The sequence below is a fragment of the Poromitra crassiceps genome (assembly GCF_964638095.1).
Source record: "Poromitra crassiceps genome assembly, chromosome: 9".
In the NCBI taxonomy this organism is placed as follows: domain Eukaryota; kingdom Metazoa; phylum Chordata; class Actinopteri; order Beryciformes; family Melamphaidae; genus Poromitra; species Poromitra crassiceps.
In genome coordinates this window covers 19,161,159-19,408,658 of record NC_139630.1, presented here as the reverse complement: position 1 = coordinate 19,408,658, position 247,500 = coordinate 19,161,159, and the positions used below count along the sequence as shown (strand labels likewise).

At 42.1% G+C, this 247,500-nt stretch overlaps 4 protein-coding genes and 1 pseudogene across 5 annotated transcripts; 2 read left to right on the top strand and 3 right to left on the bottom strand.

Moving 5' to 3' along the window:
• The first annotated feature begins 1,759 nt into the window (after positions 1-1,759).
• On the top strand, positions 1,760-17,331 carry pbk (PDZ binding kinase). Its single transcript, XM_083643715.1, has 7 exons — positions 1,760-1,846; positions 3,167-3,355; positions 5,920-6,059; positions 8,270-8,439; positions 13,419-13,548; positions 14,076-14,240; positions 16,480-17,331. The coding sequence occupies exons 2-7, from the start codon at positions 3,174-3,176 to the stop codon at positions 16,698-16,700; spliced, it is 1,008 nt and encodes a 335-aa protein (XP_083499841.1). The 5' UTR covers positions 1,760-1,846; positions 3,167-3,173; the 3' UTR covers positions 16,701-17,331.
• Positions 17,332-48,865: 31,534 nt separating this feature from the next.
• On the bottom strand, positions 48,866-108,329 carry LOC310782941 (N-acetyltransferase ESCO2-like). Its single transcript, XM_083643727.1, has 15 exons — positions 108,249-108,329; positions 105,694-105,753; positions 104,694-104,806; positions 101,553-101,853; positions 99,593-99,956; positions 98,887-99,017; positions 98,672-98,783; positions 91,366-91,441; positions 85,883-85,925; positions 82,182-82,329; positions 81,444-81,575; positions 81,212-81,301; positions 78,468-78,611; positions 74,223-74,407; positions 48,866-49,015 (listed from the first exon to the last, which is right to left on the bottom strand). Exons 2-15 carry the CDS (start codon positions 105,747-105,749, stop codon positions 48,883-48,885), a joined length of 2,028 nt encoding a protein of 675 aa, XP_083499853.1. The 5' UTR covers positions 105,750-105,753; positions 108,249-108,329; the 3' UTR covers positions 48,866-48,882.
• A 597-nt stretch (positions 108,330-108,926) lies between these two features.
• ccdc25 (coiled-coil domain containing 25) lies at positions 108,927-120,741 on the top strand. The gene is made up of 9 exons (XM_083642554.1): positions 108,927-109,071; positions 109,226-109,273; positions 109,444-109,483; positions 109,811-109,862; positions 110,449-110,524; positions 114,353-114,456; positions 115,528-115,730; positions 117,980-118,025; positions 120,237-120,741. Exons 1-9 carry the CDS (start codon positions 109,047-109,049, stop codon positions 120,264-120,266), a joined length of 624 nt encoding a protein of 207 aa, XP_083498680.1. The 5' UTR covers positions 108,927-109,046; the 3' UTR covers positions 120,267-120,741.
• Positions 120,742-122,851: 2,110 nt separating this feature from the next.
• LOC310782940 (thiamine transporter 1 pseudogene) lies at positions 122,852-123,782 on the bottom strand (annotated as a pseudogene). The gene is made up of 2 exons: positions 123,396-123,782; positions 122,852-123,343 (listed from the first exon to the last, which is right to left on the bottom strand). The product of its transcript is annotated as a thiamine transporter 1 pseudogene (transcript).
• A 6,264-nt stretch (positions 123,783-130,046) lies between these two features.
• On the bottom strand, positions 130,047-167,916 carry tmem214 (transmembrane protein 214). Its single transcript, XM_083643279.1, has 17 exons — positions 167,656-167,916; positions 160,159-160,352; positions 157,606-157,756; positions 156,019-156,153; positions 153,330-153,412; positions 153,001-153,106; positions 148,333-148,414; positions 147,824-147,925; positions 146,001-146,142; positions 143,210-143,301; positions 142,675-142,723; positions 142,422-142,529; positions 141,281-141,398; positions 139,749-139,845; positions 133,064-133,232; positions 132,776-132,927; positions 130,047-131,137 (listed from the first exon to the last, which is right to left on the bottom strand). Exons 1-17 carry the CDS (start codon positions 167,825-167,827, stop codon positions 131,011-131,013), a joined length of 2,079 nt encoding a protein of 692 aa, XP_083499405.1. The 5' UTR covers positions 167,828-167,916; the 3' UTR covers positions 130,047-131,010.
• Between the last annotated feature and the right edge of the window lie 79,584 nt (positions 167,917-247,500).

Genomic DNA, 247,500 nt, shown 5'->3' with positions numbered 1-247,500 from the left:
GATTATTGTGGTGTATCTATTGGTGTATAATTGTGTTTATTTATTTTCTATTTTCTTCTATACTGGAGTATAATTGTGTATAATTGTGTGTATATTTACTGCATTTTTTTCTTGTATTCATATTTTATTATCTATCTATGCAGTATATTCTACCGTCTATTTGTCACATCAATCAATGTTTTTGTTTGAGTTTGTTCATCCTTGGTGTTAATTAACCGATAACACCATAACACCGTGTTGGTGTTATATAAAAAACACGGGAGAGGAGACTACATTCTGAGCTGTATTATTGTTGCTGTTCTTGTGGAAAAAAATGATAATGTGATTGCTTTACTACAGTAGGCTTTGCAATAAAAATAAGGGGGGGGGGGGTTGTCACATCAATGTTAAACCTATTATTATTATTCCATGTAAAATCTCACAAAAAGAAACCTCCAAAACAAATGGACACGCACGATTCTGTAGAATTGCAATCATAGGTGGAAATACAGGTTGCACACACGCACGCACACGCACACGCACACGCACACGCACACACACACACACACACACACACACACACACACACACACACACACACACACACACACACACACACACACACACACACACACGCACACACACACACACACACACACACACACACACACACACACACACAGGTTGTCCTGTCCTACAACGCGACTGACCCCTGCTGGTAAGAAGCCGCATTACACTTGTAAAATAAATTTTACAAGTGCGGCCTCCAGCAGCTACTCAGAGTATGCTCTAGATATGGCGGCATGATGTATGACATCAAGTTTAACTCTAAAAAGAGTGTGGTGATGATTGCTCGAACCAAGGAGGACAGGAAGCTCATCTTTCCCTCATTCTCTCTGGCAGGTGAACTGCTAGATGTAGTGAGGAAAGTTAAATACCTGGGCTATGTGATAAGGGATGATCTCTGTGATGATGACGATGTGCAGCGTCAGTCTGGTAAACTGTATGGCCAAGCCAACATGCTGGCACGCAAATTTCACATGTGTACAAATGATGTTAAAGTAGCTCTGTTTAGAACGTACTGTAACTCCTCTATATATACGGCCCACCTGTGGTGCAACTATAGTAGTAAGAAAATGAAAAAACTTAATGTGGCATATAATGATGCTTTCAGAATACTACTCAAACTCCCCAGGTGGAGCAGTGCAAGTGAAATGTTTGTGACTAGAAATGTACCCACTTTTCATGCTGTTTTGAGGAATGTTATGCATAGATTCATGTGTAGACTCACTGGATCTAAGAATAAAATGATTGTGCCCTTAACTGACATATCACAGACACAGATGAGTGACACAAGGTACTTGTCTTGCTTCTGGAAGCACTGGACCCGCAGCCTATATGTTTTTTTTAAATACACTGTTTGGTTTTATTTTTTACCATAAATGCCTGTGCTGATGCTTTATCTGCATCTCTTTTAAATGTTATTGTATTGCTTTTTTATGTTTTGTATTGTTTTTTATGGACCAATGGGTCTGAAATAAAGTTGATTGATTGTTTAAAAACTAACGTGATATAGACACTTTAACTGTCAATTTTCAATGTATCCACTTAGAAAATCATATGAATTAACGCTACGTCATACATGTAAATGAAATCGATGTGCTGCCCGCATTGTTGTATTCTGTATAATGTAGGCTATGCATCCTGTATATCCCAACCGCATTGATAATCCGTTCCGTTTGTTCCTCCGCGGTGTCCGTACATCCTGTCTAGTGTTGTAGGCGTCATCAGTTTGAAAGCTCGGCGCGGATTCAGCAGCAGTGCAGCGGTGTTGTGATTTGATTCACTGAAGAACAGAAAGGAGCAGGTAAACTGACAGACGACTGAGCTGCTATTGTCTCAAAAGTCAAAAGACAAACAAACAGACAACGTTCAGTTGCTAAACACTGAACTTCGTCGAAATGCTCGCGCGTAGATGAAGTGTGCAGAGTCAGACGCTGCCTGTCAGCTGAGTTAAAGCTAACGTTAGTAGCTGTTAGCGGCTAACGCTAATGTTAGCTATGCTAACGTTAGATGGCTTTATTAATAGCTACATGATGCTGTTGTTGGTGAATTGACGTTGGCTGGCTAACGTGAGATCATTTAGAATTTGACGAGAGCGTTTCAACTGACTCGACAACATACACATTCTAAATGCACACTAGCTTATTTTTCCTGTGACAGCTTGCTAACACAGTAACGTAGCTGACAGGAGCTAAGATAGGTTTCAAACGGTTGACAGCTGCCGTGTCACCGTTAGAGGACGAGCCACAGAAGTGAATGGGGCGGTCAGAGTAAAAGTCTCACTTTAATCCATCATATCTGTGTTGTTAAACATTTGATTGATAAAATGCTTCCCCCAGATGACAGAAAACACTTGATGACTGATGATGATGTTGTTGAATGGAAATCTGTGCGTTAGTTTTCATGATCATTGGTCTCCAGAAAGAACATGGCTCTGTTCAGCAGCTGCATAATAGTATAGCTAAACAAAAGCCCCTGTTTGTTTCAAGATAGGCAGCTAACTACATCGTGTGTGTGTGTGTGTGTGTGTGTGTGTGTGTGTGTGTGTGTGTGTGTGTGAGAGTGAACTCCCTGCTCTATGTTGATATTATCCATCTGTGTATGTTCTATTCTGTTTTTTTATTGTATATTTTCTTTTGATATTTGCTTTCAATAACATCTATGGACAAACATTGCAAATTAGCTTAGGCTATAAATGTTATGACCGTCTCATGTTTAAATGTTCTATGTATCTGTATCTGTCCTACTCCATACCCAAATAAACATGAAATAAATAAACGATACAGGACCGAACAGGGCATCAGTCAACATCACATGATGTGTTTTCTTTAATCTGGTGTGAGCATTTTTCAATCAAAGGTGAGATATGTGGGACTTTCCATTCCATTCACTTCAATAGAACTGGCCCCAATGCAAAATTCAAATGCTGTGACATGAGTGATGTATTTTCCTTCTTTGCCATTGAACCAGAACTGTCAGAGGGTGGTGAGACTAACGTTAACTTACACCATGAAGCAGTTCACTCAACACTTAGCCCAGCTCTGCGTCAGGACTAGCATTACTTGAAAGTTGTTATATCCAATTGTACGTCTAAACATTCTGTGTCTCCCTCTGAAATGTTCAGTGAAAGAATGAATTCAGATTCTCCAGCCACGCTCAGTGACGAGGGCACGTTAAAGTCCCCCCTGCCCCGCCGAGTGAGGAGCCTCTGCTCGTCTGGAAGCTCCAGCGGGACCCCCGTTAAAATCCCTGCCTCGCCTTTCATGAAGAAGCTGGGCTGTGGGACCGGAGTGAACGTCTACCTCATGGACAGGTGCATTACTCTGCACCTCTCATCTCATCTCCTGTCCCTAACCTACAGAATGACTCAATCTGTCAGTGTGTTTGAAATAGTATTATTAGTATTATTATTATGAAGGTTGCTAAGTTAGTGTACTGAGTGCATGCTCAATGAAGTCAATCAATCAAATTCATATTTAGCGCCAAATCACAAGAGTGATCTCAAAGTGATTAGTATGGACTAGTGCTGCACGATTTGGGGGAAAGGTGCGATTATGGTGGACAATATTGCGATTTGCGATTGTGATTGCGATATAATAAACAAATGGTATCTAGGGATGTGCCAGCATGAGTTTTTGACTGTATGATAACCTTGGACAAAAATACCACAGTTTCACGTATCACAGACTAAAATACATGGAATATATTACAATTTAAAATATATTAAAACTAAATAAATAAAACAATTTGAAATAAAATTATCTTTACAAAAAAATAAAACATTTTGAGACATTTGCCTGTCCCAAACATGTAAAAAAGAAACAACAGAAAAATAGAAACTGCACTGTGTAACAGCACATAGAAGATGGCTCAGACTGCAAAGTTAGTTACATGCCTGTCCAGTAATACAATGATACACCCCGTTTATTTATTTTGTAGCGACAGATGGCCTTAAACGCCACACTCACGTGATGCTTCTTGAGAGAGAGGTAACGTGCATCTGCAGACTTTAACGAGGGACCATGAAGGCATCATGTGACAGGCTAGGCTAGTTAAAAGTCTGGATGTGCTGCTGCTGGCAGCTGCGACAGTGTTTTGCTGCTATCAATCAACCTTGTTAATTTCGCTATATTCTTCATCACAGCGGGTCATTACCCACTGTGCACTTAATCGTGCACTAGTTCTGTATAAGCACCTGCAGCTCTCCATTTTACTGACGTTCTCACTAATCACACGGCTGTTTACATGCATTTCTGAATGGCTAGCTAGTTATTAGCATAGCTCGCTGTTAACGATCATGGATGTTCTCTCTCTCCCTCTCGGTAAGATGTAACTAGGGATGCACGATATATCGGCAATCATATCGGTATTGGCCGATGTTAGTCATTTTTTAACATATCGGTATCGGTCCGATGTTGCAATGTTAATATCGGTTATCGGTATCAGCCAAATTCTTCACATTGAGATGAAATAATGCAGTAAATCTATGATTTATGGGCTTTTACAAATGTTTTTGAAATAAAGAAATGTATAACTTTTTCAAATTCAGTGTTTACATGTGTTTTTCAGTATGTACAACATTTTATTATCATAGAAATGTGTTTTTATACAGATCATATCGACATCGGTAAATATCAGTTATCGGCCATAACAGCAATCTTAACCTATTGATACCTGATGCAGCATTTGCGTGTATATCCCTCATTTGTGTGTGTATCCCTTTAAGACCGCGAACCGCGTTAACGCGGTTCGCGGTCTTAAAGGGATACACACACAAATGCTGCATCAGGTATCAATGGGTTAATATCGGTTATCGGCATCGGCCAAAATTTTCATATCGGTGCATCCCTAGATGTAACCTTGCTGGGCATAACATTACTTATTTGCGGGAGTGCATGGGAGAAGTCTCCCGCTAGTGTTGATGGCCGAGAAACGCGTGTTTGCTGCGTCGCGTGTAACGTTAGTTTAGAGGAGGCTCACACACACACACACTCAAAAAGACGTGAAAATAATAATAATCGCACACTTTTGCGGTTATGTAATCGCGATTGCGATTAGATGCGATTAGATTAATCGTGCAGCACTAGTATGGAGCCTAACATTTGTAAAAGATCTGAAGTCATGTTCTATAATGTGTGTACTCTCATGTGTATGTGTTAAGTTAACAAGTAAAGCTTAATTTATACTTATTATAAAGTGTCGCTCAGCACATGGTCGCAGACGAAAAATAAAGTGTCGCTCATGTTGCTGCATTTATGCTTCTCTCCACGGCGCAACGGTCACGTGACGCTAGAGACAGAGGGAGGCAGAGAACTAGTGCAGTGCAGACAGGCAAGAGAGGGAATGCTGTCAGTGAACCCACGTCGGAGGCAAGATGTAACTGCAGCCGCATATAACGACACACAACCACACAATCACTTCCTCTCTCTCTGGGAAGTTGGTCACGGTGTTCTTTGTGATTTTCACGAAGTCATACATCAAGGACAGGCTGATAAAAATACCGGGGACACGCTCATTAATTTCATTTAAGCGAAAACTAAAACAAGGAAGTCGCGCGTGCCCGTCTATATAGCCAATCAGACTTGCGCGACATTATGTGACGTAGTCAGCGACACTAGACATTTCACCAGGTAGCAGACACTGCTCGCAGACACTTGAAAGTGTCGACTCAAGTCCTCATTTCTGTCTGCGACCATTTCAAAAGTGTCGGCAGACGAAGCATAAATTGGGCTTAAGCCTACATTGATCTGCCAGATGTTTGAATGGAGTATGATAACGTTCTGTTCTCTCCCTACAAGAGAACGTTTAATTCTCTGGATAATTCATGTCAAAATATCAAACAAGTAAAACAAAGTCTTATTGGAGACCTTGTTGCAGAGTGGGTAAGCTGAACGCCTCTCCCTGGGCTGTGAAGAAGATCAACAGTAAATGTGCTTCAGGGCAGAGGAAGCTTTACCAACAGAGACTCACTGAGGAGGCCAAGATGCTGAAGGGAATCCAGCACCCAAACATCGTTGGTGAGACCACACCCCCTCTCTAACCCCAACCCTTTATACAGTGGTCAGGTCAGTGCAGGCTTTATACAGTGGTCTGGTCAGTGCAGGCTTTATACAGTGGTCTGTGCAGGCTTTATACAGTGGTCTGGTCAGTGCAGGGCTTTATACAGTGGTCTGGTCTGTGCAGGCTTTATACAGTGGTCTGGTCAGTGCAGGCCTTATACAGTGGTCTGGTCTGTGCAGGCTTTATACAGTGGTCTGGTCAGTGCAGGCTTTATACAGTGGTCTGGTCAGTGCAGGCTTTATACAGTGGTCTGGTCAGTGCAGGCTTTATACAGTGGTCTGGTCAGTGTAGGCTTTATACAGTGGTCTGGTCAGTGCAGGCTTTATACAGTGGTCTGGTCAGTGTAGGCTTTATACAGTGGTCTGGTCAGTGGTGCAGGGCTTTATACAGTGGTCTGGTCAGTGCAGGCTTTATACAGTGGTCTGGTCAGTGCAGGCTTTATACAGTGGTCTGGTCAGTGCAGGCTTTATACAGTGGTCTGGTCAGTGCAGGGCTTTATACAGTGGTCTGGTCAGTGCAGGCTTTATACAGTGGTCTGGTCAGTGCAGGCTTTTTACAGTGGTCTGGTCAGTGCAGGGCTTTATACAGTGGTCTGGTCAGTGCAGGGCTTTATACAGTGGTCTGGTCAGTGCAGGCTTTATACAGTGGTCTGGTCAGTGCAGGCTTTATACAGTGGTCTGGTCAGTGCAGGCTTTATACAGTGGTCTGGTCAGTGCAGGCTTTATACAGTGGTCTGGTCAGTGCAGGGCTTTATACAGTGGTCTGGTCAGTGCAGGCTTTATACAGTGGTCTGGTCAGTGCAGGCTTTATACAGTGGTCTGGTCAGTGCAGGCTTTATACAGTGGTCTGGTCAGTGCAGGCTTTTTACAGTGGTCTGGTCAGTGCAGGCTTTATACAGTGGTCTGGTCAGTGCAGGCTTTACCTGGCTCAAAATGAGGTGGAGTTGGTACTAGAGCCTGACCGACATGGGATTTTTGAGACATACCGATTTAAGTTGGGAACAATTCACGGCTTACTGATATATAGTATGGTAGGTGTTACCGATCAGCGCCCAGCTGATGTTGATATCCACACTGAAGCTTGTATTCTCTCATGTCTAGAGGTTAACTGGCATATGATCCGATAACATAGAGAATAATAAAGCAGGCTGTCATGGGAGAGAGAGAGTGAGAAGCTGTCAGTCTACAGTACCCTGCTCACAGGTGTGCTCTGGTCCAGGTGACGTGCCGACGTGTTAACCACCAGCCAGGGTTCTCCTGTGTGATATCAGGCTAAATCATCCATGTGTTAACCACCAGGGTTCTCCTGTGTGATATCAGGCTAAATCATCCATGTGTTAACCACCAGGGTTCTCCTGTGTGATATGAGGCTAATCATCCATGTGTTAACCACCAGGGTTCTCCTGTGTGATATCAGGCTAATCATCCATGTGTTAACCACCAGGGTTCTCCTGTGTGATATGAGGCTAATCATCCATGTGTTAACCACCAGGGTTCTCCTGTGTGATATCAGGCTAATCATCCATGTGTTAACCACCAGGGTTCTCCTGTGTAATATCAGGCTAAATCACCCATGTGTTAACCACCAGGGTTCTCCTGTGTGATATCAGGCTAATCATCAATGTGTTAACCACCAGGGTTCTCCTGTGTGATATCAGGCTAATCATCCATGTGTTAACCACCAGGGTTCTCCTGTGTGATATCAAGCTAATCATCCATGTGTTAACCACCAGGGTTCTCCTGTGTGATATCAGGCTAAATCATCCATGTGTTAACCACCAGGGTTCTCCTGTGTGATATCAGGCTAAATCATCCATGTGTTAACCACCAGGGTTCTCCTGTGTGATATCAAGCTAATCATCCATGTGTTAACCACCAGGGTTCTCCTGTGTGATATCAGGCTAAATCATCCATGTGTTAACCACCAGGGTTCTCCTGTGTGATATCAAGCTAATCATCCATGTGTTAACCACCAGGGTTCTCCTGTGACATCAAGCTAATCATCCATGTGTTAACCACCAGGGTTCTCCTGTGTGATATCAGGCTAAATCATCCATGTGTTAACCACCAGGGTTCTCCTGTGTGATATCAGGCTAAATCGTCCATGTGTTAACCACCAGGGTTCTCTTGTGTGATATCAAGCTAATCATCCATGTGTTAACCACCAGGGTTCCGTGCCTTGGCCACGGCCAAGGATGGCTCCAAGTGTCTGGCCATGGAGTACGGAGGAGAGAAGTCCCTCAACGACCTGATCGAGAAGAGGAAAGAGGAGGGCCTGGGGCCTTTCCCCCCCGCCAACATAGAGAAGGTGGCTCTGCACGTGGCCAGAGGTCTGCAGGTCAGTGGTGTAGTCTACGTGATACGCAGGTATACGGCGGCGTATGCAGTGCGCACACTGCAAAATGACTCAGATTTGCGTATGCCCACTGGGAAATGCGCTATGATACGTATCGTTTTAACTTTCCATTCATAAAATTCACCCTGTGCGCTCTGTGTGTTACAAAGCACAGACTTTTGTTAATAATTTGATGTGTTGAATTGCACCACGCTACCTGTAGTAGTTAATGCTTCCCTATCAACATGTGTGTCTGTCCTCTCACTCTCCACTCGGGACTAGGCCTGCACGATATGAGGAAAATCTGCGATGTGCGATAACATTGTTCAATATAGCGATGACGATACGACTTGCGATAAATAAACAAATATTAAAGTATGCATATTAGCTATACAGTTCCTATGTCTTTCTGCTTTATAAAGCTGACATAGACCCCAAACATAGCCTATGCCCACTGAGTAAAGAAATGAAATACACACTGACTCTGAAACTACACACAGCGTGTTTGGGCTTTGGCGGAGGGGCGGAGCGCACTGTTGCAAGGGAAAGGTGTACGCTGGATTTACAACACAAGACAAAATGATCAGATGCTGAGTGGGAATGCATGACGCATGTAAATAAAACCACTTTTGTTATTCATTGCGTTTCAGGCGGTCTTTGCGATGTGTTTATTGCGCATGTTCATATTGCGATGACGATGAAAATACGATTCATTGTGCAGCCCTACTCGGGACCCAATGCTCGGGACTGTCTGGCTTCACGCGCTGCCCATGCAGGCTCAACTGCGCAAGAAGGAATAGTCCATTCATCTGTAGAGCGCGCGCGGGGGGGGGGTGTCATAGATTGAATGTGATTCTTTTATAAGTGTTTTTGAACCTTTTGCAGGTAATTTCGAGGTTAATCAGTTAGAATAGTGACATAATTGTTATGTTGTTTCATAGTAAATCTATAGCTCTCTCAATTTAACGCCTGGTTGTCACAAAATCCCACGGCACACCTGGACTTTTTGCTGTGCTGTGTTAAAGAAGGCGAGACCATGATCACGTCTATGTTACAAAATACATACTTCAGCATGCGCTGGGACGCGTCATCAGTGATGTTAACTGGGGTCATAAGGTGTTTCGGGTCTGTCCAACATCATACACCCTCGCCCAGTAGACCCAGCCGAGGCTGATTAAGACCCCGACCCGCGTCCCAGAAGCAGCCCAGGGATGTGATCTAAAATAAGAAAAAAAGTAATTTTTGATGTCAGCTCGAACCACATAATTAACATTGTGGTTTGGTTTGACTTTGTGTGTGGGGGGGAGTTGATGCATTTTGCTTCAAAAAATACTGAATAATTAAAAAAAATCTGTTTCTGCTCTGTAAATAGTTTACTCTTGTGATCAAAAACACTGTTCTGAACTGTTCAGTTCTGAAGCTATTCTGTAAATTTTGGGAGGAACAACAACAACAAAAAATGGGTCGAGTATCTGTCCACTTACGGCTGAAACCACCCCCCCCCCCCAGTATACCCTTGAAAAAAGATAGACTACACCAGTGATACTCAACTGGCGGCCCGCGGGCCACATGCGGCCCGCGATGGAATTGCAAAAAAATATATACAGTGTATATATATATATATTTTTTTTTTTACAGTGCACCTGAACGCAACATGCAAGATACTCGCTGAATAAGTGTCCAAATGTTCATGTCATTCTGGCCACTTCTGTTAAAGCATTTCAGTCTGGAATATGGAATATCTTTCAATAATCTATGATTTAGCTGCTAAATTGTCAAATACCGCCGTCTGCTCGCTACCCAAGCACTTATGTACTATGTACTTAACCTAACTAACTATCCGGTGTGCACAACATTGTCAGACTAAACTCCGGCTGACACCCCAAAAACCTACAATCCGCTACAGAAAAATTTATATTGTTTATTAACTGGCCCCTGGCCTTCTATCATTTCACGAAAGTGGCCCCCGGGCAAAGCAAGTTGAGTATCCCCTTGACTACACCACTGCTGCAGGTAAACCATAGCACCCTCTTTACCTGCTATTCACAGGGCTGCCAAAATCACACACAGAGTTCCCACTGGTCCACGATATCCTTGAAAGTTTGTGAATTTGAGAGAGAGAAAAATCAAGGCCTTGAAAGGTTTTTGAAAATTGGCACATGCACATGGGTGATTGAAAGTGCTTGAATGTAGACATTTTGGGCAAGAATGTAAATTGAAGCCTAGAGACCACATTGTCTGCCATCAGTATCTCACAGCACAGTTCACACATTCAAACCTTTTTAATAAGTTTCAGTTCAATACAACATCACTTCAATTCAAAAGTTTCAAGTTTCAATACTTTATTGCCCTTCAACTAGCCTGGTAAACCAGCCGGTCACGTGAACTCACATTTCATTTGGTTCTGCAAGACTGTCTGGCCCCAAGGCCTGGGGGGGTGTTAAGCAGAAGCTGCAAAGCGGAAGAGCCAATCAGCGACTGCGCTGTGATTGACAGCATGAGTTGGCCAATCAGGAACGCCACTAGCACTGCGCTAACAAAACAATAATGGCCGCCTCCTTGCCTGATCGTCTCAAGGAGTCATGTCACCGTTCGTCTAGTTTAAACAGCCATAAAGTGCAGTTATTGCATAAATAGACTCAATAACAACAATTAAACAAGTACAGGAGTATCGCCGCAACCATAGAGTTTCTCGGCGGAAAACATGTTTTTGCCATTCTCCCGAGTGGATTTGGGTTTGACTGGATCCGACACTGATTGGCTGAAGGAGTTGTCTGTCAAGGCAACTACGTCCGCCCATGCTCCCGCCCCTGCTATCAAGAAGATAGTTGGCAGGGTGAGAGCAGTCCCGGAGGATATTTTGACCCTTTGTTAGAGCCATATGAAATGTTTTATTTATTCCCAAATTCCGTTCCCCCCCCCCCCCCCCCCATTTTAATTTTAATTTAGGGGTTAGGATCGATATATATATATATATATATATATATATATATATATATACACACACACACACACACACATATGCGCTATATATATATACACACACACATATATACGGTATATATATATATACTGTATATATATTTCATTTTAATTAAATTTTTTTGATGACTTGTTTCTCCCAGACAATTTAATTTAATTTAATTCTCAAAGTGAAAACCAAGTTGTGAGGTAACATAAGGGTCCTCACGTAAGACCCCTCCCCCTCTCAAAATACCCCAATCAAAAATGCAATCATTTCTCTAGGCCTATTTTACAATTATGAAATAATTTAGGTTACGACAATAATTAGGTCTCATTTTGATTCTGATAATTAGACCTACTTTTAACAATTTCAGCCAAATTCTGTAAAATTCTGCAATATTCCATGTTTTACTGTTGATTCAAATTCTATTACCAGATTCCATGATTTTTTCCGTTTTGTGGCCTTAGCCTTTTTCTTGAGTGTGTTGGTGTAGATCTCAGTCAGGGCTGGGAGACCCTGACCTCTGATTTTAGATGTCGTACGTACGCTTTGGTTCAGACGTTTCCATCCATTGTCTGTGAGCTTCTGTAAAGCTGCTAGTTCTCATTATAATAATTCTCAGTGTTGCAACAGTAATTAACCTTGATCCGTGTCTCAAACTTGGCCATGTTGGCTCCTTCAATTTGAGGGAATTGGGCCTGGAAACTCCTTGAATTTGATGTTGAAGAAGGTGTATAAGCTGAGTACAGTACTTGAAAGTGCCAAATTGCCAATAGGGCAGGCGAGGCCACACAGCAGCCGAGCTGCGGGCGAGGCCACACAGCAGCCGAGCTGCGGGCGAGGCCACACAGCAGCCGAGCTGCGTATGTGAGCTGCAGGGCGGGTGACTAGGAATTGAGCGCGCGAGATGCGTAGTTGTGTAAAATACGCTTAAAGTCGAGCTGAACCCAAGAATGACTTTTCTTTTCTTTTAGTTCAAATACCTGGGTATGCAGTGCACCTATTTAATAATGTATGCAAAACAAATCTTAATTTCTTTAGTTTTTCACACTTTTTCACATCAAAAGTTCGTTTTTCAAGATTTCATTGATAACAGTAATTTACAGTTTGCTGACGTCACCCAGTACTATCAAATTTCTACCGCATTTCAACCAATCATATCACGACATGCAGCTGTCAATCAAATCTTCATTTCTGGATAATTTTCTCTTCCAAATGAAGTCGAAAATGGCGCGTAGTGCCTGTCATCTGGCAGAATTCCTATCCCATAAACTAACTACTAACTTGGCCAATTGTTAGAAACATGGATAAAAAACAAAAACTATAATCTCTAAGAATGCAAAGAAATGTAACTGGCTCGTTAAAACGCGCATTCCAGGGATATCGTATTTACAGCAGCGATAATGGCGCGCGCATCCGAGAGCTTGGTTGTCAGGGGTTGCACTTCGGAGATTCCAGGCCGACGTGCTGCACTCTCCGCTCGGCAACACGAAGGCAGCTGGCTGCCTGCGGCTCGCTGAGCTCCGCTCCTCTCGTCAAAAGGCTCTTCCCGAGGAGAGCACACACTGAATCCCACTCGATTTGGAGGTGGAACACGCCAGGATTGGCCAAAGCCCAATCCAGTCCCCAGAATTTTCAAATAAAATCATCGACATGATACTATGACCCGCCTCTCAACCCGTCATCTTAGACAAACTATGTTTTAAGTCTGAAACGGACTCATTATGCACGTGACGAACAGGTTCAGTTCGACTTTGAGAAACGACAGATAAAGACAAATTCAGTATGTCAGTGTTTTTTTCTTTCCCGGATGACTCGTCTCATCTCTCCTCTCAACATCAACCATGTTCTAATTAGATTTGAGACTTGAGGATTGTATGACACAGCTCACACTGAACTATATAATATATATATATATATATTAGACTTGAGGATTGTATGACACAGGACCAAATCAAGTCAGAGGGCTGTTGTTTCCACGTGGACGTCACGCATGTTTTCTCCGTTGCTCCTCCAGTACCTTCACAACGAGAAGAAGCTGCTGCACGGCGACATGAAGTCGTGCAACGTGGTCATCAAGGGCGACTTCCAGACCGTCAAGATCTGTGATGTGGGCGTGTCTCTCCCGCTGGATGAGAATATGAGCGGTAAAGAAGGCTGTCAATCATCACATTGCACGATGACTCTCAACCAAACATGTATTGGTCGAGCCCAGGAGTTACCACTATATACCAAAGCAAATTTCCCAGAGATCATTTCCCAAAAATCCCATATTTTCTTTCTGATTTAACCATGCAATAGCATCCACTTAAAGTGTACAAGCAGCCAAGGCGTTTTCAAGAAGAAGGTCAAATTGTGGCTTCTTGAACAAGTCCTTGTCTAAGCTCTGATGTACAGCTTCTTTTGTGTATTTTGATATGTATGTTTCTCATCTCTCACTGCATAAATCATACTGTATTGAATGCTTCTGCTAATTATTTCATGTTTATATTGTTGTTGTTGTTTTTTTATCTACCTGTTTTAGACCAAGGACCACAATGGAAATAAGTCTTGACTTTATTGTGCTTTATCCTTGATGTTATTCTTTGAGATCCGTGTCTGTACTTTGTTTAGTACACTGTATTTCAATTTGTAACCGTCAAATCAAATCAAATGTGTGTTTTTTTGTCCCCAGTGTCGGACCCCAAGGCGGAGTACATCGGCACGGAGCCCTGGAAGCCTAAGGAGGCTCTGGAGGAGGGAGGGGAGATCACCGACAAGGCGGACATCTTCGCCTACGGCCTGACGCTGTGGGAGATGATGACGCTGGCCCTGCCTCACGTGGACCTGGGCGATGGAGGTGACGTTGCTCTCTGGTCACTGGCAGTGTTTTAAAATGACACGGCCTGTTCAGACGGCATTAGCTTTCAGGACGACGCATGTGACGTCGTGTTGAATCTTCTCCGTCTGAGCCTGGTCTTCACGTCAAAAATGTACCAGTTACCCCCCTCTGTAAAACGGATCAAATACAGTTCAAAATGAGCGGCGCCCATTAAGAGATAACGATATGCCTCTTTGCTCAGTTGCATTGACCAACAATACGCCACGTTTGTTTCTGTGTTCCTAACGGGGAAATTGGGTTTAGTGAGAGTTGAAGCAATTATCAGCATATGCATCGCATAGCATAACGGTTTGTGGCCATTTAGCTTTAGTTTGAATGAGTAGAATAACTTCCTCGATCACCAGCACTACAAACAAGCAGGCTTAGTTAGACAAATACATCGGTTTAGTGAAATATTGACACCTTTTAAAATTGGGTGTTGGTCAGGTCCGTGGTTCAGCTCCCTGACCACATCGAGTCCACATGTTTCCATATCAGATGTCTTCTCCAGTGTGTGGGAGGATTTGACTCTACGTTTTAAAAGCTGCCTCAATCTGACCCACCTGAAACTCATGTTCCATTATGGTCTCTATGTTGCGTCTAACCCTAACCCCCATTTTTATTCTTATTCATCTTGTTTATTTTTTTGAGATATTGAAGATAGGCACTAAGTAGAGACCCTCTTGTGATGGGATCACACGAGCCACAACGCCCCTGACTTAAAAGGAATGTGGGCCTGGGGCGTAAAGTGGGGGCGGGGAAATGTGTGTGTGGGGGGGCCCTTGATCGGGTCACACCCATTTTCAATCTCAGCCTTCATTTTGATGTCAACTACACACCTGTGTAGGGGCACGGTGGCTCAGTGGTAGAGCTGTCGCCTCACAGCTAGAAGGTCCTGGGTTCGATTCCCACCTGGGACGCTGTGAGCGCTGAAGGAGTGCGTGCCCGTCCGCATGTCCTCGAGTGCCCGCCGCCCGGGTGGGGTCGTCAAAAGGGCCTTTCTGTGTGGAGTTTGCATGTTCTCCCTGTGCCCCCTGGGGGTTTCCTTCATATAGGAACCCCTGCACCAAAACATGCAGTATCCTGGTCGCTGAAGTGGTTCCTCCTCTGGTCATTAGGGGCGCCTGTTCGGAGGGAGGGGAACTCGTTGGAATAGCTGTGAATAGTGATCCTCCCACGTGCTATGTCCTACCGGTGAAGCTTCCCCTGTCAGGTGAAAAGAAGCGGCTGGCTAACTGCCCATGTCTCGGAGGAAGCATCGAGCCAGTTTCGGCTCTCCCCAGATTGGCAGAGGGTGGAGCAGCAACCAGGATAAATAAATTAAATTAGCACTAATGGGGGATAAAAATGGGCAAAAAAAAAGAAAGAAAAGTAACTACACACCTGTAAAGCACGGTTTTGATGCTATCGCGTTCACAAAATCTGTCCACAGACCAAAAGACAGATACTGTATAAACACATGGCAAAGTACTCTGCAGGAACACATTTTGCCATGATGACATGCGCGCGCAGGCTCACACGGTGAAAACAAGCGGCTCGTTTGAGATTAGCAAGTTCTGCGCAGATCCGACCCGGCCACTTGCTTGGCCCGTTGCATGATGGTTAGAAAAGTTGTCCGACTTACTCCGCCTGCGTGAGGCTGAGTCACGTGACTCTCGTGAGAGCGAGGGGGGGGGGGGCAGATTTGGAGCGAGGCGCCGCAGTTGCTCCCCACGACTGCACAGCTCAGAGGATGACGAGAAACGCATCAAGCTGAGCGCCCATCGGTTCAACACAGGTGCATCACAAACCCACAGTGAAGTGTAGAAACTTCAATTTTATATCTATTCCAAGCTGTCACTCTCCATTTGACATAAATACCACCTGTAATGCCTACATTAAAATAAAAATAAGTAATCCGAAGGGCGGGGTCATTTGGGTGGCGCTAATGCATGTTTGAATTTGTTTACAAACCGCTGTTAAACAAAACTGTAGAAGAAGAAAAGCAGCAGCGAGTGTGCCGTCGGGGGTGTTCGACTTGTTGACGCCTCGCCTGACTGTGCTCGGCTGCTCTCGCCTGCTTTCCAGGCGAGGCGGCAGTCAACTCAAACGAGTCTGATACCAGCCCCGCTGTTAGAGCTGGTAAACATCAGCATCTCCAATTATCCTTCAAGCAGCCACCAGGGGGAGCTGACATGTCATATTGTGTTGGATCTTGCCCCCCCCCCCCCCTCCTCAGATGATTCATTGGAGGAGAGCTTCAACGAGGAGAGCTTCGATGAGGACGCCTACTACGAGCGTCTGGGGACGCGGCCGCCGCTGGACGCCCACGCTCTGGGCGGAGCCTACCGCAAGATGGCCGAGCTGTTCTGCCTGTGCACCGAGGAGGACCCCCGCAGGAGACCGTCAGCAGCACACATCGTGCAGGTCCTGGAGAGCGAGGTCATCGTCATCGACTGAGGCCACACCCGGCTCTCCACATGCTAGTTAGAGGAGACCTTCACCGGGAAACGATGCTGGTTTGTTTTGCACATGATCTCACACACATGCAGACATTCGTTTAGTTTGACAGTTGATTTGAGTTCAGTTGTGGACCAGTGATGTCATTTGTGCACGAATGACATCACAGGTCCACAACTGAACTCAAATCAACTGTCAAACTAAAGGAATGACTGCAAAACTAGTTTAGTTTTCGGATATGTGCGAGATCATGTGCATTGTTTTTTCCGTGACGTTCTCTAAGGAGGTTCTCTTTGCTTTCACGGCAGCAAGCTGATCGGTTTCTAGTCTTCCACGAAATCTGTTAAATGACATGTCAAGGATTTTTCAGGGATTCACTGTAGTTACTGTAATCTTAATGACATGTTTCTGTTCTGTCACTTTCAATGACACATTACTGTCCTGTTTATTGTGTGTGTTCATATGACTCGTCTTCTTTTCCTGTATGTCCATTTGTATTGTTTGAAGTGCTTACTTTCATTCTCTGTTCTCCTTCAAGTTCTTTGTGTATTTTTATGTTTCTATCAATAACACACTGCGTTGCTGTAGGCTTTTCTTATTAAATAAATATATACTCCCTATAGTAACATGTATTTGTATAGCAGCTGTCATACACAACATGCAACTCAAAGTCCTTTACATCAATGAAAGACGGGTGAAAAGATACAATTACAGAGCTCAACAGTCATGTGACGTTCCTTGCCCCAGAAGTGAATTACCCATTCATTTTCTCCATAGACTTTTCGAAAAATCCTTATCTAGTGAGTTTTAAGGCTTGAACCAAGCCAACCAGTCTTCCAGAGAATTGTGAGTGACCCATAAAACATTTAACTCTCAGCGAAAACAAAAAATAAATGCAGGAAAAGATTGTGAATAACAGTTCTGTTTTTTATATTGCTAGGTTTATCTGGCCTGTATGTTCCAGAGGTGGTGGGAATGACTCATGCACACTCCAATATGATGTGCAATTTTGAACTGGAAAATGAGTTGGAACCCTGTGACACTGCTGACACAGCCCTGTGGCGTGACACTGCTGACACAGCCCTGTGGTGTGACACTGCTGACACAGCCCTGTGGCGTGACACTGCTGACACAGCCCTGGGCAGACAATGGCCGCCAGACGCTGCACCATGAGTGGCCACGGGCCCAGGTGCAAGGCACTACCTATGGCCCTCCCAGACACTAAAGCCAGCTTTCAGGGCTCTATAAATAAGTTGAATGATTGAAGAGGGTTTTGGCGTAGCTCAGAGAGATATGTAGATGCTTGTCATGCAGAAGGTTGCTGATTCGAGCCCTCTCATGGTATTGTCAGTAGGCTAGTGTGTGTGAACCCTTGTAGAAATAAGATGATGAAGGTGAGCTGAAGTTAACTCAGAAGTAGCTCAGCAGAATAAACAGCTGGATTATCTTCACTACCTCATAGTCAGAGAGGCCATTTACACCTGACCTGGCATTAACGTGTTTTCTGTCCGATTGCAATCGGATTGTGCTTGACCACTTGAAAGCACAGGTGTAAACTCCCCCAAGACACGGTGAAGATGGATTGCAATCTGATCGGCCAAACCACTTCCGGAGGTGGTCAGGGATGCATTGTGTACACCAGTGGTTCTCAAATTGTTTCACATGAAGGACCCCTAAACTGACAAAGATTAGACCACAAACCCCCATTTGATAGGATTTTGTCCCACGGTCCCCCATATGATAATAAGATTGATGCTTTTAGATGTTTTATTACAGAAAGTGTATAAAACCCATGACCAAAATAGTCATTGTGTTACTTATGTATGGAATTATAGAGAAAATAAATTAGCCCCTTTTTGGCTGGGGACCCCCTGGAACCCCCTCAAAGACCCCTATTTGAGAACCACTGCTGTAGACACTGATAACGCAGTACCCTGGACGGCCTGTAGAGGCACTTATAACGCTGTACCCTGGACGGCCTGTAGAGGCACTGATACCGCTGTACCCTGGACGGCCTGTAGAGGCACTGATAACGCTGTACCCTGTATGGCCCATGTGTATCTATGCAAAATGGCACAAAGAAAAAGGCCCCATGCCCCATACTTGTTCTCATTAAGGCCACATTTCAGTTTTTGGGGGGCCTTCTTAAATGTGCAATTCTTAAATTATTTTCTTTAATGTTTCAGATAGGACCTGGGTCACAACCCAGGAGAGATGCAGAACAACTAGCATCGGCTAACTATTAGCTTCACAAATAGCAACCCGGGTGGTTCCATTCACACTGAAATCAACCCCTTGTCTGACCCTGGTCCAACCCACCTCGCCAAGCTGAGTCTGGCATCCCAGGTTAACCCTTTCATACCCCCCAAATCAAGCTGGGAATAACCCTTGGTGTGAAAGGGGCTGTTAGGAATTGCATGATCAGTGGTGATCTTTTTGTATGTTTTGAAGTGCTTGTTTTAAGGCATACACACTGTTTTATACCAGTGAACCCTTAACCGGCCCCTAGCCAATGCTAATATGACCTGATGGGCAGGAAGCTAGGAGCAGCCATGACACAAACACCTGATCACCTCTTCTGTCTGTGGCCGAGGAGTTGCCATAGTCGAGAGCTTCTCCCTTCTCAAAGTGGAATCTGTGTCCGGTTGAGTTGTGAAAGTGGAGTGTGTATGGTTTCTAATCTGTGTCTGGTTGAGTTGTGAAAGTGGAGTGTGTCTGGTTTCTAATCTGTGTCCGGTTGAGTTGTGAAAGTGGAGTGTGTATGTATAGTGTGTATATAGTGTGTATATAGAGTGTGTATGGTTTCTAATCCATCAGCCGCTGTGGCAGGTGGATGAAACTTTGCTTTTCCTGCTCTGATTTCTTATGTTGATGCCTTTTTCTAAACCCATGTATTGAATAACTATTATGGGATCAGTGAGTTATTGACCTGCCGCAGTAAAAGACATATTCCTCTTTGGTAAATGCACACTTAAGACAAGTGTCTTTCCCCCCTACTCTGTTTCTGCGCCCAGGTTATGGGCCAAGTTTACTACTAGTAATGTAGATTGTGGATCCAATTTTAGAATGTCTCCACTGCACTCTTAAAAAGTGTCACACATTTGTGTCTCATTTGGAACAACGCACGTGTCCATTTTTTGACAAACCGCATGTTAACGGCAAGTCCTTCATTGAAACATGTTATTGTACGTTAACGGCAACGCCTTGAAACATGTTATTGGCAAGTATTTATAATGGTTACAAGTGTGTGTTGTCCCAAACTAGATGCACAGGTTTATTTAAAATGGCTTAATGCTTTTCAGACTGTAATCCAGAGACTACAACACAAGGGGACCCAAAAATGCTTAACAGCAATGTAAACTGCCTGTCTCTGTTAGAGATTTTATATAATTGCCTTACTCATATTTCTTTTTCTTAAACCCCCCCCCCCCCCATTTTATTCAGTCAGGCAATGATAAAAGGAAACAACAGACAATGAAATGAAATTATTTTTTACTTTAATGTAACGGCTCTGCTGTGTTTGGAAAATGTTTGTACTGTTACAGTAATTCGTTTTACCATCATCTGAAATAAAGTATATTGGAGGTATTTTGGGCAGAAGCTTAAAGTAAAAATAATACTTGTGGTAATGGTTTAATTCAAGGTTTTCTGCTTAATTAATTTGTGTCTTTCACTTTCAAGTGTTGGATGAAACACACCAAGTTACCTTTGCAGTGATTAGAAATGGTTAGACTAGTATCCGTAGCTCCAGGCTAAGAACAATGAAATCCATATAATAATGAAATTAAACATAATGATCCATAGGCTTCTGAGTGCTGAGTTGTTTTTCTTCTTATTGGTGGAATAAATTAGCTATTCTTTTTACCCGGTGTTTCTCATTCACAGTGCTGGCTACAAGAACTGCGATATACAGTATATTCTCAAGCTCAGCTAGTCACAGGGTTTGGCCACTCTGGCTGGAGATCAGTTCCAAGTACAGGTGGCTTGATATATATATCAAGATATATTTTTTGAGTATATGGATTATATATAGGCTATATATAAAATCCATACTCTCAAAAATATATCTTGATTGATTGATTTAGCGTTAGGGCCTTCTTGTCCTAAAGGGTCTTGAGAAGTGAGTCAGGTGTAGCATTACTATATTGTCGATCGAGCTACATGTGAGCGGCTGTTTACGCAATAGGAAGATTCTGATCGCGTTTAATAATCCTTTTGCGTTCGACAGGGTAAGTAGCCCTACCACGGCGGGCCGGGCTATCCAAAAATTTTCTAAAGTTTTACAAAAATTTAGATGTACAGATGAAGTTGAATAAACACTGACGTAAGGGACGCACGGAGGGATTCACTCAGCTACTATTCTCATGGACGGTGCAACTAACTGGTGCTTTGTTGCGTCTTTATTTTATTATTTCCGTTAAACACGCATTACTGTTCATACCATTTTAGGACCCTAATATTATCATGATATCATTTTGTTCTCAAATAGGCTATTCAACTATCACGCGCAGTGCACGATGGGTAATGGGGACTGAACAGACTTGGTGGATGTTATTCCGGAGATAACATAACCTGTGTTTAACGCAATAATGAAATAAAGACGTAAAAAAGCACCAGTTTAGTTGCGCCGGCATGAATGAGAATATAGCTGGACTCTCTCCGTGGTGACGTCACCATCCACTCTTCTCTCTGTTCTGCTCGCAGCAGAGATGGAAGGGCTCTGACGTCAGCGCTAAAACACCGCCCCCTCCTGTTAAGATCCAAAATGAAGGAACATGTTTTACAATCTACAGTCTACAATGTCTACAGATAGTTTTACCTGATCCAACTCCAATTGTTCTAATCGTGTTCGTGTAATTTGCTTATCCTTTGCTGTATTCGATCCTTTGGCAACTCTAGTAGGCCTACTTGATGAATGCCACTAATATCTGCAGTCCCTGAATTTGACTGCAGATATTCTCTTCTTTTTATGCAGTTACAGAGCTCAGAAAGTCAATCAAGAAATTTGTGTCAAATTCTCAATCAATTTGCCTATCAAGTGTAAGCTAGTTTTATGAAGGTGCTATGCGATATAATTTATTCTTCCGGTTCTCCTATATTCTAGCCTCAAGTTCCCCACAACAACAACAACAACCACACACACTTCCGTTTCCGGCCTTCAACATAAAGTCTACAGTGCTGCCTAGAACGTAAACATAAATTATATCGCATAGCACCTTCATAAAACTAGCTTACACAAGGAACGAGGTTATCAGAAAACGAAGTTAAACACACAGTTCATGCATAGTGAACGCACTTATCCCTAACTCACCATCGGTGTTATTTTCTTTTCACATGAATACAGGGGGAGAGCGCGAACGCAGTCCCCCACTACCACAAATTATGCAGTTGAGATTCCCACATTTGGGGAATTCATCGCAGACGTCAAACCGAGCAGAGTGCACGGGACTGTAGAATGTAGAAAATTCCAGCCATCCCATTGGCCCAGATCCTACAGTTTCTACAGTCACCCTCCGCCCGTTGGTTTAGATTCTACAGTCTGCAGTCAGTTCCGAGGCGCCCATTGGATAGATTCTACAGTTCCCCCAGGCCCCGCCCCTCGCGGTGTTTGATACCTGTCAAAGGTTGGAGGATGGAGGAGCGCGGAAATCGAAAAGGTAAGAAAACGAGTGATTGACACGGTACCGTCGCCTGACAACAAAGAAAAGTGTCGCTCAGGGTGCTGCATTTATTGTCTTTTGACATTCTCCTCTGAGATAGAATTATGCTGTGTGCTGGTTGCGGGAGAGAGAGGCAGCTGGAGGCGCGCGCTGCTCGGTAGCTGCTCGGGTGACACGCTCAGCGACACTTAAAAAGTGTCAACGGTTTCCAAAGTGTCGAGAGACAGAGTATAAATTAGGCTGTAACTAACAGGTACAGTGAACAGGGGTTAGAGTTAACGTTAGTATGTCGAGAGACAGAGTATAAATTAGGCTGTAACTAACAGGTACAGTGAACAGGGGTTAGAGTTAACGTTAGTATGGCAGGAATATTTCTGCTGTCCTCATCACTACCTCCTGCAAGTGTGTGTCATTACATGTGTGTGTGTGTGTGTGTGTGTGTGTGTGTGTGAGAGAGAGAGAGTGTGTGTGAATATGCACACATGGGGTAGATGGATTATGCATGTCATTACATTCATGTATATGTACAGTATATTGACACCCCACTGTGTATGATGATATGTAGGCTACCTATTACACACTGCATTTTTGACTTAAATAATATAGTCTGTAATGGACGTCAGTGGTCAGGTTGTGTCTAGGATGTGACCGGTCTGTACTGACAAAACTCTTGTGCACTTTTGATGTTCAAACAAGGATTAAAGTCCCAAAACAGAGAGTTTAATGTTTTTCTGCGACAGCGATGGATCCACTGATGCCTGTCCTGTGCATCCATGACACAAGCCAGCCACCGGCCAGGCAACAATGTGTCCTGCACACATCAAAGGAGGCCAAGGCATGCCGGTCGGTAAAGCAGACCCAAATATCTGACGACAGCAGGTGGAGGAATCAGACGACAGCTTGTGAGGACGGTAATATCTCTGCATTAGTATCATAGAAGCATGACCAACATGATTTACACCTGACCTCTCCTGTGCATGCCAACCCACTGCAGAACTTATATGCTTTCTTCTTCTTCTCTTCAGCTAAAAAGAACTGCCAGTTGTTCACTACTGCAGCCCCGGAGGAGAATCAGTATCTTGGCCAGCTGATCCTGACCTTAGGCAAATACAGTGGCAAAAGTTTCAAATGGCTGGTAGAAAATGATGTCGGATACACTAAATAGTGAGTATGTTACACTCAAACAAATCCAATCTTATACAGATTGTTTTGATTTACTTCAATGTATATTTATATATTTTGTAGTCTACTTGATCAGCACGTGAAGGAGAGAAGCCACCAACAACACAGGAAACTGGAAGGAAATGGGTGGGTGAAAGACTACCTGCTCAAGTATGTGCAGCTATTCCCCCCAGTCTCCTGCCACCTGGAGATGAATGTGGACAGGGCCATTTATGGCCAGGGCCGCTTCAAGTCCTTCACCTTCCAGGAGATGTGGCAGTGGTACAGCCTCCACAAGTGCCTTCAAGCTGATCCTCAGGCTGGAAATGACCACGAGCGCAAGAGGGCACAGGAGGCTTTCTACTCTGTTAGACAGTGGCTTGTCATGAAGGAGCAAGACATCACATCCAAGTCGATCAAGCGCTTCAGGCTGTATATTCTCACCAAAGAGGCAGAGGTAAGTTAAGCTACCTTAAGTAAAAAGCAGGGGGCGGTTCATAAGATAAAACTCAAGACTTGAACTGCTTCACAGGAATTGCAGCGAAAAGTGGCCCCTCCCACAGCGACTGCATCATCTAGCTCCTCGGGGTCCAAAGATGACAGCATGGAAGTGTCCCCTCCCGCAGCGAGTGTCGCCTCCATCTCCTCTGCGTCCAAAGATGACAGCATGTGTACAGATGATATTCTGCTGGCTGAAGCTCTGGACACATTTGAACGATTAGGTCTATCCATTTTATTTATTTATTTATTTTATTTTTATTGATGGCTTGAATTAATGTAATTACAACATAAACCTCATATAAACTGTTTCAAATAAGCTACAAAAGAACACTGAGGATTGTTGAAGCTCATTTTGGGATTGCATTTTTTTTTTTTTTTTTTTTTTAACACATAAGATTGTGTCCTCATTTTCTTTCAGGTCATGCTGACCTGACGACGTCTCCAGAGAGAGAGGTTCAACCAGACCTTCCACAGCAGCCGCAGACAGACTCTGTTCCACCGTCACCCGTAAAACCACGAGTACGTAGATCACACCGACCCTATTAACATAGGACTGGACAATACATTGATATTACATCGATATTGTGATATGAGACTAGATATCCTCTAGGATTTTGACTTACCAGACTGGTCTCGCTGTTCTATTATTTGCCTTTACCCAGTTTTTATATAGGCATTATTGATGATTATTTATCAAAACTCTCATAGTGTAAATATGTTGTGAAAGCACTTATAGCCCTCCCCACGATATCATCACAATATAGAGGTATGTTGTCAGAAATATTGTGATATTTGATTTTGTCCATATCGCCCTGCCCTATATTGACATAAACGTTTGTAGTACGGTAATACAATAGTATGACCCTGACGAAGCATCTGCGAAACGCGTTGTTCCTATGATGATCTGTTGCAAATAAATGCTACCTTGAAAGTCGGTCTTGCAAGTCTGTGGAGTGTGCGGAGCGCTGAACTTTAGTCCAGTGTTTATTTGTTTTTATCCAATTTGTAGTAATACCTCAATCTTTTTAAGGCTCCTCCATCAGCTCGTGCTGGTCAGCATATGAGGACACGTGAAGTGACACCTGCAGCGCCACAGCCGAGCGAAGGGACTGCACCCCCAGCAGCAGCAACTGCTCAGTCTGAGGTAAGATGTGCAGCTTAACACAAGAACAGCTTCACAGTCAGAGCACTGAGTGAATGGTAGATCAAGGTTTTGTCTTTGTTACACGACCAGGTGAAATTTGAGGGCTGGCACAAAATGTGGGAGTCTGCTCCAAATGGGCTCCCCCATGCGGATGTCAAGTGGCTGAAAGAGGATGCCGAAAGAGGGCTCTTCAAAAGGGAGATGACGTACGAGGACAAGCACGGCAACATCAGGAGAAGGAAGGTCCTTAAGGATGACCGGATGTGGTTTCACCCCCCTGAGCGTCCTGGAGTGGTGACAGGGGGACTAGTGCCAACAGCAGACAGCTTCTTCCGCAGCAGCTTGTTCCTGTGGAGGCCGGTAGGCGTGTGGGCCTACAGCCTCCGATGCCCCAGGTCCGAGTGCCCTGCGCGTGCGGACAAGAGTGCTTTTCTGTACCGCTGCGGCTACTCCAAAACGGTCAGACAGATCTGCCACATGTCTCGCTGGTACTCCATGCTGACGGAGGTCCTGGCCTGTAATGCGTGCAGGAAAGCTGCCAAGGAGTCCGAGGAATATGCCATCGGCCGCTTCCTGGCGTGGGATGCGTCCATCCTAAACCAGCTCAGTCCAGCTCACCAAGCAGTCTTTCCTGCTGTTTTAACACTAATGTGAGTGTCTACCTCATTTCACAATACATATTCACTGTATTTATGTGTGTATCGCACATTGTTTTCATGTTTTTATGTTAAACTACAGTTTGTAAAGTTTACTCAACTCGACTCAATATTTTGCATTATAAACAGTTGTGCTAGAGAACATAGTTTCACTGGCATCACATGATAGACCCTTTTCACAGCCACCATTTTGTGTCTAAAAGGCAGGAAGTAACACAGGGTGCACCAAATCCTTAATTAGGGCTTCCAACTTCCAGTCCATTTAGGTGTTCCAGTGCTGGGGCCCTAATTAGTGAGTTTTGGTTGCACCTGTGTTTACCCTGCCTTTTAGACACAAAATGGCAGCTGTGAAAAGGGCCCATTGTGCTTAATTGCAGGCGCGGCGTTGACAAGCAGGTGATTGGCCTGCTGAGGGATCGCACCCAGGGCAACACCATGGCCAAGGTGTGGAGGCAGGTCCAGGAGAGCCACTGTGAAGAGTATCTGCAGAGGAAAGACCTCTATACCACACTCCTCTGCCAGATGAACAAGCGTGGTGGGATCATAAGTAAGTCAGATTTGAGTTGTATGTTTTCCCAGTGTTTAGTCTATGTAGAAATCAATGCTCAGTCAGATTTAGATCATTTCAATTATTATTATCCTTTATTTATACCGCAAACTGTCAGTCTCTTTTACAGGGGTGCCATGTGATCACAGCAGATCAAAATAAAAGCAGAGTTACATATAAAATAAGTGACAACATTAACCTCTCTCTTCTTCACTCTGCCTCCAGGTACCTTGGGGGGCCATCAGTTTCAGCGACCGCCACCAAGAAGGGTGCTGCCGTCGCCAAGGCTGCTGAGGAAAGCCTTCCTCCTCTCTGAAGCGGAAAACATTGAGGACTACCGTACACAGATCATGTCCACGTTTGGCAAAGTCCTCAAATACGACTCCACCAGGAAGGTAACTTTGACACAGTCTTACGAGGGGAACATGTTTAATTGAACAAACAGTCAATCGAAGTAAAGTGAGTGTATATAGTATGTGCATCCTGCAGATAAAGTTAGTTCCAGTGGTAATAACAGTATAGATAATGCAGTGTATGTATTGTAGATTAATTATTGCACAGTTGTAATTAGTATTATTGAGATTATTGCACAATTACAGTTGGTGTGGTGCACAGTTTGAATTTCTTTATTTTTAATACAGGGACAGTGTACAAGAACATTAACCCTATAAAATTGGGAGAGATGCATCATACCAGGTTATAGCAGAAATGCTATTTTCCACCCGTAGTCCCAGGGCAGGTAAAATACAAGCTTAAAACAGTAGGAAAAATAGAATCTGAAACATAGTAGGAAAATAGTTAGGATAAGGACATTCCATGTTAAGAGATACAAAACACTGGTAAACAGAAAACAGTATTGTACATATAATAGCATGATCAATAATTAAACAATTATAATGCTTAGGATAATTGCCAATACATGATTAAACAAAATAAAATGGTAATAAAGAAAGGTGCATAATTTTTTTTTACTCCCTTTGTTTTATGTTTAAGATCTGCAGGAAACTTTCTGGACCCGGAAAAGGGACTGCAGAATGGTGCACCAACGTGGCAAATGAGCTCAGCCAGATCCTCATGTCTGTCTTCACCTGTGAGGAATCTCTGGACAAAATCAGGCCGATGGCTAAAGGTCTCATGGAGAGGTACAAGAGGGCAGGAGAGGCGCCTCCTGAGCTCATGTACACGGACCGCGGCTGCTGTCGCATGTACGGTGTCACCACTTTGGAGCAGATGTTTGATGACTGGACACAGAGCGGCATGATTGTGCGGTTGGACATTTTCCACTGGATTTGCCGGTTCGACGCTGCCCTCAGAACAGATCACCATCCAAAGTACGCCCTCTTTATGTCTGCGCTCTCGGCTGCTGTGTTCGCGTACAACAAGGATGACATGGCGCTGCTCATCCAGGCTATACGGGCAGGACACTCACATTATGTTTCCCTGTCTGATGCTGACATCATTGAACTGCACGTCAGCAGATACGATCTGCGGCATCATGTCAGGAGGATCACGGTCGGAGCCCAGGAGACCTTTGCCCGTGTGCAGAGCATCATCGACACCCTCAAGGGACCGGCGGGGATGGACGAAAACCAGGTCAGTCTGTTCAAGGACGCGGCAGCCATCGACAGAGTGTGGCAGAACCAGCAGAAACACCTCGAGTGCATGCAAGATCCACCAGGAAGAGACATGTACACCATCACCCATCACACCACCCGTAACGGTGTGCGCCTGCCGTATTACACCACAGTGAGAGGAAACAACAGCCTGGAGGGCTTCCACTGCTTCCTGCCCAGGATGATCCCAGGGCCCCACTGTGCTGCTGTCCCCTTCCAGGTCTATCTCCTCAGTGGCATGGCCCGATGGAACGCTGACAGGGAGTCGGACCGCGTGAAAGGTCAGAAGGGGAGGAAGCACATGGTGTACGTGTCTCCTCTGATACATCGCCTCAACCAAAGGTGCCAGGAGTTGTTTGGTGAGGTGGAGGAGGTGAACTACCGACCTCCTGTTCCTGCTGGGGACGAGCGGATCGGCTTGGAGTACCTGTTCTCCCAGTCATCAGAGCCATTCAGCGTGACAGAACATTATGCTGAGACCAGAGAGACGCTTCAAGCGACCGAGGAGGACGAGGATGAGGTGGCTGCTGACGTGGAAGAATCTGTGGAGGATGATCGGGGCTACATTTCTGACGGTGAGAGCGACCGTCTGACTCCACTGAGGAAGAACCTACGTCTCACTGACCAGGTTGTGGCCCCTGAGCTGGATCCATGTGTGGAGGATGTGTGCGGTCCAAATCATCTCCCCGGGTACCAGTACGTGGAGGAGCTGAGCGCTGTTCTGGTCGAGATTGCCTTGGAGGGGGGCCAGCTAGCTCTCAGTGACTCTACAAGGCAGAGAGTCATCAGTGCATGGAGCAAGCTTGACCTCCATGATCGCAACATCCAGCAGTTTGACAGCCTCTACAGAGCACGCTGGGGTAATGCGCGGTACGGACGAACCAACGGTGATCCTGCAGAGGCAGCTCTGGTTCAGAAGCTCAAGTTCACCAAGAGGTTTTCGGCCGCCCACCTGCTGGATTCAAGAAAAAACCGGCTAATGTACTGCATCATCAAACAGCTGTGGCTCCATCCTGACTGTGGTGGAAAAAAGGTGCGAGGGTCCCCACCAAAGAAGCAGATCACAACGCTCTACCAGCGTGTGCAGCAGAGAGTGACTGTTGATGACCCTGAACTCTGCAAACTTGGGATTCCAATCCTGAAGATTAATTTAAAGTCTGTTGCGGTGTTCATCAGGAGACAGGAGGCCCTGTCAGCCAAAAATGTGACTGATCAAGGCTTGGCTCTCCTCCGACGTCACCAAAGTCTCTCCAGAACCAGCCAACCCACATCAGCAGAGCTTCCAGAAGAGAGGCCGCACACCAGTCGGCCTCAAGTACAGTATGAGGTCCCTCCATCATTGGCAGGGACCAGAAACCTGAAACGGAGGCACGACCATTTCTCTGCTGCACCCCCCACCCTGCCATCACACACACCGGTGGGCACAGTGGCAGCAGGACTCCAGCCCTCCTTTTTGCTCCCTCAGCCATCACACACACCGGTGGGCACAGTGGCAGCAGGACTCCAGCCCTCCTTTTTGCTCCCTCAGCCATCACACACACCGGTGGGCACAGCAGCAGCAGGACTCCAGCCCTCCTTTGTCCTCCTTCAGCCAAGTGCAGCGCAGGTGACCTTGCACCCAGCTCTTCATCGCCAGCTACAGGCCTCTGTTTCCCTGCCACAACAGCCGTCCTCAGCCATCAAGCCAGCCCAATCCACACTGTACAAGGCGGCTAAAGTGCAGCGCAGTGGTACTGGACCTCAGAAAACAGTGAAACTGTACACCTGTATACTGTGTGGCCAGTCCACTCAAGGGCACAAAAAGTACAGAAAAAAAAACTACTGTGAAAAGGTGAAAGCTTCCACCTCTAAAGGACTGGCGTTCCAGACTTTTGAGACGTTGGCTGACTTTCAGAAGGCGGTGGACCAGGTTTTGGCCTCACAGTCCCAGGTCCCTGAGGAGGACATTTGAAATGGTCTTTCTCCTGCCCCTCAGAAGCTGACACTTGCCCTTTAGTGCCCTTCTCATCTTTTCCCCTGGCCTGTGTGTGGACACTGCAACAATTATGGGCAAATTACTGCTGACACCTTTTATGCTCTGTCAAAATTAGTCACATTGTCCCCAAAACACATTTTGAGTTTTATACAATGTTGGAGAATTTAAGCTTTCTGGTGATATCAAAATCATCATTGTACTCCAAAGATTAAGTGAGATACACCTCTTTATGTCTTGACTGTTTCCAAACTATGTTTTTTGAGAAAAATGGCCTCAAAGTTTTGCAAATGTTTTGTGTAATGTACTGCTGCTTCATTCTATGCACCTTATTGCCTCCAGCTGTGAGCATAACAAACTGCACTTTAACTGAGCCAAACACATTGCACCTTAAGTGTTTCCATTGCTCCTACATCAGGTACTATGTTGTTTTTATATTGTTTTTTAGTACTGACAGTGATTTTATTTGTAGTTGATATTTCTGACTATTTCTTTATTATTTGAATACAGCATAAAGTGGTCAGTGTTGCAGTAACAAAGTTGTGGAATCTCAATTATTCTATTCTATTCTGCTTATTTTACTATTGCACTACTACTGTGTATTTATTTTAGGATATGTGTGTTTTGTGAACGAGCAGCTGTGATTTGTCCCAATTTCCCCCCGGGGATTATTAAAGTCTTTCTGATTCTGATTCTGATTCTGATTATTGATTGGAGGTTTATTTCTTTATCATAAAATAGGGGGATATTTGTACCATGATGTGACGCTCCTCTTGCTTATGAGAGAGGGCGTCGGTGCTGTATGAGATAGGACATCCCCCCTAAGGGGATTTGTTTCCAACAGGAGTCATGACATTGGTGGTGATCTGGGGAGGAGAAGGGCATTTATGATGTCATAACTGATGTCATTTATGATGTCATAACTGATGTCATTTGGGAAAAGGGCATTTATGATGTCATAACTGATGTCATTTATGATGTCATAACTGATGTCATTTATGATGTCATAACTGATGTCATTTGGGACGTCATGGAGAAGGTGACGTCGGAGATGGTGACGTCATTTAGTGACGTCATTTGGGCTGAAGGGTATGACAGCATGGGGTGCTCTATTAATGCCTTATTTGGTCTTCCATGATTGAAATTCAGTCTACGACTACACTTCAATCATGAGAGACTCTTAATATAATTTTAACAACCTTTATTGAATCAGAATAGACGGTTTGAGTATGGCGTATGACTCCATGATGTGACGCTCCTCTTGCTTATGAGAGAGGACGTCGGTGCTGTATGAGATAGGACATCCCCCAAGCATCGTTCACCAGATCATTTTACACATAAACATGAATGTTACAGTAAATTTAATCAGCCTTGGAAATATTTAAGTCTTAAAAACAACATAAGTCTTAAAAACAACAAAGCAGAGTTGTGGAATCTCAATGATTGAATGGGGTATATTTCTTAATTATTAAATAGGGGGATATTTGTAAATCAATCATTAAAATAGGGGGATATTTGTAAATCAATCATGACATGAATTATGTAGTAGGATTTATTTGCTTATACAGAACTGACATTCCTTTCTTCATCCACTAGATGGTGCCATGGGACCGGTCAAACGCATGGCTACTTAATATTCTGTTTATTTTGGGTTACCCCTCCCACAATCTAACATTTCTGCTTCATAGAGCCTAGTCCAATTAGCTTTACAGTCATTTGCACGTCACATGGTCCCAGGGCCCCCATCGCGGAGCTTTTCTGTACGGAGGTGCAAAGTCTACGTTGAAACGTAGACAATCGCGGCCTCTCATTGGCTCAGATGTCTACGTTCATGTACAACGTAGACAATCTCGGCCTCTCATTGGCTCAGATGTCTACGTTCATGTAGACATCTGAGCAAATCCGAGAGCCATATAACGTAGACTCTCCTCTCATTGGTTCTGGCCTGCTCCCCCCCAGTCGCCCCACCCACCCTCAACAAAGAAACTGTTTTTCAGAGCCGCCATTTTTCTGCCGTCGAAAGTCACAGTCTGTTGGATTGTGTTGGATTGTCTTATTTCGCCTTATTCAGAGAATTTCTCCGCGCTAAGAGGTAAGAGCTGGATTTTATATCTAATTATGCGATAAAAGCGAGTCTTGTTGAGAGGAAAAACGTAACGTAACGTTATTTGCAGGGCGAAACTCTGTTCGCCAAACTCTATTAAAATACATGCCGTTTTCGCCGAGCCTCAAAAGGGCGAGGACAGCCCGGGTTTTATGTTGTAATAGTTATTGTATGTGTATTAAATGTATGCCGAATTGATTGGTGTTGCCGTGCCATCCATTTCATATGCTTAAAATAACCCAACTATGCCGCTGCTGGGTTAAGGCCGCCGCTGGGCTGTGTGGAGAATTTAACGTTAACCGACTGTATCGTGTTGACTTGCAGATAACGTTACCTGTTATAGTAAACATGAATTACATATTTCTAGCTGTGCTGTCTGTAACTGCCTAATGCTCGTTGCTGCGTGTGTAGCTTTGAAAGTGACATGTGTCATGTTGTTGACATGCATAGCTTGCATGCATAGCTTACTCTCAAACCTAGGAAAATTGGCATAAATGCATCTAGCTGGCCTGTGTACAGCATTGCATTGCAGAATGTAAAATTGATAACACTTGTTGCTGCGTGTGCAGCTTTGAAACTGACATGTCATTTTGACATGCAGATAACATGGCTTACTGTCAAACCTAGGAAAATTGGCATAAATGCATCTAGCTGGCCTGTGTACAGCATTGCATTGCAGAAAGTAAAATTGATAACACTGTAAGCTTTGAATTGAATGAATATGCTTATCTTTGCTCTAATCTCTTTGGTAGTATATTTAGTTTTATTTGATCAGTCATGCCGTGAAGACTAACTAATAGTCCTTCTCAAACTACTTTCTACAGGATGCTACCTTAGTCAATCAAAATGTCTTAGCTGTCATTGATTGTGTTGCATAGTTCTACTGTTGACAAAATGTGATATTGTAAGTCGCTTTGGACAGAAGCGTCTGCTAAATGTCATAATGTTAATGTAAATGTAATGTAACTAGCTCAAAATCTGTGCTGTCATTTTGCAGAATGGATTACCGTGTCAGTGAGGGCTGGTGGGTTTTGGTCCACACAGCCAGGAGACCTACGCCGGGCTCTATGAGTCCACCAGCCCTGGGCTCCCAGGGTAAGTGTTGTAATGGATTAATTAATTGCAGTGATTGTGTGTGTGATGCTGTGTGAATCACTGCTCTGATGTTTTGTGCTCATAGCTATGTGAGCTGGGTGAGGAGAGAGCGTGTGTGTGCGCCAGGGTCAGCCATGCACATGCTCCAGTGCTACGTGCACGGCCGGGACCAGGAGAAGAGGGCCCCTCCACCCTCCAGTAAGCGTCCTGTTCTTTACATGGTAACCTTTCATGACCTGGGTTACACACAACCAACAGCTTGTGAGGGGTTCTCCTGTAATTCTGTTTCTTCTTCTGTGTGTGTGTGTGTGTGTGTGTGTGTGTGTGTGTGTGTGTGTGTGTGTGTGTGTGTGTGTGTGTGTGTGTGTGTGTGTGTGTGTGTGTGAGAGAGAGAGAGAGAGAACAAGCTAAAAAGTTATATTGGACTATTAAGATTATCCTCTATCTGGATTAGACTGCAATTATCTTTAATACTCAACCAAACCTCTTTTCAAAGAGCTTTATCTGCCATTTAAATGGATCCAAAGTCAGATTATATTCCAATCTATATGTCAATCAAATGTAGGTCACTTTAAACAATATACCGTACAAACACTAGATTTAATGGGTCGCCTGTAGCCTGAAAAACCGTCACTGGTGTTGGACTCCTGGTTCCGGGACGCGGTTCAATTCCGTGCAGTGACCACTTCTGACGGCTTGCCGGCGACTCAAATTCATTTTTGCATTTCAAATTGCATCGATTTTTAAACGGTTCAATAGGGAAACATTTAGGCCACATTACCTAGCCCTTCACACACAAACAAACCAATGAATGAGGATAGGCGAAAGACAGCATAAAACAGCACTGAGCTCTTTCCATCTATGATGACTAACTGTTCAAAATAGTGTTTCCACTAGTTAAGTGAGTACAATATAGTACTGTACAATATTTACAGGGAGTGCATTTAGAAATTCAAGGTGCTTCAGAATTGACTGTGTGAACACTAATCAACTCTGCTGTTGCACATCAAATCAAAACAAACTCAACCTCAGCCCGTTGCAAAATAAAGAAATGAAATCACTTTCACTGAGCCATGTCTAATTTCAAGAACTTTGCAGGCCCAATTTGCTCAAATTCAAGGACCAAACATGATTGAGAGATGGATGACAGGCTGGTTCCCTCGTGGACCGCATGGATTCCAGGCACAATATTGCTTACAACCATATAAGCATCTTATGCGGCTGGTTGTAAGATTGAATGTTGACAATACATGTTTGTTTTTCTGTGTTTTCCCATTTGTGTGTCTGTCTGGAATAATAATAATCATCATATGTATATCTAATATACATTTAGCGATAAATGGACCTTTACCCTTTACATCAGGGTAAAGGTCACAGGCTAGATTGGTTTGTTTTGATGATGTCAGGATGTTCCTGGTCTGTCACACCTGGGGGAAGGCATATGCAAAACAGTGTTAGGGTCAGTGACATCACAGGTGTCTTTTTTTTATCAACATAGACATTTTAGCCAATGCCGTGCAAGATCAATTGCACTTCTATACAGTCCATCCCCCATCGCTCGGGTCAGCACAGCCGGAGTGCAGTGGCTGAGCCTCGCCAAAGGTGAACCACCTTCTTGATCATGGTGTCTCCCCTGCCAGGTAAGTATGAGTTGTACACGTCAGACACAGAGGCGTCACTCACACACAGGCACGTCTGTAAGACGGTGACGCAAATTAACTGGACTAAATTAACTGGACTGGACACACACTATTTGCATCAACCTACCAATATTATGAAGGCGTACCGTATACTACACGATTTAAAATCAAAGTCAGTTTTATTTGGCTCTATCATGTATAATTCTACTTTCCCATCATGCATTGCCATGCAATGCGGGTAGCGATATTTTTCTTCGGATGATGATGGCGAAGGCTGGAGGCACCCTCTCTGCCTGTGATTGGCCTAGCGTCAAACGTTCATCCAATCACATTCGCTTGGCTCTGCTGCGTCTCTTTCTACAGTCTGTGGTCAGACAGACAGCAGTTTCGCTTGCTGGCTTGCATGAAAGACGCCACTGTGTGTTTATGTTTTTGATATAGTCTGGTCGCAGGTTTATAATGCTGCCGCTACTCTTGGCAGTGCACGTATGTAGCCTACAGACAAATAAAAAAGAAAATATAAAAGATTAATGAGAATTGATCAAGGGTTATATAAAAACAGTATCAATGCCCATTTACTCATTCTAACACAAGAGTGACATGTATTTGAATTTAAATATTAATCAGAGCATCAATGTGATTCAATTCAGAATGACAAGAAAAAAGTACACGTCTGTGCAATAGGCTAAGTAGGCCTAAATAACTCAGATATAGGGTTTGCAATTGTAGCGTTCCATATAATGAAGTATCTCATGCTTGTTGATTTAATGATTGTTTTGCACCTGCTGCTCACGTTATGAACAAATGCTTAGATGACCATAACCTCAGCAACAACTGCAGTCATGTATGAATGTTAGCTGTCCAGCAAACACTAATATTTATAGGAATCATGCTTGGAAGTAGCCTACTTTTCCCCTGCTGCATCGTGACATTGAATGAAACTGTTTAGGCTCGTTTGAGATACTTCTGGCTCGCCTGGAAAGAAGGTGGGAGCAGCGAGTGCAGTCAGCCAATCAGAGGCAGAGAGGGGCGGGTCAGGCCTTCAGTGGGCAAAGTAAGACAACTACTTCCAACTTAGGCCTATGTAAAACATGCCATATTTTTTCACTTGTATTTTATTCAAATTTTCAGTTCAACAGAAGACAAACAGCCAAACAAACAACATATAAGAATGTTAACATGTTGCCAGCCATAATCACATCATATAAACCTTCGGAGGACACTTGTTTATTTGTTTGTTTATTAGTTTATTAAAAAGGATCCCCCATTAGCTGACGCCTAGACGTCAGCTAGTCTTCCTGGGGTCCACGACAACAAATACATTAGCCTACATGTTAGACAAACATTGAATGTCTAGAAACATGTCACAAAGAGTAAGAGAAAAGATCAAAGAAGAAACATTTAGAAAATAGAAAAAGTAAAACTAGAATCAAATAGAACATTACTGGAATACTGTAATGTAGTCTCTAAAACAGACATCACAAAATATGACAAGAGATAAGATAAAATACAAGTTAATGTGAAAATAAATAAAATCTAAGTTTCTTTTTAAAACCTGCCTTTCCTGTGATGGAACGAATGTCACCAGGAAGACAGTTCCATGAGACTATAGCCCTATAAAATAACAGCCTTCCTTAAGTAGTTAGACCTCGGTCAGGGTAAAGTAATCTGTCCTCCAGTTGCTCTTTTGGTGGAGTGTGTGTATATTTGAACTATAAATTATGTTATTGTGAAGAAATACAGGAGTCTGGGTTAGAATCACTCTAGGGGAAAAAAATTAGTAGGTTGGCAGAAAGTCTTTCCACAACACTAAGCCATGAGAGACGTGCATGATGCATATCAACCACACTAGATCTACGTGAGCAGCCCAGGACTAGTCTAGCTGCCTTGTTTTGAGCTACTTGTAGCTTTCCGAGTAGACCATTGGATGCAGATGACCATACTACAGAGTCTCTGACACACAGTCTCTGACAGGTCAAAATGAGGCCTGACAGGGTTGTGGCAAATTTTGTGTAGTAGGCAACATTTACTGCTCTCTAATTAATAACTTATTACAGAGAAAGTTGAGACTGACAAAAGGAAGGGTGCAATCAATTGCTCATCATTATATGGTTCATTTAAGCAACATCAGTTCATTTTGTTGACATAGAGGTTTTACAGAGGGAATTTTGGACATGCTTTTTTATCACTCCATACTGTCAACAGTGATCTACAGTCATACATACATAGAGTACACAGATAGCAATGGCACGTTGGCACAGCGGTGGCCCAACCACGGGCGCACGTCATTATGGCAGGTGACATCACGTCAGTGGCGTGCCTGACCAAGTTGGTGCCCTAGGCAAGATTTTTGCTGGTGGCCCCCCCCCCCCCCAAAGACAATATAATAAAAATGATATCGCAGCTAATTCCACCACTGCAGTGCAGGCTCAGAATCGCCCTTCCCCAGTGGCCCTGTAAATACTTTTAGGTGGGGGGTGCTGTAAGGAAGGGACTCTCGGTGCTGCCCACGAGGGCAGCACCGAAGAAAGGTTTACGTTTTTTGGACTTTCATCCATATTTAGAAGAATATTTCATTTTAAATTAACATTAGGATTATACTGTTGTGATGTCATTATTCAGTATCTTCTCCTTTTCTCACTCACTTTCATGTAAGCACCTGCTCTCCCTTTAGTCGTTTTACACTACAACAGACAGCAACACAGGCATAAACACTGAACTTATTATTATTATTGTGGAAAACCAGATTATGATGAAAATCAAACACTTTTGAAGAGAGAGCGTATGAAATAAGATTAGAGCTGGCAAGCACAAACTGTTTTTTAATGCATCTTGTTGGTGGTATAAACACAAGACAGCCAAATCCAACAATTTCGAAAATCCCATTTCTTGCCACCAGGGGGTGCTGCAGCACCCTCAGCACCCACCTTCCAGCTCCCTTCCCCCACTCTGGGAAAAAGCTCCAGGTAGAAGGGGGCAGGGGGTGGGGTGGGGTGCTATAAATTAGGGCAGTGGTTCTCAAATGGGGGTCCGCGGACCCCCAGGGGTCCGTGGCACTTTGCCAGGGGGTCCGCGAAAAGGTTTCAAGTATTTATTTATATTTTTATTTATTTTTAATTAAAAAATAAAATGCTACATGTTACTTATTCCTTCTCAAACTACTTCCTACATGGTGCTAGTCTATCAAAATATCTTGGCTGTCATTGATTGTGTTGCATAGTGGTTTTCTGTACTGTTGACAAATTGCGATATTATTGTAAGTCGCTTTGGACAAAACAAAAGCGTCTGCTAAATGACGTAATGTAAATGTAATGTAATAAAAAAATATATATATCTTTTTTTTTTGCAAAATCTTCATAGTTCAACGAAAATAGTTTATGCTTTAAATCTAAAATGGTTCATGGATTACATTCTAATAACAAACCTATCAAATTAAGTCAAGCACGTTACCGTGGAAACAATTAAGCTTAGCCCAAAATCACAAACCAGAATGAGGGGGTCCCCGGTATATTTTCTATCTTGTAAGGGGTCCTTGGCTGAAAAACATTTGAGAACCTCTGAATTAGGGACCATGGTGAAAGTGCTGCAGCCCAGGCAGCCAGAAAGCCAGAATTAGAAAAATGATTTCACTATTATTTAAAGACTTAAGACATTGTTCTGCTTATATTTTGTCTACTATTGTAAAATAATAGTAGGCCTATTATCATGAAAAATTATTTGTAAAAAAAAACATTATATATATATATATATATATATATATATATATATATATATATATTTTTTTTTTTTTTTTTTTTTTTTTTACCCTCTCTGGCGCCCCTAACGGCTCAAGCGCCCCTAGCATTTGCCTAGTTCGCCTAATGGACGGCACGCCACTGCATCACGTTCCCACAACGTTGGAAAACAGGTTGGCTTACAGTGTACTGTAAACAGTCCACTGCACGCAATTTAAATGATGTCTTGGACTATTTTCAATAATGTAGACTACTTAACAGCCAATGCCCAGTTCGTCATATCACAGTGCACGCCCCCTTTCTTTGAGGATGTATAACCCATTCATTGTTAGGCTCGCCCCCTTTCTCTGATGCTGTCTCCTTACCCATTCACAGTTTACCACACATGTGGCAATAACCAATCAGCCCAAGGTATTCCTCTCCAGCTGATCCCAATCACCTAATCAGCGTAGTATATCAGGGTCCATGTTTTACTCTGTTTGCTATGTGCTGTGTATGTGCCATGTCATTCTCAGTTGCTGATCATCATCGCTGAAGCAGTTGTTTTCGCCCCACCTCCTCCCCTGACCACCACCATCGGTCATGACTCCTGATTGAAGAATTCCCTATGGGGGATTTCCTATCCTATTCTTCACTGACGACGCCCTCTCATCATCTCAGGAGAGCGTCATCATATCATGGAGTCATACGCCAAAATTAATTTGTTGTATCATTAAAGCTTGTTATACTTTCTATTAGTCTCTCATTATTGAATTATGTTTACTTAGGCTACTGAAACTTCTTTAAACCGTATATGGCAGTGTTATGTCCAAATTGAACTATTTATGTGAGATTGAAAAAACCATCAGCAGGGATTCAAGCCTAGTGCCTCTGACATGGAAGCACAGGCACCTTACCCACTGAGCTACCGTATTTGTTCTTTGCAATTTATTTTAGCATGGTGAATATATAGCCTATAGCTTCATTGCAACTTTAATGGCTATGATTATGTTTTTAACCATGGTAGCTACTTATATGATACAGAAATATATTTTACATAATGTATGTTAACATTTATGCAACAAATCATTTATGGCACAAATGTGACTTTATATTTAAAGATGGGCATCATTTAAAGTGATGTTTGGTGTTATGGTGCTTCACAGTCTGTCACTTGCCGAAGAGTCCTCTCATTTTTACCGAGGTTCAGTACTGAACTGAGGTTACGTACAGGCCACAGCACAAATCTGTGTCGGTAGGACTTCCATTTGTTCTGAAATCTTTTGAGAGCGGCTCTGAACATCCAGTGCGACGTTTGATAGAAGAGAGTAGCCTAGGAGTCACGCCCGGTTAGTTCTATTAAAATAAAAGCACATTTTATTTATATAGCTATTATTAGGCTACCTCCCAAAATCAAACCTGCCAATATGTGATAAGTTTTTGAGCTTCTGAACTTTAGTTAATTTTCCCATGGCGTCTTTGCTCTGCCTGCAATTGAGCCACCGACCTCTTTTTGTCAAGGATGATTGGCGGGTGACCCGCTCTACCCTTTGAGCTAAGACCGCCCCAAGGGCTAAGGTAATCATGAAATACTAAGTTTTATTTTTTCATTGGTAATTGTAAATATTCGTTTTCTCAAGGTTTTAGCACAATTGACACAACTGCTCATAACCAATTGGCATGTTGTAGATCAGAGGTTCTCAAATGTTTTTCAGCCAAGGACCCCTTACAAGATAGAAAATATACCGGGGACCCCCTCATTCTGATTTGTGATTTTGGGCTAAGCTTAATTGTTTCCACGGTAACGTGCTTGACTTTTAATTTGATAGGTTTGTTATTAGAATGTAATCCATGAACCATTTTAGATTTAAAGCATAAACTATTTTCATTGAACTATGAAGATTTTGCAAAAAAAAAAAATATATCTTTTAACTTATTGTCATTTAACAGACGCTTTTGTTTTGTCCAAAGCAACTTACAATATCACAATTTGTCAACAGTACAAAAAACCACTATGCAACACAATCAATGACAGCCAAGATATTTTGATACACTTGCACCATGTAGGAAGTCGTTTGAGAAGGAATAAGTAACATGTAGCATTTTACTTTTTAATATTTTTTTTACCTGAAAATTTTCTGCGGACCCCCATTTGAGAACCACTGGTGTACACAATGAACACAAGTGTAAATGAAATGTGTCCTCTCAATCTGGATACAGCAACTGTATGCGGATTGAGAGGACACCCATTTTGGGTGATCAAATTGCCATCAGATTGCAATCTGATCACATCAAAATGCATGTTAATGTCACAATCCACAGAACACAGGCTCGTTTGAGATACTTCTGGCTCGCCTGGAAAGAAGGTGGGAGCAGCGAGTGCAGTCAGCCAATCAGAGGCAGAGGGTCATGCCTTCGCCTAGCCTTCGCCATCATGGGGAAAAAAATATTGCACGCGGGTAGGTTGGAGTGTCACGTGATCTGACCACGTGACTCGTAAGAGTGATGATGACAGAAGAGCCGTTTGTATAATTGCGGTGCTGATCCCTATTCCTCAGTCATAATCATTTGAGTTATAGTATAACATATTCCTCATGAACACAGTATACATGATGGCCCACTGACAGATGCAGACATAAATATAATGCTTTTCATGTAATGTCAATGTACACATTCACTGGGCAAAGTAAGACAACTACTTCCAATTTAGGCCTATGTAAAACATGCCATATTTTTTCACTTGTATTTTATTCAAATGTTCAGTTCAACAGAAGACAAACAGCCAAACAAACAACATATAAGAAAAACACCAGCCATAATCACATCATATAAACCTTCAGAGGAGGACACTTGTTTATTTGTTTGTTTATTAGTTTATTAAAAAGGATCCCCATTAGCTGACGCCTAGACGTCAGCTAGTCTTCCTGGGGTCCACGACAACAAATACATTAGCCTACATGTCAGACAAACATTGAATGTCTAGAAACATGTCACAAAGAGTAAGAGAAAAGATCAAAGAAGAAACATTTAGAAAATAGAAAAAGTAAAACTAGAATCAAATAGAACATTACTGGAATACTGTAATGTAGTCTCTAAAACAGACATCACAAAATATGACAAGAGATAAGATAAAATACAAGTTAATGTGAAAATAAATAAAATCTAAGTTTCTTTTTAAAACCTGCCTTTCCTGTGATGGAACGAATGTCACCAGGAAGACGGTTCCATGAGACTATAGCCCTATAAAAAACAGCCTTCCTTAAGTAGTTAGACCTAGGTCGGGGTAAAGTAATCTGTCCTCCAGTTGCTCTTCTGGTGGAGTGTGTGTGTATATTTGAACTATAAATTATGTTATTGTGAAGAAATACAGGAGTCTGGGTTAGAATCACTCCAGGGAAAAAAAATTAGTAGGTTGGCAGAAATTCTTTCCACAACACTAAGCCATGAGAGACGTGCATGCATATCAACCACACTAGATCTACGTGAGCAGCCCAGGACTCGTCTAGCTGCCTTGTTTTGAGCTACTTGTAGCTTTCCGAGTAGACCATTGGATGCAGATGACCATACTACAGAGTCTCTGACACACAGTCTCTGACAGGTCAAAATGAGGCCTGACGCAGGGTTGTGGCAAATTTTGTGTAGTAGGCAACATTTACTGCTCTCTAATTAATAACTTATTACAGAGAAAGTTGAGACTGACAAAAGGAAGGGTGCAATCAATTGCTCATCATTAGATGGTTCATTTAAGCAACATCATTTCATTTTGTTGACATAGAGGTTTTACAGAGGGAATTTTGGACATCCTTTTTTATCACTCCATACTGTCAACAGTGAACTAGTCATACATACATAGAGTACACAGATAGCAATGGCAAACATCAGCAGGGATTCGTGCCTAGTGCCTCCGACATGGAAGCACAGGCACCTTACCCACTGAGCTATTTGTTCTTCGCAATTTATTTTAGCATGGTGAGCTTAATTGCAACTTCAATGGCTATGATTATGTTTTTAACCATGGTACTTATATGATGATACAGAAATATATTTTACATAATGTATGTTAACATTTATGCCACAAATCATTTATGGCACAAATGTGACTTTATATTTAAAGATGGGCATCAATAGCCTAATAAAGTGATGTTTGGTGTTATGGTGCTTCACAGTCTGTCACTTGCCAAAGAGTCCTCTCATTTTTACCGAGGTTCAGTACTGAACTGAGGTTATACAGGCCACGGCACAAATCTATGTCGGTAGGACTTCCATTTGTTCTGAAATCTTTTGAGAACGGCTCTGAACATCCAGTGCGACGTTTGATAGGAGAGAGTAGCCTAGCCTACATACAGCTAGCAGTATTACACCGGAGTCACGCCCGGTTAGTTCTATTAAAATAAAAGCACATTTTATTTATATATTATTAGGCTACCTCCCAAAATCAAACCTGCCAATATGTGATAAAAAGTTTTTGAGCTTCTGAACTTTAATTTATTTTCCCATGGCGTCTTCCCTCTGCCTGCGCTCGGGTGACCCGCTCTACCCTTTGAGCTAAGGCCGCCCCAAGGGCTAAGGTAATCATGAAATACTAAGTTTTATTTTTTCATTGGTAATTGTAAATATTCGTTTTCTCAAGGTTTTAGCACATTTGACACAACTGCTCATAACCAATTGGCATGTTGTAGATCAGAGGTTCTCAAATGTTTTTCAGCCAAGGACCCCTTACTACAAGATAGAAAATATACCGGGGACCCCCTCATTCTGATTTGTGATTTTGGGCTAAGCTTAATTGTTTCCACGGTAACGTGCTTGACTTTTAATTTGATAGGTTTGTTATTAGAATGTAATCCATGAACCATTTTAGATTTAAAGCATAAACTATTTTCGTTGAACTATGAAGATTTTGCAATTTTTTTTTTTTTTTTTTTTTTAACTTGTCATTTAACAGACGCTTTTGTTTTGTCCAAAGCGACTTACAATATCACAATTTGTCAACAGTACAGAAAACCACTATGCAACACAATCAATGATAGCCAAGATATTTTGATAGACTAGCACCATGTATGAAGTAGTTTGAGAAGGAATAAGTAACATGTAGCATTTTTTTTTCTTTTCCTGAAAACCTTTCGCGGACCCCCTGGCAAAGTGCCGCGGACCCCCATTTGAGAACCACTGGTGTACACAATGAACACAAGTGTAAATGAAATGTGTCCTCTCAATCTGGATACAGCAACTGTATGCGGATCTTTTTTTTTTTTTGACGGTGGGACGTGGATCAACGCCCCCCACGTCTCCTATACAAAAATTGGAGCCACCGAACGTGTACAACCCATTCCACCGACCCACTAAGTGGCGACAGTGCTCTCCAGACTATAAAAAGCAGAGCCAAAACTGCAGGGGAACGCGCGAGGAAACCATTCTCTCATACTGTAAAATGGATTGGCGAAAACGCTTTCGCTTTCGCGCATTATCGCGCTGGGAGCTGGCGGTGGGGGATTGCAAATTTGCATAATAGATTATGCGTGCAACACACTTTGAAACACCCGCAGAAAGCCCACAATCGCACGCAGCTTCATTGCAGCTGAGCTCACAATCGAAACGACTCATGCAGACTCGCCCAAAGAGCAGCCGCCAGCAGCCAGGCAGCACAGACAGGCAGAGCCTCGCTTGTGACAAACGCTGCAAAGCCACTAGAGACACACCCATGGAGGGAGGAGTTTGAAGGAGAGGGGGGTTTCCTGCTGCTATGGAGGAAATTACTGTTCAAAACTATTGTTTAGATGTCTGACGTCTTACGCCAAAAATAAATGGTTAAAGTGACTGTTCTATCGAATTTCACAAAAAGCCATTTATCTCAGAATAAATTTCCAGACGCTGAAACCATGCTGTATTCTACTGCTAATGCCTACATAACTACTAACTCTACAAACTAACTCTTTTAGACAGAGAAAGCACACATTCTATTACCGTAGATTCCGGACTATAAGGCGCACCGGTGTATAAGCCGCACCTGCAGAGTTGACTGTTTTTTACATATATAAGCCGCACCGGTCTATAAGCCGCGGGTGTTTTGATGTTTAATTACCATATGTAAGGCTTCGTGCACAGAGGGGATTGTCGGGAAAGAGATGGCTGTTTGGGGAAGCTCCCATTTATTAACATTTCAACAAAACAAAAGTCAGGTCACTAATCCCCAGACAAAATCACACATTGTGAGATGCTTAAAAATCACCATCGGCGGGAGCTTTACTCCAGATGCTGTGCAGCCAAGAACACAAGTGAAATTCGTTCTCTCGTGACCTGTGGTTCTCAACGTGATGGACGATTCACCTTTCTTGTTAACAGTCCTAGTGAGAGGCAGGTCGAACGTCAAAGGCACTTCATCCATATTTATGATCTGCTCCGGTCCGATGGAATATTCCTTGATCTTTCTTTGTGTGAATTCGCCGAAGTTTGTAATTTTCTCCTGGTAGTCGGGAGGGAGTTGCTGACACAGTCGTCCGCGCCCTGACGGACAGTCCCTTTCGTCTCGGGTTTGTGCATGATCCTTTGCTGCTGCTGCTGTTGTTGTTGTTCCTGTCTCGCTACTGTCTCAGACATGGCTTTCAGGCTCAATCGCCGCCATCGTCGTAACACAGCCAGTTCTCCATCTTTTGAAGCATGATGTTAGATTACAACGAGCTAGTTGTGTGGCTTAGCCTTCCAAAATGTTGCGGTTAGTTTTTTAGAATGTAATACATAGAATTGGGAATGTTACATTCAATTTCATTCAGACTGTCTTTCAGGCTCAATCGCTGCCTTTTTCCCCCCGGAGCGAGGGAGGAGGGAGGGTGTTTTACCGTAGTGGCTGAGAGAGAGTAGTGGCACAGTGCTCCAATCAGGTCGCGAGGCACATTTTTTGCAACATCATCCAATCAGGGTCTCGCTCTCATAATGTCTGTCTTGCTCTCGTTCTGCCTCATACCAACATCCATAGATTTTGGAGGTTCCCGAGTGGCCGTTTGCTGGAAAAATCCATAGATAAGCCGCACCGTTATATAAGCCGCAGGGGCCAAAAAAGCCCAAAAAACGGGAAAAAAGCCGCGGCTTATAGTCCGGAATTTACGGTAGTTCTTTTGAGATCATTTGTGTTCACAAAATCTTAGCAGAAAAGAATCCTCGGCTCTTGAAAGATGAGCCAGAATCCTCAAAAAAAAACCTTGGCAGAACCTACCTACAGTATTGAAAAAACGGCTGGCAGTGAATGTGTTAACACCAGGTGTAAATGAAATCAGGCTAATGTGGTCAAGCACAATCTGATGGCAGAAAGCACATGTTAATGCCAGGTGTAAATGGCCTGTGAGAGCTGGTTCAATCCCTGATCACTGAGGGAGAAGTGTTCCTGTTAAGATGCAATGTGTTGAACCTGATGTGATTGACATGTGAGACACTTCAGGTGTTGGTACTTTCAGCTGGGTGGGGCTTCCTCCTCCCTCATAACCGCCTCCTTACAGCTCTCTGGAAGCCCACACAAACAAACTGAAGTTCTAGTGTGCCAGCCCTTAGCTTATTCTGACATTGGAGCTTTTTCACGGTTTCTGAAGCTTTGACTGATAACTTTATATATCCATCTATATATCTATATTTGTCTCTGAAGCTTTATAGACCAATAACTTGCAGCTCACAGTGCATTGCCTCCCCTGACTGCAGCAGTCTACAACGCATGTTTCTTCTGCTTTATATTGATTCCACATTTTTCCAAGGAGCGATGTTTTAAAATCTCAACATGAGTGATACCTGCCTTCAGATGATCCTGGATGATTCCTCAAAGCCCCAGGATTGTGAGAGGAGAGGATTGTATACCTACACACCATCTTCTAGTCTAGTCCCTGCTGTCCTTCAGAGAACCGTGGGATTCTTCGTGGTGACCAGTGACCACCATCATGTGATGATTCTCCTGGATGAGATACTTATCACTGGTCAAAGTGAACACCCTTGATATGGTGTTGCAGCATTCAGAGGACCATGGACTCAGACCCAGGAGTGTACCTTTCTTGATTATAAATAACATTTTCATTTTGTTTTACAATTCTACAGATAATATACCAAATTCCTTTAACCCATTGATACCTGATGCAGCATTTGCGTGTATATCCCTCATTTGTGTGTGTATCCCTTTAAGACCGTGAACCGCGTCACATGGTCTTAAAGGGACACACACACAAATGCTGCATCAGGTATCAATGGGTTAAAGTAATAATTAATTTGTTTATGTGCTACTACAGACGTATATATGTGCTATTTTTTTTTTACTAGTCTACAATCTATCATTTTCAGAAAAAAAGGCTCTGGAATCATACAAGTTAATAACTTTATTAAAACTATTTATTTACAAGGCGAAACGCACTAAAACATCGATGGCGTCCACTTTTTTATCAGGTCAGTGTCTACTGTCTAGAAAGATATTTCCTTCCAGAGTGGCCAGAAAACTTGGCGCTGGTAGCAAGACAAATGCAGACAAAAACACATCTTTGTCAAAGAGGCATTTCATTTGTAATGAACTCAAGATGTAAAAGACAAAAGAACCCAGTCGGGTGTATTCTGAACTGAATCTGAACTGAATTATAGGTATAAACACATCTGAACAGAAAGCACTGCAAATACTGTACATACACACAACACAGTAGGCAGTACTGAGTCTTTAGAAATACTGGGTGAGCAGACTTGTTCTGCTTTCTCAACATTCGACAACACAAGACCTACTTTATAATGAACTAACTTTGTGTCATCACTTCACAACTGATGCAAAAAAAAAAGTGTGAACTGTTCCGTTAAATATTATTTAACGGATATTAACAAATATTATTTAACAGAACGAAATCCATCATCTACTCTTCCTTGTGTTATATGGACAAACTTCAACTGGCATGTGAGTAGATGACAGAATGTTCATTTTTGAGTGAACTATTCCTTTAACACAAACAAAAGACAAGCCTGCTCAACATTAAGTGTTCACAACTTTGATATGACAAAAATAATTCAAAAATTGCAATTTGATCATTACTATTCCATAGTAATAAATCATATACCGTAGTTCAATGAGCCAATTCTTGCATCATTAATCAAAACATGATTTTGACGATCTTCGGCCAACATTGAGGCCATTTACACCCGGCAGTTGCTAACGCGTTTTCTGTGATCAGATTGCAATCGGATAGTGCTTGACCACTTGAAAGTACAGGTGTAAACGCTCCCAAGACGGATTGCGATCTGATCGGCCAAACCACCTCCGGAGGTGGTCAGGGACGCATTGTGACCACATTGAACACAAGTGTAAATGCAATGTGTCCTCTCAATCTGAATACAGCAACTGTATGGTAAATGAAATCAGGCTAATGTGGTCAAGCACTATCCGATTGCAATCTGATCACAGAAAATGCATGTTAGTGCCACTGCCAGGTGTAAATGGCCTCAGAATGTTCATTTTTGCATGAACTATTCCTTTAACACAAACAAAAGACAAGCCTGCTCAACATTAAGTGTTAACAACAATTTGAACATTACTATTCCATAGAATGTAATAAATCATATATGGTAGGTAGTTGAATCAGCCAATTCTTGCATCATTAATCAAAACATTAAGGAAGATTTTGACGAGCTTCAGCCAACATTGAGGCCATTTACACCCAGCACTAACTAACGTGTTTTCTGTGATCAGATTTCAATCGGATAGTGCTTGACCAATTGAAAGTACAGGTGTAAACGCCCCCAAGACACATTGAAGACGGATTGCGATCTGATCGGCCAAACCACCTCCGGAGGTGGACAAGGACGCATTGTGACCACATTGAACACAAGTGTAAATGCAATGTGTCCTCTCAATCCGCATCTGCATACAGCAACTGTATGCGGATTGGGAGGACACCCGTTTTGGGTGATCAGATTGCAATCTGATCAGCCAAAACGCATGCTAAAGCCAGGTGTAAATGAAATCAGGCTAATGTGGTCAAGCACTATCCGATTGCAATCTGATCACAGAAAACGCATATTAGTGCCAGGTGTAAATGGCCTCTTTGAATCATCACAATGTGGGTAGTATATGCTTATGGACAATACTTACCCCTCCTCCATGTTGCCTGCACCCAGAGCTCCTCGTTGCGCAAACTCCGGGCTAAAGTGCTCAAAACGGAGGTGGAGCTGACCTCAGCATCTTCTCCACACCAAGAAGAAATCCAGAAGATGACCACACTGATTCATGTCAAGGAGGACTCACTTCTGCCGGCAAGTTCACGAGGAGCTCTGGGTGCAGGCAACACGGAGGACAGGTAGACATTGTTCACCTGCAGATACTGCCCACACTGTTCTGACACAAAGCTGGCTGAGATCTTTAGCGTGGGAGTCCTTCATGTGATGAAGTTGTAGACGAGGAAGGTGGGCGTGTTGCAGTACTTGGTGGCAAACAGTTTGCCGTCAGGCGTCGGGTCGGAGAAGGCGATCTCCTCCTTGGTCAGGTGACTGCCGTACACAAAGGTGCTCCTGGAAAACACAGGGAGAATCCACTTAACCCATTGATACCGGATGCAGCATTTGCGTGTATATCCCTTTAACACCGACGGCAACGGGCGTGTCATTTTACCTTTCATGCCGGCTGCGACGCAGACGCGTAGTGTGTGTATATCACTGTTTCAAGACATGTGACCGATTACATGCATCATGATTTGCTGAAATAGATGTGGCGGAGGTGAAATGCATTGTGGGTTTTGTAGTTTTTTATTTTTATTGTTGCCTCGACCGTGTGGACAGTTTTTCAAAGCTCGAACTACACATAAAATCAAGGAAGCGCCGGTCCAGCAATACTTCCCATTAAACTTTAGGATGAAATTAATGCTGCTGACCTAATTTCAGATTTATTTATCTCATGTTCCAATCTGCAATAGCCTCAAGGTTTTACTGCACGTTCTTCTGCTGCACGGTGGCAATTCTGCATGGCCGCGTCTCAGACAGTAAGCTAAGTGAATGCTAACGCTGATGAACTGAACGGAGTATAACTTACTTTGAGGACGAAGACATCAATGAATAAGAAGATTCCACACCCAGATTATGATGTGACTGTTGACACGCTAGCCAAGGCTCATTGGGTGAGTGACTTTTGGCGAATTTGCCGTATTTCAAGACGACTGCAAAACGGAGGTCGCTAATGTTTTAACGGTAACGTTAGGCTGCAGTAATTGTCAAGGGTTCAACAAAACCTATTTCCTCAGCTTCTATAGTAGCTATCAACATGAAATAAAAAGCATTTGAGAGCTTAAACCCGTGGCTTTTTAGTTGGAAGGGTTACATTTGCCGTAATCTTGATTAACATTTCTTAAAATGCGTTGGAATCTTTATTTTTATTTTTGGGGGTAAAAAAAAAAAAAAAAAAAAAAATTAATGTTAGGGCAAATATACGGTAATACGAAAAGCCAAAGGGTTAAGCTCTCAAATGCTTTTTATTTTATGTTTATATGTGCTATAGAGCCTGAGATATGAAGGTTTTAGTGAACGCCGACCGCTCTGGCAACTTCTCCGAAAAAGGCCGGTTTACAGGGGCTGTTTACAAACGTGCAGTAGGTTTAGAGGGCTACTCTAGAGAAGGGGCGCCGGTATCAATTGGTTAAGAGAACAGAACAGAAAGAAACCGGATAGCTTATTAACCAGTTCAGTAAGTATTGGGGGTTAAATGAACTTGTACTTTTGGGCGATCTTGACCTCAGCCAGATCGTCCTATCTTCACCCTTTGAGATGGCCGATCTCCCCCACCCTCATAAATTCAATCTGATGTTCTACTACACTAAAGCGTGGCTGTTCAATTTACAAACACACAATGTTACTATTCAGGTAACATGTATGTTGGCTGCTGAGTCTCTCCCGAGTTACGCGAATAAATATTTACAGAAGAGTGCTTTATAAATATTTAAACACTCAAAAAATTGTTACCGTCTTAGCAAGGTTTTCTATCATTTCGAGAAACCGCTCCCTTTTAAAAGTCTGTCCGTGTGTCTGTGCTTGGTGCGACAATATCACCGCATCTCATGTTCAGTTTAACATTATTATCTTATCTTATACTCATATCCATTAACGTTGGTCTTATGGAGCTAACTAGGGCTGTAAATCTTCACTGGCCTCATGATTCGATTACGATTCAGAGGGCTACGATTTGATTACGATTATCGATGCATCTCGATGCATCTTCAATCGATGCATCACTTTTTTCCCCAATACATGATTTATTTTTTCTCACTCTTTTTTCTCACCGTGTGGCTACTTTTAAAATAAAAGTGGATTTGGCATTGCATTGTATTATGATCCAAATAAACAACTGCATGTACTTCCATTATATTTTATTCGATTATAAAAAAAAAAAATATATATATATATATTTTTAAATAATCAATTTTTGACATTTGTGAATCGATGCAGAATCGTGCACGTCCGCATCGCGATGCATCTTATAATCGATTATTTTTGACACCCCTAAGCTCCACATGTCCATGTTTCTTTTACTGTAAAGAACTACAGGTGCATTTTAAGAACACATTTTCACATAGGGTTATCTTAGCTACCATAGGCCTGCCATATCAAATCTACTGTCTGTAACTGCATTACAATTGCAATTACAACCACCAGCGGTGCATTTCTACTCTATATTCAATGGTAATGAAAATTGTTTACCAGTTTGTGATGAACAGAAAACGTGAATAGGATACTTGATATTTAACTTGCTCCGGAAACCTGGTACCTCTTAACCTTCACAAGTGCATCAATATTAGGTGTCCAATTCTGAGCTTGAAAAATTGGTTTGAAGGACTTCTCAGTCACCCCTGTCGTGAACGATATGGTGCGACTCTGGACATTACCGTCAAACGTGTGTGCAGCCCGGATATCAAACTGTTAGCAGTACAGTTACAGTCCTGTAAGTCTCTGGTCATGTTACAGTTATTCACCTTATGTAGCCACGCCCATTTGACCCGGTTGTGTGGTCGTGTGACGACTTCCGGCAAAAAAAAAAGAAAAAGAAAATGGCTGTGCTGCGCCAATATCATCTAACTCTGAATTAACTCATAATTTAGCCAATTGTATGTAACATACCAAATAAAAGCAAACGGCAATGTCTAAGAATACAACGCCATGTAACTGGCTCGTTAAGTCTCGCATTCCAGGGAATTACGTTAACGTCTGCAGGTCTAAGTGGCTCGAGCGCTCGGAGGAGAGAAAACTATCTGAAGCTTTCTTTGTTGGAGTCCAGGTATGTTTTACAATAAAGTGCTCGTCATTGTCGACGATAACATTATCTGACCTGGCTAACAGTGGATACTCGCTTGCTTGCTGTGTACCGAGCTCAAAGTAGTAGGCTACATTCTTTGTTTTACCCCCTGCACTGTCCGCTGTCATGACGTTCTTTCATATTTCCAGCAGTTCATAGTGAGCGCCGGAAGTGTTAACACGACCCGGAATAATTTTGCCCACCCCCGCGTCTGAACATAAGGTGAATAGTATAGTACAGTACTGTAAGTCTCTGATCATGTTAGTTATAGTACAGTACTGTAAGTCTCTGATCATGTTATAGTTATAGTACAGTACTGTAAGTCTCTGATCATGTTATAGTTATAGTACAGTACAGTAAGTCTCTGATCATGTTAGTTATAGTACAGTACTGTAAGTCTCTGATCATGTTAGTTATAGTACAGTACTGTAAGTCTCTGATCATGTTAGTTATAGTACAGTACTGTAAGTCTCTGATCATGTTATAGTTATAGTACAGTAAGTCTCTGATCATGTTATAGTTATAGTACAGTACTGTAAGTCTCTGATCATGTTAGTTATAGTACAGTACTGTAAGTCTCTGATCATGTTAGTTATAGTACAGTACTGTAAGTCTCTGATCATGTTATAGTTATAGTACAGTAAGTCTCTGATCATGTTATAGTTATAGTACAGTACTGTAAGTCTCTGATCATGTTAGTTATAGTACAGTACTGTAAGTCTCTGATCATGTTAGTTATAGTACAGTACTGTAAGTCTCTGATCATGTTAGTTATAGTACAGTACTGTAAGTCTCTGATCATGTTAGTTATAGTACAGTACTGTAAGTCTCTGATCATGTTAGTTATAGTATAGTACTGTAAGTCTCTGATCATGTTAGTTATAGTACAGTACTGTAAGTCTCTGATCATGTTATAGTTATAGTAAAGTACTGTAAGTCTCTGATCATGTTAGTTATAGTACAGTACTGTAAGTCTCTGATCATGTTAGTTATAGTATAGTACTGTAAGTCTCTGATCATGTTAGTTATAGTACAGTACTGTAAGTCTCTGATCATGTTATAGTTATAGTACAGTAAGTCTCTGATCATGTTATAGTTATAGTACAGTACTGTAAGTCTCTGATCATGTTAGTTATAGTATAGTACTGTAAGTCTCTGATCATGTTAGTTATAGTACAGTACTGTAAGTCTCTGATCATGTTATAGTTATAGTACAGTCCTGTAAGTCTCTGATCATGTTATAGTTATAGTACAGTACTGTAAGTCTCTGATCATGTTATAGTTATAGTACAGTACTGTAAGTCTCTGATCATGTTATAGTTATAGTACAGTACTGTAAGTCTCTGATCATGTTAGTTATAGTATAGTACTGTAAGTCTCTGATCATGTTATAGTTATAGTACAGTACTGTAAGTCTCTGATCATGTTAGTTATAGTACAGTACTGTAAGTCTCTGATCATGTTATAGTTATAGTACAGTACTGTAAGTCTCTGATCATGTTAGTTATAGTACAGTAAGTCTCTGATCATGTTATAGTTATAGTACAGTGCTGTAAGTCTCTGATCATGTTAGTTATAGTACAGTACTGTAAGTCTCTGATCATGTTAGTTATAGTATAGTACTGTAAGTCTCTGATCATGTTATAGTTATAGTACAGTACTGTAAGTCTCTGATCATGTTAGTTATAGTACAGTACTGTAAGTCTCTGATCATGTTAGTTATAGTACAGTACTGTAAGTCTCTGATCATGTTATAGTTATAGTACTGTAAGTCTCTGATCATGTTATAGTTATAGTACAGTACTGTAAGTCTCTGATCATGTTAGTTATAGTACAGTACTGTAAGTCTCTGATCATGTTAGTTATAGTACAGTACTGTAAGTCTCTGATCATGTTAGTTATAGTACAGTACTGTAAGTCTCTGATCATGTTAGTTATAGTACAGTACTGTAAGTCTCTGATCATGTTAGTTATAGTACAGTACTGTAAGTCTCTGATCATGTTATAGTTATAGTACAGTAAGTCTCTGATCATGTTATAGTTATAGTACAGTACTGTAAGTCTCTGATCATGTTAGTTATAGTACAGTACTGTAAGTCTCTGATCATGTTAGTTATAGTATAGTACTGTAAGTCTCTGATCATGTTATAGTTATAGTACAGTACTGTAAGTCTCTGATCATGTTAGTTATAGTACAGTACTGTACGTCTCTGATCATGTTAGTTATAGTACAGTACTGTAAGTCTCTGATCATGTTAGTTATAGTACAGTACTGTAAGTCTCTGATCATGTTATAGTTATAGTACAGTACTGTAAGTCTCTGATCATGTTAGTTATAGTACAGTACTGTAAGTCTCTGATCATGTTATAGTTATAGTACAGTACTGTAAGTCTCTGATCATGTTAGTTATAGTACAGTACTGTAAGTCTCTGATCATGTTAGTTATAGTACAGTACTGTAAGTCTCTGATCATGTTAGTTATAGTACAGTACTGTAAGTCTCTGATCATGTTATAGTTATAGTACAGTACTGTAAGTCTCTGATCATGTTAGTTATAGTACAGTACTGTAAGTCTCTGATCATGTTAGTTATAGTACAGTACTGTAAGTCTCTGATCATGTTATAGTTATAGTATAGTACTGTAAGTCTCTGATCATGTTAGTTATAGTACAGTACTGTAAGTCTCTGATCATGTTAGTTATAGTATAGTACTGTAAGTCTCTGATCATGTTAGTTATAGTACAGTACTGTAAGTCTCTGATCATGTTAGTTATAGTACAGTACTGTAAGTCTCTGATCATGTTAGTTATAGTATAGTACTGTAAGTCTCTGATCATGTTAGTTATAGTACAGTACTGTAAGTCTCTGATCATGTTAGTTATAGTACAGTACTGTAAGTCTCTGATCATGTTAGTTATAGTACAGTACTGTAAGTCTCTGATCATGTTATAGTTATAGTACAGTACTGTAAGTCTCTGATCATGTTAGTTATAGTACAGTACTGTAAGTCTCTGATCATGTTAGTTATAGTACAGTACTGTAAGTCTCTGATCATGTTAGTTATAGTACAGTCCTGTAAGTCTCTGATCATGTTAGTTATAGTACAGTACTGTAAGTCTCTGATCATGTTAGTTATAGTACAGTACTGTAAGTCTCTGATCATGTTATAGTTATAGTACAGTACTGTAAGTCTCTGATCATGTTAGTTATAGTACAGTACTGTAAGTCTCTGATCATGTTAGTTATAGTACAGTACTGTAAGTCTCTGATCATGTTAGTTATAGTACAGTACTGTAAGTCTCTGATCATGTTAGTTATAGTACAGTAAGTCTCTGATCATGTTAGTTATAGTATAGTACTGTAAGTCTCTGATCATGTTATAGTTATAGTACAGTACTGTAAGTCTCTGATCATGTTATAGTTATAGTACAGTACTGTAAGTCTCTGATCATGTTATAGTTATAGTACAGTACTGTAAGTCTCTGATCATGTTATAGTTATAGTACAGTACTGTAAGTCTCTGATCATGTTAGTTATAGTACAGTACTGTAAGTCTCTGATCATGTTAGTTATAGTACAGTCCTGTAAGTCTCTGATCATGTTATAGTTATAGTACAGTACTGTAAGTCTCTGATCATGTTAGTTATAGTACAGTACTGTAAGTCTCTGATCATGTTATAGTTATAGTATAGTACTGTAAGTCTCTGATCATGTTATAGTTATAGTATAGTACTGTAAGTCTCTGATCATGTTATAGTTATAGTATAGTACTGTAAGTCTCTGATCATGTTATAGTTATAGTACAGTACTGTAAGTCTCTGATCATGTTATAGTTATAGTACAGTACTGTAAGTCTCTGATCATGTTATAGTTATAGTATAGTACTGTAAGTCTCTGATCATGTTAGTTATAGTATAGTACTGTAAGTCTCTGATCATGTTAGTTATAGTACAGTACTGTAAGTCTCTGATCATGTTATAGTTATAGTATAGTACTGTAAGTCTCTGATCATGTTAGTTATAGTACAGTACTGTAAGTCTCTGATCATGTTATAGTTATAGTATAGTACTCTAAGTCTCTGATCATGTTAGTTATAGTATAGTACTGTAAGTCTCTGATCATGTTAGTTATAGTATAGTACTGTAAGTCTCTGATCATGTTAGTTATAGTATAGTACTGTAAGTCTCTGATCATGTTATAGTTATAGTACAGTCCTGTAAGTCTCTGATCATGTTAGTTATAGTATAGTACTGTAAGTCTCTGATCATGTTATAGTTATAGTACAGTCCTGTAAGTCTCTGATCATGTTAGTTATAGTATAGTACTGTAAGTCTCTGATCATGTTATAGTTATAGTATAGTACTGTAAGTCTCTGATCATGTTATAGTTATAGTATAGTACTGTAAGTCTCTGATCATGTTAGTTATAGTACAGTACTGTAAGTCTCTGATCATGTTAGTTATAGTACAGTGCTGTAAGTCTCTGATCATGTTATAGTTATAGTATAGTACTGTAAGTCTCTGATCATGTTAGTTATAGTACAGTACTGTAAGTCTCTGATCATGTTAGTTATAGTACAGTCCTGTAAGTCTCTGATCATGTTAGTTATAGTACAGTCCTGTAAGTCTCTGATCATGTTAGTTATAGTACAGTCCTGTAAGTCTCTGATCATGTTAGTTATAGTATAGTACTGTAAGTCTCTGATCATGTTAGTTATAGTACAGTACTGTAAGTCTCTGATCATGTTATAGTTATAGTATAGTACTGTAAGTCTCTGATCATGTTAGTTATAGTACAGTACTGTAAGTCTCTGATCATGTTATAGTTATAGTACAGTACTGTAAGTCTCTGATCATGTTATAGTTATAGTATAGTACTGTAAGTCTCTGATCATGTTAAAGTTATAGTATAGTACTGTAAGTCTCTGATCATGTTAGTTATAGTATAGTACTGTAAGTCTCTGATCATGTTATAGTTATAGTACAGTACTGTAAGTCTCTGATCATGTTAGTTATAGTATAGTACTGTAAGTCTCTGATCATGTTATAGTTATAGTACAGTACTGTAAGTCTCTGATCATGTTAGTTATAGTGTAGTACTGTAAGTCTCTGATCATGTTATAGTTATAGTACAGTACTGTAAGTCTCTGATCATGTTAGTTATAGTACAGTACTGTAAGTCTCTGATCATGTTATAGTTATAGTACAGTACTGTAAGTCTCTGATCATGTTAGTTATAGTACAGTACTGTAAGTCTCTGATCATGTTAGTTATAGTATAGTACTGTAAGTCTCTGATCATGTTATAGTTATAGTACAGTACTGTAAGTCTCTGATCATGTTAGTTATAGTATAGTACTGTAAGTCTCTGATCATGTTAGTTATAGTACAGTCCTGTAAGTCTCTGATCATGTTAGTTATAGTATAGTACTGTAAGTCTCTGATCATGTTAGTTATAGTACAGTACTGTAAGTCTCTGATCATGTTATAGTTATAGTACAGTACTGTAAGTCTCTGATCATGTTAGTTATAGTATAGTACTGTAAGTCTCTGATCATGTTAGTTATAGTACAGTCCTGTAAGTCTCTGATCATGTTATAGTTATAGTACAGTACTGTAAGTCTCTGATCATGTTATAGTTATAGTACAGTACTGTAAGTCTCTGATCATGTTAGTTATAGTACAGTACTGTAAGTCTCTGATCATGTTATAGTTATAGTATAGTACTGTAAGTCTCTGATCATGTTAGTTATAGTACAGTACTGTAAGTCTCTGATCATGTTAGTTATAGTACAGTCCTGTAAGTCTCTGATCATGTTATAGTTATAGTACAGTACTGTAAGTCTCTGATCATGTTATAGTTATAGTACAGTAAGTCTCTGATCATGTTAGTTATAGTACAGTACTGTAAGTCTCTGATCATGTTAGTTATAGTACAGTACTGTAAGTCTCTGATCATGTTATAGTTATAGTACAGTAAGTCTCTGATCATGTTAGTTATAGTATAGTACTGTAAGTCTCTGATCATGTTAGTTATAGTACAGTACTGTAAGTCTCTGATCATGTTAGTTATAGTATAGTACTGTAAGTCTCTGATCATGTTAGTTATAGTATAGTACTGTAAGTCTCTGATCATGTTAGTTATAGTACAGTACTGTAAGTCTCTGATCATGTTAGTTATAGTACAGTACTGTAAGTCTCTGATCATGTTAGTTATAGTACAGTCCTGCAAGTCTCTGATCATGTTAGTTATAGTACAGTACTGTAAGTCTCTGATCATGTTAGTTATAGTACAGTACTGTAAGTCTCTGATCATGTTATAGTTATAGTACAGTACTGTAAGTCTCTGATCATGTTAGTTATAGTACAGTACTGTAAGTCTCTGATCATGTTATAGTTATAGTACAGTACTGTAAGTCTCTGATCATGTTAAAGTTATAGTACAGTACTGTAAGTCTCTGATCATGTTATAGTTATAGTACAGTCCTGTAAGTCTCTGATCATGTTAGTTATAGTACAGTCCTGTAAGTCTCTGATCATGTTAGTTATAGTACAGTCCTGTAAGTCTCTGATCATGTTAGTTATAGTATAGTACTGTAAGTCTCTGATCATGTTAGTTATAGTACAGTACTGTAAGTCTCTGATCATGTTATAGTTATAGTATAGTACTGTAAGTCTCTGATCATGTTAGTTATAGTACAGTACTGTAAGTCTCTGATCATGTTATAGTTATAGTACAGTACTGTAAGTCTCTGATCATGTTATAGTTATAGTACAGTCCTGTAAGTCTCTGATCATGTTAGTTATAGTACAGTCCTGTAAGTCTCTGATCATGTTAGTTATAGTATAGTACTGTAAGTCTCTGATCATGTTAGTTATAGTACAGTACTGTAAGTCTCTGATCATGTTATAGTTATAGTATAGTACTGTAAGTCTCTGATCATGTTAGTTATAGTACAGTACTGTAAGTCTCTGATCATGTTATAGTTATAGTACAGTACTGTAAGTCTCTGATCATGTTATAGTTATAGTATAGTACTGTAAGTCTCTGATCATGTTATAGTTATAGTATAGTACTGTAAGTCTCTGATCATGTTAGTTATAGTATAGTACTGTAAGTCTCTGATCATGTTATAGTTATAGTACAGTACTGTAAGTCTCTGATCATGTTAGTTATAGTATAGTACTGTAAGTCTCTGATCATGTTATAGTTATAGTACAGTACTGTAAGTCTCTGATCATGTTAGTTATAGTATAGTACTGTAAGTCTCTGATCATGTTATAGTTATAGTACAGTACTGTAAGTCTCTGATCATGTTAGTTATAGTACAGTACTGTAAGTCTCTGATCATGTTATAGTTATAGTACAGTACTGTAAGTCTCTGATCATGTTAGTTATAGTACAGTACTGTAAGTCTCTGATCATGTTAGTTATAGTATAGTACTGTAAGTCTCTGATCATGTTATAGTTATAGTACAGTACTGTAAGTCTCTGATCATGTTAGTTATAGTATAGTACTGTAAGTCTCTGATCATGTTAGTTATAGTACAGTCCTGTAAGTCTCTGATCATGTTAGTTATAGTATAGTACTGTAAGTCTCTGATCATGTTAGTTATAGTACAGTACTGTAAGTCTCTGATCATGTTATAGTTATAGTACAGTACTGTAAGTCTCTGATCATGTTAGTTATAGTATAGTACTGTAAGTCTCTGATCATGTTAGTTATAGTACAGTCCTGTAAGTCTCTGATCATGTTATAGTTATAGTACAGTACTGTAAGTCTCTGATCATGTTATAGTTATAGTACAGTACTGTAAGTCTCTGATCATGTTAGTTATAGTACAGTACTGTAAGTCTCTGATCATGTTATAGTTATAGTATAGTACTGTAAGTCTCTGATCATGTTAGTTATAGTACAGTACTGTAAGTCTCTGATCATGTTAGTTATAGTACAGTCCTGTAAGTCTCTGATCATGTTATAGTTATAGTACAGTACTGTAAGTCTCTGATCATGTTATAGTTATAGTACAGTAAGTCTCTGATCATGTTAGTTATAGTACAGTACTGTAAGTCTCTGATCATGTTAGTTATAGTACAGTACTGTAAGTCTCTGATCATGTTATAGTTATAGTACAGTAAGTCTCTGATCATGTTAGTTATAGTATAGTACTGTAAGTCTCTGATCATGTTAGTTATAGTACAGTACTGTAAGTCTCTGATCATGTTAGTTATAGTACAGTCCTGCAAGTCTCTGATCATGTTAGTTATAGTACAGTACTGTAAGTCTCTGATCATGTTAGTTATAGTACAGTACTGTAAGTCTCTGATCATGTTATAGTTATAGTACAGTACTGTAAGTCTCTGATCATGTTAGTTATAGTACAGTACTGTAAGTCTCTGATCATGTTATAGTTATAGTACAGTACTGTAAGTCTCTGATCATGTTAGTTATAGTACAGTACTGTAAGCCTCTGATCATGTTATAGTTATAGTACAGTACTGTAAGTCTCTGATCATGTTATAGTTATAGTACAGTACTGTAAGTCTCTGATCATGTTATAGTTATAGTACAGTACTGTAAGTCTCTGATCATGTTAGTTATAGTACAGTACTGTAAGTCTCTGATCATGTTAGTTATAGTACAGTACTGTAAGTCTCTGATCATGTTAGTTATAGTATAGTACTGTAAGTCTCTGATCATGTTATAGTTATAGTACAGTACTGTAAGTCTCTGATCATGTTAGTTATAGTACAGTCCTGTAAGTCTCTGATCATGTTAGTTATAGTACAGTCCTGTAAGTCTCTGATCATGTTATAGTTATAGTACAGTACTGTAAGTCTCTGATCATGTTAGTTATAGTACAGTACTGTAAGTCTCTGATCATGTTAGTTATAGTACAGTACTGTAAGTCTCTGATCATGTTAGTTATAGTACAGTACTGTAAGTCTCTGATCATGTTAGTTATAGTATAGTACTGTAAGTCTCTGATCATGTTATAGTTATAGTAAAGTACTGTAAGTCTCTGATCATGTTAGTTATAGTACAGTCCTGTAAGTCTCTGATCATGTTAGTTATAGTACAGTCCTGTAAGTCTCTGATCATGTTAGTTATAGTACAGTCCTGTAAGTCTCTGATCATGTTAGTTATAGTACAGTACTGTAAGTCTCTGATCATGTTATAGTTATAGTACAGTACTGTAAGTCTCTGATCATGTTAGTTATAGTACAGTACTGTAAGTCTCTGATCATGTTATAGTTATAGTATAGTACTGTAAGTCTCTGATCATGTTAGTTATGGTACAGTACTGTAAGTCTCTGATCATGTTATAGTTATAGTATAGTACTGTAAGTCTCTGATCATGTTAGTTATAGTACAGTGCTGTAAGTCTCTGATCATGTTATAGTTATAGTATAGTACTGTAAGTCTCTGATCATGTTAGTTATAGTACAGTCCTGTAAGTCTCTGATCATGTTATAGTTATAGTACAGTACTGTAAGTCTCTGATCATGTTAGTTATAGTACAGTACTGTAAGTCTCTGATCATGTTATAGTTATAGTACAGTACTGTAAGTCTCTGATCATGTTAGTTATAGTACAGTACTGTAAGTCTCTGATCATGTTAGTTATAGTACAGTCCTGTAAGTCTCTGATCATGTTAGTTATAGTACAGTCCTGTAAGTCTCTGATCATGTTAGTTATAGTACAGTCCTGTAAGTCTCTGATCATGTTATAGTTATAGTAAAGTACTGTAAGTCTCTGATCATGTTAGTTATAGTACAGTACTGTAAGTCTCTGATCATGTTAGTTATAGTACAGTCCTGCAAGTCTCTGATCATGTTAGTTATAGTACAGTACTGTAAGTCTCTGATCATGTTAGTTATAGTACAGTACTGTAAGTCTCTGATCATGTTATAGTTATAGTACAGTACTGTAAGTCTCTGATCATGTTAGTTATAGTACAGTACTGTAAGTCTCTGATCATGTTATAGTTATAGTACAGTACTGTAAGTCTCTGATCATGTTAGTTATAGTACAGTACTGTAAGCCTCTGATCATGTTATAGTTATAGTACAGTACTGTAAGTCTCTGATCATGTTATAGTTATAGTACAGTACTGTAAGTCTCTGATCATGTTATAGTTATAGTACAGTACTGTAAGTCTCTGATCATGTTAGTTATAGTACAGTACTGTAAGTCTCTGATCATGTTAGTTATAGTACAGTACTGTAAGTCTCTGATCATGTTAGTTATAGTATAGTACTGTAAGTCTCTGATCATGTTATAGTTATAGTACAGTACTGTAAGTCTCTGATCATGTTAGTTATAGTACAGTCCTGTAAGTCTCTGATCATGTTAGTTATAGTACAGTCCTGTAAGTCTCTGATCATGTTATAGTTATAGTACAGTACTGTAAGTCTCTGATCATGTTAGTTATAGTACAGTACTGTAAGTCTCTGATCATGTTAGTTATAGTACAGTACTGTAAGTCTCTGATCATGTTAGTTATAGTACAGTACTGTAAGTCTCTGATCATGTTAGTTATAGTATAGTACTGTAAGTCTCTGATCATGTTATAGTTATAGTAAAGTACTGTAAGTCTCTGATCATGTTAGTTATAGTACAGTCCTGTAAGTCTCTGATCATGTTAGTTATAGTACAGTCCTGTAAGTCTCTGATCATGTTAGTTATAGTACAGTCCTGTAAGTCTCTGATCATGTTAGTTATAGTACAGTACTGTAAGTCTCTGATCATGTTATAGTTATAGTACAGTACTGTAAGTCTCTGATCATGTTAGTTATAGTACAGTACTGTAAGTCTCTGATCATGTTATAGTTATAGTATAGTACTGTAAGTCTCTGATCATGTTAGTTATGGTACAGTACTGTAAGTCTCTGATCATGTTATAGTTATAGTATAGTACTGTAAGTCTCTGATCATGTTAGTTATAGTACAGTGCTGTAAGTCTCTGATCATGTTATAGTTATAGTATAGTACTGTAAGTCTCTGATCATGTTAGTTATAGTACAGTCCTGTAAGTCTCTGATCATGTTATAGTTATAGTACAGTACTGTAAGTCTCTGATCATGTTAGTTATAGTACAGTACTGTAAGTCTCTGATCATGTTATAGTTATAGTACAGTACTGTAAGTCTCTGATCATGTTAGTTATAGTACAGTACTGTAAGTCTCTGATCATGTTAGTTATAGTACAGTCCTGTAAGTCTCTGATCATGTTAGTTATAGTACAGTCCTGTAAGTCTCTGATCATGTTAGTTATAGTACAGTCCTGTAAGTCTCTGATCATGTTATAGTTATAGTAAAGTACTGTAAGTCTCTGATCATGTTAGTTATAGTACAGTACTGTAAGTCTCTGATCATGTTATAGTTATAGTACAGTACTGTAAGTCTCTGATCATGTTAGTTATAGTACAGTACTGTAAGTCTCTGATCATGTTAGTTATAGTACAGTCCTGTAAGTCTCTGATCATGTTAGTTATAGTACAGTCCTGTAAGTCTCTGATCATGTTAGTTATAGTACAGTCCTGTAAGTCTCTGATCATGTTAGTTATAGTATAGTACTGTAAGTCTCTGATCATGTTAGTTATAGTACAGTACTGTAAGTCTCTGATCATGTTATAGTTATAGTATAGTACTGTAAGTCTCTGATCATGTTAGTTATAGTACAGTACTGTAAGTCTCTGATCATGTTATAGTTATAGTACAGTACTGTAAGTCTCTGATCATGTTATAGTTATAGTATAGTACTGTAAGTCTCTGATCATGTTATAGTTATAGTATAGTACTGTAAGTCTCTGATCATGTTATAGTTATAGTACAGTACTGTAAGTCTCTGATCATGTTAGTTATAGTACAGTACTGTAAGTCTCTGATCATGTTAGTTATAGTATAGTACTGTAAGTCTCTGATCATGTTAGTTATAGTACAGTACTGTAAGTCTCTGATCATGTTATAGTTATAGTACAGTACTGTAAGTCTCTGATCATGTTATAGTTATAGTACAGTACTGTAAGTCTCTGATCATGTTATAGTTATAGTACAGTACTGTAAGTCTCTGATCATGTTATAGTTATAGTACAGTACTGTAAGTCTCTGATCATGTTATAGTTATAGTACAGTACTGTAAGTCTCTGATCATGTTATAGTTATAGTACAGTACTGTAAGTCTCTGATCATGTTAGTTATAGTACAGTCCTGTAAGTCTCTGATCATGTTATAGTTATAGTACAGTACTGTAAGTCTCTGATCATGTTATAGTTATAGTACAGTACTGTAAGTCTCTGATCATGTTAGTTATAGTACAGTACTGTAAGTCTCTGATCATGTTATAGTTATAGTACAGTACTGTAAGTCTCTGATCATGTTAGTTATAGTACAGTCCTGTAAGTCTCTGATCATGTTATAGTTATAGTACAGTACTGTAAGTCTCTGATCATGTTATAGTTATAGTACAGTAAGTCTCTGATCATGTTAGTTATAGTACAGTACTGTAAGTCTCTGATCATGTTAGTTATAGTACAGTACTGTAAGTCTCTGATCATGTTATAGTTATAGTACAGTAAGTCTCTGATCATGTTAGTTATAGTATAGTACTGTAAGTCTCTGATCATGTTAGTTATAGTACAGTACTGTAAGTCTCTGATCATGTTAGTTATAGTATAGTACTGTAAGTCTCTGATCATGTTAGTTATAGTATAGTACTGTAAGTCTCTGATCATGTTAGTTATAGTACAGTACTGTAAGTCTCTGATCATGTTAGTTATAGTACAGTACTGTAAGTCTCTGATCATGTTAGTTATAGTACAGTCCTGCAAGTCTCTGATCATGTTAGTTATAGTACAGTACTGTAAGTCTCTGATCATGTTAGTTATAGTACAGTACTGTAAGTCTCTGATCATGTTATAGTTATAGTACAGTACTGTAAGTCTCTGATCATGTTAGTTATAGTACAGTACTGTAAGTCTCTGATCATGTTATAGTTATAGTACAGTACTGTAAGTCTCTGATCATGTTAAAGTTATAGTACAGTACTGTAAGTCTCTGATCATGTTATAGTTATAGTACAGTCCTGTAAGTCTCTGATCATGTTAGTTATAGTACAGTCCTGTAAGTCTCTGATCATGTTAGTTATAGTACAGTCCTGTAAGTCTCTGATCATGTTAGTTATAGTATAGTACTGTAAGTCTCTGATCATGTTAGTTATAGTACAGTACTGTAAGTCTCTGATCATGTTATAGTTATAGTATAGTACTGTAAGTCTCTGATCATGTTAGTTATAGTACAGTACTGTAAGTCTCTGATCATGTTATAGTTATAGTACAGTACTGTAAGTCTCTGATCATGTTATAGTTATAGTATAGTACTGTAAGTCTCTGATCATGTTATAGTTATAGTATAGTACTGTAAGTCTCTGATCATGTTAGTTATAGTATAGTACTGTAAGTCTCTGATCATGTTATAGTTATAGTACAGTACTGTAAGTCTCTGATCATGTTAGTTATAGTATAGTACTGTAAGTCTCTGATCATGTTATAGTTATAGTACAGTACTGTAAGTCTCTGATCATGTTAGTTATAGTATAGTACTGTAAGTCTCTGATCATGTTATAGTTATAGTACAGTACTGTAAGTCTCTGATCATGTTAGTTATAGTACAGTACTGTAAGTCTCTGATCATGTTATAGTTATAGTACAGTACTGTAAGTCTCTGATCATGTTAGTTATAGTACAGTACTGTAAGTCTCTGATCATGTTAGTTATAGTATAGTACTGTAAGTCTCTGATCATGTTATAGTTATAGTACAGTACTGTAAGTCTCTGATCATGTTAGTTATAGTATAGTACTGTAAGTCTCTGATCATGTTAGTTATAGTACAGTCCTGTAAGTCTCTGATCATGTTAGTTATAGTATAGTACTGTAAGTCTCTGATCATGTTAGTTATAGTACAGTACTGTAAGTCTCTGATCATGTTATAGTTATAGTACAGTACTGTAAGTCTCTGATCATGTTAGTTATAGTATAGTACTGTAAGTCTCTGATCATGTTAGTTATAGTACAGTCCTGTAAGTCTCTGATCATGTTATAGTTATAGTACAGTACTGTAAGTCTCTGATCATGTTATAGTTATAGTACAGTACTGTAAGTCTCTGATCATGTTAGTTATAGTACAGTACTGTAAGTCTCTGATCATGTTATAGTTATAGTATAGTACTGTAAGTCTCTGATCATGTTAGTTATAGTACAGTACTGTAAGTCTCTGATCATGTTAGTTATAGTACAGTCCTGTAAGTCTCTGATCATGTTATAGTTATAGTACAGTACTGTAAGTCTCTGATCATGTTATAGTTATAGTACAGTAAGTCTCTGATCATGTTAGTTATAGTACAGTACTGTAAGTCTCTGATCATGTTAGTTATAGTACAGTACTGTAAGTCTCTGATCATGTTATAGTTATAGTACAGTAAGTCTCTGATCATGTTAGTTATAGTATAGTACTGTAAGTCTCTGATCATGTTAGTTATAGTACAGTACTGTAAGTCTCTGATCATGTTAGTTATAGTACAGTCCTGCAAGTCTCTGATCATGTTAGTTATAGTACAGTACTGTAAGTCTCTGATCATGTTAGTTATAGTACAGTACTGTAAGTCTCTGATCATGTTATAGTTATAGTACAGTACTGTAAGTCTCTGATCATGTTAGTTATAGTACAGTACTGTAAGTCTCTGATCATGTTATAGTTATAGTACAGTACTGTAAGTCTCTGATCATGTTAGTTATAGTACAGTACTGTAAGCCTCTGATCATGTTATAGTTATAGTACAGTACTGTAAGTCTCTGATCATGTTATAGTTATAGTACAGTACTGTAAGTCTCTGATCATGTTATAGTTATAGTACAGTACTGTAAGTCTCTGATCATGTTAGTTATAGTACAGTACTGTAAGTCTCTGATCATGTTAGTTATAGTACAGTACTGTAAGTCTCTGATCATGTTAGTTATAGTATAGTACTGTAAGTCTCTGATCATGTTATAGTTATAGTACAGTACTGTAAGTCTCTGATCATGTTAGTTATAGTACAGTCCTGTAAGTCTCTGATCATGTTAGTTATAGTACAGTCCTGTAAGTCTCTGATCATGTTATAGTTATAGTACAGTACTGTAAGTCTCTGATCATGTTAGTTATAGTACAGTACTGTAAGTCTCTGATCATGTTAGTTATAGTACAGTACTGTAAGTCTCTGATCATGTTAGTTATAGTACAGTACTGTAAGTCTCTGATCATGTTAGTTATAGTATAGTACTGTAAGTCTCTGATCATGTTATAGTTATAGTAAAGTACTGTAAGTCTCTGATCATGTTAGTTATAGTACAGTCCTGTAAGTCTCTGATCATGTTAGTTATAGTACAGTCCTGTAAGTCTCTGATCATGTTAGTTATAGTACAGTCCTGTAAGTCTCTGATCATGTTAGTTATAGTACAGTACTGTAAGTCTCTGATCATGTTATAGTTATAGTACAGTACTGTAAGTCTCTGATCATGTTAGTTATAGTACAGTACTGTAAGTCTCTGATCATGTTATAGTTATAGTATAGTACTGTAAGTCTCTGATCATGTTAGTTATGGTACAGTACTGTAAGTCTCTGATCATGTTATAGTTATAGTATAGTACTGTAAGTCTCTGATCATGTTAGTTATAGTACAGTGCTGTAAGTCTCTGATCATGTTATAGTTATAGTATAGTACTGTAAGTCTCTGATCATGTTAGTTATAGTACAGTCCTGTAAGTCTCTGATCATGTTATAGTTATAGTACAGTACTGTAAGTCTCTGATCATGTTAGTTATAGTACAGTACTGTAAGTCTCTGATCATGTTATAGTTATAGTACAGTACTGTAAGTCTCTGATCATGTTAGTTATAGTACAGTACTGTAAGTCTCTGATCATGTTAGTTATAGTACAGTCCTGTAAGTCTCTGATCATGTTAGTTATAGTACAGTCCTGTAAGTCTCTGATCATGTTAGTTATAGTACAGTCCTGTAAGTCTCTGATCATGTTATAGTTATAGTAAAGTACTGTAAGTCTCTGATCATGTTAGTTATAGTACAGTACTGTAAGTCTCTGATCATGTTATAGTTATAGTACAGTACTGTAAGTCTCTGATCATGTTAGTTATAGTACAGTACTGTAAGTCTCTGATCATGTTAGTTATAGTACAGTCCTGTAAGTCTCTGATCATGTTAGTTATAGTACAGTCCTGTAAGTCTCTGATCATGTTAGTTATAGTACAGTCCTGTAAGTCTCTGATCATGTTAGTTATAGTATAGTACTGTAAGTCTCTGATCATGTTAGTTATAGTACAGTACTGTAAGTCTCTGATCATGTTATAGTTATAGTATAGTACTGTAAGTCTCTGATCATGTTAGTTATAGTACAGTACTGTAAGTCTCTGATCATGTTATAGTTATAGTACAGTACTGTAAGTCTCTGATCATGTTATAGTTATAGTATAGTACTGTAAGTCTCTGATCATGTTATAGTTATAGTATAGTACTGTAAGTCTCTGATCATGTTATAGTTATAGTACAGTACTGTAAGTCTCTGATCATGTTAGTTATAGTACAGTACTGTAAGTCTCTGATCATGTTAGTTATAGTATAGTACTGTAAGTCTCTGATCATGTTAGTTATAGTACAGTACTGTAAGTCTCTGATCATGTTATAGTTATAGTACAGTACTGTAAGTCTCTGATCATGTTATAGTTATAGTACAGTACTGTAAGTCTCTGATCATGTTATAGTTATAGTACAGTACTGTAAGTCTCTGATCATGTTATAGTTATAGTACAGTACTGTAAGTCTCTGATCATGTTATAGTTATAGTACAGTACTGTAAGTCTCTGATCATGTTATAGTTATAGTACAGTACTGTAAGTCTCTGATCATGTTAGTTATAGTACAGTCCTGTAAGTCTCTGATCATGTTATAGTTATAGTACAGTACTGTAAGTCTCTGATCATGTTATAGTTATAGTACAGTACTGTAAGTCTCTGATCATGTTAGTTATAGTACAGTACTGTAAGTCTCTGATCATGTTATAGTTATAGTACAGTACTGTAAGTCTCTGATCATGTTAGTTATAGTACAGTCCTGTAAGTCTCTGATCATGTTATAGTTATAGTACAGTACTGTAAGTCTCTGATCATGTTATAGTTATAGTACAGTAAGTCTCTGATCATGTTAGTTATAGTACAGTACTGTAAGTCTCTGATCATGTTAGTTATAGTACAGTACTGTAAGTCTCTGATCATGTTATAGTTATAGTACAGTAAGTCTCTGATCATGTTAGTTATAGTATAGTACTGTAAGTCTCTGATCATGTTAGTTATAGTACAGTACTGTAAGTCTCTGATCATGTTAGTTATAGTATAGTACTGTAAGTCTCTGATCATGTTAGTTATAGTATAGTACTGTAAGTCTCTGATCATGTTAGTTATAGTACAGTACTGTAAGTCTCTGATCATGTTAGTTATAGTACAGTACTGTAAGTCTCTGATCATGTTAGTTATAGTACAGTCCTGCAAGTCTCTGATCATGTTAGTTATAGTACAGTACTGTAAGTCTCTGATCATGTTAGTTATAGTACAGTACTGTAAGTCTCTGATCATGTTATAGTTATAGTACAGTACTGTAAGTCTCTGATCATGTTAGTTATAGTACAGTACTGTAAGTCTCTGATCATGTTATAGTTATAGTACAGTACTGTAAGTCTCTGATCATGTTAAAGTTATAGTACAGTACTGTAAGTCTCTGATCATGTTAGTTATAGTACAGTACTGTAAGTCTCTGATCATGTTATAGTTATAGTACAGTACTGTAAGTCTCTGATCATGTTAAAGTTATAGTACAGTACTGTAAGTCTCTGATCATGTTAGTTATAGTACAGTACTGTAAGTCTCTGATCATGTTATAGTTATAGTACAGTACTGTAAGTCTCTGATCATGTTAGTTATAGTACAGTACTGTAAGTCTCTGATCATGTTATAGTTATAGTACAGTACTGTAAGTCTCTGATCATGTTATAGTTATAGTACAGTACTGTAAGTCTCTGATCATGTTATAGTTATAGTATAGTACTGTAAGTCTCTGATCATGTTAGTTATAGTACAGTACTGTAAGTCTCTGATCATGTTATAGTTATAGTATAGTACTGTAAGTCTCTGATCATGTTATAGTTATAGTACAGTACTGTAAGTCTCTGATCATGTTAGTTATAGTACAGTACTGTAAGTCTCTGATCATGTTAGTTATAGTATAGTACTGTAAGTCTCTGATCATGTTAGTTATAGTACAGTACTGTAAGTCTCTGATCATGTTAGTTATAGTATAGTACTGTAAGTCTCTGATCATGTTAGTTATAGTACAGTACTGTAAGTCTCTGATCATGTTAGTTATAGTACAGTACTGTAAGTCTCTGATCATGTTAGTTATAGTACAGTACTGTAAGTCTCTGATCATGTTAGTTATAGTACAGTACTGTAAGTCTCTGATCATGTTAGTTATAGTACAGTACTGTAAGTCTCTGATCATGTTAGTTATAGTACAGTACTGTAAGTCTCTGATCATGTTAGTTATAGTATAGTACTGTAAGTCTCTGATCATGTTATAGTTATAGTAAAGTACTGTAAGTCTCTGATCATGTTAGTTATAGTACAGTCCTGTAAGTCTCTGATCATGTTAGTTATAGTACAGTACTGTAAGTCTCTGATCATGTTATAGTTATAGTACAGTACTGTAAGTCTCTGATCATGTTATAGTTATAGTACAGTACTGTAAGTCTCTGATCATGTTAGTTATAGTACAGTACTGTAAGTCTCTGATCATGTTATAGTTATAGTACAGTACTGTAAGTCTCTGATCATGTTAGTTATAGTACAGTACTGTAAGTCTCTGATCATGTTATAGTTATAGTACAGTACTGTAAGTCTCTGATCATGTTAGTTATAGTACAGTACTGTAAGTCTCTGATCATGTTATAGTTATAGTATAGTACTGTAAGTCTCTGATCATGTTAGTTATAGTATAGTACTGTAAGTCTCTGATCATGTTAGTTATAGTACAGTACTGTAAGTCTCTGATCATGTTATAGTTATAGTAAAGTACTGTAAGTCTCTGATCATGTTATAGTTATAGTACAGTACTGTAAGTCTCTGATCATGTTATAGTTATAGTATAGTACTGTAAGTCTCTGATCATGTTAGTTATAGTACAGTACTGTAAGTCTCTGATCATGTTATAGTTATAGTAAAGTACTGTAAGTCTCTGATCATGTTAGTTATAGTACAGTACTGTAAGTCTCTGATCATGTTATAGTTATAGTACAGTACTGTAAGTCTCTGATCATGTTATAGTTATAGTATAGTACTGTAAGTCTCTGATCATGTTAGTTATAGTACAGTACTGTAAGTCTCTGATCATGTTATAGTTATAGTAAAGTACTGTAAGTCTCTGATCATGTTAGTTATAGTACAGTACTGTAAGTCTCTGATCATGTTATAGTTATAGTATAGTACTGTAAGTCTCTGATCATGTTAGTTATAGTATAGTACTGTAAGTCTCTGATCATGTTAGTTATAGTACAGTACTGTAAGTCTCTGATCATGTTATAGTTATAGTACAGTACTGTAAGTCTCTGATCATGTTATAGTTATAGTACAGTACTGTAAGTCTCTGATCATGTTATAGTTATAGTACAGTACTGTAAGTCTCTGATCATGTTAGTTATAGTATAGTACTGTAAGTCTCTGATCATGTTAGTTATAGTATAGTACTGTAAGTCTCTGATCATGTTATAGTTATAGTACAGTACTGTAAGTCTCTGATCATGTTATAGTTATAGTAAAGTACTGTAAGTCTCTGATCATGTTATAGTTATAGTACAGTACTGTAAGTCTCTGATCATGTTATAGTTATAGTACAGTACTGTAAGTCTCTGATCATGTTATAGTTATAGTACAGTACTGTAAGTCTCTGATCATGTTAGTTATAGTACAGTACTGTAAGTCTCTGATCATGTTAGTTATAGTACAGTACTGTAAGTCTCTGATCATGTTATAGTTATAGTACAGTACTGTAAGTCTCTGATCATGTTAGTTATAGTACAGTACTGTAAGTCTCTGATCATGTTAGTTATAGTACAGTACTGTAAGTCTCTGATCATGTTAGTTATAGTACAGTACTGTAAGTCTCTGATCATGTTATAGTTATAGTACAGTACTGTAAGTCTCTGATCATGTTAGTTATAGTACAGTACTGTAAGTCTCTGATCATGTTAGTTATAGTAAAGTACTGTAAGTCTCTGATCATGTTATAGTTATAGTACAGTACTGTAAGTCTCTGATCATGTTAGTTATAGTACAGTCCTGTAAGTCTCTGATCATGTTAGTTATAGTATAGTACTGTAAGTCTCTGATCATGTTAGTTATAGTACAGTACTGTAAGTCTCTGATCATGTTATAGTTATAGTAAAGTACTGTAAGTCTCTGATCATGTTAGTTATAGTACAATACTGTAAGTCTCTGATCATGTTATAGTTATAGTATAGTACTGTAAGTCTCTGATCATGTTAGTTATAGTACAGTACTGTAAGTCTCTGATCATGTTATAGTTATAGTACAGTACTGTAAGTCTCTGATCATGTTAGTTATAGTACAGTACTGTAAGTCTCTGATCATGTTATAGTTATAGTATAGTACTGTAAGTCTCTGATCATGTTAGTTATAGTACAGTACTGTAAGTCTCTGATCATGTTATAGTTATAGTATAGTACTGTAAGTCTCTGATCATGTTAGTTATAGTACAGTACTGTAAGTCTCTGATCATGTTATAGTTATAGTACAGTACTGTAAGTCTCTGATCATGTTATAGTTATAGTATAGTACTGTAAGTCTCTGATCATGTTAGTTATAGTACAGTACTGTAAGTCTCTGATCATGTTATAGTTATAGTATAGTACTGTAAGTCTCTGATCATGTTAGTTATAGTACAGTACTGTAAGTCTCTGATCATGTTATAGTTATAGTATAGTACTGTAAGTCTCTGATCATGTTAGTTATAGTACAGTACTGTAAGTCTCTGATCATGTTATAGTTATAGTATAGTACTGTAAGTCTCTGATCATGTTAGTTATAGTACAGTACTGTAAGTCTCTGATCATGTTATAGTTATAGTAAAGTACTGTAAGTCTCTGATCATGTTAGTTATAGTACAGTCCTGTAAGTCTCTGATCATGTTAGTTATAGTACAGTCCTGTAAGTCTCTGATCATGTTATAGTTATAGTATAGTACTGTAAGTCTCTGATCATGTTAGTTATAGTATAGTCCTGTAAGTCTCTGATCATGCTAGTTATAGTACAGTACTGTAAGTCTCTGATCATGCTAGTTATAGTATAGTCCTGTAAGTCTCTGATCATGCTAGTTATAGTACAGTACTGTAAGTCTCTGATCATGCTAGTTATAGTACAGTACTGTAAGTCTCTGATCATGCTAGTTATAGTACAGTACTGTAAGTCTCTGATCATGCTAGTTATAGTATAGTCCTGTAAGTCTCTGATCATGCTAGTTATAGTACAGTACTGTAAGTCTCTGATCATGTTATAGTTATAGTACAGTCCTGTAAGTCTCTGATCATGTTATAGTTATAGTACAGTACTGTAAGTCTCTGATCATGCTAGTTATAGTACAGTACTGTAAGTCTCTGATCATGCTAGTTATAGTATAGTCCTGTAAGTCTCTGATCATGCTAGTTATAGTACAGTACTGTAAGTCGCTGATCATGTTATAGTTATAGTATAGTACTGTAAGTCTCTGATCATGTTAGTTATAGTATAGTCCTGTAAGTCTCTGATCATGCTAGTTATAGTACAGTACTGTAAGTCTCTGATCATGCTAGTTATAGTACAGTACTGTAAGTCTCTGATCATGCTAGTTATAGTACAGTACTGTAAGTCTCTGATCATGCTAGTTATAGTATAGTCCTGTAAGTCTCTGATCATGCTAGTTATAGTACAGTACTGTAAGTCTCTGATCATGCTAGTTATAGTACAGTACTGTAAGTCTCTGATCATGTTAGTTATAGTACAGTCCTGTAAGTCTCTGATCATGTTATAGTTATAGTACAGTACTGTAAGTCTCTGATCATGCTAGTTATAGTACAGTACTGTAAGTCTCTGATCATGCTAGTTATAGTACAGTACTGTAAGTCTCTGATCATGCTAGTTATAGTATAGTCCTGTAAGTCTCTGATCATGCTAGTTATAGTATAGTACTGTAAGTCTCTGATCATGTTATAGTTATAGTACAGTCCTGTAAGTCTCTACTTTATAGGGTTAGGGTTAGTACGTATATGTTGAGCGTGGAGTTGTACCTGACTGTGTCCAGCATGCGGGTGGCGATGGCCTGGCGCCGGGCCGGGCTGAAGACCCAGACCCGGCTGACCCCACACAGGGCTTTCTCTGGGATGGTGGAGCAGCACCAGGCCCGGTGGCGCTCCATGAAGTCCTCCTTGGTCAGGTCCTTCTGCCGGTCCGGCAGCTCCAGGACCCGGTACGCCTGCAACGCATGACCCATCAGCCATCAGTACTCCACCAGTCAATACAACATACTGCTGTAGCTCTATAGCCTATATAGTCTATAGTAGAGCTGTCACTTTTTAATCGAAATTCGAATGTAACTTCGAATGTGGGGGAGGGGGGGGGGGGGGGGGGCGTTCGATATTTAATTGACCCATCTGAATTAAAATAATAATATTGGTTTTTTTGCGGTGGGGGGATTTTCTTTTAAATATAATTCATTGATGATCCAGCAGAGGGCACTCTGCTCTAACATTTCCGTGTGGCCCGGCCAAGCATATTCCCAGCTTCATGCAGATGACAACAACAAAGCCAGGTGCGCACAATCACAAAGCCTCAAAGCACTCATCAGCTGTCAACAGCTGGTCGTTAAGACATCAAAGAGAAAAGACAACTATCTCCTAATTAATTTTTATGGGGCCACCCTTCGGATATATTCGAACAAATTGAGAGGCAATTAAAGTTCGTAGCGTCGCCAAATCTAAAGCAACCATATCCACTCTGAAGAACGGCCAAGATGTCTTTTCCGCTGAGAAACCCCGCTGGTGCATCCTCTTGTTGTTCTTTAATTGTTATTGAGTCTATTTGACAGGATGAGCAGCAAGAGGTCACTGTTGACAGTTTTGTTGGTTCAGCTACAGCTACTCTTGGTCCAGTTTGGCCCAGATTCTCACATGCCATCAAAAAGCCATGCTCCATACAGAGCCACTGAGTGAGTTAGGAGTGAAGCTTGTAAAAAACTCTCGTAACGGACAAGCCAGTCTTTTATTGTCACACGAACACCACAACACATGCATGCGGCCACAACACACTCATGCTGACAGTGGCCGGTGAAAAGTGTCCTCTGCATTTAACCCATCCAGGCATGTCCTTTCCTCCGGGGGGCAGGCCAGGAGCAGCGCCCGGGGACCAACTTCGGATGTTGTCGTCACTGGTCGGATGACGATGACGATCTGATCTTCTGCATGTTTTTAGTGGGGGGGTTATATACGGAGGAACCCCCTGGGGGGTACGGGGAGAACATGCAAACTCCACATAGAGAGAAAGGCCCTTACGACGAGATAACGTAGTTGTACGTGTGTAGTTGACAGCACACTGGACAAAGTGTCATTTTTCTTCATATTCATATTTCATTGCTGTTATTTTGGACACCGTGCATAAGTCCTCTAATACAGTAGTTGTTTCTCAACATGGGGTCCGCGGACCACCAGTGGTCCTTGAGGGAGTTCCAAGGGGTCCCTAGCAAATGGGTTTTCAACCTGCTTTGTGTCATACAACATAAATGCAGATGGGCAGTGTTTGTGTCATTCTAACACACAAGTGAACTGATGTTCTGCTCGAGGGCGGCTGGTTATATATATATATATATATATATATATATATATATATATATATATATATATATATATATATATATTAGGGCTGTGGCGATTCACTTATCTCCCGATTCGATACTATCACGATACTTGGGTGCCGATTCGATATATATTGCAACTCTTAAGTATTGCGATTCTTAAGTATTGCGATTCTATGATTATTGCGATTCGATATTACGATTTTTGTTTCTTTTTTCTTTTTTCAGTTTGTTTGCTTTTTTACACTAGATTAGAACATGGGAAAAGTTGAATCATACACTAGAGACTGTATATTATATCATGAGTAGGGCTGGGCGATATAGTTAAAAACAGGGGGGGACTGGGATCATAATTCAGGCCGGGCATTAGATACCAAGCAGGCCAGGCCGATATGGGCCGACGCGCGTGAAATTTGGGCCGTTTGAAGCCCAATTTGGGCCGTTTGAAGCCAGATTTGGGCCGTTTGAAGTCCAATTTTACAATGAGATGCACCCACATTAACCCTGAAGTGTAATTATTACTTCAGACTAACTAATAAAGTAATAAAACCACTAGTAAACCAGTAGGCGGCGCCTGGCCTGCTGTTCAGTGAGTGGCCTGACTGCGGGCACCCATTTTTTTTTTTTTGCGATTATCGATTCTGGAATAAAAGATCGATTCAAAAAATTGTGACATTAAAAATCGCGATACTTAGGTGAATTGATTTTTCCCCCCACCCCTAATATATATATATATATATATATATACATGCATATACACACACACTAGGCATCTCAATGCCCGTGGCTCGGCTGCTGCATGGCCTCACCTGCCCTATAGTGTTGCTCACCAAATGTTATTGCATCAGTGATGTCACAATTCCTCCTTGTCTGTGTGTGTGCGCGCCCCATTATGATATCACTGATGACATCAGTGTGTGTGGACCCATAACATCACTGATCAGTCTTGTCACAATGCCTCCTTGTGTGTGTGACATCACTGACCAGTAGGGCTGCACGATTTATCGTATTTTCATCGTCATCGCGATATGAAAATGCGCGATGAACACATCGCAAAAGTCACGTGTTATCGCAAAAAAATTTTTTTTTTTTTTTTTTACAGTGCACATGAACGCAACATGCAAGATACCGGCTGAATAAGTGTCCAAATGTTCATGTCATTCTGGCCAATACTCCACTTCTGTTATAACATTTCAGTCTGGAATATGGAATATCTTTCAATAATCGTTATGACTAAAATGCTAAAAGTAATCTCATGTGTAAGAAATGACTGCTCTACATTGAAGTAAAAATATAAATAATTAACTTGTTGGTTTTGGATTTTTTTTAGCTTCAAGAGTGCATTTTTGCTCGTATGACCCTCAACACAGGCTTTGAGAATCCCGTGCCACTTACTGATACGTATGCTTAAATTAACACACTCATATTGCAAAATGAATTTAGGCCCTCACTGTAATACTTCAGAAGTTGAATTTGAAGTTCAGCATTAATACATTTGTCATTTTTTGTCTTAGATTTACCTTTGTGTGTTATTGCATTATAAAACTACATAATTGAGAATAGATTCTAGATTCTGGAATCGTGGGATCGTGACCCCAGGAATCGGAATCGGAACGGATCGTGGCTTAGCCGGATCGGAGCACCCCTACCATTAATATTTTTGTTTATAGCATTTTTTTATTTATCGCAGGTCATATCGTCATCGCAATATTGAACACTGTTATCGCACATCGCAGCTTTTCCTCATATCGTGCAGCCCTACTGACCAGTCTTATCACAATGCCTCCTTGTGTGTGTGACATCACTGACCAGTCTTGTCACAATGCCTCCTTGTGTGTGTGACATCACTGATCAGTCTTGTCACAATGCCTCCTTGTGTGTGTGACATCACTGACCAGTCTTGTCACAATGCCTCCTTGTGTGTGTGACATCACTGATCAGTCTTGTCACAATGCCTCCTTGTGTGTGTGACATCACTGACCAGTCTTGTCACAATGCCTCCTTGTGTGTGTGACATCACTGACCAGTCTTGTCACAATGCCTCCTTGTGTGTGTGACATCACTGACCAGTCTTGTCACAATGCCTCCTTGTGTGTGTGACATCACTGACCAGTCTTGTCACAATGCCTCCTTGTGTGTGTGACATCACTGACCAGTCTTGTCACAATGCCTCCTTGTGTGTGTGACATCACTGATCAGTCTTGTCACAATGCCTCCTTGTGTGTGTGACATCACTGATCAGTCTTGTCACAATGCCTCCGTCAGGTCACCCGCACTGGTGCCCTTTACACACCCTGAAAGTTTCAGCCAGATGCTACATAAAATGGCATAACTGTGGCCGAACACAGACAAACAATTTTATTAACCCTAACATACATGTCTTTTGGTGGTGGGAGGAAACCAGAGCACCCAGAAACCCACACAAACATGGGGAGAACATGCAAACTCCACACAAAAAGGACCTGGGATGGACTGGGGTTCGAACCCGAGATCTTCTTGCTGTGAGGTGACAGTGCTAACCACTGAGCCACGGTGGCTTCTATTGGCTGTTAATGCTTTTTGTATGCAAGACGCAGACTAGTTTGATCCTGGGTCTTTTGGGACACTAAAATAGACTGAACAGGCCCATCTTTGCCGCGCAAACACACACACACACACACACCCACACCCACACACACACACCTACCTGTCGTATGTGTTCGGCGACCAGGCAGCCCACCACCGTGCGCTCAGTGTTGATGAACAGGTAGGTCTTAGCCTGTGTGGGGCAGCTCAGAGTCTGCTGCTGGAAACCCAACTCACTGTCTGCTACACAGCGCACGTCCTCTGCCTGCACACACACACACACACACAGATGTACAAGGCATGAGAAACTGCAAGCCTGAATGCTTACCACATGTTCGTTAAAGGAGATTCACTGAAAAACACTTGCTAATTTATTTTGCTATTTTTATTATGTGATCTGGCACATATCCAAAAACTGTGCAGGCAGATTCATTTGACAGTTATTGAGATTTGATTTGAGTTCAGTTGTGGATAGGGATGTCCGATATTATCGGCCTACCGATATTATCGGCCGATATTAGCATAAAAAATCGATATCGGAAAATATCGGTATCGGTTTTTATGCCGATTTTTTTTTTTTTTTTTTTTTTTCATAAATACAGGGGGAGTCTCACTGAGAGCAATGCTCTCTTTTTCAGGAGTGCCCTGTTCACATTCACACACACATTCATACCTGGAAGCTGACCAGTACAACCACAGTCTGATCTGTTGGCCACTGAGCAGCTCCACTGGAGCGGTTGGGTTAAGGGCCTTGCTCAAGGGCACCTCAGTGGTGGTAATGAGGGAGGGGCAAGCGCTGCCTTTTCACTTTCCCCATCCAGATTTATCCTGCCGGTCCCGGGGATTGAACAGACGACCTTCTGGTCACAAGCTCGCTTCTCTAACACTTACAACTTTAACACAACATGCATATTATATATTAAACTCTTCAGCTACATTAAGCTACATTATGTAACTTGTTACGTGAAATTTCGGTCGAAAAAAAGCCCGCTTATATCGGTATCGGTTGATATCGGTTGATATCGGTATCGGAAATTAAGAGTTGGACATTATCGGATATCGGATATCGGTAAAAAAGCCAATATCGAACATCCCTAGTTGTGGACCATTCATGCACACACAAAATGACATCATTGGTCCATAGGGGTGTCACAATACACTCAGTTAACGATACGATATACGATACACGATATTGGGTTTAGGGCTGTCCCAAACGATTATTTTCTTATCGATTAATCTAACGATTATTTTTTAATTAATTTTTTTATTATATAACAATACATTTACCCAAAACAAATAAATATCCAAAAACTTCTCAATTTCAGTATTTTATTTAACCATCTCATTCTCTTTAACAGTCCAACATAAAATCTCTCAAATAAAATTAAAGCAAGAGCTTGTCCTCAAATAAAATGAATATAGTGCAATTCAAAATAAAATAGTAGAATAAATTAAATTCAAGTCACTTTCAGGAGGAATACCAAAAACCTTGTGCAATGTCAACTGAGTTTAGCAGCAGTCCAACATAAAATCATCATGTTACAGTACAATGGTGTGCAATTTTCAGTAACAGTGCTCTTAATTTTGGAGAAAGACAAAATGCTCCATGTAAGATGGTCACACATCATCCAGACACAAGACTGTGTCTGTAGCATCCACACCCAACATGGGGCTTGGCTTGCACCAACTGGTCTTAACTATGCCTGGTCGTAACTCCTACGTCGGTTAAGACCAGTCTTTACTAAAGTGGACTACTGCACCAACAGGGCTATTACGTCTGGTCTAACTACGCTGGTCGTAGTGATGCGTCCATGTGAAAGCATGGGAATGCCCACTGGAATGCGGCACGCAACCTGTTTAGAAGAGTGTGCTGACGTCAAATGACGCTGCGCTGATGGGTAAGCGCTAATGTTAGCGGCTAACTGTTACTTGTCGTTACTTTAAATGGCAGTAAAACGCCACTGAATGACCAAATTGATTTAACTTTTAACCATTTCGATTTCCACTTTCCATACGGACCCCCAGTATTGGTTAGTTGTTTATAACATGACTATATTTATAACGTTTATGTACTCCGGTTTCCAGTTTATAACTCGGGTCTACAGCCAGAGTGCTGAGGGGTTGTAGTTATTGCGCAACACAAAGATTCAGCCCGCAAACCGGAGTACGTTATAACGTTATAAATATAGTCACGACATTAACAACTAACCAATGCTGGGGTTCCGTATTGAAAGTGGAAATCGAAATGGTTAAAAGTTAAATCAATTTGGTCATTCAGTGGCGTTTTACTGCCATTTAAAGTAACGACAAGTAACAGTTAGCCGCTAACATTAGCCACACGTGACGCGTCGAAGCACGTAGCGTGCGTCAACGTAATTACGTAGTCGACGTCATCGATTACGTCGACTCGCTAGGACAGCCCTAATTGGGTTCACGATAACGATACGATATTTTAACAATATTTTTTTGCGATCGATTTGTAAGTTGAGGGGGCATCCTCCACGCTAATTTGAGTAATTTCACCATTTTCATCCTCCGTGTCTGTAACGTCCCTCGTCTGTTCAAACAAAGCAATGAAAAGGAGAGCGAGCATGCAATCAGATGCAGATCAGTGCCACCATGTTCAGCTTCTTTTTCTCGCGATATGAGATTTCATCTCAACGATACATATCGCCATCGTTTTGATATCGCGATATATCGTGGGACGATATATTGAGACATCCCTACTGGTCCACAACTTAACTCAAATCTACTCTCAATTAACTGCCAAACTAAATGAAAGCCTGCTAAACTGTTTAGAGTTTTCTGATATACTACTGGTTTTGTAATCATTGTTTTCCTTGAAAGAACGAAGCAGACCCGCACCTTTTTGAGAGCGTACTTGGGATCATCGGGCAGAACCATGAGGATTTTTCCGTCCCAGAACTCGGCCACCACCCTCTCTTTCTTCCAGCCCTGCAACACGACAGAGAGGAGAGGAAGCTGCAGTTACCTGCCAACAGCACAGTACCAACCAGCAGAAAACACTCACTCCCCAACTGTCAATACTGTCATGAGATGCTGTTTGGAGGAGATATACCTCTGGAGGAGGACTTACCACATATTTGATGCGGTCGAGGAAGCGCTGGTGGAACTGGCTGTGCTGGAAGTTGTCCTCTGGGTTGTCGGCGCTGTACACCATCCCACAGGAGCTGCAGGTCATCGCTCCAAACTGCTTCTGACCTGCATCCTGATGGAGAAATCACACAAGAATCACACTCTAAACATCTCAAATCACACAAGAATCACACTCTACACATCTCAAATCACACAAGAATCACACTCTACACATCTCAAATCACACAAGAATCACACTCTACACATCTCAAATCAGGGTTCCAACACCTTCTTAAACTTACTTTCCAGGCCCAATTCCTTCAAATTCAAGGACGCAAGACAGCATGTTTGAGACACGGTACCGTTATAACACTGAGAATATCTTCATTTTCTAGGCATACAGTATAATGCAGTGTTCATTTTGTCGACGAAAAAATAAAAACAAAGTTGAAAAAACGGAGGGAATCTATTGACATTTCCGTCAAATAAAAACTAGATTGAAATGTTAGGGAGGGACAAATTGGGAAGAGATCCAATCAGAAGAGAAGAAGTTCAAAATAAGTTACATTTCTATTGTTGCCAAAAACCAGTCAATGATGAGCTATGTCTATTTGTCTGTTTTCAAAAACTTTCAAGGCCTTTCAGAATTAGCATACTAATAACACAAATACTAATATCATTATTCTAATGTCCATGTATATAACACAATGTCCTGCTCCCAGAGACAATATTAACATACGATAATGAGCTGGTCGTCATCCTGCTTGTCTTTCCTCCTGCGCGCGCTGCGCTCTCTGGCTGCAGAGGCAGTGGGCTGCAGTGTCACCACCTCGCCAGAAGGGGTGCTGCAGGACACCGGAGGCCGCAGAGATGACTTATTCTGTAATCTGCAGGGGAACACAGCAGCACAAATATCTTTTTTTTTTGCATTAATTTTTTTAAATAATTTATTTGAGGGAAACAGGAAGCTATGGGAGAGAGAGAGGGGAGGACAGGCAGGAAATGACCACGGTCTGGATTTGAGTCAGTCCAGGTCACTGTGGCAGGACCGACCTGAGCCTTAAATAACAGGCTCTACTCAGTGAGCCACTGGGGTGAACCAATAGGGATTACATGGCATGTCAAGTGACCTTGACCTCAGTCAGATCGTCCAATCGCCACCCATTTGACATGGCCAATGCACGATGTCATCGCAAGACCCCCCCCCCCCCCTATCCGATCTCAGTCCTTCTCTTTTCTTCTTTCACTCTCGTTCTCCACTGCCTCGCCTGCTCACCATCGGCTCGGAGTAACGTTGATAAGATAAGATACTAATATGTTAAACCGAACATGAGATGCAGTGATATTGTCGCACCAAAGCACATAGACACACGTAGCCTACAGACTGTTAAAAGTGAACATCCCCCCACACAGCGACTTTCATCCCCGCAAACCAATCTCATGGCAGTTTAATATAGCAAACATGTAAAATATAACGCTATACTATAGCAAGACTGTCTGGACAACGTGATAAACACATCGGACGGCTACTATAATATATTTCCCTGCATCTCATACTGGGATTAGATCGGTATTAAGTTTGGACAGACTGGAATGGATTGCTTTCATCCTCCCGCAGCCCTGCATGACGGACAGGTAGGACGATTAATTACAGCCTCTGACTGACAGCGGCGCAAAACTACGGTAACAACTTTGTATTCATCGGTCATTGTGCCTGCCTGCATCTACAGTACATACTAGGGATGCACCGATTGCCATTTTCTTGGCCGATTCCGATTTCCGATTTTTGAATAGTCTGACTTGCCGATACCGATTTTTGCCGATTCCGATTTTTTTTTCTAAAAACAACAATTGACAGCTTACACAAACGTTTTTGTAACTTTGTTTGAAAATTAAGATTCATAGAACAATTCTTACATCTAATGGGGATCCAAATAAACAAATAAACAATTCTTATCATTTGCATGAAGTAGGACCATCTCACTCAAACACATCTCAAAATAAAAGTGTTCCAGGTTAGGCTACTGGACAGAGCTTTTTTGTGCAAATACAATGAATACAAAAATTAAATTAAATCCAATAGCCTATATGCCACAGCTATCATGCATTTACTTTTCCAAAAGAAAACAGGTGCAACAGAACATCAAAATGATCCATGGACAAGGAGTTTATAGACTGGCTCCAGACCAGTCCTCTTGAGTAGAGGGGAAATGAGTTTATGAGTTACAGTAACGATCTTCAGTCTGAATATCAGGCGGAGTTTACACACAGTCCGAAGTTTGGTATGCGTATTTTTATCTGCCATCCGAAAAAATGTCATCACGCACAGAAAACGTTGCACACTTGTGAGTCCGATGCATTTTTATTATTATGTCCGTCGTTCTCATGTCGTTCTATTTGCAATACGAAACAAATAGTCTCTCCTGTATCCACCACGTTGCAACATGAGTGACAGGCTGAGGCAGCAGCGCTGATGTGGAATGGAGAATGCAGGTCGGGGAATGGTTATCATACTGGACACAATGCTCGCGTTCACCTCGCCAAGCCGGCTGTGCGCGGTGGCGGGTTGCTGGAGCACCGCTTCCCGGGGAGAGAGAGCAGAGAGAGAGGGGCCAGTGAGGTGAAGCGAGCCGCTCAGACTGGACTCCAGCCGAGCGGGACTCGGCCGCATCTCTGTCTCCACGGCTTATTTTCGACTTGCATGTGTGACAAAGTGCGAGCTTTGTCTACTTCACTGACGGTGAAAAAAATCCACAACGAGGAAGGTATGCTGGCATGTGTGGTGTGGTGGCTGGGTGCCTGTCTCGGTGCTTTGGGGTGCGCGCACGTCATGTGAAAATCGGCTCACAGAATCGGCTATTTAGAGTGACCGGCGCAGATCACCGATCGAGGCCGATCACGTGAAAATCGGCCATTTCCGGTCACGTGCCGATCGATCGGTGCATCCCTAGTACATACTGTATAACGTTACTCTTATGGAGCTGAGCACAGAGTAGTTTAGCATGGCAGGCGGCGCGGCATGTGGAGAATGTAGATGGCTCAGGGGACGGCAGGGAGATTTGTAATTGGGGCTCGTTGCGGACATCAGAAACATGGTTGAAGGCAGTAGAGTTTGTTACTGGTCTGGTCTGAACACACACTCTGCTCAGTCAAACTGCTGCTCTCAGGGAGCAGCCACACACGGGGGGGCGGGGTCAGGGAGCAGCCACACACGGGGGGCGATCGAGATCGGCTAGGGAAAATCAATCGTCATTTCAGCCATAGATTCGGCAATAGACGATCCGATCACCAAAACCCTAATATTGACAAGTTCACAGTGAGACCTTTGTCTAGTTATTGTAAACAAAAGAGACCATGTTGGAGACAATTGATCGCTCTATCTCACAGCAGCACTAGTATTGTTAGTGCCACTGTTTCTCCAAAGACTACATTTCCCATACACCCCGTCCTGTCCCGTCTCCCCTCCCTGAAGGAGGAGGGGAGATTCCCTTCAATCATCTGATTTGATTACGATTCAGAGGGCTACGATTCGATTCGATTACGATTATCGATGCATCTCGATGCATCTTCAATCGATGCATTACTTTTTTCCCCAATACATGATTTATTTTTTCTCACTCTCTTTTTTTTCCTCACTGTGTGGCTACTTTTAAAATAAAAGTGCACTTGGAATTGCATTGTATTATGATCCAAATAAACAACTGCATGTACTTCCATTATATTTTATTATTTAAAATAAATTAATAATAATAATCGATTTTTGACATTTGTGAATCGATGCAGAATCGTGCACGTCCGCATCGCGATGCATCTTATCCACCTTATTTTTGGCGGCCATTTTGCCTTACCAATTTAGATAACCCCCCAGCCCCCGACAAAAAAAACGTCTATGAGGATTTTACCCTTTTACAGCAGAGCTATTCTGCTCTACAGCCGTGTCTTTCGGGTGCTGGGATAACGTAATGCATTGTGGGTAGTCGGCTACTAACTGTGGCTAATGTTAGCGGCTAGCTAGCTATGTTACATGGCAGTAAAACGCCACCAAATTGATTTCACTTTTAACCATTTCGAGTAACATCACGACCTCCAGCGTTGGTTAGTTGTTTATAACGTGACTATATTTATAACTTTTATAACGGACTCCAGCTTCCGGTTTATAATTCGGGTCTGCAGCCAGAGTATAACAAAGGAAATGGCAAGCTGCAACAATGAGTCAGGTTAAACCGGACCTTGTACCCACGATTCTTTTTTACAGTGGGGCATTCAAAAATAAGGTGGATAATCGATTATTTTTGACACCCCTAGGCGGTAAAGGTGCCTATTTTCTCAGTGATGGTCATTGTTTGTTTATGGTATTTATACTAATGTCTCAAAATTAAAGTGAACATCTTGTAGCACATGTAAAGTGATAATATCATAATTTTAAATTTATCCGCTCACCTTTTGGAAGCAGAGCCAAAGATGGGAAACACTGCTGCAGATTCTGAGGAGAAACAACAGGTGAAAGCGTTACTGATGGTCAACATGTTGGTAAGGACATTCCACTTGTGCTCTGATGATGATGTGAAGATGATGATGATGTGAAGATGAAGATCTTTAGGGCTTCTCAGAGCCCCATGGGATCAAGGTGATCAGTGAAAAACACATATCAGCAGGTTAAGTGTTGCTCAGTGTTCCACTGGACTAGGGATGTCATGAGAACCGATACTTCGGTGCCAAGTCGATACCAACATTCTGAAAACGTGACGGTACTCGCTTTCCTCCAATACCCAAAGTACCGACGGGAACCGAGGAGGCAAATCTGGTTGCTTCATTTGTGTTGTTTTTGGGCTGTAAATCAGCAGTTATCTGGCAACCTTTTTTTTTTTTTTAAAGACTCGCAGCCGTGAACACGTGACTACATACTAGGGATGTTCATCAATTATCGAAAATCGATAATTGATCGTTAAGGATTGGAATCGATCCTGTGGCATTTGGATCGATTTTTTAATTATTAAAAAAAAAAAAAAAAAAAAAAAAAACTTTTTTTGGACTAGGTTTGGGTGGAATTCGTTCCTCCTCGCCCCACTCCATTGCACAGCCGACTAACGTGAGGTGGAGCTTCATATAGTCTCTAGTTTTCTGGCTGGGCACGGGCTTTTGTGCCAACAAAACTGTTTTAAACATGGGAAATTCACACCGGCATGCGCCGGGGACAGCAGTGTTGGAGAGGAGACACACGGGGTCCGGACCATGGTCGGTGCGTCTGTACACTGACGGACCACGTACGTGACAGACCACATGACCGACCACACACTGAAGTGGTCGTGACCATGGTCAGAGCGTCTGTACGCTGACTGATGCATTTTGATGAGAAGGAACACTGGTGGACCACGTGACATTGGCATTTGGATCGATTTTTTAATTTAAAAAAAAAAAAAAAAAAAAAAAACTTTTTTTTTTTTTGGACTAGGTTTGGGTGGAATTCGTTCCTCCTCGCCCCACTCCATTGCACAGCCGACTAACGTGAGGTGGAGCTTCATATAGTCTCTAGTTTTCTGGCTGGGCACGGGCTTTTGTGCCAACAAAACTGTTTTAAACATGGGAAATTCACACCGGCATGCGCCGGGGACAGCAGTGTTGGAGAGGAGACACATTGAAATAAAGAGTTCATTGAGGAGAACACGTTGTCTTTCGTATTTTCTGCCATAGGCATTCATTTTGTAAAAAAAAAAAATAAATAAAAAAAAAAAAAAATTCTAAGTATTAATATGATCGATAATCGATAATTGATCGTTAATTTTCACCGATTATCGATTTTGGAAAATTTTCAAAATGAACATCCCTACTACATACCCACACACTACACACAGGAGAACAACATGCAACATGGCGGAGGCACCCGCATCTGCTTCTTCAACAACTGCAGCGACAGCTGCCCCTCCATTAGTTGGCAAGAAAAACACCAAAAGTCTGGTATGGAAGTACTTTGGATTCGAGGCTGATGAGCATGGATTAATAATTGAACCGATAAACCTGTATGCAAACGCTGCCGGCGCAGTTTCCAGACGAAAGGGGGGAACACATCCAACTTAGCGAAGAATCTAAAGTGCCTTTTAAACATGAACTCTGGATCATGTCCAGCTAGAGAGAACAGGATATTTTCAGGTTTTGCCTTTCTAAACATGAGGGGTCTTTGTTAAGAAACAACTGGATATGAGCCGTTTTTTCTGCCAGCTGTGGGCGGCCGGGGGGGGGGGGGGGGATCGAAAACAAGAAATGTGATAGGAAACAGCTTTAGCTATGAGGCAGTCAAAATAGTGGTCGCACCGTCGTCAATCACTCTGGGTGATTTATTTTACAAGTGGCAACTAGTCATATCTGACTAGTTTTAAATGTATTTCTCCCCACAAAAGTTTGATAGCCTATCAGTCCGTCAGCTCCTATCCTCTCCGCAGTGTGGACGCACAGTCACACAACACTGCCTGCCTCACACAATAGAATTGGCTCCATCACGTTAGCGACAAATCTGGAGACTTCAAAAAACGTGCCGTTTTAACGGAGTCCATTCCAACGAGGGGTGGCAATGTGCCAAAAATGAGCGCTTCGCCTAGGTTACATAAAGCCGCCCAGTCAAAATAGTGGTCGGACTGTCGTCAATCACTGTGGGTGATTTATTTTACAAGTGGCATTTCAAGTCATATCTGACTAGTTTTCAATGTATTTCTCTCCACAAAAGTTAGGCTTTTTCTGACATGGGAGCAAGCAAGCAGCGCAGCAGTAAGCGTCCCTCCTGATGCAATGGACCTGGCTGCCTGGCTGCAGCTGAAGCGCGTTGGGACCACACGGCCAAACAATTCAAGCCCTTTTTGCAGCACTTGAGGAAACCGTGAGTTTGCACGTTGATATAAGCGATTGCCCGAACGATTCATTAATTAATAAACTAGTGAACGTGAAGTGAAGTGAAGTGAGTCACACCCGCCCACTCAGATCTGCGGATAATGACCTGCCACTGTTTAACATGAGGTGCGATTGCGTGGAAGCGGATCTTATACCGGTGGTCGAGGTAGATAAGATACGGAGTCGCGGGAGTGCGCGTAGGCCGGCTAATTGTTGTTTAACATGCAGGCCAACCGGCTAGGAGCAGGTTATAATACGGATTCCACTGCATGTTAAGAAGTGGCTTAAAAGACCGACATCCAGACCTCTACAAAGATTTCAAGGTGAGTGCGTTTCATTTCAACGTAACGTAACTTGACAACGTGTTGTTAACACGTGTTGTCATTGCTGATCTATTAATAACGTTACCTAAGGTAACGTTAAACAACCCTGAAATAATAAGATTTCAAGGTGAGTGCATTTCATTTCAACGTAACGTAACTTGACAACGTGTTAACGTGTTGTCATTGCCCATCTATTAATAACATTACCTAAGGTAACGTTAAACAACCCTGAAATAATAAGTTATCAAACGTTTTGTTTGAGAAGGAAGGCTGGCATTGCTGTTTAGGTGTGTGTGTGTGTGTGTGTGTGTGAGGTTGTAATAGGCTACCGTTCACTCTGTCAAAAAAAACGATTAAAAAAACATTTTAAATGTCACGACCACTCCATATCAGTAAACTACTGCTTGCACTGTGTGTGTGTGTGTGTGTGTGTGTGTGTTGTGTTTATAGTCATTAAGCTGTACCTACTAAATTAAATATATATTTTCTTTCACAGTATGAGCCAGAGGAGGACTTGGACCAGGAGGACAGGGCCGGGCCAGGGCAAAGCCAGCAACAGCGACAGCAGCAGCAACAGCCAACAATAAACGGAGGCTTTTCTGAAGCTCAAAAAATATGACCATGACTCACATGAAGCAAGGAAATTAGATAGGACAGTTGCTGAATTCATATGCATGGACAAAGTTCCTATCTACACCGTAGAAAAGCATGGATTCCAGAAAATGCTTGAAAAGTTCAACCCCAGATATGAGCTACCATGTAGGAATTACTTCATGTACACAGAGATCCCCAAACTCTACACTGAAACTAGAAACCTCATCACCCAGCATTTTCAAAGAGAAGCAATATTGTTTGTTTTAAATACTGAAGAAATGGTTCTAATAAAGGAGTGTATGTTGAACTACATGGGATTTATCGCTTTGTTTTTATTTTTACCGTGGTATCGAAAAGAATCGAGTATCGTGGAATTTCACTGGTATCGGCATCGACTACTACATTTCTGGTATCGTGACATCCCTACACTGGACTGACTCAGTCAAGAGGATCTGATCTCTCACAGTTCAACACTGATACATTCTGTGTGTGTACCTTTGGGTGGGCTGGAGGCAGCACTGTGTGTGTGTGTGTGTACCTTTGGGTGGGCTGGAGGTAGCACTGTGTGTGTGTGTGTGTGTGTGTGTGTGTGTGTACCTTTGGGTGGGCTGGAGGCAGCACTGTGTGTGTGTGTGTGTGTGTGTGTGTGTGTGTGTGTACCGTTGGGTGGGCTGGAGGCAGCACTGTGTGTGTGTGTGTGTGTGTACCTTTGGGTGGGCTGGAGGCAGCACTGTGTGTGTGTGTGTGTGTGTGTGTGTGTACCTTTGGGTGGGCTGGAGGCAGCACTGTGTGTGTGTGTGTGTGTGTGTACCTTTGGGTGGGCTGGAGGCAGCACTGTGTGTGTGTGTGTACCTTTGGGTGGGCTGGAGGCAGCACTGTGTGTGTGTGGGTACTTTTGGGTGGGCTGGAGGCAGCACTGTGTGTGTGTGTGTGTGTACCTTTGGGTGGGCTGGAGGCAGCACTGTGTGTGTGTCTGTACCTTTGTGTGGGCTGGAGGCAGCACTGTGTGTGTGTGTGTGTGTACCTTTGGGTGGGCTGGAGGCAGCACTGTGTGTGTGTGTGTGTGTGTGTGTGTACCTTTGTGTGGGCTGGAGGCAGCACTGTGTGTGTGTGTGTGTATACCTTTGGGTGGGCTGGAGGCAGCACTGTGTGTGTGTGTGTGTGTACCTTTGGGTGGGCTGGAGGCAGCACTGTGTGTGTGTGTACCTTTGGGTGGGCTGGAGGCAGCACTGTGTGTGTGTGTGTGTGTGTGTGTACCTTTGGGTGGGGTGGAGGCAGCACTGTGTGTGTGTGTGTGTGTGTGTGTGTGTACCTTTGGGTGGGCTGGAGGCAGCACTGTGTGTGTGTGTGTGTACCTTTGGGTGGGCTGGAGGTAGCACTGTGTGTGTGTGTGTGTGTGTGTGTGTGTACCTTTGGGTGGGCTGGAGGCAGCACTGTGTGTGTGTGTGTGTGTGTGTGTACCGTTGGGTGGGCTGGAGGCAGCACTGTGTGTGTGTGTGTGTGTGTACCTTTGGGTGGGCTGGAGGCAGCACTGTGTGTGTGTGTGTGTGTGTGTGTACCTTTGGGTGGGCTGGAGGCAGCACTGTGTGTGTGTGTGTGTGTGTGTACCTTTGGGTGGGCTGGAGGCAGCACTGTGTGTGTGTGTGTACCTTTGGGTGGGCTGGAGGCAGCACTGTGTGTGTGTGGGTACTTTTGGGTGGGCTGGAGGCAGCACTGTGTGTGTGTGTGTGTGTGTACCTTTGGGTGGGCTGGAGGCAGCACTGTGTGTGTGTCTGTACCTTTGTGTGGGCTGGAGGCAGCACTGTGTGTGTGTGTGTGTGTGTACCTTTGGGTGGGCTGGAGGCAGCACTGTGTGTGTGTGTGTGTGTGTGTGTACCTTTGTGTGGGCTGGAGGCAGCACTGTGTGTGTGTGTGTATACCTTTGGGTGGGCTGGAGGCAGCACTGTGTGTGTGTGTGTGTGTGTGTACCTTTGGGTGGGCTGGAGGCAGCACTGTGTGTGTGTGTACCTTTGGGTGGGCTGGAGGCAGCACTGTGTGTGTGTGTGTGTGTGTGTGTGTGTGTGTACCTTTGGGTGGGGTGGAGGCAGCACTGTGTGTGTGTGTGTGTGTGTGTGTGTGTGTGTGTACCTTTGGGTGGGCTGGAGGTAGCACTGGGGGGGCTCATATCCCTCAGGTCAGAGCCAGCATCTATCAGAAAGTCCTCCTGGACACAACAAAAGCAGAGTCACATTGAAATATTATGAACAGAAGAAATACCAAAAACATCATGATTATTATTATTCAACCCATTCATAATTATTATGAACCATTTACCTCCCTCCCATTTTAGTTGAGGTGTTAGGATCGATGTTTTTTTTGATGACGTGGCTCTCTCAGACTAGCCTGGTAAACCAGCCTGTCATGTGAACATACATTTCATTTGGTTCTGCGTGACGGTCTGGCCCTTAAGCCTGGGAGGCTGTTTAGCAGAAGCGGAAGAGCGGAAGAGCCAATCAGCGACTGCGCTGTGATTGACAGCGCAAGTTGGCCAATCAGGAACACTACTAGCACTGCACTAACAAAACAATAATGGCCGCCTCCCTGCCTGTCCACCTCGAGGAGTAATGTCAGTTCGTCTAGTTTAAACAGCCATAAAGTGCAGTTATTGCAGAAATAGTACAGGAGTATCGCCGCAACTGTGGAGTTTCTCAGCGGAAAACATGTTTTTGCCGTTCTCCCGAGTGGATTTGGGTTTGATTGGATCCGACGCTGATTGGCTGAAGGAGTTGTCTGTCAAGGCAACTACGCCCGCCCATGCTCCCGCCCCTGCTAAGGACTGGGTGAAGAGTTGGGGCCAGACCGTCACGCAGAACCAAATGAAATGTGAGTTCACGTGACGTGCTGGTTTACCAGGCTACTCTCAGAGAGGATCTCCGACAAGTTTCTCAAAGTGAATTCCAACAAGTGAATTCAATGTGTCTCCTCTCCAACACTGCTGTCCCCGGCGCATGCCGGTGTGAATTCCCCATGTTTAAAACAGTTTTGTTGGCACAAATGCCCGTGCCCAGCCAGAAAACTAGAGACTATATGAAGCTCCACCTCACGTAGTCGGCTGTGCAATGGAGTGGGGCGAGGAGGAATGAATTCCACCCAAACCTAATCCGCAAAACATTTTTTTTTTTTTATAATAACAATAATCGATAAGAATTCCACATGATCGATTCCATTCCTTAACGATCAATTATCGATTTTCGATAACTGATGAACATCCCTAGTATTAACCCTAATATACATGTCTTTTGGTGGTGGGAGGAAACCGGAGCACCAGGTGGAAACACACACGAACACCTGGAGAACATGCAAACTCCACACAGAAAGGACCGGGACGGACCGGGGTTCGAACCCGGGACCTTCTTGCTGTGAGGCAACAGTGCTAGAAGAGAATAAATAGGCCTGTGCGTATGAGACGTCACCAGGTACAATCAAGGCAAGTCATCACAGCCGGGCGGGGGATATAATAATTAATAATAATGGTAAAACTAATAGGAAGAAGACAACAATATTACATATCAAAATAGATAAACAATTTAAGTAGGCCTAGAAAATACAATGTAAATATAGCCTAAGGGGAAAAGGAGAAGGAGAAAGAATGAAACAACAGTGAATGTGACAAATTACACCACAACTAGAATACTAATAAAAACAGCAATAATTCATAAGATTAAAAAATCAAAAGCCATGTCTAGTACAAATTAATATAATAATGATTAATAATTAATAGTCATTATTCTTGGACTAGCTGGAGTATTGCACATAGTAATTCTAAAATGTATAAAAACTGGCTACTGAAGATATATAGAAGGCACTCAAAATGGCAATTGCTTAAAGAAAAGGTTTAATATCAAACTCCTCATTTAAACCATTAGGGGACATGGTGTTAAGAGAATAAATCCAGAAAGTTTCTCGCTGGAGGAGTTTTCTTTCAAGGTCGCCCCCCCCCCGTGGATGTTTCTCGACTTTTTCCACTCCAATGTATCTGAGGGCGCTGACACTGTGCCCCGCTAGTTTAAAGTGTGCGGCCACTGGGTTGCGTTCATCCCCCTTCCTGATATTGCTTCTGTGTTCGCTGATCCTGGTGCGTAACGCTCTTGATGTTTTGCCCACATAAGCTAAACCACAAGTAGCCAGTTTTTATACATTTTAGAATTACTATGTGCAATACTCCAGCTAGTCCAAGAATAATGACTATTAATTATTAATCATTATTATATTAATTTGTACTAGACATGGCTTTTGATTTTTTAATCTTATGAATTATTGCTGTTTTTATTAGTATTCTAGTTGTGGTGTAATTTGTCACATTCACTGTTGTTTCATTCTTTCTCCTTCTCCTTTTCCCCTTAGGCTATATTTACATTGTATTTTCTAGGCCTACTTAAATTGTTTATCTATTTTGATATGTAATATTGTTGTCTTCTTCCTATTAGTTTTACCATTATTATTAATTATTATATCCCCCGCCCGGCTGTGATGACTTGCCTTGATTGTACCTGGTGACGTCTCATACGCACAGGCCTATTTATTCTCCTCTGTAACTGCTGTCATTCATTTGCCTGATGAAGACCCAGTAGGGTCGAAAGCTTGCCAACCTTGAGCAAATAAAAACGGGAGCTGCTAATCAGTGTGCGGACAATTCCTTTATTTTTTTATTTCACCTATTTGTCCTGCACCTGATGCCCAATGTGGTTTTGGATGTGCGCACAGTTTTCCTACTTTAATAGGCAACAGTGCTAACCACTGAGCAACTGTGCCGTCTGAGGTGACGTAAGGGTCCCACACAAGTGAGTACCGTAAATTCCGGACTATAAGCCGCACCTTTTTTCCTGTTTTTTGGCCTTTTTTGGCCCCTGCGGCTTATATAACGGTGCGGCTTATCTATGGATTTTTTCAAAAAAAAAAAAAAAAAAAAAAAAAAAAAATCTCTCTTTTCTAGCACTCTTTCTAACTATAAATCCTATATAACTATAATAAGTTTTAATTTCCTCTCTTGCCCTCTTTTCACCACACTGTATGACACTGTGTGCACTGTAAAAAACAACACAGGTGGTGTTGTGTTATGTTGTTTTGTTGAAATGTTAATAAATGGGAGCTTCCTCTACAATCCCCTCTGTGCATGAACCCTTACATATGGTAATTAAACATTAAAACACAAAAAAAAAAAAAAAAAAAACCATTAAAACACCCGCGGCTTATAGTCCGGTGCGGCTTATATAAGAAAAAAATAGTCAACTTTGAAGGTGCGGCTTATACACCGGTGCGGCTTATAGTCCGGAATTTACGGTACATGTTATTTGTATAGCACTTCTCACAGAGAAAACTCACAAAGTGCTTCACGGGATTAGAATACAAAACACCAAGGCCTAAAAAAAATAAAGTTTGGTTCCTGTTGGTTGTCAGTTGAGGTGATGGGTCGGTAGGGTTTTTTTTTTTTTTTTTTTTCCAGTGGCAGCAAGGGATAGAATGGAAATATATATATCTTTTTATTTTCCTTAAAATTACAGCAGCGATGGATACTTTTTTCATAACATGGCCAACATGTACTCTACCACTGTGCTCTACACACGTTTTTATATGAACAAAATATTTAAGTCAATATGAATGCTTCAATGTTATTAAAACGTGCTGATTTTAAATACTTTGAGCCATCGAGGGCACAGGTTCTAGCTCTGCCGTGCACTTCAGTGCTAAATACCTGAATTGAAATAAAGCCACTGACCAGCGAACCATATTTCCATCAGTCTTTTGTGTTGCTGCCTTCGGCTCTGGTGAAATAAAATCGATCTCCTTGCTCAGCTTTAACATGACGGTGGTTTTCAATTGTTTTGAGAGAGAAAAAGTCCGCTCCTCGGGAAGCCCTTTGAGTTGTGTGTAACGTCAGCTCCGCTAGGCCGGAGGCGGGGGTAAGTGAAGCCGCGGTCTTGCCTGGTGAGTTGCCACCGGGGAAGTGGCTTCACTTCTCCCCGTAGCGTGACTCCCGTCCCCCGCACAGTGCATGCATGTGCGTTTGAGTAACAACAAAGTGATATCCATTCTCCTGGCCGATTCTCACATTTGCCCATGTACACTGTAGTGTAGGTCATTTAGAGGCACCAGTATTCCAGTTGAAAAGTTCTGTGTATGGATTTAATTTGAACGTTATACGTTATAGCCTACTTGGGCTATGGGCGGAGGGCAGATATGCGGTCGCTATGACGACCAGGTGTGGGCGGAGGTGAGTAAACTTGCTATGGAAACAGAGTCTATATCAAGTAGAGACGAGTAAGACCAGATCGAGTAGAGCTGTACTGTGCTGTTATACGTATGTGGTGGAAATGAGCCACAAGCTGCTGAGTGGGGGTTGACACCACATCGCTGGTGATATCCGTCCATTTGTCAGCTCTGTCCACTTTGCCGGCTGCTGATACGAATATACAAGGGCACTGTTTAACTTCCTGAAGCACGTTTCCAAATGATTTTAACCCCAATCTCACAAGTTTGGTTGGCACGCTAGTGCTGCATGGGCAGAGAAGCGACACAAAGCACTAGAGATGCTGCGATCCGATCATGTGATCGGATATCGGCGCGATATCAGCCAAAAAACATGGATCGGATCGGATCGGATTCCAGCGAAAATGACCGATCCAAGGCTCCGATATAAGCACTCCATTCCATGACTCCGCTCCAGGATTTCTATCCAGCATGCAGCACACTCAGGCCGCGTTGAGCCTAGGATGGCCAGGGCCAAAACGTTGTCTTGCTTCAACATACATCGCATCGCATCGCATAAACCATTTCCACCCGCAGGTTTGAGGAGTAGCTAGCATAAACGTCAGATAAATACTCTCTATAGGCTAACGTTACCCACTGAGGTAGCTAACATGGCTAATTAGCTAGCTAACAGCAGCTATCTTTCTCCTCTAACTAACGTTATTGACACGTTAGTTGACTGAGCGAACGGCGCTGTACAGCAGGTCGTTATCAAAACGTATTGCACTGAAGAGAAGTACACTTAGATAATGACGAAAGACTCCTCCAATCTGGCAGTGGAAATGTATGCACAAACTTTGTGTGTAACTTTGCGAGACTCAACCGAATGACTGATGAGTCTCGCGTTGAGCCTAGGATGGCCAGGGCTTAGATCTGCGTGAGCACGACCCGTCGTAATTTGTCCAATTCAAGGTACATTAAAACGTTGTCTTGCTTCAACATACATCGCATCGCATAAACCATTTCCACCCGCAGGTTTGAGGAGTAGCTAGCATAAACGTCAGATAAATACTCTCTATAGGGTAACGTTACCCACTGAGGCAGCTAACATGGCTAATTAGCTAGCTAACGCCAGCTATCTTTCTCCTCTAAACTTTAACGTTAACGACACGGAGTTGACTGAGCGAACGGCGCTGTACAGCAGGTCGTTATCAAAACGTATTGCACTGAAGAGAAGTACACTTAGATAATGACGAAAGACTCCTCCAATCTGGCAGTGGAAATGTATGCACAAACTTTGTGTGTAACTTTGCGAGACTCAACCGAATGACTGATGAGTCTCGCGTTGAGCCTAGGATGACCAGGGCTTAGATCTGCGTGAGCACGACCCGTCGTGTCCAATTCAAGGTACATTAAAACGTTGTCTTGCTTCAACATACATCGCATCGCATAAACCATTTCCACCCGCAGGTTTGAGGAGTAGCTAGCATAAACGTCAGAAAAATACTCTCTATAGGCTAACGTTACCCACTGAGGCAGCTAACATGGCTAATGAGCTAGCTAACGCCAGCTATCTTTCTCCTCTAAACTTTAACGTTAACGACACGGAGTTGACTGCGCGAACGGCGCTGTACAGCAGGTCGTTATCAAAACGTATTGCACTTAAGAGAAGTAACATTAGAAAATGACAAAAGACTCCTCCAATCTGGCAGTGGAAATGTATGCACAAACTTTGTGTCTGAGAGACAGAAACAGGGAAAGGGCTGTGTGTGTGTGCGTGTGAGAGAGAGAGAGAGAGAGAGACAGGGAGGGCTGTGTGTGTATGTGTCCTGTGTGAGACAGAGTGGGGGTGTATGTGTGAGGAAACAATAATTATTTGTGTCAAGTGTTCACCCATTACAAAATAAGTGTGTATTTGATTGTTATGTTTTAGTTTTACATCAAATTAATTAGATGAACTAAATCGTTTACATACTATATTACCAAAGCACACGCATACATACATAACCCTAAAAATGTTTGTTGCCTGCCAGCTATCAGACAGCATCGAGAGGCTTAAATATGTGCTGTATCGGTATCGGATCGAAATCGGTATCGAATCGGGTATCGAAATTTGATCGGAATCGGATCGGTTTTGAGGCTAAAATATCGGAATCGGATCGGTGTTGAAAAATCTCGATCGCAGCATCTCTACAAAGCACATGTCCGTCATGCTCCCTGCCATTTTCGTTTTAAAGTATCCGTAGCGAAAAGCACCTTCGCGCAGTGGCAAACCCCGCCCCTTAGTGCCACCGTCAAATCAACAAGCTCATCAAATAAATTTGGGTCGCATGTAAATTGACAGGGTCGGTCGGAAACCGGAACCGAACACATTTCTTTTAGGCCCAATCAATCCATCAATACAGGTAACAGTAAAATACAAAGAACACAGGACTACAGGAACAGACAACTAAAGAGGCTAGACAAACGCCTGTCTAAACAGAAGTGTTTTTAGCTGCTGTTTAAAAATGCCCACAGAAGGCGCAGCTCTCAAATCCTGAGGCAGAGCGTTCCACATCCTAGGAGCTACAGGCTCAAAGGCTCGGTCACCTTTGGTTTTGGTCAGCAGACCTCAGTGACCTGCTGGGAACGTGAGAGTGGAGCAGATCACGTAGATATGCAGGTGCTTGACCATGCAGGGCTCTATAAGTGAGCAGAAGAACCTGCAGCCACTGTAAGGAGGCCAAGACTGGAGTAATGTGACAGTATCTACTCAACCTGGTCAATAACCTGGCCGCTGCATTTTGGATCAGTTGGAGGCGGTCCAGAGAAGACACAACACCGACCCCCCTCTCAAAACACCCCAATCGAAAACGGAATTATTTCTCTGGGCCTATTTTACAATTATGAAATCATTTAGGGTAGTCTACTTTTGATTTGGATCATTAGGCCTACTTTGACCAATTTCAGACAAATGGTGGAAAATTCTGCAATATTCCATGTTTTTCAGTTAATTCCATTTTTACATTACTAAATTCCATGATTCCGTCAGTTTTCTTTGCGTTTTGTGGAAATCACATGGCCCTACCATTGGAGAATAAAGCCATGTAGGTCTGCAATCTGCATTTAGCAGAAGAGACGACACTAAACCTTTAAGAACCCTGAACCCGTACACTTAACGTGCAGATGCCCTGTACAACAAAACACATGCACACGTTTGCAAGCACACCTGGGTGTTGATGCTGAAGGCTGTGGAGGCGGGGCTAGCTGTTGGGGTGCTGGTCAGTATGATCTGTAGCTCCTTGGTCAGACCATACTTCTCTGCCAACACCTGAGGAGAACTTGGGAGGAGAAGAGGAAGAAGGTTATTGTCCACCTGGAACAATGCATCATGCAAAAGGCTCCAATGGACCAATACCCTGACAGCCCACAAAGCAAAGGCACCTTCGTGGCGGTGGAGTTTCTGGCTGGTTCTGAGCAGAGTGTGTCCAGTCTGACTCAGAGTCGGAAAAGTCTGGCTCAAACAGGGCGGACCTGGGTCTGTCCTTTCCTCTCTGGGTTGGCTGGACGGCAGTCTGCAGACCAGATCACACCAAATATCAGATTTAAAAGTCACCTCTCTTACAAACGTGTACGAACGCATAGTAGGGCTGCAATTCTCCGCCGTTTGGTGGCGTCTCGATCAGTTGTTCAGCTGTCGCAAGGCAGCCCAACTCTGCTGTCTGGGAAAGAGAACTACACATGTTCCATTTAAAAACTCCACTTTTCCATAGTAAAATTTCCAGACTTCTCGGTAGATTTCGTAGACCATATTTGATATCAGAATACCAACAGGCTGCAGAGCGTCAAAATACACACCATTTGGAGTATGTAAATAAATGGTTTTAAAATCTAACTGTTAATGATACGGTACATTGTGGCGTCATGAATCAGTTGTTGTATTATCAAATTACTTTTCGAAATTCTGAATTGTATTATTAGAAAAACAAATAGTCACAATAGACAATAGCCTGGAAACACAAATATTTGTCCATACTTTTCCAGACCTGGAAAACATTAAAATCAGATTCCATACATACTGCATAGGAACCCTATAGTATAGCATAGTATGCATAGTAGAAACAAACAGGAAAAAGGTGCTACTCCTCACCGCCCCAGATTCTGTCTGCTGTCGGTTCTCCACAGGGCCGGGCGCCTGCTGTGTCTTCTCCCGCACAGCCTCTGGGGGGCGCTGTGTCTTCTCCCGCACAGCCTCTGGGGGGCGCTGTGTTTTCTCCCTCTCGGCCTCTCGGGTGGTGCCACGGCGTGTGCCCCGAGGTGGGGCCGGCCTGGCCGAGGCCTTGGGCTTAGACTTCTTGTACATGGAGGTGGGCTTCTTCCCTGTGCAGAAGAAAGCTGCTCCCACAAAGATCCTGGGCTTGGTGGGTTTGAGGCTGCCGAAGATCATGCCGATTCCCTTCTTGGGCTCTGCTGGCTGGACAGTGGCTGGAGCCGTCGCTGGTTTAGCAGCGCCACTGCTCAGTTTAAACACATTTGATTGCACATTGATTAATCTAGAACACTGGTTCTGAATCTGAACTGGTCTAGCATCACGACCCATTCTTAGTCATTAAACTCGCGACCCAATTTTCAGAATTGATCCTAAATGTTCAGTCATTTATCCCACTTCACAACAAGCTAGCATGACAATGTTGGTACCAATGGATGCCTTAGGTCTTCTAGTTTCATATGGTAGCAGACAGTATCTTCACTGTGGCTTTAACCCATTGATACCTGATGCAGCATTTGTGTGTGTATCCCTTTAAGACCGCAAACCGCGTTAACGCAGATCTTAAAGGGATACGCACACAAATGAGGGATATACGTACACGCAAATGCTGCATCAGGTATCAATGGGTTAAAAATGAGCTCACTACAGCCTCTGAAAGACGGTAATGTTGGCCGAAGATGTCAGCGTCCTCAAGGGGTAGAATAACTTTTTTCCCCTCATGCACACATCCGCGACCCACTCAAAACGGCCCTGCTGCGACCCACCAGTTCAGAATCACTGGATTAATTTAGAAGACTAGATTACAGATAAATTTGGACTCAAACTAGAACAAATTGTCTATGACACTAGGCGTGTAAAATGATCATGGAACAAACAACCGTGATGTCCAAGAAATTAAAATCATAATTTGCAAGTATCAGAAAGCAGTGAATAAAGTCTCTCTGCAGACCCAAGTGTGTGACAGGTGCGTCGGAGGAAGATACAGCCAGTAGAACAGAAACTCCCGCACACTGTCTCACCTTCTCTGGAGATTTATTTTGTATTTTTTATTGAATGAACAGACGTGAAAAAGGAAAACGTCGACCGAAACGGCTGTTCATTCATTAAAAAAATAAAATAAAAAATCTCCAGAGAAGGCGAGACAGTGTGCGGAAGTATCGGAAAGCCAAATGTAGGTCTGCCAAGACCAGAACCACCCGCCACAAGACCAGCTTCTTCCCAACCACCATCAGCCTCACCAACAAGGCCCGGAAACCCCTTCCGCCAACGACCTCACCAACAACCCCTCCCCCCCACACACACACAAACGCACTACCTCCTCCTAAACTCAACTGAACCCCCCCCCCCCCCCCCATAAAACTGAAACTCACATCTAATTTAATGCCTGTTTAACCGGGACTGTAAATTCATGTAAATTCCCTGCACATTAATGCCTATTTAACTTAGCCTGTAAATTTCATGTACATTCAATGTAAACTCTTATCTAACTCTGATTGTAAATTCATGTAAATCCACTGCCTATCTAACGTCTATTTAACTCAGCCTGTAAATCTCATGTAAATCCAACGTAAATTCATATTTATCATCCACAGAACACTTCACCACTCATGTACATATTGTATATATTTACTCGATTTGATTGCACTTGCAACTTTGCGATTGTCTTTAGTTATCTTCCTACTTCTTATCTCTGTATATTGATGTGACCGCTACGCTGCATACAGACACTAAGACAAATTCCTCATATGTAACTTGCATACTGTGGCAATAAAAGTGATTCCGATGTAATGTTGTTTTAATGCTACCTGGATTTGAATTTAAAGCTGATATAAGAACAAACCTGTTGCTGTGTTTGGTCAGCCTGATTGCCTTGGGAGACGTGTCTTTGAAGTCCAACTTAGACTTCCCCCCATAACCAGACGCTGCCGCCATCTTTCTTGGCTTCCTGCCTCCCTTAACATTCTTCTTCTTCTTCTCTGCCTGCTTGGCCTGGGAAGGAGGGAGAGGAGGTGGAGGAGGCTTGGTCTCCTTCAGCAGCTTCCTCTCCAGTGGAGAGAGGTAGAGAACCTTCTGCTGGCTGTAGAACGAGCTTGTGACCACCACGCGTTTGACGGGAGAGCGGGGTGAGCTGACTGGTGAGCCTAGAGATACAGGACGAGAGACACCAACAACAAGAGAGAGATACAGGACGAGAGACACCAACAACAAGAGAGAGATACAGGACGAGAGACACCAACAACAAGAGAGAGATACAGGACGAGAGACACCAACAACAAGAGAGAGATACGGGACGAGAGACACCAACAACAAGAGAGAGATACGGGACGAGAGACACCAACAACAAGAGAGAGATACGGGACGAGAGACACCAACAACAAGAGAGAGATACGGGACGAGAGACACCAACAACAAGAGAGAGATACAGGACGAGAGACACCAACAACAAGAGAGAGATACAGGACGAGAGACACCAACAACAAGAGAGAGATACAGGACGAGAGACACCAACAACAAGAGATACGGGACGAGAGACACCAACAACAAGAGAGAGATACGGGACGAGAGACACCAACAACAAGAGAGAGATACGGGACGAGAGACACCAACAACAAGAGAGAGATACGGGACGAGAGACACCAACAACAAGAGAGAGATACAGGACGAGAGACACCAACAACAAGAGAGAGATACAGGACGAGAGACACCAACAACAAGAGAGAGATACAGGACGAGAGACACCAACAACAAGAGAGAGATACAGGACGAGAGACACCAACAACAAGAGAGAGATACAGGACGAGAGACACCAACAACAAGAGAGAGACAGGACGAGAGACACCAACAACAAGAGAGAGATACGGGACGAGAGACACCAACAACAAGAGAGAGAGACAGGACGAGAGACACCAACAAGAGAGAGATACAGGACGAGAGACACCAACAACAAGAGAGAGAGACAGGACGAGAGACACCAACAACAAGAGAGAGAGACAGGACGAGAGACACAAACAAGAGAGAGATACAGGACGAGAGACACCAACAACAAGAGAGAGATACGGGACGAGATACACCAACAACAAGAGAGAGAGACAGGACGAGAGACACCAACAAGAGAGATACAGGACGAGAGACACCAACAACAAGAGAGAGAGACAGGACGAGACACCAACAACAAGAGAGAGAGACAGGACGAGAGACACAAACAAGAGAGAGATACAGGACGAGAGACACCAACAACAAGAGAGAGAGACGTGTGAGAGAAAGCAAGGGAGTTGGGAAAACAACACAGAACTGAAGCTGCTAAACTGCTATCACTGCACAGCTGCTATCGCAACTCTTTCATAATGATCCATTTCATTCAAGCACGACTTTCAAGGACAAATTATTTCAGAATTACGGGCCAATAATTCACACAGATGTTCACATATACAACAAGTCTCGTAAGACCTCAAATGTGTTTCATGCTTAAGGTGCGTTCACACCGACCTATTCAAGTTTTTCACTGGCATCGAGTTTACATACAAAGTCAATGCAAACGAGCGATTGAGCGGATATTCGCCCGGGAGAAAAATCGCTGGGCGTCCGAGCGACAGAGACAGAGCGATAGGGCGAAAAATTCGCTCGTCGCCCGAGATGAAATATCCCAACTCGAGCGAAATTTCGCTGCCAACAGTCGCTTGCTGCTCAACGCTGACTGGCTGCTGTGTGAGTCAAGGATGACACTGGCTTGGAACAAACCGCATTGACAGGCTGACAGCTGACATGAAGTGAAGTCTGTACTGCCGGTATAGATACGCAAGCTCGCGTTAGGAGCACGCTGATAGGCTTAGCTTGTAAACAACTACGGTGGCTCGTAGTGGACAAACATCATGACATTGCGTTTTCATCCTGTCTAACGTTATAGCCCCCAGATGTCCGTCAATTATTGTGCCTGTTGACGATCGATTTAAACACAGCGACAGAGCGATTCCAAAGGGTTGAATCGAGCGACAGGGAGAAAAATAAATATCTCGGTGTGAACACAGCTTTACACATTGGAATGAATGATTAACACTTCACATAAATAAACCCAAAGCAATCTTGAAATCCTCAGCATTTCCTAAGTGCTCTCAAGACCTAACCAACCAGTCATGGCAGCACAACATGGAGTGATACTGTAGCTAGTAGGAAGGAAGTGTATCAAGCTTGGCCCAGCAATGTTGAGATGGCAGAGAGCATGGATCTCAAACTCAGAGATCCCGATTGAAGCACTTAAGGACCTCTTCATAAATCCAAGCACAACTTGATTTTGACTTTTTAAATTCAAGCGGTTTCAAGTAGGGCTGCACGATATTGGAAAAAACTGACATTGAAAATCAAAAAACACGCTCAACTCGGAAATAATAATAGTATTAACTGGGTGCTGGATCCCAAAAGTTCATTTGATAAATAAGGATAAGGACAGCACTCCAAGTTAAAAGAATATTTATTGCCACACGGACGTTTCGGGGCAGCCGCCCTTCTTCAGCGTGTGAAGGCAAAAAAACACACAGGTGATTCACCTTCACCCTAATTAAAAAACTGACATTGCAATATTTTTTTCTTCTGCGATATATATTGCGACATGAAAAAATACAGGAATTTTCACCAAAAGACTTGAATAGGTATGTCAAACCCTGCCTGTTTAAGAAGGTGGCCTAGTGTGTAACCTGCATGGTTGAGGTAGTAGGAAGTGTGTGTTTTTAGCCGCAGACAGGGTGAGTTGCAGGATCCTAAGTGAGTAAAGGTACTATAGTTAATAGGAAAAGAGCTTAGAACGTCACAGAGAGGGCGTGCATTACTGTATGTTAGAGTTAATTTGCCTTACTTGACATTGCACGTTCTGCGATGTGACTATAGCACATGTGCAGATTGCGATGACGATGCTGAAACGATATATTGTGCAGCCCTAGTTTCAAGCCTGTCTATCAGCTGAAGCATAGTGTAGTGAGTCCACCCTAACCTGCCAGTCTGCGAGGGGATTTGCGTGGTGAGGGACAGGAGGCCGGGTTCTTCCTGGGCGATCTCGTCTTCAAGGGAGTCGCCTCCTCCCTCGCCCCCTTCTTGGCTGGGTGACTGACGGGTTAAAGAAGACGCACGATCAGTCAGAGGAAAACTTTCAAATACAAGTGTGTGTAACGTGTGTAGCTTATGTCACCTTCTCTGCACACATACACACATTCTGAGAGTAAGCAAGCCAGGCAAAGACTTTCAAAGCTCCATTCAGCGATGTTTGTGTGTTCAAATAAGTGTTAAATTACTATATTCTGACAGCAATCCCTGAAATAGAGTGTTTGGTCAGTGACTTGAAACCCCCAACCCCCCACTGTCCTCTGTCTCTCTCCTGTAGTCCTGCAGGCAGGGCGGACGTATCTCCGCAACCGTAACTCATAGAGACTCAGGGATGGCGGCATTGGATTCGGGCGGGGTGAAAAAATAAGTATAGTCCTTCCCGATTGGACCTTCCGTTTCTCAGAAAATGTCACCTTTTCTCTGATTGGATGAAAATTGGCGCCGACCTCAAACTATCCAATCAGAGGAAAGTTGACATTTTCTTGGAAATGGAAGGTCAGATCGCGATCCCTATGAAGGACTTTTATGTATTTTCCCCCGCCGAATTCAATGCTGCCATCAGTGAGTCTCTACGAGTTACGGTTAGGAGATACGTCCGCCCAGCCTACAGGGCTACATGAGAGAGATAGAGGACAGCCGTGGGGGTTTCAAGTCACTGACCAAACACTCTATTTCAGTGATTGCTGTCAGAATATAGAGCCATTTAACACTTACATTATTTAACCACAAAAACATAGCTGAATTTAAGTGCTTTGAAAGTCTTTGTCTGGCTGGCTTACTCTCAAAATGTGCGTATGTGTGCAGAGAAGGTGACATATTTAACACTTATTTGAACAGAAAAACGTCGCTGAATGCAGCTTTGAAATAAATCATATGTGCTGATGGCTCACCTGTCACAGTCCAAAGAGGGGAGCTTTCTCTTCCTACTGGTAACAGGTATCATCATGTTCCTGAAAACCACCGGCACATACAGCACAACATTAGCAGCTATTATTCATTTCTACCTGAAGGCACAACAGATAAACAGCTCTAACGGATCAGTGTTTCTCAACCCTGTCCTGAAACTTTTAGCTCCAATTCTACTCTTGCACACCTGGTCCCATTAAGAAAGGTGAAGATAATAGGAGTCTATAAGCAATAGACCACGGCAGCACTCACAAGTAGATTTACACAAAGTTTATTCTGCACAGCAGCAACTAGACAAACGTTTCAGCCGTAGGCTATCCTCAGTGTCAAGAACATTCCCATTAAGTAAGGTGTCATGAGAATGTGCAGCCCTTACTTGAATCAGGTGCAAGAGTATTTAATTTACACCACGTCGACACAAACGGACACTGTAGAAGAAACAATGATTTTAATCATAGTTTGAGTCGGTGTGGGAATTTAGCCAGGGGCAAGGGCAAAAATGCGCCCAAGAAATCTCAGAATGCCCCTAAAAACCTCCAGGGAAAAATTGACGCCAATATTTTGATGTTTTTTTTCTCCATTAAATTAATTTAATTTCCATCTCTAACACACACTCAGCACCTGCACGCTGGTTGACAGAAGATGAAGAACACATTCACACCAACAGCGCTGTTGTTCACACTACGCTTTAGCAACTCTATACACCAATGACTATTTTTTAAAGTGCCGTCAAAATTTGGTAAATGCCCCCAATTTTTAGAGAGTGGTGGCAAAAGTTACCCCCAAAATATTTTTTTTAATTTCCTACGCTGGTTTGAGTGTTATCCCTCTACCTACAACCGTGAGTCATGCTGAACAATATTATATAGTTTTAACAATTAAGATCTATTCAGATTAGGGTAAAATGTGGGGTCTGTTGCCCTATTTTGGACTACATCAGGGGTCCTTGATATGAAAAGGGTTGAGAATCACTGGTGGGCCACCAGCAGGCAGGGTAGCATAGCATTACATTGCTGTTTTTGAGGAGTTTGGCGTGACACTCCATCACCGCATTTACACCTGGTTTTTAAATGCGACCTGTATCCAGATGAGTTGTCTGGAGAATGGTTGCATTTAAAAACCAGGTGTAAATGTGACGAAAGAGATCTGTACACAATGTGAGCCAGACTACCTCCAGATGTGACCAGGAAGATCTGATCACATCCTGATCATGATGCGTTTACACCTTGCATTAACATGCGTTTTTCCTTTTCCAGATAACTTATCCGGATACAGGTCACATAAAAAAACTGCTTTAAATGGGGTGCATGAGACACCGTGTGAACATATTGAACATACCCTTAACATCAGCTGGTTTACTCAAGACCTCACTGACACCACTGAAGATAGATTAGACTAGGATTATTCAAGGTAGTCACCAGGGCAACCGTTAACTAATGCTATCTCAGGCATCAAAAGCAGTGGTGTAGTGCAGAGTATACGCAGGTACAGTATACCCACTTATTTCAGTTGGCGTTGAGTCTCCCCACTTCTAAATCGTCTCTACATAGCAGCAGGGCAAAGAGAGTGAATGCATTATGTAGCTATCTATTGCTGTTTGATTAACGCCAACTAAACACTTAGCTTTAGCGAAATAATTTGTAGTGGTGCAGCTTATGATCTTTGAGTTAAACTGAATATAGTTATTTTAAAACTATCCTGCTGTATACTACAGTCAACAACAGTCCTGTAAGTTCTGAATACATGCACTGATTTGTTTTTAACATCGCCAAATGGAGGCAGGAAACACAGATTTGAGACAAACCAGCAGAGTTCAGGTGAAATGAGTCTATGTTTATCTAGATGATGTTGATGACATGAAAGTGATGTCCATCGGCAGCCTTGTGATAAGGAGCTATGTCAGAGCCGTATCTGAAATGACCAGTGTGTAAATACTAGCACTACTTTTGGGAAGAGTATCGTTAGTCCTTACATGCCACCGTTTATAACGGACCACTTCAAGGTCATCAGTATAACGTTACGACATGACTTGACTTGAACTACAACGGTAGCATGTTACGCTAGCTGATGGCATTTAGCGAATTGGTTTTTGTCTACGAATGACGTAGCGTTAATTCAATGATTGCCATCGCAGTCAGCTAGCTTAGCTAACATGCTAACTAACATGTTAACTAACGTCACTACTGAAGTGCTTATGGAACACGGAGCCTGGCTGAATGGATTATTGGCGGGACGCTATTTGAGTGTCATCTGCCTCCAAAACAATGTAAGTACGGATCATCTTACGGGATAATCAGCATGAGAAGCTAACCCAACGACATCAAATGTGCAGCAGACACTGAGCTAACGCTAACCTGAACCTTAACGCCGACATGTTTGTTTTATTGTGCCAGGTAAGTGTTTAGAGAAGTCGGCAGGCTGACTTGTCTCCGCCTGGGAACAACACAACACTGCGCCGCAGTAACTAACTAAACGAATCATAATGCAATAAAAACATCATCATCATCAACAACTATATGCGAAGTATTATGGAGCTTACCGAGCTCAGCTGTGCCGTCCGCCAGAGGTTTTAATATAAAGTTTGATGAGCTCGGTGTAGTTGGCGGGTCTCTGCCCCCGCGTTCTCCTGAAGAATGTTTTGAACAGCGCGCGCCACAGACCAAAGAAGAATCATACCGTGACCGGACCGGAAGCGGAAACGACCACCAACGTCAAGTCAGTCAGAATAAAAACGTAAGACTTCCTGTCATGGGGCTTCAAAATAGAGGGGTCAATTAACGAAACGTTCCAACCTTTGGTTCCAACGTTTACTTTATAGAAGTGGTGAATATGAAGCAAAAGCAAGCATTTATCTCGCTCAAATATTCCAAAACTTTCCTATCACTCCTAACCCAGCAGCCGCGACATTGACAATGATGGCTAAAGAACAAACAATATATTTGAATATTGTTCAGTTTCCTTTACATTTGTGAACATGAAATTAGATAATGAAACGCTAAAAACAAATGAAACACTTAAACGAAAAAACACTTAAAGCCGTTAATGGAACGGGCGCCCCCTTCCAGGAGTAACCAATTCTACACGTTTATTTTGAACAATCGGCTTACTCCACTTCCTGCCTTCTAGTAGCTAACACTGGCTAGCTTAACGCAGCTAACAACAACTTCCGGGGTCAAGTTGTCCTCCATGCGAAAAGTGACAGCACAGAGTCAGTAGCTCTATGCAGCCAGTTCGTTATGATTATGATTATTAATCATTAGCGCCTATTAGCTCGTTAAATATATAGACGTGATTTCAGACAGTTCTCCGTTTAGAAGATAACTTTAATTGCCTCAAGATGGTGTTTTATTTCACAAGTGCCGGTGAGTAAAGCCAAAGAGGTAACGTTAGCCAACGAGAAAACTAGCTACATGCTATCTTTAAGATGAATGTTCGTGCATGCGTGCGTGTGTCAGTCACTGCAAACTGATAATGTCATCTTCATTTTCCAACTGGTTCCTTCTCTCTCTCTCTCAGTGGTGGATCCGCCCCACACTATCTATATGGGAAAGGACAAATATGAAAGTACGTCGATCTCTTTATTAGCTGGATGCTGTAAGATTTTCCACACAGTGTTTCCATGTTTATCTCTGATCATTGTAAAGTAAACAACACTGAAGTAAACAATCAATTAAGTTCATATTTGACATGTTGCCAAATCACGTCTAATTTGCTGAGGTTGTTTTGACCTACAGATGAGGACCTAATAAAGTATGGCTGGCCTGAAGACATCTGGTGAGAGATGCTGCCTGGTCTTTTTCTTACCTTTACTAGGAAGCCGCTGTAACATGTTTGATCAGCTTTGCTGTGTACATTGGTTTAAACACAATAAAGTCACGTTTTTCCACATACAAAGTTATTCAGATATGGGACACATGAAACAGGAGGATACATTTTTGTATGGATAGTTGGAGTTTTGAAACTGCTTAAATACTGGGCTAATGTTGGTTGTAAACACAAGGCGTGCATAAACACAATTGACTAAAACAGTATCACTGAAGTCTGTTATGTCTTGTTGTTATTTCAACTGAACAGCATCAAACTCATTATTTCCATCTCCAGGTTTCATGTGGATAAACTGTCTTCGGCCCATGTTTACCTGAGAATGCCAAAGGTGAGGAGCCCACACAGCCAATGAGAAGCTGAAATACTGATGATGATGATGATGATGAAGATATGTGTTCATGGTAATGGGGTATAGCAGGAATGAGTCTGGAAGACCTAGACGTTAGCACTTCCGTCTCTTAGGTGTAAAAGGCAGTTGGATTTTTGTATGGGGATTTCGGTTAAATGCATGAAATAAGGTCTGTGGTTAACAAAAGTTTATGAAACAGCAAAGTGTGTTTTCAGCAAAATAATCTTCACAAATGAGGACAGCGTGAATGCGTTTTTTTTAGCACAAAATGTCAGAAAACGCTTCAAAAGTCATAAAAGTGGTCCTCATTTGTGAAGATTATCTTGCTGAACACAAACTTCATCAACTTCAACTTTCATACATTTAACCGAAATGCCCATACACAAATCCCATTGACTTTTACATGTAAGCACCAGGAAGTGCAGGTACTTTTGGGGAAGCCTACAAAAATACATCATCCCTGCGGTACTCTATATTTAATTAGGTATTAGGGTTGGGCAATTTGATGAATGCATGATCTGAATCCATCGCCATGGCAACGTCTCTTTTTTTATGTCTATTCTAGGGTCTGACCATAGATGACATTCCCAAGGAGGTGCTGATCGACTGTGCACAGCTGGTCAAAAACAACAGCATCCAAGGTAAGGCTCTCATTATACTCGAGCAAGGCTCTGTGAGGTGGAGCTCCGTGAGGTGGAGCTCCGCGAGGACCTCGCGCTGGGGCAGATCCTTTTATACTCAGAGGTGATCAGCCAAGTGATCAGCATGTATTGTGCAATGGTAATAGTGAGAACAGTCCGTGAAAAGTCTCAATGAAACGCTATTATGTGCAGTACTGAGTGCGCTTTCACTCTCAAACGACCGTACATCAGCACATGAATGAATCACCAAACTTGTTTTTACTGAATAGCCGTTTCAGTTCTCAGCACTGATAGCCTACTCTGTGCTGCTTTTAATCTCTCTCAATCATGCTCTCAACACAACACATTTACTTGGTGAAATGACTAAAAACAAACAGTTGCAAATCAAAGTGTAGCCTACCACATGGGTCAAGAAATGTGGTGGAAACACAGCTCAGTGTTCAGGGCTCAGTGGCTTGAAAGTGGCCATGTTTGGAGAGAAGCCGTGCGGAGGTCGCGCTGTGAGAAAAATCTTCAGGTACGCGGTGGGCGCCCTACGGAGGTAGCGCCCAACACATTGATGTCATTTGACGCTTGCGGCCCTCGCTCCTCCCCCGCGCCCTTCACGGCATGGTGAGTATAAAGCAGGCTTAAGGCTCTCCTGACACTGTCATGTATAGACAATGGGAGCAGAGACGGCCACTGCATTCATCTGCATATCAGTTAGAGTCTGTTTAATACTTAAGGAGTGTCCTAAGTAAGGGCGGGCATGCCATCGCAGAGTAACTCACCATAAGATACTCTCACGATACTCTGCCCTCGATAATGATGGTATCACGACGATACAGCAATTCTGTGATAATCGATACATTGCAAGAAATGTAATCTAAGGAGTCATAATATCTGTGTAACCGAAGAGGAAAAAAGACCCCTAAAAAGGCAAAAAGCAGGAATTATGTATTTATTCACAGAATTGACATGAAACCATGTACAACAAATACTGTATATTGCCTCTAACACACACTGACTGTGTTAAAATGTTAAAAGTTAAAATGTTTAAAGACGAGCTGAACCCCCCAAACATTTTTTTAATATATTTTAGTTCACATACTTGGGTATTCAGTGCACCTATTTAATAATGTATGCCCCCCAAAAAAATCACAAAAATCTAATTTATTTAGTTTTTCACACTTTGTCACATCAAAAGTTCATTTTTCAAGATTTCATTCATAACAGTAATGTACAGTTTGCTGATGTCACATTGCACTATCAAATTTCAACCACTCATCACAACATGGCAGCTGTCAATCAATCTTCATTTGATGGCTGCCTAGTGCCTGTAACCTGGCAGAATTTCTAGCCCATAAACAAACTAATAACTTGGCCAATTGTATGTAACATACAAAATAAAGCAAACGGTAATGTCTAAGAATGCAAAGACATGTAACTGGCTCGTTAAACTTGCATTTCAGGATAACATTAACGTACGCGGGTCTTACCCCGGCCCCTCGGAGATTCCAGGCCGGCGGGCAGCACTCATGCCTCTCTGCTCTGATCCACACGGAAGCAGCTGGCTGCCTGGTTCTCTGTGGATCCTACTCAACGTAGCACCACAACATGCCGAATCCCACTCGATTTGGGGGCGCAAGACGCCAGGATTGGCCAACGCGGCAACGCCAAATCCAGTCCCCAGAATTGTCAAATCAAATCATCGAGACGCTATGGCCCGCCTCTCAACTCTCTGTCATCTCAGACAAGATTTGTTTTAAGATGTTTTTCAGTCTGATACGTCTCCGAGCCTCACCCACATGGGTTCAGGTCGTCTTTAACACATTCAGTGCCACAGCGCTTCAGTAAAATTGTCTGGAGCCTGTGCCAGATTCACTTCCATTCAGTTGAAAACAGCTATAGAATTTTTTCTATTATGGCTATATTAACGGGGCTGGACTTTAATGAAACATTGAACACTCCTGCTTCTTCCAAAGAAGAAATTTTGTTTCTAGACAGTTCCATTATGAAATTACAGCCTCTCAAAAAAGTGCACTTTCAAGGGTTTTCTGTCGTTTTTTTTTTCTTTCCAAGATATAGCCCCTTTTATGAATACCTTTTGCACTCTAATTTCGAGCACATTCACTGACTCTGGCTGGTGTTTTCTGATGTGGTGGCGTGTGGTGTGGTTTCTGTGCAGCCACACACCCCTCTCCCCCCCCCCCCCCCCCCCCTCTCCACCTCTGAGCTGCGGGCTCCTCCCACACGCACAGAGTTTGCTTTCTCGACTCTGTTTTTGCCCCGGACAGATCCCAGCTTTGCTGCGCGCATCATTTCCTTGATGGGCATCAAGGAAATGATGCGCGCTGGCAAACGCGACTGAACGAAAAGGCTTGGCCCGTTCGGCTTCGGATGCTGGCTTTCTAGGAAATCGTGTGGAGATAGATAGAAGCATAAGAGCTCAGTTGTGAGCGCGGATGCAGCCGAGCCCACTCTCGCTGTAGACGGAGCAATATATACGGCTCTGGCAGAAAGCATGCATCGGTTTCCACGGCTTTCTCCGCTGTCTCCTGTACAAAGTAAAGGATCTGAGGTGGGTGGAGCAGCTCCTGTGACGATGTTTAAGGTGGCGCCGTGTGATCCCTTGAAGGGATTCATGCTCACTGGCTGGGTACGACCTTAAACAGCAGAATTATGGAATAATATGAATTATGATTTTAGGACGTCCACAGACGTCCTTGGCACTGAACGTTACTTTTTTTTAGGACGTGCACAGACGTCCTTGGCACTGAATGTGTTAAAGGAAGGGGATACAAAATAATGCTCACTAAAATCTCTCAGGGTGAATGTCACGATATAGTATCATGATATGGTGCCAGGGTACCGATAATGTATTGCAAGAGGAGGTATCACGATGTATTGATATTTCAATATTTTGTGTCAGCCCGAGTCATAAGCCCGTCCTGTGGTTTGAGCTTCTGTCTCTAGGCTAACTGTGGTTTGAGCTTCTGTCTCTAGGCTAACTGTGGTTTGAGCTTCTGTCTCTAGGCTAACTGTGGTTTGAGCTTCTGTCTCTAGGCTAACTGTGGCTTGAGCTTCTGTCTCTAGGCTAACTGTGGTTTGAGCTTCTGTCTCTAGGCTAACTGTGGTTTGAGCTTCTGTCTCTAGGCTAACTGTGGTTTGAGCTTCTGTCTCTAGGCTAACTGTGGTTTGAGCTTCTGTCTCTAGGCTAACTGTGGTTTGAGCTTCTGTCTCTAGGCTAACTGTGGCTTGAGCTTCTGTCTCTAGGCTAACTGTGGTTTGAGCTTCTGTCTCTAGGCTAACTGTGGCTTGAGCTTCTGTCTCTAGGCTAACTGTGGTTTGAGCTTCTGTCTCTAGGCTAACTGTGGTTTGAGCTTCTGTCTCTAGGCTAACTGTGGTTTGAGCTTCTGTCTCTAGGCTAACTGTGGTTTGAGCTTCTGTCTCTAGGCTAACTGTGGTTTGAGCTTCTGTCTCTAGGCTAACTGTGGTTTGAGCTTCTGTCTCTAGGCTAACTGTGGCTTGAGCTTCTGTCTCTAGGCTAACTGTGGCTTGAGCTTCTGTCTCTAGGCTAACTGTGGTTTGAGCTTCTGTCTCTAGGCTAACTGTGGTTTGAGCTTCTGTCTCTTGTCTCTAGGCTTACTGTGGCTTGAGCTTCTGTCTCTAGGCTAACTGTGGTTTGAGCTTCTGTCTCTAGGCTAACTGTGGTTTGAGCTTCTGTCTCTAGGCTAACTGTGGTTTGAACTTCTGTCTCTAGGCTAACTGTGGTTTGAGCTTCTGTCTCTCTAGGCTAACTGTGGTTTGAGCTTCTGTCTCTAGGCTAACTGTGTTGTTTGCTGCCAGGCTGTAAGATGAACAACATCAATGTGGTTTACACACCGTGGGCCAACCTGAAGAAGACTGGAGAGATGGACGTGGGCCAGATCGGCTTCCATCGACAGAAAGAGGTCAGTAGACCAGCAGAGAGCTCACTTTCCTCTGATAAAGTTACCATCCTAAACATTCCTGTTGCAGTGTTTGCTAATACAATAACTGACAGGAAATAAGCTAGGTTTCAAACTGTTCCCTAGCAACACATTTCCATGAAAACATCAATATTTATTGACAGCTAAGGTTGCCAACTTCTTGAAATAGAAAATAAGGAACGGGGGCTGTCTGGGTGGGGGGGGGGGGTTAACTGCAATGGCTTCAGCTTCAACCATTTAACAATTAACACAAGCACACACACGCTATGGATAAAGTTCAACATTTTAAGAAAAACAAACAATAGTACAAATTACATTTTGATATAATTGATCTTCACATTGGCATGTAGCCAACTCATTATTATTATTATGTAGCCTACTCATTCACTTATTTTCTTTCAACAGTGCAAACAGCAATTTTACATAGCCATTCTTTTGAATAGAACAGACCTGCAAGAGTTTACATCATTAGTGCAAAAACATTTTAGATTTCAGATGAAATCTTCTGAACAAAAGGACAATTATTGAAAAGTATGGATTTAGACTGAGGAGCTCTGATTACTGTGATAAGTCTTACACACAATAGTCGACTGTTGTAACTTGTAAGCAGGGTTTGTAGCTTTTTAAGAGTAAAATTCAAGCACTTTCAAGGTACCTAAACCAGGCTCTCAAAGCCTTTATTATCACATCTAAATATATTGACAATGTGAAAAAACATGGCATTGTGATGCCTGGTGAGTGAGGAACTTTGAGTGCTCCCTGTGTCCTGCGCACTGTCCACAGCCTCTCGCTCAAGCTGCTGTAACATGACACCGGCTACATAGGGGGAGAGGCAGCGGTGCCAGTGGACTGAATGAATACTCACTCATACAAATAGCTTTGTACTGCAGTGTCTCTCAAATACGGGACAAAGCGCGTCCCGTATCAGTTCAATACGGAACACGTCTTTTGGTTTACAAATACGGGACCATTCCGTATTTTAAGGGATGGTTGGCAACCCTATTGACAGCACAGAGCAGTAAAGTTGACTTGTTGCCCTGCTGCGGTGCACAGGTGAAGTTGGTGGCGGTGGAGAAGAAGATCAACGAGATCGCGAACCGGCTGGAGAAGACAAAAGACGAGCGCTACCCCGACCTGGCAGCAGAGAAAGAGTCCCGAGACCGAGAAGAGCGCAACGAGAAGAAAGCCCAGCTGCAGGAGCAGAAGAAGAAAGAGAAGGACGAGCAGAAGAGGAAAAAAGACCAGGACGAACTTAAGTAGGTTCACAACTGTTGTTCCTTTCATCAGAAATTCACCTCCTTAGTTGGGTTTTCACCTATAGAGTACGACTGGTGCTGACCACACCTGGCACCACTTTCCAAATAGGGCTGTAACTATGTTATGTTTCCGGTGCCGTCTGTCTGTGAGCAGGATTACAGAAAAACGGGTCGATTTTCATTTGCAACTTGGTGGATGTAGCAGGGGCCAAGGAAGAACCCATTACATTTTGGCACAGGTCCGATCAAGGGGCGGAGGGAAGGGCCGTAGAGCAGGGATACTCAACTTTCTTTGCCCGGGGGCCACTTTTGCAAAATGACAGGAGGCCAGGGGCCAGTTAATAAAGAAACGTTAATCATATTAATTTTTCTGTAGTGGATTGTAGGTTTTTGGGGTGCCAGCTGGAATTTAGCCTGGCAATTTTAAAACTTTCAGATTTTGACACTCTGCCATGAACCCACATGGCATAAATCTGAACCCCCAAGCAGAATGTAAACAAACAATAATCAGAGTGAGAATGCAAACACAATATCCTGTATATTGGAGGTACAATGAAAACAATAAACAACAACAGTTAGAAATGCAGTTTCTTCACTTCAGTTCAGTTCTCAAATCTGTTCAGAGTAAATCCTCTTCCCAAATAAATTAATAAAGGATCTTTCTCAAAAAGAAAATTAGCCAAACAGGTCGACTTTGTGCACACAGGATACTTAGTTAGGTTAAGTTAGTTAAGTACATATACTGTAAGTGCCAGGGAGAGAATGTAATGCAGATACTTGGTCATAGCTTTCACTCTCTCCTGTTATCTCCCCATCTACATGATTATTTTATATACTCGCGCTGTTCGCGTCAGCTGCGTCGAGTCACATTTTCGAGGAGCTGCCGGCAGGCATCCCTCGGCACGTTCGGTGAGGGCTTTGACGCAGCAGTATGTTTAGGCCTTAAAGTCGAGCTGAACCCAAAAATGACTTTTCTTTTCTTTTAGTTCAAATACCTGGGTATGCAGTGCACCTATTTAATAATGTATGCAAACAAATTCACAACAATCTACTTTCTTTAGTTTTTCACACTTTTTCACATCAAAAGTTCATTTTTCAAGATTTCATTGATAACAGTAATGTACAGTTTGCTGACGTCACCTAGTACTATCAAATTTCTACCCAATTTCAACCAATCATATCACGACATGCAGCTGTCAATCAAATCTTCATTTCTGGATAATTTTCTCTTCCAAATGAAGTAGAAAATGGCGCCTAGTGCCTGTCATCTGGCAGAATTCCTATCCCATAAACTAACTACTAACTTGGCCAATTGTTAGAAACATGAACAAAAAACAAAAACTATAATCTCTAAGAATGCAAAGAAATGTAACTGGCTCGTTAAAACGCGCATTCCAGGGATATCGTATTTACAGCAGCGATAATGGCGCGCGCATCCGAGAGCTTGGTTGTCAGGGGTCGCACTTCGGAGATTCCAGGCCGACGTGCTGCACTCTCCGCTCGGCAACACGAAGACAGCTGGCTGCCTGCGGCTCGCTGAGCTTCACTCCTCCCGTCAAAAGGCTCTTCCCGAGGGGAGCGCCACAACACACTGAATCCCACTCGATTTGGAGGCGGAACACGGCAGGATTGGCCAAAGCCCAATCCAGTCCCCAGAATTGTCAAATAAAATCATCGACATGATACTTTGACCCGCCTCTCAACCTGTCATCTTAGACTAACTGTTTTCACTCTGAAACGGACTCATTATGCACGTGACGAACAGGTTCAGTTCGACTTTAAGGCTGAATGGCCCTCACCACTGCGTCAAGGTATTGAAGCCCACACACACATACATTACATTTAGGAGCGTTTCCGACCCGACTCACGACATTGACATATCATAGCTGACTGCACTATTGGCCTTGGCAGAGGTCTCTGAGTGCACTTCTAGTTTGATCAACTAATCTATTAGTTGTTTGATCTATGAAATGTCTGAAAATGGTGAGAAAATGTGGATCAGTGTTTCCCAAAGCCCAAGAGGACGTCCTCAAATCTCTTTTGTTTTGTCCACAACCCAAAGATATTCAGTTTACTGTCACAGACGAGTAAAGAAACTGGAAAATATTCACGTTTGAGAATCTGGATGATCAAAATAGCGTATTAATTTAATAGTTGACAACTAATTGATTAATGGTTGCAGCTCTGTACATCCTACTTACATTTTGTATTTTGAACTCTTGTTGATTCGTTTGGTTTTCCCTCTCTAGGAGCTATACGTCACTGATGACGGACGACAACATGACCACTAATGAGGTGAGCAGGTCCAAGTCTCCCTCTGGAATAAACACTCACCTATTTATAGCCTTTTTTTGTTGTTCTTTTTCCTTTTTTGGGGGGAGGAGGCAATCGGTATCAATTACACATTGCCATACAATGTATTTAACATACTGTATGTATCATACATGGTATTTTTCAGAAACGCATACATATAGAAAGAACGAAAGACAAACAATGCAGAATAACATGGACTGTTAGGGAGTGATCTTTTCCTTACAATACAGACGTCAATCTATCAGAGTAAGATCAGGCCTATGGGGCATTACATAGTCAACTAGGGATGCAGGATATATCAGAAGTCATATCTGTATCGGCCGATGTTAGTCATTTTTTAACACATCGGCCTGATGTTGCAATGTTCATATCGGTTATCGGTATCAGCCAAAATCTTCACATTGAGAGGAAACAATGTGGTAAATCTATGGTTTTTCCAAATGTTTAATAAAGATAAAGAACTGCATTACTTTTTCAAATTCACAGTTTTTACATGTTTTTCAGTATGTACAAAATGTGATTATCATACAAATGTGTCTTTATACAGATCATATCGACATCGGTAAATATCCGTTATCGGCCATAACAGCAATGTTCATATCGGTTATTGGTATCGGCCAAAACTTTCATATCGGTGCATCCCTATAGTCAAGCCATTTTTCCCATCCAGAGGCAAAATCTCTTCAAAGTCTTGACGAGTTGTTTGGACAATAGGTGTCTTGCTTGCTGTTCTTTTGTAGACTGTTTAGGTTATGGAATTCCAGCAATATCATGGAATTGGATAAATTCTCAGGGAATATCGGGGAATTTGACAAATGGGTCACTTAACAGGAATATAGCAGAATGTATTTTCCAACTCATTTCACACATTCTTGTTTCACTCAAACATTAACAAACCATGAAAGAATAGTACTGAATGAATGAATGAATATTTTATTTTCGTGTCAGGACAATTACATGACCCATCCCACATGGGATTATCGGACACATCAACATTCAATATTTAACAAAACATAACATATGTTAACGTATGTTACCCAACCAGAAGCTTCCAGTGCAGCCCAAATTAGAGCAAAAGAGTATATATACAGTACATGCAGACATAATATGCCTATACATATACATACATATACATTCATACATACCTGCACATAGAATAGACGGTTTTAACTTGACAATAACAACCATCACAACCCACCTGGATATCTGGTTTACTTCCTGTATACATAGCTGAGCGCAGGCTGATATTCAGCTCATATTAAATGTTAACGTTAGGCCGTGTCTCCGACAGACACAGTAACAAGGTAGCCTATTTCGGTCTTTATGTCTTGTAGTAGTTAGTAGTAGTTGTTGTTGTTGTTGTTGATAGTTGCCATAACAACCACCCGTCGGAAAGACGTGCACACGCTGGGTAGGAAGCGTTGTTGTCTGATCGGGAGCTAGCCTGAGAGGCTAATAAAAGCTACATGTTACAAGCTGACTATCAGTACGTTATTGCACGCATAGGCCTATCTTTACATTAAAAAAAAATAGAAATAGAAGTAGGCTATGTCAGTGTTTTCCCCTGAACAGCTGAGAAAGTGGACACTGTCAATAGTTAGCACTGTGAAGCTGATACAATTCAGGTTGCGGTAATGCAACATTTAAGGATGCCAACCGCCATAAAACACAGAAGAAGACGCTGAGAAAAAGGAAATGCTGTGGGGTTGCAGCTGGTGAAAACCGTCTATACGAAAATAAAAACAAAAAACAAAAAAATAAACTATAATTTATCAGTTATACGTCAACCTTCTCCTCCTGTCCCACGCTTTAGAAAGAAATTCAGAGAATGCAAAAATATTATCAAAAAGAAATTCGAGTAGAACTCCGTTCTCACTATCTATCATATTTAGCTCAGGAGTATGGACTCTTTTAAACGTTATTTCTCTCAAGTCATGATACAAAGGACAATATAAAATGAAATGAATTTCATTCTCCACCTCATTCAACTCACAGTATTCACATATTCTATCCTCCTCAGCTACCCCTCTGTATCTTCCTGTTTCTAACGTAATGTACTAACATTAGTTGTGAAAACTCATGAAAAAGTTGTGGAATTTTACATCAGTGGGGAACTCTATAGAGTTGATTGAGTCAAGGCCTGGAGTTGAATGGCATTAACGTTGGCTATGTTCACTTGTGTGTCTCTTGCAGGGGGGCTACGATTCTGATGACTTCATGTGAAGACGGTCCTCCACCAATCCAAAGTATTGTTGGGACGCTTCGCCGCTGCTTTGCCTCCTCTTAACAGTGCGTTGACATTGTACAAAGACAAACGGACACTTTTGCTTTTGGACACTCGGAGCAGCGAGCGAGCCAATGAGAGACGACGCCAGCCCCGGGACTGTTCTGTATGCCAATTGGTTCAAACGTCGCTTCCAAACCAAGCCGATTGGGTCAGCCTCCGCATAATGGGACGGCACTGTAGAAGCAACCTAGGACAACTGGTCCCAACAAACCTGCCAGATAGAGAAAAGATGCAGTTTGGGGCGTTGAAACAAGCGCTCCTGTTCCAGCAGCGTTCAGCTTCAGGCTGCAGTAAATCACCTTCTGTTCACCTTCCTCATACTGGATTTGGTTGTTGCTGTTGCATGATGTCATAGGTTCCATTCAATACAATTCAGCGCATGCATTAAATTCAGTTTGTTGTTGATATACATCCATATATACATTATATATGTATATATATATATATATATATGTCTATATATATATACTAGGGCATTCACAGACTAGTCGACTAGTAAAACCACTAGTCAACAGTGTTGACTAGTGGTCAACACTAGTCAAAAAAAAAACGACTACTAAGCTACTCAACACTGCTTAGTAGTCGACTAGTCGTTTTTTTTTTTTTTTATCTTTAAGAAAGAACATGAGAACATGAACAATGAACATGCTTATATGTCTATATATATATACTAGGGCATTCACAGACTAGTCGACTAGTAAAACCACTAGTCGACACTGCTTAGTAGTCGACTAGTCGTTTTTTTTTTTTTTTTTAATCTTTAAGAAAGAACATGAGGTATTTACACAACATACATGGACTATCATATCTCATATCCCCCACAAAGAACATCAAAACACAACAAAACAAAACAAGAAAACTGCATAAGATACACAATAATCCAAGAACAAACAAGACTATTGGACAAACAACCAAACAAAAACAATGCATTCAAAGTAAATACATGGATATTGCCCTGTTGGCAGCTAGGAAATGCATAGCTTTAAATTGGAAAGCATCCAATCCCCCAGCTGTAGTTCACTGGTGGAATGAACTCTCAAGCTACCATACGTTGGATAACATTTACTACAAGAGCAAAGGCAGATTCTTAGACATCCCCAAAATATGGCAACCACATACAGAGTTTGACTTTAAGAACCTTTTACCCCAGTGTCATTAGGCTTATCAGGATAGGAGCTGAATGCATTGTTTTTGTTTGGTTGTTTGTCCAATAGTCTTGTTTGTTCTTGGATTATTGTGTATCTTATGCAGTTTTCTTGTTTTGTTTTGTTGTGTTTTGATGTTCTTTGTGTGGGATATGGGATATGGGATATGATAGTCCATGTATGTCGTGGAAATACCTCATGTTCTTTCTTAAAAAAAAAAAAAAAAAAAAACTAGTCGACTACCTTTAGGGACGACTAGTAAAATTCACTAGTCGTGAATGCCCTAATATATACATATACATACAGTACATTACACACACACACACATACATTGTGGTGGTGTACAGAGCCAAAATGATGAAGATTGTGTCCAACGTCCAAATATACGTATATGAACCGAACTGTATAAAGAGTAAAATTTTAAGATTTGGCTCCCCACAACTTTCAAATTGTTGAGACGTTTTCACCGTTTAAATTTGATATTGTTCAATTTGATATTGTTCATTTGTCAAGTTTGTAATGGTATGTTTTTGCTCTGTAATGTTTAAAATCAGTAATCGTGTGGTGGACAGGTCATGGTTATCTTAGCAAAATTGCAAGGGCTTCTGACCACACAATCTCTCTACTATTACATCTACAGTATGTCATGGGTTCAATAAGGTTATGATAACGCCAATGTAATGAATGAGTTGCTCTGGGACAAAACATATTGTGATGTCTTGATTGATTGTTTGTTTTTACCACGCTGGTCACGAGACGGCTTTTTAGGTTCGGTCACTCAGTCAGGAACAGTAAAGTGAATGGAAAAGGACGCTCACGAGGGATGTGGTCCTGGGCCAAATTTGCCCTTGTTCTCTCTCTCACCCCCCTTCCCCCAAAAATAATAAAAATAAATAAATGTTGCTTTGATTATAGCCCCGTTATGTGGTGGTAAAGGCAAAGACATAGGCAGCATGTAGACTTTGTGTTGGACACTCAGATGTTTGGTCACTGGGTATTATCGCTGCTGCAGATCAATTATGCTCCTGTACCTCATCAGACAGACAGCATGGTCACACATCGTCGCTGTCGGCAGAAACCTTGTATTATCTCCAAAAAAGCTATTCTTTACAAGGAATAAAATACTTTCCCATTTGAACATGGTGTAATAATTATAACAACATTAATAACCAGTAAAATAACATATTTTTGTTGGTCCAAAGTACCTGAAAATTTCAGGTTATTTGTTTGGTACCCATTAAATCCATTTAGGGAGGATGGGGGGATGGCTGAATTAGGACATACAAGGTTTCCGCCTGACAGCGACGATCTGGGACGATCTGGTAGAGCTCACGTGTCACCGTTTGGAGGAGAGTCCGACTCCGTTTCTCCACCGGTCAGGCGGAGACCTCCGGCTCAGATCGCCCCCTGCAGGCCAGCCTGTAGAGAGCAGCGAGGAGGAAGACCACAGAAATAACGGCAAAGTAGCTGCTATAAATAAGGAACTGTGAGAAGACATGGAGGCCCAGGGCGCCGGAGTCCACCACCACCACAGTGAGCAGAGAATGGAGAAGTAAAGCCATGAAGGTGTTCACTCCAAACACCAAGGTGTGGCGTTGCGTGCTCAGCAGGTAGCCCGCTGCCAGCGCCGCCAATGCCCCTAGCAGTGTGGAGAGGGTCTCCACGTAGCCGTTGTAGATGTCAAAGTCCTGGGAGGGCCGCACCTTCTCCCACAGGGCCTGAGCGTAGTTGACCACTTGGAAGTGGCCGCAGGTGAACAGTGCCCACCACAGCGACCAGGCCAGCAGGGGGCGGCAGGAGTAGCACTGGAGGAAGTCCGCCCACAGCATCTGCAACACCGCCACTAACCCACCTCTACCTCCTCCCCTCTCATCAGCCCGGGACACTGTGATGACATCATCACAGACAGAGGCCGCTCACTCTCTGGTACTGGCCGGGCTCCACCACACTGTAGATGTAGGCGTAGTAGGCCACCTCGGAGGCTGTGGCCAACCCATAAAAAACCTCTAGGAGCTGCATGGCCAGCAGATCCTGGGCCTTCACCAGCATGGCATAGGTCACTATGAAGCTGGCAGCCTGCAGAATCAGCACAGGCTTGTAACAGAGGTAGTCTGTGGCCAGAAAGACGGGGAAAAGCAACGCCAGGTAGGAGTCCGTCCATATTGGGTAGATCTTATTGACGACCTGTGTGTGCGTCAGGTTTTTGGCTGGGCCCAGGAGGAAGGCGGTGAGGAAAGGCTCAGACGTCCTGATGCTGGAGAAGAAGCCGTACGCACAGAGGAGAACGGTGGTGTTGAAGGCAGACATGTTGCAGGATCCACACCGCATGACCTCCACATACCGTAGCTACCGCTGCCAAGGCCTCCACTGACAAGCTCACAGTGATGTGCCAACCGCCATTTGATGCAAATCACTTGGCGTGCAGAGAGCCACTGTGATGACATCGGCGATGTCTCTCGAGCAAATGTGATGTCATCGTCGATGATGATGTCATCAGTAATGTCGCTCGAGCCAATTGTGATGTCATCGGCGGCGATGTGAGATGTCACAAATTATGGCTCTGTGCGTAAGTAGAGGACAGTTACTCGTACATTGGTGATTTTATGACATCATCAGTGTCTGTCTCACTTAAAAACAGAGCCATTGTGATATATCACCGGTGATGATTTAATCACTGATGTCACTCGAGCCATTGTGATGTCATCGGGGATGATGTCATCAGCCCCTGCAATCTGCGGCTTGTTTTGTACATTGATTTATGGAGTTGGTCTAGAACTTGAGTGTTGTTTTCATGCTGCTTTCATGCTTTTCATGCTTTGGGTCTTGAAAATACAGTTTCTTCAACAGTGTTAGTTTGCAGTGTGCTGAGGTATTGGTGCCCTGAAACAGCATGGCAGAGTTAAAAGTGTGTGTATATACAATCGATAAAGAAATAAAGTATTTGGAGGATGCGGGCATCGATCCCGCTACCTCTCGCATGCTAAGCGAGCGCTCTACCATTTGAGCTAATCCCCCAAGATGCACTGCTGCAACAAGTGTGAGCTATTTATAGATCACACATGACCTAGAAAGCATTCAAAATGTCAGTCTCTTTTTAATCGAAAACGTTTCAATAAACAGAAAATAGCATTTCGTAGAGAAAAGATGTGGGCTAGCTCAAAGCAGCATGTATTGTCTGTGTAAATGTTCTTCTGTCTGTTCAATCTTATCAATGTTTTCTACACATGTAATGATTGCCTTACTAGGGTTTGTAAATGCAATGTCTGTAAAAAGAGTGACAAAAAACCTCAAAGCAGCAAGGAAAGCTGGAACATTGGCATACAATCATAAGATGGCTGTTGTTGTTGTTGCTGTTGTTGTTGTTGTTGTAGGTCCCTACACTACCACTTCAACATCGTTTTGTGCTACGACCGAAAAAGAGAGCAAGTCTTGCATTCTCAACGTGGAAAGCCTGTGGCTACATACTTCCGGACGAGCCACAGCATATCATAATAATAGATGTGTAATAATACGTACGCGTGGAACGTTAGTGCAATAAAACCGCAATGCAAAAAGAAAACATGACCCTCCCTCGAGCCGGATTCGAACCAGCGACCTAAGGATGTCTATTACCATACTACAGTCCTCCGCTCTACCATCTGAGCTATCGAGGGGGTTGGACTGTATGAATTTTAAATGTTTCTTTTAAAGAGTTTATGCATGCAGTTAATGCAATTCTAACATTACAGAGGATATGACATGACGCAAAATCTAAGTATTTAACAGTGTCACGCTACCTAGGGAGATGTGCTACTTTGCGGTTCTGCGCATGCGTGGTAGCACATCTCGCTGGGTAATGTTAACACAGCGGCGGCCTCAGTTTTGAAGCCAGATTAAAGTTTCTGTAATGTCACGTTATCATAGGAAGGGGCTAAATTAGCGTTAGCACTAAATGCAGCTCATGCTAAATACATTTAGACGAAGGGAAAGCATTTCAAAGGGCTCCCTTGACTTGTTTTGGCTCACCTCCGTCGCTGTCACCTCAGCTCAAGATATCTGGGGGAAAGTAGCCTACTCGTTAGTTTCGTTATCAAAAAAGGAAAATGTGCGTAGACCTACCGATTGTCAGGAATCCAGTCTTGAGAAGCTCACCTCTGAGGAACAACGGCATCACTGTCAGCTCAGCATTCACTTGAGGCAGGCGACGGTGTTACTTTCATCATCACACAGACACACACACGTGCTAGCCTACACGAGAGTGCCACCTAGTGGTCAACAGACAGCAGGGTATACGGAATCTTCTCTTCTAAAAGTCTTTTGACAGAAAAGGACATTGCTATCCACTTTATTCATACTATACAATCTCATGGCCTCGTTTTCACCTAAACAAAATAAAACGCCTTGACTTGTCTTCCCTCCCTTTCACCTTGTGTACAGAACAAGATAACTATGCGTTTTTAACTGCTGAATGCAAGGCTCCACTGCCTATTAACACATACTATTAACACATACTGGAAATGTGAAAATAAGTTGTAATTGTTTTTCCATTTCTGCCCAATTTATGCATACTGTAGATAAACAATCAAATGCTATTATGGGGTTGCATGTTCCAAATCAAATGAAAACGTGTGGCATTTATGCTGTAACATATGTGTAGGGATCTTATAGTTTACAGTCAATTTTGTGCTGGATTATTGAAATCGGAACTCACTGCAGGTGACCAATAAGAACCATGGAGGTGTCTTTCAAGCTTGATTGGAGCAAAACAGGAAGGAGTGTGAGTGTGGGTGGCTTACCTCGGTCGATGTGGGTTCGAACCCGACCCGAGATCCTTTGCCGCATGTCATCCCATCTCTCTCTCCCCACCTTTCCTGTCTGCCTAATGCCTAGTGTCCTGTCTAATAAAGGCAAAGATGCCCCAAAAAGCATCTAAAAAAAACAAAAACAGGCAGGAGTAAAGCAGCAGATCAAGTATGTGGCAGTCAAACAGAGAATCGGAGAGAGAGTAACTGAAAACCTGAAACATCCTTTGTTGGCATGTATGACATCACAGCTGCACTTATGACATCATCAATGACCTCATAGTTGTAGTGACATCATTGATGACCTCACAGTTGCAGTGACATCATCGATGACCTCACGGTGGAGTAAAACCGATTACGGTGGTCAAGTCTATGTCATCAACTCGTTAGGTCGCCGGTTCGAATCCGGCCTGTGGGTGTTCCAATGAGTCGGTATGAGAGGGCCCCAGATTTCTGGAGGAACTCTGAATCCCAAAAGAAAGGCCCTCGAGTTACTCCTCCGCTACTGGTGTCCAGGGTGCGAACTACGGGGGAGCTGGGGGGGCTTTGGCTCCCCTTAAAGAAATAGTAGACCCCCTGAAAGCATGACTTGTGAAATTTGGGGGGGTCTCTAAATTATTGACTAATATATATTACCCCATGTATTTTCTATTTCTTTTTCTGTACCTTCATAGTGAATAATGCGTAAAATTAAGCTATTTTAATCGTATGATTCAGAGTGTGCTCAATCACTGTCAAATTCACTGTAAGCCCCTATACCGACATGCATGTTATTCTTATCATCATCACATCGAAGCGTGGCGGCGCAGGTGCAAATCAAACATCACTCACGCGGTCAGGTCAGATTTAAAACAACAGCAAGATGTCAAAAAGAAAACAAGGCAGTTTGACAAACTTTACATTCACGAAGAAATGGAAGCAGCCGTCAGTTGAACAGCAACAAGTCGCTTCTACTTCAAACGCAGATGTGGAAAAAGTGACGACGTGAAGCTGGAATAGCCTACCTCCGAGTCCTCCCGCATATGGAGGACTGTTTGTGAGATGGAATGTGTCAGGAACTTCACAGTGAGTGGGACATGTGCGTTATGGAGTGGATAAAAGTGTTGGGCAGAGATATCATGTTCTTGTGGATGCAGTGTATATAGAGAGCAGTGCGCCCGTTTCGCCTTTCTGTGCTCTCTCACCCTCCCTCCCTCTCTGTGTGCGCAGCGCGCTTTTCTCTCTTGGAGAGAAAAGTGGAACACGAGCTGTATCCGTGTCTTTGAGCGTGCTGATTTAAAATGAGTTATACCCCTAAATTGGCCTTCAAATTGCCTCAAATTTCCTGTAGTGGCTCCCCCGAAAGCCACAGTATAGTTCGCACACTGCTGGTGTCACCAGCTGCCCCGTGCTACTGGTGTCACCAGCTGCCCCGTGCAGCTACTAATGTCACCAGCTGCCCCGTGCAGCTACTGGTGTCACCAGCTGCCCCGTGCAGCTACTGGTGTCACCAGCTGCCCCGTGCAGCCACTGAGCGGTGTCAGTGATGAAGTCACTGACGGTTGTGAACCGGGTGGCCTCAGGTATGCAGGTGCAGATGTAGGTCCATTGCAGGCGGGACTGCAGGTTGGACTCTTGCTATGCTTGTTGGGACGTTAGGACACGACCTGGTATTTCATACGAGATGTATCAGTGCGCCCGCGCCGAATCCAGTAGGGTTGACGAATACGGGCGAACACTGCTTTCAGGTCGGGATGGCCCATACGTCTGTTGTAATCTTGGATCAGGAGCTTGGTAACCAGAACGTCCAGGTCCAAAGCGATAAGGTTCCCTATCGTCTGGTCCGTTCATCGAATGCTGACACAGGAGCTCTCCATCTTCATCCAGCTTGGGGGATAAGACTCGAGTCGTAGTCGATAAGACTCGTAGTCGGCTGGTGGCGGGAACGGGTTCGCCCGCCTTCAGGAGACGCAGTTCATCAGGGAAGCTTTCGCGCTGACTTTTCTCCAAGATGAGAGTCCAGACATCTTGAACTGTAGTACGCTCCGGGTATCCTGCTCGAATGTCCACTTTGTAGGGAAGTTGTAGCTTCGGCTTATTTTGTACTGGATTATTTAAATCTGAACTCGCCGCAGGTGACTGATAAGAACCACGGAGGTGTCTTTCAAGCTTTATTGGAGTAAAACAGGCGGGAGTAAGGCAGCAGATCAAGTACGTGGCAGTCGAACAACAGAGAATCGGAGATAGAGTCATTGAAAACCTGAAACATCGCTTATTTATATCTTGTTACGGTTCAATATCGTTCTCCTGAATAAACTCGTTAATGAACTCGTGTCTAGTATCTAACACTGCATCAATCCGTAACATGAGAACTGAACAAGATTACAGGCTGTTTTGACCATTGAAGTAGCTTGCTTACCTAGGCGGCCCCAGGGGTTGGTAGCTCCTCAATGCTAGTGCATGTGGCTATTGTGGCATCCCAGCCCGGGACAGCTCAGGCGATCGGGTGAGTGAGGAATCCTATGATTCCCCCAGTCAGTCAGGTTCCCATGTGTTCAACCATCAAAAACATCCAGAAACTATAGAAATAAACATCAACTAAGCTAAAGAGGTCCTGTCTACGCTGCCAAATGCAAACGGTGACACTTAGCATGTATGACATCACCGATGACATCACAGCTGCACTTTAATGACATCATCGATGACCTCATAGTTGTAGTGACATCATCGATGACCTCACAGTTGCAGTGACATCGATTACGGTGGTCAACATCAGCTCATTAGGTCGCCGGTTCGAATCCGGCCCGTGGGTGTTTTAATGTGTATGCCATGGTCTCATCAGTTGGTAGGCTATGTGAGGGCCTTTTCTACAACATGGGATATAATTATGTCATTTGAGGTTTCCAAAGTGTTACCAGCAGGTACTCATATTTGTGACACACCCCAGGAGATGTAGGCCAATTGTAATTCCCAGAAAATGAGAAAAGTTTCTTTTTTGAAAACATGTTTTTTTGTTTTTTTCCATTAATACACAAGTTTAGATTTTGAACTATCTATTCCACATCAAATGCAGCCGTTTTAGAATCAGTAAATAAGTGTATCTTGTTAAATAAAAGTCCTTGTTGTCCAGTCCCCCCTTACCTGGCTGCCTACTGTAGGTGTGAAAAGCTTCTCCAACTTTGAGCCCTGTTATCTCTGAATGTAGCTTTTAGGAGTGTGAACATTCAAATAAGCATAACTCCTTCATTTTGTTTTCAGATTACAATGTGTGACACATCATTTGAAAGTTTACAATCTGAACTTTCATAATCTGTAAAAAACAGAAAAATGACCTCCGCCTACATGTGGGTCAAAATACCAGCAGCTGTCACATTTTATCCATACATCTAAGCAATTAGCCTTTTTCACTTCCCACCCAATTCACCCATTGTGTCTAAAAGGTAGGAAGTAACACAGGTGCGAGCAGAACATCAATGAGCGTTTCCAACTTCCAATCCATTTGGTGATCCAGTGCCGGGGCCCTCGTTATTGTTCTGCTTGCACCTGTGTTCCTTCCGGCATTTAGACACAAAATGGGTGAATTGGCTGGGAAGTGAAAAAGGCTAATAGTATGCTAGAAGCTACATTTTTTTTAAAAATCTTGTTCATACCCTTTACCCCCATATTTTGTGGCCTACTTTATGTAGAAACGTTTTTGGCATCAATGTTTAGCAAAACAATAAAACCACCACCTCACCACCATGCTTTCAGGCTGCAGCTTGTCTGGCTGAAGACCCAGATGAGTTGATCCAAAAAGGCACTCAATGGGGTTGAAGACTTTATTATAAATCATTTACATTTATTAGAAAGTAACAAATTAAATCATCGCTGTCGCCATCCAAACATCTCTCTCTCACAGCTGGTCAGAAAGGCTTGCTTTGCCCACAGGAGGGCGCCAATAGGAGCATGTCGGCATGAGGTCAATCATCACCCCGTTACCAACAAGCATGCATACACACGCATACACATAGATACACACACAGATCATCATTATCAACCTTCAAGCAGAAGGGGATGAGGGACGCATCAGCAATCACCAACACTGTCATTTGTAGTTCTTCTGCGAGAAGAAAGGCGACTAGATGAACAGAATTAGACGGCGGGTCCATTCCTTCTCCTGCACCTCCTCGACTCCCCAACAGCTGAGCCTACTGGACCGGCCCGCTCTCATCAACACATTTCTTCACTGCCTCCTCGAGGCTGCGTATCCTCAACTGTCCACCGGAGGGCTTCCCGGGCTTGAGGACACCTTTGCACAGCCTCACACACACTGAGCAGGCTCAGCTAAGATTAGGTGCGGGAAATGAAGCCGCCCTGAAACGGTGGCTTGGAGAAGTCTGGAATATCCGACTAGTCCGTCCACTCCTCTTTCACACGTTTTCACAGAATACTTCTTTTATATCTATAAATAAAAAAAAATGTTTATAAATCTACAAACCTAGACTTTTCTATAAATTACATGAATTTAAGGGAATCCATCTTAAATGTAGGCTGTAGAAAGTGGGAGGGACGACCTCTGCATCCGGCGGGGAGAGAAAGATCGGTAGAAAAAAAGACAAACCTATAAAACTGCATGCAGATCGATCAAACTGAAGAAGAAGAAGAGACAGAGAGGGTCTTTCAAGTGACAGTCTGACCCCAGAGTGTCCAATCACAGCTTAAGAGGGGCGGGTCCAAAGGCAGCCTCAGATCAGGTCAGTCTAACGTGTGTGTGTGTGTGTGTGTGCATGCTGGCATCATGCTGCTGTGAGCAGCTGCTGTGCCCAGGTCTTGATGGCGGAGGTGGTGTCTTGGAGCAGGTGCCACGTGGAGTTGGTGAAGGACAGGGCGTGGCTCTGCAGGCAGGACACCGACACTTCACCACTGCAGGGAAAACAAACGGGACACACTGAGTACATAGGGCTGTCAAAAGTATCCATAAGTATCAATACAAAATACAAATAATTAATGGATACAATAGTAATTTGCAACAGGTATCGATATTGGTAACAAATAAACGGATACAATAGTCATTTGCAACAATATCGGGTACCACTACTGGCTTTTCCCTCCCCATCATTGGTGGGAATCTGTTGCTTCAATTAGCTAAAAGCGGTCTGATAGGCTGATGACTAGAGCAGGGGTAATCTGTGTGTAAGTGCAACGTTTTTAATTAGTGATAGAGAATAAAATTTATTTTATTTTATTTTTATCAGGCCTAGATTATGGAGAAGTGTGCGTCTATCCGTCCATCTGTCTGTTTATTTTTACGCCTCTTGATGTGTTGTCATTTCCTTCCCCTCGTGGTATCGAGTATCCATATTTTCCTGGGTACTGTGTCAAAGTTAGAAATTCTAATATCGTGACAACCCTAAAACGCTGCAGCCCGTCTGATTTTCAATCAAAACAAATTTTCCCATGTCACCCCCCTCTTCCGTCATCTACATTGGCTTCCCATCCTGGCTCGCATTAAATTCAAGACCCTGGTTTTAGCCTACAAAGCAGTCTATCAAACAGCCCCTCCATATTTACAGCCACTGGTCAGTTTCCAAACCTCCTACCGCTCCCTCCGCCCCTCCACTAGTGCAGGACGTCTCGCCCCTCCCTCCCTGCGCGGCCCTACAGGACGTCTCGCCCCTCCCTCCCTGCGCGGCCCTACAGGACGTCTCGCCCCTCCCTCCCTGCGCGGCCCTACAGGACGTCTCGCCCCTCCCTCCCTGCGCGGCCCTACAGGACGTCTCGCCCCTCCCTCCCTGCGCGGCCCTACAGGACGTCTCGCCCCTCCCTCCCTGCGCGGCCCTACAGGACGTCTCGCCCCTCCCTCCCTGCGCGGCCCTACAGGACGTCTCGCCCCTCCCTCCCTGCGCGGCCCTACAGGACGTCTCGCCCCTCCCTCCCTGCGCGGCCCTACAGGTGGTGCTCGAACGAGACTTTTTTCAGTTCTCGCCCCGACATGGTGGAATGAGCTCCCCCCTGCAGCTAGAATGGCCACATCTTTGCCCATATTTAAAAGAAAACTTAAAACTCATCTATTCACCATCCATTTTGCTATCTCTCCCTCTGCTGTTCATACACTGTAATAATCTGCACTCTTGATCATTTTTATCTATGCATACTTTTATCATGATCACATATTGTCTGTTTTAATCTATTTCCATTATTCTGCTATGTTTAATTGTGTGATGTATTTTAATCTGTTGTACGTCGCTTTGGATGAAAGCGTCTGCTAAATGACAATAAAGTAAAGCAATAAAGTAAACCCTCCATCAGACACTTCACCACTGCAGGGAAAACACAAACACATCAGACTATGATGGAAAGAGACAGATAGTAGGAACGGTTTAAATAGGAGAAATCAGATTTGCGACGTAGCCCCTGGACCCGTTTTAAATGTAATCCAGTTAACTATGTCGAGTCGACACAATGTGGACAGGAGAGAATCGGCAGGAGAAGAATGTTGAACATAATCCAGTTCAGTCCTATGTGGACACAATGTGCACAGGAGGGAGGTGAGGCACTGACTTGCACGAGTCCTGCAGGCTGCTCCACGCTCTCTGCAGCAGCTGGGCTATGTGTGCCCGGGCAGGCAGGATGTAGTTGTGGTGGAGGAAGAGCAGCAGCTCCTTTAGATATTCCAAAGCCTGGAACACGCTGTCTGGAGTGTTGGTGCTCACCTGGAGAACAGAAGATGCACACAGGGGAAAGTCAGTCACAGTCAAATTAAATGGCACTCTTTCACCTTGTTGGCCAATCCTCCATACATGAGTCTGAGCAGGTCAATCCTCCATACATGAGTCTGAGCAGGCTTACCCAGTCTATGAGCAGCGGTGTCTTTTCTCTGAGCCACAGGATGAGCTGGGAGGTGTTTTCACAGATGAAGACGGCGGCTGCTTTGGCCTTTTCCATACCTTGCTCCATTAGTGGCCCCAGGACCCGCACGCACTCAGAGTAATAGTACGGTGTGTTTGTCTCCAACCAGCTACAGAGGAAACATACAGACAAACATACAGACACAGGTGATGTTGATTTGAATCATATATACGAGCTAGTTTCACAACCTGTAGCTGAGGAAAAGAGCTAGTTCCATATATACGGCAAAGGCTTGTTCCGCATACACCAAGGTTATTATAGGTAGTTAAAGGAGAATTAAACAGACAGAGGTAGCAGAGCCTTGAAAAACACATCTTTCTGGGAGGAGCTGGGTGTAATCGAATGGATGCTAGTGTGCATGCGCTGTGTCATTCAGCAGTTTGGCTCAGCGGCTAACGTTAGTTAGTCAGCGAGGACGTCGGACTGAGTGGGGGTTCTGGAAATATGCTGGTTGTAACATTACGTTACTACTACTCAGTGTTGGGTAGTTACACTAACGCGTAATTAGTTACTTTTTCAGTAAGTAATATAAAGCTTTTCAATTTCCAAAACAGTAATTATATTACAGTTACTAATCCAAGTAACGCTGCATTACTGCGTTAGATCATTGCCCGCCAGAATGCAGTGTTTTCTATGTAAAAAGAGAAGAGAAAACATTTGATCTTCACGGTCTCAGGTAGCCCTGTCGTGCACACATATACGTCATCTATGACATGTATGTGCGCGCGACAGCGTCAGAGCGTGGTTCTGCACACGGCACGCCGGCTAATTCAAAACAAACCGAAGCATGATGGAGTCAGAAGAGGGAGAAGAGCAAGAGAAATACGCGTTCAAAAGCTGGAAGTATTGCCATTATTTTGAGTTTGTCTCGGTCAAAGATGCAAAGAACATTGCTGTCCGTTGTAAACTTTGTGCTGTGAGCAGCAAAACCTTTTCAACCGCAAAAAATACATCTAACTTGATGAAACATCTTAAAGGGGCACTGTGAATCTGCTTGGAAAAAACCTGACGGTGAAGCGACTGCCAGTGGCAGTGATACTACTCCTGCTCCGGCAAAACAACAAAAAGTGGATTTCAGCCGAGTAAAAGCAGCCGTAAGTGAAGAAGGGCTTAAGAAGGCTTAAGAAGACTATGGACTGTACGCCACTGTACACTGCTCACCTGTGGGGCAGCTACAGGAAAAGCAGCATGAAAAAACTTAATGTGGTTTATAACGATGCTCTACGACTGCTCTTGCGAGTCCTTCGTTGGCATAGTGCCAGTCAGCTGTTTGTCACTATGGGTATACCCACACTAAATGCACCTTTGAGAAATCTCATGTACAGATTTATGTGTCGATTAGATGCCTCTCTGAACAGGGTTATTGTGGCCTTAACCAATCCTGCTTTAAGCAACAGCAGGTTTTATTCTCCTTTGTGGCGACATTGGACAAAGAGCCTCTATGTTTTATGATGCCTTGTATTTATTTTAGTGTTGTCTTTGCATTTATAATGTATTTTATGTCTTGTCTTGTTTTATATGGACCTGCGCTTGTGTCTGAAATAAAGTTTGAATTGATTTTTTTTTGAATATATGGCTTGACTGTACATTATCTTGGTCTGATCACATCAACAAGGTGGTTGCAAAAATGGGCACAGCGGTTGCAATAACTCGGAAGTGCTCTCCTTATCTCACATCATTGCGGTTTCGTCAAGTTGTTTGCTCTATGGTTTTATGTCATTTAGATTACTGCTCTGTAGTATGGTCATCTGCATCCAATGGTCTACTCGGTAAGCTACAAGTAGCTCAAAACAAGGCAGCTAGACTAGTCCTGGGCTGCTCACGTAGATCTAGTGTGGTTGATATGCATGCACGTCTCTCATGGCTAAAGGTGCTCTTATACTCGAGCAAAGCTCTGTGGGGGTGGGGCCCCGCGAGTCTCCGCGAGTCTCCGTGCAGACTCGCGCTGGGGGTGATGCCATTATACTCAGAAAGTGATCAGCATGTATTGTACAATGGTGAGAACAGCCCGTGAAAAGTCGCAATGAAACTCTGTGCAGTACTGAGTGCGCTTTCACTCTCAAACGACCGCACATCAGCACATGAAGGAATCACCAAACTTGTTTTTACTGAAAGCCGTTTTTACTTCTCAGCCCTGATAGCCTACTACTCTGTGCTGCTTTTAATCTCTCTCAATAATGCTCTCAACACAACACATTTACTTGGTGAAATGACTAAAAACGAACAGTTGCAAATCTAAGTTTATAGCCTACCACATGGGTCAAGAAATGTGGCGAAAACACAGCTCAGTGTTCAGGGCTCAGTGGCTCGAAAGCGGACATGTTTGGAGAGAAGCCATGCGCTGCTCGCGCTGTGAGGAAAAAAATGTCGCACCGCCCTTGAGCAAGGCCCTTAAACCCCAACCGCTCCAGTGGAGCTGATCAGTGGCCAGCAGATCAGACTGTGGTTGTACTGGTCAGCTTCCAGGTGTGAATGTGTGTGTGAATGTGAACAGGGCACTCCTGAAAAAGACAGCGTTGCTCTCAGTGAGACTCCTCCTGTATAAATAAAGGTTAAAAAAAAAAAAAAATCCCCTCTTAAGCCCTTTTCCCACATGCGCTTTGTACCGCAAAATGACCGGAACGTGGTGTAATGCCTGCATGTGAGAAAGGCGCCGTGCCGGTATAAGCGCGACCCCGTCGTCCCCGACATTTCACCACTTTCGACCCAGTCAGAAGAGCGGTATGCTCTTAAGATTTTCCGCGACAGCGGTCCTTCAATCATGGGCGAGGAGTAGCCTACACACGTTGCTTAATGTTCCAGCGGGCATAATCTAATCATTCGCGCACATTAAAGCAAACTGGCGAAATGATCTTGTGATAGCCTAATAAGAGCAGTAGCCTATGTCAGCTTGCTGATTTCCGAAGGCAACCCCGGACACATCAAACGAAGCCAGTCTGCTTTCTCTACATACATACAAGCGTTGAGCAGCTTGCAAGCCTTTCTCGCTGTGTCTGTTCGTGGCTGCTGCTCTCGAGCAGAGAGGGGAGGGGGAAATCGGCTGTGTTGATTACGCTGGCGGCTTGACGCTGCTCTTAAGTCAAACGAGTGTGATTTATTGTGTGACAACTGACAAGCGAACTTATTTCGAGTTTTGCCGACCCCCCAAATAAGCTCCCCCCTCCCCCCGCCCCCCAACATACAGGAAAATTCGCTGATAGATTCCCACATGCGCGAGCCGAAGTGTGAAGGGAAATGTCCGATATTGACTTACAGGTAATTTTCCGGTACGCATGTGGGAAAACGGCTTTAGTGTTGTGGAAAGACTTTCTGCCAACCTACTCATATTTGTTCATAAAGTGATTCTAACCCAGACTCCTGTATTTCTTCACAATAACATAATTTATAGTTCAAATATACACACACACTCCACCAGAAGAGCAACTGGAGGACAGATTACTTTACCCCGACCTAGGTCTAACTATTTAAGGAAGGCTGTTTTTGATAGGGCTATAGTCTCATGGAACTGTCTTCCTGGTGACATTCGTTCCATCACAGGAAAGGCAGGTTTTAAAAAGAAACTTAGATTTTATTTATTTTCACATTAACTTGTATTTTATCTTATCTCTTGTCATATTTTGTGATGTCTGTTTTAGAGACTACATTACAGTATTCCAGTAATGTTCTATTTGATTCTAGTTTTACTTTTTCTATTTTCTAAATGTTTCTTCTTTGATCTTTTCTCTTACTCTTTGTGACATGTTTCTAGACATTCAATGTTTGTCTGACATGTAATGTATTTGTTGTCTTGGACCACAGGAAGACTAGCTGACGCCTGGGGATCCTTTTCAATAAACAATAAGAAGCTTGTCACTGCCAAGAAACTCATTCTGCAGAAATGGAAGTCTCCCTCTCCACCCTCTTTTCAGTTGTGGGTGGCGGACATGATCTCTGTTATACGAACAGAGAGACTCAGGTTCTTGAGGACCAACTCACCTGGGAGATTTCAAACTATTTTTGGGACCAGTTTCTGGCCTACCTTGACGAGATTAGGGGTGACGGGTGATTCGCCCGGCCGGTCTCTCTCCCTTGTGTGGGATCCCACTCACATATATATATATATATATATATATATGAGTATATATATATATATATATGAGTATATATATATATATATATATATATATATATATATATATATATATATATATATATATATATATATATATGTACATGATTATTATTATATATTTTTTTTCTGAATTTACCAGGTAATTTACCGTTCGTCCGGCTTCCTCATTCACCTTTTCTCCAAGCGTTTGTTAGGTTTGTGTAACGTTACGGCAGGATCGCTGTGTCTTAACTCTTGGGAACTGAAGTAAACACAATCATGTTTATACTCAACCTGGCTGCCTACTGGAGCTAACCAACACGGTTGGTCGTAGTGGATTTTAACTGTCTCTAACATCACTAACTAACCTACCAAATACTATAAATCCACAACTATAACATTTTAGACTAAAATAACCTATGCTAACAGCACAATGTAGCTATAACCACTCGATCACTGACATTAGGCTTAACTGTATGTAATGTTACAGTCTATAGACCTCTGTATGTGTGTGTGTGTGTGTGTGTGTGTGTGTGTGTGTGTGTGTGTGTGGGGGGGGGGGGGGTCCTTGGTGATGTAGAATGGACAGACATGAGCCGTTGGGCAGATTAAAAGAAACTTGACTAGGAAAAAGCAGCTTTCGATCACTAGATGGCAGTCTCGCTGCATGAAAATTATAAAGTATGTAGAAGACATTTTGGTCGAAGTCTAAAATGTGGAGATTTTTACCAGAATTGGTGATGTAGAATGGACAGACATGAGCCGTTGGGCAGATTAAAAGAAACTTGACTAGGAAAAAGCAGCTTTCGATCACTAGATGGCAGTCTCGCTGCATGAAAATTATAAAGTATGTAGAAGACATTTTAGTCGAAGTCTAAAATGTGGAGATTTTTACCAGAATGCATTAACACTAGGGGTGTCACGGTACATGTATTCGTCCCGTGAGTTTACAGTACAACCATCACGGTACGTCGTTTCACGGTACATGAAACGACACGACGAATACGTCAAATCCAGAAGCACCTAAACGCTGTTTGAACGGCATTGAATTTAATTGAATTAAACGCCACAGAAGAAGACACACCAAAACAACACAAGGGCCATAGAAATCCGCGTTCACAGAATGGGACGTTTTGTGGCGATAAGCTGTTATGCAAATTCTGTCAACATCAAGCCAACGAGGTAAGCTTGCCAATGTAACGTTACGTAGCCGCGACAAAGTCCTTTATAGTTGCGTGTTGCGGCTAAACGTTACATAACACTGACAAAGCTGTTAACTTGTAAACAAGCAACTTACATCGCGTGGGATGAGTGATGCGGTCAAGCAGACTCAACCAGACATCTGCGGATGCAGACAAGCAAGGAAGAGGGGATGACTCCTTGTCATGTTCCAATAATCCATTAGATGACCGAACGTAATCATATTATGCTAAACAAAACTCACATCCAATAACGTTAAGGCGCTGATAGGGTTCCCGTACTTACTGGGAAAGTGAAACAGAAGTTTTTCTTCTTCTGCCGTTTTATTCTTCTTCTGAACATGTAGGTAGTTTGACGTTGACTAAAGAAACACTGCCGCCTAGTGGCCGCTTTTAGATAGGATTCCAAATTAGTGCTTACATCAAACGCAAATGCTACATAAAACAAATACAACAGGGGAGGGGTTGGTGGGAGTATTAGGCTACTCCACACATGCGCTCTGTTTACAAACTTGTGTACAATAAAGATTTAAAGTGGGGGGAAATGCCTTTGCCCTGTCAAACAGCTGGAATACAGACATCTGAGAGGGAGGCGCACCCCACACTTTGAAAATCACTGCTCTAGAGTAAAACCTTTTTGTGTGGATTGCCTAGATCTTATTAAATAGTGGACATTTATTCATTCCCACATATTAGACACTATTTCTGATGGTAAAAATAGCGTAAAAAGCAGAATTCAGACATATTCAAAGGGAAAAAAACAGAATTTGGGATTTGTTGCTTTTTTTCCCCGTTTTCGTACCGTGCCGTATTCGTACCGAACCGTGACCCCAAAACCGAGGTACGTACCGAACCGTGACTTTTGTGTACCGTGACACCCCTAATTAACACTACTCAAAAGCCATAAACATTGGTTTAAAGACAACATTTTAGGATTTAGTTAACCTCTAACTAAACTGAAACGATATTGTGTATTTACAAAAGTCTTTGGTTTTAGTCTTTTGCCAATTTGGTCAAATCTATCAACACAACAAGCATGAGGTGTTGGGTCAGATGTTTATTGAGACTGGGATGTCGACATGACAGAGATGCCTTCATAAAGTTACTTGTTTTTCTATTGCAATATAATAACACCTATACTGAACTTCTTCAATCTTGTCCCTGGCAAATACCCTAAACAATAAAAACTAACCTGAAGCGAACAAACCCAATCTGGAAACTTAACTGAAAATAAAGTGGAAAAATAAAAACAGAGAGGGGAAAAAAGAAGAAGCTATATTAACTCCAGCACATGTTGGGGGTAAGGAGGCAGGGCGGGGTGAAGGTGAGGTCATACCTGAAGCTCTGCTTAGAGTAGAGGGTCACCTTGCTCCAGGCCTGCTGGGACACTGCACTCATCCCTGAGCTCTGTAGATAGCTGGCTGTGGTGGAGTCTGAAACACACAACGCACATACTCGCTCACTAGAAAGCCTTAACAAACAAACAAACATGCTTTCCAAATGCTGGGTATCTCATTTTGGAATTCAACAGAAAGTGTCAAAGGCCTATTTTTAACTGTTTACAAACAAGAAGCAGTCATTTGGATGTAATTGTTGTATCGTCTTCCCACTAAGTGTGAATCCTAGCCGGTGGAGTGAGTGAGTGAGTGAGACACAGGTATGAAGGAGCTGTGGGATCTGCAGCCTGTTGCACCAGCTGAACGTAAGTTCTCTCTTAAGTTAGGGTGTAAAGTCCACACTAACTGCTACGTTCAAACTAGTTAGTTTGACACTAAAGTTGTGTCTTTGTTTAGTTGCACCACGGAGACGTAAGGTACATCTTAACTAGTAGTCCTTAAACGTCACACTAGCCAAAATAGTGTCGCAGAAAATGACGTGAACAGTATCTGTGACCAATCAGTGAAAAGCACGGTGAAATGATCGATGTTTAATACCGTTGCCAAATGAAGCGGTATGAAAAGTCGCTGACTTGATTTCATATTCTTTCAGACACACATACGGGTATTTGGCTGGCTTAGGGGCGGCGTGTCAATACTACCCAAATAACAATTAATTAAGCAGAATATAAACAGTCGGGCTGATAGTCTGGGACATGTTGCCCACCGCAAATGAATGCATTCATATTTCATTAACACTAACCAAGTGAGAACGTTAGCGTTCGTTAGATTGTGAACGTTTATCTGTAGTGAGAGTTTCATCATCAATGCATTGTAATTCACCATTATCCTGCCTCGCTAGTCGCTACTTAATTGCTGTTCTTTTAATGTGTATGCAGTGTGTATGCAGTGTGTATGTAGTGTGTATGCAGTGTGTATGCAGTGTGTATGCAGTGTGTATGCAGTGTGTATGCAGTGTGTATGCAGTGCCGCCACTTGTGGAAAACGAAATGTCAAATGGTGTAATTTATCACGGACGCGCTGCGGACGCAAAACAACGATGCGCCACGGTGCCAAGTTGCAATCTGTGCCAATTTTACGGAGGACTTTACACCTAGTAAATGGTACGTGTAAGATTTAAGTTATAACTTATGCATACGTTGTAACAATTTCACTTGGGGCAACCCATATATTTTTAGTAGTGCGTAAACTCTGACTTAGTGAGACTTTACGCTCAGACTAGGTTACGTTTCAACTTACGCACAGCTGGTGCAACCCACTGCAGATGTCGTGAATGAGCGGGTGAGTGGTTGAGTGAGTGAGTGGTTGAGTGAGTGAGTGAGTGAGTGAGTGAGTGCTTGAGTGAGTGAGTGGTTGAGTGGTAGAGTGCTTGAGTGAGTGGGAGGGACCTGTGAAGGAGCCGTGGGATCAGATGTTGTGAATGAGTGAGTGAGTGACTGAGTGGTTGAGTGAGGGAGTGAGTGGGAGGGACCTGTGAAGGAGCCGTGGGACCGGATGTCATGAGCGATGAAGCCGGCGGCGAACACCAGCAGAGCCATGAGCAGCCTGGACCAGGGGAAGCCCCCGCCACGCATCTTCACCTGCAGGTTCTGAGGACAGAGACAGGACAGTCAGAGCTCAACTTGACTAAGACACAACCAGCTGTGGGCGTCTGAGTATCAACACCTTTGGAAACATCTGAGAACATTTGACACAGACTGGTGAGATGGCCAACAAGTAGGCAACCCTGGAATCACCCAAATCAAGATCAATGTTTAACACACCCCCCCTCCACACCCAGTCCCCCCCCCCCCCCCCCCCATAAATATGCACGCTCAATATAAACGGCAGTTTTAGGATCACTAAATACTTATAACTTATGTTTTTTTTACCAACCTGCTCAGGGACCAGGGTGGGAATTTCGTCATTTTAGGGGAAAGGCCATTTGGACTTCAGCGTCCTGTTTTCTTTTAGGGCACCAGGCCACATGTCAGGGCACAAAGGCCATCGCTCCATTGACATCGTGAAGAGCGATTTTTCTGAAATGTGTGTTAAAATGAGCCCATGACACATCCTTTGCACAGGGCACACTACAATAAACGGATGCTTTAAAGGCAACTGACAGTAGCAGGCTGGTAGCAGGGCACTGCTGCCAAGGTGGCCTTAGGGATCTCAGGGCATCACGGCCAGAGGGAGGGGCAATGGAGGCCATGGCCTCTGTGTGATTGCCACCCTGTCAGAGACTACAGATGAAAATGAGCTCTCTCACTAACTCTGTATGTAATGTAACTCTGGTGCCTTTACACGATGTGGAAACTGACATGTTGATTAATGTACAATGTCCCTGCTAAATAAATACATTATTAAATGAATGTGTGAGCAAACTACTCTTGTTCAGGGCAAACAAAGCTTGTTCAACTTTCAGGGCAATTTTCTCTGGATGTTGCTTTTAGGAGTACGAGCATTCAAATAAGCACATCTTCAACTATTTTCACATTTCAACGTGTGACAACGTCATTTGAAATCTAACAATCTGCACTTTCATCATCTTTGTCAAACTGAAAACTGACCACGGCCTACTCGTTAGCCAAAACACCAGTAAGCAGTGTCAGCAGGGACAGTGTTCGTCTTACATCGCACAGGTTATTGCACTCCTTGAGGTCGGGAGAGTCCACGTTGTCTCTCATCTCCTCGTTGGTCACTCTGAACGACTGGACGGTTTCGTGAAGGTTCTTCCGCAACTAAATATCAAAGATAAAGCGTGCATGAAGCTCCGAGGTAAGTTATGCCAATTCTCTGAAAAAGCAGAATGGTGTGAACTTCAACATGGCCTAATTCCATTCTTTGTAAAGGAGGTGAGTGTGGACCTCACGGCGGGAGTCGTACCTTTGGTGGCAAGACGTTCCAGGACTTCAATAAATGGTTCAACAGTAGACTGGGGGAGAGGAGAGAAGAACAGAGTTAGCCCTGAGCAAAATAAGCAACACAGTGTTTTTGTTTTGGCTTCATTTGGAACCTGACATGACACTCTGATTATCAGAGTATTGTGCTACACCGGATAAACAGTTTCAAGTTGTTTCAAGTTTTTATTCAGGAACATATTGCATCAAGTTAACACTAGATTAATTGCATATCCTTTACAGTATAAATGTTAAAATCACAAACACAAAACATCATTTGAGAAAAAGTTAAAATATGATACGAGATCTCATATTTATACACATTCAGTAAAGTAGTCAATTTTAGTATAGTAAAAGGCTGAATTGCATAAATGTCACAAGACTCTGAAGTCTCTAATTCTATGACAATTAAGCTATGACTACACTGGTAATTATGCTCCTGACACACAGCGTCAAGAGTGAGTTGTACAACTTGTTAAAATAATAATATAATCGTAAAAACAAAAATAATCATAATCCACCTGGACTGGGCTAAGTGTTTGGTGTACAGCTGCCTCCACACTCCAAGACTCTGAACATCCACACACAAACACTCCGTCATACTGCTGAGCAGCTGCAAGACAACAGACACAGAGAGAGATGAAAACAACATTTTAGATCACTGGAAATAAATAGTTCTACTATCAAACTCCATAGCTCCAGTGGAACTATCTCAATGTGCCTCACCGATAGCGTTTTTTTTAATTGACCGTATTCTAAGTGTTTAGGTTGGATTTCTTTCTCTAAGATTTGCCATCAGTAAATATGCAATCACTACTGTTTCATGACATTGACCAGGGTACCATTATACACAGCCATATCACACTCACACTGGTATAGTGATGTAAGTCTTCCCTTCCAATACATAGAAGAGACAGGCTTGCGTGTGTGTGTGTGTGTGTGTGTGTGTGTGTGTGTGTGTGTGTGTGTGTGTGTGTGTGTGTGTGTGTGTCTCTTCATGTCGTCCGGGCAGTGTGGTGTCTGGTGTGGCTCTGGACAGGAAGGATGGTAGGTATCAGGGATTCAGTTAGCCGGTAATTGCCGGCTTTTAGCCGGTATTTAAAAGGTCACCGGCTCAAGTTGCCGGTTGGAAATGTGCCAAAACAAATAAATTCCTTATATAAAATAGCCTAATATTGTGTGACCTATAGCCAGTGATGTTGCCATGAACTACAACTTAAATATAGACTTAAATATATTATAGATTTTTGCCCCGCTGTTACGTTGAGTGTTTGGTGAAAAAGGGAAACAATACAGCAGACGCTCTTTAACGCGCCATGCAAAAGCCGCACCTGCAGCATCCCACAGCTGACGGCGCTTTGGCTCGACACAAGAGACCAAAATGTCAACGCAGACATCCCTCGGCCAGTTCTTTTTATGCAACGATGGTCCAGAACAAGATCCAAACAGCCATGAGAAGCCGCCACAGTGAGGAAAAGTTGGGTTGATAAGAATTGCAAGTTGGCTTCAGCTTTGCACATGTAGCGGAGCGCTTATCAGTGAAGAAATTGCTGCTGCGGTGGTATTGCGAGAAAAGCAGCGACAGAGAGGTCCTCTGACAGGTTAGAAAGCGTATTATTATGTCCGTTAATTTAGCCTACTACAGTAATGTCAACGTCGTTTCAGCATAAATAGCCTTATATAACTTAATATTAATACAGGCTTACACACACACAGCTTATAGGCTTATATTATATAACCTCAGTTGATTTGCCATTTAAGGAGGAGTATTTAGCTTTCATTTATTTGTCTGAACGACTTTATGGAGCATCATCTCAAAGCTCACAACACGCAACAAGGGATTTCGTTCTCAGATGTAGGCTACAGGTAACACAAGGCTAATATTCTTACCTTTGCCCTTCAGTTTAAAGTAAAGCAAATATTCTCATGTTGTGAAGTAGGCTATAAGTCCGTTCTGAAAGCGAGTTGGATGCCCGCGTGTCAACCAGCTGCAGTCGGCTTTTAATAACCTCGTCATCGTTGTCAATACCCCCGCTTCAGAAAATATAGGCTACTTTTAAAAGTTTGACTGACTGCACGTCTCATCTCTGGCTTGTCGCAGGTAGGGAACTGGTTCTTAATTTAGATTGTTTTTCAAATTATTTAATTTCACGTTCTTGGATGCAAAGAGACATTTAATGTAGGCCCGTCAGTGTCTTTCTTTAGGCTTAATTAAACGGGAATATATGACAAACTGTTCAGTTAACAAAGTTTGTGAACAGTTCATTCACTATAATAAAATACATTTGTTGGACGATTGGATAATAGCTTTTGTTTTTTATTGTTTAATCTTAATGGAACTGCAAACCCGAACCAAATTAATTAATTAAATAAGGAGCGGTGTGCGGCTCGCTCCCTCTGCACTCACAATGTGAACAAAAAGGATTTAAAATTGAGATTTCGTCTGCTAAAAATATACAATAATATGTTATGTATTTAGGGAATGATTACCGTACATCTATCTTTTCTCAATACATTTTGACTGGGCCGGTAAATATTCTATAAGGCCGGAATTCTGGAATGTTGCCGGCTCCATTGGCCGTTTAGAAAAAAGCCTAACAATCCCTGGCAGGTATGTGTGTTAACACAGAGGTTCTCAAATGGGGGTCCTTGAGGGGGTTCCAGGGGGTCCCCAGCCAAAAGGGGGGTCATTTATTTTCTCTATAATTCCATTCATAAGTAACACAATGACTATTTTGATCATGGTTTTATACACTTTCTGTAATAAAACATCTAAAAGCATCAATCTTATTATGATAAGGGGGACCGTGGGAAAAAATCATATCAAATGGGGGTCCGTGGTTTCATCTTTGTCAATTTAGGGGTCCTTCATGTGAAAAAATTTGAGAACCACTGGTGTAACGTGTGTGTGTGTGTGTGGTGTGTGTGTGTGGTGTGTGGTGTGTGTGTGTGTGTGTGTGTGTGTGTTACCTCTCTCTTCATGTTGTCCAGGCAGTGTGGTGTGGCTCTGGACAGGAAGAATGGTTGGTAGGTGTGTGTGTGTGTGTTACCTCTCTCTTCATGTCGTCTGGGCAGTGTGGTGTGGCTCTGGACAGTGTGTGTATGTGTGTATGTGTGTGTTACCTCTCTCTTCATGTCGTCTGGGCAGTGTGGTGTGGCTCTGGACAGTGTGTGTATGTGTGTATGTGTGTGTTACCTCTCTCTTCATGTCGTCTGGACAGTGTGGTGTGGCTCTGGACAGGAAGGATGGCAGGTACGTGTGTGTGTGTGTGTGTGTGTGTGTGTGTGTGTGTGTGTGCGTGTGCGTGTTACCTCTCTCTTCATGTCTTCTGGACAGTGTGGTGTGGCTCTGGACAGGAAGGAGGGCAGGTACGTGTGTAACGTGCTCTCAGGTTTGGCTCCAAAAGCAAGAGCTTTCAGTCGGGGGTACAGACGCCTCAGCTGCTCCTGCAGACTACACGCAAACAACGGCTAGATTACAATATTACCTTTTACATGGAATGCGTACAGACTTTTACATGGAGTGCGTACAGCCATTCAAGGGTTAAGAAAAAAGGTCAAAATCCCTCAGAAGACGTTAACACACAGACAGGGCATAGGCAAACAAGAAAGACATCACTTGCTAGTCTGGACTGTTACTATTTGCCCAGGCTATTTAGGCAGTTATTGATGAGCGCACAGAACTCCTCCCAAAGCCAGTTTTTTCGGTCTCCACCCGTGCCGTGCGATTACTCGCCTTTGCAGCCTGAAGGCAAAAACTGAAAGGCTTAAGAAAAGTTTCTTCCCCCAGGCTGTCCGCATGCTAAACGCTAGCCACTAGCAGCAGTAGGACCATGTAACACTATTTTTTATTTTCGAAAGGTTCCTTTTTATACTTATGTAGGCCGTGCTAGGCTACTGCCTTTTTAAATTAGGTTTATTTATATATTGCAGGGACTGTACGTTACTGTATTGCACTTTATGCATAGCATTTTATGTTTTTTACTTCCCGTTTCTTTTATTGCTTGTTGTTTTCCCCTCTTGCACAGTGTAGCAGACAGATCCCATTTCATTTCACTGCATGTTTTACTCTGTATTTCTATGCAAGTGACAAATAAAGTATCCTTGATCCTTACTCAACAGTGAATAGAGGCTTGATCCTTACTCAACAGTGAATAGAGGCTTGATCCTTACTCAACAGTGAATAGAGGCTTGATTCTTACTCCACAGTGAATAGAGGAGGACAGTTGACCTGGTGAAATCGCATGTGACGTACAAACTGCCATGAACGCAGAACTGCATAGGTTTATATTCACCTTGTTGACAGGGCGTTCTTGTTTATTTGTTTATATTCACCTTGTTGACAGGGCGTTCTTGTTTATTTGTTTATATTCACCTTGTTGACAGGGCGTTCTTGTTTATTTGTTTATATTCACCTTGTTGACAGGGCGTTCTTGTTTATTTGTTTATATTCACCTTGTTGACAGGGCGTTCTTGTTTATTTGTTTATATTCACCTTGTTGACAGGGCGTTCTTGTTTATTTGTTTATATTCACCTTGTTGACAGGGCGTTCTTGTTTATTTGTTTATATTCACCTTGTTGACAGGGCGTTCTTGTTTATTTGTTTATATTCACCTTGTTGACAGGGCGTTCTTGTTTATTTGTTTATATTCACCTTGTTGACAGGGCGTTCTTGTTTATTTGTTTATATTCACCTTGTTGACAGAACGTTCTTGTTTATTTGTTTATATTCACCTTGTTGACAGGGCGTTCTTGTTTATTTGTTTATATTCACCTTGTTGACAGGGCGTTCTTGTTTATTTGTTTATATTCACCTTGTTGACAGGGCGTTCTTGTTTATTTGTTTATATTCACCTTGTTGACAGGGCGTTCTTGTTTATTTGTTTATATTCACCTTGTTGACAGGGCGTTCTTGTTTATTTGTTTATATTCACCGTGTTGACAGGGCGTTCTTGTTTATTTGTTTATATTCACCTTGTTGACAGGGCGTTCTTGTTTATTTGTTTATATTCACCTTGTTGACAGGGCGTTCTTGTTTATTTGTTTATATTCACCTTGTTGACAGGGCGTTCTTGTTTATTTGTTTATATTCACCTTGTTGACAGGGCGTTCTTGTTTATTTGTTTATATTCACCTTGTTGACAGGGCGTTCTTGGGCATGAAGGCAAAATCCAGCAGAGGAAAGAACTCTTTAGGTCCCATGATGCCAAATCCCTTTGTCAGGTTAGCATGGAGCCTGAGAACAACGTCAACACACGCACATATTAACACAACACAACACAACACACACACATATTACAGAGATGGAACACCAACCACATCGTAATAATTAACACACAAAAAGAATAAGAAAAAAAAAAGTGAAATGTGAACAATAATTAGACCCTCGTAACTTGTTCTAATTGTTTAATTGTCTAATTGTAATTGTTCTAATAGCAACATTGTTACTGTTGAAAAATAATTGTTCTTTTGTTTGCATCGGTTACCTAGATCCTTCACAAATATGGATTGATAGTCATGACCAGGATGATTTTAATAATTTCATATTTGCTATAACAGAACGTCATGCATTTCTCCAAAATGTGTTCAGGCCATACATGCATCAGAAATCAACAGGTCAGCCACATATTAAGACAGACTTACAGGAGGAGTCTCTCCAAATAGGCTATGGCATATGAAGACAGAGACTTCACTCCCAGCACAGGAAGCATGATACCCAGCCACACTGAAACACAAACACAGCACTAAGGTCACTTCAGAGCACTCTTGGTTACATGTTATTTAACAGTTGGCCCTTTCTGCTTTTTCCTGTAAACAAGCCGAGCAGATGCAGCCAGCAAACCAACCTTGCACTTATTTAAAGTTACGTAGTGAAATACACAAAGTCAGCAGACATGAGGGAAACTGCTGCTGGACGGGGCTGCAAACACACTGGAAACGGAAGCGGTGCCGCGCGTAAATTCAGATGGAGCAGAAGCCTGGCCGTTCACGCCAGAAGCGCTCCGTTTTGCTCCGCGCCGGTCACAACTTGTGCCGACTTCATGCCTGGCTGCTCACAGCTCGCATCAAAAATAGAATACACGTGAAAACGATCGCTGCAGGCCTGTGATCGGACTAATCCGTTAACAAGGACCCTGAAATGAAACCGCCTGCCCTCCCGACGCTTCACCTCACTTCTGTTTCCAGTAGGGGTGGGGGAAAAAATCAATTCACCTAAGTATCGCGATTTTAAATGTCACGATTTTTTGAATCGATCTTTTATTCCAGAATCGATCATCGCAACAACAACAAAAAAAAAAAAAAAAAAAAAAAAATTGGGTGCTTGCAGTCAGGCCACTCACTGAACAGCAGGCCAGGCGCCGCCTACTGGTTTACTAGTGGTTTTATTACTTTATTAGTTCGTCTGAAGTAATAATTACACTTCAGGGTTAAAGTGGGTACATCTCATTGTAAAATTGGACTTCAAACGGCCCAAATCTGGCTTCAAACAGCCCAAATTGGGCTTCAAATGGCCCAAATTTCACGCGCGTCGGCCCATATCGGCCTGGCCTGCTTGGTATCTAATGCCCGGCCTGAATTATGATCCCAGTCCGCCCCTGTTTTTAACTATATCGCCCAGCTCTACTCATGATATATAATATACAGTCTCTAGTGTATGATTCAACTTTTCCCATGTTCTAATCTAGTGTAAAAAAGCAAACAAACTGAAAAAATAAAAGAAAAAAATAAACAAAAATCGCAATAAATCGTAATATCGAATCGCAATAATCGTAGAATCGCAATACTAAAGAATCGCAATATAAATCGAATCGGCACCCAAGAATCGTGATAGTATCGAATCGGGAGATAAGTGAATCGCCACAGCCCTAGTTTCCAGTGTGTTTGCCCATCAGCTCAAGATGTGTATAATGCCCAGCAGAGATTTCCTTCAGGCAAAATCCCCATCATATATTGTGCATCATCAACCTGTGCTGTTCAATGCATTCCAGGAGGTATTTTGTGATAGTGTTTTCATTAACTTTGGTGTAGCCTACCCACTTTACCTCAACCTGCCTCATACATCAGATCGGCAATTAGGCCCCACCCCCTTTTAGGGAGAAAACACAAGCCTCTCCCCGTTGACTTCAATGTAAAATAGCACTACCAAAAAAATTATAGAAAAATAATACATCTTGTTTATTAATGACCCCAAAACAACATGACAATATATTACAACTCGCCTGGCCATAGAATGGGCCAAATACATCGGAAATATGACTTTGACCCATCTAAAATCATGTGACTCATGTCACATATTTACATTACATCCCTGAGCCAAGTAGCCGAGACGATGCTGGGCTCCACTACAACAGCATTAATGTCGGAAGACTAAAGTAGCAACAGGCGAACACCAGAACTAGATCAGAGACGAGTCATGAGTCACATGATTTTAGATGGGTCAAAGTCATATTTCCGGTGTATCTTGCGCATTGTGTGGCCGGCCAAGTTGTAATTATTGTCATGTCATGATGTTTTGGAGTCATTAATAAACGAGATGGATTCTGTTATTTTTCTATACTTTTTTTGGGGTAGTGCTATTTTACATTGAGGTCAACGGGGAGAGGCTTGTGTTTTCCCCCTAAAAGGGGGCGGGTACATGTAAGTAAGTAAGTAACTCTTTATTTATATAGCACCTTTTAAAACACAAGGTTACAAAGTGCTTTACACATGGACAAAGTAAACAGTAAAATACAACATAATACAGTACAATGATAAAGAGGAAAACAAAATGATCAAAGAAAATATTTATAAAAAGGCTTGCCTATAAAGATGAGTTTTTAGAAATTGCTTAAAACAGCCCAGAGATTGAGCAGATCTAACAGATTGGGGGAGTTGCTTCCAGAGGGTTGGGGCTAAAACAGAAAAGGCACGGTCGCCTTTAGTTCTAAAGTTGGACGATGGAACGGATAAAAGGCCGAGGTTTGAGGAGCGGAGTGGTCGAGAGGTGGAATAAGGAACAATGAGTTCTGAAATATAATTAGGGGCGAGGTCATGCAGGGCTTTAAAAGTAAACAGGAGGATCTTGAATTGAATTCTGAATTTTACTGTGCCGCCAGCAGCCGCCTACAAAATGACGTATTACCGATCTGGTGTATCTACACTTCTACTTCATATATTGATTTCCTACATTTCCTAGAATGCATTTTGACAACCTCCAGCTATGGGTTGTGAACTTGTTGCTTTTAGCTGTGGGTTATACATGTACGTGAAGAGAGTAATAGTGACGGATAACACAGCAAGTTATTCCTCTTCAGAAACTCTTGGTGTTTAACACGTTCACTGCCATTGGCGAGTCAACTCGTCAAGCAGAAACCAACGGTTGACTGCCAATGGCGAGTCAACTCGTCAAAAAAAAAAAAAAAAATTTTTGACGGTGGGACGTTGATCTAACCCTTTTATATCTCCTATATAAATATGGGAGCCACCGAACGTGTACAACCCATTCCACCGACCCACAAAGTGGCGACAGTGCTCTCCAGACTAGAAAAAGCCAGGCCAAAACTGCAGGGGAACGCGCGAGGAAACCATTCTCGTACTGTAAAATGGATTGGCGAAAACGCTTTCGCGCTGGGAGCTGGCGGTGGGGGATTGCAAATTTGCATAATAGATTATGGGTGCAACACACTTTGAAACACCGGCAGAAAGCCCACAATCGCACGCAGCTTCATTCCAGCTGAGCTCACAACCGAAACGAACGAGCCCCATGCAGACTCGCCCAAAGAGCGGCCGCCAGCAGCCAGGCAACACAGACAGGCAGAGCCTCGCTTGTACCGCTGCAGCCACGGAGGGAGGAGAACACACACGGAGGGAGGAGTTTGAAGGAGAGGGGGGTTTCCTGCTGCTATGGAGGAAATTACTGTTCAAAACTATTGTTTAGATGTCTGACGTCTTACGCCAAAAATAAATGGTTAAAGTGACTGTTCTATCGAATTTCACAAAAAGCCATTTATCTCAGCTTAAATTTTCAGACGCTAAAACCATGCTGTATTCAACTGCTAATGTCTACATAACTACTAACTCTACAAACTAACTCTTTTAGACAGAGAAAGCACACATTCTATTAGTTATTTTGAGATATTTTGTGTTCACAAAATCTTAGCAGAAAAGAATCCTCGGCTCTTGAAAGATGAGCCAGAATCCTCAAAAAAAAACCTTGGCAGAAGCTACCTACAGTATTGAAAAAACGGCTGGCAGTGAATGTGTTAAGATGCAGAAAATGTTTGTGCTTTCAAACTCCATGGTAGAGAGATATCTCTATCTGGAGATATCTCTATGTGACAGCACAGCAGTTTGACCAGTATCCATGTGGATAAGAAAATACAGCACCAAACAACAACATTGACCCAGGAATGCAAAGTGCATCACCAATTATAAATGTATTAAATGCTGGGTTGGAGAAGAATAAAATGGGGATATACAATGAGAGTAAAACAAAAAAGATCTAGAAAAGCCAAAAAAGTGTTAAAGAGGTTATTTAAAAGATTACTGATTTTGCCCGTTTAAACTCTTCAGGCTTATTCTGACCACCTATGTGAACTTTGAACGTCTTTATGCTGAATATTTTATATTTTTATCTTTACCTCTCTGAATGAGTCCCATTGTGTCTTCCCCTTGCCTTCGAGCAGCAGAGTGGAATTCAATAGCCTTATTTTGCAGATAAAGGTCCTTATATAATCTTCCTATAACCTCCCAAGCCCACATAACACCCAGCTCACTGCATCACCACTTAGCCAAACGCCAGGAAAGCCCCACTGATAGCATCTGATTTTTGGTGTCAGTGTTATAGTGCGCACTCCTACTGAATTAACTAGGGCTGCAATTAACGATTATTTTAATGATCAATTAATCAACAGATTACGGTAATCAATTAATCAATTAGTTGTTTGGCCTATAAAATGTCAGAAAATGTTGAAAAAATGTCGATCAGTGTTTTCAAAAGCCCAAGATGAGGTCCTCAAACTCTTGTTTGGTCCACAACCCAAAGATATTCAGTTTACTGTCAAGAGGAGTAAAGAAACTAGAAAATATTCACATTTAAGAAGCTCGAATCAGAGAATTCGATCGACTAATCGGTTCATCGTTGCAGCTCTATAATTAACACCAACCCACAATCCCTGCCAGCACTCTTTCACCATGTTGGGAAAGTGGGACACAGGGGAAGGAGACAGACTAGCAGCAAACGTCTGTGGACCGTGAAATATTGACATGCATAAAAGGCATCAATCTTGTATGAGTGAGTGAGTGAGTGAGTGAATCATGTTTGTGTGTCACCTCGTAGTCCCTGGCTGAGGTCATAAAATCCAGCTTGGCCGAGAGCCCACATGATGGTCAGACACTTCACTGGACGATTCTGAACCGACCGCAACAACTCCAGATACTAGAGGGGAGGGCAGACAGGAGGAGAGGCTATTACACAATTTACAGCCTGGTCGTGCAATTGTCAATGGTTCTTACATCAGATGCAATCATGCAAGTTGTTGCTTAAGATTAAAAAGTACAGCCAGAGATGGGTCAACAGACAAGGGCAGTGGAGCAGTAACCCTCCAGTTACATGCAGGACACAAGGACAACCCCCCCATCCCCCCCAGACACACACACACCTCAGCCAGGTTTTGGGTGGCTATTCTGGGCTTGTCCTGCAGGATTGCCTGAATGCACACTCTGTAGCCATGCAGCGGCTCTCCTGGAAACAGAGGGGAAAAGGTGTTGACTGTTCTGACATGAAACATGACTCTATTGTCCCATCAGGTGTTTTATTTTCTCTTCAGAAGAGAAAATAAAACAACCTTACAAAGGACATCTAGAGCAGTGGTTCTCAAATGGGGGTCCGCGGACCCCCAGGGGTCCGTGGCACTTTGCCAGGGGGTCCGCGAAAAGTTTTCAAGTAAAAAAAAAAAAACTTTTTTTTTTTTTTTTTTTTTATAATTAAAAAGAAAATGCTACATGTTACTTATTCCTTCTCAAACTACTTCCTACATGGTGCTAGTCTATCAAAATATCTTGGCTGTCATTTATTGTGTTGCATAGTGGTTTTCTGGACTGTTGACAAATTGTGATATTGTAAGTCGCTTTGGACAAAACAAAAGCGTCTGCTAAATGACGTAATGTAAATGTAATGTAATAAAAAAAAAATATATATACCGTAAATTCCGGACTATAAGCCGCACCTTTTTTCCCGTTTTTTGGCCTTTTTTGGCCCCTGCGGCTTATATAACGGTGCGGCTTATCTATGGATTTTTTCAAAAAAAAAAAAAAAAAAAATCTCTCTTTTTTAGCACTCTTTCTAACTATAAATCCTATATAACTATAATAAGTTTTAATTTCCTCTCTTGCCCTCTTTTCACCACACTGTATGACACTGTATGACACTGTGTGCACTGTAAAAAACAACACAGGTGGTGTTGTGTTATGTTGTTTTGTTGAAATGTTAATAAATGGGAGCTTCCTCTACAATCCCCTCTGTGCATGAACCCTTACATATGGTAATTAAACATTAAAACAAAAAAACAAAAAAAAACAAAAAAATACCATTAAAACACCCGCGGCTTATAGTCCGGTGCGGCTTATATAAGAAAAAAATAGTCAACTTTGAAGGTGCGGCTTATACACCGGTGCGGCTTATAGTCCGGAATTTACGGTATATATTTTTTGCAAAATCTTCATAGTTCAACGAAAATAGTTAATGCTTTAAATCTAAAATGGTTCATGGATTACATTCTAATAACAAATCTATCAAATTAAAAGTCAAGCACGTTACCGTGGAAACAATTAAGCTTAGCCCAAAATCACAAATCAGAATGAGGGGGTCCACGGTATATTTTCTATCTTGTAAGGGGTCCTTGGCTGAAAAACATTTGAGAACCTCTGATCTAGAGTGCTGGCTGTTCTCTTATCATCTCTACGGGCAGTAGCATTGAACAAGGGCAGGCGGACATTTCTATGAAAATGTATATTCATTTCTTATTACTGGTGACAGCAAAAGGAGGAGATGCCGTGAGAGATGATAACCCTAACCAACCTTGTACCACTAACCTAAACTTGTACCACTGTTCCTTCAGAAGCTGTAGTTGTCATAGACTGTGCTCCATAGTTGATTGTTCTATTGCAGACAGAAAAATGTGTTATTGTAAGTCGCTTTGGATAAAAGCGTCTGCCAAATGACGTAATGTAATGTAATGTAATGTAATGTAATGTAATGTAGAGCCATATGAAATCAGTTTTATCTTTCCCCAAATTCCATTTTATTATTTCCCGAATTCCGTTTTTTCCATTTTAATTTAGGGGTTAGGAGTGATATAATATATATTTTTTTTATGGCTTGGCTCTCTCAGACAGTCTCTTCGACATTTTTCTCAAGGTGAAAACCAAGTTGTGAGGTGAAGTAAGGGTTCCACGCACCCCAATCAAAAACGGAATCATCTCTAGGCCTATTTTACAATTATGAAATCATTTAGGTTACTAGGATAATTAGATCTACTTCTTATTTTGATAATTAGGCCTACTTTTATACATTTCAGCCAAATTATGGGAAATTCTGCAATATTCCATGTTTTACAGTTGATTACATTTTCATTACCAAATTCCATCCTTTTTTCCCATTTTGCAGAAATCATATGGCCCTACAAATGCACGACACCTCTTATGTCTTGGTCTGCTGCACAAAACGTAAGTACCCCCTGCAGGTCTACCTGTCTGTCCTGCTCTCTGAGCATGGTGTAGACACAGTGGTGTCTACCTACCTGTCTGTCTGTCCTGCTCTCTGAGCATGGTGTAGACACAGTGGTGTCTACCTACCTGTCTGTCTGTCCTGCTCTCTGAGCATGGTGTAGACACAGTGGTGTCTACCTACCTGTCTGTCTGTCCTGCTCTCTGAGCATGGTGTAGACACAGTGGTGTCTACCTACCTGTCTGTCTGTCCTGCTCTCTGAGCATGGTGTAGACACAGTGGTGTCTACCTACCTGTCTGTCTGTCCTGCTCTCTGAGCATGGTGTAGACACAGTGGTGTCTACCTACCTGTCTGTCTGTCCTGCTCTCTGAGCATGGTGTAGACACAGTGGTGTCTACCTACCTGTCTGTCTGTCCTGCTCTCTGAGCATGGTGTAGACACAGTGGTGTCTACCTACCTGTCTGTCTGTCCTGCTCTCTCAGCATGGTGTAGACACAGTGGTGTCTACCTACCTGTCTGTCTGTCCTGCTCTCTGAGCATGGTGTAGACACAGTGGTGTCTACCTACCTGTCTGTCTGTCCTGCTCTCTCAGCATGGTGTAGACACAGTGGTGTCTACCTACCTGTCTGTCTGTCCTGCTCTCTGAGCATGGTGTAGACACAGTGGTCGAAGAAGTCTGGCAGAGAGTCGTTGCATCGGCCGATGAGGCCCTTGATCACGGCCCTCAGCTCTTTCCCTGTAAGGCAGTACGGGTAGTCTGCAAACAGAACACACACAAGAAGCTGGACATTAACGAGTTAAAGAAGCTGGACATTAACGAGTTAAAGAAGCTGGACATTAACGAGTTGACGAGTTTGATGAGTACAGGGTCAGTGTCCAACACTTTGAATGTCAAAATGTCAATATGCAAGGAACTGAGACACCTGCTGACACCAGATTGATTTAGCCATTTATTTTAGGTTTCTCTTTTCTAGTTTATCTGACTTTATAAGTCGTATAATAAATATATAATTGGACAAAATAAAAATAAAATACTTTTTTTTATGCCTCGACAAATACTTATTTGTCGAGGCATAAAAAAACTTTTACAACCAATTAATGCAGTCTGTCCACATGACACATCTACCTCCTTAGCGCAAAGAATAGTACACTTCAGAGTTATTTTTTTTGACTAGGCTCATGGTTGTGTGTGAGTGGATGACTGTGTGTGAATAGAGGAAAGAGCCATGTTTTTGCCTCTCTGTATTATATCTTTGGACAAAATACAAAATGAGTTGTCAAAAGGCTATCCTGAGAATGTTCCGTAGTTTGTTCTATACCATACATGGGCAAACTACGGCCCGCGGGCCGGATGCGGCCCGCGGGCGCCACCTGTGTGGCCCGCCATGGAATTGCAAAAAAAAAAAAAAAAAAAAATTTTTTTTTTTTTTTTTTTTACACAGTGCACCTGAACGCAACATGCAAGATACCCGCTGAATAAGTGTCCAAATGTTCATGTCATTCTGGCCAATACTCCACTTCTGTTATAGCATTTCAGTCTGGAATATGGAATATCTTTCAATAATATTTATGACTAAAAGGCTACATTGAATTAGAAATTTAAATAATTAACTCATTGGTTTTGGATTTATTTAGCTTCAAGACTGCATTTTTGTTCGTGTGACCCTCAACACAGGCTTTGATCATCCCGGGCCACTTACTGATACTTATGCTTAAATTAACCCGCTCATATTCTGATTTATTTCAAGAAAAACATTTTGGCTAGTGGAAATTCTAATTGGCTGGTAACTTTAAAATCTAGCAGCCATATTGGCAGGTGGTCAAAAAAGTTAATTTCAAACCCTGAGAGCAGGTGGTGACATAGGAGTGAGTGAGAAAAGGATGAAATATTGGTGGTTAAGACTGAATAATGACATCACAACTGTTAATTTAAAATGAGTTATTCCTCTAAACATGGCTTCAAATGCACCAAATTTTTCACGCTGGCGCCGTTCGGCCCTCAGCAAAACCTGGTAGCGAGGACATTTTTTGTGGCCCTCTCTATCATCAAAGTTACCCATCCATGGGTTACGGCATGACAATATTTGTTCGGCCCCCGGCAACAATCTGGGTTTCTCATGTGGCCCCCCATGAAAAATAATTGCCCACCCCTGTTCTATACCTTCAGGGTTTGGCTCATTAAATATAAAAGTGTGTGAGTTGGACAGACCGTGAGCATAGCTGCTGAGAGTAGGCTCGCTCTCCGGGACCGCCAGCTTGTGGTTGAGGTATCCTGCCAGGTCTTTGACCCACACTGAGGGGTTGTCTGGGAACAGAGTCTGACTGCGAGACAACTGCTGCTTCAGCTCTCCCACATCCAGCTACAAGATCAAGACAGAGACGCAGAGAAAACATCAGAAACAAAAATGTCCTTTATGCCAAGATGAGACTGTGGCTCAGCATGTGATACTTTCTCCTCAAGGCAGGAAAGATCCTCACTGACCCATCTTCACCCTGGCCATGATCCGTTTGAACTCCTCCCCTCCGGCAGGCGCTACAGAGCACTGCACGCCAAAACCACCAGACATCAAAAATAGTTTCTACCCACAAACCATCACTCTGATGAACACTTAAAACAGCCACTTGAACACTTAGCTTACGCTAACTGTGGGCGCGCGCGCACACACAAACAAACAAACACACACACACACAAACACACAGATGTAAATTTTCTGGGAAACTGTGCAATATCTGGAAACATATACATATAAGTCTTTGTTTACAATCCTGTGTGGCTTATTTATATACATTTACTGTACATTCTTTCATATATACTAGGGGTGCACCGATCGATCGGCAAGCAATCTGTATCGGCCGATTTTGACCTCAAATATGCGATCGGCTGATTGCCGATATTTCGGCTGATTGCCGATATTGTTTTATATTAAAAAAAGAATAATAATAATAATAATTTAATTAAAAAAAAAGCCCTATCACTAATCAGGCTTTCCAACGATATAAAATACAATGCCAATTGGTATTGTTAACTCATTGAGTGCCAATGACGACAGCTGTCGTCAATTCAAATACTGACGTAGAGTGCCAAAGACGACGATTGTCGTCAATTGCGTTTTTTGACGGGGGGGGGTCCATCGAAGCCAGATCTATGTCCTGTAACATTTTGGGACATGTTGAATGTCTATAACCTATTTTACCGAGCCATTAGGTGGCGACAGTGCTCTCCAGATGACAGAAATGTCAGGAATACAGCCTGAAATAGCCGTGATCAAAGAGAAACCGCGCTCATGCTGCAGCCCAGAGCCATCATGTAGATGGCTCTGGGCTGCTTGCCAACAGCAATCAATCCGCGCACACAACTGAGCTCCTCTGCCTGTCTGTCTGTCTGCAGTTTCTCCACACATTACCCACCAGAAAGGCAGCACCCGACGCCGAGGGGGCCAAACCTTTAGCGGCAGGCCCGCTTGGCATTTCCTTGTTGCGGCTGGGAGCTGCCCAGGAGCCGCGCGGCGCAAAAACGGAGAGAGGGTCCTGACTGGGTGCGTGTGGGGAGGAGTTTGCAGCTGACTCGGGGAGAGGGGGGGAGAGGGGGGTGGGGCACGCATGCACCACAGAACTAAACCAGGTCACATCATCAGAAAATATTAGCTAGAGTCAGTGGATGTGCTTGAAATGCTGCATTTCACAAAAGGGTGAATATCTCAGCTTCCTGATAGAAATGCATATTTTTGCTGTTTTTGACCTATCTTCTCCGGCTCATAACTAAAGAACGGAAAATGGTATCAATAAACTTTTTTTTGCTGATGATACAATAGAGTCTCCTTGTTCTTTTTGCGTGTTCGGTGTTTACATAGTAATATCACACAATATTCTGTGGGCCTCGAGAAATCACTGAAAACGCTCTGAAACTCTGGCACTGGGAGCGTCCGTTCTCCAAAAGTGGCTGGCACTCAATGAGTTAAAGGGGAGAAAAAAATCGACCGAAATAACGTTTCCAAACTTTTTTTGAGGAGTTTATATTCCGGTGATCGGTAATCAGTGATCGGTCGAGCAGATATTTCCCATAGGCGATCGGCAATCGTGGCAAAAAACGTGATCGGTGCACCCCTAATATATACGTATTAAAAACAGACACTTTACACCACACTTATTGTATATTTGCTAATGTCTAAATGTACCGTTTTGCCGTCCCTGTTTTTAACTTGTGCATCCCTTTCTTTTTTGTATGCGAGTACTGAGAGCAAAGCAAAGCGGAGTCACATTCCTTGTATGTGTGCATACTTGGCCGATAAAGCTCATCCGGATTCTGAAGTTGCCACAATGCACTGTAGTTGCCGTGTGCGTGAAAAGATGTTTCACATTTTCAACCCCCCAAAATCATTTATTTTTGTCTGAGAAAAACCAAGTTCTCGCATCTGCATTTCGGTTGTGAAACCTGTTGAATTTTCTGATTGCAATTGTTTTTTGTTGCAAAGTTGGTGCAAATCGATTATGGCACAAAACAATTGAGGTAAACGGCAAACAGAGGATCTTAAAACATTTCCATGCCTGTTCCTCTGCTCATAAAACTATATTCATCATAAGAATTTCTTTGCCGTCTTTGAGCACTTCAAACTTATACTTCAACTGCAAACAAATGCAATGATTCCTGTTGCCAATTTCTCAATAACAAAGTAGAGTAGTATTTTGCCATACATTTCTAAAAGGCCTTCTGAGGTGACTCTGAAAATCCAAAGATATCCCTTGAAGAATGTGCGTTACTCACAGCTTTGAAGGCCTCCTCCAGGCTCCTGTGAGTTGCGGGGGCCGGTGTGTTGCTGGGGCTGACTTTCTTGGACACTTTGCTGGACGGGGTCTTCTTGTTCGGAGGCTCGGCCGGCGGGGGAACCTGCTCCTTGTTCTGTTTCTTGCCGATCTTCTCGAGGCCCTCGAACAGCGTCTCCGACATCTTCAGGGGCGCTGCAGGAAACAAGGCGGTGGTTAAGAAGAGGCCTCTGTGCAGATCTGATCTGAGAGCTGGTGGTTTTGGGTGACGCTCCTCCCGTGTCCTTTCAATCTTCTGTGGACTTGCAGATCCCTCAGTGAGCCATTCCCCCACCGTGCCCTGAAACATCATGTTAATCCTTGAAACGCAATAGCATTCCCCTCCCCTTCCCCGCCCTTTCCATGCGCTCCTTGTCCTTTCCACCCTCCCACTCTGATTGTGTAATGGCTTGTTATTATCCCAGACAACACGTCCCAAAGGTATACAGTTATGCAGTTAATGTTACTTTGTGAAAGCAACATTTGAATAAAGATTTACCAAAAAAAACACATTATTGAACGGAAACATGAATGAATAAAAGGTCACAAACTGCAGGTTTTACAGGCTGGGAGGAACCGCCTCCATGTCAGCAGTAGGGTGAGGGGACAAATCGATATAGCATAGTATCGTGATATTTTGTAGGTTATATATCGTATCGTATCGGATGCCAAGTATCGTAAAATTTTATTACCGTATACAAAATGTCATGTGCATGCAACATTTATGACCTTGACTAAAATAATTGAAGTGAGATGAACAGACTGGAAACTTTATTTCATTAGATAAAACAGATGTTGACAACGTTTTTTCTTTTGGGGACATCATTTGCAGTTGAAAAAAGGTAATAAATCACAATATATTGCAATACTGTACTCAATATATCGCAATACTAGCATATCGCAATACTATTGTATTGTGACTTAAGTATCATGATAATATCGTATCATGGGGCATCTGGTGATTCCCACCCCTAATCAGCACAGCAGTGGACCACGTCTGACGTTTGCTAAAGGCCAATATTGACCTGATATGTAGGCAAACCAATACAGAAGTCTAACTCTAGTTCATATACCAACAGACACACAGCGACGGCTCCTGACTGCACACAAGAGCAGCACCCATAAACTTGAGAAGGTGTTGACAGGGGCTACCAGTTGCTCAATGACCAATCTATATGTTGCTCAGAGAGCTAAATCTATATCTGGTGTGTTTGTGTCGGTGCTGCGGACTACATCGGGTTATGACACAAAAGAGGAACTTGTTTCATCGCAGCGTCTCTCTGACCCCTTTAAGGACCAGGAGGACTTTTATGCTTCTCATGGACTCCAATCTCTTCACTTGCTGACACACATGGCCCAGTAGGCTGTGCTGTGTCCTGCTCCCCAAAAAATCCTCAATGTTCTTCACGTGGATGGCTCAGCTTAAGAGGGGGCTGGTCACAGCTTAGGGACGCCATTTAAATACTCAAGTACTCTCCTTCTATTATGAACGAATAATCGGTTAAGTGGAGTTCACGCTAGGCGCTCCGAGCCCTCGCCGAGCCAAACCCCCCCCCCCCCCCCCCCCCGATCAGAGGAAAATCACGTTGGCCGCAAATCGGCGCTCGCTTGTTAAGTGTGAACTGTCCACAGACGCGAGCGGAGAGCTCCCCCGAGCACTCGCCGATCACTCACAGAGCTCCGACGGATATCTAGCCTGCTTGATATTTGTCTTGTCGGAGAAGCCATTCAACAAAGAAGAAGAATGACGAGAAGTGCAAGACGGGGTGAGGAGGCAGACACAAGACGGGGTGAGGAGGCAGACAAGACGGGGTGAGGAGGCAGACAAGACGGGGTGAGGAGGCAGACAAGACGGGGTGAGGAGGCAGACACAAGACGTGGGGGGTGAGGAGGCAGACACAAGACGTGGGGGGTGAGGAGGCAGACACAAGACGTGGTGAGGAGGCAGACACAAGACGTGGTGAGGAGGCAGACACAAGACGTGGTGAGGAGGCAGACACAAGACGTGGTGAGGAGGCAGACACAAGACGTGGTGAGGAGGCAGACAAGACGGGGTGAGGAGGCAGACACGACGGGGTGAGGAGGCAGACAAGACGGGGTGAGGAGGCAGACACAAGACGTGGTGAGGAGGCAGACAAGACGGGGTGAGGAGGCAGACACAAGACGGGGTGAGGAGGCAGACAAGACGGGGTGAGGAGGCAGACAAGACGGGGTGAGGAGGCAGACACAAGACGTGGGGGGTGAGGAGGCAGACACAAGACGTGGTGAGGAGGCAGACACAAGACGTGGTGAGGAGGCAGACACAAGACGTGGTGAGGAGGCAGACACAAGACGTGGTGAAGAGGCAGACACAAGACGTGGTGAGGAGGCAGACACAAGACGTGGTGAGGAGGCAGACACAAGACGGGGTGAGGAGGCAGACAAGACGGGGTGAGGAGGCAGACAAGACGGGGTGAGGAGGCAGACACAAGACGTGGGGGGTGAGGAGGCAGACACAAGACGTGGTGAGGAGGCAGACACAAGACGTGGTGAGGAGGCAGACACAAGACGGGGTGAGGAGGCAGACACAAGACGGGGTGAGGAGGCAGACACAAGACGTGGTGGTGAGGAGGCAGACACAAGACGGGGTGAGGAGGCAGACACAAGACGGGGTGAGGAGGCAGACACAAGACGGGGTGAGGAGGCAGACACAAAACGGGGTGAGGAGGCAGACACAAGACGGGGTGAGGAGGAGGCAGACACAAGACGGGGTGAGGAGGCAGACACAAGACGTGGTGAGGAGGCAGACACAAGACGTGGTGAGGAGGCAGACACAAGACGGGGTGAGGAGGCAGACACAAGATGGGGTGAGGAGGCAGACACAAGACGGGGTGAGGAGGAGGCAGACACAAGACGGGGTGAGGAGGCAGACACAAGACGTGGTGAGGAGGCAGACACAAGACGGGGTGAGGAGGCAGACACAAGACGGGGTGAGGAGGCAGACACAAGACGGGGTGAGGAGGCAGACACAAAACGGGGTGAGGAGGCAGACACAAGACGGGGTGAGGAGGCAGACACAAGACGGGGTGAGGAGGCAGACACAAGACGGGGTGAGGAGGAGGCAGACCCAAGACGGGGTGAGGAGGCAGACACAAGACGTGGTGAGGAGGCAGACACAAGACGGGGTGAGGAGGCAGACACAAGACGGGGTGAGGAGGCAGACACAAGACGGGGTGAGGAGGCAGACACAAGACTAGAGCTGTGCATCTTCACTGATTTCACGATTCGATACGATTCGATTATACAAGTCTACGATTCGATTCGATTCGATTATACGATGCATCTCGATGCATCTCCGATGCATCTCGATGCATCATGATGCATCTTAAATCGATGCATCATTTTTTCCGCAATACATGATTTATTTTTTCTCACTTTCTTTTTTCTCACTGTGTGGCTACTTTTAAAATAAAAGTGCATTTGGAATTGCATTGTATTATGATCCATAATTAAAATAAACAACTGCATGTACTTACATTCTATTTTATTTGATTATTAAAAAAAAAAAAAAAAAAAAAAAAAAAAAAAAAATTAAATAATCGATTTTTGATATTTGTTAATCGATTCAGAATCGTCCTATTAAGCATCGCGATGCATCTCTGAATCGATTATTTTCGGCAGCTCTACACAAGACGGGGTGAGGAGGCAGACACAAGACGTGGTGAGGAGGCAGACACAAGACAGGGTGAGGAGGCAGACACAAGACGTGGTGAGGAGGCAGACACAAGACGTGGTGAGGAGGCAGACACAAGACAGGGTGAGGAGGCAGACACAAGACGTGGTGAGGAGGCAGACACAAGACAGGGTGAGGAGGCAGACACAAGACAGGGTGAGGAGGCAGACACAAGACGGGGTGAGGCAGACACAAGACGGGGTGAGGCGGCAGACACAAGACGTGGTGAGGAGGCAGACACAAGACGTGGTGAGGAGGCAGACACAGGCTGTCATCTGTAGCAGCTCCCTGAATCATGCATCCATCTGTCTGTCTAAAACATATTTCTACGGGAGCGTTTCCTCTGTCCTGTTTATAAAGTCTTTACTTTTGCTGTGCTGCTCGAGTATCACAACAGCCTCTTTCCTCCAAACACTGTCACTGTATGAAGAAGCCTGGCACAGCTGATAGGCTACCTGTGTTGACTGCTCTCTGTGCTGGCTGGAGAAGCAGCCTCTCTCTCTGCTAGACATTTATCGGGTCTGTCCGGGTCTGGGTCTCAGCTTTCTAATAATAGACGGGTCCGGGTCCGTCAGCTTGGACCTGTGAAGACCTCTACGCTGAACCATAACTAACTAGCCTTACAATGTGGCATACTATGTTGTGCAACTAAAAAGAGACGTTTTCCCATCAAACGGCTCTGTGCTATGACACGATACGTTGTTCTTCCTATGAATCTTGGGAGTTCCCCATTCAGCCAACTGACCTCAGTTGGCAAGTAAACTTCCGGGATTTTTATCTGACCTCCATCCTCTCTGTGCTTGTTTGTAATTGCACTTTGGCTGTTACATTTTATGCGAAACAAACATGTACAAGGTTCAGGGTAAAAGGTTTCAACAACACAATCCTTGAGAACAGCCTACAGAGAGTTAGGGGGTTGAAACGTGAGGACCTGTTGGTCCCGAAGTCCACCCCTGCCCGAGGGTCTAGAATAGTGTGTGCTGCTACTTTTTCACCTGCTTCTCAGGAAATAAAAAAATGTGTTTTAAGTCACTGGAATATCTTACAAAGTGACCCCCAAGTGGGCCATTTATTTGGCGAGCCTCCCTTGTTTGCTCAAAAACGGGCAAGAAATGTACGAGATATGATCGTTAGAGCTGACTGTTACACACGCCCCCCTGGCCCCTCCCATTTTTTGTCTGATGTACAGAATGGTAATTTTCCTTGCTTTAACTGTATTCAATGCAATGCTATGATCAGAGGAGAGACATTCTTCCATCCTCACTCTGGAAGAAAGTACTCAATTAAGAGTAGGATCTCGTGTAAAACTAAATTTGTTGTGTATCTATTGAAGTGTCCATGTGGGCTAGTATACATTGGAAAAACTATCAGAGAGTTGAAAACTCGCATTTCAGAACACAAGAGTAGCATTAGAAACAGAGATATAAAATCCTCTGTCGCCAGGCATTTTAATGAGTTTGGTCACGACGTGTGTTCCCTCAGGTTCCAGGGTATAGAACAGGTCAGTCCACTGAAGAGGGGGGGTGACAGAGACAAGGCCTTGTTACAAAGAGAGGCATTTTGGATACATACCTTACAGACAGAACACCCCAAGGGCTTGAATGAAGAACTTTTGCTTGGTTGTTTTCTTTAAGGGGTGCGTCGGGTGGATGTGCTGTGGGTTCACGCATGATGCTCTTGCACTGTAAGGCAGTGTGGGAGCGTCATGTGTGGACCTGCAGTATCTCTATCCGATGCATTCACTTATATGCATTTTATTATGTATTTTTCTAATTCTATTTTAAATATTTTCTTACTGATTTTTGTTATTCTAATATGTTGACTTTTCATCTGTGCTTATTTAACACAAGTGTGGCCATCCAGCCTCATTCTTCTCGTCTGCAAAACATTATTGCATTCCTGCTGTGTAATATATACAGACTTATATACAAGTATACTGTTTAAAATTGTACCTTTATCTCTTTTTTGATATTCTCTGATGTTTTTGATATTATATTCATTGTTATTTTATGTTGTGAGATATTTCCTAGTACTTGATAATGTAATTGATTGTATTTCCGGTTTGACACTATTTATACGTCATGTCCATCTTCTGTCAGCACAATGCTGAGGAAGGCTCCACGCCGAAACGTACATTGTCATCTTGCTTGAAGGTAAATAAAACAACCAAAAGGAATTATTTTGAGTGCTGGTTTTTTGCCCCTCTCTTATGCGAAACAAACATGCCATGGCTGACACTTCATACATTTGAGTAAAAACTCGATCAGTGTGTGTGATGAGATGATTTAGCATGTTCCCCTCCATGTGTCCAGTACAGTTTAGCACATTGTGCTAAAGTTTAGTCAGTGAATAGTGCGGTAGCTTATCAAAAGCATTAAATGGCCCACGTTGTACTAATATAGCGGATATGAGGGGGTGAAACTGCCATCCATCTCACCCTACAAGTATAATTTTGATCAAAACTTGTATTTTCCCAAACTCTGGCCAGTCTGTATAATGGTGTGGAAAGATACGGGGTTGAGGTCTGTCAACAGAGGCTTTTGGTGGATGTAATCTGAGGAGGTGGTCAGATGGTCAGACCCAACATGGCTCTCCACTCTCCAGCAGGGTGGAGTGTAATCTGGATTGGAAGTTTGAAACGCTTAGTAATGTCTTGCTTGCACCTCTGTTACTTCCTGCCTTTTAGACGCAAAATGGGTGAATTGGGTGTAAAGCGAAAAAGGCGAATGCCATGGCAGAACTCATGAAATACAAATCGTCTCCGAGTGTCCTTCTAGTTCAACTAAAAGTCACTGTAGTCTTTTTGTACTTTCTGTGTGCTTCACTGCCAGTGGCACAGACCTTGTTAGTGTGCTCCCCTATTCCAGAACAAGACACATAGACTTTGTACCAGCTCAACCAGCTCAATCACTGATTGAAGTGGTGCACAAACAAGTAACAGCTGCCAAGATAGGCCTGACCTTTTCATATTACCTTGGTCTTGTTGCAACTTGCCGTTTAAAGTAGAGTAGATGCATCTCTACAGCACATCTTTCTCAGATACAGGCCATTCTCCACTACAGAGAACGTCATGCCAGACTATTTAATGTTGGCGTGTTTGGTAAACGTACGTACACACACACACACACACACACACACACACACACACAGTGAGGCTTTTCACAAAGTTAGTGTTCTTATAAATTTGGATAGCTAACGTTATGATCCAGATCCACCAAGATGCACTTAACGCTAAATTAATTTAGCAGCATAACAATTTAGTTAATGACAACGCTAGCATGCTTCGGAGACGCTGCTGCTCGTTGTGATGACGTTACATTTGTTGACACATCGCTTCAATGGTTAGCTCGCTAGCTGCTAGCATGCTAACTACAAATGCTATTGCTAGCTAGCTGGCCTACGCTACTTTGATGGACATGCCATGGGGCAGACTCGTAACCGAGAATGTCACACTAGTTAGCCAGTTACATTATAATTATTTCGTCAGTCGTATAAATGCTAACGCCTCAAGGTTTGACCAAAGATGGGGTGACCCAGCTAGCTAGCTTAAGCGGTGTGCGAAGCTATGCTAGCTTGCATGGCAAACCCATAGACGTTGTTATTTTAATATGTCACCTTCTATATTAACCTACAACGTGAACCCAGCTAGCTAGAGCTAACTAACCGCGTCCCACAATGAAACTTGTGAAATAAGGTAAGTGGGTCACGCATTATCCCACAGCACAGGGGGCCGTGCTGCTCACTTACGTCTGGCCGCTAACAGCAGGTTGGATTCGGTCAGGGCTTTGCGGGCACCGCCAGCGGGCTTCTTGTCGGCCGTGCCGCCGGGTTGTTTTGCGGGTCCTGAGCCGCTGCTGGTCTTCTTTCCTTTCTTCACTACTTCCCACTTTCCGACTGAACCTGTATTGTTTGAAGCCATGTTGCGTTGCAGACAGGGGGTAGCTGGTGACTTCCTTTTCCTGACTCCTTCAGTTCACCCTGCTGCTGCTGAGAGAGTGACGGCTCGCTGCTTCAACGCTCCTGACCTGCTGATGATGATGATGATGATTCGTCCCCGTGCCACGTCTCCTTGTCGGCATGACGTCAGAGCTGATATGGGTGCACCGTTATTTAGTTTCCTAAAGGGTAGCCTACGTATAATGGAGAGGTTCTGTCAAAATATGTCCCACCACACCCAGGATTATGCAAAAGTTACTTTCAAAATGTAATATATATTACATATTACTACTATTACTACTACATATTACTTTCATTTGAAAGTAATGAGTTACTTTACAATATTACTGTCTGGGTAGAGTAACAAGTTACTTATTTCACTACTTTTGCATTACTTTCACGCTTATGCTTTCACCAAAATAACAGCTGTAGCAGAATGACACCACCCCAAAAAATAATTTCAGCCGTCTTGAAGTCAGTGTAAACCGTCCAAAATTCTAAATGTTATTATCTTTTTCCTTTGTTATTGTCATCTACAGTGGTTATTTGCATAAAAACACACAATTTGATTAGGAGTTGATTAGCCTACATATTTATTTAAATATGTAACTCAATTTGTGTTACTTGACAAAGTAACTGCCATAATATTACTGAAATCCTATTGGTAATAAGTTATATTACTGAGTTACTGCTAAAAGTACATGTAATATTTTACTTTTGTAATGAGTTACCCACAATGCTGTGTGTATGCTGTTTAGATCTCAAGGGTTAATGTCCAATATTGTTATCTCCTCCAACCTCGATAGGCTCTTCTTTCTTTCTCAGTTATTCTGGTGATGACAAACAACAGATCTATAAAGAGCTCGTTCCAAGTAGGCCTGGCTTCTACCTAATGATTAGGTCCTAATCGATACTTCATCACCAATACAGTTAACTGCCACATTAATTCTAGATGATTCCTGAGGAATAAATGAATCATAACCATTCCATAAGATGATCTAACCTCAACGCGAGACTCATCAGTCATTCTTCCTTCTGAGTCTCGGATGGGCGGCCCCTATATCCACTGCAACGTCAGCTAAATGGCTACACGCGATATCGATATACACGTTATCAATCACAATAAAACTGTACCCACCTCAGAGACAATGTTGTTATCCAAGATGTGGGTGCCCTGGCACTCTCAAATAGTGCGTACTTTCCAATACCGAGCCCTTTTTCACATGCCAGTGCTGAAGTCTTTAGCCTAGGTGCTCCACAGCGCCGGATGTATCGGTTCGCTGCTCAGTGGTTGGGAGGCTGCAGGCCACGAGACTCCTTAACATACACAAATAGTGTAGTAGCTGTACTTTACTGTAGCCTACTGTAGCTGCTACCATTACGTATGTCTAATGTTTAATTGTATGTTTAATTAGGTATATGCTATTTGCACCTGTGCAAACAGAACGTCAAATTTAAAATGTTTAAGTACGTCTAAAGTATGCACATGCCATGTGCACCTATGTGCAGTGAATATGCCACTGTCTCTGACTTGTCTTATCACTCTACTGCCTTATTGCTTGTTGTGTCTCTTGTTGTTTTTGCACTCATATGCCCTGTTATATTTTGTACTATGTTGTAAACGGAGTCCACAGCACAAGAATTTCACACGTGATACTTGTACTACGGAGTGACAATAAAAATCTTGAATCTTGAATCTTGAGGGTGTAGTGCAGTTTACAATTTTGAGCATTGGCTCCACCATGTGAAAAAGGGCTCGGTATTGGAAAGTACGCCCTATTTGGGAGAGCCAGGGCACCCACATCTCGGATAACAACATTGTCTCAGAGGTGGGTACAGTTTTATTGTGATTGATAACGTGTTTATCGCGTGCAGCCATTTAGCCCACGTTGCAGTGGATATGGCCCATCCGAGACTCAGAAGGACTGATGAGTCTCGCATTGAGGCTAATATAATATCATAATAGCCTACTCAAATCCTACTGCATTAGCACAGTCAGCCTCTTCCTCAGTTTTCTCTGAAACATGATAATGCTTATCAGTTATCATCAGATCAACATGACATCAGCTTATAATCTAAACCATAAAGAATTGTCACACAAGCTCAAACTACAAATAGGCCTATCAAACAATGCAAAATAAAACTGTCACTCTGTCAGCGCTGAGACTACTCTTGCAGCCCTCATTGGTTGATTTTCACATTGATGTCCATCTAATTTAAACAACAGTTTGCCTTTATACCAGGCCAGCCAGGTATGTAACATGTAGCATGAAGCAGCTAGCTGGCAATTACAGTAACAACAAACCAACAAAGAACACACTCTAAAGTAGAGAGTAGAGTATGTAGTGAGAGATGAAGCAGTCAGAGCAACACTTAAATCTCAGCTCACTCATTGAATATTGCTTGCAGACATTCAGACACACACAGCAGCACACACACACACAACACACACACACACACCAGAAATTGGGACTTGCGACTTGGAGTCGAGTCGCCAGGTCTCACTCTGTACTCTATTCATTATTATATATCTATATATTTTATTTTCTATATCATTATTTTTTACCGAGCTTTCGACCAGAGTGGCACTGTGACGGCTGGGAGCTCTAACCCGGAAAAAAAATAATATCACCAGCACAGAATTCGGATAAAAAAGAGGCATTTATGAGCAGCATTGAGCTTTCAAACCCCTCCGTCGAGAAGCAATTCCATTTTTAAATTGACTGTTTAATGGGTGGATTTTGTAAATCCCTTTTCAAATTGGAACTATTTATTGATGGATTAATACTTCATTTGCAAATTATTTTTGTAATGACTCTTTTTAATTGTACAATTGGATAATAATTAAGGAAACACTTTATTACATTCCAAATGACTCTTTTGGTCCTCCATATCATAGAGGAGTCTCTAACATATATTTAAAAAGGGATGCCCCTGAGGGACAGGAATCTCCAATATCTAGAATAGCTCAGGAGTCACACACACATTTTAGTGATGGCACAAGAGTCAATGATTTCAATGTAAAACACACCAATCATGAGTAGCACAGACAGCCACAAAATGGCAGCACAATCACACAATCTGAAGACACCGTTTTATAACCTCAAAGTTTAATGCAAAATATTTATGTGGGAATTAATGCAGCTGAAGCTAAAATATTCACCAAAATTACACATTTACAGATACATATCTGAAAGACTAAGTTTAGAAAATGATGTTTATTGACCCATTTAGCCGGAGGAGGCCTGGGAGGAAGAAACTTGAAAAGAAAAGAAAAAAAAATCAGTTGATTTTTTTTTATCCACAATTTCTGTTTTTAATTTTTGGTCTGGGTGAAATATTATATGGTCTCCCCTGATTCAAAATATAGCTGAATCTAACCCTGACCAAGCAAAACAATTTTTACAAGCATTTTACAAAATGTCACTGGAAAATAAAATGGTGAATTAAAGCCCTTGGTTCATATGCCTAACCTGGAAGTGGGCGTGACTCTCTCTCTCTCTCTCTCTCTCTCTCTCTCTCTCTCTCTCTCTCTCTCTCTCTCTCTCTCTCTCTCTCTCTCTCTCTATATATATATATATATACAGTATATAGCACATGGAGTGCTCGCGTGACATCACTCAGTGCAGTTGCTCAACTTCATTGCTCAAGCTCGCCTCGCCTGCTCTATTGGCCACACTATGATGATGTCATAGACATTGTGACATCATCAGCACTGATGATGTCATAGCATTGTGACATCATCAGTGGGACAAAAATTGAAACAAACAGCGCCCACTTACTGCCTTTATAATAACTGCATACTATTAAGCATTAGTTAAGTATTAGTAAATACATAATTCATCATTTTAAAGCATTGTTCATACATTACTAAGCCCTCGTTCACACAGGACGCCGAAGCAACGCTCAACCGAAGCTGTACCTACGCTGTACCCACAAGTTTCATTTCGGCGTCCTTGTTAACAGGCGGAGCCGTTCACACCACCCGTGCGCGTGCCACGCTGACGCCGTGCCGAAGCCACGCTCACGCCACGCCGAAGCGATCACTCAGGCCGGAGGCCGAATTTCCAAGCATGGCGCTGAAGCCGTGAAGCCGTGAGGCATGAAGTCAAATGGGAGTTGTGGGCGGGTTCAAGGCGCGAGAGAGTAGGCGCTGAGAGGAAAAGAGAAGGCGTCTTGTCTGAACAACAAGGCGTACGTTCAGCTTGTGCTGCTTCAAGCATCAGTTCTGCTTACGTTCGGCGTCCTGTGTGAATGTAGGCTAAGCATTATAGTAATTCATAAACACAGTTATAAATGTTTCATTCCTGATGAATAAACTCATCTATAATGTAACACTTGTATTTAATCTCATTTATAAAAATGCGTTGTAAGACATAGATAGTCCTCACTTTAGATGAGGTCACACAAAATACTTAAAAGGGAAACTAAACCCCCAGAAACCAGCAGACCTGCCTCTACTTGGGATAAAAATGATAATTAAGTCTCAACCTGTACAGCTGACTCACTCACCCAGATCTGACTCTGTGTGGGAAAGGGCTTCTTGATCATGGAAGCAGAACCAAAGATCAGCAAAAGTAGGTTTCAACCACTAGAAGGCACTCTCACTGCAGGAAGATGTGGAGATTTTACCCAGAATCCTTCAGCAACACAACTCAAAAGCCATATACATTATATATTATATTACATTATATACATTGGTTTAAAGCTAAGAAAAACATGTGTTTTAGGGGTTAGTTACCCTTTAACTATAACAACTACTAACTAGCTTAATACGAGGGATCAGCCGAGCAGCATTTTGGCACTGGGTGGCAACGGCAATGGAACCCTGAGTTTGAGCGTCTGACTCTAGCCGGCTGACCGTGTTTTACAATTTAAAAACTGCGACAGTTCACTCAACTTTAACAAGACATGCATATATTATACATCAAACTCTTGAGCTACTTCTGCTCTCACTCAGAATGTCGAAATATAAGCGATGTGATGTATACTTTTTGAGATATTAACGTTTGTTTGGCACAACTCATACTAGTTTACTGTCGCCGGGGTTACGCATTTTGGGGTGGCAGACTGGCAGTGACGTCACGCTGATTCGTCCTATTACATAGGGCGTGTCACAGGGCGTGTCACAGGGCGTGTCACAGGACGTGTCACAGGGCGTGTCACAGGGCGTGTCACAGGGTGGCATGACTGTCTTTCAGACGCTGTCGAGAGGTCGTTTTTAAAGATGGCATGAAATGACATCTCAGGGTGTGTGATGACGTATCCGAGTGAAAACAAACATTGCTTTGACTAGAACAGGGTCGAGAGGTGGGACATAGCGTGTGGATGATTTGATTTGACCATCCTGGGGACTGGAGTTAATGTTGGCCAATCCTGGCGCTTGTATGGTGTGTTCTGCCCCCAAATGGAGTGGGATTCAGCGTGTTCTGCCCCTACGCGAGTGGGATCCGCAGAGAACTGGGCAACTGGCCGCTTCCCTGCGTACTACAGTTCCCAAGCCGAGGTAAAAGTATTGAGCGTCGACTAGCCATGGTAAAGAGCTGCAGTAAATAATGTTACCCTGGAATGCGAGTTAACGAGCCAGTTACGTTTGCATTGTACATTAAATGAAGACATTACCGTTTGTTTTATTTTGTATGTTACATATTGGCCACGTATATTAACATTTATGGGTTAAAAAAGTCTGTGCAGGTTACAGACACTAGGCAGCCATCTTGCCTGCTCCTCCTCTAAATTAAGATTGATTGACAGCTGTCATGTCGTGAAATGATTGGTTGAAATGGGTTAGAATTTTTATAGTATGCAGATTTTATAGTAGTAGATTACAGTTATGAATGAAATCCTGATGTGATGTGAAAAAGTGTGAAAAACGGAAAAAATATATATTTTTATACGTTTTCTGCATACATTATTAAATAGGTGCATGGAATAGCCAGGGATGTGATCTAAAATAAAATAAAGTTATTTTTAATTTCAGCTGGACTTTAAAGCTACTAGTGAAGAGCCTGGTATCATAGAAGACCTAAGACATCCATTGGTGTCATGTCACCATGTCATGCTAGCTTGTGTGTCAGGAGGATAAATAACGCCCCAAAGTTACATTTTGGCTGGAGGGAAAAGCTGGCATGGCCATTTTCAAAGGGGGTCTTTGACGTCTCACCTCAAGATATCTGAATGAGCCAAGTACCCAAGTCTCCCTTTTACAGATAAGGTAGCATTTTTCTAATCCTTGGCAGGTATGCATTTACATTAAAATGTTTTTAATTTTCAATTTGGTAATTAAGCGATATTGTGTGACAATATATTGTATCGATATTTTATTATATAAATTGTCAGGTGCTTGCAACATTTATGGCAGGTTTTTGTGACAGTGTTGTTCAGTCTGTCTGCTTGATAATTTTGCTGCAATAAAAATGATTGAAGTGAGATGAACAGACTGGAAACTTTATCTCATTAGATAAAACAGATGTTGATAAAGTTTTTTCCTTTGGGGACATAAATCGCAATATATTGTCATAATTTTTTTTATCGCAATAATATTGTATCGTGACTTGAGTATCGTCGTACCATGGTGATTCCCACCACCACTATCTAGCCTGTTTGACAGTAGAGTATGCCTGGTCCTGATCCATGGTGGCTGGATTGAGGCTCTGGTAGGTGGAGTCTGGATTGGATTTGGAGGCTGGAGCAGACTTCTTCTTGGTGGGAATCTGTAACAAACAATGTGAAGTTGACAAGACATGACAGCACACCTCAAATACAGTGGGAGCCATGGAAACAGTCCTTCATCTTGCATGTGCCCTATCTGTTTTGCATTAACAATAGGCTATGAAAAAGACCACCCCTTTGAAAAAAAAAATTCCTTCGCCAAAATGTTGCCTAACTTTGGAGTGTTATTTAGCTACCTTCCTGACAAGCTAGCATGACATGGTTGGTACAAATCCATTCCTTAAGTCTCCTACTGTAGTTTGATATGATACCAGAAACTTCACTCTGGTTTTAAAACTGAGCCTGCTGCAGCCTCTGAAAGCAAATGTTCAAAATTGTGGTGTTTCCCAAATATCGCAATATTTCCGAAAATCCGCCCAATCCGGCAACTGCTCAGGGTTAATGTGTATGTAAAAACTGTTGTCTGTAAAAAAAAAAAAGAAAAAAAAAAATCTCTAGTGGACCACCGTTTGGGAACCAATGCTTTAGATAAACTAACGCTATCTACATTGTTTATTAAGACGTTGAATTGGTTTAAGTTATGATAAGTTGAGTTGAGTTTAAGTTTAAGTTATGTTTTTTATGTTCTTTGTTTAATCTGCCAAGCACCTATCAGGGATCAGCCGACAATTCAAGGTGGCTGATCTGTATCTTCAGTAGCTCCTGCAGTTTCTGCTTGTAGCAAAGCATCTCTGATGTTGACTTCACCTGTTTGACAGTAGAGTATGCCTGGTCCTGGTCCATGGTGGCAGGATTGAGACTCTGGTAGGTGGAGTCTGGATTGGATCTGGAGGCTGGAGCAGACTTCTTCTTCGTGGGAATCTGCAACAAACAATGTGAAGTTTATCAAGGTGACAAGACATGACAGCACACTTCAAATACAGTGGTAACCATGGAAACAGTCCTCCATCTTGCATGTACGCTATCTGTTCTGCATTAACTCTACACACTCTAACAGGTTATATTATGTACATTTGAAAGGATTTCATATTTTCCCAAATTTGATTGGTGAGGCTCTTGTCAAAGGATGGCACGTGACTTATTCCCCAATGAAGTCAGCTGCTGCGGTTTCCCAGCAACATCAGTGAGCTATTTCTTACAGAAGGTCCCCTTGGAACCCAAACAAATGAAGGAAGCCACTAGGGAGATAGCCATGGCAGCTGAGACCACCTCAAGATGGTTGTGTTGACGAGAGCCCACAGTTGGAACCCTTCTGAAGCTGAAGGCTAATTTGCTCTTGGCTGCCCCCCTCAGTGAACGCTCTGACCACCATTCAGCAAGGAAGACCACCACGAGGAGGAACCTGCATCACTATAATACAGTGGCAGCCATCTTGAATCAGCTGCCAGCCGGCTGCCATGCAAAGAACTGGACTTTGTTAAACCATAAGGCTGCGTGTCCACTGAGCTTCTTTTTTCTCTGCTTCAGCGCTCTTTCCATGTTAAAACCAATGGGAAGTGTCCACAAGGTGCACAAACGGCAAAGCTGAGAAATGTTAAACATTTCAGAAAAGTGCTGGATGACATGAACCGCTTTTACCAGCTGGGCGATGGAGAAATAGGACGCTGTAGGCTGAATTTATGTTACTCTAAAAACGATCCTAACTGGAGTATGGATTATACCCGGCATGTATCATCAAGAAAGGGAGCTAGGGCTCTGTTTGTTTGTTTCTCTGTCTGTCCCACTGATGACATCATCAGTGATGTCATAAATTCACACACACAAGGCTATAGTTGAGTGAACTATTGCGAGAGACGGAGACATTGTGTGCACGCCAATAGGGCAGGCCAGGCCACACAGCAGCCGAGCTGCGGTCAAGGCCGTGCAGCAACCGAGCTGCAAATGCGAGCTGCAGGGCCAGCTCGCGGCGAGCTGCAGGACAGGCGAGGCCGTGCAGTGGGCGAGCCTAGGAATCGACGCGCAATATCTGCCATCTGGTAATCCTTGCTTGTTCTACAACACTGTATTATTAGTACTGCTAGAACTGCTAACGTTACATTATGTTAACCAGGTGGTTAGTGCAGCTGGTAAGCTAGCAGGAGAGGCTATCATCCGCTTCATCTCACAAAAAGCACTCCAAAAAGATGCTGACAAATGTTATGTCGACACGCAGCCTAAGGGACATTGCTTTAGACTCTAAACTAAAGCAATGTCCCTTAGGCTGCATGTCGACATAACGTTTGTATATAGATAGCCTTAGTTTCTCTAAGGTTTAGAGAAACTAAGGCGATCTATATTGTTTATTAAGGTGTTGAATTGGTTTAAGTTATGACAAGTTGAGTTAAGTTTAAGCACATTAAGTTACGTTTCTGTTATCTTTGTTTAATCTGCCAATGACCTATCAGGGATCAGCGGCCAATTCAAGGTGGCTGCATCTGTATCTTCAGTAGCTTCTGCAGTTTCTGCTTGTAGCAAAGCATCTCTGATGTTGACTTCACCTGTTTGACAGTAGAGTATGCCTGGTCCTGATCCATGGTGCCTGGATTGAGGCTCTGGTAGGTGGAGTCTGGATTGGATTTGGAGGCTGGAGCAGACTTCTTATTGGTGGGAATCTGCAACAAACAATGTGAAGTTTATCAAGGTGACAAAACATTAACCTGACGCTGCCAGATGGACGGTTAGCTTCACATTACGTTTCACTAAACCAGTCCATCTGGCAATGCAGTAATCCAACTTTTTTTTTTCCAAGCTACTTGGCAGGTGATTGGATGACCCATCTGTCTATCACCGCTGGTGCGTGTTAACTTCAACCAATCAGATCGCCATGCCTCTGACGTCTGCCTGTGCCTGTAAGAGTGATTGAGTCCTCACCGTCCTCATCGTCGTAAAGTCGCCTTCGAGGCATGACGTTCGATTATAACGAAACTAGTTGTGTGGCTTAGCCTTCCCAAATGTTGAGGGTCGTTTTTTTTTATTTAATACATAGAATTGGGAACGTTACATTCAATTTCATTCAGACTGCCTGTCACTTCCGCGGTGGCAGCCATGTTGACGAGTGAAAAGAACTACAAAGACCAACTATCTGTTCTGCATTAACTCTACACGCTCTAACAGGTTATATTATGTACATTTGAAAGGATTTCACATTTTCCCAAATTTGATTGGTGAGGCTCTTGTCAAAGGATGGCACGTGACCTTATTCCCCATTGAAGTCAGCTGCTGCGGTTTCCCAGCAACATCAGTGAGCTATTTCTTACAGAAGGTCCCCTTGGAACCCAAACAAATGAAGGAAGCCACTAGGGAGATAGCCATGGCAGCTGAGACCACCTCAAGATGGTTGTGTTGACGAGAGCCCACAGTTGGAACCCTTCTGCAGCTGAAGGCTAATTTGCTCTTGGCTGCCAAAACATCTCTGATGTTGACTTCACCTGTTTGACAGTAGAGTATGACTGGTCCTGATCCATGGTGGCTGGATTGAGGCTCTGGTAGGTGGAGTCTGGATTGGATTTGGAGGCTGGAGCAGACTTCTTCTTGGTGGGAATCTGCAACAAACAATGTGAAGTTTATCAAGGTGACAACTTGAAGTCAAATAAAGTGGGAGCCTTGGAAACAGTCCTACATCTTGCATGGTGTGTACCCTATCTGTTCTGCATTCACTCTACACACTCTAAACAGTTTACATATCATGTGCATTTTAAAGTATTTAATGTTTTCCAAAATTTGATTGGCTCTTGTCAAAGGATGGCACACAACCTTATTCCCCTGAAGGAAGTCAGCTGCCACGGTTTTATCAGTGTGCTATTTCTTACAGAAGGTCAGCTTGGAACCCAAAGAACTGAAGGAAGCCACCAGGGAGATAGCCATGGCAGCTGAGACCACCTCAAGATGGTTTTCTTGATGAGAGCTCGCAGTTGGACCCCTTCTGCAGGCGAAGACTAATTTGCTCTTGGCTGCCCCCCTCAGGTGAGGCGCTACAAGGGTGAAACACCTGTAACCCTGAGATACCTGCTGAAGAGTTCCCAACAATGTGAATGATCTGACCACTCTTCCACCAAGGAAGACCACCATGAGGAGCGACCTTTCATCACCATACAGTGGCAGACATCTTGAATTGGCTATCCCAGCCAGCTGCCATGCAAAGAACTGAACTGTGTTACACCATAAGGGACATTCCAGATTAACACGTTCACTGCCATTGACGAGATATCTCGGCTTACAGAATCCAACGGTTGACTGCCAAAGACGAGATATCTCGGCTTAAATTTTTTTTATTTTTTTTTGACGGTGGGACGTGGATCCAACCCTTTTACGTCTTTTATACAAATATTGGAGGTATTGAATGTGTATAATCTATTTTACCGACCCACTGAGTGGCGACATGTCTCTCCAGAGTAGGAAGAGGCGAGCCAAAACTGGAGGGAAAAGCGTGAGGAAGCCGTTTTCATACTGTAAAATGGATGGCGAAAACGCTTTCACTTTCACACTGACGCACAGCGGTGGCAACGGTGGGGGGTTCCAAGAATAGACTGGATGCACACTTTGAAACACGCACCATAAATAAGCCCAGAATCGCAAGAGCTTGATCAGAGCTCTCAACCGAAACGCCAAGAAACGAGCGAAACCCATCCAGCGAGCCCCATCCAGACTGCCAGGCAGCAGCCAGGCAGCAGCAACTCGTTTGTCACAGACCCGCTGCAGAGCCAAGGAGGGCGGAGGAGAACGCCCACGGAGGGAGGAGTTGGAAGCAGAGGGGGGTTTCCTGCTGTTATGGAGGAAATTACTGTTCAAAACTATTGTTTAGATGTCTGACGTCTTACTGATGCCAAAAATGAATGGTTAAAGTGACTGTTCTATCGAAATTTCACAAAAAGCCGTTTATCTCAGAATAAGTTTTCTGACGCTGAAACCATGCTGTATTCAACTGCTAATGCTTACATAACTACTAACTCTACAAACTAACTCTTTTAGACAGAGAAAGCACACATTCTATTAGTTCTTTTGAGATATTGTGTGTTCACAAAATCCTAACAGAAACGAATCCTCGGCTCTTGAAAGATGAGCCAGAATCCTCAAAAAAAAACCTTGGCAGAAGCTAACTACAGTATTGAAAAATGGCTGGCAGTGAATGTGTTAACTAAGGATATCTATATTCTTTATTACCAGGTTGAATTGGTTTAATTTACAAGTTGAGTTAAGTTAAGTTAAGTTAAGTTAAGTTAAGTTAAGTTAAGTTAAGTTTCATTATATTAAGTTACAGTAAGCTTCTGCATCTGCATATCTTTGTTTAATCTGCCAAGGACCTGTCAGGGATCGGCCACCAATTCAAGGTTGCTGCATCTGTATCTTCAGTAGCTTCTGCAGTTTCTGCTTGTAGCAAAACATCTCTGATGTTGACTTCACCTGTTTGACAGTAGAGTATGACTGGTCCTGATCCATGGTGCCTGGATTGAGGCTCTGGTAGGTGGAGTCTGGATTGGATTTGGAGGCTGGAGCAGACTTCTTATTGGTGGGAATCTGCAACAAACAATGTGAAGTTTATCAAGGTGACAACTTGAAGTCAAATAAAAGTCAAATAAAAAATAAATATCTTCAGTAGCTCCTGCAGTTTCTTAGCCTGGTAAACCAGCCCGTCACGTGAACTCACATTTCAGAACCAAATGAAATGTGAGTTCACGTGACGGGCTGGTTTACCAGGCTAGCAGTTTCTGCTTGTAGCAAAGCATCTCTGATGTTGACTTCACCTGATTGACAGCAGAGTCTGACTGGTCCTGAACCATGGTGGCTGGATTGAGGCTCTGGTAGGTGGAGTCTGGATTGGATTTGGAGGCTGGAGCAGACTTCTTATTGGTGGGAATCTGTAACAAACAATGTGAAGTTTATCAAGGTGACAAGACATGCCATCATGACATCTGTTCTGCATTAACTCTACACACTCTAAAAAGTCTAAACAGTTTATATTATGTACATTTTAAAGGATTGAATGTTTTCCAAAATTTGATTGGTGAGGCTCTTGTCAAAGGATGGCACGCAACCTTATTCCCCATTGAAGTCAGCTGCTGCAGTTTCCCAGCAACAGCAGTGCATTACTTCTTACAGAAGGTCGTCTTGGAACCCAAACAACTGAAGGAAGTCATTAGGGAGATAGCCATGGAAGCTGAGACCTGCTCAAGATCGTTGTGTTTGACGAGAGCTCACAGTTGGAACCTTTCTGCAGGCGAAGGCTAATTTGCTCTTTGCTGCCCCCCTCAGGCGAGGTATAGCCCACAGTCTCTTTGCTGCCTTCCTCAAGGGAGGCATAGCCTACAGGCCTACAGGGGTGAAACACTGAGATACCTGCTGACAGGGTCAGACTGGGACTAAAAAGTGGCCCTGGACTTTTCTACCCAGACCAGCTTACCTCAACCAGCCCGCGGTGCAGATACTCCACAACCGCCCCATCGATGCACAAACACAAGAGCAAGACAAAATTCAGGGACGACCAAAGGTCTCCGCCGAAATTTTTTGACGGCGACCTTAGCTCACAGCCCGAAATTTTTGGGCTGTTTTTCTAAAATGTTGGTTGTTTGAAGCCAGATTTAGACGAATATCTAATTTTAAATTAACATTAGACTGTGATGTCAGTATTCAGTTTTAACCATCAATATTTGCTCCTTTTCTCATTAAGGTAAATACTGTATATTTATTTAGAGATTTTTGTCAATTATGCGCTGTTATGGTTATTAGCTTAGTCACTCACTTCTACACTAGCTTCTACACAATTTCCACAGGAGTAATCCTGTAGCCTGGGTAAACCCAGCCTCCACGTGCGTCCAGCAGCACTGGTTCAACATAGGGTAAGTTCACAAAAACGGAACATTAACTTGTTTCAATCCTTGAAACGGGTGAGATTTATCCAGACTTGATGAGGAAAACGTTTTGTAAGTGAAAATAACCCTCAGTAAAGAGAGATAATGCTGCTTTGCTCTGTGCCTGCAGTGCAGCATACCTAAAAAAAGAAAAGGGGAGCCAGTGACGTGCACGATGCATTGTGGGTGTTGTAGTAGTGATATGGGGAAAGCTATAGCCGTTTTCTCTATTGGATAAAAAAAAGCACATTTCTACTGTGTAGGTGACCTAACTTTAATAAATCATCATATTCACAATGATGAAATAGGCCTTCTCAGGTATTTCTTATTTCTGCAAAAAAGAAATATTTTTGCACCAAATTATGAAGAGTAGTATCAATAAGAATATCGATAAGTATTGTATCGGTATCGATTATCGATACCAGTTGGGTTGGTATATCATGTCTGACGAGGGAAGCGAGACAAACAACTCCTGGTCCAGGCACTTGTCATCTCCTGCCTGGGCTACTGCAACATTCTTCTGGCTGGGCTACCTGCCTCTGCCATCCGACCGTTACAGCTCATTCAGAACACCACAGCCCGTCTGGTGTTCAACCAACCTAAAATATCTCAATCCCCTCTTCCGTGACCTTCACTGGCTTCCCATCTCAGCATCTTGACCTACAAGGCAGTACACCACCAAACTGCTCCTCCCTATCTGCAATATATGGTCAGGTTCCAAACCTCACATCGCTCCTCCACCCCACCCTTGTAGATCACCTCGCCCCTCCATCGCTATGTGGGCTCAAACGTCGCTCATCCCAGTCGCGACTCTTCTCGTACCTGGTGCCACAATGGTGGAACGAGCTCCACCAAACACACCTTTTCAGGCTACACCTAATAATAATAATAATAATAATTAATTGGATTTTATGTAGCTCCTTTCAAGACACTCAAAGCGCATCACATATCATATTCTTCTAAAAAATCAACGAATGTTACTCATTCCTTCTCAAACTACTTTCTACAAATGCTCCTCTACTCCTTTAAAAAGGCATAGCTGTCATGTTGTACAGTTGATTTCACTACAGTCTTGACAAAAGGTGATATTGTAAGTCGCTTTGGATAAAAGCGTCTGCTAAATGACATCATGTAATGTAATGTATACCGTACCTTACATCTGATCTGCATATACACTACACACTATTAAATGCTAATTATAGTTTGATTGTACAGGCACTGTGTGTATATGTGTGCTATGACGCCACCTACTGTATGTTCTCTCAAATGCCCAAGACAAATTTCTCCTAAAACAATAAAGTCTAATTTAATTTAATATAATATAATATAATATAATATAATATAATATAATATAATATAATATAATATAATATAATATATAATGTAATGTAATATAATGTAACACTCTAATTATATTATAAAATATTACATTTAAAGGAATTCATGTTTTCCAAAATTATAACACTTATTAAAATTACAGTTGTTTTTAACTATTTGTTATATTTCTCTCGTTATTTAACAGACTATAAAATGTGTTCTCTGTTTTAAAAAGCATAATATAGTTAGTAATAGTGCAAACACATAATAGTGCTACTTTTACAAGTGGAACTGTAATTTTACACAAGGACGTGTCAGTAAAAATCTTTAAAAACAACAACAACAACAGTAAAAAACATTTTGCTAAATGTGAAAAGTGAAAAGTGAATAAAACTAGAGACCATCTTGTGATGTGACTTAATGTGAATGTGGGCCAGGGGCGTGTGTGTGCGAGAGAGAGAGAGAGAGAGAGAGAGCGTGTGTGTGTGTGTGTGTGTGTGGGTGGGTGCGTGCATGCCTGCATGTGTGTGTGTGGGTGGGTGCGTGCATGCCTGCATGTGTGTGTGTGTGTGAGAGAGAGAGCGAGAGCGCGTGCATGTGTGTGTGTGTGTGTGTGTGGGTGGGTGCGAGTGTGCCTGCATGTGTGTGTGTGTGTGAGAGAGAGAGAGAGAGCGAGAGCGCGTGCACGTGTGTGTGTGTGCGTGGGTGCATGCGTGCCTGCATGTGTGTGTGTGTGAGAGAGAGAGAGAGAGAGAGAGCGCGTGCACGTGTGTGTGGAGGGGGTGCTTCATGCTCTGGCAGTGGTTTCCTCTCACATTAGAAAGGCCTGCAAACATCAAAGCTACACTGTGAATGAAAATATCATGGAAACTGGATATTTGCTTTGTTCAGAGAAAACAATGTTTTAATGTTTTGTTTTGTTTTGTACTTACAGTCAGTTTGAGCTACCAAGTTTGCTTTACAAACCATGGTGCATGGAAACAACAATGTGAAAATAGATCCAAAGAAAAAAGAAAAACTCACCTGCAAGTTTCTGCTATCTGGGTTTCCCCTGGGGTTCGAACCTGTGGACAGACAGTAACAAAGGTTTGTGTGTGTGTGTGTGTGTGTGTGTGTGTGTGTGTGTGTGTGTGTGTAGCTCACCATCACGTTCCCTCTTCATCTTCCACTTGTAGAGCAGCAGCAGACTGACAGTCAGCAGCAGCACCACCACCGTCCCACAAACAACCCACACCCAGAAGTCAGGGCGAGAGACTTAGAGTGAGAGTGGGGAAGAGAGGAGAGAGAGAGAGAGGATATTATTATTTCATTATTTGTACTGTATTAGTTATCATTATTACTAGTTATGTAATAGGTGGTAATGGTATCATTATTATTACTGCTGCTATAGACCCTTCTCACGGGGGCCATTTTGTGTCGAAAAGGCAGGGTAAACACAGGTGCAAGCAAAACACTAATGAGGGTTTCCAAATCCCAATCATGGAAGTTGGAAACCCTCATTAGTGTTTTGCTTGCACCTGTGTTTACCCTGGCTTCTCGACACAAAATGGCCCCCGTGAGAAGGGTCTATTGTGCAACCAGATTCTTTGAAACCACCTGTCTCTGAGAGCTGTGACGCAGAGAGGTGTTCTGTCAGACCGCATCCTGTTGAGCAGAGCTCTCTGTTTCTCAGTATTACTTCCTGCCTTCAGTCTCTCTCTCTCTCTCTCTCTCTCTCTCTCTCTCTCTCTCTCTCTCTCTCTCTCTCTCTCTCTCTCTCTCTCTCTCTCTCTCTCTCTCTCTCTCACATGCAAACATCACATGTGGCTCAAGCATATTAGTATCTAACTCTTGTGATCACTTTAAGTTCAGTAAACGATGGGAAACATACACACATTCTTTACACCATTAGAAGTACAGTTACTTGTGGAAGAAAATACTGGTAAAAGTATTAGTACTGATTCCACTCAAGTAAAAGTATAAAAAAAAAGTACAGGCTCTGAAATGTAATAAAGTATAAAAGTAAAAAAGTATTTCTACCGGCTGTTTCTGTGCAAAGCTAACTGAATTTCACGCCATATTAATATAATTTGAAGCCTATTAAACTTAAAAGATCCATTGCAAACATGTTTTAAGATGTATAAAGACTATAGTCATTTGTGTGATGTGGTTTTTCCACAAAAAAGTGCACATAATGTGTCAAAGCAGTTTTTTACCATCTTACTGCCCAGGGACTACGGTTGAAAATTACCCAAGCTGGCTAAACTGGTGCATTTACAGAAATGTTTGTGCACTGTCCCTGTAATTTTAAACTCAATAAATGAAATGGAATGAAAGCTGTGAGAGCAGGAGACGAGAGAGACAGACAAACAACGGTACATTGTTTTTGTGTCGTGCATTAAAACTAAAGTAACTAGCCTGTTTTAAAAATGTAAGGAGTAGAAAAATGTGTGTTAAAATGTAGGGAGTAAAAGTGAAAAGTTGGCACCCAGGCATGAAGTCAATATAAGTTGTGACTGGCACGCAGCAAAACAGAGCGTTTCTGGTGTGAATGGCCAGGCTCCTATCCACCTTCTTTTTGAATACCTGCTGTAAAATAATTATGGGTGCAAGGTCCGGTCTGAACGTGACTGATTGTTGGAGCTTGCCATTTCTTATTTGAGGGAATGTAATAATTGTATCTATCACATCCCCTATTTCTGTTGCTCTTTCAACAACTCTGGATATTTATCTACGAGATTTTTGTCAAGCTGGACGTGATTTGCTCCGTTCACCTGGAGCTGTCGTTTACAGACGGGCACTTGCTATGTTGTGTCAGGCTGTCAGCAACGTAACGGGGGCCCCCGAAAGAAGCACCCACGTAAGGCATCATGGCAGCTAGAATTAAGGTGGATACTCGACGCTTCTGTGACGCGCTGCTTCAGAGATGCTTCTGGTGTGAATGGCCCAACCCAGTCTCACAGACAATTGTAAAATAACGTTTTGGACCAACGTTGCTATGTTACAATTTCAGCTCCAAAATTGTAAAATGGTAACGTTCTGAGATTTTAGGCTTAGGGTTAGGGTAGGGGGAGGGGTTAGAAACGGAAAATCTCCATAAACCACGCCCACCCCTGTAGAAACGTACATTACCATTTTACAATTTCGGAGCCGAAATTGTAACATAGCAACGTTGGTCCAAAAATGTTGCTATTTTACATCGGGTGTGAATGGCCAGGCCTCCTACTTGACGCTTTTGTGACGCGCTGCTTCAGAGGTGCTTCTGGTCTGTCCCAGCCGTTAGGCTCCAGCTGATCCAGAATGCTGCTACACATGTTCTGACGAGAACTAGGAAAAGAGATCATATTTCTCCCATACTAGCTTGTCTGCACTGCACTCTGCACTTTAAGCAACTGCTCTCTCAAAATATGCTATATGTGGCCCTCCAGTCCACACAGTATTGTATATGTGGCCCTCCAGTCCACACAGTATTGTATATGTGGCCCTCCAGTCCACACAGTATTGTATAATGTATATGTGGCCCTTCACAGGCTGATATGTTATGTTCTGACTCACCTTCACAGGCTGATATGTTATGTTCTGACTCACCTTCACAGGCTGATATGTTACATTCTGACTCACCTTCACAGGCTGATATGTTACGTTCTGACTCACCTTCACAGACTGATATGTTACATTCTGACTCACCTTCACAGGCTGATATGTTACCTTCTGACTCACCTTCACAGACTGATATGTTACATTCTGACTCACCTTCACAGGCTGATATCTTATGTTCTGACTCACCTTCACAGACTGATATGTTACCTTCTGACTCACCTTCACAGGCTGATATGTTACATTCTGACTCAACTTCACAGGCTGATATGTTATGTTCTGACTCACCTTCACAGACTGATATGTTACATTCTGACTCACCTTCACAGGCTGATATGTTATGTTCTGACTCACCTTCACAGGCTGATATGTTACATTCTGACTCACCTTCACAGGCTGATATGTTACGTTCTGACTCACCTTCACAGGCTGATATGTTACATTCTGACTCACCTTCACAGGCTGATATGTTACATTCTGACTCACCTTCACAGGCTGATATGTTACATTCTGACTCACCTTCACAGGCTGATATGTTATGTTCTGACTCACCTTCACAGGCTGATATGTTACATTCTGACTCACCTTCACAGGCTGATATGTTACGTTCTGACTCACCTTCACAGGCTGATATGTTATGTTCTGACTCACCTTCACAGGCTGATATGTTACATTCTGACTCACCTTCACAGGCTGATATGTTATGTTCTGACTCACCTTCACAGGCTGATATGTTACATTCTGACTCACCTTCACAGACTGATATGTTACGTTCTGACTCACCTTCACAGGCTGATATGTTACGTTCTGACTCACCTTCGCAGGCTGATATGTTATGTTCTGACTCACCTTCACAGGCTGATATGTTACATTCTGACTCACCTTCACAGGCTGATATGTTATGTTCTGACTCACCTTCACAGGCTGATATGTTACATTCTGACTCACCTTCACAGACTGATATGTTACATTCTGACTCAACTTCACAGGCTGATATGTTATGTTCTGACTCACCTTCACAGACTGATATGTTACATTCTGACTCACCTTCACAGGCTGATATGTTACATTCTGACTCAACTTCACAGGCTGATATGTTATGTTCTGACTCACCTTCACAGACTGATATGTTATGTTCTGACTCACCTTCACAGACTGATATGTTACATTCTGACTCACCTTCACAGGCTGATATGTTACGTTCTGACTCACCTTCACAGGCTGATATGTTACATTCTGACTCACCTTCACAGGCTGATATGTTACGTTCTGACTCACCTTCACAGACTGATATGTTACATTCTGACTCACCTTCACAGGCTGATATGTTACATTCTGACTCACCTTCACAGGCTGATATGTTATGTTCTGACTCACCTTCACAGACTGATATGTTACGTTCTGACTCACCTTCACAGGCTGATATGTTACATTCTGACTCACCTTCACAGGCTGATATGTTACATTCTGACTCACCTTCACAGGCTGATATGTTACATTCTGACTCACCTTCACAGGCTGATATGTTATGTTCTGACTCACCTTCACAGGCTGATATGTTACGTTCTGACTCACCTTCACAGGCTGATATGTTATGTTCTGACTCACCTTCACAGGCTGATATGTTACATTCTGACTCACCTTCACAGGCTGATATGTTACATTCTGACTCACCTTCACAGGCTGATATGTTACATTCTGACTCACCTTCACAGGCTGATATGTTACATTCTGACTCACCTTCACAGGCTGATATGTTACATTCTGACTCACCTTCACAGGCTGATATGTTATGTTCTGACTCACCTTCACAGGCTGATATGTTATGTTCTGACTCACCTTCACAGGCTGATATGTTACATTCTGACTCACCTTCACAGGCTGATATGTTATGTTCTGACTCACCTTCACAGGCTGATATGTTACATTCTGACTCACCTTCACAGGCTGATATGTTACCTTCTGACTCACCTTCACAGGCTGATATGTTACATTCTGACTCACCTTCACAGGCTGATATGTTATGTTCTGACTCACCTTCACAGGCTGATATGTTATGTTCTGACTCACCTTCACAGGCTGATATGTTACATTCTGACTCACCTTCACAGGCTGATATGTTATGTTCTGACTCACCTTCACAGGCTGATATGTTACATTCTGACTCACCTTCACAGGCTGATATGTTATGTTCTGACTCACCTTCACAGGCTGATATGTTACATTCTGACTCACCTTCACAGGCTGATATGTTACGTTCTGACTCACCTTCACAGGCTGATATGTTACATTCTGACTCACCTTCACAGGCTGATATGTTACATTCTGACTCACCTTCACAGGCTGATATGTTACATTCTGACTCACCTTCACAGGCTGATATGTTACATTCTGACTCACCTTCACAGGCTGATATGTTACATTCTGACTCACCTTCACAGGCTGATATGTTACATTCTGACTCACCTTCACAGACTGATATGTTACATTCTGACTCACCTTCACACGCTGATATGTTATGTTCTGACTCACCTTCACAGGCTGATATGTTACATTCTGACTCACCTTCACAGGCTGATATGTTACCTTCTGACTCACCTTCACAGGCTGATATGTTATCGTCTGACTCACCTTAGGCTGTTATGTTACGTTCTGACTCACCTTCACAGGCTGATATTGTCTTGCTTGCAGTGGCGCTGCTGACATGATTGTTGACAGAGCAGACGAGGTCTCCTGACAGGCCTGGTATCAGAGTGATGATGTTCTTCTCATGCTCTCCAGAGAGGAGCTGGGTGTCTGTCAGTGTTCGTCCGTCCAGAGTCCAGCTGTACTGAGGACTGTCCCCCTCACAGGAGCAGGACACCCTCATCGCCCCCTGGGGCAGACACTCAGAGAGCAGCTGGGCGGAGGACACAGGGGCTGAGGGAATAGACTCACATCAGTTTGGACTTTGCGAGACTCAGCTTATAGAATGCAATTAGAATCCTGTGGTGGACGTCAGGGTGTCATCACTGCTGTGTGAAAACATCTCAACTTTGCAAGAACTGAGAGGAACAGCCTTGTTTTTAGTTTCATTTCCACCCCTGTTTTTCATAAAACCCAAAATGTTGCATAATGTATGTACAGTACAACAATATCATTAGTTTTGACTAATTCATGTCTAATTAAAATGATATTACATACACTGTATTATACATTATATTAATGACACATTATATTATTCAGTTAAATGACTGAGTTATTATTGAGTATTCCTAAATCCAAACAGAGGGAGCATGTCCTCTACTTTGTGCTGCAAATGGACAAGTGGCTGTGAGATCCTGGAATATGAGGCCTCATTATTACCAATTTCATGAGTAATTATTTACCTTGAATGTACAGGTGAACTTTCCGTTGTATCTTTAGAGATCCATCATCTCCATAGATGTGAAGGGTATATTCAGCACTGTCATTCACGCTGAGGTTACTTATCCTAAAGGTTCCATTAGTGGGAGTAAATGAGGATCGTTTTACCAACATGTTAACCAGAATCAAATTATCTTTCACTTCAAGCGTTTTCATAGTTTTGTTATTTGTCTCCTTTGTCCATTTGTACAATTTGGAGGTCTCATTCATCAGTTGGAGAACCACAGTTCCTCCCACAACTCCGAAACATCGAGCTCCCTCCTGTCTGGCATCACAGGGGGTTTCCACACCTACAGACATTCAGACAAATAAGACACACAAAGTCAGTTTCACAATCAAGATCAATATGTATAGGGGTATATTGTGAGTAACAGGTTTGCTAGCTGCTAGGGGTGTGCCGATTAATCATTTTTTAGATGCATCGCGATGAGTCACGTGACGATTAAAATCGATTCACAATGTTCGATTATCGATTTGCAAAAATTTTTTTTTTTTTTTCTTTCAATTATTTTTTTGCTTTATTTGCAAAAAATACGGTATTTCGCCCGGAAAGCAGTTCCTTAACTGTAAAACGAGACCAAAACCGAAGTACTGGAAACTGGAATCACTGAAGAAAGCATGCAGGGTGGCTGTAACATGTGATGCGTGGACTTCAGTCGCAACTGAAGATAATGGAGGTACATTTGTTTGTTTACTTTAATTAATGGATACTGACAAATATACCTTGCTTAAAAAAAATCCTGTTTGGTGAAAAAGATGCATCGAAAATCGTGATTAATCGTAATAATCGTTTAATAATCGAATCGTAGCACCCTTAATCGTAATCGAATCGAATCGTGAGGTGCCTAAGGTGGCACACCCCTATAGCTGACTCTGTCAGGCCACAGTCTGCAGACTTCTTGGGAAACAGCCACACCTCAGACTGTTCATTTAACCTCCTCCACTCCACCCTTCCTTCATTTAACCTCCTCCACTCCACCCTTCCTTCATTTAACCTCCTCCACTCCACCCTTCCTTCATTTAACCTCCTCCACTCCACCCTTCCTTCATTTAACCTCCTCCACTCCACCCTTCCTTCATTTAACCTCCTCCACTCCACCCTTTCTTCATTTAACCTCCTCCACTCCACCCTTCCTTCATTTAACCTCCTCCACTCCACCCTTTCTTCATTTAACCTCCTCCACTCCACCCTTCCTTCATTTAACCTCCTCCACTCCACCCTTCCTTCATTTAACCTCCTCCACTCCACCCTTCCTTCATTTAACCTCCTCCACTCCACCCTTCCTTCCCTAACAAACCAAACCAATCCGCTGGGTCAGGAACCCTTGCCATCACTTCCTGAAGAGAAAGGTAGCCCCGCCCTCTCCTGTCAGAATCCACGATGTGGGCAACGTGACGGGCACGCTAGTCATCTAACCGCTAGTCACGTGACCGTCCCGTCTGACATCGACAATGTGGTCGAGGCGACCGTAAGAGGTTACCGTTAATTTGAGGTTTAAGTAGGTCAAAGTGGCTCTAGGGAGAAGGGGTGGGAGTGGTGGACCGACCCGTAGCGTCCCCGACTTGCAACTTTCTCATCATGAGACCTGCTTCAAATCCCGACCCAAACCATAACTAGCCTGGTATTTAGCCCCATATGAATAAATTATAACCATAACTAGCCTGATATTTAGCCCCATATGAATAAACTATAACCATAACTAGCCTGGTATTTAGCCCCATATGAATAAATTATAACTATAACTAGCCTGGTATTTAGCCCCATATGAATAAACTATAACTATAACTAGCCTGGTATTTAGCCCCATATGAATAAATTATAACTATAACTAGCCTGGTATTTAGCCCCATATGAATAAATTATAACTATAACTAGCCTGGTATTTAGCCCCATATGAATAAACTATAACCATAACTAGCCTGGTATTTAGCCCCATATGAATCAACTATAACTATAACTAGCCTGGTATTTAGCCCCATATGAATAAACTATAACCATAACTTGCCTGGTATTTAGCCCCATATGAATAAATTATAACTATAACTAGCCTGATATTTAGCCCCATATGAATAAATTATAACTATAACTAGCCTGGTATTTAGCCCCATATGAATAAATTATAACTATAACTAGCCTGATATTTAGCCCCATATGAATAAACTATAACTATAACTAGCCTGGTATTTAGCCCCATATGAATAAATTATAACTATAACTAGCCTGGTATTTAGCCCCATATGAATAAATTACAACTATAAGTAGCCTGATATTTAGCCCCATATGAATAAACTATAACTATAACTAGCCTGGTATTTAGCCCCATATGAATAAATTATAACTATAACTATAACTAGCCTGATATTTAGCCCCATATGAATAAATTATAACTATAACTAGCCTGATATTTAGCCCCATATGAATAAATTATAACTATAACTAGCCTGATATTTAGCCCCATATGAATAAACTATAATCGTAACTAGCCTGATATTTAGCCCCATATGAATAAATTATAACTATAACTAGCCTGGTATTTAGCCCCATATGAATAAACTATAACTAGCCTGGTATTTAGCCCCATATGAATCAACTATAACCATAACTAGCCTGGTATTTAGCCCCATATGAATAAACTATAACTAGCCTGGTATTTAGCCCCATATGAATCAACTATAACCATAACTAGCCTGGTATTTAGCCCCATATGAATAAATTATAACTATAATTAGCCTGGTATTTAGCCCCATATGAATAAACTATAACCGTAACTAGCCATGGTATTTAGCCCCATATGAATAAATTAACTAGCCTGGTATTCAGACCCATATGAATAAACTATAACTATATAAACTAGCCTGGTATTTAGCCCCAGATGAATAAACTATAACTATAATTAGCCTGGTATTTAGCCCCATATGAATAAACTATAACTATAACTATAACTATAACTAGCCTGCTATTTAGCCCCATATGAATATACTATAACTATAACTAGCCTGGTATTTAGCCCCATATGAATAAACTATAACCGTAACTAGCCTGGTATTTAGCCCCATATGAATAAACTATAACCATAACGAGCCTAGTATTTTACCCCATATGAATAAACTATAACCATAACTAGCCTGGTATTTAGCCCTATATGAATAAACTATAACCATAACTAGCCTGGTATCTAGCCCCATATGAATAAACTATAACTATAACTAGCCTGGTATTTAGCCCCATATGAATAAACTATAACTATAACTAGCCTGGTATTTAGCCCCATATGAATGAGCTATAACTATAACTAGCCTGGTATTTAGCCCCATATGAATAAGCTATAACTATAACTAGCCTGGTATTTAGCCCCATATGAATCAACTATAACCATAACTAGCCTGGTATTTAGCCCCATATGAATAAACTATAACTAGCCTGGTATTTAGCCCCATATGAATCAACTATAACCATAACTAGCCTGGTATTTAGCCCCATATGAATAAATTATAACTATAATTAGCCTGGTATTTAGCCCCATATGAATAAACTATAACCGTAACTAGCCATGGTATTTAGCCCCATATGAATAAATTAACTAGCCTGGTATTTAGACCCATATGAATAAACTATAACTATATAAACTAGCCTGGTATTTAGCCCCATATGAATAAACTATAACTATAACTAGCCTGGTATTTAGCCCCATATGAATGAGCTATAACTATAACTAGCCTGGTATTTAGCCCCATATGAATAAGCTATAACTATAACTAGCCTGGTATTTAGCCCCATATGAATCAACTATAACCATAACTAGCCTGGTATTTAGCCCCATATGAATAAACTATAACTAGCCTGGTATTTAGCCCCATATGAATCAACTATAACCATAACTAGCCTGGTATTTAGCCCCATATGAATAAATTATAACTATAATTAGCCTGGTATTTAGCCCCATATGAATAAACTATAACCGTAACTAGCCATGGTATTTAGCCCCATATGAATAAATTATAACTAGCCTGGTATTTAGCCCCATATGAATAAACTATAACCGTAACTAGCCATGGTATTTAGCCCCATATGAATAAACTATAACTAGCCTGGTATTTAGCCCCATATGAATCAACTATAACCATAACTAGCCTGGTATTTAGCCCCATATGAATAAATTATAACTATAATTAGTCTGGTATTTAGCCCCATATGAATAAACTATAACCGTAACTAGCCATGGTATTTAGCCCCATATGAATAAACTATAACTAGCCTGGTATTTAGCCCCATATGAATCAACTATAACCATAACTAGCCTGGTATTTAGCCCAATATGAATAAATTATAACTATAATTAGACTGGTATTTAGCCCCATATGAATAAACTATAACCGTAACTAGCCATGGTATTTAGCCCCATATGAATAAATTAACTAGCCTGGTATTTAGCCCCATATGAATCAACTATAACCATAACTAGCCTGGTATTTAGCCCAATATGAATAAATTATAACTATAATTAGACTGGTATTTAGCCCCATATGAATAAACTATAACCGTAACTAGCCATGGTATTTAGCCCCATATGAATAAATTAACTAGCCATGGTATTTAGCCCCATATGAATAAATTAACTAGCCTGGTATTTAGCCCCATATGAATAAATTAACTAGCCATGGTATTTAGCCCCATATGAATAAATTAACTAGCCTGGTATTTAGCCCCATATGAATAAACTATAACTAGCCTGGTATTTAGCCCCATATGAATCAACTATAACCATAACTAGCCTGGTATTTAGCCCAATATGAATAAATTATAACTATAATTAGACTGGTATTTAGCCCCATATGAATAAACTATAACCGTAACTAGCCATGGTATTTAGCCCCATATGAATAAATTAACTAGCCATGGTATTTAGCCCCATATGAATAAATTAACTAGCCTGGTATTTAGACCCATATGAATAAACTATAACTATATAAACTAGCCTGGTATTTAGCCCCATATGAATAAACTATAACTATAACTAGCCTGGTATTTAGCCCCATATGAATAAGCTATAACTATAACTAGCCTGGTATTTAGCCCCATATGAATAAACTATAACTATAACTAGCCTGGTATTTAGCCCCATATGAATAAACTATAACCATAACTAGCCTGGTATTTAGCCCCATACTGTATGAATCACAGTTGTCACACTCTTCATATGGGTCTTCACTGTGGTTATTCAGGACAGATAGGGCCCTATTCTCCCACAAGCCTTCGGCGCTAAAACGGGCCTTAAACGCAAAAAAACGTGCCTTGCGCCTGTTTTGGGACGATATCAATATGGCTTTAGGCTGCCAAATGCGCTTTAGGCCGAATGGGCGTGGCGCAGTCCCAGAATGGGCCAAAGTGGGCGTGTCGGCGCTAACTACCGGCGTAGTGCTATCTTCGCACCTGGCCTACATTTAGCGCTTTGCGCCTTTGAAAACCAGGCCTATTCAGTGCGCCAGTGCACTTGTGCCTCTCCCCTGTCACCCTTCTCTGTCTCTCTCTGAAACCAGGCCTATTCAGTGCGCCAGTGCTCTTCTGCCTCTGAGTCACCCTTCTCTCTCTCTCTCTGACTCCCTCGCTCAAACAGACACAACACATAGCAGCACCCAGCTTCCCATAGGAAATAGCAGTTGTAAGTTTACTGCCTGTGAATGTCCACTCCCAGCATGCAATTGGGTCCTCCATTTCGCTACTAAATAGCAACCAAATGAGCCGAAATAGATATAAAAGGTAGATCTAAAATAATGTGTAATGGTAAGACAACCTGCAATTGTCGAACATTTCAATATTGGACCAAATAAAACATCGAAATGAAACACCACCCTATGTGAAACATATATGTCCTCTTGAGCCTATATATACCCCTTGTGGGTTTAACGTGATTTAGATAAGTGACAGCGGAACGCGCTTCTGTGATGTGCTATACTGTGATGTCCGCTCCAATAACTTGGCCCTACTTGACATTTAGTTTTACAATAAAAACACATTTATGCAATGACTTTACATAATGTAGGGTATATTTATGTGCATCGATCATTCTACCTGCAGCAGGGGAGAGAAAACGATATCTTTCTGGACAAACTTTCACCAATCTAATAGGCTATATTTTTCTAGCTGATGCGTTTAGTACATTATTTTCACTTTGATCTTGCTATAGTGTAGCGTATTTACATGCTTGCAGTATTGAAACTGCAGTTAGATTGGTTTGAGAAGCATAATAATATGGAATAATAGCCTATAATGCAGTCAGACAGACAGACTGGATGAAGGGAGGGGGGGGGGCAGAGCGTTTGGCTTTCGTCTGGTTTTGCGGGATCACTGGAATTGGAGCTAAAAAGGCAAGCGTGCGATTCGTTTATTGCAGTTATCCAATGAGCATGACGGTGCATAATTTTACGCTTAAAAGGCGTGGTTGTAATGGTTGAGGCTGCGTCTAGCGCCAGCACGACGATATCAAGTGCGCTGGTCCACGCCCACTGATTTGAGCTGCGCCAGGCGTTCGGCCTAGAAACAGCGCCGATGCAACGATAGGGACCATAGTGTCCAGGACACCTGATTGGCTGGTCAATGTAGGTGGCGGGACCTAATCCAACATTATCGATGATGCATTACAGAGCGCTGCAACAACACACCTGTATGTTCTAGGCTAGCTAGCTGTTAGCTAAGCTAACGCATTACAGAGCGCTGCAACAACACACCTGTATGTTAATGACTAGGCTAGCTAGCTGTTAGCTAAGCTAACACATTACAGAGCGCTGTAACAACATTAGCCAGTCTGGGCCGGAGTGGGAACCCCCGCCCGTTACAAAGTAACAGAAAGGGTTCCTGACTGAACGTTTTTGACCAGTTGGGAGTGAGAATGTGTTCACCAGATTTTCTTTTTTTTTGTGGGGTGGGTGATCTTTAGGGGGAGATAGCAGGTCATAAATCTGTATTATAGTGTTTTCACTGTTTTGATTTTTGTAGTCATAAATCGGTAATAAACATATAGGCTATTAGTGTTTTCACTGTTTTGTTTTTTGTAGTCATAAATCGGTAATAAACATAAAGGCTATAGTGTTTTACTGTTTTGGTTTTTGTAGTCATAAATCGGTTATAAACATAGTGTTTTGTTTAGGCATATATGTATTCAAGTGTTGAAACTTTAGAGTGTTGGAGGGCTTCTCATTAGTATGCACCACATCATACATCAGCCATCTCATAGTTGTTGCACCAATTTTTGGGTTGATACCTTTTGTTACACAGATTTGGACGTTGCAAGTCAGATTTAACAATTTTTTATTGTGCGCCGCGGAACTCCCGGCTGCCTTATTATAGTAGTGTGATGGTCAAAAATATCACAAAATATCACATTAATACACCAAGAAGACCTTGAGGAACACCATAGAAAATTCATGCTGTGATTTGGTATCAAAACTAATTTGACATTTGATTTATGTCAGAATTTGATTTTTCTGTAATTGGGTGGCGAGCACTTCTGTTCTGGAAATTGCTCAGAAACACTTTATTGTCAATATAGCTAAGAAAGCCTTACAGCAAATCAAATCAACATTTTGCGTGAACTCAAAGTATGTCTCCTGCTCTGTATCTAACCTTGGATAATGAACATTGTGATGAGGCCTGAGTATTACATTTTAGATTATTCCTTGTGCAATAGACCTTGCAGGACAAGCTCCTATTCTTACTGGGCCTGGTCACATACTGTATATTGATTATGGATGGGTACCGAAACCCAGTACCAAATGGGGCCCGGGACCAGATTTCTAGATACCGGAGGATCAATAAGCTTTCCGGTACTGGAGTGGAGAAATTAAGAAAAGAGATTTCCTATTTATAATTGCAACATGAACGTTCATTCAAGAACACTCTCGTCATAGATTTAACCATTTATTGCATAAATGAGAATACAGTTATGTTTGGCGTTGAAGGCTCCGCTCTTTACAGAAGATGCTCCTCCCTGAACCGGCCAGCAGCATGCTACGCCAAGCAGGGAGGGCCGCAAAAATCCCCCATGGGGTTACAAGATTCCAGATAAATGTAAAAGCCATAATGAGTAACAGAGGGAACCTTAAGTAAGACATGGAAACATGTTGACATTTTGAGCCATGCAGACTCTGAGCTAGAATACATCATTAGCCTTTGAGATATGCAGACTTGAGCTAGAAGGTGGAGGCAAAGCTTTGCCAGCAGCCACAGTGAGAAGTGTCAGCATAGATGAAGCGCAGAACAGAGTGAGAGAGGAGGCCATTTTGACACGGACCGCCTTGTTGTGAGAATGGCTGTGATTGGTGAATAGTTAAACGATGATCCAATTGGCGGCTGTCAGCTGGTTACAGCTGGGGCGTAGCCTATGACTTCCATGTCTTGAATGAACTAACGCAGGCTTCATTTAAGTAAGACATGCTTATGATGTGTTTGTTTTTTTTGCGATTTCCGAACGAGAAATGGGATAATATTTTCCGCATTGCTCTCCGTCAGAGGAGACACAGCTGCTGCTGCTGCTGCTGCTGCCAGCGTCGAGACCAAGGAATAGCGCTGGGCTGTGAAGCCATTTGAACATGGTGGCGAAGCTCTGTATTGCAAGTCACGTGACGCCATGCAGCCCAGAAAGGAAAATTCCCATCCACTTGCATGGGGACCCCGGCAGCTGTTAAACCCAGGGGAATTTTTTCCGGGTGTCACTCAAAGTATAAAACTACTCTTTTAATTATCAACTAATTTTTTATGGGGCATTTTTTCTTCAGAAGCCACTAAGAGCCGTATACGGGGGTATTTTCTTCTTGTAATACAATCCATGGGTGGGAGGGGTGGGAGACGTCATGGAACACGTCATGGCACACATGCGCACTTCGCCTTGGGCCGCATAGTCAGGAAGTAAAACCAGGAAGAAAAAGCCCCCATGATGGCTTCATGCGCCAGTGAGCAACCTCCGTCCGAATGCATGGGTGGGCCTGGCACTTCCCCTATCCAGTTCTTTTAATACATCCATGGTCGAGACCGAGACTGAGGACTGGACTGACTGAGAGGAGAGAGGGGAAGGGCTGGGCGTGCCTTACAGCACCCACACATGCACAGCACAGAGAGGGGAGGGGCTGGGCGTGTCTTACAGCACTCACACATGCACAGCACAGAGAGGGGAGGGGCTGGGCGTGTCTTACAGCACCCACACATGCACAGGGAAGTGAGGGAACTGAGGGGAGGCAGGCAGGCACTGTCAGACAGACATGCAACTGAGCAGAGCAGCAGTGCACATTAAGAATGGCCAAAAGAATGAAGTGATCTAAAGTCTGGTTGTACTTCACTCGAGTGATCTAAAGTCTGCTTGTACTTCACTCGAGTGATCAAAAGTCTGGTTGTACTTCACTCGAGTGATCTAAAGTCTGCTTGTACTTCGCTCGAGTGATCTAAAGTCTGGTTGTACTTCACTCGAGTGATCTAAAGTCTGCTTGTACTTCGCTCGAGTGATCTAAAGTCTGCTTGTACTTCGCTCGAGTCGATGGTGACAATTCATGTTGTCACAGGTGTTAAAATCCTTCGCTAGTAAAGGTGGAAACACGAGCAATTTGTCTACAACACTAAACAGCCAAAGTGCATCCAATTCAAATGGAGAAATACACAGTTTTCGACAAGCTAACTCGCCCTCCATCATCTGTCAATAATGCCACAGTTGCGGTTACCCCGTCTACCTCATCATAACTATGTGAACATGGTAATGATTAAGACAAGAGTAGTAAACATTTCCCAGCTGTTTGGGTGTGTTAATCATCATAAATCCAGGCTGATATAAATAGCCAAATCAAATGGAGAAATACACAGTTTTCGACAAGCTAACTCGCCCTCCATCATCTGTCAATAATGCCACAGTTGCGGTTACCCCGTCTACCTCATCATAACTATGTGAACATGGTAATGATTAAGACAAGAGTAGTAAACATTTCCCAGCTGTTTGGGTGTGTTAATCATCATAAATCCAGGCTGATATAAATAGCCAAATCATCATCTCAGTTGTCCTTCAGAAATTTCACTTCCAAAGCAGGGGGGATATTTAGTGATTTGGGGGAACTGCAGCAGACAGATGCTGTCTTGCTTTATTTGTATTGTGCTTTCCCTAGCTGAATGTTCGTATTGGCACAGTGGTAGAAGGAGATTTTAGGATATTTAACTGAATAATAAAAACGCACCCATTAAGATTTTGCAACTTTTTTTTGTTAAAGCTGAGCCTGTAGCTACAATGAACCAGCCCAGTTGTTACAGTTTGCTACTCGTGCAGGCCCGGCTCCAGACCCAAGTTACAGAGGGGGCCTGCCACTAGCTTGGGGGGGCCAAGCTACCCAAGGGGGGTCCGGGGGGATTCTCCCCCGGAAGAAGATTTTGTACATTTTAAAGTAAAATTCATCAACCTGGTGCATTTGAGAGCAAAATGAAGAGGCTAAATCTGTGAAGAACTACACACATCTCTAATGTGTTGTGACTTTACAAATAATTAGGCCTAAACAATTAATATTAAGTGTATTTACACATTGTGCACAAATTGCATTCATTGTGACAAATTTACAATAGTTAATATCCAGCCAGAATCATTGCAAATGGATGTTCAAAGTAACAGTTAGCAATAGCATTCAGTTAATCAATGCCTAATGACAGCCAGATTCCATGTTAAACTTTAAAACAGAAAAACGGAAAAACGTTTAGCAAAAAAAAAAAAAAAAAAAAAAAAAAAAAAAAAAAAAAAAAAAAATTGGAATGGGGGGGCCAGTTTGTTGAATGGGGGGGCCCGGCCCGGTCAGGCCCGCCCCTAGCGCCGGGCCTGTACTCGTGTGAGGAAATAAAGCAATTTCTGTTCTTAATTTGTCTCTTTTTTCTTTTTTCTCCTCTTACCAACTAACCAACAACAACCAGCCCCATTTGTTTTGTTTTTCTCTCTCTTAAAAATAACAAAAAGTACTGATAAGCGTACCGTTAAAGTACCGGATCGATAAGCAGTATCGATAAGAGTCGTAGTATCGTTAATTCCTTAGCGATACCCATCCCTAATATTGATTCAACAGTATGGATTACCGTTTCAACAGAAAACAGCTGATTCACACAATATACAATCATCAATATATTTACTGTGGTGAAAGTGCTCACCGTGAGAGACTCCAACTAGCACCATCAACAGTCCAATCACAGCTTCCATGTCTCTGTTCAGCCTCAGCTGAGACAGGCGCCCCGCCCCCTGCACACGAACTGTCCAACTGTAGAAAAGGGAAGTTAGAAGAAAAAGCAACATCTTATCAGCTTAAATTAAGTTTTCACAAACAATTGTCAAGACCAGGGGTTTTCAAAGTCTGAAACTGTGGGCCTCCCACCAAACAAAGCTTGGAAAAAAGGAGCCCCCCTCGCTCAATAGGTTGTTTCCAACCACGTGATTCCGATGACCCCGATGATGTCGCTGAGGGGCAGCATTCCCAGAGATACCATGGAGAATGGAGAAAAGTGAGTATGAGGGTTGGATGCCGCTGCATGCTGCAGGTATCCAGAAGATTGTAAAACATAAAGGATATGATCCATAAACAATGAGAATAAGCGATTTCTCCAGCAACTTGTCCGATTTTGCGAGTGCGTTCCTATGGAGCCTGCTGCTGGTTCCTATGGAGCCTGCTGCTGGTTCCTATGGAGCCTGCTGCTGGTTCCTATGGAGCCTGCTGCTGGTTGCCCCGCAGTAAACAAGCCAATGGTCAATGGTCTCGCACCCGGTCGCCATTTTGATGTGACATCACCTAAAAACTAGTGTCCTCTAGAGAGAGAGTGGCGTCAGCGAAGGACCAAAATGCGACTGTATCTCTGAGCTATCTTTTTAACTAAATCACACACATTTAGGCTATTCCGAAGTTGGTCCCCGGGCGCTGTACGAGAAAGAGACCACGGCTCCTGGCCTGCCCCCCGGACAAAAGGACATGCCTGGATGGGTTAAATGCAGAGGACACTTTTCACCGGCCACCGTCAGCATGAGTGTGTTGTGGCCGCATGCATGTATTGTGGTGTTCGTGTGACAATAAAAGATGGGCTTGTCCGTTACAAGTTTTTTTTTCCTTCTTCTGTGTGATCTCCTTTTGATAACTAATATGTCATAGTTTTTCACTTCCATTCACTGAGCCTCCCCTGAAACTGCTTGGAGCCCCACTGGAGAGGCCCACCTCCCACTTTTTGAAAACCCCTGGTCTAGACCTTTTATTTAGCTCAATGGTCTAGACTGAATGGAGGTGTGTATTATTCCTTCACTGAAACAGGATTTGAGCAGGACAGCTGAGACTTCTAGGGTACTTGTCCATATCGAGGGCTTGGATCAATTGTAGGCGATCTCAGTGAGAACTTTCAGGGCCAAAAGGTTACAACTGAAATCCTGACCCATAAGTTTTAATTGAACAAAAACTGAAATCCATAACAGTAAAAGTATGGTTTTGTGTGCTTGACACCTAAACAAAGGAAGCAATATGCTGTAATTCTCTCCATGCATAATTTGGATAGGCCTATATCACAATAACATCACATCATATAATCTACCTGTTAAAAACATCTGTGATTTGATGCAATTTGGGTTCTTTTGTTGACTGGGAAATAGAATGTTTGCAGCGGGGAAAATATGGGAGGATTTAGAGTGGACTCACTCGTGCCGAGGACAGAGAGAGATGGAGAGAGCTTGTCGACAGATCATCTGTGGTGCCAACGACCCTCCGGGTTATCGGATAGGTGAAGGTGAATAGCCTATTGCAAGTAGGCTACAATGTCCATTGTCCAACAAGTTTTCTCAATTCATTTGATGAAAGTTTCTCAGTGAGTTATAGTTGATTGCCTCACTGAATTGTACTAATACCCAATTTTAGCAGCAGAATTTGATGTCCTGGCGTGGCACTTCCGTGCGTAATGACATATCCAAAAGGAAATCATCTGCATTGCGCTGCGCAGCACAGAGATTATGGCGCGATCAAACACAGCTGGCTATTTAGCACGTAAGAGTGCAAAGTAATTGTGCTCATGCTGATGATAGGATATGCCATCTGTCCCCACATTTTTACGCCAAAACGCCTGCTTTGGCATGTGGCATGCCTCCCCCATGCATGTCCAGTACAATTATAACAGGCATGCGCTTGTGCACGCCCACAATTTGCATTGCGGAGGCATATATATATACATATATATTGGATTTGTTTGGTGAGCTACTTATTGACACCCCCAAGCTACCTGTTGGAGACATGTTGAATATAGTCAACATGTTCTGCCTCTGAACTCTGTTCACACACAGGCTTGCTCTGCCTAGGCCCCCTGTATCTCTCTCATCCCTCACACATGCACAGGCTTGCTCTGCCTAGGCCCCCTGTATCTCTCTCATCCCTCAGGCCCTTGGTTTGCTCTGCCTAGGCCCCCTGTATCTCTTTCATCCCTCAGCCTCTGAACTCTGTTCACACACAGGCTTGCTCTGCCTAGGCCCCCTCTATCTCTCTCATCCCTCAGGCCCTCTGAACTCTGTTCACACACAGGCTTGCTCTGCCTATAGGCCCCCTGTATCTCTTTCATCCCTCAGGCCCTTGGTTTGGGGTGGGCTGGGGCCCTTTCATCTTCAGATCACAAACTGACGTTAGCTCCCTTAAGCCTAGAAGACCTAGGAGTTCCCCCGAGAGAGAGGACTAGTAGTTGTACTTTGCAAGATTTTGGACTTATCCTTGTATCTAGACTTAATTTTAGCCAACCAAGTTTAAAGTACAGGTCACCCTGATGAGAGCAAATATCACCTCTGAAAAAAGATCAGTATATAGGCTTACCTTTTGTGTTCCGAGGCTCAGGGAAAAGGAAATAAAAATAAAAGATGCTGCAGTCTTGGCTTTGTTTTTATTAAGTTTATCACGTTTTTATTCAAGCTAAGTCCACTACACAGCTACGCCTGTCAGAGGGTACCGCTGTCTAACTAAAAGACAGGAAGTGGTCTCTGTCTCTCTGCAAGAGAGGAAGCCACCCTAACAAATAAAAAAAAATTCACAATAGCTGCGACCCGACTACTTTCAAAAACCTGTGAAAACTGTGGCTGCCAAAGGGTGGGGATTTTTTTTTTACCAAACAAACCGAGTGACAGCGAGCTGTTGCAGACACATACAGTCATATAGGGGCAGTTCTTCATTTCTTATTATATATTTTATCTCTTGTTCTTGAGTTATAGCAAGCTCTGTTATTCTCTGACATAATGGTATTTAATGCCATGCAGTACTAGATATACAGTAGATACCATTTCTCCTGGGGCGTCATGCAAGCCAAAATTCTGAGGGGGCAACTTTTGGTCGCCACCGAATGTGATAAGATTGATTGCAGCCTCTTCATTAGGCTATTTATTATTATTTTAGTCTTTCAGGGTCAGGGTTCTGATCCGACTCAAAACAATTGCATATCATAACAGACTGGAGTATAGACCATATTCACAGCGCGGCCATCTTGGGATGACGTCACCAGCTGGTTGGGAAAGCCAGAGAGGCTCTTATCTAAACCCATTGATAACCATGTGTGAACATGGAGCAGTAGACCAAAAGTTTGAGTTCTGTCACACCAATTTCCTTTGATCACATCGATAAATGGGCAGATGAATGTGTACAGAAAAAAAAAATGGGCTACAGCAATTGGATCGAGTCTTATATCCCCGATATTCAGTATATATACAGTACACCCTCGCACCACTGATCACCAAACCGATAGATCCGGCGCTGTGGAGCAGTTGAACCCGAAATGACAGCCGAAGAAGGCTGTGTTTGAGCTGAAACTTAGGCACTGGCATGTGAATAAGGGCTCGGTATTGGAAACTACACAATATTTGGGAATACCATGGCACCCAAATCTTGGATAACAATATTGTGTTGGAGGTGGGTACAGTTTTATTGTGATTGATAACGTGTATGTTGCGTGCAGCCCTGTCATGTAGCACTGTCATGCTAATCTAGCTAGCGAAGGTGCTAACGCTAGCGTCAATGTTAGCGCTACTAAAGTTGTCAGAGGTGTCACCTCCGACACAATGTTGTTATCCAAGATTTGGGTGCCATGGTATTCCCAAATATTGCCCTTATTCACATGCCAGTGCCAAAGTTTAAGTTCAAACACAGCCTCGGCTGGGGTCATCCCTATGTTCCCCAGGTCCTATGTTCCCTGCTTTTCCCAAATGGTGTCCACCCGCTATGCCGACCACCCGCAATGCCGACCTTAGGTTTAGGCGTGGGGGTGGGAGAGGTTAGGTTTTGGGTTAGGGTCTGGGGGAGGTTAGGTTTAGGCATGGGGGGAGGTTAGGTTTGGCGTGGGGGCTGGGAGAGGTTAGTGAAAAATGGGGAATATAGAACCCGGGGAACATAGAACCCGGGGAACATAGACATGATCCCCTTCGGCTGTGTCATGTCGGGTTCAACTGCTCCACAGCGCCGGATCTATCGGTTCGGTGCTCAGTGGTGTGAGGGTGTACTGCAGTTTACAATTTAGAGCATCGACTGCACTTCCTTGAATATCGTGGATAGAAGACTCAATCCAGTTGCTGTAGCCCTTTTTTTGAATCCTGTACACATTCATCTGCCATGCAGTTATCAATGTGATCAAAGGAAATTGGTGTGACAGAACTCAAACTTTTGGTCTACTGCTCCATGTTCAGACATGCTTATCAATGGGTTTAGATGAGAGCCTCTCTGGCTTTCCCAACCAGCTGGTGACGTCATCCCAAGATGGCGCATTGTGAATATGGTGTATTGGCCTTGTCGGAGGTCTGCCCTCTCAGAGTGCTCTTCTAGTTGTTGCTGTTGTTTGTTGGACCTTGTGTGACTGTGTACCATCCCTCCTTACAGGGCCCCGGGAAGTGGGGGTGATGCAGGTGCTGCAGCACCCTCTGCTGTTTTGTATTGGAATTGCAATGTCAATAATATATATATATATATATATATATATATATATATATATATATATATATATATATATATATATATAATGATTAAAATGTGTTTTATACTGCGATATTTAGGGTTTAGTTGAAGACTATGAGAAAAGCAAAGAGGGTGGAGATGTTATTTTTTATGTTTGTTTTATAATAAGAAGATATTAAAATATAATAATGTCAGTGTTTCTGCTTATGTTGCTGTCTGTTAAACGACCTAAAGGGAGAGAAGGTGGTGGCATGAAAGTGCTGAGAAAAGGAGAAAATACTGAATAATGACATCACAACAGTATAATCCTAATGTTAATTTAAAATGAGATATTCCTCTAAATATGGCCAAAAAACATCCAAACATTTAAAAAAAAGCTGGTGCCACCAAAACTCCCTTTCTTGCAGCACCCCCTACTTAGAAAAGACTTCCAGCAGCTCTGCCTCCTTATGCTTAAAGGTACTGATATGTTTATTTTAAAATAAGTATTAAATATCTCTACATTACGACAGCGGTCACTGATATAGAGTGTTTGGTCAGTAACATAGGTCTCCCAGTCCCTCCACTCTGCAGTAAACATTTGTAGAATCCCTGCTCCTGATTGGATAAAAGTAGGATGGGATCCCCAGAAAACGTTTTCTCATGTATACGGCAGAAGGGAGGACCCATGTAACTGACCAAACACTCTATCAGTGATGGCTGTCGGAAAGTAGAGCTATTTAACACATTATTTAAAAAATGCTACCTTAAAGGGGAGACTTGTGGGTACCCATAGAACCTGGGCCGTCATGCAAGCCAACATTCTGAGGGGGAAACATTCGGCAGTGACCCAATGTTGCCACCCATTGAATCTATGAACATATGAACAAAACGAAATTACAGGAAGCTTCTAATGGTTTATCTGAATCCGAACTGGTTCATCCTCCAATTCTCTCCCTTTCTCTCCCCTCTCTCATTCTCTCCTCTCTCTCTCCCCCTCTCTCGCTCTCCCCATCTCTCTTTTCTCTCTCCTCCTCTCTCTCTCACTCTGTCCCTCTGCTTGCCCACTCAGCAAGAAAGAAGCTGCTGTCACAGACATGACGCTGTGGCTTTTAAGGGGGGTGGACATGATCTCACACATGTGAGTACTGTTTTGGCCATAAATACGCCTATATGGAGGTTTGCGCGAGATGACGCCAAGCGCAGCGGGCCGACACGCCCACAATTAGGGCTTTGCACGGCGCTATTCCAGCGCAGAACGGGCGCTAACGCAAAATTACCACCTTTTACATTGGTACATTTTACGTTGGTGCACTGGATGCACGTGCACCCGCTTGTGGCCAGATGAAAGAAAAAAAAATGTAAACAATTTAAACAAAATCGAATCAAATATATATATATATAATGTGTCGTAGATATCTATATTTCATTGTATTCAACATTATTCAATGCAATTTCTCGATTCATTGTGTTTCTGAATAAAATAAATCTGTACTTGACCTCTCAGCTCAACTCACTCATATTTTTGCATCATTGTAAAGCCACAGCATATAGTGAAGAGGATATTAATGTGATGTGTGTAGTTCTTCATAGATCTAGCCTCTTCATTTTGCTCTCAGAGTGCACCAGATTAATGCATTTTACTTTAAAATGTACAACATTTCTTTGTCCAAGGGGGGCACAGCCCCTCCTGGAACCCCCGCAATCAGGGTTCACTATGGACCGTGATGGTGCAACCCCTGGTTGCAAAGCCTACAATCGCCTGTGTGTGTGTGTGTGTGTGTGTGTGTCTGTATGTGTCTGTGTGTCTCACCCCCCTCCCTCTCTCCTCCCACCTCTGCTTCCTTCTCTCTCTTCCTCTGTTTGCATCTTCGTCGTCTCACAGATATCATAATCTTTCTCCGGCTAAAGGTAATGTAACATCGGTTTCTACACAGTTTCCAGTCTATTTTACTTTCAAGACTCTATCAGCAGATCTCTTTTAACATTAGTGATGCTGTGGAAACTTTTCATGTCTTTTCATCTTTTCATGTCTTGTATTGTATTGTAGACTATTTTATTTACTTTATCTCCTATCTCCAAATTTGGCCTTTTTTCATAAATGGATTTTATGGGTACCTACAATTAACCTGTGAAACTTTCACATACTAAAATCTTTTCTTCCTTGGGATTTTTTTTTACGGTTTCCAGGCTGCTTACACTTAAGTTAAGAGGAAGTAACCGCACCCTCAGAAGCTGTTCTATAGCGCCTTTATTGATATGAGTCTGTCATCTCCTTCTCTATTGTCTGTTGGTACGTTAACCTCCGCACCAAAGACAAGAACTCCCTCAGGATAATAGTGAAGACGGCTTCAAAAATAGCCGGAGTCCATTTTAGGACCCTAGATCATATTTTTAACAAGCAGGTGCTGAAAAAAGCTAGGGCCATCCGCTCAGATGATGTCCATCCGCTGAGCTCAGACATCCGCTGAGCTCAGAGTATAAGCCACTCCCATCCGGCCTCCGGCTCTGTGCTCCACTAGCTAGGAAAAACAGGTACAAAAATTAATTTGTGCCTGTTTCCATTAAAGCCCTAAATGCTAGCGAGACTAGAAGGTAAGGCCTTTATGATGATGACGTTCAGTTTGGTTGAACTCATCTTATACTGGCATACATATGTAAGTAGCAAACTGTGAATCTTCTTTGGTCTGCTGCGTTCTTTTATACAATATGTAATATTGTAGCATTTCATTTCTTGTAATTGCGTAGTGCTGAGTGTCAAAACGACCACTCTGGCCTATAGCCTTGCACTTTGCACTGGTCACTTTAAACCACACTGGCACTTTAAACTGCTACTTTGTACTTATATTGTGTTTAACTGTGTCTGCACTTTATGTTTGTATCCACGATGTTGCGTGATGTTATGCCTGTTTTCTATGTTTTTATGTTTTGCTGCAACCCAAAGTGCCCTTCTGGGACATACCAATAAACTTGAACTTGAACTTGAATAAGGAGAGTAAAGGCTTTTGCACACCAAGTCTGTATTTTCCTTCTGAAATTGTTGCACGTTTTAAAATAAATATGACCTCATGTTGTGTCACTGATGTCATTAAACTTTTCGGAACAGGTTCGATTTTCTGCGTTTTTCGCATCAGTCAATAGCCTTTTGTGAGCTGTTTGACCCGCCTGTTTTCAGATGACGGATTTAAAAAATGCATACGACAAAAAAGACTTTGTGCAAAGACAGTTAAGAGGAACGCACATTGGTCAGGAAAGCACACAATCAGATCTATAGACACGGAGAATACAAGGTGGAACATAGCAGCATTTATATAGAAAATATAAGCATTAGAAAATGAAAAAACAACAACTGTGTATTACAGATACCACACCTGAGCATATAGACACATTCTAAAGAAAACAACCCAATAGCAGTTCTTCATTGAGGCCCTTAGGGTGCTCTGTGTGCAAGGTGTGGATCCAGAAGGCTTCCCTTTGTAAAAGAGCCCTGTCTCTGTCACCACCTCTCTTCAGATGATGAACATGTTCAATGCCTTGAAATCTGAGGGAACACACATCATGACCCACTGTGTTGAAATGTCTGGCCACTGAGGACTTAACATCCCTATTTATAATGTTACTTTTGTGCTCTTATATACAAGTCTTAAGTTCTCTGGTGGTCTTACCTATATAAAATAGGCCACACAGGCACTTCAATAAATATACAACACATTTGTTTTTACATGAAATCCTATTTTTAATTGAATATTTCTTCCCAGAGTGGGGATGAAAGAAGGAATCACCTGATCTTACTATGGATGTGAACAGCCTCTATACAAATGTTCCTCACGTGGAGGGCCTACAGTACAGGCCCTCACACATTTTTTGAATGAGTCTCTTCCGCCCCCTACTGACTTTTTAGTAGACCTGTCTAGACTCAACAGGAATTACTTTATGTTTGAAAACACATATTACCTTCAATGTCAGGGGGTCTCCATGGGTAGCCCTTGCTCCCCCAATTATGCTAACTTGTTCATGGGGAAATTTGAAGATGATTTTGTTTACCAGAATAACCCCTTCTCTGCTTTTGTGAAATGTTGGTTCCGTTATATTGATGACATATTTTTTATTTTTTCCGGGTCACTCTCTCAACTACAGGAGTTGAATGTCTATATCAACTCCAGACTACCATCCATCAAATTCTCACTAGAACATAGCCAAGAGTCAGTCTCTTTCCTGAATGTATGTGTAACAACGTCTGAACATCTCATGACCCAGGTGTATAGGAAACAAACAGATAGAAACAGTTTTTTGGATTTCTCTAGTTACCACGCACCCAGTCTAAAAAGAGGGTTGCCTTACAGTCAATTGCTCAGTCAGAAGAATCTGTAACACAGATGAAATGTTCGAGAAGCAGGCTCACAAGCTCTGTACCAGATCCAATCAGAACCAAAGGTTACCATAACAGAAATATGGAAAGTAGCCTCCAGAGGGTCAGACAGTTAAAACGTGCTAAACAGCTAAAACTTCCTCGGAACGTGATTTTGATTTGTGTGTGCAACCACTTTCTCTCCTGTTTCGCAGGACATACTTTTATTTTATTTTGAGCCATTAGCATATTCTGCAGAGCGACCCCCTAGTGGGCCATGCCTTCACCAAGCCTCCTCTGTTTGCCCTTAAAACACCCTCGGTACATTCATTGTCCAATATACCGAACGGTAATTTTCCTTGTTTAAATTGTATCCACTGGATTGAAATGATCAGAGGTGATTCCGTCTGTCATCCCCACTCTGGGAAGAAATATTCAATTAAAAATAGGATTTCATGTAAAACCAAATTTATTGTATATTTATTAAAGTGCCCGTGTGGCCTATTCTATATAGGCAAGACCACCAGAGAACTTAAGACTTGTATATCGGAGCACAAAAGTAACATTAGAAATAGGGATGTTAAGTCCTCAGTGGCCAGACATTTCAATACAGTGGGTCATGATGTGTGTTCCCTCAGATTTCAAGGCATTGAACATGTTCATCCTCTGAAGAAAGGTGGTGACAGAGACAGGGCTCTTTTACAAAGGGAAGCCTTCTGGATACACACCTTGCAAACAGAGCCCCCTAAGGGTCTCAATGAAGAACTGCTACTGGGTTGTTTTCTTTAGAATGTGTCTATATGCTCAGGTGTGGTACCTGTAATACACAGGCTTATTTTATTTTTTATTTTTTTCTATTTTCTAATACTTCTATTTTCTATATAAATGCTGCTATGTTCCACCTTGTATTCTCCGTGTCTATAGATCTGATTGTGTGCTTTCCTGACCAATGTGCGTTCTGAACTTTGTTGTATCTCTTACACAATATGATCTGTAATTGTAAATTGTTTGATATGGTCGTTTCCTTGATTGTACCCGTCTACATTCGGTGGTTTATGTAATTTTTTTGTATTTTTTTTATATATTTTTTAAATATAATTGAATGTACTTCCGGTTTTGACTGTATTTAACCGCCATGTCCGCCTACTGCGGCACAACACTGAGGAAGGCCTGTGTGCCAAAACTTTGGTTGTTGCTGTGCTGCTGCCCTACCCAGACTAAGGTATTAAACCCATAAAAGGACATTTTGTGTGCTGGCTTTTTCTACTGTGACATTCAGATAACGTTGCCAAGCAGCTGAGTAGCAATATACTGAGAACTCTGGCCCTTATTCGTAAAATCTGGGTTGTAACACAACCAGGTTCTTCAGAACACCACAGTAAGCTAAGATAAATGCTTCCACATCTAGCAACTGCTGGAGAAACTGTGGGGCAGGTGGACAATTACACACACATATTGTGGTCATGCTCAAAATTGGAAAATTACTGGAATGACATGTTTTGATCTGTTAGAGAAATACTGCATATGGACATCCCACAAGACCCAAGATTCCCTCTGTTGGGAATGACACCGGAGGGGATAGAAGGAAGGAATCAAAATTATCTTCTCCAAATCCTCTTCACAGTACTGGTGAACCGTATCACTTTTAACTGGTTAAAAACTGAAACTGAAAAAACTTGTAAATACCAATCTCGCTGAATATGTCTTAACTCCAGTTGTGCTTCTCGGTCTTTCTAACTCTGTCATTCTTTCTTTTTATCGTACATTTCATGTTATGAGTTTTGTGATTGCAAGTAGGATCTGAACACTGGAGTAAGATGCTGCAGATATGCATATAGGATCATGATGTAATGATGCCAAAAATGGACGATTATTATTGTTTTCATTATTGCTTAATTTGATTTTATTGTCTGTGCTGCTGTGTTTGAAATACTGAAGTGAAAAAAAAAAAAAAAAAAAAAAAGACCACTGGGCGTCGCCGTCAGGCGGCCTCCAGCGACGGTCCAGCCAGGACCGTGGTCGTGGTCCTGGTATGTAATTTTGCACATTCCGTGGCACCATCATGGAATCCACTGTTAAGAGATTGTGGTCATTTCACCTATTTCTATGAGATCATTTTCATCTAGTATGTTTCTTCTCTATGTATTTAAAACTGTAATACCCTGTAATATACTCTAATATACTGTAATACAATGTAAAGTACTATACGCTAATATACTCTACTATCCTGTAATATTCTATAGGTTACAGAGAAGAGGATGTCGCCTTCTGTAACTCTGACTTGGTTGATGTGGGTCTGCCTGCTGGCTGCAGAGTCCCGTAAGTTTGATTTACAGGCTTATTATGAACACTCATTATTGATTGATTGATTGATTGATTGATTGATTGATTGATTGATTGATTCATTTATTTATTGAGTATAAAGTGCATGTAAATTGTACAGAAGCACATTGCATTCCCCTGGGAAATAAATATGCAGTTTTCAGCTTATTTTCTTTTTACAAATGAATGACTCCTGCAAATAGATCTCAGTTCTGAAAATATTCAGAGATAATTATCTTAGAATTCTGACATGGTTATAATTCTGAAATTCTTATTTAATAATCTTGGTAAATCCATACGGTGGTGGGGATGATTTCATCTATAGGCTATTTCAGTTTTATTTCAGTTTTGCTCTGAGGCATTTGCAGATGAGGCATATACAGTATTCGAATTTTATAGATTTTGTGCTGCCACCTCAGGACTTCAGGGTTGACAGGTCTTGACATTGCCTTATTTCTCCAGGATCAGTTGTTGACTGATATAGTTTAACACTCTGGTATAGTTATAATCTGAGCTTTGTGGGGGTCTCTAAAAAAGGGAAATTTGACGTTAGGGGCGTGGGGAAGAGAGAGGGCGAGAGACTGCTCATTATGTGGTCCAACACTTTCACTCTCGCACAAATAGGTCTGCGCACGCACACACACACACACACACACACACACACACACACACAAACATACACACACACACACACACACACACACACACACACACACACACATATGCACATGCACATGCGCACACAAACACACACACACACACACACACACACACACACACACACACACACACACACACACACACACACACACACACACACACAGCAGCCCACATAGCAAACGGTGCTGCTTCTTCGTTCTTTTGGAAAACTGAAAACATGTTTCTTTTTAGCCTATTCATCTCATTAACATAAAACTTACATTATTTGTGATTAAAATAATGGTTGTTGATACGTATGTTAGACTAGTGGGTCCCAAACTTTTTTCTGGGTACCCACTTTTTAAAAATGACCCAGTTCACAATTGGCTTTATATCGCAAAAAGAGTGAGTTTGTGACTAAATGCCATTGAGATATAATATGAATGGAGAGAGTGTCCCTATCTCCTCCCTGTATTGTCTATTGAAGCCAAAATCCTGCCAGATCAGTGAACCAGAGTCTGCGCAGTAGCTCCGTTGATTTAGAACCTCTGTGGGCTCCCCTCCCCTCTGAACTTTCTTATGTAGAGCTGCTGTTTCTAGAATGCGCACAGTGCGTTGTGTATTTATATAGTCTAGCTCTGTAAATATGGCACTTTAAGTTGTAATATTTTTTGTCTCGCCAAAAGTAACCAGGAAGATTCCCACTATGAGATCAGTTTATCAAAATGACGCCTGTACGAAAATCTGATTTTGGTTGTCGCAGATTTAGACCTCACTGGGGAAATTATCCGATGCACTGTTGTGTTGATTAAGCTAGCCTTATGTTTCCGTGGCATTTTGATTAACTTTATGATTTAATTCCTTTTGGAGCAAATGTTGGTTTTACAAATCTAACCTTGACGCTTCACGCTACGTTGTTTACTGGTATAATGTGGGTAGGACAGCCTGTAACGTTCCATTTAATATAGCTCAGTGGTAACGTTAGCCTAGCTGCCTAGTCTCGTCTCTGTTAACTATATCCTTACAACAGCTAAGAAAGGAGCTTGTGAAGAACGAACATCCCCACAGTCAAAGCATTTCTCTGAGATATCCATATAAAAACGTTTGTTGCTTTAATACCAAAAATAAAACCTCTGTTTATGTGACGCTAACGGCTAACCCGTTAGCGATTAGCTCATGGCTGGTGCTTGCGTACTAGGCCCCATCAACGGGAGTTAACGTTATAAAACACATTTCCTGGCAGTTGGACAACCTGGTAAGTTCTGAAAATATGTGTATATTATTGTGTTATTCCAGCTATCGTTATCGGTTGTTAAGTTATAGTAATATTAAGCCGATAAATAATGAAAAACAGCCGACTAGCGAAAGCGGCTAACGCTATTGCTAACGTAGCTGGAGTAACTACTAAAACACATGTTTTCTGAACTTACTTAAGTCCCCAACCAACGTTAATTCCTCGCGCACCTTTCTCAAAACAAGTTTCTTTTTATTGCGGTCCATTGATATGTCTGGTAGCCAGCACAGCCAACCCATGAGCACGTACCCCGACCTCCAGGGAGCCACTACCCATGCTAAGAGCCTCTGTCCCGGCCCCACACACCCAGCAGAGCCACCCCGACCTCCAGGCAGCGTTAGATAACAGATGAAGCCATGTGTCTTGTCTATGACGATAGATCTATAATGTGAAGAGCCTGTCCAGCCAATGACGGCTTGAGACTGGCTGCCACAGCTGTCAATCATCCATTTTTATCTCTTTTTATATGTCAAATAACTACTTAAAAACAAACTGATCAGAAAAATGACCACTTGCACAGGCATTAGCATGATAATGACTATCTAAAATGATATTTGGAAAAAAATTATCTGACGTTTACTGTGAATATTTCGGTTGTGATTTTCCCATCCACTAACATGGGGAGGTGGGCCTTGTGACCTATACTGGATTCAGCCATCAGGGCGGCGATCTGACATGCAGCGGCTTCACTAAACGGGACCTCAAGTGACCAAGACCATCTTTATTTATGTCGATGCTAAACGCCCTTTCCTCACCATTTTTATTGCCATTTCCACATCACCTTATATTATCTTGAATTGGTAAACCAGCCATTTATAGCGGTTGGGGTTAAGGGGCTTGCTCAAGGGCAAATATTATAGGGAGGAGGGAGGCAAGCACTAGCCTGGGTAAACCCAGCCCTCAGTGACCTGCTCTCAGGCTCACCCTGCTAGTGACTGGGAACGAGAGAGCAGGTCACGTGGGGGCTGGGTTTACCTAGGCTAGGCAAGCACTGCCTTTTCACTTTCCCCACCCAGAGTGATCCTGCCGGTCCCGGGGATTGAACCGACGACCTTCCGGTCACAAGCTTGCTTCTCTAACCGTTGGGCCACCACTGCCCCTTTGTTTTATGTACATGTTATTGAAAACATACACGTCAAATAGTTGATAAATGAGACCAAATGAATGTGTTTAGGCAGAGTTAACAGGCTGTCTCATAGTTTTTATTTCCTCTCAGTAAAACAATATACACATTTTACATCAAATACTGGAAGAAATTATGCAAATATATTTGCCGACCCAAATAAAATCTCCTGCTACCCACCTGTGGGTCCCAACCCAGTCTTTGGGAAACTGCGTTAGAGCCCCACAGGTGTGTTCATGGCCTCTCACTCAGACACCTCCTTAGCTCAGCCCCCATTGGCCCCCACATAAGTCCACCCCTGGCTGGTTTTAACCCTGAATGAGACTGTCAGTGTTTCAGTATCAAGGAGGAGCGATGGCCGTGCTAACAAGCTGTTTTTAGGATCACTAAAGAACAACTGATGAAACTGTTTCTACCTTTATGTCACAACAGGCTGACGAAGACAAATATCGGAATGAGTCAAAACGTCAAGACATGCAGTGTCGCCGTAGTGGGGTGGAAACCTAGGACGATTCTAGGGGCCCTTGAAGCTGACAGGGGCCCTAAAAGCTTGGACACTAGGGAATTTTTTGCAGTATTAAATTATTAACCTATTGTAATGAATATACTATTTTATTCAATGTACTAGTAAAACGAATTGCTTCTTTTTGGCAAAAAAAACGAATCATCTCTTGCACACACACCCCCCTTCGATTTTCAAGAAATGGTTTCTCCCTGCTGAGAACTAGGCACACCTCCAGGCAGCGTGGTGGGGCAGAGTTGCGCGCTGATCAATCAGATGAGAGGAGAGAGGAGAGATCAGCAACATGCCAAAAGAAAGAGGAGAGAGAAAAGAAAGGACAACAGTTCCTCACGCAGTTTTATAGGAAGGCAGGTGAGGTGAGTGCTGGAATGGTGCAGCTGCTGTCTGCCTGTCTCTGTGTGAGGCGAGGCAGATAGGCTACACTACGTGAATCACTCTGACTCTGCCATGTTAACCTAGAGAACTGTCTAGTTAGCTTATGCTGCCTACACACTAGAGGATTTTCAAATCTTAACCGATTTTAAAATGATGAGAGACCACAGACATAAGGACAATTTCATCAGATTTTAACATTAAAATCGCCTGAACGCACACACTAGACGATTCGGCCAGACTGCGAGACCACACACCAGCCGTTTGAAGTACAGACTCAAAGCGATTCCAGCAACTAGACTGTAGGCTGTTTATATCCCACAAAACCGCATTTTTTCCCCCACAGACAACAGCAGATGACTCTCCAAACATGCACCGAGCGGCGGGTCCACTACAAGCAGCGCGGACACCCTCGCAAAATTAGCTAAAACAACGTCCTGTCTGAGAGCTCATATTACAGCATATCCGCTCCCTTGAAGCAAATCGCTCCGCTCGGCACATGTTTGGAGAGCCATCCGCCGCTGTCCACCCTGTTTGAAGCTGCTGTGAGGATCCTGGGGAGAGAGGAGCTACATGGCTCTGCTGTTGCTCGTTTGTTGTGAGCGCTGCATTAACATCCGGGTATGACGCGTCGACGGGTCCCGGTCTGCTCGCTCTCATTGGCTATTGCGGGTTCCGTCGGGAGACAGCCATCGTAAATATCAAACATGTTTGATATGCCCGATTCGAGATCGGGCAGGCTCCGATTCAATCAATAATTTATTGACACCAGACACTTGACAATTATTTTGACAAAAAATCGGTTGAGACTAGCCTCGAATCGGGCCACGCCCCCCCGAGGGGAATCGGGCATTAAATCGGGCATTTTATCCTCTAGTGTGTGGGAGGCATTAGCAGTTCCGAAAGGGGCTATCCCGCGCCATCTGAACATTTATTCAACTTTTCTTAACTCATTGAGTGCCAGCCATGATGGAAAGGATTTCTCTGTACCTCGTTCAACCTAGCTAAAAAGTGCCCACTCCAATCAGAAGGTGTGACATATGTTAATACCTTTCCAGTGTGTCCAATCATTCCAGATATATGAAAAATCAATACAACAAGCAATTCTGATATTTAGAACATTATTTTATATAGAGGATTTAGCATATTCAGTACAAAGACAGATCAAGTATTTATATTACCCATTCAGAGATCTCTGAGGTGGATTTTCCAGTGGTCTTTCCCTCACAGCAAAATATGTAGCAGGTCAAAAGAAGACCCCTGCAAACCGACCCCTCCCTTATCTTTTGCGTGTCCTTTTAAACTACATTTCCTTTGGGGGCGTCTGTCTTCCGGTATGGTTCCTCCTCCATCTAGTGTCATCCTTCACTGCTGTGCTGGTATTGGTTGGTCATATGATCTCTCCCTTCTGTCACTCCTATTTGGCCGGCGTGTTTTTTCTCCCCCTCTTGTCCACATCCTGTGACCTGGCTTCCACTGGAGGTCACAGCACTAACTTTCTCCTTGAAATAGTTATCTATTGGTTCCTATCTACCAAAGCAACTGTTAATATATTTACTTTAAATTCCTATTTTGATTCTTATAATTTGGGTCAGCTAATTTAGCTATTTATCTATTAAAGTCCTAGTTTAGAACATTATGTAAGGTTATTGTTAGACTTGATAAACTTAAACTATATTCTGGATATGAATCAAATTCAGCTATATTTGGGCTAATCCCAGTCTAAACTGGATTTAAACATCTTACAGTTCAGACTTACTATCTCTTTAGTCTAAAACCACTCTATGAGTGTAAAAAGAGAAGAGATAGTTTCAAAAGTTAATTCAACAAAACAGAGAAAAACTCACCCTGTTTAACCTGGATGAGAAACTCTTATCAATTACCACTTATCCACTAATTCGACTATACCTTTATTTTCCATTTGCTTACAATAATAACCATAGGCTATTATTTATCTAAATATGATAGCACTCTCCTATCGTGCAGCAAGTGGGACAAATTGAAGTTATTCAAAACACAGAAATACAACATCAGACTGATCTAAACACACTCTATTCTCATAAGATAACCAATATATATTCTGCTGAGCATCCAATATTCCCAAAGACCAACGCCGAGCCGTCTGAGATTCGAATCATGGTTCCTCTCATTGGTGCTGTGAACTTGAGCATGTCTTCTTTTCTCTGTGGAAAAATCAGCGCATCTAATGTATGCTCTTAAACTTTATTTCATATCAGATATCCAATCATCTCAGTCAATCAGTAAGATATATATACACAATATGCATCAATATACATACAACAAAAACCCCTCATGCTCTGGGGGCTTTGTGGAATGTGTCTCCCACCTCCTCTGTTGATGCTCTGCAGCCATTTGTCTTAAAGAAAGCCATAAACTCTGTGTTGTTTTCCAGTCCCTATCCCAAAGTGACTAAGTGACTGAGCAGAGACATTAAAATGTCCTTTTGTCGGCTGATCTCCGTGACCTCTGCCCCGACCATATCCTAAATGACCGTCCTTGTGCAGCTTATCCGTTTCCCAGACCTGCCATAAACAGCACTAAACCTTCTAATGGTTAATTCCCATGGTCAGCACGTCTCCTAATGGAAATTAAGAAAGTTCATCATTACACAAACTCAGCCGCTCCTCCAATGACCTAGAACAGAACATTTAAACATAATTAAAGATATATTTGAATTAACAAATGACAAGATCATCTCTGTAATTGCATATTTTCATATCAGCATGTAGGGCCGCCATGCTGAAGTATCTGCCTCTTGTTGAGTCCAACCTGGGCCTATGGAGAAATGTTTGATCAAAATACCATAGATTGGGGAGAGACATCTATCAATCCCCCTTTTCACATCTCCAATAGAGATGTGAAACCACCTGCTCGTCTCATTACTCCAGTTCCATTCCTCCCTGCAACATTAACACTGTGATTTGAGTTATTTTAAACATATTCTTCAACTTACTCTTCATCTTGGCTCCTTATTGAATCTAACATAACCCCCTATTGACCAACATTCAGTCTGACCTTGATGGTCACAAGTTCATTCAGTAACATATCTGTTCCCATATCTTTCCTGGAACCCACTTAGACAGCATTAAACCTCAGCACAAACACAACTTAACCCCATTAATGCATGTATTCATTTCCAAATTCGTCATATTTTGGTTGCCCCCTTGTCCCAATTTGCACCCATACCCCCTTGATTCCATTTGTAACCAAATGAGTGCATGATGATTTGCTTAGATCCCACTATGCAAAAATGAAACCCACATCTTCAAGATTGGACCTGTGCTGCAAACATTTGATTTCACAATGTGCCTGTATTTTAGACAAAATAATTTCTTCTATTTTTATTAGTACAACAAATACGCACGTACGGCAGATAATGTTTGAGATACTCTGTGAGTACATATTCAATTGTTTACTTTTATAATTTGATTGCAATGCACCTCATAAACAAGATGGCTCCTGAGTGAACATTCATAGCTTACAGAGTGACAATGCACTGACCTTGTAGACTTGTGGCAATAAACAATGAGGCGGAGGGTAACCCCAGAAGGTGCTGTGAGTGGGGGAGGGGCGGGCTAGACCCCTGGCAGTTCACTTGAGTAATTTTGGGGATGGCATAACCCCACTAGGTAAAACAGTGAGGGCCAACATTGTTCACAAATACTCCAAACGCAAACTCAAGACTGTCTGTCCTCAGAGGGCATTGACTTATTTATAAATACTTTTAAAAACCTCTCCAGCGTACTTTAAGTATAAATTTAACTATGTGTAGCTTTTCTCAAACGGAAAAATGATAGTGTATCTTACCTGGGTTTGAGCTAGTTCTTCTATAGAGACGACAGAGAGAATTTTCAAGTTAATCAACAAACCCTTCATTTATGCAAAGTTGTCAACTAAACAAACTCATCATATAACTATTGTTCTTTTATGTGTCACTGCAAACTTCCTATTCAGTACGTATTACTATATAATGTGCAGTGTTCAGTGTTCCCCACTTCTGTACTTTCCCAGTCCAATCTATTTTATTTTTCATAATTTATTATATCTGAGTCAGTGTGTTTTTTGCTGAGATTTAACCTTCCATCTGGGTCCATTCTATATTCTCCGCATTCATTCACCATGCATTCCACAATGTATGGGGACCCCCCTTTGGTCTAAATTAATCAAACAACTATCAATATTCATCAGATCAATTGACACCTCAAACGAATAATCATTAATGAACCCTCCCCGCCAATCAATCCACACTGAAACTCCAGTAGGCTACCCCTACCACAAATGATGTCATCAAGAATGTTCCAAAACTGAACAGACATCATTTCACATATCACAACCACACCGACAAAACACAGCACCATTTCGCCAATCTAAATATTATAATCAATGCTTTCATTCTCCATAGAAACAATGAACGTTCACGCCCCATACTATCAGCATTGTATTCCCAATCCACATAAAATCCCACATTACACAAACTTCATCACTCATACCAACCCACTTAAATCCTATCTGTCTCCTTACACCACTAAATGCATTCACAACATCAAATTTTACTACCGGCATCTACCCATCACTCATGCAGTAACATAAAATCCTATCTATCTCAAATTATCACACTCAAATCAACTCAAACATGGAACTTATAGCCTACATAATCAGCCAAAGCAACGCTGCCCTGATGTAATGCCTTGCTCAAAGAGCCTACCCCACTCGTGCAGCCCCACCCTTAGGAAAGGGCTGCCCTCTTTGACCTTCTCAAGGGACAACATTCTTGGACATGGTGTGTTTTTAGACACGCCCAGTCTTTGCGCATGCCCAGGTCACTTATCATATAGACCTTGAACACAACGGAGCTCCCCGACTGGAGCTTCACGGAGCAGCCCCCCTCCACCTCTCAACAGATCCAGGAAGCAAGGTCCTGGACTAAACAGCACTGCGAGCTGCAGCAAAACAGACAGTTTGGTGTTACAAGTTCCTCTGAAAGGGTTTGTCCCCCTTGGATCAAACTGTACATTACCAACTTCATTTTAACAGACAAAAGTAGCGTGAAACACCCTCCTATTCATTCTGGTAGCTGCTGGCTCGCCACCGCCCGGTGCAAGTCGCGTCTGGTGCTCTGCTCGCTGTCTGACCCTCCTTGGCCCGTACTGTACCAGCCCTGAAAGAAAACCACGTCTACCTGTTGTACAGCTGCTTAGCCCCCCCGAGCCGGACCTGCCAGCGGCGTTTTTCTCAGAGTTTCGCAACGTCCGCAATCCTCTCCCTCCGCTGGAAACTGCCGGAAACTCCGCTTCCTCAAACAGCAGCCCACACACACAAACACACACACACACACACACACACACACACACACACATTCTCTGCCCAACGACATGCGAAGTTTGCACTGCGAGCGACCAACAGATAAAAAGACAAACAAACAGACAGACAGACAGACAGACTAAAACTAAATAAAGGTTGTCGATGTCTGTTTTGATTTAACAGTCAATCGTTTACTATAATTACTACAATACTGCGGTGATGATATTCAGACTCGCTTTTGTGCATAGCGTGACTTATTTCATGCAATATTAATCCCGGCTTCATGGTTGTTTTACTGTGAGCTGACTTCACGATGGCCCGTGTTGCAGGACGGCCTAGCCGCAAATTTAGGGTGCAGGGCGTAGGCCAGACCGAGGGAAAAGATCCCACGTTTTGGCCAAAAAACATGTTATTCACGCAGTTTGATCAAATATCGATTCCTCAGAATTTGCTTGCCAAAGGCTCTTATTTTAAAATAACATTACCTCAGTGTTCCCGCGCATGCAGCCAAATATAATCAATAATCTAATAGGCTATTTGGTAACGGCAAGCCTAATGCTCAGTGAAATAGCCAAACGTCGCTTAATACTCGAATTGTTCTCCAATAAATTGAATAATTTGGAGGTCACATTCCATGACCAAATTTGCCATTTATTAACAATATTAGGCTATCTACAATTCTCCGCCTGCCAGACGGGGCGGCGTTTCCTCACAGACTTCTCCTGCCACATTCCAGAGCCCACTCAGACAGTAAAAGTGCCAGCACCATCACAGCCGTGGCCATTTGCCTGCACCCGGACCCTTGGTTAGAAGCTGCGCGCATCAACTTGTGGTGTATTTTTCCACAAACAGTTTTTTCATAAGCGTCAAAATATGGTTGATTCTATTTATATACTATACTCTTACATATTACCGTTCCACTGTGACAGGCGTCCCTGCACAGTGAATTTAAAAATCATTTACATTCATTCTCTTCTTCTCAAACTTACAGCAAAGTTATGGATCATAAAGCAGTATAACACAAAAATACAAAGGAATACTAACCCAACGTGACCTAATCTTGCATTAAATTCACCTTGTTGTTTGAATTTATAGCATAAACCTTTGTGTCTAATTTACATAGCAACATAAATTGGAAGAATCTAAAATTCAACTCAAAATATGGATATTGATATTACTAATATTAGACAATTCAGTGTTATTTCTTCCCCATTTTAAATAATCTTTTATGATCTTAGTTAGCTGATTTTTTCACAATTCATATTATACCAAAACCTTCAAGATATATTACAATGAAATGCAAAAACCTGAGCATTAATGCTCTCTGTACAAAACGGACTCCCCCAGAACACGCCGGTTCTGTATAAATAACACATTTTGCTATGGTCTTGGAAAATTAGTATTATCATAATAATAATGTACTATTCGCCTCACATGCATTCGGTCTGACAATGGTCTTGAGATTAATCACTTCTCTCACACGTGCTCGGTCATGGGCAATGGTCTTGGGGTTAATTACGACCCTCACACGCGCTCGGTCACTTTACAAATCTTTCCAAAATATCAAAACACGTGTTAGACCAGCTTTGTACAGGTTCCTAAATTTGATTGATAAATTACAGCATTTGTGGAATCCAGTTAGTGTAACAATAATTTAGAATAGCCAATGCAGATATTTTTATGAAAAAGGTAATCCGTAAACCCTTTATTGATATTTTCCCGGGATGTTAAGCCACTGTTTTCCTGAAATGCTTGATCAGAATGCTTGCTTTTTTCTCTGGATTCTAATCACGTCAGGGTCACCATTTGATGGAAAGGATTTCTCTGTACCTCGTTCAACCTAGCTAAAAAGTGCCCACTCCAATCAGAAGGTGTGACATATGTTAATACCTTTCCAGTGTGTCCAATCATTCCAGATATATGAAAAATCAATACAACAAGCAATTCTGATATTTAGAACATTATTTTATATAGAGGATTTAGCATATTCAGTACAAAGACAGATCAAGTATTTATATTACCCATTCAGAGATCTCTGAGGTGGATTTTCCAGTGGTCTTTCCCTCACAGCAAAATATGTAGCAGGTCAAAAGAAGACCCCTGCAAACCGACCCCTCCCTTATCTTTTGCGTGTCCTTTTAAACTACATTTCCTTTGGGGGCGTCTGTCTTCCGGTATGGTTCCTCCTCCATCTAGTGTCATCCTTCACTGCTGTGCTGGTATTGGTTGGTCATATGATCTCTCCCTTCTGTCACTCCTATTTGGCCGGCGTGTTTTTTCTCCCCCTCTTGTCCACATCCTGTGACCTGGCTTCCACTGGAGGTCACAGCACTAACTTTCTCCTTGAAATAGTTATCTATTGGTTCCTATCTACCAAAGCAACTGTTAATATATTTACTTTAAATTCCTATTTTGATTCTTATAATTTGGGTCAGCTAATTTAGCTATTTATCTATTAAAGTCCTAGTTTAGAACATTATGTAAGGTTATTGTTAGACTTGATAAACTTAAACTATATTCTGGATATGAATCAAATTCAGCTATATTTGGGCTAATCCCAGTCTAAACTGGATTTAAACATCTTACAGTTCAGACTTACTATCTCTTTAGTCTAAAACCACTCTATGAGTGTAAAAAGAGAAGAGATAGTTTCAAAAGTTAATTCAACAAAACAGAGAAAAACTCACCCTGTTTAACCTGGATGAGAAACTCTTATCAATTACCACTTATCCACTAATTCGACTATACCTTTATTTTCCATTTGCTTACAATAATAACCATAGGCTATTATTTATCTAAATATGATAGCACTCTCCTATCGTGCAGCAAGTGGGACAAATTGAAGTTATTCAAAACACAGAAATACAACATCAGACTGATCTAAACACACTCTATTCTCATAAGATAACCAATATATATTCTGCTGAGCATCCAATATTCCCAAAGACCAACGCCGAGCCGTCTGAGATTCGAATCATGGTTCCTCTCATTGGTGCTGTGAACTTGAGCATGTCTTCTTTTCTCTGTGGAAAAATCAGCGCATCTAATGTATGCTCTTAAACTTTATTTCATATCAGATATCCAATCATCTCAGTCAATCAGTAAGATATATATACACAATATGCATCAATATACATACAACAAAAACCCCTCATGCTCTGGGGGCTTTGTGGAATGTGTCTCCCACCTCCTCTGTTGATGCTCTGCAGCCATTTGTCTTAAAGAAAGCCATAAACTCTGTGTTGTTTTCCAGTCCCTATCCCAAAGTGACTAAGTGACTGAGCAGAGACATTAAAATGTCCTTTTGTCGGCTGATCTCCGTGACCTCTGCCCCGACCATATCCTAAATGACCGTCCTTGTGCAGCTTATCCGTTTCCCAGACCTGCCATAAACAGCACTAAACCTTCTAATGGTTAATTCCCATGGTCAGCACGTCTCCTAATGGAAATTAAGAAAGTTCATCATTACACAAACTCAGCCGCTCCTCCAATGACCTAGAACAGAACATTTAAACATAATTAAAGATATATTTGAATTAACAAATGACAAGATCATCTCTGTAATTGCATATTTTCATATCAGCATGTAGGGCCGCCATGCTGAAGTATCTGCCTCTTGTTGAGTCCAACCTGGGCCTATGGAGAAATGTTTGATCAAAATACCATAGATTGGGGAGAGACATCTATCAGCCACTTTTGGAGAACGGACGCTCCCAGTGCCAGAGTTTCAGAGCTTTTTTCAGTGATTTCTCGAGGCCCACAGAATATTGTGTGATATTACTATGTAAACACTGAACACGCAAAAAGAACGATGAGACTCTCTTCTATCATCAGCAAAAACAGGTTTATTGATATAATTTTCCGTTCTTTAGTTATCAGCCGGAGAAGATAGCTTGATTTAACCAAAAACAGCCGTTTTTTTCTAGAAGCTGAGATAATGACCCTTTTGTGAAATTAAACATTTCAAACACATCACGATTAAAAAACGATTTTCAGACGGCAGCCCGTCTTTATTGTCACACAACACACTACAACACATGCACGGAGGGCCACAACACACACATGCTGACGGTGGCCGGTGAAATTTGTCCTCTGCATTTAACCCATCCTGGCTTTGTCCTTTCCTCCTGGGGCAGGCCAGGAGCAGTGGTCGCTTTCTCGTACAGCGCCCGGGGACCGACTTCGGATGTTGTCGTCACTGGTCGGATGACGATGACGATCTGATCTTCTGCATGTTTTTAGTGGGGGGGGGGTTATATATGGAGGAACCCCCCTGGGGGAGCACGGGGAGAACATGCAAACTCCACACAGACAGAAAGGCCCTTACGACGAGATACCCCACCTGGGCAGTAGGCACTGAAGATATGGGGGGGAACACAACCACAGCGCCCACAGTGTCCCAGGCGAGAATCGAACTCAGGACCTTCTGACTGCGAGGCGACAGCTCTACCACTGAGCCACCGTGCCCACTGACTCTGAAGCTAATTTTCTGATGTAGTCACACCTCAAAAATAATTTCCTTCAATAAAACAGTGAAGGCCAGGGAATTTTGTTTGGCAGAATAATATTTTTTAGCTGCAACCAGCAGCGCTGGCCCCTGCGTGCGCTGCTGGTTGCAGCTTCTTGCTGGTCTTGATTTGCTGCTGGTGGGCATCGGATATTCTGGCTTGCGTTTGCCAATCCTGTCCTGCTGTCTGGGTCTGTCTGGGTCAGTGTTGTGTGCTGCTCTGCGTGCCCTTCCCCCCCCCTCCCACCCCTCAACTGCACACTCCTCCTCCGTATGGGAGTGTCTCTGGTGGCTCTCTGCTGAGTTTGCTGTGCACAGTGAAGGGTGCGCGACATCCAGCTTTTTTACAGCGTTCCGCGTGTGTTTGTCACGGCTCCCATGCTTCCAGTTGAGAATAATAACAACTCCACGGCTGATCATGCGGATGGGCTGTCGCAGCGGACACGGAGGAGCTCAATTGTGGGAGCAGATTGGCTGCTGCAGGCACAGCTAACGTAATGCTTTATGCATATCGATGCATACGGATGCGATGCGATTTCCGTTTCCCTAACGACTTCTTCTCTGTTTTTCTCTGCCTTTCTGTAATCTGGAGAGCACTGTCGCCACCTAAGGGTTCTGTAAAATAGGTTATAGACCTCCAATAGCTACAATATTTGTACAGGAGATGCAGAAGGCTTTGATCGACGTCCCACCGTCAAAAAACGCATTGGACGTCGAAAGACGTCCTTGGCACTCTACGTCACTATTTAATTGGACGTCGAAAGACGTCCTTGGCACTCAATGAGTTAACTACTGGAAATTACCCTGTTAGACCTTAGTGAAATATGCTTACTTCACAGAGTGTTTACATTTCCCTCATGTCTAGCGAACATTTAATCAATGCAAACAATTTTTTCAAGCTGTAGAGCCCCCTTTGCCTATCCAAAAAAGGTCACTACGGTTGCTATAAAGTAGGCTATGTTAGACGCGTGCAAAAATGAGGAAATGTCCAATGTTTCAAAACAAAAGTGATTTATTTACTCACAGTCCGTATGTTCCAATAACAAACAAAACGTATAGCAATTCCTTTGTGATAGTCCAATCATAGACAAACATAAAATGCAGGTTAATTCATTCGATCATAGACGCACGGTCAAAAAACTTGTTTGCTTCTCCCAAAATAGCAACAGCTGTACCAGGTAATGGGTTGATTATATCACCTTGGCTGCTTTGCCCAAATTGACAGCGGCACTGCTCCCCCAAGTGGTGGGAGGAAAAACCAAAATAAAAGAACAGCAAAAAATGGCTCTTACACACCGGCCCCTAATTGGTGCTGGCAGAAGACAAACCAATTCTTAATAAATTATAGAAGGAGCCATTATATTAGAAACAAACAAACAAAATTCAGTTTTAAATAGTCAATTTTATGAGAACTTCTTATAATCCATACAGTGTTTCTTTGGCTTAGAGACATGGATGAGTTCCATTGTTATTCTTCAGATGCTTCACAAAGAAGACAAATCTTTGTCACTGGTCTTTCAATTATGCTGGTCTTGGTTTGGAGACGAACAGAACGTACCAGTCCTTGCTTATCAGGAAACGTCTGAAGTATCCTTCCAAGTATCCAGGATCCACGAGGTGCTGTTGGATCAACAATGATGACAACATCTCCAGGTAAGAAACATCTTCTTTCTTCATTCCATTTTTGTCTTTCTTGTAGCAACGGTAAGTATTCTTGCGCCCATCTCTTCCAGAAGAGATCAGCTAAATACTGAGTCTGTCTCCATCTCCTTTTTATGTACAGATCCCCTTTTTCGAAAAGTCCAGGTGCCAAAACTGGCTTTCCTTTCATCAAAAGGATGTGATTTGGCGTTAATGGCTCAAGGTCATTAGGATCTTCAGATAATCTTGTAATCGGACGATCATTTAGTATGGTCTCCACTTCACATAACACTGTATGAAATCCTTCATCGTCCATACATTGTTGGCGAAGAACAGTGTTTAGGATCTTCCTGACCATACGTATGATGCGTTCCCACACGCCACCATGATGGGATGCAGCAGGAGGGTTGAACTTCCATTTGATTCCTTCCTGTGCCATTGTTTTTTGTATTTTGTTGTGATTCAATGAAGCTAAAGCTTCTCTGAGTTCTCTTTCAGCTCCTACGAAGTTGGTTCCATTGTCTGATCGCATTGTAGAGACTTGTCCTCTTCGGCAGATGAATCTTCTCAATGCATTGATGCATGAGTCTGTATCAAGCGAGTAAGCAACTTCTAAATGGATTGCTCTACTTGCCATGCATGTGAAAAGTACTCCGTAGCGCTTTATCGTGTTACGACCTCTCTTTACATCAATTGGTCCAAAATAATCCACACCAACATTTGTGAATGGTGGGAGATCAGGAACAATTCTTTCTGTGGGTAGATCCGACATTCTTTGCTCACCCACCTTTCCTCTGCAACGTCTGCAGATGTAACATTTTGCTATTACCTTTCTTGCTGCTGAATTAGCACTTGTGATCCAATATCTTTTCCTTAGATTGGAGAGTATGTGATTTCGACCACCATGGCCCAGCTGCTCATGAATATGACGGAGTATAAGAGTGGAGACGTGTTGGTCCTTGGCTAAAATGAGCGGGTGTTTTGCATCTTCAGGCATGGAAGATTTATTTAGCCGTCCTCCAACTCTCAAAAGACCATCTTCATAAGTTGGGTCCAGTTTATAGATGGTGCTCTCCCTTCTCACTTTAGATTTTGCAGATGAAAGTGCAACAATCTCAGTGTGGAATCTTTCCCATTGGCTGAATCGAACAATGGAGGTCTCTGCTTCATGAAGGTCATCTACAGACAACCTCTGTTCTCCAAAAGTGGCTTTGAACTTCTGCATCTCCAAATTGACTGGCCATTGATCAGTCAATTGACGTCCATCCCCACTGGTATTTTCAGTCATTAGCTCTTTCCTTTTCCTACTTAAAGCCAACAAAATCATTTTCAATTTGAGAATCCATCCTACTGCAACTTTCAACCTTTTCCAGCCGGAAAAGTAATTGATCAGTTTATGCGTGGCACTTGAAACTTCTTCAGTGACAACTGCATTCACCATGAGGTTCCTTTTCACTTCTGGGTCATCACCAGCAATGTCTGAATCCAGAATGTGTGCTGGCCACTCGTTTTCTGGTTTCCATAGAAACCTGGGACTTTCAATCCATCTTCGTTGAACCAAGTGTTCAATTTTCAGTCCTCTTGAAGCGTCGTCTGCTGGGTTTTGTGCTGTAGGAATGTATCTCCAATGTGAAACGTCTGTGGCTTCTCTAATGTTTGATATTCTGTTCGCAACAAATGTTTGGAACCTTTTGTCCTCGTTTTTGATGTATTTAAGTACTGCTGTACTATCGGTCCAGAATTGTGATTTTTCCAACGGAAGCTGTAGCTCTGTTCGTAGCATGTTGTCCACTTTAACCGCGAGAACAGCAGCGGTCAATTCCAAGCGAGGAATAGTCACTTGCTTTAGAGGAGAAACCCTGGATTTGCCAAGTGTGAAAGCAACATGGACTTTGTCCTGGTTATTTTGCAACCTGAGGTACGTAACAGTGCCATATGCATTCTCACTGGCATCAGAGAAATGATGTAGTTGAGCAGAAGTTATTTGTCCAAAGTCTTTAGGCTTGAAACATGTATTCACCACGAAACTTCCCACTCCTTCAAGATCTTCCAACCACTTGTTCCATTTCTGTTGAAAGGATTGGGGTATTGGGTCATCCCAACCGTACTTCAACCGACACAGATCTTGCAAAATCATCTTAGCTGGCATTGTGAAAGGTGCTAAGAAACCCAAAGGATCATAGACTGAACAGATCATAGATAACAGTCCACGCCTTGTGTGTGGTTTATCTCGGATGTTGAATTTGAACTTGAAGGTGTCCGTTTCAATGCACCATTGCAGACCAAGAGCCCGTTCAACTGGCAGCTTGTCTCTATCCAGATTCAACTCTTTGAAGTTCTTGGATCGATGTTCTTCTGGAATCACCAAGAGCACTTCGCGACTGTTGCTGATCCATTTTGTAAGATTGAAACCTCCTGTCTTACAGATAGCTGTGAGGTTCTTGACCATGAGAGTAGCATCTTCTTCAGAAGGCAAACTCTTCAACAGATCATCCACATAAAAATTTATTGTGACTGTGTCAGTTACTTCTGCTGGGAAACTGTTTTTATTATCGTCAGCAGTTTTCCTTAAGGCATAACATGCACAACTAGGAGAGGATACCGCTCCAAATAAATGGACAGTCATCCGGTACTGTACCAATTCCTGCTCCATGTTTCCTTCTGGCCACCATAGAAATCTCAAAAAATCCAAGTGTTCTTCTGCAACGTTGACTTGATGAAACATTGATTGCACATCAGCCATGATTGCCACGGGTTCCTGCCTGAACCGTGTCAAAACTCCTAACAAAGAGCTTGTCAGGTTTGGTCCTTGAAGCAGCTGTGTGTTCAGTGACACACCTTTGAATTCTGCCCCACAGTCAAACACAACACGCAGGCTTCTTTTCTGTGGATGGTATACTCCATGGTGAGGGAGATACCAGATGTTGCCATCAGAGCGCTCCAACTGATGCTCTGGCACCTTTTCAGCGTAACCTTTGTCAATGACATCAGTAAGGAAGTTTGAATATTCTTTGTGAAAAGCTTCATCCTTCACAAATCTCCTTTTCAGTGCATTGACACGCTGTTTAGCAACAGAAAAGTTGTTTGGCATGTTTACTTGGGGTGTCTTGAAAGGCAGCTTCATTTTGTAATGGCCGTCTTCAAGCTCTACTGAACTTTCCATTATGTCCATGAATTTATTTTCCTCTACTGACATTTCCTCTTTGTCATTAGAGAATTGCTCACTGAAATCATGGTTGTATTGACTTATCAACAGTTCTTCCAATTTGTCAACACCAATCCTATTAACATGAACAGCAGTGTAGCCATTCTTGCACTGTGTTGCACTGTTTCCATGTAGAGGTCCATTAATCACCCAGCCGAGTAGAGTTCTTACGGCATATGGTCCCTCTCCTCGACTGTTGATAACTTCCCACGGTTCCATTAACTTTGAGGCGTTTGTGCCAATCAACAAATCGACATCAGCGTTAATACGGGGAATATGTACATCGTTCAGGTAAGACCAATTACACAACTCTTCTTCAGTGATGATGTTACTTGTAGACACTGGCATTTCCTTTTGTGTAAACATACTAGGAAGTTCATAAAAGTGCTTGTCAGCAAATTCAGAAATTTCCAAGCCTTTGACGATGCAACTTAGAACAGTTGTATTGTGTCCCATTGTACGTAAATTAATCTTTGTTCTTTTTCCTTTAATGTTGAGTCTTTCCATTAGACTTTCTGAACAGAAAGTGTCCGTACTCCCTGGATCGAGAAACGCGTAAGTTTGAATGACTTTGTTTCCCTTTGTACACTTAATATTGACAGGTAGGATTGAAAGGATGCCGTTACTGCCCCCGGCCCCTGTATGACCACATGTAGAGACAGCCGTGCCACTCACCGTGAGTTCCTTTGGTTGATCTTCACCTTTGTTTGTTTGCTTTTTCTCAATGTGTAGAATGCTGGGATGCCTTTGGTTACAAACTCTGCAAGATAAGCGTTTATTACATTCCTTGCTCATGTGCCCTATGCGTAAGCAACCAAAGCAAACTCCTTTTTCCTTTAGAAAGTCCAGTTTCTCCCGATGCATTTTCCTTTTCAATTGTTGGCAATTCTCCAATACATGTCCATGTGTACAATACAAACAGGAAACGGCGTTTGATGTTGTAGGCGAGATATTTTGTGTTTGAGTCTGAACGCTTTTCTTGGTTACATTCACAGTTGGTTCATTAGACATAAAGACCGCAGTTGCAAAGCTGTTTCTTTTGAACTGTGGCTTTTGTGGCAACTTTGCTTTGTTGCTTCCTTTAGTTACACCAATTTGAGTGTCTTGGATGTCACCAAAAATCAGATCAGAAATTATTTTGACTTGGTACTCAATGAACTTGACAATATCCTTAAAGCCAGATCTGCGACCTTGGTTTTCAGTGATTTCACATGCTGCCGCTCTCCATTTCTCTCTGAGCTTGTAAGGAAGTTTCTGAGTTATTGTTTTCATGTTGGCTGGCATATTGAGTTCATCCAAATATTGCAATTCCTCCATAGCATTGCAACACTCCTGTAAACACAACGCATATGCCTGCAGTCCTTTGACATCTTCTGCCTTAACAGAAGGCCATCCAATAATTTTGTCCACATAGGCAGCTGTGACCATTAGTTCATTTCCAAAATGTTTTCTGAGAAGGTCTTTTGCCACAGCATAACCTGCTTCTGGATCCAGATGTTGGCAGCTGCGCACAACAGTTTTAGGCTGCCCCCTGGTGAATTGTTCCAGGTAATACAAACAATCTCCTTTGTTGTTTGTTTTAGCTTCCACACAATGTTCAAAAGCTCTTATGAATGTTCTGAAATGTAGCGGATCTCCGTCGAAAACAGGTATTTCTCTGTGTGGTAAAAATTGAGAGTGCTGTGTCTTTACAAGAAGTTCTGTTACTTCATTTTGTTTTTGTAACAGACTGAAGATATCTCCTGGTACTTGATTGCTTTGAGAATGTACTGCATGCTGAGCACTGCCTTGAGACTGTTGTGTTTCTTGACCTCCAGTATTTCCTTGTGGCTGTGTTGTATGTTGAACACCAGTATTTACATTTGATTGATGTGATCGTGTTTGTCCAGTTGTTTGCCACTTATTTGAGTTTGTCTGAATTGCAGATGTATTTTCCTTGTCCAGTTCCATTGTTTTCTCCATATTTGATTGTTGAGTGTTGTATGACAATGCATATTTCTGCTGAGTTGAGTCCTTTTCCGGTGGGATGTATTTTTTAGCATCTGGGTTGAGAGCTGGTTTTATTTTCATATAGGAGCTCATTCCATCCGAACGTGGTTTTGACACAATGCTGCCATGACGTGAGGTATTCAGCACTGCCAACTTTGCTGCAGTTGCAGCTATTTCAGTTTCAATTTCAAGTTGCTCCTTTTTCCTTCCTAATTGTTCCGCTTGCTCCTCCAAGTCATGCTTTTCCTGTAGTGCAGCAGCCCGTGCCATGAGTGCAGCCTGCTCTGCCTCTGCTTGAAGCCGAGCAGATGATGTACTACTGCTGCTGCTTCCTCTTGAAACAACACTTTTTCGTCCTGTTTGTGAAATACTGTCCTGTGGCTCTACCACAACCCCATCATCAGTACCATTGTCAACATCAGCATCAAGGTAACCTTCATTGGCTGGGTTTCCCAAAAGCTTCTTTGCGCTAAGAAGCTAATTCAACCCTTCTTAAGGCCCCCTTAAGAAGCAAACGCGTTTCCCAATTGCTTCTTTACGAAGGCATGCGTTTCCCAAAAGCTTCTTAGCGCTAAGAAGCTTCTTTGACCCTTCTTAAGGCTCCCGTAAGAAGCCAACGAAGCCAACGCGTTTCCCGATTGCTTCTTAGCCTAAAATTATCTTCCAATTATCCTCCGTTAAGAAGGCTGCGTTTCCCAAAAGCTTCTTAGCGCTAAGATGATCTTTCGTTAAGAAGGTTTTGTAAGAAGGGTCTGGAGCCTTCTTAACACCTTCTTAACTCATTCACCGCCAATGACGTCTTTGACGTGTTATCAGAAATAGCCCTCCCCGCCAATGACGTGTTTGACGTGTTTTTGTTTTTATTACTGCAGGGCGTAGTTTAAACACTTCCCCAGCCTGTCACATGATATCAGGTCCCTATCATCTAAGACAACACGTGAACAAACACATACCGCAGCTGTTGTTTTGAAATTGAGCAGGAGGAAAAGCAGAAAACTGGTAACGCTTCCTTGTGCAGACAGGAGAAACGCCATTGAAACGCGCCTCGGCGCGCTGCACGAGCTGGAGTCGCCTTCCTCTGTGCCAGCCGGGAGAAAGTAATCAAGAGATGTGTTTGATCATCGGAGGAATGAGGAAATGATCCCAAGTCATGAGGAAGGGTGCAAAATAAACACACAACAGCAAGGCACAAGGCAGAAGCGGGAGTCAGAGCAGCCCGCCGTCCTTTCTCAAGAGCTATTCAGTTGGTTCATGTAATCGCTGGGCTGCGTGCCCTCCAGTGTTGCTCCTGGCCAATCCCAGCGCCACAGGGCGTGGTTATTGCTTATCATATGTGGGGTTAGAAATCTAAAAGGGGGATCGTGTGTGTGTGTGTGTGTGTGTGTGTGTGTGTCTGTCTGTCTGTCTGTCTGTCTGTCTGTCTGTCTGTCTGTCTGTCTGTCTGTCGGTGTGTCTGTCTGTCTGTCTGTCTGTCTGTCTGTCTGTCTGTCTGCACACTCACTCACACCGAGTAAACTGTATTGTTGAATGTAAAAAAAAAAGCACTTCATGTGTATATATATATATATATATATATATATTTTTTTTTGTCATTTGTGTCCTAACGAATAATATTTACATGTCTGATGTCAATACAGTTCAAAATAAAAGAATTGAGAGCGAGTTCTGCATGAGATTGTGTGCATAAATACATAAATGCCATTTTCTGCAATTTCTTTTCTCAGAGAGACATTTTGGGGGAAAACAGGGTGTATATAAATGGCTATAAGTAGAGTACAGAACATGCTAAAAGCTCACTTTTTTTTCCCTGGTGAACCCAGAGACGTACATCTTCATTTTGAGGTATTGCAAATCACTCTGGTGCTAATAGATAATTTACTGTGGGTCTTGAAAGATGACCAACAATTATGAAAATCTTTGGCCTGTGCTAAATATTGGCAGTCCTAAACTGGCGGTGAATGAGTTAATGACAAAACACTGGCAGATCCAGCCGCGTCAGGCAAAAGGAGATACTTGTGTCCACTGTTCCTCTTGTGTTTTTCCCTTTTTCCTTTCTTTCATGTACCCTTTAGTGTTTAAAATTAGGGAACACTTGAAAATCTCCCCTGTATGTATGGTTACTTGTGTTTTAAATGTTTTACCGTAGGCTATATTCCTCTAATCAGAATGGATTACTTTTATAATGTTGTGGATTTATATAGCACCTTTCACAGAACCCAAGGTCGCTTAAATTCTGTAGTGTTTCTCTGTTTTGTTGTATGCTGTGTATATAAAGCAATTTGAACTGCAGTCCATGTCTGAAATAAATAATGTTTAATAAAGTTTAACATGACCATGATTAGGTGTTAACAGTGTTTCTCAACCACTGAGTCGTGGCCCACTGCTGGGCTCAGAGTGCCATCAAGTGAGCCGCTCCAGTTAAGATGCTTCTTAAGAGCCTTCTATTTTTTTTATTTTTCTCGACTGTTAAGAAGGCGTTTGGGAAACACTTCTTTGGAGCCTTCTTAACTCCTTAAGAAGCTTCTTAACTCTTAAGAAGCTTCTTTGTTGGGAAACTCAGCCATTGTCAACCAACCATTTGTTTACACCAGCATTAAAATCATTTATACCCAGCATTTTTACCTGATACCACATTTCATGTTTTTCCACCTCTTCTTTAGGTAATAACCCCAACAACATTTCATGATTTTGTTTTGCTTCAGCACAGAGAGTATTATATTTTTCAAATGTACCTTTTACCTCTCTTATGTAGCTTTTATCATCCATCAAATCAACAATTGTATCTTTGATTTTCCATGCTCTCTTTAATTTACCACTTCTTTCTTTTTGCAAGAAGCTGATTTTTTCCTGAAGCGCTTTTTCTGTCATTTTAACAACGCGCTTTTCCCTTACAGAGTGCTCCACCTTTGAATCCACCTGCGCAGCCTGCGCTGGCGGTTCTAATTCTGTCTCAGTCAATAGTCCAGAATCGGGAATGTTCTTCTCATGATCCGTCATAGTCAAAGTCAATATGCAAATTCAGCAACGCAAATTTGCACAGTCATGCGTAAACGACGCGCTCCGTTCCTTCAACCAATGCATTGGATTTTACGCGCAAAGTTTTGTGTGCACACATTTGGAATGGCCATTCATTCGTTGGTAGCTACATCACATACCTTCGCGTTGGCCGGCATACAGGTGTCTGACGTCCCGTTTCCTCCTTGGTCTCGCACCGCAGCTCCAGCCCGGTAAGAAACGGTAGGGAGATGAATGAAGCTCGGGAACGCAGGTAAACACCAGCAGCAATCCAATCGATGTCCTCATATGACAACAAGAAATCCCACGCTGTCCTCAAACGCTTCCTCAATGAAGCAAGTTTTTGACTTAATGTAGAGCCCCCTTTGCCTATCCAAAAAAGGTCACTACGGTTGCTATAAAGTAGGCTATGTTAGACGCGTGCAAAAATGAGGAAATGTCCAATGTTTCAAAACAAAAGTGATTTATTTACTCACAGTCCGTATGTTCCAATAACAAACAAAACGTATAGCAATTCCTTTGTGATAAGTCTAAGTCCAATCATAGACAAACATACAATGCAGGTTAATTCATTTGATCATAGACGCACGGTCAAAAAACTTGTTTGCTTCTCCCAAAATAGCAACAGCTGTACCAGGTAATGGGTTGATTATATCACCTTGGCTGCTTTGCCCAAATTGACAGCGGCACTGCTCCCCCAAGTGGTGGGAGGAAAACCAAAATAAAAGAACAGCAAAAAATGGCTCTTACACAAGCCGTTCCTAACTGATGAAGGAGGTGAGACACACACAGCAGCATTGTGTTGAATGACATGGTAGTTGGCACAATTGCAGTGAGTGGGTCTTTGGGGATGTATTTGTAATACTAATTAGGGGTCGACCGATATAGCTTTTTCAGGGCCGATACCGATACCGATTATCGTGAGTCAAGCAGACCGATAACCGATATTTTTGAACCGATATACATTTGCAGCAAAAATTAAAATCTTGGTGTCAAAATGTAGAATAGCACAAACTCCAACACAAAAACTTGTTGAAATGCATAATTATCATGTTTATTAGACAATTTGAACCAAGTCAATTCTATGCTATATGCATATTGGTTGAAATAAAGAATTCTGATTCAGAACTTTTCAACTTCACATTATCTTAACAAAAAGTGCAGGGAGTTCACACAGCAGCATTTCTTATAATAAAGTTAACAGAAAATATTAATAAATAAACAAAATAGCTCCCTGAAGCTTTATTTTTTTTAAGTAAATAAAAAAACAAATTCAAGTTTGTACTTACTACTTAGTAACTATTGCAACGTCATTTTGCTGAACCGAATAGTCAGTGACACCTTTTCAAGCAAATTGAACATCAACACACTGTGCAAACTTTACAACATGGACATGTAGAATAGACAGGCACTACTCTTAAAACAAAAAAGGCACAGAGCTCACAGCAGCATTTCTTTAACTGAACTAGGCATGGGTCCATTTCCGGTTTTACCGGTTCGGTTCGGTATACGAGCCCAAACCGGTTTGATCACGTGCGTTTTTTTTTTTTTTTTTTTTTGCCAGTCCATTCTGATTGCACTATTGTTCGTATTAGCCTCTTCTCAAGTTGCACTAGTAGGCAAAAGTCTTATTTTGTTTATTATGTTGATGTTTGAAGAAAAGTTAAGCTGAATAGTTATGAGAAATAAAAACAGTGTGTTGTTACAGTTAAAAGGTTCTGCTTATTTGTATTCAGTGTTCGTGCTGGTTGGCAGCATACCAGCTTAGAGGTGCATTATCGCCACCAACTGCAGCCGCTTTGATACGTTTTTTGGGGGAATATCGAACCGGTTTCAAAATGTTCAAACCGACCCATGCCTAGGCCCTATATTGTGTGAATTTGTGAGTTTTGAAGTTTATAAGGCAGCTCAGCTGTAAGCCAATCCATTCTGATTGTACTGCTTGTGTTTTTATTAGCCTTTTTCTCAAGTTGCACTATAGGCAGAAGTCTTATTTCATTTATTATTTTGATGTTTAGAAGAAAAGTTGAGCTGAATAGTTATGAGAAATAAATACAGGGTGTGTTTGTTACACAGGTGTCCTGCTTCTTTTTATTCAGTATCATTGCTGGTTGACAATACCAGCTTAGAGGTGTATTATCACTATCAGGTGGACTGAAGTTGCACTACAGACAGTTATGGGCCACACTCGGGAGCCTTGCTTGAAGAAAAAAAAAAAAAAAAATTAAATTACAAAAAAAATCTGTATACCGGTTCGATCCGGTTTAGACGGCAATATCGAACCGGTTTTAAAATTTTCAAACCGACCCAGCCCTAAACTGAACATTTGAATAAATAAAGAAAAATTGCTCCCTGAAGTTTTTTTTTTAAAGCTAATATTGCACATCAGCAGCACTGTGCTGCAAACTGAACATGTAGGCTATCTTAAAACAAAAAAGGCACGGCGCTCCCAGCAGCATTTCTTATCAAGTTAACTGATGAAAAATGAAAAAATACGCACATCACTTTGAGGGGTGCTGGGTTACAAATACAGTAGAAATAATGATAGAACCCGCACACACTTGAGCTCTAAAGACTTGAGGTAAGATGACCTGATGAAGAGATGAGGCTCGAAATGCTGTCAGATTTTTAAGAAGTAAAGCATTCTTTAGTGCGGGTTCTATCATTATTTCTATTATCAAGTTAACTGAAGATTTGAATAAAACAAAAATAGCTCCCTGAAGTGTTATTCTTTTTTAAGCAAATTGCACATTAGCACTGTGCAAACTTTACAACATGTAGCCTACATGTCTTAAAACAAAAAGGGCACAGAGCTCCCAGCAGCATTTGTTGTTAACTGACAATTTCAACAAGCTCCCTGAGGATGTTTTATTTAAAACAAAGTACCGGTAATATATAAAGTCAAAACTAATAATACTTTAATTTGTAGCACTTTGTGCAACTATCACAGTCATTTACTCAGCTCAATAGACTATCTTAATCTTTTACTTTTTTTAAAGCAAATTGCACATCATAACTGTGCCTTGTTGCTGTGCAGACTACAGGATTTTAGTGAAGATTAACCCCTCAGAGTTCTAGCCTAGCTACAAAAAAAATGCAATAGAGTATAGGCGTGGGGGGGGGTTGAAGACATTGACACGGTCACAATCTGTCACAATCAAATATGCAAATAATCTAAATTCAGAAATGTTTTTTTCTATAAAAGAGCCAGGTGCAGAACAGGTGGACAGGCTGAAGGAAATGTACTTTTCAGGGCAACGAATAGCGCGGCCTCTCTAGTGGGTCTGGGTGAATACCTGTCCTTGAAAATGTAAGGTCACAAATGTATGTATCTGTCAAGCAAAGACTATTCAAAAATTTGGAGGAGATTCAGAGGGAGTGGACTGAGGCTGGAGTCAGTCATAACTGAGAACTACTGATTTTTTTCTTCACACTATTCTAATTTCTTGAAATACTGTTTTGGGGGTTTTCTGGAGCTGTAGGCCAAAATTATGAAAAATTAAACAAAGAAAGGCTAGAAATATTTCACTTTGTGTGTAATGAATCTGACTATAATCTATGGAAGTTTCACTTTTTGAAAGGAATTATGGAGGGACCATGTCCATGATATTCTAATTTTTTGGAAAGGATCTGTATTTGGCACTTTTTATTTTAAATTTTGAGCCACTGTCCTGACCTGTATGTGGCATTTGATTTGAGTCTGAATTAATAGTCCCAATTCAGCAGCACGACATTGTGGTGCAGAAAGCAGAGTTTCTCTGCGTGCTCTCCAGTGAGACGGCTTCTGTTCTTCTCATAAATTGCAGCGACTTCACTGAAGACACGCTCACTCAGAACAGATGAGGGTGGTGCACAAAGAAACTTTCTTGCTTGTGTGGCAAGGAGCTTGAAGCGCCCTTCATTCTTTCTCCACCACTGGAGTGGACCCCCCCCCTTACGCCTGTCGATCACTGGCTCCTTGAGGTACTGATGTAACTCCTCCTCAATGCAGATGCGGGGGTTGGTCTGCGGCTCACCGATGTGGGGTGCCAGCAGAGAACTGAACATCTCATCAATCCGGCTACGATGACGAGGCGTCTGTTCTCTCCTTTGCCTTTTGGGGGTTTGCTCTTCCTCACTGGCCTCTTCTGAGGCAGCCTGCTCTCCCACACTGGCTCCCTCTGTAGCAGCTCGCTCGTCCTGCCTGGTCTCTTCTGTGGCACCTTCCACCTCCTCTTTCAGCCATTCTATGGCCTTTGTCAGTGTAGCATCAGAGGAGAATGTATGACTCTTATATCGAGGATCTAAGAGGCATGCCAGCACCACAGTCTTCGTTTCTTCAATTTTTGAGAAACGCTTGATCAGGCTCTCCCTCATGACTTGCCTGAGCGTTCTGATGCCTTGAGTCGTGGGCCCTTCATCTTCAAGTAGCATCTTCAGCACGGTCAGACAGGGAATGATGCAGGAAGCTGATGACTCGTTATGGCTCACCTCTAGTGTCACTTCCTCGATTGGGAGGAGCGTTTCCACCAGATTGGACACAATGTCCCACTGGTGAACAGTAGGAGACGTAAATCCTTCGTAGTCGCCAACGTAGATGTTAAGAGCACGTTTTTGCTCAAGAACTCTTTGCAGCATGTGGAGCATTGAGTTCCACCTTGTCGGAACTGCCTGGATTAGTTGGTGTTGTGGCAGGCCCATGGCCTTCTGGATGTCACTCAAACGCTGCTTGGCAAGGATCGAGTGGTGGAAATGGGTGACACACTTCTTTAGTATCGCTAGGAGATCTATGACGGCTCTTTGACTTGACAGACCATCATTCACTACAAGTTGCAATGAGTGGGCTGTGCAGCTGAGGTGTGGAACTTCAGCGAGCCTCATTCCTTTCACCATATTTGCTCCACTGTCTCGAAGCACAAGTGCTACGCGGTCTTTGTTTATTTTCCAATCTTCAAGCATGGTAAGGAATGACTCACGGATATACTCCCCGGTGTGGGATCCATGCATCGCTGTTGTATTCAAAACAACCTGATTTCTGCTCCATTCATTGTCGATAAAGTGGCATGTTAGACTCATCAGCGACTCTGTTGATCCAGACCAGCAGTCTGTAGTGAAGGCGAGTGAGTGGCCAGCATTCTCTGGTCGGATGAGGGCTCTTATCTTTTCCACAACCTTGGCGTGAAGATCATACAGCTTTACAGTGCGGTAATGTTTCTCACTTTTCAGTGAATATCGTGGTTCCGCTGCAGCCATGAGGCGTGTAAAGCCAGCATCCTGGACCACTGTGAAAGGTTGGTTGTCAGTGACGATCATCTCTATAATTAGTTTATCCAAATTTATAGATCTCGCATCAGAATTTGGTCACTTTTTTTGTTTCAGAAACATCTCTTCGATTGTAGGCTGAGATGGAGGCGTCTCCTCCTGAGGTTCTTTTTCCTTCTGCTGTGTGGCGGTTCCAAACAAGGCATAGTGATGAATTCTAAGATGGGACCACAGGTTTGACGTATTGGCATTTTTTAGGGCTCCTCCCATGCTGACGGCCGTTTTGCAGGTATTGCAGATTGCCTTCCCTGGTGTCGGTTGGGTGTAATGGTCCCATACTGCACTTGTGTTTTTTTTCTTTCCTTTATCCATCTGCAATGAGGATTTAGAGAGAGTTACAGATGTGTCACACACACACGTCATACAGTTTGTCACTCAGTCGTTCAGACAGACAGACAAGAGCATATAGACAGCATATAGGCTATGTCAGCCTGCCCCCACTTTTAGCTCAATTCAGTTGGCTTTATTGATATGAAGGTTTACAATGGTGTGTGTGTGTGTGTGTGTGTGTGTGTGTGTGCGTGCTTTGGCTGACATTGTAAACCTTCATATCAATAAAGCCAACTGAATTGAGCTAAAAGTGGGGGCAGGCTGACATAGCCTAATGATTATACTTCATTTAAGACAGTCTCTATTTTATATTGGTGAGAAAAGTAAAAATCAACAAATATATCCTCCAAACTGTATTTATTTGTTTATTCACGTTTCCAAAACATAAATAGCAATGTACAAGATTACACTTTAACACATCACGGTCGCCCAATTTTACAGAATGGATTTTTTGAACACATATCTCAAGTCAATGACGAGCTACAGGCTCCAAAAAATAAGTTAATCTTATCCCAGGTGACCTAACGTTACAAGCCGGGACAGAACAGGGACGAGGGTTAACGTTACGTTATTATTGTTACTTAATGTTAATTAATTAATGTTACTAGTAAGCTAGCTAGCATGCTAATAGCAAGCTATCAGGCACATGCACCGTTTCAACTCGGAGCAAACGTTATTATATAATAACGTAACGTTAACCCTCGTCCCTGTTCTGTCCCGGCTTGTAACGTTAGGTCACCTGGGATAAGATTAACTTATTTTTTGGATTAGTTTAGGTAAAGATTAGGTTGTACTTTTCATAATGATCTGGCTAGATCTAACGTGTCTGACTGATAGCAGAGGACGTTTTTCAGCAAAGGGATTACATGTCAGGAAAACAGCCATTGGTAAGTAAAATAATGTTTCTGTTTTATTGTAATGTAACGGGAGCTCGTTGGGCTCTATTCTCCCACAGGCCATCGGCGCTATTACGGGCCTTAACCGCAAAAAAACGTGCCTTGCGCCTGTTTCGGCAAGATAGCAATAGGCTTTAGGCTGCCAAATGCGCTTTAGGCCGAATGGGCGTGGCGCAGTCCCAAAGTGGGCGTGTCGGCGCTAAATACCAGCCTAGTCATATCTTGGGAGCTGGCCTACATTTAGCGCTTTGCGCTTTTCAAAAGCAGGCCTATTCTTTGCCTTCACTGCTTCTTCTCTGTCACCCTTCTCTCTCTCTCTCTCTGAGTTCCCAGCATGCATTGTGTTTCTTCATTTCGCTACTAAATAGCCACCAAATGAGCCAAAATAGATATAAAAGGTAGTTCTAAATTAATGTGTAATGGTAACACAGCCTGCCATTGTCAACATTTCAATATTGGACCAAATAAAACCTCGAAATGAAAACACCACCCTATGTGAAACATATATGTCCTCCTGGGCATATATATACCCCTTGTCGAGTTAACGTGATTTAGAGAAGTAACAGCGGAACGCGCTTCGGAACGCGCTTCTAATGGCATCTGCTATACTGTGATGTCGTCCAATAACTTGGCCCTATTTCACATTTAGTTTTACAATAAAAACACATTTATGCAATGACTTGACATAATGTAGGGTATATTTATGTGCATCATCCTTCCTGCAGCAGGCGAGAGAAAATGATATCTTTCTGGACAAACTTTCACCAATCTAATAGGCTATATTTTTCTAGCTGATGCATACACAGTAAAAACTCCTGGGCTGTTTGTGTAAACATATAGTTGGTCTATTCACCTGGGTCAAGTATTCTGGGCTAGCTGTGGTACTATAAACACACTCTTGGGCTGCTCATAGCCCAATATGATTGGGTAAGAGGGCTTTAAGGGGGTATTTTGCGGTTGGACATCTGGTTGGGCTACTCTGGCCCATGTCCTGGTCCATTCATTTTCCCGCCGGCCCCTCAGTCCAGTGGAATTTTCTGGAAGCAGCAGCTTGTCTCCCTCCTCTCCCATATTAAGAAGTGAGCAGGATTTTACGGTAGGTTATATGAATACCTATTTATATTATTTTTAAATAAGTTGTGGTAAAAGCATGAGCTCAGTTCACTGATGGCATCATGGGGGATTTAGTGGCTTTCATTCTGTGTGTAACGGGATGTAGAAACACACTTCAAGGCTGCTACATGTCCAGGAGGCCTGACAGTAGCTAGCCAGTAGGCTACCCCCTCCCTACTGTAACCTAGATCCGGGCACTGCTGTCGACTCAACACAGCTTATGTGAAACTGCCATGGGTGTAGCATTACATAGCATAACTGCTATGTTTTTAACTTTATGTTACCGGTTCGCATGTTGTGGAGTGGATGGGAACTCTGTGGGTTCGGCTCCACGGTAAAAACAACAAACAAAACAGCAACACATACGTTATTGAATGGATTTTTGTTTATCAGAGAGGAACAAGGCAAGCTAACTAGCTAACGCTAATTTTGGCTAGTGACTGACTTGTCTCTAAAAAAAACGAGTGGACAAGCTTTTTTACTTTTGTTAACAATGGTGATTCTGCCCTGCAGTTGGAGACTACCTAATGCTACAGCAGTCCGAGATGTCTTGAATGCGGTTATTTGAGATGGGTGAGTAACATTAGCCAATTTATAATTGCAAGAGGCTGATGTTAACGTTAGCTAGCTATGACAATAAATCGGGTGGGGAGTAGATAACCTCAGCCTTTAGCAACTTTGCTAACGCTAAATGTTTAGCAGTGATTTTATGATCTAGACGATACAAACAAGGTATTGATCATATAACGTTATGGATTGTTTTCTGATCCAAGGAGTCAGGAGGTGGGAAGACATGTTTTAGTGGAGGAAAAAACAGCTGCAAGTAATGTATTTAACGCTAAGTAGCGCTACCATCATGTTCAATGAAGCCAGCCTTCCCTATTTGGCTGGCTAGCTACAACGTGAACGTAACTGCAAGGAGGAAACTCTTTAGGATTATTATCAATCCCGTTTTTTGATTTAAAGTTGGAGTTGGTGGAAAACCTGGGATTGATGCTTTTTGGCGTGGAGAGTGCATGGTCATGGGCCAGGAAGTTATCCACATCACCACATCAAGGTAACGTTACGTTATTAAAAATATTCTGGCTGGCAGTGTTTGTAGCTAGTGCATGTCAGTGACATACAGTATGCATCTGCCAGGCTGTGATGCTGTTGAAGTTGGTTGTGTGTGTGTGTGTGTGTGTGTGTGTGTGTGTGTGTGTGTGTGTGTGTGTGTGTGTGTGTGTGTGTGCTGCGTGTGTGTGTGTGTGTGTCTGTGTGTGTGTGTGTGTGTTGCGTGCGTGCGTGCGTGCGTGTGTGTGTGTGTGTGTGTGTGGATGATGTAGACTAGCCTATATTTTGGGGATGGTATGGACAGATATTTGGTTTAATGATATGTTGTGTACAACATGGACTTAAGCATTTGGATGTGATGTGCCCCCTTATGACATCACTGATGACATAGTCAGTGTGTGTGTGTGTGTGTCCCCTTGTGACATCAGTGTTGACATAATCAGTCTTATGCCTCTGTGTGTGTGTGTGTGTGTGTGTGTGTGTGTGTGTGTGTGTGTGTGTGTGTGTGTGTGTGTGCGCCTGATGACATCACTTCCAGTTGAGTGACATCACTTCCTGCACGAGTTGCACCTCGGGGCGAGCTGCAGAGTGAAGTAATTGGCGGCAGCTGGCATTTTTCGGGATTGGTGGTGCCGAGCAAACCCGAGGGGCGAAGGGACACAGACGGGACCACAACGGGGGGAAACAGCCCTTGGAGTAAGCACAGGATCAATGCTCTCAATGCATCAGAAAAGGAGAGGTCATCTCCTAGATCCTGAATCCTTGCGTGTGAGTAATCTGTTAGCCTGGCCAGCTGACTCACTCACCTGTTCTCTCCCTTCCAGTTTGGGCTGCCGAACGAGCCGTCATCGTGGAACCCTGTGGTCAAGATAGGACTCCCGTTGCTCGCCATCCCTATCTCCAAGCGCTATCCAGCGTCTCCAGGCGCCATCTCCCTCTCAAACGCTATCTAGCGTCTGTAAACGCCATCACCATCTCCAAACGCTATATCTAGCATCATCAATGTCATCGCCCACGCAGGACGCACAGCCAACACGCCGCAGGTAGGTAAAACTACAGTATACAAAAACTGCTTTGATGTAGTAATTTTACAAAGTTTCAAATTAATTCCTGAATTTTCTTTTGTTAATAACAATCTCATGAGTAATAGTTGTTTGTCAAATTGTATTTGCCATAAAAAATGTTTAGAGTGATAACACGTTATAGACTAGAGGCTATTTTGCACGGATACAGTATATAGGTGTGCCTTGAGATTTTGTCTCACCCCTTTGGGTTCGCAAACCACTGCCTGAGACAACATATTACTACCGTTTCAGGCACCTCAGTTGCAGCTCCGAACTGTGCCCTCCCATCCCACCAGTTGTGACCCACTCTGCATCCTCACTCAGACTCAGGAAAGGCCAGTTTGCCGACCTGGCTGCCACAATCAGGTCCTGGGAGGACGACCTAAGCCACCCGCCCATTCGCAAAGAGAATGCCCAAGGGAAGCCTGCTACCGCCTGTGTTCCCAAACTGTCCTCCAGAGACGCCATTGGTAGGTTTTTCCCCCAGTCGTCTTATTCCTCAGCACAAATGGACAATAATGTTATTTCTGTGTCCGTGTCTATTTCAGTGAATCAGATTTTTATTCATTACTTTATTATTACTTATGTTAACTTTATAATAGTTTATTTGACTACCAGCTCTATTATGAGAGCACAATGCTTACTGATGCATTTCATAAACACTGATAAACTGTATACTGTACAACAGGCTAGACAGACTGCAGTTCTGCGGGGGTATTGCGAGAAAAACGGCAATAGGTCTTTAAGCTTATTATTATGTCCATTAATTTTGCCTAATGTCAACATTGTTTGAGCATAAATAGCCCAATCTGCGAACCCAGAGTCTTTTTCGGCACGTAAATAGACTCTGGGACAGCCGTAACTTTTTTTTAGGATTCCTGTACAGTGCGGATCTTCCGCCCGGGACTTCCACTTCCGCGCAGCGGTGCCTTTTAAAAACATACATTGCGTCGCTTTTATTTTGAATACTAAATGTCAAAATGTGTATATAATATATTCACTAGCGTTCAGGAACGGAACTCTTATATTCACCGGTACAACAAAAGTGCACTGCGCGGAGGCAGAAGTCCCGGGCGGAAGATTCACGCTGTACAGGAAGCCTAAAAAAAGGTACGGCTGTCCCAGAGTCCCAGATTGTGAATAGCCTAACCTACTTACTCATAAACTGTAGGCACGGAGCATTCCTCCTGTTGCAGTCGTGGATCGTATAGGCTACTTTTTTACTTTCACTTATGCCTTTCACCTTGCTGTGTGAGGTGGTTTCCTCTTTTCTTTTTTTAATGAATGAGCTGAGCTTCAATCTGTCTTCCCACGGGGACTTTTTAAGACAGATGTCGATTCGGTGCTATGACTACCTCCACTGGCGGAACGAAAGGCGTAACAAAATGACACTCTATTACGTTCCTGTGACTTTTACACAGGAGGCGAGGCGTAACGATGCAACAGTGATTGCGGCTTTCACAGGCTGTGCAAAAGGGTCTTAGGTCTGGAGTAATCTCTGGGCTTCTGCAGCCAAGCAAAGACCAACAGATGTAGCCTATAGAGGGGGAAAACACCGCCTACCTCAAAACTTCACTATAGAAAAAAATAACAACATTGCAACAAAATCAGCATCTGTGTATGAATTTCTAAAATCCAATATAACTTAGGCATAGCATTACTTCAACGTAACACATATTACAGGCACATTGCTAAATGTGCTTGAGAAATTAAATGGTACAAAGAACTGAGCAAGTACAAACAGGGATGCAAACACCGTGCATGGCGATTTTTTTCCCATGTAAATTTAGGTTGGTATTTAGGTCTTTTCCTGGGATGCGTTTTGTGGCAGGCTGATTGCATGTTCCTTTGCATCTACATTAAACTAAGATATAGATT

Bases quoted from the DNA above. Each gene is read 5' to 3' on its own strand.
- tmem214 (XM_083643279.1), bottom strand. From the start codon at position 167,827: ATGGCTTCAAACAATACAGGTTCAGTCGGAAAGTGGGAAGTAGTGAAG. The intron at 153,107-153,329 runs GTGTGTGTGTGT...CCTCCCCTCTAG, and splicing joins CCACCCAAAACCTGGCTGAG to TATCTGGAGTTGTTGCGGTC. The intron at 147,926-148,332 runs GTAAGTCTGTCT...CGTTGTTCTCAG, and splicing joins TATTTGGAGAGACTCCTCCT to GCTCCATGCTAACCTGACAA.
- pbk (XM_083643715.1), top strand. From the start codon at position 3,174: ATGAATTCAGATTCTCCAGCCACGCTCAGTGACGAGGGCACGTTAAAG. The intron at 8,440-13,418 runs GTCAGTGGTGTA...TTGCTCCTCCAG, and splicing joins ACGTGGCCAGAGGTCTGCAG to TACCTTCACAACGAGAAGAA. The intron at 14,241-16,479 runs GTGACGTTGCTC...CCCCCTCCTCAG, and splicing joins CGTGGACCTGGGCGATGGAG to ATGATTCATTGGAGGAGAGC.
- LOC310782941 (XM_083643727.1), bottom strand. From the start codon at position 105,749: ATGATGATACCTGTTACCAGTAGGAAGAGAAAGCTCCCCTCTTTGGAC. The intron at 98,784-98,886 runs GTGCCTTTGCTT...TCTCCTCCCAAG, and splicing joins GAAACTCCACCGCCACGAAG to TTCTCCTCAGGTGTTGGCAG. The intron at 81,302-81,443 runs GTAAGTCCTCCT...GTCGTGTTGCAG, and splicing joins TCGACCGCATCAAATATGTG to GGCTGGAAGAAAGAGAGGGT.
- ccdc25 (XM_083642554.1), top strand. From the start codon at position 109,047: ATGGTGTTTTATTTCACAAGTGCCG. The intron at 109,274-109,443 runs GTACGTCGATCT...TTTGACCTACAG, and splicing joins GGGAAAGGACAAATATGAAA to ATGAGGACCTAATAAAGTAT. The intron at 110,525-114,352 runs GTAAGGCTCTCA...GTTTGCTGCCAG, and splicing joins CAAAAACAACAGCATCCAAG to GCTGTAAGATGAACAACATC.